Consider the following 220,651-nt stretch of genomic DNA (forward strand, 5'->3'; position numbering starts at 1 on the left):
GGAGGGCGGTGTCTCTAGTCAGGGCCGGCGGGGGGGGGGGATCCCTAGCCTGGGTGGGTGTGGGCTGGCGGGGGGGTGTCCCAGGCCAGGGCCGGCAGGGGGGGGTCCCTAGCCCGGGCGGGTTCGGGCTGGCGGGGGGGTTGTCACAGGCCAGGGCCGGCGGGGTGGGGGGGTCCCTAGCCTGGGTGGGTGCGCGCCGGCGGGTGGGGGTCCCAGGCCAGGGCCGGCGGGGTGGGGGGGTCCCTAGCCCGGGCGGGTGCGGGCCGGCGGGGGGGGGGTCCCTAGCCCGGGCGGGTGGGGGTCCCAGGCCAGGGCCGGCGGGGGGGGGGGTCCCTAGCCCGGGCGGGTCCCTAGCCAGGGCCGGGGGGGGGGTCCCGAGCCCGGGCCGGCGGGGGGCTCCGTCGCTGGGCGGGGGCCGTGGCTCGGCCGGCGGACAGGCGGGAGGCGCGGGGCGGCGCGGGGCGGGAGGCGCCGGGCGCTAGGACCGCGCGGAGGCCGCGCTCCCGCTCCCTCGCTCGGGCTCCGCTGGCGGGGCTGTGCGGCTCAGTGCTGCAGTGGAGGCGGCGGCGCTGCGGGAGGAGGCCTCGCCGGGCAGGGCAGGAGGCGGCGGCGGAGGGAGCGGCGGCGGCGGCGGCTCCCGGGAGGAGGTCCAGGCCCGGGACTGGCCGAGGTAGCGGCGGGCCCCAGGCGGCGGCGGAGGGGGGGGGGCAGCTTCCCCGGGGCCGATCCTCCCCTTCTCCGCCTCCGGGGTGGGGGCGGTGCCATGGGGGCAAGCGGGCACGGAGCGGGGGGGCTGGCACCCGGGCATGGGGAGCCATGGGGAGCTGGCCGAGCCCCCCCCCCCCGCACCGGCTGCAGCCGCCCCCTCCCTGGGCTGCATTGGCCCTGCATCGCCAAGCGATCTGCCCGAGGTGGTGCATTGATCCCCCCCCTTGCTTTTTTGGCAGCCGGTGCCCCTTCCTCCTTCCAAGTTCAGGTGCCCCCAGTCCCTCTGCCCCCAGCTCCAGGGGGGGAAGGGGTCGGTACTCAGGGGCTCCCCCCTGCCTTGCCCCCAGGCACCCCGATGTGAGGACATTGGGGGCACACGAACTTGTGATCCCTCCCCCCGGGGTGGTGGTGGGGGGGCTGTGCGGGGAGATTGCCCCCTGAGCAATTAATGAGTCGTCAGCTCCATCCCCTGGAGATACAGCTTTTGCATGGAATATTTGGGGGGGGGCGGAAATTGGGGGGGCACCCAGCTACCCCCTTCTGTGGGGGGGGTCCTTTATTTCACGTACATGTTTGCAGACGTGTCTTGGCTGCTTTGCATGGCTCCCGGCTATTATTTTTTTGCAGCCGTGCACTGGGGTTTTGTAAAAAAAAAAAAAAAAAAAAAAAAAAAAAAACCAAGGTGGGGGAGGAGAAGGGTGGGCACGGGTCCAGGGCAAGGGAATAATCCCCCTCCCCCTCCCTCCCATCCTTCTGCGAAGTGGAAGGGAGAGTCGTGGTTGGCAGGAGGGTGGTGTGGAGGGCAAAGCGGAGAAGCAGGAAAAATGGCAGCCTGGCATGACCCTGGTTCTCTCGCCGTCCTCCCCCCGATTCGTTCCTAGCCTGGGCCCGCCAGAGAGGGGGGCTTTAGGAGACAGGCGGCAGCCTGGGGGGGTGCCTGTCAGGGACTCAGCCTGGGAGGCGATGAGGCGGTTCTGCAGACAAGCGGCAGGGGTGTAAGGCACGGGTTGAGGGCAGGGATGGGGGGATTGCTCTGATCTGCTGGGAGCCGAGTCCATCCCTGGGGAGGGGGTCCCTGGGCACCCCCACCTGTGGCTGGGTCTGTGTGTGTGGCAGGTAGGAACCCCCTGGAGTCTGGGCGGGAGATGCTGCTCCGCCGCTGGACTGTGCCTGCCGAGGGCCAGGGCTGGGGTGCAGGGAGGTGTAATTCCCCAGGCTCTGCTAGCAGCATCCCCTTGCCCTGCAGCGTTGCTGAGGGGATGGGAGGAAACCTGCCCGCTCTCCCCCACCAGACACTGAGGCCAGGCCAGCGAGGGTGTGGTGCACTGTACGGAAGGTGCAGGGTGGTTGGTTTTTTGGGGGGGGGGCAGCGGGGGGAGAAGGGAGGATTCTTCCCCACCATCCCATCATCCAACCCAAGCCCAGGGGAGTGTTAGTGGGACACAGACCCTGCCAGGGGCAGAGGAAGCTGCTGCATCCCCGACTGGATATGGAGGAGCCAGGGTGGTTCACAGCCCCCGATGAGGCTGGGTCTCTTCTCCTCCCTGTGAGGAGCTGGGTGCAGACGTGTCCTTGAACGCTTTGCATCTGCACTGATGAAGGGCAAGGCATCACAGCTGGGATTTGGGGGAAGGAGGGAGGCTGCATCATGGATCTGGCCCCCTCCCCAGCACATACACACTCACTGCAGGGGAATTGCCTCCATGGGGCCATTTAATCAGCCCCACAAATTAGCCCTGTAAAACTCCGCTCCCTTCCCTCCTGCCTGTGCCTCTTTCTTCCCTGCATTGCCTGCTTGGCTGGTTTATCATCCTGGGCCTGGCAGAGGGCCAGGCCCCATCCCCTCCCCCCGGGCTCTCTTTTCTCCAGCCTTTGGGCCGGGATCTGGCAGGCGGTGTGTGTGTGTGGTGGTAGTAGTGGGGGGAGACACTTTGAAAATCTCTATTCCCCCCACCCCAAGTCCTCTTGTCTTTTTATTTGTAAATGGCCTCCCTCCCTCTTTTCCATCCTCAGCAGCAAGGCTGGGCTGCCTGTATTGTGACAAGGGCTTTGCAGCTCCCTCCAAACACAAGAAGCCTAGAGAGGTTTTGCAAGGCAGGCTGGCAACTGAGATGGGCATGTTACTCATTCTGTGCACACAAGTGTCATTGACTTAGCCTGCCCATCTGTGTGTGTGTATGTGTGTGCGCCCGTGCGTGTGTCTGTTTCTCTTGCGCTCTCATCTGTCACTTGGGAGTGACAAAGTCCTATGGGATCTGCATGGAGATTCTTTTTCTTATACACAGTCATTTCAAAATGATCTTTATCAAACGCTTGCCCTGCTGGGGGAGGGAGCACTGCTGCCTTTAGCCTCTGAAAGCTCTCAGTCCAGGATTGGGGCAAAGGGGGGACGTTGGCATGCTGTTTAATCTCCAGGAAACCTGTTTAAGGGGGGTGCTGTTGTGCAGAAATATTGGGAAATGAACTAAAGATCCACTTTGAAGCCCCATCTATAAATTCAGGGTTTTGAGTCTTTGCAGGACTGTGTGGTTTATTTTCCGCCTGATGATTTTGCTGTCAAAGAATAGTCAGATGTCCAGCTAGAATGGGAAAGAATCCGACTGTAAGTCATTAGAGACTGGGTAGTTTGGTCTCATACATACAGGAGCGAAGTTCATCTCTTGTATTGATTGTGCTAGTTTTCATCCATTGACCTGTTTCCTTCTGTAAGTAAAATGCAAACATCTATATGGAGAAAGAAAGGCTTCTTCATGGCTTGGAACTGAGGCCTGAAAGATTTGAATCTGTTTATGACGTGTACAGTGATGCTCCTACTGTTACCACAGACTTCCCTAGCTGTCTCTTTTTATGTTTATTGATGAGATAAGTTCAAGTTAGTGATGCCTTTTTTTCAGTGTTCGAGTGTGTGTGTGTGTGTGTGTGTGTGTGTGTGTCTTTGAGCAAGTGAAATTTTCCTCTTAGCCTAGTTCCTCTTTTTTTCTTCCCTTTGTGCTGTGTAGATGGCATCACAATGATTGGTTTTACTGTATTTGCATTGCTTTGCTAAGTGGATGATTGCAGAAATAAACCAAGAGGTAGGTCAGCGGCTATGTTTTGGTAAAGTGCTTGTAGCCCAGTAACCTCTGGAGAGCCTAGGCTTTGAAAACACACAGTGCTGTACATATGCGTATATTTTTAACTCCGCTGCTTATATGGGCCTGGAGTACCATTTAGAGAGGCGAGGTTTCTGTCTGAAATCCTAGGGAAGGAGAAGGCCTGGAAATTTGTAAGCAAATTCTTCAAATCCAGTGGCTGTGAAGTTCTTGACAATAATGGAAGAGGAATTGACCTTTTTGTGTTAAGTAACTGCTCTCAATAACTCTTCACACATGCAATAGCCTTTCATGCTGAGTCAGCTCGAAACTTCCTAGCAGGAGTCTTTTTTCTTAAAATGAAATGTCCACAAACATCTCTAGGAAATAATGGATACCCATATATAACACTTGACTAAGGGCTTGCAAGCAGTTCTATAGTAGAGTGGCAGTGGGATTAGAGTCCAAACAATGTTTCCTTAGCTGCTTAAATAATCTCTAAATTTATACGTGTCTTAAAAACATCTCTCTGGGTTAGTTGGAATGAAAACAGAGCCAAAATGATTTAGTTCCTAACTTCATTCTCAGGGAAACGGGCTGGGTAAAACCCCGGAGGGATGTTTGCATTTAAAAAGTTGGCAGAATCCACTAATTTGATCCTGCTTTGCAAAATATTGTTGAGGGTGGGCACCACCCCTTTCACCGTAGCACCTCCCATTGCTTACTGTAGTTTGTTTGGTTTTGGGACTTTACACAACGGATACTTGAAGCTCTGCTTCTGGGCAGCAACTCTGGGAACTTCAGGTGATTTACTATTCATTCTGCATCATCCTAAAAATATCACTACACAATTGCGCATCACTGCTTGATTGCTTCCATACTGGCCTCTCCCCACACTTATACCAAACCATGGGCTGGCTTTTTCCTTGCCCTTTGTTACAGTTGGGGTTCTTCTAACCTCCAGCATCCCTGCTTTGCTCAGTCTACCATTCTCCTAATCTTCTTAGTGTGTGCTTGAGAACAGTTTGAGAGGTTTCACTTATAAATCCCTTGAGTGTCTCCGAACAGCTAAGGTCAATGGTAGAAAGTAGATTTGGCTGCAATTCTGATGTATTGGTGGTGACGTAACAGAAAGGGGTGCCCCGCTTTCTGCTCTAGGCTTCTTTGAGCCTGTGGCAGAACTGCAAAGGAAAACAAACTGGCACAGTGATGCTCTTTATTACTCTGATGAGTGTGTTTAATTTTCCATGTGGAATCGGCTGTTTTGATATATGGCTTGTGTTTCATGTGGGGGTTGTTCAGAATTGGCTACATGTAAACAGTGAAATGTTTCATACTTCTGAGTGCAGTTTTCTAGAGAACAAATAGTAGAGTTTCGGACCAAGTTGTTCCTGAATTTCCCTGTAGATTTTAGGCTGTTTAGTTTTGTAAATGACGGTCTTCTTGACCTACTAACTAGGAACTTCTCTAGCAGCCATTCCGTTAGTGTTGGGGTGGGTGGGTGGGTGGGGGAGGGCTGGGAGATTTCCAGGGACATGTGAAGCAAATGTTTCATAGAGTTTAAGGTCTGATCAACTAGTCTGGCAATTACATTTCACTCAGATACCTGCGTTCCTTGTTCCTAGATGTGTAACTTCACATTATTATGTTAGCAGTGTAGGAGAGGATCTTGACTGCTTAGGTTACAGTAGAGGAGAAAAGAAAGTCTTGTGCAGAATAACTTTCCATCAGGCTAGTTTTGGGACCTTTCCCATATCCTCCTCCTTTCCGTCTAGTCTGTTGCTGAGAACCAGCCATTCCCCTCCAACATACCTGTTTTTCTGTGTATTTTCACCTGAGGTGTGTGCTATCACTGTCCCCAGCACTTGGCAGAGTTGATGATCCGTTTTTGCTGAAATTCACAGGATACAGTATGTAGTTTCATATAGCACTCTGTGAAGGTAAAAGCCAAATACCAATCGAGATTTTGACTCCTTTGCCTAATTTTGAATAATAAGCAAAATATTTGACCACAGAAGTTTATAATTAGCTAAGTGTGTTTAACTGGATCAAGCCAATACTTTTATTATCCATGACAATGAATTTATTACAGGTGGTGCTATCACTTCTAAACCATTAGCCCTGAACATTTTTGACAAATATGGCTATGATTTTTTCTGTAGATCTTTCTCTTGTTGTAATGAAAAGAGAGAATCTCTCTCCCAGTTGTCTTCTTTTCTGAATGTCAAGAGCTGTGGCTTGCAGCATCATTTAGTTGTTGATACCATTTTGGTATCTGACTTTAGGTTGTAAGGAGGGATGGATTTGTTTGCTACTTGCTTGGGAGACCTCCAAGGAAGGCTCAGGTGCAGTAGATGCTGACTCAGGGTAGGTACCACTCTTGTCTCTGAGTCAATACTCAGTGAACGCTGCAGTGTTTTGCTGCTGGAGGGGGTGGTAGTGACTCGTCTCTCTGAATCAGTGCTCAGCTAATGCCCCAGTGTGATTTAGGATGGTTGTTGGTGGCTCAGTAGGTGTGTCTCAGTAGGGGAAGGAGGGACTGTGCAGTCAGAGGGGGTGTTGGTGACTCAGAGTAACTAATCATACTTTGCAGCACTTGTCATGTTTCAAAGGCTTTGGACAGGTTCCCTAATGAATCCTAACAGCCCCCTGGAAAGCCCCCTATTTTGGCCCTTACCCCCCATGTCTGTGCTGCACCATGGTGCCAGGTACCTGGGACATGCACTGTGTTAGCAGAGGTGCTGTCTTTCACATGAGGAGTAAAGTTCAGGTCTTAAGTATTTGTGGTCATTAAAGCTCGCTGAGCACTTACTCCCAGAGGCAGGGTGTCATCTCTGTGTCATGACCAAGTGCCAGCTTGGGTAAGGGTAACTGCATGCTGGCATACCTCAAATTCTGCATGTACTGTAGTGTCAGAGCAAGGAAGCAGCTCCCTTCAGCTGCTGGGGGCGGGGGGCGGGGGAGGAGTGTGTGTGTGTCTATTTGTAAACGTAGTCTGGAGGTGGCTGCATTTCAGTGATCTGTGCACACTGCATATGTGTCGTGAAAGGGCCTTGGGGTCTCAGTCTTGGGGATGAAGCTTGCCCTCATTATTAATAGCTGGGGTAGGAGGCGCATGAGCTCTCCTCTTTGAGAGGACCTGAAATAGAATGCTTGTTAGGTTTCTGTGAGTTCCCAGCATGTGATCGGGCTGAAGCATCCTGACAGCAGGACTTGAGGAGTCCTTAATAAACCCTGGTTTGTCAGCACTGTGTGTATCATAGAAGGTAACCCACTTTAAACGCCTCTGCCGGTAGTGGGAGTGACTGGCAGGTCCCATACAAGCTCTGCCTTGTGGGAGAAGTGCCGTAAGTTTTCTTCCCCACTTGCCTTCAGTTGTAAGGTCAGACTGAGCTGTTAAATACAGGAGCAGAGGAACGTGCAGACAGAGTCCTTCCCTGCACTTCAAAGGCAGGCGCTGGTGCGTGAGTGGGAGAGCCAAGCAGGTGGCAAGGAGAGGATTAATTTGAGATCAAGCTTTGAGACCTGCTGCATTAACTGGGTGAAACTCTTCCAGTGTGCAAGTTTCTGCTCAGCCTTTGCTAGTAATGTGCCAGTAATAACTCCAGGCGCTAGCGCACAGGAGAAGGAGTGCGTGCTGCCATCAGGATAGCGAACACCTGTTGTGGGAGCAGGAGAGGAGCTCACCGACTTGGGTAAGGTTATTCAGAGAGCTTGGGGCCAAGGCAAGGCTGCTGTGGATGGGCCCCACAGGTTCCACACTGAATGTGGGTAGCCTGCTTCAGTCGTGTTTCTTTGCAGACTCTTTCCGGCGATGTTTAGAGGTAAGGAACGTTGTGTGGACCTTGTCAAACCTCCTTTAGACAGAGAGTAGGATCCCTCGGTTGGACAGGGAGTCCACTCCCTCATGGGGCTCACAGCAGCAGCTTGTGGTTACTAGGGGAAAGAGGGGCGTTTACACTCCGTCGTAACGCATAGCTCACTTTGAAGAAGAGTGGTTGTCTTTATTTAAAGCTCCGCAGAGGGCAAAGGGGGAGGCTAGGTGGTGAGGCTGTCGAGGGATGGGGGCGGGGAGGAGGTCTTCATTGCTGGTTGTTCCTGGTGCTCCCCCTTGCATATTCCCCATCTGCCTGGTGTTTCTTACGCAGCCCGACTATTTTTAGTGCATTTGGAGACCATGTTCGCTGGAAGCGAATCAAAGCCTGAGAACTGGCTATTTTTCAGAGTGGAGCTGCGTGCTGCTCTGAGCGAGCCATTTCTCTGGGACATTGGGGATGACCTGGGGTGGGGGCTGGCTGGCTGTGTGGAGCTATTTGCTGGCCTGGTGTGTGTGTTGGAACGCCTTCCTAATGGCAGAGCTCCCTGCATCTGGGGGGAGAAGTGGCTGACAGAGCTGTTTCATATGGGTTTGGGGAGGCTTACTTAGAAATCCAGGCGAACGTTGCCAGCAGCTCAGCTGGGACCCACGGGGCGGGAGACCCACCAGAAGAGAATGTGTTCTGTGGTGAGGGGCCCCAAGGGGCACAAGACCCCTGCAGTGGAGCTGGACTGTGTGGAAATGGAGGTCCAGAGGGGTTGAGAACCTGGCAAGGGAGTCAGATGGCATTGGGGGGCAGGGCCCTCGGGATCATGGGGCCCTCGGGATCATGAGACCCTGACCAAGGACCTGGATTGACTGGGGGTGCTAGGCCAGAGGGATGATGGAGGGTGGTGAAGCACTGGAATGGGTTACCTAGGGAGGTGGTGGAATCTTCTTCCTTAGAGGTTTTTAAGGTCAGGCTTGACAAAGCCCTGGCTGGGATGATTTAGTTGGGGTTGGTCCTGCTTTGAGCAGGGGGTTGGACTAGATACCTCCTGAGGTCCCTTCCAACCCTGATATTCTATGATGAGACACCCTGACTAAGAAGCTGGATTGCATGGGGGGGTGCAAACCTGGGGGGTGTCCGCATCCAACTGGTGCTGCTTAAACCAAGCAGCAGGGGTGCTCCCCGCTCCAAGGAGCTCACAGTCTAGAGATACAGTGAGTAGGGAGCAGGGCACAACACACATGCAGTTTTGGGAGGTCTGAACAGTCCCCGGGCACTCCTCTAGCACAGCGTGTCGTCCGGAGGCAGCACAGCAGAGATGGAGCTTCAGGGTGAGGGCCTCTCAGCTGAGCTCGGGGAAGGTGCTCTAGGTATAAGGGGCAGAGGTGTGGGGGACACTGAGAATGGGCATTGGAGGCTCACACCATTCGAGAGGGCAGAGAAGCACCTGGAATTTGGCAAGGGGAGGGAGTCATGCAGGGCTTGGAAGGGGCTGACAAATAGCTGGCGAGAAGGGATCTTTGGTCTTGTCTGTGCTGGAGACGCTTACGCCAGTTTTCCTGCTTCTCAGTTGTTTGAAAAACACCGTGTCACACGCGTGAGTGCATCACCCACTTGTCAGGGAGGCAACAGGCATTGCAGTTTCACCCCAAAATGTACAGGGTTCACATCTCAGTTGGCTGAGGGCAGTTGTTGCACTGACCTCTTTGACAGCTCCCTTGCCAGGCCAAGCTCTCTAGCTCCCCAGCGGAGAGTCTCCTCTGAGCTCCCAGAATATCTCTGCTTCTCCCCTGGGCCATGACCCCATATCCACACCTTGGTTCCACAGAGCCCCGGCCAGCAGTCCAGGGGCTGACTCTGCACTCTTAGCCCAGCTCCCTCCTGGTTTCCTCCCCTGCTGCCGTCTTCCTTTCCAGCAACCCAGAGGTGTGCTGAGGCTGCAGCAGGAAGAGCGAAGCTGGGAGATAGTCCCTTGGCTACCAAATTCCTGTTCCCTCTGCTCCTGCCAAACCCCACAGGACTTGCAGTCCCAGAGTGGGGGTGGGCAGAGCTGGGGAGGAAGGATACTGCAGGGGAGGGGCATGGCAGGGAGCAGGGTGCAGACCCAGGTACTGAGCCACCTGGATCACCAGTGGGGGACCTGCCGCCCCAATAGGGGAGGCTATAGAAAGGGGTGCATTTTTGGAGAGAAGGGGATCCTCTGGGGGGCACAGTGCAGGGGCGGGGGAGGGTCTCAGCCAATGGATGGCTAGGGAAGCGGTCTTTGTTGTCACAGTCACCCCGCGTCAGTCAGCGTCCGCATGGGCGCAAAGGCAGCAGTGGAGTTGGTTAGGGTGGGTGCGCTCGGCCTTTTGGCGACAGTGTCCATGCTGACAGGCGGTGGGAGGGAGGAACAGGAGCCGTGGTACGTTTGAGCTGGCGTCAGGCTGGGACGAAGGGAAATAGGTCAGGAGTGGAGAGGTGGCTCTTTGGAGTAAAGATGGTAGTTGAAGCTATGTGGGTGGAAAGAGGGGAGAAAGGGGAAGCGGCAGGGGTCAGAGGCATCACCTGCGAGATGTGAGGGAGAGTGGAGACGGAGAGAGTCCTGAAGCGATGGTCGGAGATGAACCAGGAGAGGAGGGAGTAAGGAGGTGTGTGCCCAACAGTGTGAAAGCAGCAGTGAGGGCAAGGCGGGGCGGAGAGGGGGAGCTCTGGGAATGGACCAGAACAGGAGGTTGAAGGAGACCCCGGTGAGCCCTTCCGGTGAAGGGGAGGGGCTGGAAGCCCAGGGGAAATAGAGGCACTTGAGGTGGTGATTGTAGCTGGCGTGTCCCGTGAGTGTGGAAGTGAGGGAGAGATGGGGCTGGGGCAGTTGTTGGAGAGACAGGGGAGATGGATGCCTGCAGGTGGGGCAGCCCAGGAGAGGTGGGTCTGTTCCGGACGGTGCCCTGCTTGGTCAGGCTGCAGAGAATGTGCCGTGGTGCTCAAACCTCCCAGCAGAGGGGAAACCGCTCCCAAGTGTTGGTCCCAGGATTCCTGCTAAGAATGAAGGGGCAGGGAGGGGGAGGCTGATTGCAGGGGACGCCCAGCCCCATGGCCTCTTCACAGAGCAGAGGTGGGTGGGGGTGGGACGGGGACGGACAGGGAGGGGGAGGCTGATTGCGGGGGACGCCCAGCCCCATGGCCTCTGCACAGAGCAGAGGTGGGTGGGGGTGGGACGGGGACGGACAGGGAGGGAGAAGCTGAGTGCGGGGGACGCCCAGCCCCATGGCCTCTGCACAGAGCAGAGGTGTGGGTGGGGTGGGGAACACGGACAGGGAGGGAGAGGTTGAGTGCGGGGGACACCCAGCCCCCTGGCCTCTGCACAGAGCAGAGGTGTGTGTGTATGGGTGGGGGGTGGGGGGGCGGATAGGAAGGGAGAGGCTGGTTCCTGCCTCTAACCCAGCTCCCTGGCCTCTGCACAGAGCAGAGGTGTGTGTGTGTGTGTGGGGGGGGAGATAGGGAGGGAGAGGCTGAGTGCAGCGGACACCCAGGCTCCGGCCTCTGCAGGTGTGGGGTAGGGGCAGGGAGGAAGAGGCTGATTATGGGGGGCACCCAGCCCCCGGCCTCTGCACAGAGCAGAAGTGGGGGTGGGCAGAGAGGGAGAGGCTGATTGTGGGGGACACCCAGCCCCCTGGCCCCTGCACAGAGCAGAGGTGTGGGGGGGGGGAGGGAGGGAGAGGCTGATTGTGGGGGACACCCAGCCCCCTGGCCCCAGCACAGAGCAGAGGTGTGGGGGGGGGGGGAGGGAGGGAGAGGCTGATTGTGGGGGACACCCAGCCCCCTGGCCTCTGCACAGAGCAGAGGTGTGGGGGGGGAGGGAGGGAGAGGCTGATTGTGGGGGACACCCAGCCCCCTGGCCTCTGCACAGAGCAGAGGTGTGGGGGGGGAGGGAGGGAGAGGCTGATTGTGGGGGACACCCAGCCCCCTGGCCCCAGCACAGAGCAGAGGTGTGGGGGGGGGGGGAGGGAGGGAGAGGCTGATTATGGGGGACACCCAGCCCCCTGGCCTCTGCACAGAGCAGAGGTGTGGGTGGGGGGCAGGGAGGGAGAGGCTGATTGTGGGGGACACCCAGCCCCCTGGCCTCTGCACAGAGCAGAAGTGGGGGTGGGCAGAGAGGGAGAGGCTGATTGTGGGGGACACCCAGCCCCCTGGCCTCTGCACAGAGCAGAGGTGTGGGGTGGGGAACAGGGAGGGAGAGGCTGATTGTGGGGGACACCCAGCCCCCTGGCCTCTGCACAGAGCAGAGGTGTGGGGAGGGGGGAGGGAGAGGCTGCTCCCTGCAGCCCCCCCAGGCCACAGCCTGCCTGTAGTGGGGCAGAGGAAGGAGAATTGTCTGGGTTTTAAGTTTCTGTTCTAGAAGCAGCAGCCCTGCCTGCCCAGCAGCCCCCCACCCTCCTGGCTGGGAACGAGCTGCGGCTGGAAAGCTCTAGAAACAATTTGCAGCTCCGGTGCCAAAGGCAACAGCAGCCCCGGCCATGGCTAATGCAGGCAGCATTTTCCATAGCAACAGGTGCTTGGCTGCGGTGGGCAGCCCCTGCTGGGGGAGGGGGGGCCAGCATCTGTCTGGGACTGGGGGGGGGGGGCTCTGTGCCCCGGGACAGGAGTTGGGGATTGACGGGGGGCCAGGGAGGGGCGAGGGGGCTCTCCTTGGAGTCTGGAGGAGCCGGCTAGCATGGTGTCCGGGTGGCGGGGACCCTGGTGGGTGGGGGGGCCGGCGGAGCTGGGGGAAAGGGGCCCCTGCCCGGCTGAGTCAAGGCTGCGGCGTGTTAATAATTGTCCCTGGCTGGGGGCGAGGCCGCTTGAAGCTGGTGCCTGTGGGTGCCGTGTGCGATGGTGTTCCAGGCCTCACCCTGCGCCCTTCTCTGTGTTTCCTCCACAGGTGGCAGGAGGGGCCGGACAGACGGACGGACAGACAGAAGGCTCGGGACATTGCTGCTGGGGCAGTTTTTTAAACTTTCTTCTTGTTTTTAAAGTTTGAACTTTTAAATTTTATTTTATTTAAAAAAAAAAGCAAAACTTCTCAGCCTCCCCCGTCCCCACCATGCCGTCCAACGGGTCTATTGACACCAGCAGCGCTGCTCCAGACAGGGAGACGCTCGACGCTCACAAGGTAAGGAACACGGGCAGTGCTGGCCTCTGAACCCGGGCACCCCAACTCTGGAGGGGGGCACAGTCCTTCCCACTCTTTGATGGCCCACGTGTGTGATGAACTGGGTGGGTCTCAGTCCAGTTTCCTGTCCACGTCCAGTGCTGGCGCTAACTGGCAGAAGAGCCGCTGGCGGGTGGGCAGGGCTGGTGTGAGGGGGAAGGGCTTGCCGGGCAGCTGCCTTGTCCCTGCTGTGGGGATGCTGAGGGTTCAGGCGCTGGGGCTGTCCATCTGGCCCCAATGTTGTCAAAGGCCCATGTCAAGTCTCACTGGCTGTCTGATTGCGGGGCGGTGGGGGAGGGGATGGGGGGAACGTTCTGGTGTCCAGCCGGCAGGGAGGAGAGCGGGGCCTGGCCAGAGGCCTGTGCTGGTGATCTGAACTGGGGGTGGGGGCAGGCGCTGAAGCAGCCTGAGCTGCAGAGTGGGATTAGAGCGGATTGAGCTATTTCTGGGCACTGCTGAATGGGGGCGAGTGTGACGGTGCTGGTGAGACCTGCTGTTACCCTCGCTGCTGTTGCCCGCCAAGAGAGGGAAGCCTCTGGTAAGGCAGGGGAGGGAATGAGGGCAGCTGTCCTGTTGGTTGGGGTGGTCTTGGGAGGGCAGGGGGCTGGCTGCTTTGCAGGCAAGGGCTGGTTCACCTGCCCCTCTGCTCCTGCGGGAGCTGTGACAGCAGGAACTGGGTCAGTGCCCTCCATGTGGCCCTGGTCTGACTCCACATACCTGGGTGGGGGGACTGCACACCCCTCAGCCAGGGTCACACGGGTGGGGGAGGGGGGGACTGCACACCCCTCAACCAGGGACACACGGGTGGGGGAGGGGGGACTGCACACCCCTGAACCAGGGACACGTGACGAGGGAGAGAGACACCCTGGGTGGGGAGAAGGCTGGCAGGGGGGGAGAGACCCACCCTGGGGAGTGGGTGGGGGAAGGAAAGCCTCAGCATGCACACTGGGTAGGGGAGGGGAGGAAGAAGACACAGACTGGGGTGGGGGAGCACACATTGTGGGGAGACGCATGGAGAAAGGACAAAGAGAGAGACAGATACGACCACCTGGCGTGGCCGTGAAGAGAGGACAGATGTGCACAGATGCACTAGGGGGAGTGGAGGGGGAGACGCGCACACACACATTGGGGGATGGGACAAGGAGATGCACACACTGGGGGGGCAGGACGCAGAGGCGTGCATACACTGAGGGGTGGGACAAGAGGCGTGGACACTGGGGGGGCGGGACGAAGGGAGAGAGACATGCTGGGAGGCGGGAAGAGGGGAGACACAGACCGGCTGGGGTGGGAGGGGGGCGTGGAGGAAGAGAGGGGGAAGCACCAGTGCCCGTGTCAGAGCTGTGCTCATTTGCCAGCCTGAGTGGGGGGGCTCCAGCGCCATTGCTAATGCCAGGCTGGAGCGGGAGAGCTCAGGTAAGCCCCAGCTGGGGGAGGGACCTTGTGTAGCTACACACCTGCATGGCCGGGAGAGAGGAGCCAGGCCCGCTGCATGTGCTGGGGAGAAGGCGGCACAGCGGGCCTCTCTGAATGGAGTGAGTGTACATGTGAGCGAGTTGGCGGGGGAAAGGGTCCCACACGGAGCTGGGCAGCAGTGGGGCCAACGGGAAACAACCATTTGCTGTTTGGTGGGGGGCAACAGCTCAAGGCGCCCCTCACCTCACCTCCCTTCTTGGGTCCTGATAACTCTCAGAGAGGGGTGTGCAAGTCCAGTAACAGCAGCCTCCTGATGGAAGTTTATTAACTTCCAGTTCAGAAAGGAACAAAAGTCTGCTCTCCGGCCCCAGACTCCCCTGGCCTCTCAGCTCCTCCCAGCCCTTCCCAGCTAGGGGAACTCCTCGGCCTCTGAGTTTTCTCTGCAGGAGCCTCTCTCACTCCCTGCTGCTCTTTATCGGGGTTGCTGCTCCCATCCCCAGCCGCTTCTAATGAAACCCCACACCACCTCTCCAGAGCCAGCCAGCTCCAGACCTCCAGTCCTTAAAGGGACAGGCCACCCCCGTACACAACCTCACCCTTGCCCAACCATAGGGCAAGTTTCTACCAACTTTGTTTCTTCCGTCACTCCTTGTTTTGCCGATAGCAATACCGCCAACTGGCTAAAGCCACGGAGCAGCTGGCTCTTTCCTCCTTGATGTCCTCCATCTCTCCTATTTGGAGATGAAGCCCGCCCATTTGTCCACCAGCATTTCAATTTGCTATGCTAAGCTCTGCTTATCTGTGGCTAGCTCGTTGCTTTCTTGCAGGGCCAGCCGCACATCCTCCTTCGAAGCAGCATGTTTCCCCTGGTGTGTCTCCTTCAAAGAGAGCAAACCACTAATCTCCTCTCCCGCCAGTTCTGTGTTTACACCCCTTTGCCGACCCGCTGCCACTCCCGAGGCGCTTCCCTGCCCTGGTCTGCCTCTGGCTTAGCGTCCTTCTCCCACAGCCCCAAATCCGTCTGCTCTTGAGCAGGAGGCGGGGCTACTACGTGCATCACCGCCCCACTCCCTCCTCTCGCCTCGGGCACAGAGGGCTGGCACGCTTCCGAGAACATACTAGCAGCCTGCCAGATCTTTCCCGTCTTACAGACCCCCTCGTTTTCTTTGCCAAGGGCCTGGACCTCATTAAGACACGTCTTCAGCGCAGGTCCTTCCTTCCCACGCCTGAAACACCTCTTAGAGGGAGTGTTCGTCTGGCCTCGTCCTAGTCAGCCACGTCTGGCGTGCCACTTAGGGGACACCCTCAACTTGGCCTGTTGCTCCCCTTCTCCCCCTGCTGCTGTTGTTAACTGTTCTTAAAGGGGCAGACCCTCCTGGTATCCCCCACCACTTGAAACAGATGGCCAGGCCCTTCCACCTCCACACCACCCTTGGCGTGTCTCTTCCCCCAGCCCCTGCCGAGTGATCCCACTGCCAGCTGGGGCCCTCCACTCTTGTGTCCAGGATTCCCACATTAAAGCGTAGCAGGATCTTCCTCACCTGCCGGCAGTGATCTCCCGGCGGCTGCACTGCCTGGGTTGCCAGATGATCCTGCAGAAGCTGCAGAAGGAACATTTGGATCCTACCTCCTGTGCCACTGGCAACGCCCTGGGCACCCCTCATGGCCACGGGCCGGCCCCTGGTCTCAGTTACCCTTCTTGGTTTCTCACTAATTCACAAAAAGAGGCTTTTACAAGTCCAGTAACCGCAGCTCTCTTTAGGGTCTGGTTATTAGCTTAAAGTTCAGAAATGAATCCAAAAGTCTGCCCTCCCGCCATAAACTGGGCCCAGCCCCAAACTCCCCTGGTGGCTCAGGGTCTTCCCTGTTTCCGCTGGCTCCTCCCAGCCCTCCCTAACTGGGCAACTCCCCTGGTCTGCGAGTCTTTTCGGCAGGAGCCTCTCTGGTCTCTCCCAAGTTTCCTGAACTCTTCTCCCACAGAGTCCTGCTGCCCTTGACAGGGGAGGCAGCTTCTCCCTCCTCAGCCCTGCCCCCTACTTGCTGGATCTCTAGTCTGCAGGCTCCTTGGGGGCGGGGCGGGGAGGGGAGCACCCCTGCTGCTCGGTTTGGAAGGAGCCCAGTGTACTATGGGCGGTGATGAATAAATAATAATAATGAAAGACTTTCTGTGCCAGCAGTAACTAGTAAACTGCAGCTATTACAGTTAAACATTTTTAAATCAGCAGGAGCAGATAACTTGTACTCAAGAGTGTTAAAAGAACTGGCTGAGAAATTCTCTGAACCATTTATGTTGATTTGAACAAGCGTAGGATCACTGGGGAAGTGCCAAAGGACTGTAAAAGAGCTGCTAATGTCGTACCAATATTTAAAAAGGATAAATGGGATGACCATGGAAAGTATAGGCTGATTACCCCAGCAGAATCCTGGAAAGGCTGATATGGGATGTGGTCAGTAAAGAATCAAAGGAAAGGTAGAGTAATAAAAGCCACTCAACATGGTTTTATGGAAAGTAAGACTCGCTAAACAAGCGTGGGATTGTTTTTTTGATGAGATCACAAGTTTAGTTGATGAAGGTAACCGCTGACACAATATACTTAGATTTCTGACTCTGTCCCTCATGATATTCTGATTAAAAATGACTATTATCTGAATCGATGTCATCGTCGTCATGGCGAATCCCAAAGGGACATAGCCTCCTTGCGGATTGAGTGCCACTCGGACTGATCTCTGGCGAGGTCCTTAGGGTGGTCTGGCTGGGCATTCAGTTTATGTCCATCATTGGCAAACTTACCACTAAAGACTGTAACACTGTTTCTTGGTAAATCAGCTTCCTCATCTGTTGGTCTTCCATTGTAATGATGTGTGTGTACCAAGAAAGCTGCTGAAACCAAACCCAAGTGAGGGCTGATTTCCAGTTGCTGGGTCCAGCGACACATGTCCCCATTGCTCCGCCACTTGACATAGAGCAGTCGACAAAGACCACAAAACCGTCCGTCTGCTGCTGTTCAGCCGTCTTCAGCGCCCACGTTTCATCGCTGTATGATAGAGTTGGTAGCACCGTGGTGCTACAGATCCACAGCTTCATCGCAAGCTTAATGTCACAACATCCCCACAGCGGCTTCCGAAGGGCTCAGAAGACACAGCAGCTACTGCTGTGCAAGTGTTCCCGTTTCTCAGGCATCCTCTGGCCCTGTCCCAAGTCTCTGACAGCAGCCACCTGCCTGACATTCCATCTGGGCAGGTTAATACTGAACTCACTGTAATCTGGAGCTGGAGGGTGCTCGATGGGAATGGCCAGGGTTTATCTGGATCAATGTGCACAAGCTTCTTGCCCAACCAGATTGGCATCAGGTTTCTGATAGCCGACTCTGTAAGCTAGCAGAAAAAGACACAACAAGATCCGACGTCTGGGAGCTGAAGTTAGACCAATTCAGACCAGAACTAAGGTGCGAGTTTTTAACAGGGTAATGAACCACTAGAGGAACTAACCAAGGGCTGTGGTGGATTCTCCATCCCTAGATAATTTGAAATAAATACTGGTTGTTTGTCTCAAAGACACACCAGAGTTCAGCCAGAAGTTATGGGCTTTGTACACAAATCGCTGGGTGGAATTCTCAGACTAGAAGATCTCAATGGTCCCAGCTGGGTGAGATCAGGCTGTGCAGAGGCTGAGGATCGCAGGCTGGCAGGGGGGACACAGGGCAGAGGGTGGGGGAGAGTGGGCCGGGCGGAGCAGGTTGGCTGGGAGGTGGTGTGGCGGGACAGATTGGTAATGGTGTTGAGGCTCACATCAGCACAGATCCAGCCACGGCTTGACTTAGGAGGTTTAGCGTCAACGAATGTACAGAGAAAAGATTTACCCTCCCGCTTTCTTAAACAGTGAAGCAATCGGTGAGCGCTCTCTGCCAGCCAGGGGTGCTGGAAGTGAGGAGGGCTGCAACAAGGGACAGCTTGCTCTCCCTCCCACAGCGGGTGGTCTCTCTAGAGCCAGTTTATTTCTGGGCCCCTCATTACCAGACAAAGTGGAGGAAGTGTCGAGAAGAGACACACACATGCTCTGGGGGCTGAAGGATCTGACAGATGAGGAGCCATTACAGAGCTACGTGTGGCCACCACGGGAGGAAGAGGGATTGGTGAGAGTGGCCCAGACATGGGATGGAATTAAGAAAGGGCAAATGAGAGATTCCCTGGCAGGAAATGGATCGGACTGGGGAATTGTCTTTCAGGGAAGGGCTGGAGCTCCTGTTGATCAGGTGAACACACACATGACAAAACGCCAGAAAACATGCAATTGGGAGCAACCTTTCCTGGCCCTGGGGTGAACAGGAGCAACTGGGTCCTGACGGGGCTGTTCTGGTTCAGGGTGAGGCCAGCTCACAAGCTGAGGTTAGCACGTGGAGAATAACTCTCTGCAGAACTTTAAGGTGGAGTGGGTGACTTTTCCCCCGAGGCAGGGCTGACCTCCGTGTCCCATTGCAGCAGTGGGGGATGCTGTGCTCTGGGAAGTGCCTCCGGCAGGTGAGAGGTAAACCTGAGGCCCTGACCATCTGTGCGCTGCTTCCCAAGAGTTAACGGGTTAGTCCCAGTGTCCTACCTACATCCCCGCTCAAGCTGTGCCCTCCTGGGAGCCCAGTGCAGTTTCCACCAGGTACAGTTCTCCCTATCGTCATGGGGCAAAACTCAGCCCTGGTGTAAGTACGCAAGACTCCCAGTGTTTTCCCCTGGGTAGCTGTTAAATAGTTGCCAGGCCCCACCCCAGAGGCTGCTGCACTCCATACGAAAGGAGCAGCAGAGGTGAGCTGATGCCAGTGACCTCAGTGAGCTTTCCAATGCCTGCTTCATGCAGCAGCTCTCCTTGGAGGTAGTTTCCCTGTGGGTTGTTGCTTGGCAGCGGAAGGAGAGAGCTGTGCTCCGGGGACACTCCAGGCAGCCAGGCAGTTCATTAAACCTGAGGGGGAGGCGGAGCTGCGTGATTTATGGGGGGATGAGTCAGCTCCGAGCCAGCTGGAGGAAGCAGGGAGGCTATGGCACAGACACTTTGGAGATGCAGCCTCTTCGCAGAGAGGAAGGGCAGTTCGCCTCCTTCTGCCAGATTTTGCCTCCTCTGTTGCCCTTCATCCATTCCCTGCATCTCTGACCCCGTGGCTGCAGCCTGTGCGGATTCTCCCGTCATGGTGGGATGCTGGGATGCAGGTACTGTCATGGAGAATGCTCCATGGGCTCTGGTTCTATGGTTTGCCAGCTAAACATGCGCAGGGCTGGTCAGTACTGGAATGGGTTCTCTCCAGGGAAAATGTAAACTCTGCAGGCCTGGTGCTGGTGATTCTGTAGGTGTTGTTCTTCCTCAGCCGGGCACTAAGGGGTGCCCTCAAACTCAGGTTGCTGTGTTTCCGTGGGGAGGAAAGGCCTCCCCTATGCATAGTCCGGGGGCTGTTCTTCAGTGTAGCAGCGAGGGGCGTGCAGGAGGGATCTGTTTGGCACTTTCAGAGCTTACTTTGCTGAGCCTATCTTGCATCTTGGGCCTGCTGCTCCTGCTACCTTCTGCTCACAGCAGCCGCCAGGAAATTGTTTAGCCCTGTGGTTTGCTAGCCTTACACCTGGCTTTTGCAGACGTTGTTATGCTGTGCTTCCTGACCAGCAGAACAGCAATAATAGTAACCCTGAGGTGACCCAGGCTTAACAGGTTGAGTGGAGGCTGTGGCCTTGGCGTGGCATTGTCCCATTGGCTCCCAGATAGGCTTGGCGTATGCTGAATTCCATCCCTGAGTCACAGATCGCAGCCCTGCCAAGGAGAGGAGGTGTCCCCTTATCTCACAGAGAAGGCCCCCCAGGTCCAAGCTGTCTTCACACACCACCTGGTGCAGGACCAGACACACCAGGCCCTGCCTTCCAAGAATCTGGCCCATTCATGTAAGCAGAAATCATGGAAGCACTGACTGCAAATGGAGCCACCACCTGTGATTGCTCCATCCCTCCTGAGAATAATGGGTAGCAGAGAACACCTGGGACCACTCCTAGCAGAGACTGTCAGCACCTCCCAGCCGGGGGGAATCTACCGGCCACATGAAAACATGATCAGCGCTAAAGAAACCATCATCCTGCACCAAAGACCTCACAGACCACCAGATGGCCTCCTCTGGGCCGTAGGTAAGGGAATTCCATGGCCCAGGCCCTTCCGCCGGCCAAACCCAGATGACCATGATGGTTAGCCAGTCCTCCATTTCCATAGCCTGCCATGATTCGGTCCTCTCCCCTGGACTGTTCAAGCGCCGTATGCAGCTGTTGGAAGACCGGATGACACAACAAGGGCTGAAGTGCCAGCGGCAGGCAGTCGACACCCAGTTCCACACCCGCCTGACATGCCGTGTAAACAGCACCACCATTCAGCTTTCGGAGTCTGCCAAAACCAGCACCGGGCTGCAGGGCAGTGACTTGAGCTGAACCCAGGCAAGGCTGAAATGATGTTGGTAGAGAAAAGGAAACTGCTTTGTGATGTCCGATTCCTCCTCAACATCACCACCATCTAGAGCATCAGCCCTTGGACTGGTAAATTGATCCCCATCATATGGCCCCTTCAGACGCCTCGGGGTACTGGGTGCCCAAATAGTTATGGTGGCAAAACACGCTCACTTCCATTTGAGACTGAGGAAAAGATAGACCGGGCCATGGAGATCCACGCATTCATGGCCTCCAGGACTCGGTAGTGCAGCTCGTTCTGTCTTCCTCAAAAAGCTCCAACGGGGACAAAGTACAGCAGCTGTTCTGCTTAGCCACACAGATTGGATGGACACATCATCCCGTGCCCTGCTCTCTCCATCAGCTCCCCACTCAATCCAGGTCAAGGTCTCTGTCTTGATACTCAAAGCCTCAGAGATTATCGCTGGCCTCCTGAGAGACACCTCTTCCTCTGTGGCCAGGGCCTTCCACAACAGCTGCATTATGCTGGAGCAGTGAAATTATCCCCCACCAAGGGAAGAGAGAACTTTCCCACGTTCACTGGCCATGTTGCTTCATCAACATCTCTAGGGCAGAAAAGAGTTGCTGTTCTTCCAGCTTCTGCAGCCAGAGATCGCTGGATGGGAAGCCACCTCATTGACGTCCTCCCAACTTTGTACATCTCATGACACAAAATGTCTTTTGGGAACCTCAGAATGTGCAGAAGAGCCTAGTGAAACAGTGTTAACAACATTGATAGGACATGACCCGAAACTGCTTCCGCTCTTTGACTTAGCTTCCCCTCTGTTGGTTCACAGACCCAGCACACTGTTTATTTCTAGCTCTGCCCTCCCCAAATCTATAAACCAGTGGTTTTCAACCTTTCTAGATTATTGTACCCATCAGAAGGCTGATTTGTCTTGTGTACCACAAGTGTTACCTCACTTAAAAACTACTTGCTTACAAAATGAGACATAAAAATACAAACGTGCCACAGCACACTAGTACTGAAGAATTGCTTACGTTCTCATTTTTATCCTATAATTATAAAATAAGTCGGAACCACTAGGCTGAGAAACACTGATATAGTATCTAGAGCAGTATAAACAAGTCATTGTCTGTATGAAATTCTTGTTTGTACTGACTTGGCTAGATGAGCTAACGTACCTCTGGAAGACCTCCGGGTACCCCCAGGGGTACGGGTACCCCGGTTGAGAACTACTCAAGCATTGTCTCCTGTAGGCTGACAAAGGGAGAGAATGTTGGTGTTTCCATGTTAGCTGGGATGTGCTTGGACACTGTGGTGGCTGGGAGTTGTCCAAAGAGAGCTTCTGCGCTGCCGGGAGATAGAAGCATCATAGAGGGAGATGGGTGGGAACATAAGACACGACTGCGGGGGTGCTCCAGCCCTGAAGCACTCAGAAAAAAATGAGTGGGTGTTCAACACCCACTGGCAGCCAGCTCCCCCATCAGTGCCTCCCCCTCCCTCGCAGCGCCTCCCGCCAACTGCAGTCAGCTGTTCCGCGGCATGCCCGAAGAGCCGTCACCCATGACCTGGGGTCACCCAAGAGCTCAGAGGATGATCTTTTAGTTGCTATGGGTTCTGTGATGGCAGCACCCCCAGAGCCAGTTGTGCTGGTGTTGTGTGCGCACACACACAGGGAGACACAGTCCCTGTCCCACAGCGGGTAGAGACACAGCCATAGGCGTTGGCCGGAAGGGGCCCAGGGCTCTCGACGGAAAGGGTTCATACCCCGCTGCCGGCCCTGAGCCCGCTTTCCATGCTGGGCTGTGAGTACCCTTGTAATCAGTGACTGGTTCTGTGACCTCCTGGCGTGGGAGTGAGCAGGTTCCTCAGATAGCTTCCAGGGGGAGACAACAATGGGGTTTGACCGCCTTGGGCCTGGCCTGGCCTTCCCAGACTGCTCCCCAGAAGAGGCCCACAGCAGAAGCAGAGGGAAGGAGGAAACTTGATGAAATGGTTGCCCCTGGAGCCTGTTCTGAACTTGTGCTTGAGTGCATCGTGTACAGGGAGCCGCATGCAGCAGGGGCTGGGAGCCCTGCAGATATATGGGTGAAAGCCGTGTGGGCAGGGGGAGTCGTGCGGGGAGCTGCGCAGGCAGGGGGAGCCACAGGCATTGGGGAGGGGGAGCTGTACAGGTGGGGGAGATGTGTGGGGAGCTGCAGGCAGGGGGCACTGTTCAGGTGGTGGGCTTTAAGGGGGTGCGCTCCATGAGAGGGCACTCACCTCCTCCTTGCCCCTGGCCTGCTGACCCTCCTGGGCCTGTGCCGGGCCCGCTCCCCTCCCTGGTCATTGTGCTTGGTCCTCTCTGGAGTCCGCTCCTGCCTCTCTGGTCCCTCTTGGGCGGCTCCTCCTGCCCTCGCTCCACAGACCTGCAGGGCTGTGTCTGGCCCCCGCCTTCCCTGGCAAAGCTCCCTCTCCCCGGCCTGCCTCGCAGCTGGGCTTGGGGCGGGGGGCAATGGGGCAACAGCTCCAGCCCCCCATGGCTCCCACTGAGCTCCTCCTCCCATCCCTGCTGACTCGCTCACTGCTGCTGACCCCTCAGCCTTCCCCACACCCAGGGTGGGGGCCTGCGGCTGGGCCCCGGCTCCTCCTGCATGCCCAGGCTGGCATCAGCCCCTGCCCTTTCTTCTCCAGCCCCTCCTTTCCCCGCAGGCCCTGATCCCCTCCCAGCTCCAGCCTCCAGGGCACCCCCACTTGGATCAGTTGTAACGATTCCTCTCCCCCTGCACTCCCTCACTCCTCCCCCCACACATCAGATTCCAGTTCCTTTCCCCCCAAGGCCCTGCATAACACCACTCCCCCCCCCCCCCCTTATGTCAGCCCTGGGCTTCGCACACACAGCTGTGCTGATGCTTCTCAATCCCGACCCAAAGCCCTCTGCTTTTCCAGCCCCAGGCTCCCCATAGGCAGCTGTGCCGTTGAGCTCTCTGCACCGCTGAGCCGCCCCCTCCTGCTGCGGCTCGCCTAGTGCGCGGAGATATGGCATACCTGGGGCTATTTTCTTGGAGGAGCCCCACCCAGCACTGCCTTTTACACACCTATTCCTGACAGCCTTTGTCTCCGTTTTCCTGCTCTGACATCGCCTTGTCTCTGACACATTGCAGCGGCCCGGTGCGGTGCAGGTGCCAGGAAGGGGAGAAGCAGGTTGTGGTTGGGGGGGAGAGTGTGGAGGAATTCTAGTACAGCCCCAGCTGGGGATCCCTGGAAGGGATCGGGGCCTGTTTTACAGCCCCCTCTTCCAGCTGGACCCCGGCTGGCGTTTGCAGAGCCGGCACCCCCCTGGGACAATTCTGCCTGCAGCCTTCTCACAGAGTCCAGGGCGGGTCGTTCCCAGCAGGGTCAGCTGTGGTGGTTTCTTTTTCTTTTATTGTGAATCTCTTCAACAAAACAATGATCAAAACTTCACCAAGTCTGTGCCTCACCCCCTGTCAGTTCCTCAGCTCAAAAGTGCCTGGCTCTTACCTCAGAGCCTTTGGGGTAACAGGACTTCCCAGTCGCCCCGCTGTCCTTTTGGTTCTTGGGAGCAGTTCCTCCTAGCAGTGCCCCCAGCCACTCCCTCTATCCATTTCCTGCTCCTCCTCTTGAGGGTCAGCCAGTTAGTCTGCAGGTCTTTTCCCAGGGGCAGTGGGTGGGGTAATCAGCCAACTCCTGGCTCAGGCCTCAGTGGCGCGGTAACCCCTATACCTTCACAGTCACGCTGGCTGGCCAGCCGGTCGACACAAGCACTTCTGCAGCTGGAGCTGCGCTTACTTCCTGGAACTGTGGTTCTTCAAGATGTGATGCAAACGTGTATCCCATGCGGAGCAGGAGCCTTTTGCCTAGCAGTACCCGTAGGGGGCAGGACTTGCACCTCATGCCCATAGCCCCTCCCCTGGCTATATGAGGTGGGGCTGCCCCAACCCCCCTCAGTTCCTTCACACCGAATGTCCAGGGGAAGACTCTGATGCAGAGGCTGGGTCGTGGAATGTGCGTCTGCATCACATCTTGAGAAACCAGTTACAGGAAGTAACCTTTTCTTCTTCGAGTAGATGCGGACGCGTATTCCAAGTAGGCGACTAGCAATCCTCATCTGTAGTGACAATGAGGTGTACATCTTCCTGCCTAGAAACTCCAGCTGCTTAGGGTGTGTCTACACTGCGGGATTACTCCCAATTTACAGAATTCGATTTTTGGCAACCGATTGTATAAAGTCAAGTGCATGCGGCCACACTAAGCACATTAATTCGGCGGTGTGCGTCCATGTACCGAGGCTAGCGTCGACTTCCGGAGCGTTGCACTGTGGGTAGCTATTCCATAGTTCCTGCAGTCTCCCCCGCCCATTGGAATTCTGGGTTGAGATCCCAATGCCTGATGGCGCCAAAAATGTGTCGCGGGTGGTTATGGGTAAATGTCGTCAGTCAATCCTCCCTCTGTGAAAGCAACGGCCGACAATCATTTTGCGCCCTTTTCCCTGGAGTGCCCGGGCAGACGCCATAGCACGGCAACCATGGAGCCCGTTCAGCCTTTTTACCGTCACCGTATGTCTACTGGATGCCGCTGACAGACGCGCTACACAGCAGCATCCCCTTGCCTTTGCAAGTTGGCAAAGACGGTTACCAGTCATACTGCACCGTCTACTGCTGTCATGGGTGCTCCTGGCCGGCCTCGGTGAGGACGGTCGGGGGCACCGGGACAAAAATGGGAATGACTCCCCAGGTCATTCTCTTCTTTAAGTTTTGTCTAATGGAGACTCAGTCCTGCCTAGCGTATCAGGGAAGCCTACTAAAGAACCAGAGAGGCAAACGGCCGCTCCGGGTCAGAGCCCCAGACATCCCGCAGAAATGATGAGCTGCGTGCCATTCTAGGGGGTGCCCCTACAACAGCCCCACCCGTTGCTTCCCTCCTCCCCCACCCCTCCCAGGCTACCTTGGCAGTTCTCCCCCCATTTGTGTGATGAAGTAATAAAGAATGCATGAATTTGAAACAACACTGACTTTATTGCCTCTGCAAGCAGAGATCAAAGGGGGGAGGGGAGGGTGGCTGGCTTACAGCGAAGTCGAGTGAACCACCATTCTGCACTTGCTCAGCCTAGAGCTGAAAATGGGACTCTGTGATGAGCACTAGGCTAGACGCACAGGCAGGACTGAATCTCCATTTGTGTGCGGGCCTTTGGTTGACACTGGGAAAATACCAAACGTCCCAGGATATGGACGTTGGGGGACAGTTCTAAACGGCAGCTTAATTTTTTTATTGGCAGCAAAATGTAGAGGTGTAAGTATCTGATGGCGAGCCCTGGGAGCAAGGGGTCGGCTGGGGTAGGTGCGACCGCACGGTGCTGCCGACGGGGAGAGCAGCCTGAGACAGAAGCCTCCAGCTGGCATGATATTCCAGGCAGGACTGAATCTCCATTACACAAAACGTAAAGAAGAGAATGACCTGGAGTCATTCCCTTTTTTGTCCAGGCGCCCCCGACCGACCTCACCGAGGCCAGCCAGGGGCATCCATGTCTGCCCAGGTGCCCCCGACCGACCTCACCGAGGCCAGCCAGGAGCACCCACGGGACGACGATGACGGTTACCAGTCATACTGCACCGTCTGCTGTCCGCAAGGCAAGGGGATGCTGCTGTGTAGCGCTGCAGCACCGCGTCTGCCAGCAGCATCCAGTAGACATATGGTGACAGTGAAAAAAGGCGAGAAACGATTTTTTTTCCCTTTGCTTTCACGGGGTGGGGGGTGGGGGAGCTGACAACATATACCCCGAACCACCCGCAACAATGTTTTGGACCCTTCAGGCATTGGGAGCTCAACCCAGAATTCAAATGGTTTTCGGAGAGTGCGGGAACTGTGGGATAGCTACAGTCGTCAGTCGCCCCTCCCTCCGTGAGCGTCCATTTGATTCTTTGGCTTTCTGGTACGCTTGTCTCAGCTCCTTAAGTTTCACACAGCACTGTGTTGAGTCCCTGTTGTAGCCTCTGTCCATCATGGCCTTGGAGATTTTTTCAAATGTTTTGGCATTTCATCTTTTGGAACCGAGTTCTGATAGAACAGATTCATCTCCCCAGACAGAGATCAGATTCAGTATCTCCTGTACAGTCCATGCTGGAGCTCTTTTTTGATTCCGGGACTGCATGGTCACCTGTGCTGATCAGTGCTCCACGCTGGGCAAACAGGAAATTAAATTCAAAAGTTTGCAGGGCTTTTCCTGTCTGCCTGGCCAGTGCATCCGAGTTCAGATTGCTGTCCAGAGCGGTCACAATGGTGCACTGCGGGATAGCTCCCGGAGACCAATACCATCGAACTGCGGCCACACTAACCCTAATTTGAAATGGCAATGTCGATTTCGGCGCTACTCCCCTCGTCGGGGAGGAGTACAGAAATCGATTTTAAGAGCCCTTTATGTTGAAGTAAATGGCTTCGTTGTGTGTACGGGTGCAGGGTTAATTCGATTTAACGCTGCTAAATTCGAACTAAACTCGTAGTGTAGACCAGGCCTTAGAGTCTTTGTCTTTGGGGGTGGACTTGAACCTGCCCTGCAAGGCCTTGTCGTTCACTGCCGTGACCACCAGTGAGTTTGGGGCCGGATGGGAATAAAATCCTTGTATCTCAGTACCAGCACAAAATAGCGCTTCTCCAAGTGGTTGGTGTAGGTGCCAGGCCAAGGGTCTCCATCTGGGCCTTGGGCCACCTGCCAACCTTGGTAGCCGTACTGGTCCATTGGTGGCCTCCAGACTCCCTCAGGTGAAGTGGAGTGGGACGATGAGGAGCCCAACTCTGAAGCAGAGGATTCCCAGCACCTTGGAGACATGGGAGGGGCAACCAGAGGAAGCCAGGACTTTGATGGCATTCTCCAGCTGAGGGTCATCGGGGGCACCAGCCTCACTAAGTCTTGGGCCAGTGGCAAGGACGGGGCTGAAAGGCAGAGTAGGTCCACCACAGCCTGGTATGCTGAAGCCAGTGTCTGGACTCAATGGATGCCTGGAGGTTGCAACCGGAGTCAACGGTACAGGGTGTCTGCCCTCCTTACCCTGTACTGAGGGAGGGTCATGGCACCTGTACCATCCTGGGTACTGGAGCCTGCACCCTGGAAGAGTTGCCCCGGGACCTCGAGTGTTCCTGATTGGTCTTACGCGGCCTCTTTAGTGCCGACGACAGCGAAGAACTCCTGCGCCTCTTTGGAGAGGCCCCTGCAGAACAGGAGGCAGCAGCAGTCTGCGAGCTGGAGGGTGATCTGTGACCCGAGGCAGGCCTAGGTATTGAGTCAGGCCTCATGGCCTGTTCAAGCAGGGGCTGCTTAAGGCGAAGGTCCCATGCCATCTGGGTCCTGGGCTTGAAGGATCTGCAGATCGCACAGCGCTCCTTAAGGTGGGCTACGCCGAAGCAGAGCAAACGCCATGCGTAGGAGTCACTGATAGGAACTGCCACTCCACATGAAGGGCAGTGCTTGACCCCTGGTGGGGGCATCACCATGGAGTGCCACCACTACCTATACACGGTAACTGTTAAGTTTCAGAGTGGAGACGTGTTAGTCTGTATCAGCAAAAAGAACGAGGAGTATTTGTGGCACCTTAGAGACTAACAAATTTATTTGGGCATAAGCTTTTGTGGGCTAAAACCCACTTCATTGGATGCATGCAGTGGAAAATACAGTAGGAAGATATATATACACAGAGAACATGAAAAAATGGGTGTAGCCATACCAACTCTCTAACGAGACTAATCAATTAAGGTGGGCTATTATCAGCAGGAGAAAAAAGTGATAAACAGGGTGGTCCATTTCCAACAGTTGACAAGAAGGTGTGAGTAACAGTAGGGGAAAAATTAGCATGGGGAAATAGTTTTTACTTTGTGTAATGACCCATCCACTCCCAGTCTTTATTCAAGCCTAATTTAATGGTGTCCAGTTTGCAAATTAATTCCAGTTCTGCAGTTTCTTGTTGGAGTCTGTTTTTGAAGTTTTTTTGTTGGAGAATTGTGACTTTTAGGTCCAGATGATGAAGATGTCGTCAGTGTAGTGCAAGTAGAGTAGGGGCGTTAGGGGACGAGAGCTGAGGAAGTATTGTTCTAAGTCAGCCATAAAAATGTTGGCATACTGTTGCCATTATCTGGACCCATGGAAAAGAAGCCCTTGAGGAAATCCACCATGATTTCAACAATTTCTATCCCACCATCAACCTCAGCCTGGACCAGTCCACACAAGAGATCCACTTCCTGGACACTACAGTGCTAATAAGCAATCGTCACATAAACACCACCCTATACCGGAAACCTACTGACCACTATACTTACCTACATGCCTCCAGCTTCCATCCAGACCACATCACATGATCCATTGTCTACAGCCAAGCTCTAAGATACAACCGCATTTGCTCCAATCCCTCAGACAGAGACAAACACCTACAAGATCTCTATCAAGCGTTCTTACGACTACAATACCCACCTGGTGAAGTGAAGAAACAGATTGACAGAGCCAAAAGAATACCCAGAAGTCACCTAGTCCAGGACAGGCCCAACAAAGAAAGTAACAGAATGCCATTAGCCGTCACCTTCAGCCCCCAACTAAAACCTCTCCAGCGCATCATCAAGGATCTACAACCTATCCTGAAGGATGATCCCTCACTCTCACAGATCTTGGAAGACAGGCCAGTCCTCACTTACAGAAAGCCCCCCAACCTAAAGCAAATACTCACGAGCAACCACATACCACTCAACAAAAACACTAACACAGGAACCTATTCTTGCAACAAAGCCCATTGCCAATTCTGTCTACATATCTATTTAAGGGACACCATCATAGGACCTAATCACATCAGCCACACCATCAGGGGCTCGTTCACCTGCACATCTACCAATGTGATATATGCCATCATGTGCCAGCAATGCCCCTCTGCCATGTACATTGGCCAAACTGGACAGTCTCTACGTAAAAGAATAAATGGACACAAATCAGACGTCAAGAATTATACCATTCAAAAACCAGTCAGAGAACACTTCAACCCCCCTGGTCACTCAATTACAGACCTGAAAGTTGCAATTCTCCAACAAAAAAACTTCAAAAACAGACTCCAACAAGAAACTGCAGAACTGGAATTAATTTGCAAACTGGACACCAGTAAATTAGGCTTGAATAAAGACTGGGAGTGGATGGGTCATTACACAAAGTAAAAACTATTTCCCCATGCTAATTTCCCCCCTACTGTTACTCACACCTTCTTGCAGCACCTGTACCAGAGCCCCCAGGTTCAGGGAGATGGCTCCTGAACACTGATGCATGAGCAGGCATGGTGTGGTGCATCCCATATATACCAGAGAACCCTGATGCTGAAAAGTACTTTGGGAGTCATGGGCAATAACCAACTGAATGTGAGCTCCCAGTGTATTGCTGATGCTAAGAGGATGAATGCAAACATTGGATGCATATGCAGCGGACTAGCCAATAGGAGTAGTATCCCCTCTGGATATTGCATTAGTGAGACCGTTTCAGGAATTCTGTGTCAATGCAAAAAGGGTGTTGAAAAATTGGAAAGGGTTCAGAAAAGAGCAAAGAGAATGATTCAGAATCTGGAAAACCTGCCTTACAGCAAGAGATTTAAGAAGCTCAATCTATTTAGGTTATCAAAGGGAAAGTTAAGAGGTGATTTGATCCCAGTCTCTGGGTACCTAGGCGAGGAAGATTTCTGACAGCAGATGGCTTTTGAATCTAATAGCAAAAGGGATAACAAAATCCAGTGGCGGGAAGCTGGAGCTAGACCATTCTGATAAGCAGCAAGGCACATATTTTAACACAATTAACCATTGGAACAACTTCCTGTGGGTGTGGTGGATCGTCCTCTCTTGAAGTCTGTAAATAAGATGGTGGTGCTTTGGCCCAGAATAGTGTGATGTGTCTAGTGCCGTGTGCAGCGTAGAGTGATTGTCTTCCGCTTCTTGCTCCATACCCAGCCGCCAGGTAGCTTTGGCACAAGGAATGCAGAGGACAGTACGTAAGTCCTTCTTGCTGGTATGTGGCCTCTCCATGGTCAAGACTCTTGCAGTGCGTCCTCATGGCACCAGTTGGAAACTGACTGCACCTTGTGGTTTCAGGCTGAATGTGAGGGATCTTGGAGAAGCATGGGTCCCAGAGATGCAGAGTGCAAGGCCACTGGCATGTGGCTAGGCCCTGGTGCTCACCTACCATGCCTAGCTATGGGCAAATAGTCCCAACCATGGATTAAATGGGGAAGGTGGCTGTAGTAGGAAGAGAGTCTGAGACATAAGCCCTTGTATTAGAGGCCTGATATGAGGCAGGACCTGCTCACTGAATCTGGGAAGAACAGGGCTGGTATTGCAGAAATACACATTAACATTCCCCAAGGATAACAGGAACACACTGACCCCCCTAAAGGATAAGGTCAGGATGACAGTACGTAATAGAGATGTTTTGATCGAACCAACATGTACAAGGTGATAGGTGATAACTAGCCACTTCAGGGGGCAGTAACTAACTATGTCAGAAGCAGTACGTAACTCGTTAGTATCAGGCTATAAAGATGTATCTCAGAAGGAGTGTCTTTGGCCAGCCGAGGGGGGAATGGAAGGTCTCGCCATTCACTGAGCTGCGTCCATTGTCACAGGCATACATGTCTTAGTCTCCTCGTAGAGTCTGCCAGGTGCTATTACCGTGCTTCGTCGACAATAAACCTGGCCTGGTGCCTTCATACCTTAACGGATCTTGTGGTCATTGGGCGGTTCGCTTGCTGTCTGCTGTGCCGGCTGTCTGCGCAGAGCTGGGGCAGCACACAGGAAAAACACACGCACGCAGCCAAACATCTAACACTGGTGACCCATGACCACTAATCTGGTAAGTAAGTGAGCTGTCCTCTGTAGGAATTGTGATCTAATGTGACAGAAAACCAGGAGCTAGGGAACCTCCTTATCCCCTCCCTGCAAATTCCCACAAAATTCCATCATCAGACAGCCCCATTCTGCATGCTGAGCAGAACCAGCATCTCAATAGACCCCTCAGTTCTGCCAGTGACATGCTAGGCTTTAGCACCAGGAAACATCCAAGATTGGCTTACTGGCTCGGAGGCCATGTATGTACTTGATTGGCTGCATGCAGCACATAAAGCACGGTTATCTGACATGACTTCGACCGCTAAGAGAGGTGCTTATCACAGTTTTCAGCAATCTGTCCCATCTAAACTGCATACATGGAAGATGATTGGTGGAAGCACACATCAGAAAACAGCCAGCAGGCTGCAGACTAGAAAGACCTTAAATGTTTTTACCAAAATGGGTTTTGGTTCCATGTCTCGTAGTAGCGTTCGCATCCATAGCCCAGAGGGCAGGATGGTCCATACAGACAGGAAAGCTATCAGCGATCGCTGGGCTGAACACTTTAACGGTCTCCTCAATCCTCCATCTGCAATTTCGGAAGCGGCTATTAATGGTATACCACAGTTCCCCGTACATGAAGGATTCGCCGGACTGCCAAGTAGTATCGAGACAGCAGCTGCTATCAGACAGTTGTCACAAGGAAAGCACCTGGCTTAGATGCAATACCCCCAGAAGTCTGTACGCTTGGTGGGTACTGTCAAACTGTCCTGAAGTGGCTCAAGAGCGGGAGTACCAACCACGGGACAGACTGTTAAGAACCAGGGCTCAAAGCCCGCATTGGCTGTGAGTTCTGTACTTAGATTTCACCAACCAATTTATCAAGTGTGAACTCCTCAGGTGCTACAACAGTCTTACCTTACTATAGTCCCTTTGGGTACTCCAATCTGTCCTGCCACCTCGGTGAGCCTGTCTTTGTGATAGGTGGTCCCTTACACCCAGCCCCAAAGGATCAGTCACTCACGCCAGGTTAGTTGCACTTTAGATCTCACAGCAAAGACAACTTGTAGCCAATCCTATAATAAACTATGTACAGATTTATTATATAGGAAAAGGAAGCGAGGGTTATTTACAAGGTTAAAGCAGGTAAACATGCATAGACACAAATGAGTTCCAAGGTTAAGTTTCAAACAGTAATGGAAGCTTCTACAATAAGCAAGCCCTATATGTCCTTTAGGGTACCCCAGGCTAAGCACTGGGGATCATTTGCTCATGCCTAGTAATTCTTGCCCTCCACAGTCCAAGCAACAAGAAGGAACTGTATCTCATTGCTAAGGGTTTTTGTTCCCTTCCCCCTTGTGCTCGGAACGGCAAACTCAGCTGATGGGAGGAATTCACTGGCATGGCTCATCTTTGCAGCAGGGGGAGCAAACAACAAAGTGTTTTGTCCTCTTTAATGTTCCACAATAGTTTGCCTGAGGTTGATGGGCCTCCCTTGTTGGCCAGGATGTGCAACACGTTCTGTTGGAGATCAGCACTTTACGCTAGTTAAGGTCTCCCTCCCGTCTGGTGATTTATGCAGTTACAAAGGCTTACAGTGCAAACCCTTAAATGTTACCTTATCATATGGGATACAGATGACAGAAGTGAGACTAACGCAGGCAGCAGTTTACAAGCATTCCATAAAATGTACACACTGAACACATTCTTATCATTCCAATACCTATTTTAACAATACTAACACACGGGTGAGCCAGACTGGTCCCAGCTAGGGATTGGTCAGTGAGGCACAGGAATCTGGGCATGACCTGCTACCTGGTACGCCAGCGTCACAGTTATAATACATAACGTGAATGCTCACGTGGCTCTTCAGTGTCATCTGGGAGCAGGTGACCATGCCTCAAGACTTAGACTCATAGAATCATAGAATCTCAGGGTTGGAAGGGACCTCAGGAGGTATCTAGTCCAACCCCCTGCTCAAAGCAGGACCAATCCCAACTAAATCATCCCAACCAGGGCTTTGTCAAGCCTGACTTTAAAAACCTCCAAGAAAGGAGATTCCACCACCTCCCTAGGTAATGCATTCCAGTGCTTTACCACCCTCCTAGTGAAATAGTGTTTCCTAATATCCAACCTAAACCTCCCTCACTGCAACTTGAGACCATTGCTCCTTGTTCTGTCATCTGCCACCACTGAGAACAGCCAAGCTCCATCCTCTTTGGAACCCCCTGTCAGGTAGTTGAAAGCAGCTATCAAATCCCCCCTCGTTCTTCTCTTCTGCAGACTAAACAATCCCAGTTCCCTCAGCCTCTCCTCATAAATCATGTGCTCCAGCCCCCTAATCATTTTTGTTGCCCTCCGCTGGACTCTTTCCAATTTTTCCACATCCTTCTTGTAGTGTGGGTCCCAAAACTGGACACAGTACTCCAGATGAGGCCTCACCAATGTCGAATAAAGAGGAACGATCATGTTCCTCGATCTGCTGGCAATGCCCCTACTTATACAGCCCAAAATGCCGTTAACCTTCTTGGCAACAAGAGCACACCGACCCCTGGGGCACTCCTCTTGAAACCAGCTGCCAACTAGACATGGAGCCATTGATCACTACCTGTTGAACCCGACGATCTAGCCAGCTTTCTATCCATCTTACAGTCCATTCATCCAGCCCATACTTCTTTAACTTGCTGGCAAGAATACTGTGGGAGACCATATCAAAAGCTTTGCTAAAGTCAAGGAATAACACATCCACTGCTTTCCCCTCATCCACAGAGCCAGTTATCTCCTCATAGAAGGCAATTAGGTTAGTCAGGCACGACTTCCCCTTGGTTAATCCATGCTGACTGTTCCTGATCACTTTCCTCTCCTCTAAGTGTTTCATAATTGATTCCTTGCGGACCTGCTCCATGATTTTTCCAGGGACTGAGGTGAGGCTGACTGGCCTGTAGTTCCCCGGATCCTCCTCCTTCCCTTTTTTAAAGATGGGCACTACATTAGCCTTTTTCCAGTCATCCGGGACATCCCCCGATCGCCATGGGTTTTCAAAGATGATGGCTAATGGCTCTGCAATCACTTCAAGGATGCCGCTATATGTATAGTTATACTTTAGTTATATATCCTAGAATCATAGAAGATTAGGGTTGGAAGAGACCTCAGGAGATCATCTAGTCCAACCCCCTGCTCAAAGCAGGACCAATCCCCAACTAAATCATCCCAGCCAGGGCTTTGTCAAGCCTGACCTTAAAAACCTCCAAGGAAGGAGATTCCACCACCTCCCTAGGTAACCCGTTCCAGTGCTTCACCACCCTCCTAGTGAAATAGTGTTTCCTAATATCCAACCTAAACCTCCCCCACTGCAACTTGAGACCATTGCTCCTTGTTCTGTCATCTGCCACCACTGAGAACAGCCGAGCTCCATCCTCTTTGGAACCCGCCTTCAGGTAGTTGAAGGCTGCTATCAAATCCCCCCTCGCTCTTCTCTTCTGCAGACCTAATAAGCCCAGTTCCCTCAACCTCTCCTCGTAAGTCATGTGCACCTTGATCTGCTCGCAGTGCTCCTACTAATGCATCCCAATATGCCGTTAGCCTTCTTGGAAACAAGGGCACACTGTTGACTCATATCCAGCTTCTTGTCCATTGTAATTCCCAGGTCCTTTTCTGCAGAACTGCCACTTAGCCAGTCGGTCCCCCGCCTGTAACAGTGAATGGGATTCTTTTGTCCTAAGTGCAGGACTCTGCACTTGTCCTTGTTGAACCTCATCAGATTTCTTTTGGCCAAATCCTCCAGTTTGTCTAGGTAACTCTGGACCTTATCCCTACCTTCCAGCGTATCTACCTCTCCCCCAGCTTAGTGTCATCCGCAAACTTGCTGAGGGTGCAATCCATCCCGTCGTCCAGATCATTAATGAAAATGTTGAACAAAACCGACTCCGGGGCACTCCACTTGATACCGGCTGCCAACTAGACATCGAGCCGTTGATCACTACCAGTTGAGCCTGATGATCTAGCCAGCTTTCTATCCACGTTACAGTCCATTCATCCAATCCATACTTCTTTAACTTGCTGGCAAGACTACTGTGGGAGACCATATCAAAGGCTTTACTAAAGTCATGGTATATCACATCCACCGCTTTCCCCATATCCACAGAGCCAGTTATCTCCTCATAGAAGGCAATCAGGTTGGTCATATGCAAAGATGACTGAGCAGTCTGCTACAGCCATCTTGGTATCTCGCTTCTTCCCATTGCTGGGGAGATTTTGGCATGTCTTGCTCAACAGACTCTCCATCATCACTGATAACATCGGTTGTGGCTTTCGTATGGGATGTGGAACAGCGGATATGAGTTTTGCTGCTCACCAAATACAGGAAAAGTGCTGGGCACAAAACAGTGATCTCTATATGGTGTTTGTAGACCTGACGAAGGCCTTCAGCGCTGTTAGTTCATGGGTCTTCAGCAGATCTTCTATAAAGTTGGTTGCCCGCACAGATTCATCACCATGGTGCACTTGGGCTGTGCTGGCATGCTGGCTAGAGTGCTGGAAAATTGTGCTTTATGGGAGCCTTTCTTTGTCGCGAGCGGCATTAAGCGGCTCTGTCTGCTTGACTGGGTATTTACATGCAGTTGTGCACAGATGGCATCTCCGATCTCCAGCATCCCCGTGCTCACACTAAAGTGATCGACTTGCTCATCAGGTAGTTCCTCTTCACCGATGACTGTACATACGTATCAGAGGAGTAGCTGTGTTAGTCTGGATCTGTAAAAAACAACAGAGGGTCCTGTGGCACCTTATAGACTAACAGACGTATCGGAGCATAAGCTTTCCTGGGTGAATACCCACTTCGTCGCATGCATGTGTTGGAAATTTCCAAGAATTCCAAGAATTCTTGCCTGCATATTTATACCTGCTTCTGGAAATTTCTACCACATGCGTCTGACGAAGTGGGCATTCACCCACGAAAGCTCACGCTCCAATATGTCTGTTAGTCTATAAGGTGCCACAGGACTCTTTGTCGCTTTGTACATACGTAGCACATACCATCGTAGACATGCAGCATCTTATCTAGCACTTTTCTAGATCAGCAAAGCAATTCGGACTCTGTGTTAGCCTCAAGAAGACCGAATCGCTTTGCCAGGAAAATGGAGTCTGCCCCTGAAATCACAGCTGAGGGCACTCTGCTTAATGCGGTACAGAAATGTTGCTATCTTGGCAGTGCTTTACCTAATAATGCCGTGATGAATGGTGAAATCCCGCAGTGCGTTTCAAAAGCCAGGGCCGCTTAGGGTTGACTTTGTCGCCACCTGTGGAATGTGAGAGGCCTTTGCCTTCACCCCAAGCTCCCTGTATCTCGTCTAAGGACTCTTCTCTACGGTCGTGAGACATGCACGCTCGATAGCAGGCACTTGAAGCAACTAGCGCGTTTTCACATGCGCGGTCTGCGTCTCATCTCTGACGTCAGGTGGTTGCACAGGACACCAGCCATCCAAGTCCTGGACCGGTGCTGCATACTAGCTTTGAATCGCTCATCTTACAGGAGCAGCTCTGCTGGGCTGTTCACCTCGTACGTAGGGGTGATAAGCGACTCCCCAAAGCAGTGTTTTCTGGACAGTTGAAAATGGGAGCACGTACGCTGGGAGACCCATGGAAACGATATAAGGATACTCTCAAAGCTCACCTAAAAGCTGGCACGGCTTGGGAAGCGGCTGCTGTGAACACGTCAGGGTGGCGGCAGGCCTCATGGGCTGCGGTTAAAGCCACTGAGAACAGCAGAACAGGAAAAGCCAAAGAGGCACGTGAGCGAAGTAAGCAGCTATGGCAAAACCAGGTGGCCGCATCTGCCCAGCATGCGGACACATCTGCGGATCCCTTAACGGCTTCTGACGCACTGAAGCCAACCAACTTCTACATCGACCTCGATGGGAGACTCCAGCAATGGGAGGTTCTCTGGCCTGTGTTCTGCAGGGTGTCAGATTAGACGATCCGAATGGTCCCTTCTGGCCATGCCATCTGAATCGGCGTGCGCCTAGTCACTCTCCTCCAGGGCACAGCTGGGTGTGGGCATGAGAATGGCAGTCGGGCTATGTGCTCCTTGTTTCAGAACTTCCTCAGGACAGCTCGTGGGGCCAGGAGAACCACCTCGGCTCTGGGGCGAGACCCCTGCTCTGAGAGCAGGCAGTGGAGGGGGGAGACACAGAGAGGGTGCCCCCAGAGGAAGCAGGCTTCAGGGGAAGCTCGTCCATTAGCGTGTGCTTCCCAGACTGCAGCAATAGTGGGAAAGCCCTTCTCCCTGCAGCCACCCCTAGCGCTTGGGGTCACTGCCTCCGGCAGGAAAGGCCCCCAAATTACATCCACTCCAGAGCCAGGCACAGTGTCCCTGTCCCCCCCCCCCCCCCAGGGGGACCCAGCTGGAACACACAGGGCCTGTGGTGCTGGGGCATGGAGGAACCGCTCTTGACTTGCTGGTAGAGTGTGTATGGGGCATCGGTTGCACTGTGAGGGGGAGGCCTCCGGGGCTGGAGGGTGGGGGGCTGCAGGTCGGGGTTGCAGACGAGCACAGTCCTGGCTGGTTGGCACCCCTGCTCTTGGAGCTCCGCAGTGGTTCTCTCCGTATCGGGCTCTGAGCTACCCAGGCAGCTGTGGGCAGCCCTGTATTGTTCAGGTGGGACAGGAATGTGGCCGGGGCTTGTGCCTGAGATGTCAGGAGACTGGGAGCTGTCTGTCTGAGGCATAGCTGGCTCTCGGGAGCTGTCTGTCTGCCAGCTCGCATCCCCTCCCCAACCCTGGCCTCTCCCTATTCCAGTGCCCCCCCCTCCCCGCCTTTTCCTTCCACATCTCCCCCCTCTGCTGGCCTCTTCCTGCCTTGGCTGGGGCTGCAATCTCAGAGGCTCTAGTGAAATGCATCCCTGCCACTGGGAGCTGGTTTGTTTTCCTCTCCTGGGGTGACCCTCAGGCACATGGCTGGCTGCAGTCCCTGAGTGGCCTGTCACTGCCCATGGCACACAGCCACCGAGGAGGAGCTAGAGAACGACTCTCATCCCACCCTGCGCTGCCCCTTGCTGGGGCTACGTGATGGGGCCGATCCTGGCCTCAGCTGGGCCGTGGGCAATGGAGCCAGCCAGGCCTGCTGGGAAGGACCAGCAGGTCTGTATAGCAGCCCATGCAGCACACCCCCAGCCCAGCCCCTGTGCCCCTGGCTGGCAGGCTCTGCAGAGAGGCTGAGGGGCCAGCGTGGTTCCGGGAAGCTGGCCCTGCCGCAGCCCGTGGGCAGAGCGGCTCGCACCCTGTGTGCCTGGATTGGCAGCGGGGCCGGGGCCTCCCCCAGGGAACATGAGCCGCTGCTCTGGGAATGTGACACAAGTTCCTCTCCTTGGGACATGTTCACATTCCTCCACCCACGCCAAGTGCCAGCGTCTCATCAACTCGCTGGGGCTGGGACACGGGGCTGCCTGCGCCAGCGCTCCAGGCCCTGGGGGGGAGGAGACGAAGCTGCACCCACTGCCATTGCAGGGGACGGGGGGTGACGGAGCTTTGAGAGTGGGAGGATCCCCAGGGAAGGGGTCATTCCTGGCCGTTTCTCTGAGCAGCCACCTGGGCTCTGTGCTGGGCTCCCCACTGCTGAGTACCAGGAATCCCTTACAGCTCTGCAGAGTCGGGAACACGTATCATTGTGCCAGCACTCGGTGCGGAGAGGTGGGGTCAGGCCTCCTTGGCCTATCTGTCCTCTCCCCTCCTTCACTGCAGTGTCATTAGCTGTGCTGGCCGGAGGAGGGTCTCCAAGTGTGTGGCGTTAACCCCCCTGTCCCTGTGTGTAGATCCCCGGGTCCCCCCGCCGAGCTGGGTGGGGCTGTGTAGGTGCGTTGTGCGCCCGCATGCATGGGCACAGACACGCCTCCCCTCGGCTGGCCTTGTCCATTTGTATTGTTTTCTAAATGGTGCCCGGCCCCCGGAGCAGGCTGTCCCCTCCCGGCACCAGGAGAGCCTCCCGCTGTCTCCTCCCTAGCAAGGCCTGGGGCTCAGCAAGCCAAACCCCAGAGAGCGCTGAACCCTCCCTTTGAACCCATCCACCTCAGACCTGGGTACCTGCCTTGGAGCTGCTTCCTGTCACGTCAGTCCTCCGCTCCGCCCTCGCTGGCTGCAGCCAGCCCACCAAGGGCTGGGAACTAGTCAGATTCCAGCCCCATGGGCCGGTCGGCTTGGGTACTGCAGGAAGTGGGGCTGGTGGCTCAGACGGAGGCACGGTGCCCCCAGGGCAGCGCTAGGAGACACGGGGCTGCTTTGGTGCCAGCTTTTAGCTGAGCTGGCAACCTGGGCAACCTGAGCCGATATCCAAAGGGTGGAAATCTCTTCCCCCTGTGCCAGGACCCGTCCTGACCTAACACGCCCGGTCGTGTGGCTGTGTGCTGCTTTCCACCCCCTGTCCGTAGCCCGGGCCGCGCTTTGGGATGACAGGCCATGGTGAAACGTAAAATATGCTGGAGTTGAGGGAGCAGCTGTCTGGCCCCTGCTGTGACATGCTGCGCTGACTCTGCACTCTCTCTTCGCCTAGCAGAGGGAAGAGGAGCTGGAGGAGAACCGGAGCAAGGACGAGAAGCAGGAACCAGGGACAGCCACGAGGAAAGCGGGGCGGCCTGGCAGGAAGCGCAAACACGCCCTGGTGAGTCTGAGAATGCGAGGCGGCTCGGAGTCCTGCCAGCGGGGCTCTGTCTGGGCTGACAGTGCTGGCGAGAGGGGCGGTGGGCTGCGGGCACTGAACCGGAGCAGAGAGCCTGGCTCGTTGGCACGGCTTGTGGCAGAGTGGGAGTGCGGCTCCTGTATGTCTTGGGCTCGTGGCACGTCACGTGGTGCTTTGCACTCCACGGGCTGCAGCAGCTCAAGGACAGGGCTTGCTTGGATGCTGTGAAGAGTGAGAAGGGGAACCCTGGAACCCATGGCCTACAGGAAGGAACGTCCCACTTGTATGGGATTCTGTCACCGTCTGGTTTGGAGGGAGTGAGGCAGGAGAGCCATGCAGGAGCAGAGACGCTGCGGGAAGGAGCTGGGGGAGAGGCTAAGGTAGGAGCACCTGACCCGGTTTGACATTGCAGCTCACAGTTTCCGTGGAGAGGTGGCATCTCCGGAGACTCCATTTCCCAGCATTCAGTGGGTCCGTGCTGCTTGGCTGGGACCTAAGCTGCACCTCCCCTGAACGGATGGAAGTGCCTGTGACTTGCTCTGTTCTGGGCTGGTCCTTTGGGCTCCTAGCAATTTGCCAGCGTGGTTCTCGCTCAGGGAAAGTCAGAGGGGCCGAGTAGATGGGGTGCTGTGTAACTGCACCAGAGCGGTGCCCCAGCTGGGTCCCTGCCATGCCTGGGGCTGTGCTAGTGCCGGGAGACTTGCGGATCCCTCTGGGAAGGCGCAGTGATGGGGACGAGCTGGACGGCGACACTAACAGCCAGCGGGCAAGAAGTGCTGAACGGAAGTGCAGGTGCAGGGTTCACCCCATCGCACCCAGCGATACCTGGCCTTAGCGCCTTACCCCTCTGTAGCATGGGGGCGGGTCAGTCCCTTTCCTGCTCCATCACAGAGGTGGAAACTGAGGAACAGAGCCGTTCTGACTTGCCCAAGGCCAGGAGGCGAACCAGTGGCAGGCCAGAGACTAGCACTGGGCACCTCGGTTCCTGGCTGTCGAGCCCGGCCAGTGCAGGATGCTCTCTTGCTCCCTCGGTCAGTGCTTTGCCTTCCCCTGCCTCCCCAACAAAGAGACGTGACCCCTCCGCCTGTGCTTTGGAGCGTACAGGCTGTCAGCCCGCTGTGGGGCCCAGGCGGTACCCAGGACACTCTGATGGTCTCTAGGGTTGGCTAGAGCAGCTGCAATAACAAGGCATGTTGGACTTCTCAATTTACATAGCAGCTGTGGGGTCCCTCCCCGAGAAACCTTCCTGTTGTGCTGCTGATGCCAGTGTCCCACGCTCCCCATTCAGGGTGCCTGTCCCAGAGCTCCCCGTTCCCGCCCTTCCCCCACTTCCATTGAAAAACCCTCCCCAAGCCAGAGCCTCCATTTAGAAGGTTGCTGGAAGCAGAAACTTCTTCCCAGCAGCCCCTTCCTGTGGCCAATGTGCGGCAGGGGTCCCAGCCGTGCCCTCTGTTGGGGAGCTCATTGCATGCTCCCGGGGGGCTCATGCAGGGTGATGTACAGCTCTGCTTTTCGGGAGCCCGCCAGGCCAGTCACCAACCCCACCCACCCCAATACCACAACCACCCTGGCTGGGGGGATGGTTTTCAGACACTGCTTGAACCTTGTGCAGAGGTTACAAATGCAAACACAAGGCACAAGACACTGCCCCCTTGGTGGCTAGTGCCACCTTCCCCCCTCCCCTCCCCCCTCCCTGGAACGGGCCTGGGAGCACATCTCCCTTGGAAAGCTGGACCTGATGCAGCCCGTGCCACGCTCCAGCAGCTTCGTGCTGTGCTCTGCAGGTCAAAGATTTGGGCTGTGTCACACCAGGGCGGACAGGCGAGTTCCTCGCAGATAGTGCCCTGCCACCGCTCCCCCCCCCGCCCCCAAGAAACCAGGAGGCTGCTGGCTTAGCAGCCCTTGTGTCACCTGGGCGGAGAAGCAGCTGGAGTGGGTCTGAGAGCTGCATCCTCCACAGGGCCTGGGAGGCCAGGTGGCTCCGAAGTGCTGACCTGGGTCGGAGCTGGGCTGCAGCAGGGACACTTCCCCTGGCTGGCTCCGGGAGCTTTCACACCAGCCCATCTGCCCAGCATCTAATGCTGGCCAGCTCCTGGTCCTTTGGGAGCAGCTGCTGACACTTGGGTGATAATTACCCTGCGGGGGGCCATGCTGCTGGGAGGAGACGCCCCCTAAAAAACATCTGGTATGTGCCCTGAGCCAAATGCTGCCGCATGCTTCACTTCTCCGGCTGGGGAGGGGTTGGCATGTGCCGGTTGTGGGGGTGTTGTCAACTTCCTGCTCCTCCTGCCCATAGACCAGCTGTGCAGCTGTCCCTCTGCCCCTTCCCGAGATCAAGTGCTCTGCCCTGTCCTTGGGAATGCCGCCCTGGAGTTCAGACCTTCCCTTAGTCTAACAGGGGCTGGCCCCATCTCTGCTGGGACAGGGCTTCAGACTCGGCCCTGGTAACCCAGTGTGTCTCTGCTTGGCACGTTGAGTATGTGAGCCGCTGCCCAAGGAACAGGGAGCAGAAAGACGTCAGCGCCCTGCTCAGAGAGAGCGTTTTGGGGGGGACTCTCGGGTGCAGCTTGGAATGGTGCTAGTTACTGTGTCCTGGGGATCTCCAGCCAGGTGTGAGAGCCGGCTGTGTATCTGGGGTACCTGGGGGGGTTCAGTGCCCTCAGCCCCATAGAGGTCTCTGCCCCGAGGAACTCTGGGCACAGAGGCTGGAGCAGAGCAAAGGGAGATCGATTTATACATGTGCACTTGCAATCTCCGCAGCCACTGCCCTGGTTAAAGCGCGGCTCTCCCAGAGCGATTGGGAGCTGAGTTCTATAGATCCCACAGCTGGCGGCGGGGGGATGGTCTAGTCTGATCTGTAGCATAGCACAGGCCAGAGGCCTGCCCCACAGTGAACCCTAGAGCCCAGCTTTGAGAAAAGCAGCCGGTCTGGATTGGAACGCTGCCAGGGCCGGAGAATCCACTGTGTCCCTTGGGAAGTGGGCCCAGTGGTGAATTCCTGTCCCCGTTAAACATTCGTGCCTTAGTTGTTTAGATTCAACTTCCGGCTGTTGGATCACGTTAGACCTTTCGGGGCTCGATCGAAGAGCCAAGTATTAAACATTTGTTCCCCAGGCAGGTACTCAGCCCGATCAAGTCACCCCTTAACCTGCTCTTTGCGAAGCTAAACACTTGGAGCTCTTGGAGTCTGTCACTACAAGGCAGCTTTTCTAATTCTTTAATCGTCCCCATGGCTCTTCGCTGACCTCTCTCCAGTTTATCAACATCTTGCTTGACCTGTGGCACCAAATGTGGACAAAGGATTCCAGCAGTGGTCACACCAGTGCCAAATCCAGAGGTCAAATAACCTCTCGACTCCTACTCGAGATTCCCATTTATACCTCCCACGATTGCATTAGCTCTTTTGGCCAACAGGCTGTTGGCACAAGAAGATGTAGCGCAAGGCAGCATGGGCTGGGTGACATGTCAGCAGCTGGGTCCAGATTGCATGAGCAGACGTAAGGGCTATGGGCTAGGTGGCCTGAGGTTCGGGGTTGAACTGGAAGAAGAAAGGTAGTGGTTCTCTTCCAAGCTCCATTCACATGGAGCGCCGCTCGCAACAGATTGTGCAATGTTCCTTGGTGGTGCAGGGGCCTGGAACTTGACTCCTTTTTGACTGCAGAAAAAAGTAAGTGAGGTTATCTTCCAAGCCCCCCCACTCATGGTGCCAAAATGAACCATCATTAAAGCGGATGGGCAGAGCCTTGGTCCTGCTAGCGATGGCAGGGGGCTGGACTCAATGACCTTTCAGGGTCCCTTCCAGTTCTATGAGCTAGGTAGATCTCCATATATTATATTATTATAATCTGTTTGGGTACGATCCTCTCCTTATATCTGACGAGCAGTGACCTAGTTAACATTTAACGCAGCTGCTGCTGCTGTAACACCCAGGAACGTGAATGGGGGGTTCACTCCTCTGCCGCCTACGGACTTGACAGGTGTCACTGCCTCACTTATGCTCACAACACGTTTTCAAGGTTTCATTGCAGCCGTAACAGCTAGAGACTTCCCTTTTGTTAATGAAAGCCGAGATTTTGGAGGACAAATAGCAATTTGGGAATGATGCTGGCACACCATCCCGCCACGTACCATGGCTATCCAAGCTGGAGAGAGGCAGGCGTGAATGGCACAGGCTGGGTAGTGCTGAGGGCTTGCTGCTTCTGCATTTGGGACTGGAGGGTGCAAAGCCGTCCCTTGAGCACAGAGAGGTCAGGTGCCCGGCAGAGCTGAGAGTGCAAGAGGAACAGTAGCAGAGCTGCCTGGAGGGATCTATACCGCATGGCAAGGTGCTAGCAAAGCTCCCTGGAGAGGCTGTTGACTACAGACTGATCGCCATAGAGTGGAGCCGTGTCATGGAGCAGTCTGTGGCTGGCTGAGAGATCGAAATCAGTAGGGATAAAGGGTCAGCTCTCAGAGCGGGTAACCCAAATCTCTGTCCTAGGACTAGGATTGTGAATGTAGGGCACATCTACACTTAAAGTGCTACAGTGGTGCATCGTAGACACTACCTACGTGCACGGGAGGGCTTCTCCCATCGCCGTAGACAATCCATCTCACCGAGAGGCGGTTGCTAGGTCAACGGGAGAATTCTTCTGTTGACTTAGTGCTTTCTACCCTGGGAGCTAGGTCGGCTTTGCTCCGTCTCTCCGAGGGTGGATTTTCTGATGTAATTTCTTGTGCAGACCAGGCCTCGGACACTTCACTGGGTTCCTTCCGGGAAAGACCCGGGCATTGCTGTGGACAGTTTAGTATGCATTGGTGGTCAAACCAGCAAGCAGGCTGCATAAAGATCAGGAGGGAGAATAATATTCCAATGCCCTCATTTGACTGACTACCGGTATAGAGGAGGTGGATGGGGTGCTGCCATTCACCCTTTCCCACATACAACAATGAGGGGAAAATTGAAAGGAGGCAGAATTAGCAATGATAAAGGGAATGTATTCACAGTGTATCATTAACCTGTGGAACTCACTGCCACAGGCTATTAATGAGCCAAGAGCTTAGTAAGATTCCCATAAGGATTGGACATATATATGGATAATGAGAATAACCAGTTACATTAGGCCCAGATGTACAAGGCACATGAGGCCTCTTGTTTGAGGGCCTGAACCAACCACAGGGAGTGGGGGGTTTAGCAAGAAACTTCCCTCATGGGCAGGGTATCTGCTACTTGTCTGTAATTGCTCCTTCCCCTGTGACGGGAGGTGAGTGTGTCTGTGGGTTTAATGAAGGGTGAGTGGAAGCAGAGTGCTGATGGCATCATGCACGTGGGGGTGAACTGACTCAAGGAGTTGCAGAGGGGCTGGTCTTTCTGTGGAGTAGGGTAGCATCGGGAGCTCCTGGTCAATGCACTGCAAAGACAGAGTGCTATGCGAGTGTGTTTTGCGGGTGTTGCTGGGCGTCTCTAGCGCTCTGGTTGTGTGGATGTTTACAATAACTCAGTATTCCTTTTGCTTTTCACAAGTTGGAGTTTTGCTCAACCTGGTGTTCTTGAAGGGTAACATTAGCTCTGGGTTAACAACACTGTTTGCCATTTAATTTCCTGGGGTTTTTTTAACAGCAAAAGAAATGTTGGTAGGAGTCTGGTCATTTAGGCAGTTGTAGTCATGTAGGTGTGCAGTCCAGACACTGCTCCTGCCAGATAAATGATGCTAGATAATGTCTGGCTCTTATATAGTGCTTTTCATCTGTAGGTCTCTAGGAGGGAAACGTCATTATCTCCATTGTACAGATAGGGAAACTGAGGCACAGAGTGATTAAAGTGACTTGGCCAAAGTCATTCCACTGGCAGAGCTGGGAATAGAGCCCAGGTTTCCTGAGTCCCAGTCCACTATTCTCTCTAATAGACCATGCGGTTGTTATGTGATTCCTAAGTACTTCCCAAAATATACTTTGTTACAGTGGAACGGGAATAATGGTTGTGCTTTGAAATGTTTGCCATGTATAGTGGCTATTAGGGCTGGTGAAAGAAAGCCATTATATCGTGTCCCAAACACTTGACACTTTTACTAAAAGGTGGTTACAGGAACGTAAAGCCTGCGAGAGAAGACTGGTGTCTCTCTCCTCCCCTTAGAATCTGTGAACTTTATTAAATGCTGTTTTTTCCCAGGAGGCTGTATTTTGGGAACCCCTTGGTCCGAAGACCCCACATTAGGGTCACTAACCGTACTCTCTGCCCCCATGAGAGACAGCAGATTTTAAGGTAACCCAAGTAACAGTGCGGATTTTAGAACTCTTCGAAGAGTTGAGCTTTAACAGAAAAGTGGTTTCTTCCTTAACTATTGTAGGCTGACAGTCCCCTCTCCTGCTGAAAGGGGGACCATTTAGGGAGGGTGGAGGGAAGGGGCTCTACACATCCCTCTGCAGCATAGAGGAGTCAGAGAGGTGAGAGGTGTCCCAATCACCTCAATTAAATGTTCTCATTCAGCTGGGAATACCCAGGGAGATGAATACAGCCTGAAACGATAGCTCTGGGATGTGTGAGCCACTCCATTCGGTCTGCAGGTGTTTCCATTTCCACTCCCCGGTGCTGGAAAGCCTGTAGTATGCATCAGGCACACCTATTCCCAGTGTCAGCAGTGTTGCCTTGGTGCATGTTCCCAGGAGGCCTGTTCCCAGCTTCACACCTGGGGGGCAGGGCTTCCACCGATCCTGGCGCGCACAGGATCATAGCAACATGGGGCTGGAAGGGACCTCAAGAGGTTGTCTCGTCTTGCCCCCTGCGCTGAGCAGGACCAAGTGAACTTAGACTAGCCAGGAGAGGGGTTTGTCCAACCTGTTCTTATAAACCTCCAGTGATGCGATTCCACAACCCCCCTTGGAAGCGGGTCCCCAAAGCTTAACTGCCCTTAGAGTCAGGGCACGTCTTCACTACCTGCCGAATCGGCGGGTAGCAATCGATCTATTGGGGATCGACTTATCGCATCTAGTGAAGACGCGATAAAATCGATCCCCGATGGCTCTTCCGTCGACTCTGGAAATCCACCGCGGCAAGAGGTGGAAGCGGAGTTGATGGCGGCGCGGCACCGATCGACTCGCTGCCGTCCTCACAGCCAGGTCAGTCGACCTAAAATACACCACTAGCTGACTACGCTAGTCACGTGGCTGAAGTGGCGTATCTTAGGTCGACCCCCCGTAGTGTAGATCTGGCCTGAGACAGTTCTTCCTAGTTGCTAACCTCAATCTCCCTGCTGCAGATTTAGCCCATTTCTTCTTGTCCTACCTGCAGGGAACATGGAGAGCAACGAATCACCATCCCCTTTAGAGCAGCCCTGGACAGATTTGAAGGTTATCAGGTTAATACTTCTGGCCTACAAACCCTGTAGGCTCCTCTGTCTTCCTCCTGTTTTCACTTTTCCTCCTCCAAAGGGCTAGTGGGTGCTGTGGACTCTCTGGGGGTGACCGTTCAGCGAGCAAGATCCCTGTGCTAGGATCAGAGGCAGGGTTTCATTCCCAAGGCTGGGTTAAAAAAAAAAGTTGCAAAAATGTCACCCTTTAGCAAAGCTGTTTTTTTTGGTGGTCAGCATCTGGAGAACCCTGTGGTCACGTGACCCCAATTTGGCTCACTCACTGTACCCACATTCCCAGGAGGCCCCCCACATTTCAGATGTTAGAGCACTGAGAAGAGTTGCGCTATACGTAAAAAGGTGTAGTGGTGTCACTGTTGGCTAGAGATGGGATTTTATAACAATGCAGGCCAGGTTTGGGCTACACAGTCGTATCAACGCATCTCGCGCCTATGCTGCTGTCAGGAGGGGTGATTACGGCACCTGCGGCAACCTACGCTGACTTCCCTACAAATCGCGGTGCAGCCACAGTGTCTTGGGTGACCGCCTGAGGACAGGCCTGCCCAAGCCCCTGGGTTACGTACTTGGGTGGCTAACCGGCGCTGCCGCGGCTTCACCGCTCCACTTAGCGAGCTGTCCCAGTAAAAGCTAGCTCAGGTATCCCTCTCCACTGCTGTGTAGACATACCCTTCGTGTGCATCCACACTCGCCTTGCAGTCCTGCTGGTAAAACCCCAGCTGTCCGTCAGTGGCCGAAAACCACCTCCCCGACTGGCATCAATCCTCCCCTGGCTCTGTTCCACCAGTGGGCCGCCTGGGCAGATGCTGTGGTATCTGTACCAGTAAAAGCAGTCCTCCATCAACAGGCCCACAGCCACAGCCACTGCTCTGGTCAATTTTTGAACTCTGCTGCTTGGGGATCGCAGCCTGCCCCTTCTCCCCCCCTTAAAATTCCCAGTGTGATTTTGGAATGCCTCTCTTCCTGCTGGCCCACCTCTGCGACCAACCCCACGGGGCTGGCTCCACGGAAAGCTACGTGCCGCTGCCTGGGCCAGGAATGAAGTCCTGATTTCCTCGGCCTGTGGGGAGCAGTAGCTGCAGAAATAAATGTCTCTTCAGACGCTGCAGAGGGCGTGCAGCAGCTGGGGTATGACAGGGCCGAGCCGCAGTGCCCAGCCCAGGGGAAGGACCTGCAGCAGTTGTACCATAACACAAGGGAGACCAACAGAAACTTATGCCAGTAAGAGTCCTAGTATGGACCCGCTTGAACCGGTACCAGGCACTCGGTACTGGTATAGCGTATGAACCAGAATAAGCTATGCTGGTATATACTGCTATAACTGCATCTACACTAGGGAGCTTTGCCACTTTAACTATACTGGTAGTTAAAGCAGCAAACCCATTAGGTTAAGGCCTTACTGGCTAGCTTTCCTGGTTCCCCGTGTACATTGTGCTCTGGGATCCCCTTCCTCACTGTGCTGAAGCCATGTAGCTGGTGGCCACTAGGTCCAAGCCTCCACATTCTTCTCAATCATTCCCTCCCTACAGTAAGATACGGAGCTGGGGCGGGGCTCCCTACTTTCTGGATTCTAATGCCTACAGGCAGTAACCTAATTTGAGCATCTCTGTTTGCCATCAGCTAGGCAGGTGATTAAATCCCTCAGGAGTGCAGGATTCTGCTCTTGGGAGCAGGTCTTGCTCTTCTCCTGCCTGACAGCCTGTAAGAGATGCCCATTGTTTTCAATTCCATGGACCTTCACTCCCACCCTCCTCGTTGTCAGATTGCGGCCCCCAGCACTGCAGGTGTTTCTGGCCTACGTCTTCCCACCCATCCACCTCTGCTCTCTGTCCATCTCAGAAGCTTGTCCCCCTCCAGCGCTGAAGAACCAGCCCACTGATTATTTGTGTTGCAGTGCTGGACGGGGTGCAGGGCCGTTGTACTAACAGCTGTGCAGTGTACACACAGTGAAGGACAGTCTCTGTTACAGTCTGACACAGACCAGGTGAATGAGGCAGACAAGTGGGTGGGGAGGAGAGAGGACGAGGGAACAGCACCGACGGGGTGTTTTAGCACAGGCTAGCTGCATGCACAAGTTGTAGATGTGTCAAACCAGGTGCTGGCAGCAATCAGTGAGTCACAGCAGTATTCTCTCGGCCTCCTGGCAAGGTGGGCGTAGGGAGGGACTGGAAGGAGGGTCAGGTGGTGCTCTTGGGAGTTTTGACCAGGGTGTTTTCCCACGTGGAGGGATGGCAGGGTGAACATTGGAGAAGCAGGTGACTGTGGCTGGCGTCCCTGGCAGAGTGGGGGTGGAGCGTGACGGGCTCTGAAGGCGAGGACGTGTAGTGTGTGTTTGAGGTGGTGGAGACGGGGAGGTCAGTGGACGGACACAAAGGACACCTGGTGCGGTCCCAGGGCCAGCAAGATCTTGCTAGCAGCGTTCGGAAGGAGGCTGAGTGAGGCAAGGTGGCAGCAGACAAAGAGCGAAGTCAAGACACACAAGGTGATCAGGGCTTGGACAAGAGCTGTTAAATCACTGGCTTTGGAACCGCAGGTGCGTGAGTTTCAGTGCCGGCGTAGCCGTCTCTGCTTTCCGTGAGCCTCTTGCCCTCCAGTGCCCACTGCAAGGAAAGGCTGGGGTCTGCTTCTGTTTGCCCCTGCTGTAAATGCCACCTCACCAGCTCTGCCGGGTCAGAACTGCCCACCTGGGGACCTGCGTGACCAGCGCCGGGAGCTGAGTCTTGGAGGGCTTGGCCTGTGCCCACACCTGGCACTGGGGCTATAGCTTCTGTACCTGGTGCTCCTGCTAAGCGCAAGCTGACAGTGAGCGGAGAGGCTGCCCTGCTGACAGTGCAGTGCATTGTCTTCCTGTGTACACAGTCTCCAGGCTGCCAAACGTGACCGAGCTGGCAAGCCTCGCAGCCCCGTCAGCCGCTCGGGCACTGCCAGGAGAATGTCTCCATGCTTGTTTTCAAGGGGAAAGCCCCGGCCTAGTGTGGGTTACTATAAATAGCCCACACAGCTGGAGAGCCCTGCCGCGCTGGCTCCTCCAGGGGAGGCCAGAGGCTGTGGCCAAACCCGTCTTCCTGGGGAATGGAGCTGGCTGCTGGAACCCCAAGTGGAGAGAAGCCAGAGGGCTTGTGGTGCAGACACTCCATGTGCATCTTGGTGGCTGCTGTTAACTGTTTGAGGGCTAGTGGGGAGCGGCCAGCCTCTCCCTGAGTCCTAGCTGGTCGGGATGATTTGCTGTCAGTCCATCTACTCTGGGAGCTCACCCAAGGCAGCTTCACAGTGCACTTGGCCATGGGAGTGGGAGTCCTTCCTGACCTCCTCATAGTCATAGAGTCAAAGGCCAGAAGGGACCATCCAGTCTGACCTGCTGTCTAGCACAGGCCACCAACCCACCCGGTTCCCCCTGTGTTCAGACCAATGCCTGGGATTAGACTAAAGCATTTCAACCCTCAGGAGCCTGAACTGGTGTGTGTCACTGGCCGATGGTAGCACTGCCCGAGACTCCGGCAGCAGCCGGGAATTGATGGGGTGGGGGGGCGGCCCAGATGATCCCTGTAGGTAACCCACGCCCCATGCTGCAAACCTTCTTCCCTCCCCCGCACCCCCCGGTCCCTGTAAATCTGACCTGGGGAAAATTCCTTCCCCACGCTCAATATGGTGATCAGTATAAGAACGGCCACACTGGGTCAGCCCAAAGGTCCATCTAGCCCAGTGTCCTATCTTCCAACAGTGGCCAATGCCAGGTGCCCCAGAGGGAGTGAATCTAACAGGTAATGATCAAGTGATCTCTCTCCTGCCATCCATCTCCACCCTCTGACAAACAGAGGCTAGGGTCACATTCCTTACCCATCCTGGCTAATAGCCATTGATGGACCTGTCCTCCATGAACTTACCTAGTTATTATTTGAACCCTGTTATAGTCTTGGTCTTCACAACATCCTCTGGCAAGGAGTTCCACAGGTTGACTATGCGTTGTGTGAAGAAATACTTCCTTGTGTTTGTTTTAAACCTGCTGCCTATTAATTTCATTTGGTGACCCCTAGTTCTTGTGTTCTAAGAAGCAGTAAATAACACTTCCTTATTTACTGTCTCCACACCAGTCCTATTAATCTCACCTCATATGGAAGCTGTTGACCCTGAGCATGTGAGCAAGACCCACTGGCCAAGCACTGGAGAAGGAGAATTCTCTGTACCCACCCGCTCCAGTGTCCCGTCTTCAGCCATGGCCATCTCTGATACTTCAGAGGAAGGAGGGGGGAAAAAACCCCAGAATACACTGGCAGGGAAAGATTCCTTTCTGACCCTTGTGGGCGACTAGCTGAAACCCTGAACCACTCCGGCTAGGCAGGGCGGTTAAACTCTGTAGGCTTGTTGGTATTGGGACACAGGGGGGTGCTGGGATTTCTCAGGCTCTGTGCCCCATCCTAGTGGTGTCAGACTCTCTCCTGACAGGAAGCTGTGCTGGGAGGGGTGGTACGGTCTGGGGGGATGGGGGTGTTAGAGGGTGTGAGTGAGGGAAGTGGCACGTGAAGGGAGAAACCAAAGGAGGAAGTGGGAGAAGGGAAGGAGTCTGGCTCAGTTTGTGTGCGCTCTGAGAGGACTGTGCTGTCCTACGAGTGTGGCCGGCTAACAGCATGTGGGTGAGTGGCGCTCTCATCCTCCTCCCTCCTTGTGGGAATGCTAGCCAAGGGGAAGAGTGTGGGGATGTGGGTGGGGCACCTCTCCTAGGGCCACAGCAGGCTCCTGGGCTCGGGAGGAATTGCTGCTCACCTCCTATTGTATCAGGCTTTCCTGGGGCAGGTGAGTGATATCTGGGACGGTGCAGTCCTGCCCCAGCATGCAAAATGTCACTCAGACCAGCTCTGAGGGAATCTGCAGCTCCCATGCTCTGTGCTGCTACTTCTCCTCCCTCTTCTTGGGGGGTCATGGGCTTCGAATTGCTAGAGCCGGAAGAGCCCTGGTAAGGCCCCCACTTCGTGTGTCCCCTGGGACCCAAGCAGGAGCACGGTGGAGCTGAGCTGTTTGTGACAGGGGTCTGGGGCACATGCATGGGGGTGGGCGTGCAGAGGTGGGCTGGTGGGGGTTGCAGTGCATTTTCCGGTGGCGTTTTCAGCCTCTCAGGGAGCAGTTTGTTAGTGACATACAGTGAGCGCCTCTCCTGAGTTCTCGGGAGTGCAGTACCATGCGGAGAGCCACTCTTGCAGTATTTCAGACCCTGGAGACCAGAGCAATCTGAACATAGCTCTGAGCCCTGCCAGCCTCTCTCTAGCCTTGGTGCTTCTCTAGCTGCAATCAGTGCAGCAGCTGAGCGTCCCTACCATAGAAACATAGAATATCAGGGTTGGAAAGGACCTCAGGGGCTGGTCTAGTCCAACCCCCTGCTCAAAGCAGGACCAACCCCCAACTAAATCATCCCAGCCAGGGCTTTGTCAAGCCTGACCTTAAAAACCTCAAAGGAAGGAGATTCCACCACCTCCCTAGGTAACCCATTCCAGTGCTTCACCATCCTCCTAGTGAAAATGTTTTTCCTAATATCCAACCTAAACATCCCCCACTGCAACTTGAGACCATTTCTCCTTGTTCTGTCATCTGCCACCACTGAGAACAGCCGAGCTCCATCCCCTTTGGAACCCCCCTTCAGGTAGTTGAAGGCTGCTATCAAATCCCCCCTCATTCTTCTCTTCTGGAGACTAAACAATCCCAGTTCCCTCAGCCTCTCCTCATAAGTCATGTGCTCCAGCCCCCCAATCATTTTTGTTGCCCTCCGCTGGACTTTCCAATTTTTCCACATCCTTCTTGTAGTGTGGGTCTCAAAACTGGACACAGTACTCCAGATGAGGCCTCACCGATGTCGAATAGAGGGGAACGCTCACGTCCCTTGATCTGCTGGCAATGCCCCTACTTATACAGCCCAAAATGCCGTTAGCCTTCTTGGCAACAAGGGCACACTCTTGACTCATATCCAGCTTCTCGTCCACTGTAACCCCTAGGTCCTTTTCTGCAGAACTGCTGCCTAGCCACTCGGTCCCTAGTCTGTAGCACACCCTCCCTGGGCTCCAGGGCCAGGCTGTTATTCCCTGTCTCAGAGATGGGAACCAGGGCCCAAAGAGACTAAGGGACTGGCCCAAGATCATACAGGGAGCACAAGAATTGAACCCAGGTTTCCCATGTCAGTGCCCTACCCAGCAGGCCACATGCCATGTGGCCAGGAGAGGTACCGTCTGGCCTTGGCCTTTCCTAATACCACCCGCCCCCCGTCCTCTCTGCCTCGTCGGGGTCCCTTGTCACATCTTAGATTGGCAGGGCCACCGGCTGCTCCTGGGCCATCCATCACATCCTTTCCATATGCTCGCCTTTCCCTTCGCCTCTTGAAGGCCTCTCAGCAACTCCAGGTCACCTGACCAATGTCACCAGTGAGAAGAAGCTTTTTTCACCTGTCAGGGACCCGGCCTTGCCTCCACCCCTAGAACGAAGGCTTCTGCCAGGTTCCCCCTGGCTCTGCCCTAGCTGATTGGTGTGCCTGAAGTCTGGTTAGGTGGCTGCAGAGAGAACCAGTGGTGGCTTGTGAAGCTAGCAGATGAGACTCCCTCACACAGGGGGCAAGGCTAGACACACAAGCCACCCTTTGGACTCCTATGCTTAGCCATTGCCAGGGGGGCTTAAGGAGCTGCTCTCAGCTTCTGTCCTCCAGCAGTGGCTGATGCCCTCACAAGGCAGCTGGGAGGCCGGAGAGGAGCTGGGACAGGGCTCAGCAGGGCGAAGCAGACACTGGAGTCTGTGTTTGGGGAGAGTGACATGTCGCTGAGGGGAGCGGAGTAGGCTTTCAAGCTTTGGGGGGGCCTACCCGTGTCTTGTCCTGAAGCTGTGAGGTTAAAGCCCCCACAGCTTTCTGCACCGGGTGTGTGATACTGAGGGGGCAAGTCCTTCCTGTCCCACTCCCAAAGGCCTCACGTCAGGGTGAGGGGCTCTCTGGAGCCTGTTGGAGACCGTGAAGGAGATGGTCAGGCCTAGTGGTCAGAACCAGACTCAAGAGTCCACGGTGGGATTGGAGTAAGGCCAGAGTGAGAGCAAGATGAGCAGGACGAGGAACAGGGCGGGGTTGGATCGAGGCTGGAGCGGGACGAGGAACAGGGCGGGGTTGGATCGAGGCTGGAGCGGGACGAGGAACAGGGCGGGGTTGGATCAAGGCTGGAGCGGGACGAGGAACAGGGCGGGGTTGGATCGAGGCTGGAGCGGGACGAGGAACAGGGCGGGGTTGGATCGAGGCAGGAGCGGGGCGAGGGACAGGGCGGGGTTGGATCGAGGCTGGAGCGGGACGAGGGACAGGGCGGGGTTGGATCGAGGCTGGAGCGGGACGAGGGACAGGGCGGGGTTGGATCGAGGCAGGAGCGGGACGAGGGACAGGGCAGGGTTGGATCGAGGCAGGAGCGGGACGAGGGACAGGGCGGGGTTGGATCGAGGCTGGAGCGGGACGAGGGACAGGGCGGGGTTGGATCGAGGCTGGAGCGGGACGAGGGACAGGGCGGGGTTGGATCGAGGCAGGAGCGGGACGAGGGACAGGGCGGGTTGGATCACGGCTGGAGCGGGACTAGGGACATGGCAGCAGGGCTGGAGCAGGCTAAGGCTTGGGGAGTCTGTTGCCACTCCTGGGAAGGGGAGAGTTCCAATCCTGGAGTGATGTTGAGCAGTCAGAGCTGCTGTTCCTCCAGTGAGGATTAAATACCCGCCCTGACAGCCACTAGACCGGTTCCTGGCTTGTGGATTGGCTGGAGCCTAGCACAGGAGGGACTCATCACCTTGCCGATCCCTTTCCCTGGATCATAGAACCATGGAATATCAGGGTTGGACGGGACCTCAGGAGGTATCTAGTCCAACCCCCTGCTCAAAGCAGGACCAATCCCCAACTAAATCATCCCAGCCAGGGCTTTGTCAAGCCTGACCTTAAAAACCTCCAAGGAAGGAGATTCCAACACCTCCCTAGGTAACCCATTCCAGTGCTTCACCACCCTCCTAGTGAAAAAGTTTTTCCTAATATCCAACCTAGACCTCCCCCACTGCAACTTGAGACCATTGCTCCTTGTTCTGTCATCTGCCACCACTGAGAACAGCCGCGCTCCATCCTCTTTGGAACCCCCCTTCAGGTAGTTGAAGGCTGCTATCAAATCCCCCCTCACTCTTCTGCAGACTAAATAAACCCAGTTCCCTCAGCCTCTCCTGGTAAGTCATGTGCTCCAGCCCCCTAATCACTTTCGTTGCCCTCCGCTGGACTCTCTCCAATTTGTCCACATCCTTTCTGTAGTGGGGGGCCCAAAACTGGACACAATACTCCAGGTGTGGCCTCAGCAGTGCCGAATAGAGGGGAATAATTACTTCCCGCGATCTGCTGGCAGTGCTCCTACTAATACAGCCCAATATGCCATTGGCCTTCTTGGCAACAAGAGCACACTGCTGACTTCTCACCCACTGTAATCCCCAGGTCCTTTTCTGCAGAACTGCCGCTTAGCCAGTCAGTCCCCAGCCTGTAGCAGGGCATGGGATTTTTCCTTCCTAAGTGCAGGACTCTGCACTTGTCCTTGTTGAACCTCACCAGATTTCTTTTGGCCCAATCATCCAATTTGTCTAGGTCACTCTGGACCCTATCCCTACCCCCCAGCGTAACTACCTCTCCCCACAGCTTAGTGTCATCTGCGAACTTGCTGAGGGTGCAATCCATCCCATCATCCAGATCATTAATAAATATGTTGAACAAAACCGGCCCCAGGACCGACCCCTGGGCACTCCGCTTGATACCGGCTTCCAACTAGACATCGAGCTGTTGATCACTACCCGTTGAGCCCGACAATCTAGCCAGATTTCTATCCACCTTACAGTCCATTCATCCATTTCTATCCACCTTACAGTCCTTTTAACTTGCTGGCAAGAATACTGTGGGAGACTGTATCAAAAGCTTTGCTAAAGTCAAGATATATCACATCCACTGCTTTCCCCTCATCCGCAGAGCCAGTTATTTCCTCATAGAAGGCAATCAGGTTGGTCAGCCATGACTTGCCCTTGGTGAATCCATGTTGACTGTTCTGGTCACCTTCCTCTCCTCCAAGTGCTTCAAAATGGATTCTTTGAGGACCTGCTCCATGATTTTGTTGGGGACTGACTTGAGGCTGACTGGTCTGTAGTTTCCCGGGTTCTCTTTCTTCCCTTTTTTTAAAGATGGGCACTACATTAGCCTTTTTCCAATCGTCCGGGGCCTCCCCCAATCGCCATGAATTTTCAAAGATAATGACCAATGGCTCTGCAATCACATCAGCCAATTCCCTCAGCACCCTCGGATGCATTAGATCCGGCCCCATGGACTTGTGCACGTCCAGCTTTTCTAAATAGTCCTTAACCTGTTCTTTCACCACTGAGGGCTGCTCGCCTCCTCCCCATACTGTGTTGCCCAGTGCAGCGGTCTGGGAACGGATCTTGTCTGTGAAAACCGAGGCAAAAAAAGCATTGAGTACTTCAGCTTTTTCCACATCCTCGGTCACTAGGTTGCCGCCCCCATTCAGTAAGGGTCCCACACTTCCCCTGACCTTCTTCTTGTTGCTAACATACCTGTAGAAACCTTCTTGTTACCCTTCACATCCCTTGCTAGCTGCAACTCCAGTTGTGCCTTGGCCTTCCTGATTACACCCCTGCATGCCTGAGCAATATTTTGATACTCCTTCCTAGTCATCTGTTCAAATTTCCACTTCTTGTAAGCTTCCTTTTTGTGTTTAAGCTCACCGAAGATTTCATTGTTAAGCCAAGCTGGTCGCCTGCCATATTTGCTATTCTTTCTGCATATTGGGATGGTTTGTTCCTGCGCCCTCAATAAGGCTTCTTTAAAATACAGCCAGCTCTCCTGGACTCCTTTCCCCCTCATATTAGCCTCCCAGGGGATCCTGCCCATCAGTTCCCCGAGGGAGTCAAAGTCTGCTTTTCTGAAGTCCAGGGTCCGTATTCTGCTGCTCTCCTTTCTTCCTTGTGTCAGGATCCTGAACTCGACCATCTCATGGTCACTGCTGCCCAGGTTGCCAGTGTCAGGGTGACTCGTAGCCATCAGCTGTGACCCCAGGAACTTAATGGCAAGAGGCCATCCTCTATCGAATCGAGGGCTTGAAAGGGTCTGGACTCTTGGTGGGCTCAGGCGCACCTCTGGGGGCTGAGACCTGATGAACTATTGCCCTTCCGTGACCCGTTCTGGCTCTGCTGGGACCTGTTTCACTCAGTTTCCAGGGAGAAATACCGATTTAGATCTCTTTCCATTGACCCCAGGCATTGCACGGTGTGTGTCCCTTCGCCCTTGCTCAGGAGAACGGCTCAGGGAGGGTGTCCCTTGTGCAGGGGGCAGCACAGAGGTGGGCGGCTGAGGCTGGGGGGCAGTGTCGTAAGAGATGAGCGTAGGCAGGGTGCAGACGTGTGGCTACTGGCAGCCTGGAGCTGGTGGTGCTGATGAAACACCGGCTGGTTGTGGCTCACCTGGCGCTTGGGGAGTGGGGGATGTTTGCTGAGCTACCGTTGCCAGGCAAGTGTGTTTAGATCTGGGGTCCCAGCTGGGGAAGCCTCGTTCCAAGGCTGGCAAAGCTGCCCTGCAAGGTGTGATTGTGCTCCAGGGAACCTCCTCTCCTCTGGCCCCAGGGCCATCCATGTGCACACAGGAGTCCATGAGCAGGGGAGAGCCCGTGCATGACAAGTCGGGTCTCTCTGGACAGGTTCTTGATCGGCAGCTCACATGCTGCTCTCGGCGTATCTTCACCCCTTCCGCTCCATCCCGTATCCATGCGGACGCACCTCCCACCTGCCCCTGCCTCTGGTGCCTGGGTGGGGCAAAGCACCAGTGCAGGGGCAGGATGGGCAAGTTCCTCCTTGTCCAAGGAGATGGCACAAGCTGCGCCGTAAGCCAGCGGCTCTGCCAAGCCTGGGACACAGGCAGGCCTTGCAGGCCTGTGCACAGGACTCTGGGTTTCTGTTTATTTTCGACTCCCAGGGAGCGTTCCGAGGTCACTGATTTCTAAGAATAACCGAGGGCAGCCGAGTCCAAATGGAGAAGCCGCCAAATGCCTTTCACTGAAGGAGACGCAAATAAACAGGCAGGGATCTGCTGGGCCAGGAAGTGACACCCACCCACACGCACGCTTCACTAATGATTCAATAGAATCTTGTTGGCATAGCGAGCCGAAGTGTCAAAGCGACCAAGTCCTCAGGTCCCTCTCGGCTGGTTGGGTTCCGGTCTCCCCTGGACGTGGTTTGAGCGTGTTAGTCTGTGGTTCCTGGCCCATAGGGGTGTGTAGCAGAGTGCACGGTGATGAGCACTTTGCACGTCTCAGGCCATAGGTGAGCTCAGCCCGGCTCTGGCTCGCCTCTGGGGTTTTGAGTGAGTACTCAGAGCTCCTTGTCACCCCTGCGGCAGGGGGTAGGGCACTTTTCCCAGGCAGGCATTATGCGACATGATCGTGTCATGTGAGAGAATCTCAGTCAAGTTAGAGATGTGGGGTTTGTTTCAAAATATCGGTAGGCTAAGCCTTAGACGAGTAAGAGAGCCCGGTGTGCCTCGTGGCTGGCTGTCTGGAGTGAACATTCAGGAGTTTGGAACTTCTGCTTTATGCCTGTCACATCACACTCTTTCTCTCTGCCTAAGCTGGGGGTGTTGTTTTGCTAGCGTGGCCCTGTCTCTCTGCCCTGCATGCTACCCTGCTCAGATACCCCTCCTGGCTCTGCTCGTGGCGTGCTGAACACAAGACGGTGCAGTCTGCCCTTAGTAGGGCTTCACGCGGTAGCATCCATTCGTGAGTCAGTGGCAGGCTGCTCCGATGTGTCTGTAGCATCTTTCTCCTTTCCCTCTGGCCCAGGCCAGCTTTCCTCTTCCTTTATGATCCCTGAGAACTGGAGGGAATCTCTCCCTCGCGATCCGCTGGAGGAGACAGGGCCTCTGCTTCCCCTTGAACATGTGGCTGCAGGCTATCCCCCCTCAGCGCTGGACAGGGCTTTGCATCAGGGGCCCCCTTGGCTAGGGCAGTTTTTGGTGGGAGCTGGCCTGGGGAAATGTGTGTGTGAGTGTGCCAGCCCGTGCTGGGATCTAGCTGGTTCTGGTGCGTGAGGTGTGTCGGGACAGGTGGAACAGCGTGGCCAGTTTGGGATTAGCCGGGGCTGTTTGCTCGGGAGGGGTCCCCTTGGGCAGCTGTTGGGTGGGGACGGAAGGGGAACCTTCCCCTTGCCCTGCTAATGAGCTGAGCTCAGTTCAAGCTCTTGTCCTGCAATCTCAGGAGCGAGCAGTGGAGGGCAGCTCTGGGTCAGCTGCACTCCCTGCCAGGCTGCAAAAAGAGTTCCTCTGGCGTTGGGTCTCTGTACCTTCCGGGCTAGGGGGAGGTCCTGCCCAGTGCCCCCTGCTGGCCCTGAGGCCTCTCTAGCTTCTACCCTGTGGGCCAGGCGGGCTCCAGACTAGCTTGGCCCTAACAAACTCCCCTTGGAATGACTGTTCTTGTCAGGCCCCCGGCAGCTGGAAGCACCAATGGAGGAGAGAGGGGTGGGCTGGATACCTGGTCCGGCCCAGGACTGAGGCGTCTGTGTGACCGGGTTAGGAAATGCCTGTTTCCACAGTGACACCCAACACTGGCCAGTGGGGATGGATGCTCCTGGGCTAAGAAGACCTCGTTCTCTCTATCGGGGCTGGGCGAGCCGCAGACAAAGGGCAGGGGGAGGTCCTGGCTGCATGGGGGTATCCAGCTACCAGGCACCTCCAGCACTCTGGCTCCTACAGCAGTGGCTTCAACCTTTTTTCATTCGTGGACCCCTAAAAAATGTCAAATGGCGGTGCGGACCCCTTTGGAAATCTTAGCCGTAGTCTGCAGACCCCGAGGTTGAGAAGCACTGCCCTACAGGCGGGAGGGAGGGTGTGTGCCCCGCCACAAAGAATACATGTGCCTGGCATAATTCCACCTGATTCCCTTACAGGCCTGATCACTCTGCTTGCGTCTGAAAAGTAAAGGTCGGGGAGAGGGAAGTTAGGATGGGAATGAGGGACATCGCTGAGCTCTGTGTGTGCACAGACGAGGCCTGGAAAAGCTGGGGTACTGTGTGTTGGGATTGAGGGGCTTTGGCAGAGTTTGGGGAGCAGATCCCTCAACTGGGGTAGAGGGAGGGCTGTGGTTAGGATTGAATGATTGGATTGTGGGGGTGGAAAGACCAGGACTGGAATAGCCGGGGGTTGGGATTGAGAGACGCTAGCAGAGGGTTTGGGGAGCCCAGGGCTGGAATAGCTGGGGGTTGTGATCGAGGGTCAGTGGCGGAGGGGTTGGGGAGCCGGGGGTTGGGATGGAGGACACAGGCGGAGGGTTTGGGAAGCCCAGGGCTGGAATAGCCAGGGGTTGGGATCAAGGGACACTGGCGGAGGGTTTGGGGAGCCCAGAGCTGGAATAGCTGAGGGTCGGGATCGAGGGACACCGGCGGAGGGGTGTGGGGAGCCGGGGGTCGGGATCGAGGGACGCCGGCGGAGGAGTGTGGGGAGCCGGGGGTCGGGATCGAGGGACACTGGCAGAGGGTTTGGGGAGCCCAGAGCTGGAATAGCCGGGGGTCAGGATCGAGGGATGCTGGTGGAGGGGTGTGGGGAGCCAGGGGTCGGGATCGAGGGACGCCGGCGGAAGGGTGTGGGGAGCCGGGGGTCGGGATCGAGGGACGCCGGCGGAAGGGTGTGGGGAGCCGGGGGTCGGGATCGAGGGACGCCGGCGGAGGGGTGTGGGGAGCCGGGGGTCGGGATCGAGGGACGCCGGCGGAGGGGTGTGGGGAGCCGGGGGTCGGGATCGAGGGACGCCGGCGGAGGGGTGTGGGGAGCCGGGGGTCGGGATCGAGGGACGCCGGCGGAGGGGTGTGGGGAGCCGGGGGTCGGGATCGAGGGACGCCGGCGGAGGGGTGTGGGGAGCCGGGGGTTGGGATGGAGGGACACTGGTGGAGGGGTTGGGGAGCTGGGGGTTGGGATCGAGGGACACTGGTGGAGGGTTTGGGGAGCCCAGAGCTGGAATAGCTGGGGGTTGGGATTGAGGGACGCCGGCAGAGGGGTGTGGGGAGCCGGAGGTCGGGATCGAGGGATGCCGGCGGAGGGTTTGGGGAGCAGGGGGTTGGGCTTGAGGGACACTGGCGGAGGGGTGTGGGGAACTGGGGATCGGGATTGAGGGACACTAGCAGAGGGGTTGGGGAGCCCAGGGCTGGAATAGCCAGGGGTTGGGATGGAGGGACACTGGCGGAGGGGTGTGGGGAGCCGGGGGTCGGGATCGAGGGACGCCGGCGGAGGGGTGTGGGGAGGCTAATGGGCACCACCGGGAGGCAGGGAGATGTTGGCCTAGCTGTACCCTGCTGCCGCTAAGCCCACATCTTTCAGCGCCATTGATTTCCCACTAATGTAGCTCCAAGTGTTGAATGGGCTTGGTGACGGGGACCAGCGCATGCCTGCACCCCGGCGGGTTCAAACCCAGCCCCTCAGGAACGACTGGGAGGCGGCGGGGATCGCGGGAGGTCCTTGCAGGGTCAGCGTGGGGCTTGAGGAGCTGGTGGCTGGGACCATGGGCGACGGGTAGCAAAGGCAGGGGAAGGCTAACCCTACCCAAACTGCCTGTGGCTCACACTCCCCCCCCGGCCTCTCCTGCTTCCCACCTCGCTCCGCTGCGGCTCTTCCTTCCCATGTGGGCGCGTGGGACACAGGAGGGGGCTGCTTTCGCCTCCACCTCGGGCTGGGCCCCCGGCACCCCCATTTTTGGGAGGGCTCCAGCGCCCCTGCTGGCAGGGCCGGCTTTTGGCCAATTCCACCAATTCCCCCGAATCAGGCCCCGCGCCTAAGAGGGCCCCGCGCCCAGTGGCAGGGCCGCCCAGAGTGGGGGACAAGTGGCAGAGAATCCCTTCCCTGGCTAGAGGTGCCTTTTTAATTTTTACTCACCCGGCGGCGCTCCGGGTCTTTGGCGGCACTTTGGCGGCGGGTCCTTCAGTGCCACCGAAGACCCGGAGCGAGTGAAGGACCCGCTACCAAAGACTAGGAGTGCGGCCCGGTGAGTACAAGCCCCATGTGGTTTTTTTACGTGGTTTTTTTTTTTAGTCATCCCTGTCGGGGCCCCGTCGAAACTGTTTGAATCGGGCCCCACGCTTCCTAAAGCCGGCCCTGCCTGCTGGGGCCGGCCTGCAGCCGGTGCTCATGCTGCCCGCCCAGCCGGTGCTGGGGCGTGGGGGGGCATGCTGCCTGCCTGCCCACTGCGCTGGGGGCCATGCTCAGCTGCCCGCCCGCCGGCCGGCCGCTCTGGGACTGCGGGGGAGGCTGGGTGCTCGGGCAGGGCCGGGGGCCTCTGGGCTCACGGGACGGGGGTAGGGGGGAGCCCGGGTAGAAGGGGCGGGTCAGCCAGGGGCTAGCCTCCCCAAGCCTGTGGTTCACCCCCCACCATGGCTGGGTCTCCCACATCCCAAGGCTGGCATCGCCCTGGCTGGAGAGGGCTGTGCTGACAGTTCCCTGCTGAACAGACGCCTCCCTGCCATGTGCGGCACCTGGAGCTCGTCAGTGTAGGCCACAGAAACTACAGCTCCCATCATGCAGTGCAGCCCAGCCTGGGAGAGCCAGAGGATGGCACGGTGCATGCTGGGGAGCTGTGCTGTGCTGTGCTGCCGGGTCTGCCCAGTGTCTCTTGTTTGGTTCGCCCTGGGCCTGGGGTGGCAGCTCGTGGGGTGGGAGGGGCTCCTGTCTAGGAGGGCTTCTCCACTTGACCCCCCCGCCGGGTGTTTGTACCTTGGGGGGGCGGGGGTCAGCCTCCCCTCTGAGACTTTGTTTCCTTTACTGACCGTTGTGATCTCTGAGTCCTGGATGCTTTTCCTCCAGCTGGGGCGGGCTGCCCACGGCTCCTCCGGGACCACTGATCCGGGCAGTCCACGGTCCCAAGGGGCCAGCGCAGAGAGCCCCCCAGGGCCCCAGGTGTGCTGCCTGACCCACCCCTCCATGCTCTGTGGCACTGCTTGGCTATGGCGGGAGCAGGGGGCTTGGAGCCAGGTCTCCTGAGTTGCATTCTCAGCTCTGTCCCTGACTGGGTCACTTCTACACTCTGTGCCTTCTCTCTGCGTGAAGGGGGGTGATGCTATTTACCCCCACCCAGGAGTGGGTAGGAGGCTAAATGAATGGCTGTGTTGGGTTCCTTAGGTGAGAAGAATGCAAAGGCCTGCCAGGCTAGATCATACCATTGTCGCCGCCCCCCCACCCGCCAGCCTCCCGGTCCAGTGGCCGGTCTCTGACAGTGGCCAGCAGCAGGTACTTCAGAGGGAGGTGCAAGACACCCCATGGTGGAGGCCCCGTGTGCTCTGTGCCATGCGGGATCTGAATCATGTTGTAAGGTCTCTGATCCTGCTCTGCTCTGCCCTGCTGCAGGAGCACAGGATACATGGCAGCTATTGAGTTCAATCTGGATCCGACTTGCCCCGGGGGACTTGTTCCGAGATTAAATTCATTGATTTCATGTTGCCCCCACGCTTTCTGTGCTCAGCGTGCCACACATGCTGTGCTTCGATAGCTGGGACGTCTGGCACTGGAGGGGCAGCAGAGGCAGTCTGGGATTAGCTGGATGGTTGTGCTGAAGCAACCAACAGCAAAACCATTACAGCGCTGCCATTTATGGGGCCGTCTTTAGGTTCCAGAGTTAACAACCCATTATGATGAATGATGCTGTTCAGGCCTCCCAGAGCTGTCAGCAGCCTAGGAAGGCCTGGCATACTGACTGCTGCCCCGAGCCCTTCAGTGTCATTCTTTCCCTACAGCGCGGTCCCTGGGCAGCAGCATCCCTGCAGGTTAGCCCCGGTGCGGGCCTAATACTAGGGAATTAGCATTCCCGCTGACAGCGCCTCTGTCCTGCTGGAGGGTTAATTTTCTAGCAGGCTGCTTTGTGTCCTGCCTTTACAGTGGTCTGACAGCAAGGCCTCTCTGCTGCCTGTGGTGCTGACACACAGCTCCTCCCCACCAGCACTCGTTTGTGATGGGGGTTCGGGAACGGTGTGTACAGCATCCTTGCACTGTCTGCGGGCTCCGTGCAGCCTGCTGGAGACCCCAGCGGTACCGTCCCTCCACGCTCTGTCCAGCTGTAACCTGGTGCCAGGGGAAAAGGGACCGTGCATGCTGGAGGTTGGGGTTGCAGGCTGGAGCAGCACTGCTTACGTGGAATGACGGCTGTTTCCTGAAACTGGATCGGGCCTGGAAAGAGCTGGCTGTGCCCATCCGAAGGTTTGCAGCACGGCTGGGAAGGGGCTGCCAAAGGGAAGAGTTGGCGTGAGGCCAGCGTTCTGTCTCTGCACTGGAAAGGCACAAAGCAGAACTACTACATCTGCTTGGCTTGGCTGGATCCCCATGGTGGAGGGGGGAAGGGGGCACTTAAAGGCACAGCCTGCTGAATTCTGAACACAGGAGGGGGAGCGTGGGCTTGGCATGTCAGCAGGGTGGGTACCGTACCCGGGCTTTAGGGGCACCGTGTAAATCACTCAGGGGGTGGCTGCCCGCTGGGGCGAGGTGAACTGAGGTCAGTGAAGGACGGAGTGGGGGAAATGTCAGGTCCGAGGAGCGATCAGCCGCGGGGAAGGGGAATCGAATGCCCCCGTGGGATCCCCTGTGTGATCCTGAGAGAGGAGCCACATTCCTGCATCCACCGAGTCCCAGAGGCTGAACGGTGCCTTGTCTGGCGAGGAGGCGCCCAGCCCAGCCCAGCCCAGCCCAGCTCAGCTCTGCAGCATTGTTCCTCCAGCAGTGCTGTCGCTCGGCCAGAATGGGCTGAGCCCTGCACAGCCACATTTCCCAGGAGCCCTTGCAGCAGCCTGCGGGCTAATCCAAACCACATGGGTTGGTTTCCCGTTTCCTCCCTGGGAAGTGCACAGAATCATTGTTATTGTTTATAATGGAGCCTTCAGGATGCAGCTTGGAACGTGGTGTGAGCAGAGCTGCACGAGGAAGCCGGGGGAGGACACTGCACTGGGACCAGTTGCTGTGATCCCATTTCTGGGAGGGCTGCCTGTAGGCTCGAGAAGGCTGTCAGTCAGCTGGGAAGCGCTGTCCTGTGCAGAGCTGCCCCTGTGCTTAATGCTGAAGGGACAGGCGGCGAGGTGGAGTGTGGCAAGTGGAAAGGGGACTGGGTGGCATCTAATTGCCCAGAGCATGAGCCAAAGGAGAGCAGGAACTGGATCTCGTCACGGGGCAGGGCTGGAGTCCGGCTGCCATGGGAGAGAGACATACGCCAGCGTGTTAGCACGCAGGGCACTGAGCGGCTGGGAGCAGCTTGGCCTTATTCTCTCGCACCCGAAGCAGCTGTCCTGGCAAGGGTCTGGGCTGGAACTCCTGGGCCACAGAACTGCTCTGTCTCCTTCAGCTCGTAAACTCTGCATGTTGCCTATTGTAGTGATGGAAACATTCGGCCCATTTCCCTTGGACCAGTGCAGGATTGTCCCCTTCAGTCTGTTCCCTCTGGCTTTGTGCACTGTTCAGTGGGGTCTCGCTCCTGCCTGGGACCTGCCCCCCAGCTGGACCATCTCCCCTGCCGCAAAGTTCTTAATCAGAATCCATGTCCATGGTGCGAGGCACTGGCCAAACACAGAACAAAAAGATGGTCCCGGCCCCACGGAGCTCCCAGTCTGTCTAAGCCAAAAGCCAGCAGATGGATACAGTCAGGCGGAGCGTGCTCTTTCGAGTCCCCTCCAGATCCTGAAGGCAGCTGTTAAATAAGAGCAGACCTCACCACTCCCTGCTCAGCTTCCAAGCCCCCTCACCGCTGTTTAGTATTAGCCTATTATTCCATTTCATCTGTGGTCCCTCGCCCAGCGTCTGGTCTGTGTGACAAAGTTCTTATCCAGGCCAGTCCGAATTAGTATGGAGAGGGAGGTTGCAGGATATTTCGTAATATCCCAATACATTCTGCTACTTCCCCTTTGCTTCCGAATTCGGTCGGATAAAGCCACAGTGCCTTACAGAATCATAGAATACCAGGGTTGGAAGGGACCACAGGAGTCATCTAGTCCAACCCCCTGCTCAAAGCAGGGCCAATCCCCAGACAGATTTTTGCCTCGGATCCCTAAATGGCCCCTCAAGGATTGAACTCACAACCCTGGGTTTAGCAGGCCAATGCTCAGACCACTGAGCAATCCCTCCCCCCAGGTTTGTTCTTTAAAATACCCCACAGCTAGTTATCGCTCATAATTCTGTCAGTGCTGGGACACTGTGTGTCGTCACATATGGTTCTTCGTGTACCAGAGGCTGTCAGTATCATGCAATGGTCAATTCCCGCATCTCCCTCCTTTCTCTTTGGGAGGGTTGGTTCCAGATTTGCTTTGATTCAGACCATCCGGATCTCTGTGGCTCTTCAGAAACCGTTCTCTGTGCTTGTGGCGGTGGGTCGCGCCAGTGGCTATTCCTTGACTGATTTGTAGGTATTCCTATTTTCCAGGTATTGCCTTAGGTGCTCCCCACGGCTAGTTGTCTTAAGGTCTGCATTACTTGCCGGGGGGCCAAAGGTTTTCCTGGGGTTTGTTGGAGATAGGTTTGGAAAAGCTGTTTGGTATCTCCCTGCCTGGCTTACAAAGGGGCCTGCTCTTTCTCTAGTGTTTCTTCGTGCCTTGATGAATTCCTCACGGCCCCTCTTAGCTGCGTCTGCGCTACAGGGGACCAGCGAGAGCATTGCCGCTGTAGTGCGGCCATTTCCTGCCGTGATGGAAGGAGTTGTTCTGCTGAGGCAGTTAATCCACCTTCCCAAGAGGCAGTAACTAGGGCGAAGGAAGAGTTCTTCCATGGACCTGGCTGCATCGACACCAGCTCAGCCTCGCTCAGGCAGGACTTTTTTCACAGCCTTGAGCAGCGTAGCTACGTTGAGCTCAGTGGTAAGTGTAGACCTGACCTAATTCCAGGATCTCTTTGGGCTAGCCTCTTGGTTCTAACCCGGTACTGCCCCTGATCTCCGGTCTCTGATCCCGGCCTGACTCTGACCCCGACTCCTGCCTCTCGGTTCTAACCCGGTACTGCCCCTGATCTCCGGTCTCTGATCCCGGCCTGACTCTGACCCCGACTCCTGCCTCTCGGTTCTAACCCGGTACTGCCCCTGATCTCCGGTCTCTGATCCTGGCCTGACTCTTGTTTATGGGAGCTCACCTTGCGGTTCCTCCCACTCCTGCCCAGTGGCTCCTGTCCCTGGTGGACAGACTTCAGCCCAGCTGTCACTGCTAGACCAGACCACCTGTACCACGGTCCCTGACAGCATGTACATTTGTGCCAACTCATAGAGCAATTGTGTAGGGGTAGGTTTGTGCCGTGTGTGACGAGTTGTTTGTATGGCTTCCAAACAGTCCACACAATTTGCAGCAGCTCAAAACTCCCCCCTCTCCGAGAGTTTGGTTTTATTCAATTGAGGAACTTGCAGTGAAGCTAGCCAAGCCCTACCCCTGGCTTCTCTCCAGGCTGGGCTGCTCCCAGGGTTGCTCTCTGAGCTCAGCTCTGCCCACACCCTATGTGCTCTCCCAAAAGATCCGACCCCAGCTCCCCTGTATTCGGGTGGGTTCAGTGAGTTACAAGAATCAGCATCTGCCACTAGGCTTGGGGGTTTCAGGCAAACATTGGCATCCTGATACAGTACAGAGCTAGAGAACGAGAGACTGTGTGTGTGTGTGTGTGTGTGTGTGCACGTTCACAGGTCCACGTACCGATGAACACACTGGGATGTGGCTGAAGTTACTCCATTCCCTACACTTCATATCTGTGCAATAAAGGAAAGCCCTGGAGCCAAGGGGCGGGTCAGGTCAAGCACTAAAGCAAACACAGCCCTGGGGGTGGCTGGGACCGTAACCCAAAGCATGGCGGCAGGCGGATGCTCTCCCTAGGGGATTTCGGGGCTCTGTGTGTGCAGGCTGAGAGAGAGGCAGACCGGGAGCAGTTTCTAAGGCAGGCTTACTGTGCGGTGGGGTGTTAAAATTTCCCTGGGCGGGGGGCTGGGCACCCAGAGTCCCCTCCATTTTCCCAGAGGATTAGAGCTCTGCCGTCAGTCGCAGAGGGTGGGAATTGTTCGGTCTCTCAAGGGCTGCCCCAATCTGCTTTGTGACCGACCCCGCCCCGCCTCCTCAGGCAGCCAGGGCTCTGGGCTAGACTTGCCAGTCATCATCCGCCAGTTCCAAATATCGCTTGCCGCTTCCCCTCCCCCACTCCAGGGGCATCCCGGGGTCCGTGCCCGGCGAGCCCTCCCACTCTCGCGGCTTGGCTTGCCCTCCTGACACCAGTAACCCTCAGCCACTAGCTCCAGTTGCACACCCTGAGGCTGGGCTCCTTAGCGTTCCCCTCCCCAGCGCCAGGCTGTCACTGTCTCTTCGCCATCCCCACTGCAAAACCCTGGTGCCTCCCCTCCGCTTCTTAACCCCCATGCTGGTGTGTGCGTCTCCTGGCTGTGCCCAGCTCTGCCCTCCCCTGCGTCTCCTCTCCCCCAGTGCACGGCCAGCTGCTTGGGCCTCCCCCCCCCCCCGGCTCTTCAGCTCCGGCCCTGCCCCCTGGCACAGCCTGCCCGTCTCCCTGCAGCTTCACATTCCTCCTGTGGGGCCAGGCCTCGGGCGAGCAGAGGTGCTGGGTCTCCGGGGCGCTCGGAGCAGGCGAGTAGCTGGGGGCGAGGGGAGGCTGGCCCGTGACTGGAGGAAGTGACTGTGAGCGAGGCAGCGTCAGGGCCAGCGCTCGGCAGGAAGCGTCTACTGCAGGCGCTGAGAAAGAGAAACAAGTGTGGGGAGGAGGCTCGTGGGACGCAGGCAGGCGGCAGCTGTCCTCGGGGGGCTCCGTTCGGGGATGCGGTGGGGCCTGCACCATGGTAAGAGGCAGCCGCCCCTTGTGGCCTTGGATGTGCTGTTGGCGGGCGGGGTGTCCGTCAGCACATGGCTGAGTGGGTGGGGGGTTCCACGGTGACACCTTCCTCCCCTCTCCTGGGGACCCAGTGCAGCGGGGTCCATCCCTGGCGGACGGCTGGGGGATCTCGCCAGCCTCGGTGCCAGAGATTTGTGCGATAGTTGTGGGGGAATTGCAGCGTCTGTGAAAGAGAAGGATACGGAGAGCTCGAGAGCGACCCTCGAGCCTCACCTGCAGCCCCCCCCCCCCATTTTAATCCTTGGTTCAGACCCCCTAAGCCCAAGCCCCTCGAGCCTCACTGCAGCCCCCCAGCTATTCCAGCCGATGGAGCAAAGGCAAAGCCAAGCCGTGTGCTGGCAGGCTCTCTGTGCCATTGTGCCCTGTGGCCCCCTGCCAGTGTGCATTGCATCCTGGGACATGTAGTTTCCACAGGGCACGATGCTGGCATCGGCACCGTTCTGCATCAGCCGGGCACAGTGCCTGGCCCCACTGATTGCTGCCAGAGCCCCGGCCCTGCTTCCCTTTTCACTTATCTGTGAAGACCGAGTGAGCAGCGAGCGGCCGGCCAGTGCCAGGGGCTTTGGGGAGGGGGGGGGGGCGGTCTGTGTGGCACTGGCATGGCACCAGGACAAGGCTGGAGAGAGATGAGGGGCTGAGCAGCCTGTGAGCTTTGGCAAGGGGGAGGCTCCCTGGGGGCCAGTTCAGCTGGACTGAAGGGGTTCCTGCTGCCCACCTGTGCCTTGCAGCGCGGAGGGGGCTGGACTGAGAGCAAGTCACGTTCAGGGCATGGGGACTGGTACTCCAGGCTCGTCTTCCTGCCTTAGGGACAAGCCTCTTACTTCAAACCCAGGCTCGCCTGCAGGGCCTGGGCCGAGGAGAGGCTGGCACAGCAGGCGCTGAGTGGGAGGGCCGAGGTCTCGCCAGGGCAGGGTGGTGCAAGTGCCCGAGAAGGCTGGCACCACGTGAGGTTCCAGCCGCTGGGTGAATTCTCCCCAAAGCACCTCCTCTCTGCTGCTCCCTCCATGTTTGGCTGGGCTCCAAGCAGGCCTGCCTTGGTCCACGGGGAGAGTCCCTCAGTTCTGCGGTGCCCCTGGTGTCTTGTTCCTCCTCAGAGGCAGGCTGAGCTAGGCCCCAGGGCCAGGCCTGTTCCTGCTGCCTCATTTGCGGGAGGGGGGTGCGGAGGCAGAGGGAGCCGAACGCTGGGTTTGGAGCACAGGAAACTGAGCTAAGTGTTCAATACCTCATGCTTTCTAATGGAGCATGTAATGTGCCTGGTGAGCTCATGGCCAGAGTCCTGGCACCCCGCCGGCATGGGGCCTCTGGGGCCGGGATCCTGAGCTACCGCAGCAGTTGAGCAAATGGCTGCTTCAGAGCTGGTGCCCTGTTTACGCATCGTGCTGCCGGGTGCCCGTGTGAGACAGGGACTCTGCCGAGGGACTAATCCGGGGCTCGGTGTCGGGGCAGTTGGGGGACCAGGTGCAGCCCGGAGCAGTGTCACTCGGGAGATCTCAGTGCTCCGGCGTTGTGCTAGGGGGGCTCTGCTGCAGGGAGCCGGGGGCACGTCTGAGCAGGGGTGTTCTGGCTAGTCGGCTGGCTGGCCCCCATCAGCAGAGTCGCTGGACACTTCCCAGTTTAGTACTAACCCAGACTCTGCCCTCCCCACCTGCAGTAGCAGCAGCCCGAAGACAGCTCTGATTCAGCCTGGGGCTCGGTGTCTCTCCCCTCTTGTGGCAGTGAGGTCCATAGGCCAGGCCCAGCTCCCGGGAAAGTTCTGTCTCCCCGCCGGGGGATAGCTTCTTTGCTCTGGAGGAAGGTAGGCCCTGGACACAGGGGGCCAGGGCCATTGAGTATCAGGACAGAGACCTTGACCTGGCTGGAGTGGGGCATGGGCTGATGTGTCCCTGTGTTGCTAAGCAGAATGGCGCTGCACTGTCCCCCAGCTGGAGGTTTTTGCGGGTCTGACTTTGTTCCTAGATGGAATGAATTGCAGTAATCAGTCCTGGAGGCGGCTCTCTGTAGCCAGGTCTGTCAAAGGGCCCAGGGTGGCCCTGGGGAAGAGAATGGGGGCCCAGGGCAGCCCCAGTGGTGGGGAATGGGGGCCCTAAGGCAGCCTGGAAAGAAGAGCCCGCAGTGCTGCCCCCATTGGATTTGTTGCTGGTTTGTGTGTGTGCCCGATATCCCGGGGCGCTGTGGCCTGGCCCCGATCCTGCAGCTGTTATGGAAAGAACCAAAGCGCCCCCCAGCACAGCCCCTGCAGCCAGCCCTGCCTGCACGCGTCCTTGCTGGGTTTGCAGAGCACGCTTGCACTTTCACTCTCTCTTGCCACGGAAACCGCTGGGCCTTTCACTCTTAACTCCTCACCCTTCCCCTCGCAGCCTCTCGCTGTGCGGGGTCTTCCTGGAGCCCTGGCAAATGGCACCCGAGCGCCGGTGCTGAGCAGGGGGGGAGGCCTGGCCCCCCCAGGCCTGGGAGGACGGCAGGATGGGCCAGGAGCCTGCTGCACCACTCCTCGCTGCCGGTGCAGGGCTGCTCACCCCTGAGCCCCAGGAGCAGGAGGCAGAGGGGGGATCGAGGCTGGCTTGGCTCTCACACCATCAGCCGGGCCCCCAGGCTGCCAGCCCTGCCCTTCTCCCCACAGCTTGGGAGCCAGCAGTGGGGACGCTCCAGAAGGCACACACCAGTCCGTGCAGCTGGCAGGGGTAGGGAGCATGACTGAGCAGCTGGCTTTCCTAGTGTAGACAGGGTCTGTCTCTCACCCCCCAGGCCATGCCGCCCATGTGCCAGCCTGGCTCTGGCTGTCACACACACACACTTGTTTCACTTTCCCCAGTGGAGGCAGCTGGGTAGAGACGCCAGCGCAGGCCGGCTCCTCTTCAATATTAATGGGCTATGAATAATGCAGGTGCCCAGCTGCTGGGAGGAATCCACGTCCCTGGGCCTTCCTTCGCTTTGGGGTTACATGACTAATGAAAAGTGCGACGAGAAGCCACAGGCCCTCCCTCCCCCCCCCCCCGCTGCATGCCGTTCAGCAGAGACCCGCCCCAGCCACGCGGCACAGCGTGGGGAAACCTGGTGCTCCGGGACTTGCCGCGTTCTGGCTACTCACCGGCTGGCTTTGGCAGGAGGGTCTATCCTGCTGCTACAGAGCTCTCCGGGGGCCCCACACTCGGCTCCGCGTGGCTCTGTAGCTCTGAGTGCAGAATGGGCCAGCCTGGCCCTGGGGGTGAGGTGGGAAATGGGATCCCGAAGACAAAAGGGGGGCACTAGGCGCAGCTAGACCATTCTGGTATCAGGCCTCAGCCAGCTTGGCCCCACCTTTGGGGTTTTGCCCGTGCTCTCCCCCGAGGCAGGCACCATGACGAGCAATGCAGTAGAGAGACCCGGCGGGTGGCAGATCTCTCAGGGAGGGCCGAGCGCCAGCGCCCTGTCCCAGAAGGAACAGCTCTGGGATCCCATTGCATGGCCTGGCCTGTCACTCTCAGGATGAGAAGGGGGCCTCCCTTGGTGCCCCCCACTTAGGACAGCCCTGGTCCCTGCGGGAGGCTCCTGTCCTCCAGGCTGCTGGGTCGGGGGATGTGAGGAACCGGCCTGGGTGTAGCCCTGGGGTCCATCTAGCTCAGCGTTGACGCAGTGCTCACTCCTCAGGCCAAGCCAGGAGCAGAAGGCACTTTGTGGGGAGCTGGGGTGGCTGGATCTGCTCCTGGGCCCCGGTGTCAGGAGTGGGGGGAGGGGTAGCCGGGCTCCGTGCAAAGCTGTGACTGGCTGGGGGGTGCCGAGTCTCCTGGGCTCCATGGGGCTGCGGCAGGGTGTTGGGACAGCAGCCCTAGTCCTACCCCCTAGCCCCGGAGGTGCAGGCCGGTGCAGCGGGGCTGCCCCCTTGGCAGGCTCCCAGCATGAGAGGAGGAATCGGGGGTCGTTTGGTTTCCCAGTTGCTGGGGGGAGATGGCTGCAGCTGATCCCTGCAGGCCTGGGGCCTCCCGTGCAGGGGGCGGTTTGCGTGGCTCATGCCCACGGCTACCCTGCTCTGACGGGACAGGCCGGCGTTACCAAGCCAGGCAGCGTGCTGGGGAGCAGAGGGGCAGATTTGCCAGGACCGCCGGGCTGCGCGGAGATCCCCTCTGGCCTGCGTTGCTGGAGGGAGCTCAGCCCAGCGGGGGGGTACGAGTCTATGAGCTCGGGTCACGGCGCTGCCTGTCCCATGCTGCACGCACATACCTGGCTCTGGAGTCCCATGGTTCAGGGCCAGGCTGAGACCCTGGAGAGCCGGGCAGACCAAACTGCTCTTGTCATGGTGCTCGTCTGGGTGAGGGCGGGGAGTTGCAGACACAGTTGCGAGGTGCGTGGGGCAGAGAGGAAGCCAAGATTCAGGCGTGAGCAGCAGCGAGGCTGGTTGTGCCATTCGCCATGCTAGAGGAGGCAGGGGTGGGTGCCGGGAGAGATCAGAAGCTTTGTTGTGGCTGTGTTAAGTTTCAGTGGCAGCTGGACACCCGTGGGAGGGCATTCAAGAGACAGGCTGAGATCTTAGGACCGAGGGAGGGAGACAGGGCTGGAGCGGGCTGTGAATTTGTGAGTCATCAGTTTAAAGATAGGTGTTAAAGCCAAAGCCATGTTTGTGGCTGAGATCGCCCAGGGTGTCTGCGCAGCCCACGGAAGTGAGCTTAGGTCAGGCGTGGGCTAGCAGGGCGTGGGCTAGTGCTCTCCAAAGAGCTGTAGACAGAGCTTTGATGCTATGGCTCGGGCTGGAGCTCAGGCTCTGTAGCCCTGTTTTTCGAGTGCCCGCGTGAGCCGGGCTGGGAGGCTCCCTTCTGCATGCTGTGTAGACACCCCCCCAGAGACGGTGTAGAGGGAGAAGAGGAGGGGGCAAGAATGGAGCCCTGAGGGGACCCTCCCGGTAAGAGGAGAGTGGAGCAGATGAGACACCGAAGGGAGGACAGGCTCATGGAAGCCCAGGCATTGCAGGGTGGTCGGCCGTGTTAAAGGCAGCCAGCCATGGCCCGGAGGGGCTGGGGGTGGAGCACTGGCTGTGAAGTTGGTCTCCGAAGAGTCATTAGAGATCTTTGGGGGGGTGTCAGTGGAGGGCATGGGGCAGAAGCCAGGATGGAGTGGGGCTGGGATGGAGTTTGAGCAGAGGACTTGAAGCCAGCAGCTGTAGACGTCTCACGCTCAGTGAGCCTGGAGGTGAGGGGCTAAGCCAAGGATGGCTTTTACGATGGGAGAAAACAAGTCACGGGCCTTTCGTGAAAGGAGTAAAATAACGGGGCAAACTCCTGGAACATCTCCAGGGAGATGGAGTCGTGTGCACAAGGCGGTGGGGGTGTGTGTCTCCAGACAGCAGGATGAGTGCCTTGAGTCCAAGGGTTTGCTGGCTGGATTTCAGGGCAGCCCTGCAACCTTCCAAGTGAGATCAATTGCCTGGAACGTGGGGCTTTTCGAGAGGGGTGCCAGGGGGTGTAACTGGGGTGGGGGTGGGGATTTGATCTTAGCCTGGGCTCAGGAGAGATGCCGGGCAGGGAAATGGGCCTGGCTGGGGGCTGTCCAGGAGCGGCGCCAGGGTTTTTGGTGCCCTAGGCGGGCGTCCTTCCGCGCTCCCGGTCGTCAGCAGCAATTCTGCGGCGGGGGGGGGGTCCTTCCGTGCTCCCGGTCTTCGGGGCACTTCGGCGGCAGGTCCTGGAGCGAGTGAAGGACCCACTGCAGAATTGCCGCCGAAGACCCCCGCCGCCAAATTGCCGCCCCCCCCCCCCCCCCCCAAATCCTGGCAGCGGTCACCTAACTGGAAGCGCCAGCCCTGGGGCTGTCTCCTGGGGAAGGGCTGGGAGCCCTGGTGACTGGATGGAGCCCTACAGAACAGACTGGGCGATCCTGGCCTGAGGGGCCTTTCCCAGCTCTGGCTTCTCTGAGCCCATTAGCCATTTGAGCAGCTCTCCTTCCAGGTGGGGCTGGGTCCACGGGTCCTGCGTGGCCCTGATTTCTAAGGCCCAGCAGGGCAGGAAGGAGTGCAGGCTGGGGTGCGCTATCAGAAGGGTTCCAGTGAGCTCTGGGTGTGTGCACCCTCCCACCCCTGCAGGGGTGTCACACAGCCGTGGTGCAGGGTGCTGGTGTATTTACAGACCTGGCAGCCTGCACCTGCCCTTCCCCCTGCGTCCCAGCAGGTGAATAATTGCTGGGTGCGGTGTCCCAGGCATGGGCTGGGCTGGGCTGTACAGTGTTTATGAGCCTGGTGTCCCCAAGCCTGACCTTTTCCTGCACAAGGTGGGACATGGGGAGGGGAACAGGGTCTGCAACTCACTCTGCAGGCTGGTGTCGGGTGGTCCCAGCCCCAGAGGCACAGATGGTTCCGAATGGGGCAGAAGGCACGCCTCCCCGCACTGCCCGCTCCCTTCGCCAGGGCCCCCCTCTGCGTGTCACTGGAGGCCTCTTGCCTGTGTGACGAACTGGGACTGTTCTTAATGTGGTCTTTAAAGGCTGAGTGGGGAGTGTGGCTAGGATGGTCTGCATGGGGGGATGGGAGACTGGCCGAGGGAAGATACCTGAGCATGTAACATGAGAACCCAGGAAGGGGTTAGAGGCCAGGTGACACCTTTGCCCCGGAAACGGAACAAAAGGTGGGGAGAGAGACTTCAGGGCTGGCTGGTGACATGGCTGGGAGGCAGACGGGGCTCTGACCTCCCAAGGGGGCTGGGGTGCTCTGGGACCCCAAGATGGACCTAACTGAGGGGATACTGCTGTCTGTGCCTGCAAGACCTGTCTTGGACTGTGTCCCTGTTGTCTAAATAAACCTGCTGTTTTACTGGCTGGCTGAGCGTCAAGGTGAATCGCAGGAAGCCGGGGGTGCAGGGCCTTGTGTCCCCCCACACTCCGTGACAGCCTGCGCCCCATGTGACCAGCTTCAGGCTGGGATGAGCCCTGGATCCCAAGGCCAGAAGGGACCATGGTGATCATCTATTGTAACAGCCAGAGACCTATCCCAGAACCATTCCCAGAGCAGCTCTTCTAGAAAAACAGCAGTCTTGATTGAAACGTGGTCCGTGATGGAGAGTGGCCCTTGGTAAATTGCTCCAGTGGATAATTACTCTCACCATCAAAAATGTACTCCTTGTTTCCAGTCTGAATTTGTCTAGTTTCAGCTATCAGCCCTTGGATTCTGGTAGACATTTCTCTGCTAGATTGAAGAGCCTGTTATCAAAGATTTGTTCCCCGTGTAGGTGCTTATAGACTGGGATGAAGACATCCCTTAACCTTCTCTTAGGCCTTGGCTACACTTACCGGCAAGTTCGACGGCTGGAAATCGAACTTCTGGGTTCGACTTATCGCGTCTAGTCTGGACGCGATAAGTCGAACCCGGAAGTGCTCGCCGTCGACTGCGGTACTCCAGCTCGCCGAGAGGAGTACCGCGGAGTCGACGGGGGAGCCTGCCTGCCGAGTGTGGACCAAGGTAAGTTTGAACTAATTCGAAATAAGGTACTTCGAACTTCAGCTACGTTATTCACGTAGCTGAAGTTGCGTACCTTAGTTCGAATTAGGGGGGGTAGTGTAGACCAAGCCTTAGTTAGGCTAAATCGACTGAGCTCCTTGTGTCAATCACTATAAAGCTTTTTTCCTAACCCTTTAATTGTTCTCGTGGCTCTTTTCTGACCCCTCGCCAATTTACCAACATCCTTCTTGACTTGTGGCCACCAGAGCTGGACACAGGATTCCAGCAGTGGTTGCACAGCTCCAAAGACAGGGGTAAAATAACCCCTCGACCCCTACGTGAGATTCCCCTCTTTATGCATCCAGGGATCACATTCGCCTTTTTGGTCACAGCCCACGATTGATGTCAGGACAACAGGTCTACAATTTCCTGGGTCGTCCCATTTATCTTTGTAGTAGGAAAAGAGCCTGAAACATATGATGACGATAACACTCTTTCCATTCCAATGGTATCTCTGGAGGATGTTAAACAGAAGTAAGGCATTTTAAACCAGTAGGACCAGATTACTTTCATTCAAGAGTTTTAAAAGAGCTGGCTGGGGATCACTGAACTGTTAATGTTGATTTTCAATAAGTCTTGGAGCACTGGGGAAGGATTTCACGCAGGCCCCAGGGGATGTCTCTGGGGTGCAGTGTGTGTGTATATGGGGGGTCGACCTGCTGTCTCTAGCTAGGAGCAGTCCTGTCCCCCAAGCTCGGTACAATGCAGGGGGCTCACTGCTGGGAAAGTGCCTTTAACCCCTGCAGCACTGGGTTCCCTGGCACTCTGGGAGCTGTACAGCACTAGAGGGCACTGACGGGCCCTTTCTGGTGCAGTACGTGGGTCTGCGGGGCAGGACTGTGATGCATGGTGCCGTGGCCACCCCAAGGCTCAGCCCTCGCAGAGTGCCAGTGAACAGGGCACCCCCCCCGAAGGAGGAGCCAGGGGGCAGGTGGACACGCGGCGGAGAGGACTGGGATGTGCCAATGAGGGCACATGCCAGCTCTAGCACAGGGGTGTAGACTGGGGGCTGGGCCAAGGGGGCTCTTTGGGGATCCTTCGGGGGCCGTATCAGGTAAGGGCACGTGGAACATGGATCAAGGGGCACGTTGGGGGCCAGATTGGGGAGCACCGAGGGCAGATAAGGCTGGGTGACGGTGCTGGCGAAGGTGGCCCGAGGGCCTATGCAGCCCGGAGCAGGGCTCTCAGCCTCTCCCTTTCTCTGTCTCTGCAGGTGGAAAGTAGTGAAGCATCCAAAGACACTGCCTCAGTCCCAAAGTGCCACCCCCCCTGCCAGGATGCTGGCTCCACGGAGCAGGTGCTAAATGGAGACCTGGAGACAGACGGTGCCCAGTGGAAAGGCCCAGAGGACAGCGACGGGACCCCCAAGGGCAGGCAGCATGGCGAGGATGAGACAGACAGCCTCCCAGACAGCGAGACGGGCCAGGCCCTGGAGAACGGGCGCTGCACCCCGAAGGACAGCCCGGATCCCCCGGCCGATGAGGGTGAGCTGGCCCCTTCCGCCCCCCAGAAGAAGAGAGGCAAGAGGAAACTCTTGGAGACAGCTGGGAAAAGTAAGACCTTAGCGTTTAGGGCTCCCGTCTATGGGGCTGGCAGGATCCAGGAATGCGGGTAACGTGACCTCTGACCTGCCCGTGGTCCTGCTGTCTCCTGCCTGTGCCCCTGTGGTGCCACCATCCAACTGATGTGCCCTGTGCGGGGGGTCTGCTACGGAGAGCAGGGCCGGGAGCAGGGTTAAGAGGTACTGCTGGAGTCCTGGGCGCCAGATGGCTGGCTGGGAGCTCAGGGACACAGTACGGGGGTAGTTTCTTTTGGCCCAATCCTCTAATTTGTCTAGGTCCCTCTGTATCCTGTCCCTACCCTCCAGCGTATTTACCACTCCTCCCAGTTTAGTGTCATCTGCAAACTTGCTGAGAGTGCAGTCCACACCATCCTCCAGATCATTAATGAAGATATTGAACAAAACCGGCCCCAGGACCGACCCCTGGGGCACTCTGCTTGAAACCGGCTGCCAACTAGACATGGAGCCATTGATCACTACCCGTTGAGCCCCACGATCTAGCCAGCTTTCTATCCACCTTACAGTCCATTCATCCAGCCCATACTTCTTTAATTTGGCGGCAAGAATACTGTGGGAGACCGTATCAAAAGCTTTGCTAAAGTCAAGGAATAACACATCCACTGCTTTCCCCTCATCCACACAGCCAGTTATCTCCTCATAGAAGGCAATTAGGTTAGTCAGGCACGACTTCCCCTTGGTGAATCCATGCTGACGGTTCCTGATCACTTTCCTCTCCTCTGAGTGCTTCAGAATTGATTCCCTGTGTGTGTTCCCAGCTTCCCACTGACCACCCCCACCCCATGGGCTCTGTGCTCCCTGCTGCCTTGCTGTTCCTAGAACGGGGGAGATCGAACCATTGGCGGGGTCCCCTCTCCAGTGTGGGGAGAGAGTAGGGGTGCACTGGAAAGCGGATGGGGAGGCACCAGTGTCAGACTGCCAGCTCTGGGCTCAGCCCTCAGTGCCCCCCTGCCCGGGGAATGGGCTCTGCATTGCTGAGCTCTGGGAAGGGAAGAACCTGGAGCGGGTCCCTGGAGGGCTGTTGGGAATAAACGCTGGGTGCAGCTAATGGACGTAGCTCTTGTGCGCCCCCTAGTGTTTGTGCTGTACTCAGTCATGGCTACTCCGGTTACTCGTCTTTGCCCCAGCTCTGAGATCCCAGTCACCGTCTGGTGGCCCGCAGGGAACAGGGAGAGGCAGGCCGCTGTCTTCTCGGGTTCCCTGTCCCCGACGGCAAGCGAGTGCACGGGTGGTTTTGAGAAGGGCTCCCAGGGCGCTGCACAGAGAGAGAGTGACCGGCTCCGATGCTTTGCTGGGGGCACAGAAAAGCCAGCTGCAGCACGTTGAGTGTGGGGACAGTTCTACACCCGCCCCGACCCAATGTCCTTTGTGAGAGGTGCTTGGAAGTGCGCTGGGCCTCCCCAGGAGACACACGCACATGCAGTGCAGTTCAGTGAGGCTCGCTGCCATGAGAAGCTCTACACGCGCTGCCGGAGTATAACGGAGACAGAACCCCGGAGCACAGGCGCTGGCGTTAACCCTGCAGCCAGTCCCTTACTGCTGTCTGGTCCTGACCCATCGCTGCCATCTCCGCCCTCTCTCCCCTCCGGGACCCGGTTTTCCTGCTTGCTCTTCCTAGCGGAGCCTTTGCTCATTTCTGGCCACAGGAGGGTGTCTCTGTCTCCTCATGGCCTGGGTTTGGAGCTCTCCCTGGGCCTGAGCCGTCTATCGCTTATGTTGGTGTAAGTCAGATGTCACTCCCTGTAAGTCCTGGAGGGGGGATTTGGTGCAGACAAGAGAAGACTCAGGCCTTCTGCTGTGCTGGCTGCGGTCCCCTCTTGGGTTGGACACTGCTTTGCGTCAGCTTCCACCTCCAGATCATGGCCCCTGACTGTGTGCGATGAGCATTGGCCTGAGCTTTGCCCGTTCCCCGCAGCGAGGTGGGCCCTGCGGCTGATGGCGGGTTTTGGTACGTTCTCTCAGAGCCCGGGCTGGCGTGCTGGGCACCTTTCATGTTGGATGGAGCGGATGGTGCCAGCTTTCCTCAGGCGGAACGGGCCCCGTTCTGCTGTGCTGCCCCTGAGGCTTCCGTTGCTGTGATTGGCTGGTGAAGTGAGGCACCAGACCTGGGTGCCAGGCAGTCGAATGGGTGGGGCTGGACTGTTGGGGGCTGTGTCTAGCCCGTGGTTTCTCTGTGGCAGAGAGGCCTGCGGAGTTATTTCTTGCAGTGCTCTCAGAGCCCGTCTGCAGCTCCCTGCGGCTCAGGGGTGCTCAATCACCGGTCTGCAATCTCTCAGCTCTCCGGTGCCCTGCAGGGCCCGTGTAGCACTGCAGGTTTCTAGGAGGGGCCAGTTCCTGTGGAGACCAGCTTGCCCAGGTCAGTCACACACACAGGCTTCCTGCCCCGTGAGCCAAGAAAGCTCCTGCACTCACTGGGCAAGTTTGTCTGTAGAGGCATCAGGAGTGAGAGGAAGGTCAGGATGGGCCCCCAGTATCCCACCGCCTGCCCTCTCCCAGCACCAGCCACGGCTCTGCCTTCTGTGGCTTGTGTTCCCCAGCCAGCTCCTAAACCCCTTAGGAAACAGCCAGCTCCCAGTAGTAAGCCCCTTTCCCTGTCTGCCCACGAGATGGGTCATACTGGGCTCCCCGCTGGGAGAGCGCCCGGCTCCTCTCCTCCTGGCCCTGCTGGGGTGTCTTGAGATTGCCCTGGCCTAGCCTGGGGCAATCTGCCCTGGCTTTGGGGCCAAAGGGGAGTTGGCAGAGCTGCACTGAGCTAGGCTCCCAGAGCTGCACTGTGAGATCGCTGCATTCATGCTAGTTCTCACTAATCATTATCCCGGTTATTCACGCTCCCCGGCAGAGCTGGAGCAGGAACTGCCTTCATTACCAGGGCCCAGCTAGCCTGGATCCTGCCTCCGGCTGTTCCCAGATCCCCAGTGGTCAACTGGCCTGACCAGACACCTGCCCCACAATAATTACCCAGAGCAGATCCGTTAGAAAAATAGCCAGTCGGGATTTAGAATGGCCAGGGATGGAGCATCCCCCGTGGCCCTGGGGAAATGGGTTCAGTGGTTAAGGGGTGTCAGAGGAGGGTGTTCCCCATGCTGGGTAGTGCAGGGCATGGCATGGCATGGTAGGGCTCCCTTTGCCCAGCTCCACTTTCAAGGGTGCCTCTGCTACTGGGGTGCGGCTGCTTTCAGCTGAGAGGCGGGGGGAGGGAGGGGGAGTGTTGTAGCTTTTATGAGGTGCCTGCGCAGAGCTCCGTGTGGGGCGGACGGGGGACTAGAAACCCTTTGCCAGACTGCTGCCCAAGCCCTAGCGAATCCTTGCCTTCCCTGGCCCAGTAGGGGGTGCTGTTAATCCAGCCAGGGGCTCCCTGATCCTGGCACTCACGGCCAGGGATCCTAGAAATCTGTTTGCTGCAGAAAAACGTGGAATTTCTATTTTTACAGCGAATCTTTAGTTTTTACATTTTGTGAAAAAATAAACCCCTGTACAGTGGCACCCTGATTATCCGATCTCATGGGGACTGGGGCCAGATGGCATCACCAGAAATGCGGGTCATCCGGAGAACTGGCAAAGATCTTGCTAGCCCTTATTTGCAGATGTGGTGAGGCTCAGGCAGCCAGCCCTACATGTCAGGCCTGAGCAGCTGGGAGTTCAGTTAATGTGGAGACCCAGATAGTGGCGGCTCGGCTAACCGGGGTCTGCTGTGTCCAATACAGACATGGAAGTATTTGGTGTATGTAAGCAATGCTCTTCGTTGGATTGGATTGTACTGATTGATGGCACTGCTGGTAGGCGTTGAACATTGTGTTCAGCTGACACCTGTGTATATTGCGGCTAGGGAAGCTGAAGTTCAGCATTTCATTTTCATTGTGGAAAAACGCCAATTTTGGTTGGTTTTATCGGAGAATTTGCGGGGTTTATCTCGGAAAACGGGGATCCCTGCTCAAGGCTCTCCCTGGCCTGTAATGCAGTAGAGGTGTGGCTCAAGGAGCCCACGCAGGGGGCTTGGGGGGCAGAGTGGAGTTACAGTCACAGCAGTGCTGCCCAGCCACTATGGGATGGAGTGAAAAGCCTGTCTCCTGTGGCAGCTGCAGGGAGAGTCTTTAATGAGGCAGATGGCACCAGCCCGGCTTGAATTGGGCCGTTTCTCTTGGGGAAGACGTTTACCAGCCCTCAGTTCTGGTCTCAGCTGAAGGCCAAGACCTCTAGCCACACAGTGCCCCTTACTGCCACCCTGGGGTCGATATTGACTCGCAGGGAAGACTGGCTTTTCCTGGCCGCCCTCCCCTGCCATCCACCTGTTCCCAGGGCCTCAGCTGTGACGGGAAACAGAGAACAGCCCTAGGAAATCTGGTTCTGCCCCAGGATTTCTGAGCAGAGTGTTCTGGTTACTGCAGAGAGAGGCAGCAGGGCGGGGCAAGTTCTCTTTGCAAGCTGGCCTCAGCCATGTGCTCCCAGGCCAGGCAGCGCAACCCTCAGAAACATCTCGACAGCAGCGCCTGCTGTGCACCTCAGGGCTTCGGTGTAACTCCCGGCTCCAGCTGATGCTCCCAGGGACGTTTCCCTCCCCCCGCTGGTTCTCAGCCTCGCAGTGAAATTCCTCCGAGCTTCGATCTGCAGGGTCTGCCGGGTGACACGCAGCCTCCAGGCTGTAGCTGGCCTGGGCAGCAGGGGGTAGTACAGACCATCACCCACACCAGGACATTAGCAGCTTGAACTGCCTTGTGCTGTGACCATTCAGTGGGATTGGTGTCACCCAGCAGCACCTTCTCGGTCACTCTCCGTACATCACTCCCTTCTCCTGAGATGCTCTCCGTGGCCTGTGGGCACCAGGGCGGGTTTGCAGGGGCTGACCCATGCTGCTTGGCTCTGCCCATTTTGCGTGTCTGTGTAAACATCCTTTCCTTAACTTTGCGAGGACAGCTTCTAGGAAAAGGCAGGGGACCCTGTGATCCTGGCCAGGCCGAAAACCAGCAATGACGGGGATATTCAAACCGGACACCCCAAAGGTCTGCCCAGCCAAGGGCCGCGCTGGCAGCTTCCGGGAGTCCGAGGGCTGCACCTGGCTGGCATGAACCGGAGTGGACCGTAGATGTCTTCACTTCAGTATGGAAGTGCAGCCTCCCTGAGACCGCAGGTCCCTGAGAATGCAGTTCTGCATCTTGAGTGGACAGGCTTGGTTGAGATACAGCGTTCCCTGCTGGGAGCTGTTGTCTCTGTGGACCTTTGCCCTGCACTGGACATGAGAGTGGCTGTGGGCCATGTTGGGCTGCCCCATGTTCCCTCAGGACCCCCTTTTGGGTGCTGGGAAAGTCCGGCTCCTTGTGGGTCTGTGGCCCAGGTATGCTGCCTCCCTGCTGTGGCCAGGGCGTTTCTTGGCTCATTGGCGTCCCGGGGCCCCCCTGCCAGCAGTGCAGGGATCTTGCCCAGTCAGGGAGGACTTCTGGAGCACGGCCTCGTCACACCGTTCTGTGCTTGGCCCCTCGCCTGCTGTGTGGCAGTGGAGCAGAGACGCGTGTCCCTAGTTTCTCCCCGCTCCCTTTCAGTGGCTTTGGGGCGCTGTTAGGCCCAGGCCCTGTCCTGCTGCTGTGGGAATGCCCAGCGGTAGCTCTCCCTAAGAGCCGGAGGTGGCCTGCTGTGATGGGTCTCTCCTGGGGGAGCCAGCAGGTGTAAGGGGGCCTGGGAGCTGGGGCTGGTGCTTGACAGGGAAGGGAGACTGAGACGGGTGCTGGAGGGCCCTAGGCTAAGGGAAGCGGGCACTCTGGGATGGCTCCCCGGCCATGGGGGCTCTGGGAAAGGCTGAGATGTGGGAGCCCCGGCATAGCTTGTTTGCCTTCCCAACGGCACTTTCCTGGGAGTCTCCTCAAACCCAGAGGGGGTGCTGGGGATCTGCGGTAGGCTCTGGGGTTCTTAGTCTGCAGCTGGCAGTGAACAGTCTCTTTAAGCTGCTGAACTCAGAGGTGTGTGGGTGGGTCGGAGTCCGGGCTGGTGGTTGGTTCATCCCCTGAGCATCTGAACGGCCTCTGGGCCCATTTCCCTTCTCGGTGCGATTTCGGGGCCGCGTGGGTTGTAGGTAGGTGCCAGCCCCTGGCCCATCTCGGCCCATCTCGGCCCCAGCTGCCTGGAGCTGCCTCAGCCCAGCCTCCCCCTCAGGAAAGGCAGGAGAATGCTATGGGTGGGTGTGACAATGCGGTTCTGGCGGAACCCAACTGAGAGTGCCAACTCAGGACAACTTGCTCAAATAGGGCAGTTACAGCCCAAGGCTGGGGTTTTTTCCACCTCTAAGGCAAACCAAACCAGCCAGACTAGGAGAACTTCGGTCTCATCCCCTGGCTAACCGCAAGTCTCACAAGCAATCTCCTTAGACACTCCAGTTTCCCAATATTACCACCAGTGCCACTCGTTATGGGGACAAATGGTTATGAAAACCAATACCCCAGTAAAAGAAAAAGGTTCTCTTGATCCCAAAGGACCAAGCCCCAGACCCAGGTCAATATACAAATCGGATCTTCCCCACAAATCACGCTGTTGCCAATCCTTCAGAATCTAAAATCTAAAGGTTTATTCATAAAAGGAAAAAGATAGAGATGAGAGTTAGAATTGGTTAAATGGAATCAATTACATACAGTAATGGCACAGTTCTTGGTTCAGGCTTGCAGCAGCGATGGAATAAACTGCAGGTTCAAATCAAGTCTCTGGAATACATCCCCCGCTGGGATGGGTCCTCAGTCCTTTGTTCAAAGCTTCAGCTTGTAGCAAAGTCCCTCCAGAGGTAAGAAGCAGGATTGAAGACAAGATGGAGATCAGGCATCAGCCTTATATAGTCTTTTCCAGGTGTAAGAACACCTCTTTGTTCTTAAATTACAGCAACATGGAGTCTGGAGTCACATGGGCCAGTCCCTGCATACTTTGCTGAGGTACAAGGCGTATCTGCCTTCTCTCAATGGGTCCATTGTATAGCTGATGGTCCTTAATGGGCCATCAAGAAGGCTAGGCAGAGCTAATCTCAGCTTGTCTGGGATGTCACCCAGAAGCATAGCATAAGTTTGCCATACAGACAGTATAGAGCCAATATTCATAACTTCGACTACAAAACTGATACATACATATAGACAGCATAATCATAACCAGTAAACCATAACCTTGTCCTAGACACCCCATTTGACCCCCTTTACACAAGATTTGGGTGCCACTACAGGACTTTGGTTGCAACAATGATCTATATGGTCCCAGTTTATGTCAATAACGTCACACCCCCAACGCAAAATTGATGCAGGAAGGGATGACACAAACATCACTGACTGCATCCCAAGAGCTCCCCATCCTGGGTTCTGTCTTACTACAGCTAGTATTGGGTTAGAAGCCGTACCAGTGTATAACAGAAATGGTTTATCAAAATCATGTTTAACCACATGATTGAACCTCTTTACAACCTCAAGGTAAAACTTAGTTAGAACAATAGTGGATTGGATCTGCTCTGGCAGCATGGTTCCTGTATGTGTTATGTGATCTTGCCAAGAGCTAAAGAAAACAGCTACTTTATCCATACCAGCTCGGGCAAATGTTTGGAACCCCATTAACATCGAATAAATGCAGATATTAATGTTCTTCATAGTACAGGAATCTTGGCATTTAGCCATGAAAGCAATATGGTAGTGTGCCTCCGTCTTCCTTTTCATACAGCACATTAGGTCTGGAATGTCTTTTCCCCTGTGAAAAGTTCCCATATTGTTTATAGGCATTACCTGTGAAACCCCAGTGTAACAAGGCCTTTCAACATAACGTGTGTTTTCATGTATTCCTTTTAACATGTCCAAGGGATTCTCCAAAAGATTAGACACATTGTACATTTTTACAGTTTGTGGCAATAGCAACACATTCATTACAAAATTAAGCAATAACAACAAGTTCATTGCAAGTGTCCCTTTACAATCATGGTTGTCATGCCACCCCTTTGGTTCAATACCATTGGAGTTTGGGCATTTTAGGGTTAACCTGTGGCTTCCCTTTGCCAAATTCAGTTTTCTCTTTCCTCCTTGTTCTGCAGAATCAAACCCTGATTTCTCTTGCTTAACAGACTTTACTGGCTGATGGGGTGGGCCCTCTGTGCTAACAGCTATTAGCAAGTCCTCCCTTTCCCAGCCAGGCAAGTAATTTGCACTACCCCAGACCAGAGCCAGTCCACCAGTTTTCCTATCCTTAACTGCTATAATTTCCAAGGCTGGACTCTGCCTTAAAGAGATACCACACAAATCCAAAGAGTCTGCGGGTGAGAGTTTGCTTGCTCTCCCCCGCATCCTCAAGCATTCAGCCATAAAACTGCTCTGCTCTGACACATCAGTAACCAAATCTGTCCTCAAACCCTGAAGCGCAAACTGCTCGTTTAAAGAATTAGAAAGGAGACATTTCTGTTCCAACACCATTGTCTCCCCAACAAGTTGGCCCCACACAGCCACTTGGTTATAGGGCTGCCTCAATTCCTTAACAACTTTTACTTCCTCTGAGACCTTCTCAAAGCTACCCACACTGGATCTTTTAAAAGGAAAGTCAGTGGATCCATTCACAACAGACAATTTCTGGCTGCTAGGAACTGAAACTTCCTTGATTAAATCACTCTCACACCCTTCAGTTGCAGGGAACTGCTTGCACCGAGTACCATGAGGATTCCTTTCTCCAGGAGCTTTTCTAAGCAGCAAATCACCCCTCACAGAAATTCTGCCCTTACCCTCTTCACCTAGGGCCTGCTCTAAAGGAACACTTTCCTGAGCAACAACAGACTCTGTCTGGGTTTTACTTGCATTCAGGATCACCTTTGGCCCATCAGGCAGATCTCTACACCATCCCCTTTCAGGCACACCCATAGACTTTTTAGATAAAAGGTTAGAAATACTTCCCTTCTCTTTGCCACACACAAGCTTAGGAATTTTCTCCTTTTTGCTACAAGTTGTTAAACTGTCCGTAGGTACCACAACCAAATTACCTTTCTGCTCTCCTTGTGCCCTGGCTAGGGTATCACCCTGATCAGACAGAGTTGTTACACCCTTCTCCAACCACACATGAGCAACAGGCAAAATACAAGCACCAGAATTTTCTGGTCTCTGGGACTTTGCTAAGACACTAACTGGATGCAACCTAGTTATGGTGCCATTCTCCCCAGCAGATGCAAACTTAGGACCATTCCCTTCCTGGGCTTTAGTTGAATCCAGAACCAACTCTGAGACAGCTACATTACTCTCAACCATCACAGGCCGAAAGGCCCCTTCTGTCTGCTCCACAGACAAAAAAGAGTTGGAGACGCATTTTTCTTTACCAGACATACCGTTTGGGATTTCATTTCCCTTGTCCCAGCAAACCGGGCTGTTCACAGACAACTGCTTGGAGACTGGGGTAGCTTCCTCCATAGGCAAGTCAATACCCCTGACAGACACAGGCACATTTCCTTCACTGTCGCTATTCTTCGCACAGGAAACAGATAAGGTATAGGGACACTCATCTTCCACTCTCCTTGCCTTCCCAAACGGCTGACTAGATAAAGCCATCAGCTCACAAGAACGCCTAGACTCATCCAAAATCTCCTTGTTCTCCTCTCCCTTCGCTTGATCTAATTCCAGATTTACTTCTGAGACATTAGATAGACATTCAGAAACTTCATTCACAGCCAAACAGCTACTTTCCAAGGACAAACTTTTGGAGAAACCCTCCATAGGCACAACCTTAGGATCAATCCTCTCTTGTGCCTGGTTTGTATTAACTTCACTGACCATAGCTTTAATATCATTTCCAATCATAATATCCTTAGGGATTATGTCTTTTACTCCCACAACCATGGTGCCCTCCAATCCCTTCCATTTCAGGTGGACTTTAGCCAAAGGCACCCTGACAAAATACTTAGATAAGGCTACAACAGTTACATCTTCACCTGGCAAATAATCTTCCTTCCTGACAAGACTTGCTTTAACCAGAGTAATATCTGCTGCGGTGTCCCTCCATGCCATACACCTTTCTCCATTCACTTCTGCACTGCTAATAAACTCTGCGTTATTTCCCCCATATTTAGCTTTAATGTGAGTTTTAAGGTCAAATTCTTCAGAGACCACAGAAACAGCATTTGCACACAGGGCACCAATGCTGGGCTCTGTGTGGCTTGCCTGTGAGTTTACAACAACAGGGTTAGCATTTGCCGTGGCATTTGGGGTTGCTGGTTTTGGGCTGCCCTTCAGTGTCGGGCAGTCTGATCTCATGTGGCCCAGGATACCACAGTGATAGCATGTAACCTGTTCTGTCCTGGGATGTGAGTTCCTACCCTCCAGGCCCCCTTGAACTCCTTTAGAAGAGTCAGGTTTATTTTTAAATCCTTCCCTCCTCTTGAACTGGGGGGAATGGTGATTACTTTTCCCCGGGGTTTTACACCCTTCTCGAGCCCTGTTTTGGGTATGGGCATCCGCAATCTCTGCTGCCCGTAGGACTGACTCAGGGTCCCTGTCACACACAGCTGCTCTCACATTGTCAGGCACAATGTCTAAGAACTGTTCCAAAGTTATCAAATCCAGCAGTTTTTCAAAACTCCCATGCGCCTTAGCTCCCACAACCCACTTTTTAACAAAACCCATCAGCTTATGAGCACATTCTACAAAAGTACAATCCTTAGACATTTTAAACTCTCTAAACTTAACTCTGTAAGATTCAGGAGTAACCTTGAACCGCCTTAACACAGAATCCTTAAACAGCTCATAATCTAAGGCTTCTTGTTCCCCCAAGTCATTGAATACCTCCCTGGCCTTTCCAGTCAGTCTGGTCAGCAGGACAGGCATTCGCTGACCCTCAGGGATCTGGTACAGATTGCAGAGGCGTTCAAAGGTAGACAAAAACTCCTCTATATCCTCAGTATCGTTGTAAATGGGACACATCCTTTCCCAGTTTTTCTCATGGCGGGGGGGAAGTGGAGCACCAGGTGGGGATGACTTTCTCCGCTCTTCCAGTACTTGGAGCTGAAGTCTGGCCGTCTCCTGTTCCATCCTGTGAGTCTCCTGTTCCATCCTGTGAGTCTCCTGCTCAGCAGCGAGCAGCTCTAGACGTCCCTTACGAGCTCTCTCATCAGCCTCCTTCTCTAATTCTGCTATTTTTTGCTTCTCCAGCAACCGAAGATCCGCTAGCTTCTGTTCATGCTCAAATTGCAGTTTACTTGTCACCCTTTGCATCCTAATTTTTTCTGCATCTTCTGCAGCCTCAGGTAAGGGCTGTGCTCTTGCCCCCTGATCACTGGCTATTAACAGATTTCTCAGTTCTTCCTTTGTAGCTTTCTTTCTAAAGCTTATCCTCTTTTCTGAACACAAATTTTCCAGGGCTTTTTTGCCAAGTCCCTCATATGCTCTTTGCTCAGCCATTGCAGCAGCTCTTTAACCAACAAAACTCTCAATCCCAAAATTCAAATTTGGATAGCGTGGGGTTCTGACCCAAAGCTTAATTGACCTGGTTCTGTGGATCCAAGCACGACTACGCCACTGTGACAATGCGGTTCTGGCGGAACCCAACTGAGAGTGCCAACTCAGGACAACTTGCTCAAATAGGGCAGTTACAGCCCAAGGCTGGGGTTTTTTCCACCTCTAAGGCAAACCAAACCAGCCAGACTAGGAGAACTTCGGTCTCATCCCCTGGCTAACCGCAAGTCTCACAAGCAATCTCCTTAGACACTCCAGTTTCCCAATATTACCACCAGTGCCACTCGTTATGGGGACAAATGGTTATGAAAACCAATACCCCAGTAAAAGAAAAAGGTTCTCTTGATCCCAAAGGACCAAGCCCCAGACCCAGGTCAATATACAAATCGGATCTTCCCCACAAATCACGCTGTTGCCAATCCTTCAGAATCTAAAATCTAAAGGTTTATTCATAAAAGGAAAAAGATAGAGATGAGAGTTAGAATTGGTTAAATGGAATCAATTACATACAGTAATGGCACAGTTCTTGGTTCAGGCTTGCAGCAGCGATGGAATAAACTGCAGGTTCAAATCAAGTCTCTGGAATACATCCCCCGCTGGGATGGGTCCTCAGTCCTTTGTTCAAAGCTTCAGCTTGTAGCAAAGTCCCTCCAGAGGTAAGAAGCAGGATTGAAGACAAGATGGAGATCAGGCATCAGCCTTATATAGTCTTTTCCAGGTGTAAGAACACCTCTTTGTTCTTAAATTACAGCAACATGGAGTCTGGAGTCACATGGGCCAGTCCCTGCATACTTTGCTGAGGTACAAGGCGTATCTGCCTTCTCTCAATGGGTCCATTGTATAGCTGATGGTCCTTAATGGGCCATCAAGAAGGCTAGGCAGAGCTAATCTCAGCTTGTCTGGGATGTCACCCAGAAGCATAGCATAAGTTTGCCATACAGACAGTATAGAGCCAATATTCATAACTTCGACTACAAAACTGATACATACATATAGACAGCATAATCATAACCAGTAAACCATAACCTTGTCCTAGACACCCCATTTGACCCCCTTTACACAAGATTTGGGTGCCACTACAGGACTTTGGTTGCAACAATGATCTATATGGTCCCAGTTTATGTCAATAACGTCACAGTGGGGGTGAGTTGTGGGTGGGGGTTCTGGTCCGTGCTCTTGTACCTTGAGGCTGCGCCGTCCATTTGGACAAACGAATCCCCTCCCCAAGCCGTGACACCTTCCTGCGGGGCTGTCGGATCACCACGGCCGACCCAAAGAGCTGGGCACTGGGACTGTGTCAGCACACCCCAAGCCAGTGGCCATGCAGGGCTCTCCGGGAGGGCCTGCCTGGGAAAGGTGTGACTCTTCTGGGAATTCAAAGGGGGCTCAGCTGGGACAGCAGAACTTCAGCAGGCCTCCGGAGGATGATTTAGTTGGGGTTGGTCCTGCTTTGAGCAGAGGGTGGGACTAGATACCTCCTGAGGTCCCTTCCAACCCTGAGATTCTATGATTCCCAGCGGAGAGACCACTTGGGGCTTCTTCAGTACAGAGATGGGGTTCCCATCCCACCCCACTGGTCCCTGCAGAGACGTCCAAAATACTTGGATCTGGATGGTCAGCGCTTTCCCTGCGGGGTGGCCCAGGGCTTGGGGGAGGGGCTCTGCAAGGGACTCTCATCCCTGGGAATGCTGCTGTATTGGGGCCACATTTCTGAGCCGCTGGGCCCTGCTGTGGGGGGCGAGGGGGGGGCTTCTGCCACGCAGCCCACAGGAGCCACTGCTCCGGCACGGCTGAGCAGGGTCTGCCATGGCCCCAGCCTTGAGGAGGGGCGGAGGGGTGCAACAGGGGCTCAGGTCTGACCCCCTCCCTCGCCCCGCTCTCTGGCTCGCTCTGGCAATGAGAGCCAGGCCAGTCTAGGCTGGAAGAGGCGTCCGAGTGCTGGCGGTGCTGGTGCTATGGGACCACTCTGCCCGCTTGGGCATGGAGGCCCAGGGAAGGCAGGGAGGCTGGTATGCAGTCACGGAGCAGAAAGGAACAGCTCAGACTCCTTCAGCCCCCCTCGAATGGTCGCCTTTCACTCGGGCTGGGGAGTCCCCTCCTCCCTTCAGAGGAACAGACTTCAAAGCCAACAGGGACCACTAATGTCCTGTGTAGCTCAGGCCAGGGAAATGTCACCCACTTACCCCTGTATTGAGCCCTGTAACTCGGGTTTGGCTAAAGCAGCTTCCCGAAAAACAGCCAGTCTTGGTCCGGAGAAATGGAGACTCCACCACTGCCCTTGGTTAACCACCCTTGCTGTTACACCTGTGTCTTCTTTCTAACTGGCATGGGCCTGGCTTTAGCCCCTCTGCACTAGCTCAAAGAGCCCTCCAGTACCCACACCCTGTAACCAGCTCACACCTCAGTCTTCCTTTTGATAAGCTAAAGTGGGATCTCTACGGTCTGCACTTAAAATGTAGATGGACTGAGTTATGGCGCTCAGGGGGTGAGAAATTCATCCCCACCCACGAGCACCAGAGTTAAACCAAACTAAGCCCTGGGACAGGCGCGGCTGGGTTGGTGGGAGAATTCTTCTGTCCACTAGCACTGCCTCCTGGGGAAGGGGCTCACCCCTTTCCGGCGCTGGAGGGAGTGTCTGCACTCTGCTGCTGTAGCACTCGGCATGGACCATTGCCTAGTCTCTCGCCGTAAGGCATTTTCTCCAGCCTTCGAATCATTGTGTGATCCAGATGCATTCACAACGCTGTGTCTCCATAACTCTAAAGCTTTACTCCCCTTCCCCTCCGCGGCCAGGCGTAGAGCCGCAGGAATTTGTTAGTCTCTAAGGTGCCACAAGTACTCCTGTTCTTCTTTTTGAGGAATCGCAATGCCACATCAGACCCCAGGTCCCTCTAGTCCAATGGCCCATCTCCAGCAGTAGCCAGAACCAGGTGGTTCAGAGGAAGCACAGATTAAATAACCTCTCCCCCACGTTAGGGCGCATTCTGGTCTCTATGACTAGAGATTGGCGTAAGCTCTGAAGCGTGACGTTTAATGGCCCTTCCCAAATGTTTGGTGACATTAGTTAGGATAACTGCATGGCCTTGTTATCCACAGAAACACCCAGTCCCCTTTTGAATCTTGCTAAGTTCTTGGACTCAGTGTCTTCCCTGAGGCAGTGAGCTCCACGGGCTAAGTACATGCTGTGTGACAAAGTACTTCTGGTGGTGGATTTTGAGTCCCCCCCCTTTTTATTTTATGTACTGTACCCTCACTCTTGTGTTATAAGGCAGGGAAAACAGATGCTCCTGATCTCCCTTCTGTGCATACATACGTTCTCTCACAGTCATGTTGACTTCATCATGATGTTGAAGAGGAGTGTGACGAACTGGGCCTGTTCTTGCTGGGGTGTGTGAATGCTGACAGGCGAATGTGGCTAGGATGGTCTGCATCGGGGGAGGGGAGTCTGCCCGAGGGAACATACCTGAGCTTGTAACATGAGAACCCAGGAAGGGGTTGGAGGCCAGGTGATTCCGGGGCCCGGGAAACTGAACAAAGGCTGTGGGAGGGGTCGCTGAAGGGAGAGGGAGGGAAGCGAGCTGGAGAGATGGCTGGGAGGCAGAGATGGCTCTGACCCCCGAAAGGGGGGTGGGCTGGGATGCCCTGGGACCCCAAGCTGGACCTAACTGAGAGGTATCCTGTTGTCTGTGCCTGCAAGACCTGTCTTGGACTGTATTCCTGTCATCCAAATAAACCTTCTGCTTTACTGGCTGGCTGAGAGTCATGGTGAATCGCAGGAAGCCGGGGGTGCAGGGCCCTGAGTTCCCCAATACTCCGTGACAAGGAGGCATTCTGGTGTGATGGGGGAGCAGAGCCTTCAAGAAGGCCCACACGGGATCCAATCAGAACTTAGTAATAGCCAACATAAAGACCAAACTGTGAAGCAAGCAATGCCCAGCAAGTATGGTGCACTTCTCAAGGCAAGACGTGGTGTTTTGCTCTATGTTCTTATGTTATGTTCTTAACCTCTTCTAATGACACCTCAATCTGGGACAGTTCCTCAGATTTGTCACCTAAAAAGACTGTGTGGAGATCTCCCCCATGTCCTCTGCAGTGAAGACCGATGGTGTTGTGAGGGGACACCACATTCCAGGGTGGCTGCATTTGCCGGTTCATTTTCCAGTCACATGCTCTCCTGATACCAGCATCCTCTCTCTGGGATGTCTTTAATTGCTCTTGGGTCCATTCCTGCAACCCCCCTCCCCCCCATTGTTCCAGTGGATGTTCCAGGGACATGGGCGCTTCTGCACATTAGAGGAAGAGAGGCACACCCATTCTCCTGGGGAACTCACGCGTTGCTCTCCTGCGTGGGGCAATGTTTGCCATCAGCCTCCCACCAAGGCCATCAAGACCCTGCTTAGGGAGTGTGAAATCATAGCACTGCAGTTTCTCCAACTCTCTGGCATGCTGTGCCTCCGGATCGCGGGCTCTAAAGCGCCAGTGCAGGGAAGCAGGGTCCGTCCTGGCCGTAAACGTCAATACTTTGCCTCTCACCCCATAACAACTTAGCTTCGTGTGCTGGCCCTTGTCAAAGGCCTTTTGACAGTCCAGTCACAGAGTTTAAGGCCAGAAGGGACCGCTCGACCACGCAGTCTGACCTCCTGTATAGCATAGAACATGAACACCACCCAGCCTCCGCACACTAACCCAGCAACCACATTCGACCAAAGGACTGCAGCCCACAGGAGACGAGGCCATGACGTGCCACTGGGAGAGCCTAGGAGGGGGCCAGGTGCACCAGTGCCTGCAGCCCCCACCTTGGCAAGGGAATAGGGTGAGAGACACCCAGACAATCCTGGCAAGTGACCTGCACCCACACGCTGCAGAGGAAGTCTCTGCCAGTCTGCATACGGCGATCAGCTAGACCCCGAGCTTGTGAACAAGAACCAGCCAGCCACGCACCTGAGAGAGAGATCGCTCAGAGCCCTGACTCACCCCGCCCAGTGTCCCACCTCCAGCCATGGCCATCCCTGATGCTTCAGAGGATGGAGATAAAAAGCCAAAACAAACCCCAAATACAGCAGGGAGCAAAAAATTCATTCCTGACCCCTACAGGGTTGAAACCCTGAAGCATGAGCTTTAGGAATATAACACAAACTGGGCTGTTCAGCCCTGCCCCCTACCATCACAAACAACGCCATCATCTAATCCCACTCAGAAACGTGTCCAGCTCGCTCTTCAAACTAGTTAAGCTGTTTGCCCCCAGCACTCCTACTCACCCCCTGATGGTTAGAAACCTTCTAATTTCCAGCCGCAATTTGTTCCTGGCCAGTTTAGCCCCATAGCGTCACTAGCTCTTCCCCTCCGTGGGGCGTGCCCCCTGCTGTGTTCATGGTGTGCAGTGAGATTCCTCCAGCCTTCTGCTGCTGGACTGAATGTCACGGGGTCCCCGGGCGATGCTCTGGAACTGCTCCCCACAAAGCCAGTCAGGACTTTGGGGAGCCTCCTCTCCCTCGGAGCAGACCGTCTTCAGGGCAAGAAGCTCACACGGCTTCACCTCCTGGGTCTCTCCTGGGAGCATTCAGCATATGCCCCTCCGTGCGCTTCCCACAACGAGTCCGCCCTGGCGGGGTCCTGGGGCAGCCAGAGGGTCCTTCACCCCCCACTTCGCAGTCAGATGTGACTCTCAGCCAGCCAGTAAAACAGAGGTTTATTAGATGACAGGAACACAGTCTAAAACAGAGCTTGTAGGTACAGCGGCGAACAGGACCCCTCAGCCGGGTCCATTATGGGGTTCAGAGAGCCAGACACCCACGTCTGCCCTCACTCCTAGTCCCCAAGTAGCTCCAACTCTGAAACCCCCTCCAGCCCCTCCTTCTCTGGGCTTTGTCTCTTTCCTGGGCCAAGAGGTCACCTGATCTCTTTGTTCACCTTTAGCTATTTCCTTGAGGGGGTGGGGTGGGGGGGCTGGCCATTTGTTGCCAAGGAGACAGAGTGTCAGTGATTTATGACAGGTTTCAGAGTAGCAGCCGTGTTAGTCTGTATCCGCAAAAAGAAGAACAGGAGTACTTGTGGCACCTTAGAGACTAACAAATTTATTAGAGCATAAGCTTTCGTGGACTACAGCCCACTTCTTCGGATGCATATGGAATGGAACACATATATAGGTGAAACTGAGGCACCCACCCAATATTCAGAGGAAACATTAAGAACAGTCCCACTTCGTCACACTGAACAAGCCAGGCTCTGCCAGGCTCCGCTCATAGGACAGGCCCTCCTGGACGGTGGGTATAATAGGCCAGGGGAGCTAAGCCTCCCAAAATCCAGGCCGTGGCCCCACCAACACTCTGCCCTGAGGCCCGCCCTTGGTCCACCTCTCCCCTGAAGCTGGCAGGGGCTTGACTTGGGCCCAGGGCTTGGGCCAGGCAGCAGTCCAGGGTGGCTTGAGCCAGCAGGCAACTCGACCCGGCTGGCAGCCAGTGGCAGCTCAGGCCAGCCAGCGTCCAGGGGCGGCTCGGCCTGGCCAGTGGCTTCGGCTGGCTGGCGGCTCAGGGTCCAGTGGGGCTTGGGCTGCGGTGGGGATCTCGGGCTACTCTGGCTCCAGCAGGCGAAGTGTGTGTGTGGGGGGCCTTGCGCGAGGTAAGGGGCACTGTAGGCCCTGCATTCCCCTGATCATCCTAGCAGCTCTTCTTTGCAGCTGTTCCAGTGGAAGTTCATCTTTCTTGAACATAGGTGTCCAGAACGGTCCCCAGGATTCCCAGTGCCTTGAACAATGGCGTTAATACTTCCCGAGCGCTGCTGGAAATGCCTGTGCTGATACAGCCTGGGAGCGCCTGTGCCTTTTTCACACACCCCTCACACTGCTGGCTCATAGTCCTCCTGTGATGGACCCGCACACCCAGGTCTCTCTCCTTCCTGTCGCTTCTTCTTTAGCCGCTGCGTTATTGGCATGTGTAAATAATTGTAAGAGATCAGAGACCCCCCTTTCCTTGGCAGAATCCATGCTGGTTAGACCCCCTCAGACCTGGACCTTCCAGGCACTTGGTGATTCTGTTTTCAATTATTGTTTCAACCCAATTTGCCCGGTAGGAATTCCCTGGGTTACGCCTAAAGCCTCTTTTAGCATCTTGGTGATGGTCTCTCAGGCCATCTAGCTGGATATGGCCTAGTTGGAGGCCATTGGTGCCTTTCCCGTGCCAGTCCAAGGGGCAGCAGGAGACACGTCTCTCCCTCGGCGTTAGGCCCAGAGCTCCGGGCACTGCCTCCAGCCATGCTCTGTGCTGGGCTCTGCCCCCAGGTTCCTGGTGTGTCTCCTGCCGGACAGAGAAGAAGGCAGGATTCTCCCAGCGCAGCGCCCAGGGCTCAGTGGCAGCTGCTCCGAGCTAACCACAGGGCTGGCCAGGGCTTGTTTTATTAACCAAACCCCATCAGAGCATTCTCTGTGTTCTGGCTGTGAGAGCGTCTTCCAGCAAGCTCTTCCCGCCGGCTGCAGCCACAGCTCAGGAGTTAGCACTGAGCTGGCCTGGGCGGCCTGGGGGAGTGTACGCTGGACGGCTGGGATTAATTCTGCTGCGGTTTGGATCGCCTGCCAACTTCCCTCCCTTCTGGGACGTCGCCAGTGTGTGTAAGTGCTGCCCTGCGTCCCACACCTTCCCCATCACACCTGGGGGGCTGGCTCTTCCTGGCAGGAACCCGGCACTGTTGGGAGCCAGTCCCTCTGGGCCCTAGAGGGCTGTGTCTCTCCTGCAGCGAGTACAGGGGCAGAGATGCCCAGCAGGGCTGCAAGGGACCCCAGGGGTCAGGACTATGGAGTGGGGGTAGCTCATTCCCAGGGCTTTGGATTTCCTGTTGGCCAGGAGCCAGGAGGAGGCGTGTGCGTGATGGGGGGAGCTACTCTGATCCCAGCCTCTGCGCCCCAGCTGGGGGCGGCAGCGTTCCCAGTCCCTTAGCAGAGGCTTTTCTCCCGCTGCTGGTTTCCAGCCCCGGGGATCGGTCTTGCATTACCACCTCCGGGGAGGAGGCCCTTGCCGTGCCTCTGCCCTGCTCGGTGCAGAGCTCTTCCTTTCCCTCTCTCTAGGACCCAGGCCACGGGGCTCTAGGCCTGCCTAGAGCAGGCCCAGCTTGTGGGGAGTGGCCGTGGAACGCCCTCCCTCACCTGGGCCCCGAGCCTGAGGAATCTGCCAGGGCGCCCCAAGCCCTGGGAATCTGTGGGCGAGGCCCAGCCCCCGTCAGTGTTTGTGGCAGTGTGTAGGGAGCCAGCAAAGGGGTGTTCGCTGGGCAAGTAGGACTGCGAATCTGTCAGCGTGCACTCGGACTGGTAGCTCTTCCGCACCCAGGAGCCTCCCGGCCTTCCCTGGCAGGATCCATCCCGGGGCAAGCCGGAGTTTGGCAGTGTCTCTCCCAGGCCGTAGTGGGCGTTTGTCTGCCAAGTCCAGTTCCCCGGCTGGCGCAGCGCAGCGTGCACGGCTTGCCTTTCTCAAGAGACGCCCCAGGCTGCAGTGTGTCGCTCAGGCCGAGCGTGTAGCAGCAAAGCCGGGCTAGGCCAGGGCCGGACGGTGGGGGATACTCTGTGTGGCTGGAGGGGAATCAGCAGAGCTGGCTGGGGGTCACAGGACTGGAATGACAGGCTGGGCTGAGGGGCAGCGTCAGAGCTGTGTTTGGGGAGACCGGGGCTGGAAGTTCAGCGGGGCTGTGGGTCAGGATCGAGGGACCCCAGCGGAGCTGTGGTAGTACAGTGCAGTGGTACCTTAGCCTTGCGTTTATGAACACAAAAAATCCACTAAATACACCTTTACCAAAAGGCGGAGCCTCCCCCTCCCCCCCATGTGTATGTGCCTCGCCCCTCACGGTAACTCACACTCAGCCCCCCCTTGTGTTTGGCCTCAGAACATGGTCGCTTTGAACGTGTCAAGCCCCAGAAACGGTTGGTTTTATTTTTAGCTGCTTTCCCAGCAGCAGCTCTGCACGTACCTGCAAGGCAGCGAGATGTACCGATAACACAGGAAACCAGAAACCTTTGCATAGTGCTGTGAACACTTCCCTTCTCGCCCTGCCCCCTAGCCGGTGCGTGCCCATTTCCAGGGGTCACCGCCACCCTGGCGGCATCCCGAGGCCTCCAGGCAACACTACTCCTAGGTGCCGCGTGACATGGCCGCTGGAGTTGCAGACTATAAAGTGAGAGCAGTTGTCCCCCCCCATTAGCCCATCCCAGGGAAGGCGCCGGAGACCTCATTCCCAGGAGCACAGGAGGGCCTGGAGCCCTTGCTCTGATCCGGTGGGGAAGGGCGCATGTCCCGGCAGAGAGACAGTCAGAATTGTCAGGCAGGCATGGGAGGCCAAAGGCATAGGAGACTCCCCCTTGGGGGCAGTGGGAGACAGTGGGGTAGCTGAGGGCTGGCACAGTGAACTGTGACTCCAGGGTAGATGCTCCCAGAGGCAGAGGGTTCCAGGAGGCCAGTGCAGTGGTATTGCCCAGCTGGCCTGTCTGCTCTGAACTGGCCTTTGGGTCCCTTGGGATCTGGCTCAGCCCCTCCCTCGTGGGCTGGGCTGCAGCTCCCTCCCGGCTGACGTGCGCTCTCTGTGTTCTGTGTTTGCAGGCAAAGAAGAGAAGGAAGAAGCTAACTATGACTCCCTGAAAATGGAGGCAAGTGTGTGCCAGGGTCGCTGCCCTGGGGACTGCACTGCCCGGCCTTGCCTAAGCCACAGAGCTAAGTCAGGCTGGGAGCCGCGACTCCTGCCCTCCAGAAGCAAGAGCACTGGCAGAATCAAGTGGCCACTGGGCCACGTGGCCAAGTTCCTGTCAGGCTGCAGCCTGGCGTCTGGGGAGGGCATGTCCAACCCCCTGGGCAGGTACAGGACGCTGCTGCATTGAGCGTGAGAGGCTGGCTAGGTACAGTGCAGCGGTCTCTACAGGGCCTGGGCCTGCACACTAGAGCCCTCTAGAGACCCAGGGGACTCATTCCAGAGCCCATAGCTCCAGAGGGAGGCCCCGATCCCAGAGCCTCTGCTACATATCAGGACGTGATTGCTGGAGCCATCCCAGGCCTGTACTGCAGATGTGTGTGCACAGATGTCTACGGTGGGATCTGGCTAGTGTAGGTTTAGCTCTGGGTATCCAGGAGGTCTCAGTGTTAACCATCTCTGTCTTGGTAATGCACTCCTGTAGGAGGCTGGCAGAGAAATTCTGATTGAATGGGTCTGACTGCCAGTTCCGCTCCGGGCTCTGGGGTGAGCACTGCGCCCCGGCCGCCTGGCATCCGGCATGGGCTGGGCTGGCGCTTCCCAGGGTAATTCCTGCAGCTCGATCCTGTTCAGCCTCCCAGCCGCTGCCTTGCTAGAACCCGTCCTGGGAGAGGCCAACGCTCAAAAGTGGGAGCTGCAGAAACCTCCCCCCTCCCAGTGGGCGAACTAAGGGGGCTGGCACCCTGCTCTAGCCCCAGAGCTAGCATGGGGGAGAGGGCTAGCTCAGTGGTTTGAGCATTGGCCTGCTGAACCCAGGGTTGTGAGTTCAATCCTTGAGGGGGCCATTTAGAGATCTGGGGCAAAAATCTGTCTGGGGATTGGGCCTGCTTTGAGCAGGGGGTTGGACTAGATGCCTCCTGAGGTCCCTTCCACCCCTGACATTCTATGCTTTTGAGTTGGTGTAGCCACAGGTAAAACCTGGCCTGGATTTGTGTGCCTCACGCTCTGGCAGTGACGTGGCCCTGCCCCGAGCACTGACACTGGGAGTCAGGAGCCTGGGATCTATTCCCTGCCCTGCTGTTGGCTCACTGCATGGCCCAGGGTGGGTGAGTCCCTTCCCTGCTCTGTCCCGTGGTCGTCCACCCCCTGTTCAATGGAATCATGCTCCTCCCTTGTTTCCCCAGCGAGCCCAGGCCCCCATGTCCCCAGAGCTGTGAGCAGAGAAGCCAGCCCCTTTCAGCCTGTCTCTCTCCTCTCTCTGTCTGCAAGCAGGGATCCCGAGGCCGCCTGCGTGGCGGGCTGGGCTGGGAGTCAAGCCTGCGTCAGAGGCCCATGCAGCGGCTCACCTTCCAGGCCGGGGACCCGTACTACATCAGCAAGAGGAAGCGAGACGAGTGGCTGGCCAGATGGAAAAGGGAGGTAAGGACACGGATTCTGCCTTGCCTGGGTGCAGGCCGCTTCCCCCTGCGAGGGGTACGTTCGGCCGGCCGTAGGTAGCCGTGCCACGGTGCGCTTCGTCTCCGTGGGGCAGGGCTGGGCAGGGGAGCGGCCCCGAGTGGTCTGAGCATCGCCAAATCCCCGTGGGATTCAGTCCGGCCGCAGATTTCTCCCCCCACTCGCGTGTCCCCAAGCTGTTTGATCCCTCACTCTTATGACAGCTTTCTCATGTTGGTGGCAGCTCCGCTGAAGCTGACACCTCTCCCCTCCCCTTGGCGCCCCATCACAGCCGCAGGTTTCAGAGGAGCACCCGGCCCTCCAGTCGAGCTGTGCTGCTGGCCTGTTCACCGGGGTAGGCGAGGAAATGGTTGGATGAGGCCGTTGTGTTTGAACCAGTCTCTTAGATGGAGGGGCAGCAAATGGTTCAAGTAACAGATCGGTGACTGTCCGTTGATCACGGTACCTCCTGGGGACCGCACAGGCCCTCCCGCTTGAACCAAAGGAGACTCTTAGCGGGGAGCAGTGCAGGGCCTTTAGCGCACAGTTGGGCCGTTCACAGACAGGCGAGCCAGCTCCTGACAGCACCAGTAATTGTCCCCGGATGGCCCTTTGCAGCCCTGTCAAGAGGAGTCTTAGCTGAGAGCAAAGCTCAGGGAGGTGTGGTGCGCACTCAGGAGGTCAGGCCAGGATGTGGGTTACAGCAGGAAGGATCTGCCTCCTTTCTAGTCTCATTCTGTCTCTCCAAAGCCCCCCACCCCCTCTCTGGCCTTGCCATCGTGAGCAGCAGAGGCTTCTGGGAACTCTGCGGGGCAGCAGAGCCAAACGCTAGACAGCATTCTTGGAAATGGCCCCCGCGTAGGAACTGTATCTCCATGGAAATGTTTCTGTTAGGCCTTCAAGTAAGTCTGCCCGGCACAGGGGTAGGAGCGAAGGTGGAGAATATAGTTGGGTGCTCCAGGGTGAGCCAGCACAGGCAGTCGTGCATGAAGGTAACTGACGGGTTACCATTCGGTTTTCATTCTTTTGTTCTGTTTTATTCAACGTTGGGCCAGGTTCCCTGCTGTCCTTGCTGAGGCGCAGGGCTGGCTCGAGGGAGCTCACTCCTGATTTACAGTGGGGAAATGAGAGCGGAGCCTGGGCCGTTGTCTCTATGCCAATGACCACACAAATTATGGAAACCAAGGTTTCAGCTAAATGACTGTAACCTTTCCCCACTGAGGCCGTTTTCACTCACTGTGGTCAGTGAGACTAGAGCGGTCAGTGTGCTTTCCTGTTTCTAGTCAGTTTCGGGTACATACTGTCCTGCCCCCCAGCCCGGCCTTCTTGTGTTTGGGTTGTGGAGGCCGCCTGGGAATGCTCAAAACCAAACACCAGCTGTTTTCAGAAGGAGTCGTATTGCTGAGCTGTGGCTGCGCTAGGCAGAAGCGGACGAAGCAGTGGCACAGGGCCCCAAGCAGCTCACGGGGCCCCGATTAGTGTGACTGTACTTACTGACGAAGTGTGTGTTGGGTTGCTGTTGTTTTGGTTTGTGGAATGATGTAAGCAGTATTTTCAGGGGTGGATGAGGGGTAAGAGGGAGCCCCAAAATATCCTTGCTTAGGGCCCCGTGGGCCAGCACCACGTATGTTCATGAGACTGGTTGTTATTTTCCAAAACCGGAACGTGAGGCCTTAAATGCCGCTGTCCTGTTAAGTAGCATTTGTCTCCTCGCCTCTTGTGGCGCTCCCCGGGCTGTGCTGGACTCTCGGGAACGCCCAGCTGCTGGGCTCTGCTAACCACCTCTGCTTTCAAGTGCAGGTCACAGTGCTACCAGGGGATGGCTTCCTTGCAACCCTCCTTTGGGTGCTGCTCTTCTGCCCTTGCCCTCTGCAGGGATCGGTGCTGGCAGCTACCATTGCCAACCGCCGATGGCCGAGGAGATCTGAGCTTGGACAGGGGGCACCGTGTGCTGGTGGCCTGGGGCCTCTTGTGGTTTTGGGGGGCTTTCCTTTCTGCATCAGGTTCTTTTCCTGTGTGTGTCTGTTCCTCTCACTCTCAGGCTGTTTTCTTGTCCCTAACCAGACCCCAGAGGGCAGGTCCTCCAGGTTCACCATGTGCTGATGTCACACAATGAATCCGTGCTCTTGCCCCATTGGGTCCCTCCCTCCCCTACACCCGCTCTCCAGCACTGGGAATCCCCAGGGGCTGCTGACAAACAATGGGGAGGAGCTGCGTGAGAAGCCTGGAGGAGTTCTGTTGAGTCACTGTCCCGCTCTCTCGGATCTGGGCAAGCAGGAGCACACCTGAGCCGGCCAGAATGCAGCCAGGACTCCGCTTTCTGCCTGGTGTTAGCAGGCAGAGGCCCCGTGGTGGGGCTAGGCGCTGTGCGAACATAGAGTGAGACAGGCCGTGCCCCAGGAGCTGATAGTCAGTGTAGGCGAAGGGGAGAGGGGAGCAGACTGACCTAGGGTCCCACAGCTGCTCCGGGGCAGAGCTGCCGATATAAGCCAGGTTTCCTGCCTAGAGACCAAACTGCCTCTCGGGGCTAATCAAAGTGCTGGATAGTCCCAGCAAGGTCCTTTGGCCTCTCGCTCCGGCTGTGTCCCTGGAGGGTGTCTGGACTGCAGGGCTAGTCCTAGATCCACAGGCCAGAAGGGACCACTCTGATCATCCTGTCACTCCGGTTTGAACTAGAGCAGATCTCGTAGAACCATCCAGTCTTGCTTTCACCTTGCCAGGACTGGAGAAGGGTAAGTTGTTCCCGTGGTTAATTCTCCTCACTCTTAAACACTGGCACCTTCTTTCCAGCCTGAATGTGTCTAACTTCCACCTCCCCACCCTGCATCTTGTTAGGCGGGTCTCTGCTGGATTGAAGAGCTCGTTATGACACATTTGGTCCCCAAGCCCCTGCCCTTTCTCTGCTTCCCAATGGGATCGTTCCTTTTCTCTTCGCTGCCAGGAGAACCAAGACAAACATAATGCGATTAAACTAAAAACAAACCAGAGTAAAGAGATCCAGGCTGCAGGGGACTTTGCCACAAGCCCAGGGCCTGCCTCTGTCCTGCATGGAGCAAAGATTGCTCGTCCCAGCATGCACTGTCCTCTTCTGACCCAACAGACTTGGTCCCATTTCATGCTGGGATGGGAATTCATTCCTCAGGCTGTTTGGAGCACGATGCTGTGGCCTGTAGTCCATGGGCTGAGAGCTGGTGTGTAGTACGCTGTGGATTTTCTTGGACTGCCCTTTGGTCCCCCTCTGACCTACAGCCTTCAGTTCTATCCCGAGGCCTCGAAGGGAGACAGTAGGTAGTGGGTCCCCCGGAGGGAAGGCCCCTCCATGCGTCAGCTGGTTGCAATGTGGAATGTCCACCTCTGTGTGTTCTTGGCCTCGGCCTCATCCTGGAGCTGCCAGTGGTAAGGGACTGGCGCCCTGCAAGGCACAAGAGCCGCACGGTAGCTGCGTAGATCCTGGTGTGAGCCGTAGAACAAGGGGAATGTCAGGCCTGACTGCAGAGTGCACAGGGCTCTCCAGGAGAGCCAGGCCCCTGCCCTGAACAGACACGCCCGGGGAATGCAAAGCAGCGTCTTGTCTGAGTTCTTTGCAAGATGGTTGTCAGGGCTGGTATGAGCTGGGGCGGGGAAGGGGGGCACAGTCTGAGCGCTGCACAGCGTGGGAGGCATTGGCAGGAAATGCTTCTGTGGCAGGGGTTGCAGACACCTGTCTCCACACTGGATTGGTGGCATAGACGCCGTGGCGACAGCACTCAGTCACAGGGAGGGAGCCTGCTCGAAGCCCACCTCTGCCACGTCCTTGTCCCCTTTCCAGCTATGGTGAAGGAGTGACAAACCTCAGGGCCACAATCTGGGGGGTTACGGCTATTGGGCAAGCAGCGGAGAACAGACTAGAAGCCAGGGAGTGAGGGACACCGGCTTCTCACAAAAAACAAGTGGATAATTCCCTACCCCAAAATAACCCCCCTCCTCGTCCGTATCTGCTCAGGTTCTGGTGGTGAGCTGCCCTTGGCTGATGGGCACAAGCATCCATCATCTTCCGTCTCACTGAGCAGAGGGGGGCTCCAAGGTGTGGGGCCCTTTCCTGAGGCCTCAGTAGGTTGCAAAGGGGAAGGGGATTTCCCTGCTGCTGCAGCGTCTGCTTCCCACACGGGGCGGCTGGCAGCTTCTGATGTACTGAATGATGTGGCTGTTTGCTAACACCCTCCTCTCCTTTACCTTTCTCCCCACAGACTGATAATCCATCGGCATCCCAGCTTGACAAGGTTCGTGGCATGGGTGTAACTTCCTTCTGGGGGGCGGAGCGAGGGGCACGGACATGCTTTGCTTCTGGGCAGTGTTTACTGTGACATTAAAATGATGTGTGGGAGGCGCAGAGCCCCTGGGCTTTGTGCTGCTGGACATGTTACAGGGCGTGCCCAGATCTCAGACTCCCAGTCCTATGTTCATAGGCCCACTCGTTCATAGCCACGCTTCCATTCACCCCATCTCACAGCCACGCACTGGTGTACACACACTGGCATATCGACATGCACACTTGGACACTTCTAACAACCCACCAGAGAGTCACACACCCATGCACTCAGACAGCCCAGGCCCACATACAGTCTGTCCCTTTCTCTAGTGTTTGTCACACCCACAACCCCCTGGCCAGCCTTAGAGGGCGAATGAAACGCTAAGCCCTGGCTGCGAGCGAGGGGCTGAGAGGTCGAACGCTCTGGACACTGCAGTGCAGACAGCGCAGAGGAGAGGGAGGATGAGATGGTCTCAGAGTCCATTAGTCTCTGGCAGAGAGATGCAGAAATCTCCTCCGAATGGCAGGAGCTGTGGAGGAGGAAGCCTTTCCGCCGGCACTGGGGGTCGTGTTGAATAGGCGGAGAGGAGGCTGAGCGGTGAGACAGGCTGGGGAAAGCCCGTGGCGTGGAGTGCCGGGGCAGCCAGCCGAGGTGTCCGAGTCTGGGGGCATGTGTGCGTGGCCCGAGGAGAGCTAGCGCCCTGGGTGTGCATTGCACTTTGCAGGTAAAGGAAGTGACTCAGTTCCTGCCCTGAGGAGCTTACAGTGGAGATGAAATCAAAGTGATGGCAGCACCGCCTGGTGGGAAGAGGCTAGCCAGGGAGCTGCAGTAGGCAAGGTGAGAGGGAATGGAGATTTCAACACAGGAGGAGGTGAAGCCGGGCTGATTCCGGCAGAGAAGAGGAGGCGGCAATAGGCAGGTTTCCAGGCGTAGGAAATGTGGGAGGAAAAGAGGATTCGGGGGGCAGAGGAGGGCCCCAGTGTAAAAGCAAACAGAAGTTGGATAGGGGATGAGTCCCCATGCAGTGTGTGTAGCCCGCGCCTGGCAGAGCGTACCCCGCTGACAGACACATCTAGTGCCTGACACATAGCGAATATACAGCCGGTTCCTGCCGCCGAGAGCTTACAGGCCAAAGCTTTCTTGACACGACTCCTCGGATTGCCATGTTGTGTCTCCGGGAGTGCAGGGTTCTGTAAATCATCCAGATTTGGGGCCATTTGACCACTGATTCCCTGGATAGAACTCCCTGGGGAAAAACAGCTTGTCTTAATGGTGGCAGATTCTGGTGACCTTTTTTTGCTCACAGGTAGAGCTCAGATCCTCACTCCAGCGTGTCCAGCGCTCGAGGGTGACCCCAATAGAGGGCTTGGCCCTCGGGGGGATCAAATGAGAACATGATTTGAAAAAGCATTGCTTCACCAGTTAGATACGTCACAAGTATCATGTGCTAATCGACCCCCTTAATGAATTCCGCTGCACATGTCCGGAGAGAGGCTGAGTGGTTCTGAGGACGTGTTCTGCTCAGTGAGGTACTGGGAGTTCAGATCCAACCCAGGGAGGAACGGGCAGTTAAAAAAGCAGGCACGTTGCTCCAGTCTGCCTCTGTCCCAGGCAGTCGTTAGGTTGGGGAAACGTCATCTGAGGACAGCCGAGTATTCAGAAGGCGCTGAAACTAGAAAGACAGTAAACTACACACGCCAAGGCTCCCTGGGAGGGGAAAGTTCTTAGGGGTGGAAGAATAGGGGGAGCAGGGTTGGAGGATCAGGGGATGGGGAGTAGGGGGAGTGGGAGAGGAGAGGAGGAAGGGGTGGGACACTGGGAAGTGGGACATGGGGGGTGAGTAACAGGGAGACTATAGGGGCAGAGGCACCTGGCAGCCCCACATTCCTCTCCTATGTGTGTGCCAGGATCTGGGGGCCTCCAGCCTATCTATGTGGGTGTGACTTCCCCTTCACTGACTCCCTCAAATGAGACAGGTGCTGGAGGGGCTTGCCTCTGGGGGGCGGGGGTGTGTGTGAGTCCCTTTCCCTGCCCCCCATGTGAGTTGGGATCTGAGGGTCACTGCTTCCTCCAGTGGTGTCTGAGCTCCACTCCCTCCCCCCCCATGTGTGTCAGGATCTGGGGGGGCTGCTTATCTATGTGGGTGTGACCCCCTATTTCTTTGCCCCCCTCATGTGACCCAGGTTTTGGAGGGGTCTTGCCTTTCTGGGAGTGTCTGCACCCCCCTCCTAAATCCAGTCATGTGATCTGGGGGTCACTGCTCCTGTGTGGGAATCTGAACCCTGCTTCCGACCCCCCTCATGTGAGCTAGGAGGATTTAGGGAAGCCCTGCCCCTCTGGCATGAGGCTTAGAGCACGCACGAAGAAAGTACACACCGACACACTGTTTAGGCTGGCTGGGGAGAGGAGCTGAAAACAGGTGTGCTAGGCTCCGATGGTGCAGAGATGGGAACACCCACTGCCAGAAATGGACCAGTTCCTGTGTCTCAGGGCTGCTGTTCCAGGCTGTATTCATCTCCATGGGGTGTTCCCTGTCATCTGAGAACATCGAATTGAGATAAATGGGCCATTACCACCGCTCGGAGCCTCTAATTGTGACGTCTGGAACCCACCCTAGGCAGAAATCTGAAAGAATCGTAATCGTTTGGGGGAAATCTGCCTGTCAAGGTGGTGGGGGTCTGATTTGGGGGTTTTTAAGAAATGGAATCTGAGTACAGCAGAATACTCAGATGTGCTGAATGGATTTTTGAGAAGAAAATGAATTACACATGCGAATGCTCACTGGGGGGGGGCAGTGATTCAAGGGGCAAGAGTAGGTGGTAATAGGGGTCTGCAGTGAGGGATGGGGGTGTTCTGGGGAGGGGGATAAATGGGAATGGGTGGTAGGGGAAGGAAGAAGAGTTGGAGGGCTCAGTTAAGGGGGAAGGAGTGGGAGTGGAGAAGGTGGGAGGGTTGAAAACATTTCAAAGCATGACCATGATCCTCTTTCCACTATAACTATATGTACAGGAGAGAGGAGGAGCCCTAAGGAGTCACAGAGAACCCTGTGTCCTAATAGACAGATCACTGGACTAGGACTATTCCTAGCTCTGCCACTGGCCTGCTGGGTGACCTTGGGCACGTCACTTCACCTCGTTGTGCCTCAGTTTCCCATGTGTAAAATGAGCTCTTTGAGAACTCACTATGTATAAAACCTATATCTTTTGATTGTTATCTAGCCACAGTAGCATATCAGCTGCAAACCCAAGGGAGAACTACAGCTGTCTAAATGAACAGTAACTCTTACCAACAAACATTTCTCTTTCTCTTTAAAAAACTAGGAAGTTAAATGGCAAAAACTTAGTTAACGCAGAGTTCAGGTTGCCTGGTGCTGGATCACACCCTTCCAGAACATCGAATTTGGCAAAACTCCACCTCTGAAACCCAGGAAATACTGAGTTCAGGTAAACGCCCAGCCAGCCTTAACTATGGCCTCTTTGAGCGATGCCCCGATACACCCATAAATCACAGTCCAAATCTGCCTTGTCCCTGTGATGGACAGGCGCTGTCTGCACATGCCCTGTGCTCAAACACTGAGCCTACCCCCGTACAGAATACCTCACTTGTAACATTTAACAACCACTTCATTACCCTTTTACAATCCCTTTCCACTTGCACCCAGGCCACCACCTAACCCTTTACTTTTCCCTCCCCATCATTAAATCCACAGACACTCATGTCCCACCTCGCTCCTGACAATACCTATGGTAAGAAAACCCCAGTGCCCCACTACTGACAGCCTACGCAATTCTGTGTTGAAGTGGTGCAGATGGGAACATGCACCTCTTGTCTTTGGTAACAGGGCTCAGTCCCAGATGCTCCTGTCACATCACAGCTCTGCCAAGTTGCTCCGCCGTATTCCTCCACCACTGCAGCAAATTGCCCATGGCTACTGCCAGCTCCAGGGGGCAGAGTGAAGGTTGAGTGGCCATGCACCGCAAGTCGGTATTTCGTGGTTTTCAGAAGTTTGAGTTTTGCTGAACCTTAACCCTGTGTTAATGAAGGTTTTTGCCATTTAATTTTGAGTGAAAGCCTCACTTACTTTGCATTCCTAGACTGAACACTCTGGGGGCAGGCCCCGAGCCTCCCGCAGTACAATGGAGACCTGATCCTGACCAGGGACCCTGCAATAGACATAGTGTGGGTTCCTAGGGCTGTGTTGTCCCTTTATGGTTGTCCATTTCCAAATCTGTTTTGCTGTGCTTGAAGCAGCCCCCGTGGCAAAGGGAAGCGCTTCTCTTTGGGCCTGAAGGAAGCAGAGCGGTTTATTTGATCAAGTCAGGCACGGAGGGTTCATTAAAGGTGTTAAAAGTTCTGTACAGTCACGTATCATTTGAACAAAAATAGCAGCTAGTGGTTAGAGGGAGAAGATGGTAAAGCGCCAAGGGCCAAGAATGGACTTCTGGGGGCAGAGCAGGAGCCCCCCCGAGGGATGGAGAACTAGCTGGTAGCTCAGGAGGGGCACGGAGATGCCAGCATAGCTGTGATGTGAGCCAGAGAACAGTGGCTGCTGTGAGGTCAGCAAGAAGGACCCTTTGTCAGCTCAGGAGAGGAGGCGGTTAACTCCATGGAGGAGAGAGATTCCATGCTGCCGGAGGGAAGCCCAGGCCGACCTGGATCCAGGACACCGTGTGAGAGGGGCTGGGGAGATGAGGGGTCGTGACTCGCTCAGGCACTTTGCTGAGACAGCGAGGGTCAGAGATGGGGGCGACTGAGAGAGGGCCCTGGGATGGAAAGTGGCAGGTAAAGAGATGGCGAAAGCACCGGAGGTGAAGTTGTCAGTGGTAGTACCAGAGGGAGCCAGGTGGCCAATCAGAGCTGTAGGCAGTGAAGGAAGGAAAGCGCTTTAAGAGGCTGTGTGCCCTTAGAAAGGGACGGTGGAGGGGTCGGGGACCTAGAGTATGGTGGACAGGCAGGGCCATTTCATAGGAACTGGGATCCAGACCCACTGTCCTTTGTAAAGCATCTGAACAGTGCCTCAGCAAGTGACGCCAAAGCCATGTGAGCCGGAGAGGGAAACGGCTTTGGCCAGATTGGGGGGGATCCGGAGAGCCGATGAGGCAGAGAGCTACAGGGAGATCAGGACCTGCGGGGAGAAGGCCCTTGCCCAGTGGTGAGGTGGGAATGGACAGAGGGGTTTTGTGAGCGAGGAGTGTCATTTGGAAGTGGATGGGGAGCCAGTGGAGGGGCTTCGAGATGCCGGGGCGGTCGGCTGCTTTGTGAGCGTGAGGAGGTGGGGAAGCAGCGAAGGCTCTCTCTGAGCAGATGGGGATCGTCATGCTTGGCTGGAAGGGGGCGAGCTTGGGGCCTGGGGAAGAGGGGAATGATGCAGAGGGAAATGAAGATGACAAGTGCCCAGGGGACTGAGGGAAGGGGAAATGAAATGGCATCTGGGCCCCTGTGGCCTGTCTGAGGAGATGGGGTACGTCTCAGCCATTGGAGTGTGTGTCTGAGCGATCGGTGGGGAAAAGGGGGTGACTAGGCCCCTGGAGCATGTGTGAGGAGATGGGAAGGCACCTGGCCTGCTGTCGCCTATCTGAGGAGATGGGGGGGGGCATCTGTCGCCCCCTCCCCCGGCACCTGTTTGAGGAGATGGGGGTGCAGCTCAGCCATTGGAGTGCATGTCTGAGGAGCGGGTGGGGAGCAGGGGGCGTCTGAGGGGCGAGCAGGGAGCAGGGGATGTCTGAGGGGTGAACAGGGGGCGTCTGAGGAGCGGGTGGGGAGCAGGGAGTGTCTGAGGGGTGAACAGGGGGCGTCTGAGGGGTGAGCAGGGGGTGTCTGAAGAGCGGGTGGGGAGCAGGGGGCGTCTGAGGGGCGAGCAGGGGGCGTCTGAGGGGCGAGCAGGGGGCGTCTGAGGAGTGGGTGGGGAGCAAGGGGCGTCTGAGGGGAGGAAGGGGGGTCTCAGCCCCACAGTTCTGGTTTGAGAGGTTGGGTCTCAGTCCTTGCTGCGTGTCTGGGAGAGGGCAGCGGGCGTGCTGGCCCCCACAGCCTGGCAGGGATGGTGGAGGAAGGGGCCGTCTCTTCCCCATGACTTGTCATGGGAACCGAGGCCTCAGGCTCCGTCGTGCCATTCAGGGTGTCTTGGCCTGTTTCACATTTGGAGAATCCCGCAGCTCCCCGCACAGCCGTGGAGCAGGCCCCTGACTCAGGCCCTTGCGGTGCCGACTCATGCCTGGGCGAGTCCGTGGGCGCAGCCAGAGCTCATGAAGGGTGGGAACGTGGCGGTGACGGCTGAGGCTGGGGGTGCTATAGGGAGCCAGGTCAGGCCAGACTGGAGGTAGTCTTGTGGGAAGGAGGTGCCTGGTAGTGCCGAGGGGGCATCATGCTGACCCAGGAGGATGGGAGCAGGTGAAAGCAGGCCAGAGCTCAGAGGGGGTCGTGTGTGCGGGGGTGACAGGCTGGCGGGATCAGGCTGTAGTGGATGTGGGACGTACACACCAACCAGAACTGACCCCCCTGTTCTGTGATGCGTGCAGACCCTTCCCTGCCACCCCCAGGCCTTCGCCTATGCTCAGCCAACAGGCTTCTGCTCTGAAACCCCACCCTGCCCCTCCCCTGTATGTGGCCCAGATGCTGTGACCCCAGCTCCCCATTGGTCTGGGGCGGGGGCGGGAGCTGCTGAGGGAAGGGGATGGGTCTGTTTGCCCTTTAGAAGGGTTGGCCGGCTGTGTGCCATAGCCCGGTGCTGCTTCTGGGCTAGGGAAACAAGCAGCCGAGTGTATCCAGCCCACCCCAAACACCCCTCCTACCTCCGCCCATCTCTGCACTGGGCTGATTGCAAGAGTTCTTCCTGCCTCCCTCGTTCATCCCTTCCTTCTCTCGCTCCGTCTCCCGCCTTCTCTCATTCTCTCGCTCGCTGACTGTCAGCTGTGTCTCCCTAGCAACAGGTCCTCTCCCAGCTGCAGACCGTGTGGCTATTTATAGACCCTGCCTGCCAAGCGGCTGCTCCGGGCAGTTGCTTTCCATCAGTATAGGGCTGGGGAATGGGGCCTGGGGACTGGATTGCCAGGGTGGCTCTTCTCTCCCTCCTGCTGCTGACCCCCCCAGAATGGTGCAGAGGAGACCACACAGTGGGGAAATGTTAGGGGGGAATTTGAGTTCAGCTACAGCCTAAGGGGGGAGGCCCTGAGTTCCAGACCCTCATTGCACCTCGCAGGCAGGTGGGGTGCTGCAAGCGCTGGCGAAGGCTTTGAAGTCAGGCGGGCTACCTACAGAGAGAAGCCTGCATGCTGCAGTTTGAAGCCTGCAGGACTTTTGCTTGGACATAGTTCGGTCCTTTCACTTGCTCATTGGTCTGAGGTCTGATCCTGTGCAAAGCAGATGGATTAAAAGGACAAGTCTGACCAGGAATGGCCCAGCTGTCTGCAGGTCAGAACTGTGACTCTTCCGTCCTGCCACGGCTCTTCCCTCCCGCTGGGACTTGGGTTAGCCAACTTCCTGCACTCTCAGAGCTCAGCCCTGTGCCTGGAGCAAGCTTGCCAGAGACCGGTGGAGCTGCAAGAGCCCATGGGCTTGATTTAGTTGGGGATTGGTCCTGCTTTGAGCAGGGGGTTGGACTAGATGACCTCCTGAGGTCCCTTCCAATCCTGAGATTCTGTGATTCTATGAGGACAGGAAGGCCCTGGCGACAAAGGCTGTGATTGATGTCACCTGTTCTGTCGGTGTCTGTGTGATTGCCTGAGCTGAATCTCTCCATCCCAGATCCATGCCCCTTACCCATGGCACATGTTGGTGTTCTGCCACCCAGGCCCGACAGAGAGAGGCACACACATGAGAAGCGACAGAGGAAGGGCTACTAGATAGATGAGGAGAAAGGGTCCCAAATTCAGCCCTAGGAGTAGGGGCAGCTCTCATTGTGTCCACTTACACCAGTGGGGAATCAGTCCATCAGGGTAGATGGAGCTCTAGCGAGAACGAGATGGAGAAATGCCGTGTGTGGGGAGATGGGGAGAGACTGAGGATGAGAGACGGGCCTTCCCCTCAGGTCACGGGTTCCAGTGCAGCCTTCCTTCTTCCCACCTGCGGGCGTTCAGTGGGGCTGGCGTGTAGCGAGCTGGGGGACGCAGGGCAGTTCTGTGTGGACAAGTATCCGCATCACAAAGCCACCAGCGCAGTTTCCTGCATTGTTGGCAGCGAGGTCCTGGAGACTGATCTGCCGCCTCACCTCAGAGGGGATCACACTAGTTCAGGCTCAGGTATGCTGCTTTGGGGTTGTATGGGGGGCGCTTGCCCTCCCGTTGCCCAGGCTATGCCTTTTCTGTGGATGCATAGAGGCTTCAGTCTGGTGCCTGCTGGTTTAGAGCCGTGTGCAGCCCTGGCACCACTTCCACAAAGCCCAGTGGGTGTGGTGTGCAGCGGGAGGGCGCGAGTTCCCTTCGGTAGGAGATTCTGGCAGAAGGGATCCAGAGGGGCTGTAGCTTTCTTGAAGATTGGAACCAAGATGGATCTTGGTGTTGATGGTAAGGATTGGGCCCTAGTCTCCTACATTAGTAATGTAATGGCCCCAAGCCAAAACTCCAGCTTGGGAATCGGATCCAAGCTCTCTCTGGAATGGGCCGAACTTTGAGAAAGTCTGGATCCCAACCTGGGCTTTGGGTTGGTCCTATTGTAGAAAGACGAGATTAGCATCTGCATCTGGGATTTTGTTCCGGGATAAGTCTTGCTTAGGACATGGTTCACTGGGTTCTATCCTGCAGCCCATGAAAACCTGGCCTGACCTTGATTACCCTTTAAAGAGTGGAGCGGGATACACTGGGAAACCCACGCTGAAGGGACCTTAATGTGTCACGGCAAAGTGTCCCTACCTTTACCAGCAGCTCAGGGAATACTGAAAATGAGAGGCAAAGCGTTATTGTACAGCTGCCCCTTTAAAATAATAACAAAATGCCAGACGCTGCCTGGATTGTGACTCCACAGAGCCCCTCGTGACAGTGGGGGTCAAAGTGATACTCAGAGGCCAAGCGTTGGGGACAGTGAGGCCACACAGGTCTGACCCATGGCAACTAGCTATCTCCTCTGTTAGCTACGTGCTTATGTGGCCCCATCACTTTAGCAGCTGCGCACCTCTCTACGAGGATGTGTCTGTGGATCCACACGTGCGCCTCAGACGCACAAGTTTGGAGTCTTCGCATCAGTGTCCCTGGGGCTGTACATGCGCTCTGTGCCTCCTTGTGCTCCCATATGAGGGCATAAAAGGTGGAACGGCCACAGCCCTCCCTCAGTTCCCATTTACCCTTGTGGCCGCAGGACGGAACCTGGGCAGTGTCCAACCTGTTTCTGTGCTTTCTAACTCGTGAAGAAATCTCTCTCCACCTTTTTTGCTGTTTTCTATTAAGAAGTTTGTAGTTGTATGTTCAAAATAAAGGGAAAGGACAGGCAGAGAACCTCCCATTCCCCGCCGTACATCCCTTGTACGGCAGGGTGAAAGCACTTCATGCCAGCTGTTAGCAGTGGTGGATGCTAAACCCTGTCTTTCCTGCAACAGTCTGATGCCCTTAGTCAATGGACACAGCTGATGCCTCAGGGTAGAACACATCCCTGACAAATGTTCCATCTGCCGCTCCTCCTCGTCCCGCATCAAAAATCTTGAGATGGGAGTCTCCAACTACACCACTTGGAGTACACGTGATCCTGGAGAGAAGACGTATTCCAAGATGGATCTGAGGAGACCCTGGCTATCAGGCACCACACCTCTGGCTCCAGCAGGGAGAAAAAAACAAAAAGTGCACCAAGATGATCAGCCCCAGCCCCTGGGCAGAAAGACCCTGCCTGTCCAATCTGGATGCTGAGTGACACACCCACACTGAGCACAAACACTGCTCGGAAGAGTCAACACAACCATCCCACAAGGGGGACTGAAGGTCCAGAGATAAGTCCTCAAAACCCTCTACGATGCCAAAGGATGGGAGCAAGGCACCTTCGGTGAAGAAGTCTTGAGAGACTGTCGCGCCAGTACCCGTTGACACCAAGATCCACACCGGCACCAGCTCTGACCAGTGAGTCCTTCTGAGGAGCAACCTTCACCCCTCCTCTTAGCACTGGAGCGGCACTGACCTCCAACGGCACTACTGATCTCTGAGAAGTACTTCTCCTTGCAGTGCCCAGGCCACTCCTTCTCTCCCCTTCGCGCCAGGAGCATTCTCCTGAGAGACCGGAACAGTACCCAAAAGGGTATTCCAGAAGAGCCCTGCTCCGGGCTCTGACACATGACTGGCAGTGGATGGCCAATACCAGTATAATGTGCTGTCATGGCCATACTAGCTTTATTGGGGCCCTCCTTGCCACAGGCCCCAGAGTAAAGCCCCATCACAAGGTAGCTTGGGAGACACTCTTACTGTCCTCCTCGCCTGAGGAATGAATCCTTGTCATCCCCCAACAAGGTTGTCACCTTGTCCCTGACACTGGCTGTTGATTTTCAGGCCTTCCAAGATTGGCTCTCAAGGAGAGCTGAAACTTTATACATCGAGACAGTGGTGACTCAAGACAATACACATAAGCTGTTCAACACATTCAGCTCCTTGGTCCTGCAAGACTTGCCCTTCCAATTAATGAGGACATATTGGACCCAGCAAGGGGTCTGCAGCACACCCCAGCCTCACTTCCCTGACTTCAAAGCAAGTAGAAAAGTACTACCTAGTCCCTCCTAAGGGCCTTAAACATTTCTACATGCAGCTGACACCACAGTCCAAGAGAAGAGCAGATCCACAGAGGAGACTCCAAAAGATAAAGACCCTGAGAAACTAAGCCACTGACCGAAAAGTTTATTTGTCCGCCTGACTCCAGTTCTGCATTGTCAACTGCCAGGCCTTGTTCATGGGAAAGGGTGACCCTTTCCCCCCCTTCCTTTCCAGGCTCCCGCAGGAGAAATCTTCGGTGAACTTAAACACAAAAAGGAAGCTTACAAGAAGTGGAAACTTGGATAGATGACTAGGGAGGAGTATAAAAATATTGCTCGAGCACGCAGGGGTGTAATCAGGAAGGCCAAAGCACAATTGGAGTTCCAGCTAGCAAGGAATGTGAAGGGTAAAGAAGGGTTTCTACAGGTCTGTTTATAACAAGAAGAAAGTCAAGGGAAGTGTGGGACCCTTACTGAATGGGGGAGGCAATCTAGTGACAGATGATGTGGAAAAAGCTGAAGTACTCAATGCTTTTTTTGCCTCGGTCTTCACAGACAAGATCAGTTCCCAGACTGCTGCACTGGGCAACACAGTATGGGGAAGAGGCGAGCAGCCCTCAGTGGTGAAAGAACAGGTTCAGGACTATTTAGAAAAGCTAGACATGCACAAGTCCATGGGGCCGGATGTAATGCATCCGAGGGTTCTAAGGGAGTTGGCTGATGTGATTGCAGAACCATTGGCCATTATCTTTGAAAACTCGTGGCGATCGGGAGAGGTCCCGGACGATTGGAAAAAGGCTAATGTAGTGCCCATCTTTAAAAAAGGGAAAAAGGAGAATCTGGGGAACTAGAGACCGGTCAGCCTCACCTCAGTCCCTGGAAAAATCATGGAGCAGGTCCTCAAGGAATCCATTTCGAAACACTTGGAGGAGAGAAAGGTGATCAGGAACAGTCAACATGAATTCACCAAGGGCAAGTCATGTCTGACCAGACTGATTGCCTTCTATGAGGAGATAACTGGCTCTGTGGATATGGGAAAGCGGTGGACGTGATATATCTTGACTTTAGCAAAGTTTTTAATACGGTCTCCCACAGTATTCTTGCCAGCAAGTTAAAAAAGTATTGGATGAATGGACAATATGGTGGATAGAAAGCCGGCTAGATTGCCGGGCTCAACGGGTAGTGATCAATGGCTCCATGTCTAGTTGGCAGCCGGTATCAAGCGGAGTGCCCTAAGGGTTGGTCCTGGGGCCGGTTTTGTTCAACATCTTTATTAATGATCTGGATGATGGGATGGATTGCACCCTCAGCAAGTTCGCAGATGACATTAAGCTGGGGGGAGAGGTAGATACGCTGGAGGGTAGGGATAGGCTCCAGAGTGACCTAGACAAATTGGAGAATTGAGCCAAAAGAAATCTGATGAGGTTCAACAAGGACAAGTGCAGAGTCCTGCACTTAGGACGGAAGAATCCCATGCACTGCTACAGGCTGGGGACTGACTGGCTAAGCAGCGGTTCTGCAGAAAAGGACCTGGGGATTACAGTGGATGAGAAGCTGGATATGAGTCAGCAGTGTGCCCTCGTTGCCAAGAAGTCTAATGGCATATTGGGCTGCGTTAGTAGGAGCATTGCCAGCAGATTGAGGGAAGTGATTATTCCCCTCTATTCGGCACTGGTGAGGCCACGTCTGGAGTACTGTGTCCAGTTTTGGGGCCCCCACTACAGAAAGGATGTGGACAAATTGGAGAGAGTCCAGCAGAGGGCAATGAAAATGATTAGGGGTTGGGGCACATGACTTATGAGGAGAGGCTGAGGGAACTGGGCTTATTTAGTTTGCAGAAGAGAAGAGTGAGGGGGGATTTGATAGCAGCCATGAACTACCTGAAGGGGGGTTCCAAAGAGGATGGAGCTCGGCTGTTCTCAGTGGTACCAGATGACAGAACAAGGAGTAGCGGTCTCAAGTTGCAGTGGGGGAGGTCTAGGTTGGATATTAGGAAACACTATTTCACTAGGAGGGTGGTGAAGCACTGGAATGGGTTCCCTAGGGAGCTGGTGGAATCTCCATCCTTTGAGGTTTTTAAGGCTTGGCTTGACAAAGCCCTGGCTGGGATGATTTAGTTGGGGTTGGTCCTGCTTTGAGCAGGGGATTGGAGTAGGCCACTCCTGAAGTCTCTTCCAACCCTAATCTTCTATGATTCTTTGATTCTGTGAGTGGAGAGAGTCCAGCAAGGAAGGTCAGTTGGTAGCCAGAACAGTGCTACAAGTGGCAATGGACATATTCAATATGGCCACTTAATCCATGGCCACCACAGTGACAATGTGCCAGGCCTTGTGGTTACAGGAGTCTGGGATTCCAGGTGATAGTAGACACTCGTATGGGCAACACACACTATTCCCCCAGGTATCTGAGAGTGACACTGAGATCTTTGGGCATTTTACAACCCACTGCCATACCCACAAGCCCTTCCTGTACCAGCCTCCTCAAAGACAGGGAACGCTGCCTGATCTCATAGTCATCAACTGGAATACCCTCCCAGGAGATGCCGTCATCCCCCTTCATCACACTCCAGGGTCCCTCCCAGAGGCAGCAGATTTGATGAAACAGGCAAGAGTCTCACTAAAACTATCCCAGAGATGACCTTCAGAAACTGCCTCAACGGCTTCCATCAGAGGTGGTTGGAGATTAATAGATGCTGGATATCATCGCCCATGTGTGTGGCTCTTCGCTCACAGAATGCGTAATTCCACTTAAGTTCCCCTTGGGGTGGCGCATTTACCATCTTACACTTAAGATGGACTTTTTGGTAGCCATCACTTGGCCAGGAGAATGAGTCAGTTTCAGGCATTCATGGCAGAACCTTCATGCACCTTGCTTCATACAGACAGAGTGGTACTGAAAGCTCATGCAGAATTCATCCCCAAGGTGGTTTCTGAGTTCCACTTCAATCAATCAATGTACCTGGGTTCGTCCCAAAGCCATGTTCCACACACAGAGAAGAAGCGCCACACCTAGACATATCCGGAGCCCTTTGATGCTACATTGTACAAATCGTTCAGACTGTCTCCATGTCTGTTTGTGGCTATTGCTGGCCGTGCCAAGGGTTAGGCCATTTTGTCACAAAGACTATGAAAATGGATAATGTATTTCCCTGTGCTACCAACCGGCCTGCGTACATCTCCCAACGACTCTCTCCCAGAGCGCAAGCCACATCCTTGGCCTGTTTCCAAAACATACCGATATCAGAATTCTGCAAGGCTGCTACATGGATCGATCCACTCATGTACGTCAAGCATTAGGCACTGGATGTACCTGCTAGGTCAGATGCCATTTTTGGGAGAGCAGGACTCCAGTCTCTGTTAGATGCACTCATATTCCTCATTCCCAGCCACCCTGAAGGAGATTATTTCTTGCCAGTCACTTACAATGGGATCTAGGCTGACACATCCTTGAAGGAGAGAGAACAGTTACTTGCCCTACAGTGAGTGTGATACTTCAAGATGTTTCAGTCAATGTAGATCCCATGTGCCACCCTCCATGCCCACTTTTGGAGTTCTCAGCAGACACAGGCTTCAGATTTCTCGAGCACTGAGGAAGGGTTGCAGCTGATCTGCCCTTCATGCCCTTGCATGGGAGCATGAGGAGGCAGAGGAGGGGTGCAGAGCCCCAGCAGACACAGCTGTTCAGAAGATTCTGTCTCACATGTGTGAGGCTCATGCATGCCTACAGTGGGATCCGCATAGACGACAACATCTCGACGCACCACAGTTACTGTAGGGAAAGTAACCATTCTTCCATGATCCTGATAGCTCAGTTGAGTCCCCTCATAACTCTTCTCCTTCCAAAGCTGAATAATCCGACAATGGAATCCTTGCAAAGGTCCATATTTTCTTCAGGAGCTGTGCAAGTTGACTAGTGATGTTAGCTTTTGTTATTTAAACATATTTGTGTGTCAGTGAAGCTTATCCCACTTCTCCTCCCAGACGTTGTCTGGGAGCCGTGGCAATCTGTAGAGGCGCTCGGTGGGAGAGGGGACCATTTGAGAAGTAGGCAGGGAGTGTTTGAGATGTCTCACTAATCCTTGCTGGGGAAGAGTTTTCTCTGAATGTATGTTTGGAATGGGCCAGGATCCAAGAGTTTTCATGAGCAGGCCAGGCTGGTGGTTTCTTCTTCCCTGACAATGGGGAAGGTTTATTATTTTGGCCAGGAGGAGGAAATGGTCTGATGAGGAGAGGGGTGGTTGCATGTTTCTCAGCCCGAGGATCCAATCCAGGGTGTGGCTAGCTGTGTGTATGTGTCCGGAGAGTAGCTGAGAGAACCCTACGGTAGAGGAGGTTTGGGGCTGCTCTACCAGAGGTATTGTCCGTGTGGATGTTGAACTTCATCACCGTGTCCAACAGCATCTCTGTCAGCTCCGCTGGGAAACCGTATGTGTCTGGGCACTGGGGGGTTACCGGTTAGCAGGATGCCCAGCTAAGTCTTTGCCCTGGGCTCCCAGATTAAGTAGATACACTCAAAGGATTCAGATTGAAGTGAACTTTTCCTGCATTTTTCCTGGAAGGGAAAAGAGCGGCTATTCTGGCCTCTGGATTTGTCTTCCTTGTGTTTGGGCCTGTGGGGGAGAAGAGCTAACACTACACCTATGTTGTCAGTCAGGTCGGTTTCTATGATCAGATCATGAATGGTGAAGGGCTTATTGGGCGGAGATTTGGCATTGATCAGCATAAGGCTTGTCTGTTTCGGATTCACGTGAAGGAGCTGTTCGCACCAGCCGGGATGTAGCTCTAGTGATCTCTGCGGGTCCCAGCTTGCAGTCCCACTCAGATCAGGATAGAGTATGGCATGCCAGTACCCAGAGGCTCTTTGGGTTCCACCTCCATATTAAATATCAGGGTGGCGTCAGCATGCTCCATTTTGTGCAGATGCGGCACATCCCTTGGGCTCCCAGCACGTTGATTTGTGTAGGGGTTGGAAGGATTTGCCCTTCTGCACTGGTCTCTGGGATCTCTCTGCATCCCCACTGATACTCTGTTCAGATCCTCGAGGGTTTGCCTCAGCTGTGCAGTGGTCCTGGGCCCTGCCTCGTCGGCATGTGCCCAGTGGTGTGGGCTGTGAGCTGCCTCGTGCTGACTTCGGGGGTTAATAACTTGTGCTGCCAGGGGACAAAGCCGTCTGCTCCATGATCATGGCCCTGACTGGGTGGGATACAGTCCATGTTCCCCCTGCTCCGGTTCAGTGGGGAACCTCCTCCCACTAACCCCCCAAATGGACACGTGCCCTGTTTCCCTCCTCTGTAGGGCTGCAATCCTGGAGCAGCACATGTTGGACCCAAACAGGGAGGCCCTGCAGGGGTGGAAGGGGGAGGTGCTTGAACTGGCCCTCCTGGCTATGGGGAGAGGCAGCCAGGACTGAGACCATCGCGCTCCCAGGCCGGAAGCAGCTGTGTCCATGGCAGCGTTTGTGTCTGAGGGAGAGCGAGCTGGAAGGGCGTGTGCCCAGCGCAGAGGCCCGGGAGCACCTAGGACCTGGCACCGAGAGAGACAGAGGCCCCAGATTCCAGGGGGGTCGCTCTGCCCCCACAGCAGGGGAGGAGCTTTTATTGCCATGGCAGTTCTTGCCCCTCCGCCACCTGCCCCCCAGGCTGTGAGCGGGGATCAGGCCCTCGTGTTGGGAATGCAGCTGGGGGAGAGGGAGAGAGAGGCAGGGTTTTAAGGTGGAATTCTCTGGGTTTGTGTTAAGGTGGCTAGGTGCTAGAGCTGCACTAATTCTTCTTGCTCCCCAAGGGAGCGTGCCGTTCTCCGAGCCTGGCTGCAGTAGCCTTTGGAGGGGTCACCCACTGGTACAGCTCCCCTGATGTGAGCGGTAGTGGCAGTGCTGGGTAAGGCTCAGACATTCTCATCACCTTGTCATCTGGGATTACTGTTAGTGAGGCAGCTTGTGGTTACAGCCCATGCCCAGGTCCTCCTGCACGGGGGCACATGTACACTCACTGGCTGGGCCCCTCCATGGGCTAGGTTCATGGAAGGACAGCGAGGAGGGTGAATCCTGTGTCTAACTGTCATTTCTGCCATTCTCATCACAACGGAATGCGTTGAGCTGCTCTGAGCGAGCGGACAAGCGCCCGTGGCAAAGCCGGGCGGCACAGCCCCTGACGTGAGCACTCCGCCGCTGTCAGGGGAATGAGCACCTAGAAGTGCTAGGTCATGGCACACCGTCTTTCGGGTTTGAGTCCTGTTCCTCCCTTGGCCGGCCGGCCTGGCTCTCTCTTGCTTTGGGGTGATGGACAGGCTGGATTTCCGGATGCTGGTGGAATGAGCCCGGCCCTCTGAAGAGAGGGATCAGGCAGCGCCATGCCAGTCTCTGCTCACTCTGCATGACGGGGGAGAGTGTTTGGTTCAGAGGCGCTCTGACTGACACAGAGCTGAGCGGTAACGTCTGCGTGGGCTGACGCATACGTGTACTCAGAGAAAGGGCCCCGATTTGCACCCCCCAAACATGGACCTTCCCCACCTCGCAGGCCTTGTATTGAGGGACTTCTGGTTTTTAGCAGGGCCGCCCAGAGGGGGGGGGGGCAAGTGGGGCAATTTGCCCTGGGCCCCACAGGGGCCCCCACGAGAATATAGTATTCTATAGTACTGCAACTTTTTTTTATGGAAGGGGGCCCCCGAAATTGCTTGGCCCTAGGCCTCCTGAATCCTCTGGGCGGCCCTGGTTTTTAGCCAGGGCGACAGCACATACACAGGTCGCTGATTTCCATCTTGATTGAAATGACAAGCATTAGAGGCCGGGGACAATCTGCCCAGGTGGAGCTGGCGTTTGGGGGAAGAGCCTTGAAAATGGAACCACGGTCACCTGGTCACCCCGGGTCAACGGAACAAGCAGCTGCTCAAAGTGCCTGGGGGATCTGAAGCTGCTCCCCCGCCCCCCCCCCACCCCCACACATTCATGAGGCAAGTGCGTCAGTGATGTTTGGAGTGTGTCCCAAAGAACTAGCTTACTGCCCTGCCCCAGATTCTGGGGCTGGCCTGGTGCGTAGGGACGTAGATTGGCTCCGTTTGAGATGGGTGGTAAAACACTGCGACTGGCTGTGTCTGGGGCCGGGTTTCACTGCACATGGGGGTTCAGTCCCATGTCCGTCTGTCATTACCATCTCTTCCTCCTTCGCTGGCAGGTTGCTGTGTAGCATGACACCATCTCTGCCAAATCTCTCCTTTCCTCCTGCGGGAACTTGTCTCAGGGCCTGGGTCTGGCCTTTCCTGTCTGTCTGCACTGCTAAAACTCTGTCAGGCCTTTTGCGTCTCCTATCTCAGCTGCTACTACAACCCGACACCCCGCGTGTCTCCGTAGGGCCATTCAAAACACTGTTGAGAGGGTCGGCTGCCTGGCCCATCGCTAAGAAGTTACTCCCCTCTGAGCCCCTTCCCTCCCAGCTTTACCACATGAAATACAGGCTCCTTGTTCTCACCTTTGGCACCTTCACTCTGCCTTCTGGCATCTCCCATCTCCTCCGCTCTGTCATTGACACCAGCCTCCAAAATCTGTGTGTCCACTTCTCCCACTAGCACCTTCACCCTTCTCGCCACCTGAAATGCCACCACCAAACCTACCCATCAATCTGCTCCTCCCTGCTCCTTCAGATCCTTCCTCCAGGCCCTCTTCCACTGCACCAGCTGTAATTACTGGTATAAACATTGACTTGAAACTAGGTAGGACTGTCCAGAGCTGGGCTGTGTAAGCACAAGCTCCTCTCATTGTCACCCCATGGTTGTTAAACACACTCGGCGTGTCTTGTCTAAAGTGAGATGAAAACCTCTTCAGGGCAGAGGACACCTCTGTGTAGAGCCCAGCACCATGGGGCTCCGATCCGGATTGGGCTGTGTCTGCAATCACCGTCGTGACAATAAAGAAGGATAGGCACAAATTTTCCTCATCCCTTTTTGATGACACTTCCCTTGTACTGCCCAATAAATGGAGGAAAACTTTCTCGCACTCCCTCATGTTCAGACATTGCCACAGAAAGTGTCTGTCTCAGTCTCTTCGTTGCACAATCATTTCTCGCTGGGGTGCGACTGTGCTTTGTGTCTCCTAGTTTCCACCTCCACTTTGTGGTCACTGATTGTGTAGCTGGTGTAGCTTTACGCGTTGCCCTGTGCCGAGGTAACTGCGAGTGACGGGGCTGTGCAGGGATCTGTCGGGTGGATCACGTTCTCATTTCGACTCCTTTTCGGATCCTCTCGCTGTGCGACGGAGGGAGTGTTTCTGCTTTGGTGGAGGTGGCACCGGGATCTGAGTGTTGCTTCCTGATTGGCGGGGGGATGGGCCCGGTTCTGCTCCGCAGCCTTGCCGGGGTTCCTGTGCACACGGCGTATTGGTTTGAGACTGAACAGTTGGGGGTTGTCCCGTGGGTGTCAGTGGCTGTTAAAGCGGATCCCGAGGCTTCGATCCCAGACAGGTGAACGGGTTGGATGGTGCTGTCGGAGGCTGTGTCTAGCTAGTGGTTTCTCTGTGGCACAGGTCACTTTAAGCCTCTGGTCAGCGTTCTGGTACACGGATCTAACGATCGCCCCCCTGGTTCCATTTTGTGGTTCTTTAAGATTCAGTCCCAGGTGCTAGACTGAGTCCCAGGCGTTTTTCAAGTCTCTAAAGCCAATAAAGATCTTCTCTAGTTCTTCACGTTAGCTAATGAGCCTCCGCGGGGTAACGATGTGGCTCGTTCCTCAAGGAGGGCTCCAGTCTGACCTGCTTGGGTAACCCTGGTGGGGGTGGGTCAGTTCTGCTGGCTTTGGGGGGCAGAATTGTGTCCTTGGAAGGGGTGTTGGAGACAGAGAGACTCAGGGTAGTTCCTGCTCCAGTTTGATTCACAGTCTCTGCCCAAGACCTGTTCACCTGGAACAGTGATGGCAACAGCTCCCACCAGGCTGCCCACGGCAACGCCGTGTTCACACCAGTAGCTGGCTTCCTTCTCTGAGCCTTGTTCTCTGTCCTGCTCCCAGCACTCTGACCGTGTGCCCTGCCTGCACCTTGGGCAGCCCCTCAGACCTGAGGGAGACCATTGTTCTCAACAGGAAACACAGGCTCATTCCAATGGGCCCCAAGGGTTTGCTCCCTTTTGGCCGGCTGCTCTGCAACACAAAGGAGCATCTCAGACAGGTTGAATGGCCCACAGGAGCCAGCCTCTCTGCCCGTCCACGCCCAGACAGAGTGCTCACTGTCCCCATTAACCACTCTCCAGGTGCCCCAGCCTTGGGGGCCTTTGTGCAGGGCCCTTTCCATGTAACACTTTCTATGGAGCGTTTCCCCAGGCCAGAGCTTGCTTTGCCGTGGTGGGATGCGCTTGTATTGAGGGTGCTGCAGACGAGGTCGCTGCTACTGACAGTGGTGTCTCTCGAGTTGTTTGGGCATCTTGGCTTTTGAGTCTGGAGCAGAGTCGAGCTGACCACATCTCAGGGCAGTGTCTGAGTAGGAGCCTTAGGGGCAATAAAGCTTTGTCTGGCTTAACAAGGTGCATTGGTTTTTAAATGCAAGTACAGATCCCTGGGTGAATGGTCCTCTGTCAGGTTACAGTTGGTTTATAGCAAGTTACCTTTCTTTGGTAAGGATTGAACTAAGGCTCACTTGATATAGAAGAGGTGGAAATCGATTTAATTGTGTCCACAAAGGGGTTCGTACCCATTTAATTAAATCAGTTTTAAAACACACTGTTAGTTAAACCAGCGTAACCTGTAATACAGACACAGCCTGAGACCCGAAGGGCTTCACGAAGTGTCGAACTCGGGGCTGTGTTTCAGCATTGCATTGGCTGTAATATCAGAGCCTCCTGAATTTGAGTTTCACAGATGCTCTGACACCAGTCGACACCCAGGACAAGCTGACACGTGGGTACAGATAACCACCTGATCCTGTCCCATGGGTACCAAGAACAGGCATGGGTAGCCACATGGGCACACGCTGACACAAAGATACAGGGAACCGGCCACTCGCTCACACTGACACGCATGCACTGGTAACCGCGCATGCACACATGCTAATGTTTTAACTCCCGCTCCATCAATAGAGTCTCACTTCCCGGGCACCAGTTTGGGGCAGTCAGGAGACCGTGCACACACATGACTTGATACAATAATTCTTTATTGACAGAACAAGCTATACAGGTGCTGTCAAAGTGTACAGCCCCAGGTACTGTATCTGTCAGAGCCAGCCAGGGAGTCCATGAACCCGTGCCCTCAGGTTCCCCACTTAAAGGAATTAGAACGTCTTAGTTAGCATTAGAGAAACAGGACACGTCTGGCCTTTTCACTCGGGAAAAGCCTTTTGAATGAAGCCACCAGCAGTCCTTAGGCATGGAAAAAACAAGCAGGTGGGCTCCCATTCTGCAGCAGGTGGGTGAAGCCCGACAGCTGCCCTGCACAGACACTTACTCTGCCGTCACTGGGTGGGGCAGTTCCTATGGGGCTCGCACAAGGCTGTTCATGGCTCAGTGCCGGTGAAATGTACAGAGGACACAGAGATTGGTGGAGTGGTAAATAGTGATGAGGCAGGTCAGTTATCGCACGTGGGCTGGATCACTTGGTAAACTGGGCTCCCTGGAACAACAGGAATTTTAAGACAGCCAAACGTAGGGCCCTATATATAAACATTGGGAACGTAGGTCTTATTTACAGGATGTGGGGCTGTATCTTGGACCCCCTTGACTCTGAGAAGGTTTTAAGGGTCCGGCTGGCTAACCAGCTGAGCAGGAGCTCCCCATGTATGCTGGGGCTGAGAGGGCTGGCATGATCACTAGATGGATAAACAGACGCCTGTGGAGCAGAAGTACTGAAGTGGTGCATGTTGGCGAGAGACGGTGGGAATTGCAGCCTATGAGGTCGATGGTTTGCAATGTCTCATGGGACTGAAGAGTCCAATCCGAGATTTGCATGAGCTTTGGCAGTTATTGCAAGTGTCTGTATCTTGCCTGGGACCTGCTTGCTTCCTACGGAGCAGAAGTGGGGGCAGGTGTTATTACAGCCTAGACAGTACCGGCAAGGTCGTTACTGGAATAGCGCCCAGTTCTGGAGTCCACGTTTTAAAAAGGTTGTTTTTAAAGGGGTTCAGAAAAGAGCTGCAGAAGTTATTTGAGGTCTATTTGGCGTATCACAGGGAAGCTGAAGAGGTGACTTGAGCACAGTCCATAAATATCTACACGTGAAGATTTCCGATAGCAGAGGGCTCTCTAATTTAGCTGACAAAGGCAGAGTGAAATCCAGTGGCTGGAAACTTAAACTAGACAAATTCAGACTGTGAGTAAGGTGCAAATGTTTACCATTGAGGGTAATTAACCATTGGCACAATTTACTAGGGGTGTGATAGAGTCTCCATCAGTTGCAGTCTTTAAAGATGCCCTAGGCTTGAGGCAGGAATCTCTGGCCTGCGTTCTACAGGAGGGCAGACTAGACAATCGTAACAGTCCCTTCTGGTATTAACACGTGTGACTCTGTGACCATTCCCCAGATCCTCAGGTTGGCTTTGTGCACGGTGCGATGATTACTGGGGCTGGCTGGGCTCCGAGTTTGCTTCCATGACACTTTGTCACTACTTGCTGTTCCTGATCTGCTGGCAAGTTGCTCTGTAGCCCGACACCATCTCTGTCAAATCGCTCCCTGTTCTCCTTGGGCAGGGCAGGGCAGGGACAGAACAGCCATATACATTCAGGACTGTATACTCCCCTGAATCCTCAGCGGATTCCCCATTGGTGTGAATGTCACAGAGATCAAGGGAAGGATACAGCTTTGTGCTGGAACTCACCTTTGATTTTTTTCTTCAGTGTCTGTATCATGCTCGGTATCACTCAGTGAGGGACTCTGCTCCCATTTGGGCCACTGCTACCTCTGCCCTTCGTCTCTATTCCCTTCTCTTTTCCGCTGCTATCTAGTGAGTGCTGATATGGCCCCGTCACTGAGGTATCTGAGAACCTCACAGTCTGTAAGGCCTTTATCCTTGCAGCCCTCCCCGGGAGTCAGGGCAACTGGAGAACTGACACACACAGTGACTTGCCAAGGTCACATAGGAAGTCTGTGGTGGAGCAAGGGATTATAAGTGCCAGGACAGTGCTCTAACCACTAGGCCACCCTTCCTCTTGTCTCTGTCTCTGCAGGTCTCCTCTCTTCTTCTCTCTACATTTCCTTCTCTGCAGCAGCTCACAGTTCCCATTCCCCGAGGGCTGCACTCCCATCTCCGTCCCCGTTACATCTGCTAAAGTGATCAATCGTGGAGCAGTTAATGTTGACATTCAAGTGTCTTCCTTTGGAACTGATGCCCTCATGACAGTAATAGCAAATAGGGGAGTTCCGCCTGTTTCAGGCTGTCTGCAGACTCAGGCAGATACCATGCCAGTTCACATTTGGAAGGTTATCTCTGCAGCCACTGTTTTTTAAATGAAAGCTGAGATTCTGTCAGGGCCGGCTCCAGCATTTCTGCCGCCCCAGGCAAAAAAAAAAAAAAAAAAGCCGGGATCACAATCGGCGACGGCAATTGGAAAAAAAAAAAAAAAAGCCGCGATTGGCGGCGGCAGTTCAGCGGCCGGTCCTTCGCTCCTAGAGGGAGTGAGGGACCTGCCGCCCCCGAATTGCTGCAGGTGCAGCCCCTCTCCCTTGGCCGCCCCAAGCACCTGCTTGTTAAGCTGGTGCCTGGAGCCGGCCCTGGATTCTGTACAATCTGGGAGTGTGATGCAGGCCACATATGCACCGTGCAGGCCGGATTCGACCCACAGGCCATACATTTGAAACCCCTGCCGAGGGGAACATCTCTGAGATCTGGCTTTCTGTCCATCTACACCACTAAAACTCTCATCCAGGCCCTTTTTATCTCCGACCTCACAACTGTAGCCAACTTCCCTGTAGTTTTCCTGATAGCCACTTCACCCCACCCCTCATAATCATTCAGAATGCTGCCACAGAGATGATAAGAACAGCCACACGGGGTCAGACCAATGGTCCATCCAGCCCAGTATCCTGTCTTCCCACAGTGGCCAATGCCAGGTGCCCCAGAGGGAATGAACAGAACAGGGAATCATCAAGTCACCCTGTCACCCGTTCCCAGCTTCCGGCAAACAGAGGCTAGGGACACTTCAGAACATGGTTTTGCATCTTTGCCCATCCTGGCTAATAGCCATTGATGGACCTGTCCTCCATGAATTTATCTGGTTCGTTTTTGAACACTGTTATAGTCTTGGCCTTCATATCATCCTCTGGCAAGGAGTTCCATGGGTTACCTGTACGCTGTGTGAAGAAATACTTCCTTTTGTTTGTTTTAAACCTGCTGCCTATTCATTTCATTTGGTGACCCCTAGTTCTTGTGTTATGAGAAGGAGTAAATAACAACACTTCCTTATCTACTTTCTCCACATCAGTTATGATTTTATAGACCTCTTATCATATCCCCCCTTAGTCGTCTCTTCTCCAAGCTGAAAAGTCCCAGTCTTATTAATCTCTCCTCATATGGAAGCTGTTCCATACCCCTAATTCTTTTTGTTGCCTTTTTCTGTACAATTTCCAATTCCAATAGATCTTTTTTGAGATGGGGCAACCACATCTGCACGCAGTGTTCAAGCTGTGGATGTACCATGGATTTATATTGAGGCAATATGATATTTTCTGTCTTATTATCTATCCCTTTCTTAATGATTCCCAACATCCTGTTCACTTTTTTGACTGCCGCTGCATATGGAGTGGATGTTTTCAGAGAACTATCTATGACTCCAAGATCTCTTTCTTGAGTGGTAACAATTAATTTAGCCCCCATCATTTTATATGTAGAGTTGGGATTATGTTTTTCAATGTGCATTACTTTGCATTTATCAGTACTGAAGTTCATCTGCCATTTTGTTGCCCAGTCACCCAGTTTTGTGAGATTCTTTTATAGCTCTTCGTAGTCTGCCTGGGACTTAACTACTGTATCTTGAGTAGTTTTGTATCATCTGCAAATTTTGCCACCTCACTGTTTACCCCTTTTCCAGATCATTTATGAATATGTTGAACAGCACTGGTTCCAGTACGGACCCCTGGGGGACACCACTATTTACCGCTCTCCATTCTGAAAACTGACTATTTATTTCTAACCTTTGTTTCCCATCTTTTAACCAATCATGAAAAGACCTTCCTTCTTATTCCATGACAGCTTACTTTGCTGAAGAGCCTTTGGTTGGTGAGGGACCTTGTCAAAGGCTTTCTGAAAATCTAAGTGCACTATATCCACTGAATCCCCACCTTGTCCACATGCTTGTTGACCCCCTCAAAGAATTCTAGTAGATTGGTGAAGCATGATTTCCCTTTACAAAACCACGTTGACTCTTCCCCAACATATCATGTACATCTCTGTGTCTGATAATTCTGTTCTTTATTGTAGTTTCAACCAATGTGTCCGGTACTGAAGTCAGGCTTACAGGCCTGTAATTGCCAGGGTCACCTCTGGAGCCTCTTTTAAAAATTGGTGTCACATTAGCTATCCTCCAGTCATCTGGTACAGAAGTTGATTTAAATGATAGGTTACATACCACAGTTAGTAGTACTGCAATTTCACATTTGAGTTCCTTCAAAACTCTTGTGTGAATACCATCTGGTCCTGGTGACTTATTACTGTTTAGTTTATCAATTTGTTAACACCTCATCTTCCTAGCCTCTTACTTTCACCAGGTTTCAGAGTAGCAGCCGTGTTAGTCTGTATCCGCAAAAAAAACCAAACAGGAGTACTTGTGGCACCTTAGAGACTAACAAATTTATTAGAGCATAAGCTTTCGTGGACTACAGCCCACTTCTTCGGATGCATATAGAAATGGTTCCATTCTATTAGAGCATATGCTCTAATAAATTTGTTAGTCTCTAAGGTGCCACAAGTACTCCTGTTTTTTTGTTTTTTTTTTTACTTTCACCAGGTCACTTTCCATTTTGGGTCCTCGCACTGGCTTCCCCTCCTCCCTGGCATCAAATGCAACCTCCACAATTGTGCTCCAACCTGCATAGCTCTTGTCACCCATTCCCTCTCCCCCACGATGCCCGCCTCCGTTGTCTGTTTGTTAGCTTCACCCACGGGTGCTTCACGTTTTCTCCAGACTGTCCCTGTGCTTGAAACTCCTACCTTGAACTAATCTGTAAGGACACTGCACTGTCTCCCCGCACATCCCTCCTGAAGCAGATGTTCTACCACCACGCCTATAGGAAATGGTCGGTGATAGCCGCTAGCCAGGGGCAGCAGACCCTAACCAGAGCAGTGTTATATTAATGTTGAATGACTTGAAGCCAGGTGAATTCTGCCCATAGCTTATCTGTGTCACCAAATGCTCCTATCATTGTCACCCTCCTCTCTCCCTTCACTGGACTGTTGATGTCCCGTTTTACCTCCTCTTGCATTGGACTGTAGGCTCATCAGCGCACCCACAGCATCTCCACCTGGGTCTGTGCAGTGCCCCACACAGTGGTGCGCTGATTCTGATTGGGGCCTCTGGGTGCTAATGAGATGTAACAAGGAAAATAACATGTGTTGCCCGGAGTTTCCCTCTTCCCTTTTTCAGGTGGGGAGATCACTTCCTGGCGCTCCCTTGCAGCGTCTGGCTCTGGATAGATTTCCTCTGGGGCTGGAGGTGTCATTTCCAGCTCGCGGAGGCGTACCTGCGCTAGCTCTGACCGAGGTACAGCACTAACAGTGGAGGGTCACCACGATGCCTTGAGAGGCGGGACGGGCTGGGGTCTGGGCAGGATTGTACGTGAGTGGCTAGCCGGTGCTGCCACTCGCACTGCCAGAGCTGCGCGTCTGTTGGTAGCATGCTAGCTCCATCCGGGTGGGTCTGCCCAAGCTGGAAATTACCCCTCCAGCTCCAGTGCAACCATCTCCTCTGCTTGCACAGTCATTTCTCGCTGGGGTGCGACTGTGCTTTGTGTCTCCTAGTTTCCACCTCCACTTTGTGGTCACTGATGGTGTAGCTGGCATTGCTTTGCGCGTTGCCCTGTGCCGAGGTAACTGCGAGTGACGGGGCTGTGCAGGGATCTGTCGAGTGGATCACGTTCTCATTTCGACTCCTTTTCGCATCCTCTCGCTGTGCGACGGAGGGAGTGTTTCTGCTTTGGTGGAGGTGGCACCGGGATCTGAGTGTTGCTTCCTGATTGGCGGGGGGATGGGCCCGGTTCTGCTCCGCAGCCTTGCCGGGGTTCCTGTGCACACGGCGTATTGGTTTGAGACTGAACAGTTGGGGGTTGTCCCGTGGGTGTCAGTGGCTGTTAAAGCGGATCCCGAGGCTTCGATCCCAGACAGGTGAACGGGTTGGATGGTGCTGTCGGAGGCTGTGTCTAGCTAGTGGTTTCTCTGTGGCACAGGTCACTTTAAGCCTCTGGTCAGTGTTCTGGTACACGGATCTAACGATCGCCCCCCTGGTTCCATTTTGTGGTTCTTTAAGATTCAGTCCCAGGTGCTAGACTGAGTCCCAGGCGTTTTTCAAGTCTCTAAAGCCAATAAAGATCTTCTCTAAGATCTTTATTGGCTTTATTGGAAAAGAGAAGACTGAGAGGGGACATGATAGCAGTTTTCAGGTATCTAAAAGGGTGTCATAAGGAGGAGGGAGAAAACTTGTTCACCTTAGCCTCTAAGGATAGAACCAGAAGCAATGGGTTTAAACTGCAGCAAGGGAGGTCTAGGTTGGACATTAGGAAAAAGTTCCTAACTGTCAGGATGGTTAAACACTGGAATAAATTGCCTAGGGAGGTTGTGGAATCTCCATCTCTGGAGATATTTAAGAGTAGGTTAGATAAATGTCTATCAGGGATGGTCTAGATGGTATTTGGTCCTGCCATGCGAGCAGGGGACTGGACTCGATGACCTCTCGAGGTCCCTTCCAGTCCTAGAATCTATGAATCTAGTTCTTCACGTTAGCTAATGAGCCTCCGCGGGGTAACGATGTGGCTCGTTCCTCAAGGAGGGCTCCAGTCTGACCTGCCTGGGTAACCCTGATGGGGGTGGTCAGTTCTGCTGGCTTTGGGGGGCAGAATTGTATCCTTGGAAGGGGTGTTGGAGACAGAGAGACTCAGTTCCTGCTCCAGTTTGATTCACAGTCTCTGCCCAAGACCTGTTCACCTGGAACAGTGATGGCAACAGCTCCCACCAGGCTGCCCACGGCAACACCGTGTTCACACCAGTAGCTGGCTTCCTTCTCTGAGCCTTGTTCTCTGTCCTGCTCCCAGCACTCTGACCGTGTGCCCTGCCTGCACCCTGGGCAGCCCCTCAGCCCCAAATGATCCACCAGCTTCCTTCACCGACCTTTGCTCTCTGTGTCCTGCTCCCAGCTCTCTGACCGTGTGTGCGAGAGAGAAATGGACAGCTGTATGAAGAGCTCTGTTCCCTTGTGGAGAGCTCCGCTCTGCACACTGACGTGCTGGAACTAGGGTAGAAATGACTAACTGGTTAGAGCGGACTAGGCTCGGCGGCAATAAGAATTGGCTGAGAACGGTCACAAGCTGAACCGGAGCGGTGCCAGTGTGTAAGTACACAAGCTGAACCGGTTCAACTAGTCTTCGTCCTACTGTCCCAGAGTACAGCAGTGGCCGTGGAAAATCTCCCAGAATCCTTCTGGGGGTTGTGCTGGGACTGTACCCATAGGTCCATTGCAACTGAAACTGTTGAGAACTCTGTCTCCCGCGTGGATGCTGGGCACAAGCGCGTGGGTTTTTACAGGGGTTTACTATGACTAGTGGTTCAGACGTCTACTGTAGGCACGGTTGGTGCATTGTGGAGTCCCGACTCTCACCTGGTGAGCTCACCGCTGGGCCAGTTCTCAGCACTAACACAGGCGCACTGCCAGCGGCTCTGTGCATTTGCCCTCTTTTGTCCAGCTGCACAAAGATTCAGTGTCCCGCAGAAGCCAGCTTCTCTGCCAGTCCGCATCCAGACAAAAGAGAGGGCTGACCCCACACTGTCCCCTTAACCACTGCCCCAGTGCAGTGGGTGTGACTGGCCTTGGGGGGGGGGGGGGGGGGGCTTTGGGCAAGGCCCTCTCCATTTAACCCTTTCCATGGAGCGTTTCACCAATCCGTAGTCTGCATTACATGGCAGGAGCGTTCTCCTACGGAGGATGCTGCAGACATGCTGGCAGCTGCTGGCTGACACAGGTGCCTCTCAGATACGTGGCTGCAGAGCGTCTTGGCTTGTGAGTGGAGCAGTGTCCATTTGCCCACATCTCAGGGAGGTGTCTGAACTGGAGCGTTAGGGTGCAATAACAGTTGAAGGGCTTCCGGGATGTGGTCAAGTTCAGAGCTGTTTCAGCATCACATTTGCTATAGTGTCAAGAGCCACATGATTACCTGACTGAACTACGCACACACACCCAGCGACAGGTAACACACAGTGCAAACACAGCAATCGGTAACGTATACATCGGGATGGTAAGAACAGTACGACCGCGGAACGGACACCTAGGGAGGTCAGGGAAGCTCCTTCCCTGGAGGTTTTCAAAAGGAGGCTGGAGCCATCTGCCTGGGATGGTTTAGACACATCAAATCCTGTGTCTTGGCTGGGGGGGGTTAGACTAGGTGACCCTTGCGGTCCCTTCTAACCCTCTGGTTCTATGACACCCGCACGGGTAGCACAGGCACACTCATGTTGACACAGAAGTGACTGGGTGCAAGTGTTCACATGCCGGCATAGTCACCCCCTTTCCCTCTCCCAGCTCTCCCACGGGTCCCTGTCTTGGGCTGGGGGGATGAGAGCACATGTGTGTACACACACACACACACACACACGCCTGCATTCCATTTGATTGTATCTGAGACACTGGTGCAGACTCAGGCTAGCTGGTGCTGTTGGCCAGACAGGGGAGACCAGGGCGAACCAGGCTCAGCAGTGTCTTCTGTTTTCACTGTACTGTGGGGCTTGAACACAGCCCTGTTACGTAGTGTAGACAGTAATGCTGTAACCTTTCTCTAGCCTCTTCCCTGGGAGGATCTGCACCCCTTACAGCCCCTCCGGCGAGATGTGCTTGGTGAGTGCGGTCCCCATGAGATGGGAAACCCAAGCCATAGCCTGGTTCAGCGACTTGCCCCCGGGGTCACACAGGCAGTCGGGAAGAGCTGAGACCAGAACCCGGCGGTTCTAACCCCCAGGCCCATCTTGTAGCACCTGTGCACCGTTGTCTCTCACCAGCCAGCGGTTCTGGTAGTCTGCCCCTAGTCTGGCACGACTCGCGTGTGTGGAGTGTGCGAGCGGTTGTGTTCTCCTGGTCGGCAGGAGGGGTAGCTACCCGGCCGTGAGACGTGGTTCCGCCTAGCAGCCCGTGTCCCTTGCAATCTTTCTTGGGAGCCTCAGGCCAGCTGATGGCAGAACAAGGGGCCGGGAATTTCCTGCCTGCTCCTGCAGGGCTGTAACGTCCAGACGAGCCGGAGCCGGAGCCGGAGCCCGGCTGGAAGCGATGCTGCGCCTCTCTCCCTTTCTGCTCTCGGCTCGGCTCCGGCCTGGGCGGCGGCGAACCCGGCCCGAGCCCGGGCTCTCCCCGCAGTGCAGACGGGCCGGGGGGCCGGGGCCGGCCCCCCGGTGCAGCCAGACAGCCCTGGCTCCCCGCCAGCGTGTGCAAGACCACCCGCCCCCCGCCCCTCGCAGCCAACCAGTCAATCCAGCGGGATCATGTGACCCGCCGTCCCAGACAAAGACCCTGTGCAGCGTGGCCCCCGCTCGCCCCCGGCCCTGCACCGGCCCCCGCGCACCTGCCCGGCCCCGCGCGCACCTGGCCGCACGGGTAGGTCCCTCCGGAGCGGGGCCGGGGCCGGGGGCGCGGGCGGGGGAGCGGGCGGGCGGGCGCCGCGCTCCCAGCGGAAGGCTCTGCTCGCCGCGGGGCTCCGGGCAGGGCGGCTGCGCGGGCCCCCGGCCAGGCTCGCTGCAAAGTTCGCCCTGTGCAGAGCGGAGTTAGCGCGGGGGGGCGGGCCCTGGCGGAGCTGTGCTGCAGGGCGGCGAGGGGGGGGCACATCCCGGGGGGGGCTGTGCCTTGGGAGCATGCAGAGAGGCTCCCCCGGGGGGGGGAAGCATCCCCTGGCAGGGGGGAGTGGGGTTTTTTTAAGGGGCATTCCCGGGGGGGGGTGAGGTGCTGGGAGTGTGTGTGTTTTTTTGGGGGGGGGATATCCCCAGTGGAGGGGCAGTGTGTGCTTTTTGGCGGGTGCTGATCCCCTGGGGGGGTGCACGTGTTGGGGGGGGCGCATGTTCTCGGGGAAGTGAATAGTCCGAGTTTCCAAGGCCAGAGGGACCATTGTGATCCTCTGAGCTGCAGGGCAGAGACCGGCCCCCCACTAATGCCTAGAGCCGCGGCTACAAACACCTTGTCCTGATTTCAAAATGTCAGTGATGGAGAATCCACCCCGGCCCGGCCCGTGGGAAATTGTTCCATGGGTTAGTTACTCTCCCTGTTCATAATGTTCACCTTCTTTCCAGTCTGAATTTGTTTGGCTTCAACTTCCAGCCATTGGATGGTGTCGGACCTTCCTCGGCTAGATTGCAGCGCTCATTATCAAATCTTTGTTCCCCGTGGAGGTACTTCTGGATTGTGGTCCAGTCACCTCTTCACCTGCTCTGTGTTAAACGCACTAGATTGAGCTCCTTGGCTTGATCACTGTACGGCAGGTTTTCTAATCCTGTAACAAACCTTAGCAACCTGAGGACCCCCACTTTTTTCAGGCCCCGCCCCCATTCCACCCCTTCCCCAAAGGCTCCACCCCCACTCCTCCCCCTCCCTCCCAGCGCCTCCTGCATGCCACTGAACAGCTCTTCCACGGTGCGCAGGAGGTGCTGGGACGGAGCGGGAGGAGTTGATCAGCAGCCCCGGACATGACTCGCAGACCCTCTGGAGTACCCTCCCGGACCCCAGTTTGAGAACCGCTGCTTTAAGCAATCTCATGGCTCTTCTCTGACCCCTCGCCAATTTATCAGCATCTTTCTTGAATTGTGGGCACCAGAACTGGGCACAGGATTCCAGCAGTGGTCGCACCAGTGCCAAATGCAGAGGTGTAAAAACCTCTCTGCTCCTACTTGAGATTCCTCTTTTTATGAATCCAAGGGTCACATTGGCTTTTTTGGCTACAGCATCATGCCGAGAGCACCTCTTCTCTCCCCCCCCCCCCCCCAAAATCTTTTTTACTGTCACTGCTTCCTAAGATAGTCTCCATCCTGCAAGCTTGGCCATCATTCTTTGTATAGGGGTGTAGACGTTTCCATGTAGCCATATTAAACGACATTGTTTGCTTGCGCCCAGCGTGCCAAGTGATCCAGAATGTTCTGGATCAGTGACCCATCCTCTTCGTTATTTTCTACTCCCCCAGTTTTTGTGTCATCTGTAAGCTTTATGATGTTTACTTCCAGGTCATTGATAAAAATGTTAAATAACATAAGGCCAGAAATCCCTTCCTGTGGGACCCCGCTAGAAACACACCCGATTGATAATAGTTTCCCATTTACCGTTACATTTTGAGGCCTATCCGTTAGCCAACTTTTGCTCCAATGAATGTGTGCCATGTTCATTTTGTATCATTTTCGTTTTTTAATCAAAATGTCATACAGTACCAAGTTCAATGCCTTACAGAAATCTGTGTATTACATCAACATTAACTTTATCAACCAAACTTGTAATCTCATCAAAAAGATATTGTTAGTTTAATGTAAATCCATGTTGATTGGTATTAATTATGTTACCCTCCTTTAATTCTTTATTAGTCAAGTCCCCGCATCAGTCGCTCCATTTTCTTACCCAGGCTGACCAGCCTGTAATTATCCAGATGTCCCATTTACACTTTAAAATATTGGCACAACACTAGACTGGAACATCCCCAGGGCTCTGAGACTTACTAAAAATCAACATTAATGATCCAGCGATTTCCTTAGCCAGGTCCTTTAAAACACTTGGATGCAAGTTATCTTGACCTGCTGGCTTAAAAATGTCTGCTGTTTAACGTTCTCCAGAGATAGTAGTGGAACAAGTGTTATCATCATGATACGATGAGACTGCATCATCGGTTTTTCCAAATACAGAACAGAAATATTTATTGAACGCTTGTACCTTTTTTTGCATTATTATTGATAATTAAGGCTGCGAGTTTGTCCTGGAGGTCATGGATTCCATGACTTTCCGTGACTTCTGCAGCAGCCGTGCTGAGGCAGTCTCGGGCCACAGTGCCCCCAGCAGCAGAGTTTGGGTGTGGGGTTGGGGGTCTGGGATGGGGTGAGCCTGGGGGGCTCCCTGGAAGCGGTGACATCCCCCTTGCTCAGCTGCTACGGAGAGGCGTGGCCAGGCAGCTCTGCACGCTGCCTCCGCCCAGAGCGCTGGCTTTGCAGCTTCCATTGGCTGGGAACCATGACCAATGGGAGCCGCGGGGGCGGTGCCTGCAGGGAACGATGTTGCTGCTTCTGGGGAGCCCCCAGGTAAGCGCTGCCCAGAGCTTGCCTCACCCTATCCTGTGCCCCAACCCCCTCCAACCCCCAAACTCTTCTGCTGCTGCGGGGGTGGAGAGGAGAGGGGAAGGAGAGGTGCCAAGGCAGGTAGGGAGTCTGCTGTTATTGATAATTCTACCATTTCAATGTGGTAATGGACCATTGCCATTGTCAGGATTCCGTTTTCATAGCTGCCTTCGCTTCCCCTGTAAACACATGTTTCCCCCTCAACCGCCAGGGGGACGGGGACGGACGGACGCGCGCGCACACGCACGCACACACACGCACTGTGGCTCTTTGCAGCACATATTAAAACAGAGTGTGACTTAATTATTAACCAATCAGGATGCTTTTACTATGGTACTAACCAATTGTAGCTGATAAAATAATAATACTTTGTCAGTCATTTTGCTGGGAGACTAATACACACACACACATACACACACACACACACACACACACAAATATTTCCCATCATACTATTTAAATATGAATATATTGAACGATAGTAAATGAAACCATGAATTCAGCAAATCACTAATTTGGCTCCTGAACCACTGAGTATCACTGCTTTAGTTGTTCTTGGCCACCCCTGCCTGCAGTCCTGCCTCGTGCTTGCTGAGGGATTCATTTAAACAATTTGTTCAGATTCCTAGTAAGAGTCTTGGCTGCCTAGACTGGGGGGGAGGGTGCTGATGAAGAACAGCCAGATCTGTGGGGAGGGAGACCGATGGAGAATGACTGATGGGTACGTAAGGAGGTGGGGAGGAAGGATGGAGAATGGTTGGCTCTGACTGACAGGTGGAGGAGCGGAAGGAGAAAAGTCAGGTCTGACTGATAGGTGTGTGCAGAGGATCAAGGCTTGATGGAAAATGACTGGGTCTGACTGACCAGCATAACAGGGGAGCCTGATAGAGAACAGCTGGGTCTGACTGATGGGTGTGAGCGGGGGAGGCTGATGGAGAACGGCCGGGTGTGGGCGGGAAGGAACAGCGGGAGATCTTGATGGAGAATGGCTGTGTGTGGGTGGGAGGGGCAGCGGGAGAGCCTGAAGGAGAATGGCCGGGTGTGGGCGGGAAGGAGAACAGGAGAGCCTGAAAGAGAACGGCCGGGTGTGATCGGGAAGGAGAACGGGAGAGCCTGAAGGAGAATGGCCGGGTGTGGGCGGGAAGGAGAACGGGAGAGCCTGAAGGAGAATGGCCGGGTGTGGGCGGGAAGGAGAACAGGAGAGCCTGAAGGAGAATGTCCAGGTGTGGGCGGGAAGGAGAGTGGGAGAGCCTGAAGGAGAATGGCCGGGTGTGGGCGGGAAGGAGAACGGGAGAGCCTGAAGGAGAATGGCCGGGTGTGGGCGGGAAGGAGAATGGGAGAGCCTGAAGGAGAATGGCCGGGTGTGGGCGGGAAGGAGAACGGGAGAGCCTGAAGGAGAATGGCCGGGTGTGGGCGGGAAGGAGAATGGGAGAGCCTGAAGGAGAACGGCAGCATGTCGGGAGGGGCAGCTGGAGCACCAACTACCCAACCCCCCTTGGTAGCAAATCCAGAGGGACCAGGGAGGAGTGGGGCTCTGAGGAACTCCAGGAGGGAAGGACAGATGGCTGGTGGTGCCGAGGTGTTGGGCACTCAGTGTTCATGAACCATTGGTGCTGCCCTGCTCCTGGGAGGCACTGGCCATGGGTCTGCAGCTCTGACACCTCCTGGCCAATGCTGTGGGTTTGTTTTCCTGTCCCGCACCTGAGCCGGTTGGGGGCTGCAGACCAGGACATACATTAGCAGAATTCGAGGGGGACTGCATGTTGTGCTGCCCTCTGTCAGGAGGGGCTGGGAGAGATCAGGGCACGCTGGCCCTGCAGGCTTCTCCCCTCCTGGCTTGTCTCTGTAGGGAAGCACCAAGCCGGTTTGCTGCCTGCGGAGGGGCTCAGCCAGTCACCTGTGGGGTTTGACAGTCGTTCGGAGCCCATCTCCCATGCACAGCACGGAGCTCGGGGCTGGGGGGAGCAACTCCTCTTGTCCCAAAGCCCCACGAGTGACTGTCCACACCCCAGATACAGCCATGCGGGGGCACTGGGCCCAGCGATGTTCCACCCAGCTGCTTTCCGGTCTGGGTGTCGCTCGGAATGCAGGTATGTGGCGTGACCGGGCCGCTGCCTTGGACTGGGCTTCACGCCACGGGCAGTTCTGGGAATCGGGTCAAGGGGGCTCGGGCTGCCTCGTTTGCAGGTCAGCGGACGCCCGATAACCAGAAAGCCCCAGTCAGCTCTCAGCCCAGGTAGGGCTCAGATCCCAGCCCTGCTCCGAATCTGTTTGTGTTGGCTGGAATCGAAGGCCAGCGCCAGGCTCTGTCAGCCCTTTCCGTGACAAAGTGCTGGGCGTGCGTCGTGGGCACAGACTGACTATATCCCCTGTTGCAGTCGGGAACTCAGGGTTAGGTCTGGTGCTCTGTAGAGAGAGCCAATAGCCATATTTGAAAAAGGGAAGAAGGAGAACCCGGGGTACTACAGACCAGTCAGCCTCACGTCAGTCCCCGGCAAAATCATGGAGCAGGTCCTCAAGGAATCCATTTTGAAGCACTTGGAGGAGAGGAAGGTGATCAGGAACAGTCAACATGGATTCACCAAGGGCAAGTCATGCCTGACCAACCTGATTGCCTTCTATGAGGAGATAACTGGCCCTGTGGATATGGGGAAAGTGGTAGATGCGATATATCTTGACCTTAGCAAAGCTTTTGATACAGACTCCCACAGTATTCTTGCCAGCAAGTTAAAAAAGTATGGATTGGATGAATGGACTATAAGGTAGATAGAAAGCTGGCTAGATCGTCGGGCTCAATGTCTAGTTGGCAGCTGGTATCAAGTGGAGTGCCCCAGGGGTCGGTCCTGGGGCCGGTTTTGGTCAATATCTTCATTACTGATCTGGATAATGGGATTAATTGCACCCTCAGCAAGTTGGCAGATGACAGTAAGCTGGGGGGAGAGGTAGATACGCTGGGGGTTAGGGATAGGGTCCAGAGTGACCTAGACACATTGGAGGATTGGGCCAAAAGAAATCTGATGAGGTTCAACTAGGACAAATGCCGAGTTCTGCACCTAGGAAAGAAGAATCCCACGCATGGCTACAGGTTGGGGACCGACTGGCTAAGCAACAGTTCTGCAGAAAAGGACCCGGGAATTACAATGGACGAGAAGCTAGATATGAATCAGCGGTGTGCCCTTGTTGCCAGGAAGGCCAACGGCATATTGGGCTGTATTGGTAGGAGCATTGCCAGCAGATTGCGGGAAGTGATTATTCCCCTCGATTCAGCACTGGTGAGGCCACACCTGGAGTATTGTGTGCAGTTTTGGTCCCCCCACTACAGAAGGGATGTGGACAAATTGGAGAGAGTCCAGCGGAGGACAATGAAAATGATGAGAGGGCTGGGGCACATGTCTTACAAGGAGAGGCTAAGGGAATTGGGGTTATTTAGTCTGCAGAAGAGAAGAGTGAGAGGGATTTGATAGCAGCCTTCACCTACCTGAAGCAATTGGTTGGACTAGATGACCTCTTGAGGTCCCTTCCAACCCTGATATTCTATGATTCTATGATAAGGGGGGTTCCAAAGAGAATGTATCTCGGCTGTTCTCCGTTGTTGGTAGATGACAGAACAAGGGGGGAGGTTTAGGTTGGTTATTAGGAAACACTATTTCACTAGGAGAGTGGTGAAGCACTGGAATGGGTTACCTAGGGAGGTAGTGGAATCTCCTTCCTTGGAGGTTTTTAAGGTCAGGCTTGACAAAGCCCTGGCTGGGATGATTTAGTTGGGGATTGGTCCTGCTTTGAGCAGGGAGTTGGACTAGGTGACCTACTGAGGTCTCTTAGAACCCTAATATTCTATGATTCTAAGGGTTCTTGGGACAGGACCTGCATAGGAAGAGATGGCAAAGGCTAAGGATCAGCATGTAGGAGACGCGGGAGAATGTGGGTGCAAGGGGACAGCCCTGCTGCGGGTTTCTGGTTGTCTGAAGCAGCAGGATGCTGTCTGAAGGAGGTGGCCTGGTGATGAACGGAGATAGAGACTCTGTCTGCCCTCAGAGAGCCGCTGAAGGCCTGGGAGTAACCGTGTGCTGAGTTGGGGAAGGGGGCCAGTAGCTGAGGCCCTCAGTCCAGCCCTCTGATTGAACTTCCTCTTTAATGCTCTAGAAGAGGAAACAGCATGTGACTAAAACAGGCTGATGTGATTAAACGGAGAGGAACAGCAGACCCCGGTGAGGCCAGAACAAGAGAATCCAGCGAGATGTGAGGAGGTTCGAATCATAGCTACGCAGGGCTGGAAGGGCCTCCTGAGGTTGTCTAGTCCAGCCCCCTGGGCTGAGGCAGGACCAAGTAAACCTAGACCAGCCCTGACAGGGGTTTGCCCAACTTGTTCTTAAAAACCACCAGTGGTGAGGTTTCTACAGCCTTCCACAGCTTAAATACCCTGGCAGACAGGTTTTCCTAATCTCTAACCTAAATCTCCCTTGCTACAGATTAAGCCCATTTCTACATGCAAGTACCTTCAGGGGACATGGAGAGCAACCGATCACCGTTCTCCGTAGAACAGCCCTGAGCAGATTTGAAGACTGTTAACAGGTCCCCTCAGTCTTCTTTTCTCAAGACTAAACATGCCCAAGCTTTGTAACCATTCCTCACAGGCAGGTTTAATCATTTGTGTTACTCTCCCCTGGACTCTTTCCAATTTGTCCACATCTTTCCCAATGTGCAGCATCCAGCATTGGACACAGTACTCAGTGCCGAGCAGAGCGGGACAGTCACCTCCCGTGTCTCACATCTGACACTCCTGTTAATGCACCCCGGGATGATGTTAGGCTTTTTCGCGGCTGCATCACATTGTTGAGTCATATTCAATTTGTGGTCCATTATAACCCCCAGATTAGTCTCAGCAGTTCTACCGCCTAGCCGGTAATTTCCCATTTTGTAATTGTGCATTTGATTTTGCCTTCCTAAGTGTAGTACTTCACACTTGTCTGTATTGAATATAATCTTGTTGATTTCAGACCAATTCTCCAATTTATCAAGGTCCTTTTGAATTTTGATCAGCGTACTTGCACCCCTCCCAGGTTGGTGTTCTCTGCAAATTTTATAAGCATCCTCTCCACTCCATTATCCAAATCATTTATGAAACTATTAAATAGTACCAGACCCAGGACTGACCCCTGCAGGACTCCACTAGATACGCCCTCCCAGTTTGACAGCAAACCATTAATAACTACTGTTTTGAGTAACAACTTTCAACCGGTTGTGCAACCACTTTATAGTAATTTCATCTAGACCACATTTCCCTACTTGCTTATGAGACTATCATGTGGGAAAGGGTCAAAAGCCTTACTAAAATCAAGATACCATGTCTACCGCATCCCCCATCCTTGCTCAGTATCACTCATTTTGTGCCTTAGCCTTTCTGATTTTGTCCCTTCGTGCTTGTGTGGTTCTTTTGTACTCCTCCTTAGTAATTCATCCATGTTTCTATTTTTATGGGATTCCTTTTTGATTTTCAGGTCGTTAAAGAGCTCCTGTTGGAGCGATAGTGTCCCCTTACTCATTCTATAATTCCTTCGCATTGGGATAGTTTGCAGTTGTGCTTTTAATATTGTCTCCTTGAGAAACTGCCAGCTCTCCTCAACTCCTTCAGCCCTTAGATTGTCTTCCCAGGGGGATTTTACCTGTCAGTTCTCGGGGTGTGTTAAAGCCTGCTTTTTTCAAAGTCCATTCTTCTTATTCCACTGCTTTCACTTCTTTCTTTCCTTAGACTCATGAAATCTGGCCTTTCGTGATCACTTTCACCCAAAGGGCCTTCCACCTTCAGATTCACAACCAACTCCTCCCTGTTGGTCAGATTCAAGTCTAAAATGGCTGCCGCCCATCTCCACTTTCTGAAACAAAAAGTTGTCTCTAATCCATTCCAAGAACTTACTGGAAACGTGTTTTGCTGTATCACTTTTCCAGCAGATGTCTGGGTAGTGATAGTCCCCCGTTGCTTCCAGGTCTTGGCTTTGGATATTTCTCTTATTTGTTCTAGAAATGCCTCATCCACCTCCTCTTCCTGACTTGGGGTCTGTAGTAGACCCTTCTCTGATGTTGTCCCTGTTTGATTCCCCCTTTTGTCTGTAGCCAAAGGCTTTTAGATGGTCTGCCTCTGACAGCCGTCTGGATCTCAGAACAAGGATATATATTCTTGATGTATAATGCAACATCACCTCCCTTTTTCCCCTGCCTGTCCCTCCTGCACAAGCTGTACAGCTGGGTACCAGTATTCCAGACATCAGAGTTATCCCACCAAGTCTCAGGGATGCCAGCTAAGTCATTATTTAGTTCAGACACTAAAACCGCCAGTCCTTCCTGTCTACGCATCGTACTCCTTGCATTTGTGTATAGACATCTAAGCTGTTGAGCCGATTCCCTCACTGTTTCCCCTCTTGTTGCTTCTACGCCCCTAGTGTAATTTTTCATCCCACTCCCACATGTTAGTCACCTTTTGTGCACCTACCCATAGGCTTTCGTGACCTGCCCCTTTGAACCTAGTTTAAAGCCTGGCTCACTAGGGTGGCGAGTCAGGGCCTGGAGATGCTCTTCCCCTTGTTGGTCTCTTCCCAGAAGCATGGCAGGGCAGGGGGACCCCCGGGGCTACCCAAAACGCAGCTGCTCTCGAGCTGAGAAAGGCCAAGAGGGGAGGGGGCAGCAAAGGGAGCCTAAGCTGGCAATGGGGCTAGAGACCCCGAGAAGCCTGGATGAGACTGAGCGGCAGAGGGACTGCCGGGGAGCCGCTGGGAGTGAGCCCCCACCCGGCGCAGAGCGTGGCCAGCTGCAACCTGGTGACGAGGACGGTGGTTGTTTGTTTAGATCGCGGTAGTGCTGGGCGCTCTCGGAGCCTGTGAAATGTAGGACGATGGGTGAAGGAAGGGGCATTCGCTGCTGTGCAGAAGGGCTAGGCAGCGCTGATCCCTAAGGGGTGGGGGAACGTTCCCCACAGCGATGGGGGTGGCTGGCTAGCTTTCCTAGTGTAATTCTAATGACACAGCTCGCCCTGTCCCCTCAGGACCCGGCTCCAGTGTCCTGACCCCTCCCGCCCCGAACCACACCTCTCTGCAGGGAAAGGAACAAACTCGCTCAGGCAGCCGGACTGTAGGGGTCCTGGCAGAGGGTGGGTTTTGGGGCGGGATTCAGGAGGAGAGGGTGGAGTTGCCCTGTGGGCCAGCCAAGGCAGGGTTGAGCCTGGCCCGTTGGCACCGCAGAGGGGACAGGGCAATGCGGTAAGAGAGACAGTCTGATAAGGAAGGAGGGGCAGAGCGTGGGGCGGAGTGGCTGAGGTGGGCGCTAAGGAGGCTGGAACAGCGGCTTGGGGGGGCAGGGATGTGAGATCCCGCCGTTGGGAGGGAAGAGCAGCACCCTGGTGCATTTGTGGCACACAGCGGGTGCTAGCAGAGCTGGCGGCCCTGCTACAGGGGCTGTGGCAAAGGGAGGAAAGGCTGGGAGTCCTGGGAACAGGTTCTGCTTTCCCCTCCCACGTCAGGAGGAGCTGTAGATGTCTGTCCATGCTGCACAGTGGTTTGAGCCAGGCAGTCGGCTCGAGGGGCCTGAGGCAGACCTAGGGGGGGGAGCCATAAATCCGCAGGCTGGAGAGACCCGTCTGCGCCCCATGCCAGGGGCCCTCACAGGGCAGGTGCCGTCTGGTTTCAAACTTCCCTTGTAATGGGGCTCCCAGCCCTTCCCCAGCAGATAACTCCCCAACCCGCGGCTGGACCCGTCCCCTGCCAGCACTCTCCGCCCTTCTGCCGGAGACACCCCGTGTCTGTTCCACTGCCGGTGCGCACTCACCTTGTGCACCTTATCGGAGAACGTTTTCCCCTCCGCGATGCCCGTCAGCCCCACTGCTGCATGTGGGTATGAGGGGGCAGGGCCAACCCCTCTGGGTGCCTTCAGAGTGCCATGGACAGTTGTTGGCGCAATCTTAGAATGCTCGTTTGAGGGAGCTTCCCTCAACTCGTACTGTTCGGAATTAGCGAGTTCGATTTGCTCGTTATGCTGGTAGGTTAGTCTGAGGGTTTTGGATTTCCCGCGTCAGCCCCAACGCCTGCGGACAGCGCCCCGAGTACACCACCTCGCCGCAGAGACCGCCAGAGACATCCCTGGCTCCTCAGTCTCACGCCCCAGGACGAGAAACGGCTTAGCCTTCCGCAGGCTCGGTCCTGCGCTCGGTCATGTCCGTGCCTGAGGCCAGTGATGGCAGAGACCCCAAGGAATGGACTGGAGGGGGTGTCTCTGGGGAGCCATCTTCAGCTGGATCAGAACATAAGAACGGCCACGTTGGGTCAGCCAATGGTCCATCTAGCCCAGTGTCCTGTCATCCCACAGTGGCCAATGCCAGGGGCTTCAGTGGGAATGAACAGAAGAGTGATCCATCCCATCACCTAGTCCCAGCTTCTAGCAGTCAGAGGTTCAGGGACACCGAGGATGGGGCTGCAGCCCTGACCATGTTTCTCCATCCGCCTGGGTCCTTAACAAGGGCATTCAGTCAGAGCGAGGCCAGCGCCCCCTGACAGCTCCCACGCCCCTCTCTGGGGGGCTGCTCTGGGGGGCCCACGTGGCTCTGGCTGCGTCCGCGCAGCCTCGTTCAGGGGTTCTCTCTCAGCCGAGACGCGGATTTCAGCGCCTGGCCAGGGGACTGTGCGCAGCCCGAGGGGCTTTTTCATTCTCTCTCTTCAAAGCCTCTCTTTGCTTTGGGCCATTTTCCCAGGGTTCTTGAAATACTTTTCCTGGCACGTGCCCCCCCCCCCCCCCCCCAGCCCTTCTCCTGCTGCTAGCCGGGGATCTGCCTCTCCCTCTGGGGCTCCTTCCCCTGAGCACCAGGGCCCTAGCCGTCCAGAGGAGGGGTGGTTGCTGGTGAACACTCGGCCTGCGGCTAGCCTGGGGGGGCAATCCCAGGGGGTGCTGGGGGGCCGATGGCCTCTGGCTCAGTTGCCTCCCAGCAGTTGGTAGCTGGTGCCTTTTCACTGCCATGCTCTTCCCCTGCTGGCCCAGGGTAGCAGGCCGCCTCCTTCCAAGGGGGTTTGGCAGCTGCTTACTTGCTGCAGGACGCACTGTAAACATCTAATTAGGAGGCGCCTTGTGTCAGGCCGAGAGCCGCCGTGACAGTCCCGGGCGCACACCCCCCTCCCTACCAGCTGCCAGCTTCCCCAGCTCCTGGGCTGGCAGCCGGGGGCTGCTCGGCTGCACCCCTCCTCTGGGCGGCAGCCACAGGGCTCCTTACAGAGCGCTGTGCAAACACCCCGGCCCAGCTCTGCCCCCTTGGCCGGGGCGGCACAGAGGAGGGAAGAGACTTGCCACAGTGAGGCTGAGGGGGTGTGTGGCACTGATAGTGGGCGGGGGGGGTGAGTAGGATGTTGCCAGGGGCTGATGGGGGGGGGGGGTAGGTTGTTGCCATGGAAATAATCGAGTGGGGTGAGTAGGCTGTGGCTGGGGGCTGATGGGGGTAGGCTGTTGCCATGGGGATGATACAAGGGGGATGTGAGTGGGCTGTTCCTGAGGAGGTGTACTGGTAGGCGGGGCATCGCTTGGATTTTCAAGCTCGGGGTGGGAGGGGTGTGAAGACTAAAAAACTTGTGTCAACCATTTCGTGAGCTTACCCTGAACGGTGTCAGCTGGCACGCGAGCGGGAGCAGACCTGCGGAGAAGCGACAGAACTAGACGCAATATTTACTTGGGTTGTTGACTGAGAAGCTGTTAATGATGGGAATTTTCCACGCTCGTTGGTCATTCACCGGTTTCTTACCTGAGGAGAAAGGCCTCGCCTTGCTGCTGGTCTCCGTTTCTCTTGCCACGGGCTGCTCCCACTAACGTCAGTCACAGCAATGAAGCTGGGAGATGGGGTGTAACAGGAATCCTAGGGGGCCGCATGCATTGCCGACTGAAACATAGGGCGCGGTGTAGCTCAGCTGGCCTTCCATTCTCACCAGCCTGCCCTTGCCATGTCCAAGCCACACCTGCTCGGTGCCGGGATTTACCAAACCATTACGCCAGGCTGCGCTGGCTTGGCACCCTCCCAACTTTGACAGTGTTACACGGTAAAAATCCCTCCACTGTCGCCAGAGAACAGGGGGCTGGAAATCTGGCAGCTGCACCCAGCCTACGCCGTTCAGATAATAACTGTTCCTCATACCTGCAGGGAGCTTGTGGGGTGAGTGGAGCTAGCAATGGAAATGAGCCAGAGGGCGGTGGGTCCTGGGACAGGCAAGCAGTGGTATGGTTGAGGAGGCAGAAGGGAGAAGTGGGGACCAGAACTGTGTGTCTGCAGGGTTGGGGCCATGCGCTGAGTGTGTGGGACTTGGGTGAGCAGTGGGATGGGGGCTGTAACAAGCAGTGGACAGGGTGTGATTAGAGTCAGGGGCTGGCCTGGAGGCCAAGGGGGGGGCCAGGAGGTGGGGTTGGTGTTGGGAAGCTGGGGGTGTGGAGTGGAATTGTGAGGCTGGGGGGGAGGTGACCCTGGCAACGGTTTAGGGGCTGGAGTCGGTGCAGGGGGGATGGGCCTTGCCAGATCTGATCCTGGGCCACAACGTTGAATTGTGGGGCAGGATTGGTGCTTGTCTGTGCTCCCACGCCCCCTGCCCCCTGCTCCAGCAGCTCCCTGGCTGCAGGGCTGGGCTCTTCGCTTCAGTCCGATGCCTGGGTTGTGTTGCCCCGGCCTGGCCCCACACCGCCTCCAGCAGCAGAGTTTGACTGGCTGGCTGCGCAGTACGAAAGGCCTGGTAGTGTGGCAACACTGTTCCCCCGGCCACCCCCACCCCTCCTCTCTGGCACCGGGGAGAAACGTTAACGCTATGTTTTTCCATCCATGTGCGGAATAAATGTTGTTCTGTTCCCCGAGGTATGTGTGGATGTGCCCCACCAGTAGAACAAAACACCTAGCTATCAGACAGATTTGTTTAAAATCACTCCAGCCAGGACAGGGTCGGCATTGTAGAATTCACTGCTCAAAGAATTAATTTAAGTGTAAGAGAGAAGTAAAAATGATGAAATGCAGAGACCAGAACAACACACTTGAAAGAATAAAATCACAGAGAATATATGTGCATTGCAGGAAGTACCAAGAAGTAACAACTTGGGCGGGGGCTGCCGGGGAAGTCTCTGAGAGACCGAGTGCTGTCTCTTTAAGGCACTCACTCACCCGAAGGCTTGTTCAGACCTCAGAGCTGCTGTGAGTCCTGAGCCCTGTGTGACAAAGTGGGGGGTTTTCTTGTTTTCTGTGGAGTTTCAATGCTTTGCATGTGGAGGGGGTGGGACTCCGTTTCCCTGGGTGTTACTGGTTGACACCCTGTCCCTTCTACCTGCTCTGTGTAGCTGGGGTACAGGGCCTGGGGAGGAAGACGGGGGCATCCTGACATCAGCACCCTCCTTTCTCCCCCTGCCCCACTCTGCACAGCCAGCAGGAGGGTCCCAGGAGCGGCGTGGCTGCAAGGCAGTGGGGGAGGGGGGCACCTGACCACATGCTGCCGGCTGGAGGTGCGTGGCTCTGCTAATCAACTGCACGGCACTGGAACCTCTCCCAGCCGTGCAGCTTACAGGGAACGCAGCCGCAGAGCCAGCTCCTTCGCATCCCCCGCGCTGCCGGCCAGGGACAAAATTCACCGGAGGGGGCAGCTGGGGGTGTCCCCTCTCAGCTCCGTTGGGGCCCCCTGCTGATAGGAGTGGGGCAGCACCCGTTCCTGGGGGTGGGATCCCAGCCACGCGCCTGCCACTGCTGGGCAGATCGCCCTCCCGCCGTATCCACGCCAGGCTCCCCGGCTTTGTGCAGCCGCGTGGAATGGGGTCCGCACGGCCCGTAGGCCTGGGAGCCTGCAGGGGCCGCCCAGCTTTGCCGGCTCTGGGCCAGGCTCTCGGAATGGGCCAGCCCCTCGCTGTTCACTGCCATCCTCCCTCAGGAACACACGGTCCTCGCAGCACCTACTACCTGAAGCTTTAGGTTTGGGGGAAGGCCCATAATGCACCTGGCCAGGATTCCTCCCTGACCCCTCCCCTCCCAGGCCATAAGCTTGAGGTTTGCTTAGCCAGCTCCCTGGCCCAGATAAGAACATAAGAACAGCCAGACTGGGTCGGACCAAAGGTCCAGCTAGCCCAGTGTCCTGTCTACCGACAGTGGCCAATGCCAGGTGCCCCAGAGGGAATGAACAGAACAGGGAATCGTCCAGTGATCCAGCCCCTGTCGCCCATTCCCAGCTCCTGGCAAACATGGCATGACTGTGAGCATTACTGGCCATGAGCCAGCCCAGCAGTAAAGAATCCCACGTCTGAGCTGTTGCGCCAGTGAGTCCACATGTGAGCCCTGCTGCCCAGAGCCTTTGCCTCCAGCCTGGTCCGGGGCTGGGCAAGGTCCGAAGCAGCCGCTCACCGCGCTCTGGCTCTTCGAAGCTTCTAATTCCTCATCCCAAGTTCGATGACTGCGGCTGGCAGGGGGATGCTGTACACCAGGCATGCTCTGGGTGACAGCTGGGCTGCAATTCGCAGAATGCCCTGCCCCACCCTGCTGTAGAGGGCCCCAGGGCCTGCGATCCACTTACAAATCCCCCGGATCACTGGACCTTTGAGCCCCGCATGTTCATAGCTCTGCCTTTTCTAAGGCGCCGGGCGCGGAGAGCCCGCCCTGTAGGGCCTGGAGCTCACCTCCCAGCCCTGGGTGAAGGGACTCGCTGGCTTGGGGCGGGCGAGCTGCCAGAGCGTGGGAGTCACCGTTCCTAGAAGCCTGCATGTGCCTCCCTCGTTCCGTCTGGTTAGCGAGGCAGGAAGTGCTGTGAGGATGGCGGTGTCTAGGGCTGGAGCATGAGAAGCCAGGGCTTGGTGGGCTCCCCGCTACTCTGCAGGGTTGTGGAGAACGCTGCCCCATTGTGCTCAGGTGTGCGGCTGGGGCGAGAGGGGCTGGGGGGGGGTAGAAAGCAGAGTTGGCTGGAAGAGTTTGAGGCCGGCTTGTCCCAGTGTGGGGGGTAGGCCCTTGGTAAATGCTGATGCTGTTACTGCTCTGGATGACAGGGGTCTCTCCCTCGCCAATCCCTGATCCCGGGGCTGAGAGCTCTCCCGGCTATTCCCTGCACACCTGATTGCAGGGTTGGTTTGTGGGGGGAGTGCAGCCCCCAGAGCTCCTCTCCATCCTCCCAGTGCGGCTCTGAGGGGTCCCAGTGCTGCCCTCTCCCAGGCTGCACCCCACACCACATGGGAGGGGACGGGGGGAGTGGGGCAGTCACTGCTCAGGGCAGGGCTCTGCGGGGGCGGTGCTGGGTACAGGCTTGTGCCCTAGTTGTTTTGCATAATGGCTGATGAGAGCAGACCTAGGTCCTGGCAGGCCCGGGGTGCCCCTCAGTACCATTGGCACAGCATTCCTGGTCCCCGTCAGCACCGCCAGTGCAGCGCCACCCTTCGCATGGTGTTTGGGGAAGGAGGCCGGTGATTCTGTGTCTCCAGGGGCCTGGCACTTCCTTTTGGGGTGGGGAAAGCCGTCCCCGGGCTCCTCGGCCTGGCACTGCGCCACCCGCTCCGGAGACCAGCATGGAGCAGTCTGGGGCAGGGGGTTCCTGACCCCGACAGGCGACGGTGGCTGTGCTCACGCAGTGCTGCTCTGAGGGGGGCCCTGGCCCTTTGGCTGGGCATCACCCGAGGAGCGCTGGCATCCCTCATTCCCCGCTGCCCTGGGGACTGGCTCCCCTCCCAGGAGAAGGACTTTCGGGGCCCTGCCCTCTCTCTCACACCTGAGCCCTCTGTCCCCCTCCACTCCAGCCGTAGCAGGCTGGGGAGATTCCCTGCCGGGCAGCACGGGGCATGGTGCTCTCCCCCCACCCGCCTGGGCAGCGCTGCGGCCCTGGACTAGACCCTGCATCCCCTGGAGAGGGGCCCGGCCCCTCTGACGGCAGAAAGGGGCACGTCCAGTCATACATTCCCCTCCTGGGGCCACCACAAGCTGCCTGACTGACCTGGCTGTCTCCTCCGAGAGGGGAGCCCCCCATTCCCTAGAGGGCTCCACACAGAGTGCCCCACCATGGGCACCCCCCAGGCCAAGTGTTGCAGCCTGCCATGCCATGCTCCCACGGGTGCGCAGCTGCTGGGTTAAGGCCCAGGGTCATGCTGGGCCCCCGAGGGGCCTTTGCCGAACTGAGCCCCACAGCGGGAGAGTCCAGGACGGAGCTTCATTGCTGCTGGGCACTGGGGGTCCCGGGCCCTGCCAGCCCCAACAGGGCCCACCTGATTGCTGGCTGAGCCAAGCAGTCCCTGAGGGGGATCTGGCACTTGGTGGCCCCTTCCCTGCCCACTGCCGGCTTTTGGGGGGTCCCTCCTCCCGGGACGCAGCAGGCAGCCCTGACTCCTCGTCTGCTCTCTCTGCAGGCTGAGAAGAAGGCCAAAGTCATTGCCGTCATGAACGTGGTGGAGGAGAGCCCACGGGCAGAGCCCCAGAAGGAGGAGGAGGCCAGCCCGCCCGCCTCGCAGCAGCCCACAGACCCCGCCTCGCCCAACGTGGCCACCACGCCTGAGCCAGTGGTGGCCGACGCCGTGGACAAGAGCACGTCCAAGTCAGCTGATGACGAGCCGGAGTACGAGGTGAGCTCCGCCGCATGCAGTGTTGCTGGGGGCAGATGTGGGGCGCACCGTTGGGAACCCAGCCACACCAGAGCACCCATGCCACGCTCTGGGACCTTAGCCACCCCAGATCCCTGCTGCCACCCAGGCTTCTCCCCTGCACTTCCCTGCCCCCGTCCTTCACTGCACCCCTCCCTCCCCCTGCTCCTCCCCACCCTGCACCTCCCCTCCCCCTCCTTCCCTGCACACCTCCCCCACCCTTCTCTGCATGCCTCCCCTCCCCCGTCCTTCCCTGCACCCCTCCCTCCCCCTGCTCCTCCCCTCCCCCATCCTCCCCTCCCTCACCCTGCACATTTCCCCTCCACGCCTCCCCTCCCCCACCCTGCACCTCCCCTCCCCGTCCTTCCCTGCACCCCTCCCCCACCCTTCTCTGCACACCTCCCCTCCCCCACCCTGCACATTTCCCCTCCCCCATCCTTCCCTGCTCCTCCCCTCCCCCATCCTTCTCTGCACACCACCATTCCCCCACCCTACACACCTGCCCTCCTCCACCCTGTGCCTCTTCCCCGTCCTCCCCTGCACACCTCACCCTCCCATCCCCCATTCTTCTCTGCACACCTCCCCTCCCCATCTTTCTCTCCCCCATCCTTCCCTGTACATCACCTCTCCACCACACTGTGCCTCTCCCCGCACGCCTCCCCTCCCCCAGCCTTCTCTGCACACCTCCCTTCCCCCACCCTGTGCCTCCCCCCTGTCTTCCCCTGCACACCTCTCCCCTTCCACTATCTTGTGCCTCCTCTCCCCCATCCTCTCCTGCACAACTCCCCTCCCCCAGCCTCTGCCCCCCGTCCTCCCCTGCACACCTCCCCTCCCGCCTCCCCCCCTCCCGTCCTCCCCTGCACACCTCTCCCCTTCCACTATTTTGTGCCTCCCCCATCCTCTCCTGCACACCTCTCCTCCCCCAGCCTCTGCCTCCCCCCCGTCCTCCCCTGCACACCTCCCCTCCCGCCTCCCCCCGTCCTCCCCTGCACACCTCCTCTCCCCCCGTCCTCCCCTGCACACCTCCCCTCCCGCCTCCCCCCCCGTCTTCCCCTGCACACCTCTCCCCTTCCACTATCTTGTGCCTCCCATCCTCTCCTGCACAACTCCCCTCCCCCAGCCTCTGCCTCCCCCCCGTCCTCCCCTGCACACCTCCCCTCCCCCAGCCTCTGCCTCCCCCCGTCCTCCCCTGCACACCTCCCCTCCCCCAGCCTCTCTTCCCCCACCTCTGCCTCTCCCCCGTCCTCCCTTATACACCTTCCTTCTGGCCGCTCTGCATCCCGGCACTCCTCCCCTGACCTCGCCCATCCCCAGCTCCCTCTACTGCCCTACACGTGTGTCTCTCATCCCTGCCCATTCCTGTTCCCCCCCCACTTGCCTGACCCCCGCATCCCCACTGTTCCTCTTTCCCCGTGTCCAGCCCCCTGCTTTGCCCCTCCCCGGGCAGGCCCAGCTCTGTTTCTGACTGGGGGGGGCCCACTCTCTGACGCTCCATCTGCTCCCCGGGCTGGCAGGATGGCCGAGGCTTCGGGATCGGCGAGCTGGTGTGGGGGAAGCTGCGTGGATTCTCCTGGTGGCCTGGCCGGATTGTGTCCTGGTGGATGACTGGGCGGAGCCGAGCAGCCGAGGGCACTCGCTGGGTCATGTGGTTCGGAGATGGCAAGTTTTCCGTGGTAAGTGGCAGCGCCAGGCGCCGTCCGGGCTGCGGGCTGGCAGTTCTCGGGCCTGCCCTGGCGGAGGGGTGCCCTCCTCTCACAGCCCCCATCTCTGCCCCCACAGGTCTGTGTGGAGAAGCTCCTGCCACTCAGCTCCTTCTCCAACGCCTTCCACCAGGCCACGTACAACAAGCAGCCGATGTACCGCAAAGCCATCTACGAGGTCCTGCAGGTCAGAGCAGCCGGAGAGGGGGCCCCTTGCAGTCCCTGTGCCCATCCTCCCATGAGCCTTGGCTTGGCCCAGACTGCAGGAGTGTGACCGCGGGCCGGTCCCGCAGGGTCTCTGGGCGCCCGAGGGGGGTGAACGCATTACGGAGGGCGAGGCGCTCAGACGCTCGGCGATGGGGGCCGGAGAGAGACTGCCGGGCAGGGAAGGGCCCCCTGGCCTCGGTCCCATCCATTCAGCTAGGCAGTGCTATGGGTCCTGGAGTTAGACCTGCAGTTATCTTCGTGGGCAACTGCTTCCTCTGCCCCCCGCCACCTCCTGCGCTGCTCGTCAGGGCGCCTGCAGCCCGCTCAGGGCAGTGGCGGTGGCTTGCTAAGGGGCAGGGGAGGCCCCTCTTGGGCTGTGGGCGACTGGCCTGACCCTGGGGCTCGCTGTGCAGGTGGCCAGCAGCAGAGCGGGGAAGATCTTCCCAGCATGCCCCGAGAACGACGAGACAGACACTTCCAAAGCGGTGGAGATCCAGAACAAGCAGATGATCGAGTGGGCCCTGGGGGGCTTCCAGCCGTCTGGTCCCAAAGGCCTGGAGCCACCAGAAGGTAACGGGCTTGTGGGATGGGGCAGGCGCAGCTCCAGGCAGGGGGAGCCAGGCTGCGGAATGGGCACTGGGCTATGGGGAGGGGCAGTGGGACTCGCCTGCGTATCCGTGGCACCAGGCACATCAGCTCCCGAGCATGCCAACGAGACGCTGTATTTCCCAGCACCGGGGGCGCAGTGCCCTGTCCCCGGCTCAGTTATCGCCAAAGCTCTGTCCTCACCGGGTCTGGCCACTGCGGTCCCTCTCTGCAGCCTCAAAGGCCAGGTTCAGGGCAGCACAGAGGGGCTGGCCGGCCCTGCCAGCCTGGCCGTCTCCTTGAGCTCGACTCGTCAGCCCTGCCCAGCCCCGCCAATAGCGGTCCTGGCCGCTGGGAGCGATTTTCCAGTCCCAGCTCCCCGCTGTCGGCACCTACCTGTGATCTGCCAGCCTCCCCTCCCACCCACAGCTCGTGGGGTGCTGCTGGCGTGGTAGCCGAGAAGCCCCAGGTGGGGATTAAGGCCCCGCTGTGCAGTGGACTCAGCCGGCTCCTGCCCCAAGGAGCGCCCGGCCTTGGCAGGTGACGGCAGAGAGAGGCAGGCGGCGGGGAGGAGGGGCCAGGGAGCGGTGAAAGGCTCGGGGCCAGCTGTATACGCTGCTACAGGTGTCGCTGGGAAATGCCTGGCAGCCGACTGCCTTGCCCAGCTCCCCTGTGCCCGCTGTGAGGAGCTGGCCCGGGCCGTTCTCCTGCGCCCGCTCTAACCACATCCCTCTCCCTTGGCGCAGAGGAGCGGAATCCCTACAAAGAAGTTTACACGGAGATGTGGGTGGAGCCAGAAGCAGCCGCTTACCCCCCGCCTCCGCCAGCCAAAAAACCAAGGAAAAGCACAACGGAGAAGCCCAAGGTCAAGGAGATCATAGATGAGCGCACCCGAGGTAGCCGCCCGCCCGCTGAGGGAGGGCCTCTGGGGAGGGGTGGCTGGCTGGCCCCAGACAGGGCCACTCACCCCCACTGGCACCGAGCTCCGCGGGCCAGCCGAGGGCCCAGCTTCCCGCTAGCCGCCACTGCCGCTACAGAACAGCATTTCCCATGGTGCCGCTGGCATCGTGAGAGCAGAGCCCGCCCCTTTGCGGAGACACCCCACTGGCCCAGGGAGGCTGCAGGGCTCTGTCTGCTGGCCCAGGGGAGCACTAGTATCCCCCCAGGGCAGCCTGAGAACTAGAGCTGCCCAAGCCTACCTCCCAAATTCCCCTCTTGCTCTGCGGAGAGCCCCCCGAGCCAGGCCGCTGTGGGCCCCACCCCTGCCCCTTCGGGGAGTTGGAATCTGGTCTTGAACCCCGAGCCCAGGGCAGCTCCAGCTTTTCCTGGACAGGGGCTGCCTCTGGACTTGGATTAAACCCCACCCGAGACCTTCCCAGGGCTGGGAACTCCTTTGCCATCTTTGTTCATTCTCACTGGCCGGGCAAGGGAGAGAAGTGGGGGCTCCCACCCCACTGCAGAGTAATGGACCCCCAAAGTAGCTCCTCTCTCCCCTCAGCCACCCAGGGGAGAGGAGACAGAGAGAGCCAGCCACTGTGTCTCCGTGCTCACACCCTGCCCTGCCGCTGGAGGGCAGCACTGGCTCTGTGTGTAGCGCTGGCGTCTGGTGTCCCACGGCCCTGGGCACTAAACCTCCTACCCAGAGAGCAGGTGCAGCCTGGGCCTGGCCAGCGTCTCAGCCCTGATCGTTGGCCGAGTGCCATCTTCACACCCATTCCGCCCCTCGTGTCTCTGCGGAGACTGCCAGCAAGGGGCCTGGCTCCTCTACGGCTGGGAACTGCTCCGAGACCCCCAACTCCCATGGGCCCCGGAGCAGACCCCTACGAGGGCCCGGATCCCACTTCTGCTCCTCCCTGGGCAGCAGGGTCCCTGCCCCCCTCGCACTGCCCCATCCCTGGGGAAACTGTCATTTTCTCTGCAGCCAGGACCCCGCGCCCCCAGGGGCAGGACGAGAAGGGGCTGGAATTCCCCTCCTGCCCATGGCAGGGTTGAGTGGCCGAGTCCTGGCTAGGGAACGACCCTTCTCTCGGGCCCTGTAGAAACTCCCGCTCTTTCCTTACGAGCTGCCCCCGGGCCGGCGCAGAGCATCCTGGTCCGTTGTGTGTAACCCAGCCGCCCTCCAGGCCCCCCTGTGACCTGCCTGACTTCTTCTTTCGCTTCCCCAGAACGGCTTGTTTATGAGGTTCGCCAGAAATGCAGGAACATCGAAGGTGAGTGTGTGACATCCCTAGAGCGGGGACGTCGGTCAGCCTCAGCCTCCCCCTTGCCCACACGCTGTCCTGCCCGTAGAGAGGGACTGTGGGGGCGGAGAGGCAGGAAGGGAGCCAGTTGGCAGAGACACCTCCTGCTTTGCACCTGACTGGCATGCAGCGGTGCAGGCTGTGGCCATCCTGGCGGACAGAAGGGCTGTCCTGGGAACACAGCATGGGGCACTACCAAGAGTGGTCGTGTGTGTTGCATTCCCACCCCGCTGGGATCATCAGGGGAGCAATGCTGAGGCAGGCGGCACAGAGATGTGGTTAGAGACTGGACTAGAAGGCGGTTGGCTCCATGCTACTCAGTGTCGTCAGCACTGGTCTGAACGAAAGTCTCAGGTCCTTGCTGGTGAAGTTAGGGGATGACGCAGCCATTGGCAGGGGGTAACTAGCAAGCGGGATTGCTGGGTAACACAGCGTGTGCAATACAGACAATGCCAGGTTCCCCGGGTAGGAGCCAGGGGCGCAGGCCACGTGCACAGAGTGGGGGCCGTCAGTGCCTGGAAATGATATGGAGTCTCAGTGCACAAGCAACTGAATATGAGCTCCCGGTGTGATGCGTTAGCAAGCCTTGGCTGTGTAACCAGGGGAGAAGCGAGGAGGAGCCCAGAGATCTTCCCTCTCTACAAGACGTTGGGGAGATGCTGCTGGAATTCAGTGTCCCGTTCTGGGGGTCACATTTTTAAAAGGGTGCAGAAAGGAGCCGCCCAAAGCAGGCGGCCAGGGCTGGAGTAAACGCCCTCCAGCCAGAGACTCGGAGCACTGTCTGTTTAGCTGACCAGGCTGAAGATGGAGAGGTGACTTGGGGACAGTGTGTAAGTGCTGTCCCAGGGAGAACTCCCCATGTCCTAGAGGGCTTTCCTCTAGCGGAGACAGGCAGCTGAGAGCCAGAGGCTGAGAGCTGGAGCCAGACCATGCAAACGCGAAATCTGTAACAATGCGTGGGATTAACCCGGGGCGGACACGACACTCCCAAGGGCAGTGGCGGATTCTCCACCACTTGGCATCTCTAAATGCAGACTGGCTGCCTTGCTGGCCGATGCATTAGCCAAACACACATTACAGGGGTAATTGGCTGGCATACAGTGGCCTTGGGTACGCCGACGTCGGGCGGGGTGATCGAATGGGCCTTTCCGGCCTTGCACGCTGCGACGCTTATTTAGTTGACCCGAAAGAAGGGTATGAGACTTGCTTCTGGCTCTGCATGGGGCCGACGGCTCGTTCATCTCGCAAAGGCAGAACAAGACCCAGTGGCTGGAAGCTGAATCCAGGCTAGGAATACGGAGCTGAGTTTTAACAGGGAGAGGAGAGTAATGAACCACTGGAGCAAGCCGCCAGCGGCTGTGGGGAATTCGCCGTCGCTTGAACGCTTTAGCTTAGGCCTGGGGGTCTGTGGAACGGATGCGCTCTAACTCTGCCGGAGCTTGTGGGCTGGAGGCAGGAATCGCTGGCTGGAGTCTCTGCCCAGTATGATGCAGGACATCGAATGACCCTTCCTAGTCTTAACGTGTGTGGCCTTCCGGACTCCCCTTGTGGCTAGTGGGTGTGGAGTCTGCCGGGGCTCCCACTGACTCAGCTGGGAAGCCATGCTGGCAGTGCAGCATGGGGATGGTTCCTGGGAGCTTGGGGTGCTCGGGACCAGGTAGTTGGGGCACAGAGTGAGGGAGAGGGGGTGGAGGTGAGGCTGAGAAGCCCCCATTGTATATAACACACTTGCCTTTTCTACTCTCCCCATCCCCAGATATCTGCATTTCTTGTGGAAGCCTCAACGTTACCCTGGAACACCCTCTATTTATCGGAGGAATGTGCCAAAACTGCAAGGTATGGAGTGGGGGGAGCCTTCTTGTCTCTAGGCTGGCCTGGCCCCCAGCCTCCCTGGACGTTCCAGGCCAGACATGAGCAAAGCCACATGGGTACTTTGATCGTCCAGTTCTGCACTGCAGAGGGGCGAGACCCGAGCTTCAGGCCTCAGCTGCAGCGAGGCCAGTGCCACCTGGGCCTCCCAAGCTAACATGAGGCCTCTCTCCCCCCGTGTGGGCACCTTCTTCTTCGAGTGATGGTCCCTACTGCATTCTGGTGAGGGGTCGCGCGTGTGCAAGTAGAAGTGTCCGTGGGTCAGCGCATGCGCCCTGGCTTCACCTCATGGTTCATCCGAGGTGATAAAGGGTGGGGCGGACCAACCGCGTCTCCAGTTCCTTCTCACCGCTGCATGGTCCGGGCCAGAGCTGCTAGTGTCCTCTCGTCTCTGACCTACTGGAAAATAACCGTTGAGAATTGTAGAGCGTTGGCTTCCAGTTTTTGTTGTTTTTAACATAGCGTCGTTTTTAGGAATCATTTTAGTAGGACTGAGGCCTTTGTGGAATCTGTTTACCGGTTCCCCCTCCCCAGCACCCACAGGCAGAAAGTGGATTGTAACAAAGATTCCAGGATTCAAGATCTGCACCTCCTGCCCGTGTTCCTTCTTGGTCAGCGACAAGCAGCCGTGGTGCCGCTGCTGCTTGGGAGAGGCCCACATTGCATCCAGGTGCCGTATGTGCCAGTCCTTTCCACGCCGTACCCGAGAAGGCCAGGCTCTCCGCCTCAAGAAGGTCGCCATGAGTCCTTAATTGGAACCAGGCCGGGGAACTGCCCCGTACATTGGCCTGAGAAACCCAGGAGTGCGCCGCCAGCTGTGGAGACAGAGTCCTGCTCCACCGGCACCACTACTACGGACCATGTGCCAGGGCCTAGCTGGGAGGCAGGGAACCTGGTCCTGCTTTGAGCAGGGGGTTGCGCTAAATGGCCTCCGGAGGTCTCTTCCAACCCTAATCTGCTATGATAAGCATGACTGTAATTCTTCCTCCAAGCCTAAGAAGGACGATGCGCCTTCCACAAGTACCAGCCACGGAGAAGCGGGGCGTTCCAAGGTGCACAAGCATGCCAAAAAATCATGCAGACCAGCAGATCTGCTGGCACCGAGCCCCCAGTCATGTACGCGCTCAATGTCGGCCTCCCTTAAGACAAGGGCTCCATCAACTCCGGGACAGTTCTCCACTGCAGTGCCGGTTCTGGCTGCGGAACAAGTACCGTTAACACCGGGGGGATTGGAGGAAGCACCAGAACCACATGAACTGTTTTGCCTTAGGAGAACTGAGATCTCCATGCCTTCCTCTACCCTCCGCACCTAGGGAGGTCCGATCTCCTATCCAGGACTTACCGCTGTCAAGTCATGCTGCGACTCTACGGTTTTCACACTTCCATCGTCTCCAACGGTACCACCTTTGGAACCGAGATCTGAGTTCTCATCATGGGAGGATTCCGACAGAGCACAAGGGCTTCACCCCTATCCCTGCTCAGGGAGCCCTTGGGCAGGTACTCTGAAGCGGTTGTGGGGGACGAACTGCTCAGTCCGGTTCCACCAGTACTGCCAGAGCAAGAACATTTCCCATTGTCCTCTCCAGCCGCTGCAGTAACCTCACTCCACCTCACCTCCAGATGACTTTTGGCAGTTCCCAGAACTCCCATGAAGAGTGGCAGACAGCCTTCATATTCCGCTGGCGGGAGTACGAGACAAGCAGCACCAGGTCCTGGACACCCTTCATTCCTCGGTGCCGAGCAGGGTTGCTCTGCCGATCAATGGTGCCATTCTCCAACCAGCTCAAACTGTTTGACCTACCCTGACCGCTTGCACACCTACCTCACAGAGGGCAGGGAAGAGATGCTACGTACCGGCCAAGGGGTCGGAGTTCCTTTTCTCACACCCCCACCCAGTTCCCTCATGGTGCAAGCAGCAACGGAACAGTCCAGACAGTAACACCCACGCTCCACCCCGTCAGATAAGGAGGGCAAATCCTTAGACCTTCTGGGGCTCCAGGTCTTCTCTTGAGCTAGGCTCTAATTTCAAACTACCCAGTCCTTGCTGGCCAAATCGGACTCCCTCAACTACGGAAAGTTGGAGGACTTTACTGAAAGGCACCTCAGCAAGGTCAAGTATGATTCCAGTCTATCCTGGAGGAGGACAAACGGCGCTACAGTCAGCTCAAGACCGTGTGGATCCTCGTCACGCTCCATGGCCACGGGCATTGTCATGCGGAGGGAATCGTGGCTCTGCACATCCGGTTTCCCCAGGGAGGTGCAAACTACTATCGAGGAGCTCCCGTTCGATGAGTCGCACTGGTTGAATCTGAAGACTGAAAATTCCCTCCCCTCCCTCGAGGATTCCAGAGTCACCCTTCGATCGCTGGGTATCTGGTAACTTCTACCACCCACCACCTACTCAGAACTCCTCAGTTCTTCCACCAGAGACCATACAAACCTCCTCGGAAGTGCCAGAAGACCCCGTGATCCCCACCTCCAGGCCCCCTTCCCAGACTTCAGCATCTCACATTCAAACCTCTCAGAAACAATATTTCTGAGTGTCAACCACCGTGCAACCAACCCATCCCCTTCGGGTGAATCTAGCACTCTTCTTACCAGCTTGGAGTGCAATAACAACAGACAAGTGGGTCCTGGATGCCAAGGGCCATGGCTATACAATCGAATTCAGCACGCTACCTCATCCACATCCCCCACCCCAATCCCTCCTCAGGGACCACTCTCACGACAGCATCCTTGCCTTAGAAGTGACCCCTTACGGCAAAGGGGAGTGAGAGAGCACGTTCCCCCAAGCTATCGAGGCATGGGGTTCTATTGCACTTACTTCCTGGTACCCAAGAAGAGTGGCAGCTGGAGACCAATCCTGGATCTCCGTTGCCTCAACCGCTTCACCCGCTAGCCCGTTTCGTATGGTCGCTTTAGCGGCCATCATGCCGTCTCTAGAAAAAGGCATGTGCTTTATGGCTCTCGATATGCAGGACACCTATTGTCACATAGACATTCATCCAACCCACAAAAAATTCCTGAGGTTCATGGTAGGCCCTCAGCATTTTCAGTACAGGGTTCTGCCATTTGGACTCACCACTGCTCCCCAGGTCTTCCCCAACATTTTCTCTATCGTAGCGGCCCGCCTCTGGGGTCCTGATATTCCCCATCTCGACTAGCAGCGCGATCCAGAGACGAGGCTCGAATCTCGACCTCCATGTTGCTCAGACTCCTTTCCTCCCTGGGAGTCAATGTCAACATCGAAAAATCAATTTTGATTCCCCCGCAGCCCCAAGACTTCATAGGGGCCTCCATCAACTCGGTCACAGCCAGAGCTTACCTAGCAAGGGACAGGTTCCAGCCTCTGCAGGGACTCATTGACAGGATAGTCAACAGTCCCTCTGTCCCGGTCAGGACTTGCTTATCCCTCCTTGGCCACATGGCATCCACTGCCTTCGCTCACCTCCACCTTCACTGTCTGCAGATGTCGCTCCAGAGGGTTTACTCACTGTGATGGGGTGTACCTACCGCACCCTGGCCCAGAAAGGGTTAACTGCGCACTGCCCCTCCGCCCCTGCTGGGCATGTTCAGCCTGTCGGCAAGATATAAAAGACGCAGTTCTGCTCTGTCGAGGCAGACTGCTGAACGGGAAGGGTGCAGATTGCAGGCTCTCTCCTGGGAGCTGCTGCCGGCCCAAACCACAGAGCCAAGGCGCGCCGAGCCCCAGACGGATTCCAGGCTGCTCGTGGAATCCAGAGAAGGGAGCCGTCAGGAGCTGCACCGGCCGAGGACCCCAGAGACCCAGGGGACCCATGGACCACCGCTGAAGAAGACAGGGTGTGAAGCAGCCCAGGGATTTAGTCATTGCTCCGGTTGGAGAACCGGACAACAGGTCAGTGTGTTTCGGGTGGATCCCCGCTGACTCAGTGGTGAGCATCTTCGGCACTGCCAGGGCCCTGGGCTGCAGGGGCGGCTCCAGGCACCAGCGCAGCAAGCGCGTGCCTGGGGCGGCAAGCCGCGGGGGGCAGCCTGCCGGTCGCTGTGAGGGCGGTGGTCAGGCTGCCTTCGGCGGCATGGCTGCAGGAGGTCCGCCAGTCCAGTGGCAATTGGGTGGCGGGGACGCCGAAGGCGCAGCACTGGTGGACCTCCCGCAGGCATGCCGCCGAATCCGTGTGACCCGCAGGTGTGCCGCCGAAAGCCGCCTGCCTGCCTGCCATGATTGGGACGGCAAAAAACATAGAGCCGCCCCTGCTGGGCTGGGACTTAGAGGAGCAGGGAGGGCCCAGGTCGCCCTTCCCCAGGCGCCGCTCACCCCTAGGTGGCACTCCACTTCCCCAATGGGCCAAAAGGCCACACAGCTCCTCAGAGGTGGGCAGCTTTATTGACTCCAGCCAATAGGCCACACAGCCCTGTAAGGAAGGGTCGCTCTATTGACGCTGGCCACTGAGCCATGCAGCCCCATGAGGAGGGGTGACTCCAGCCACTAGGCCGTACCACAACATTTTATGGTCAGGGTCACCAGCATAGGACCTATCTGGCTGTGGCACTGCCTTTCCCTTTCTTCTGACTGTATGTGACCTGACACCCCGTGACGGGTTGTACCTACCCCACGACACTCTCACACACTATGTGCCACAGGCTTTATGCTGTCAGTCCTCCGCGAGGTGTTCTCTTCCCTCCAGTGGTGAATGGACCCACGGCAGGTCTGTACAGGGATCCCCATCCTCCCTGGACAGGACACATCCCTCACAGGGTGGGGAGCGCACGTGGCCCATCACACGACGCAAGGGACATGGACCCCTCAGGAATTCAGGATGCACCTCAACCTTCTGGAACTCCGGGCGGTATGGCGAGCATGTCAAGCATTTCTCCCATCCATTCGCTCGCATCATGTTCTCATCGTGTCGGACACCACCACCACCATCTATTACATCACAGACCAGGGGGCAGGAGGTCTGTGTGCAGAAGCGGTCAGACTGTGAGACTGGTGCATTGCCCACAAGAACCTGTTGTTGGCAGCCTATCTTCTGGGGATTCAGAACGTGATTGCAGACTCCCAGCTAAAGATTCATCTCCGATCGTGAGTGGGAGCTGCACAACTCTGTAGTAAACAACATCTTCAGCCAGTGGGGGACTCCCACCAGAGACCTCTTTGCCTTCCACAGCAACAACAACATGCAGCACGTACTGCTCAAGGCGATGCCTCGTCCTCCACTGGTCAGACCAGATCAACTACTCCTTCCCCTCTTCCACTTCTCCCACCAGTCCTCCACAAGATCAGGCAGGAGAGGGCCCTGTTCTGGCCACCCCAGTTTTGGTTTCCCAACCTTCTCCTTCTGTCGGCCCGTCCCTCACTTCCCCTACCCACAACACAACAGCAGGATCAGACATCCTGGTCCACAGACACTTCACCTCAGAGCTGGTATTTGGATGGGCATCTTCTCTAGAATGGGAGTGTTCGTCGGTGGGGCATGATAGCCTTTCGAGCAGCAGGAAGGAGTCCACCAGGTGTTCCTGTTCGGCCAAGGGGAATCGGGAGTTGGGCCTTTTGGTCCTAGCAAAAGGGCTTTCCCCTGAGGAAGTGGGCATTTCTCTTCTTTTGGACAACCTCCTGTCCTTGAAGACGTCAGGGCTCGCCCTCAGTTCTCTCGAGGTTCATGTAGTGATGATCAGCGCCTTCCACTGCCCCATAGAAGTACACTCCGTATTTACACATCCGTTGACTACCAGGTTTTGGAAAGGTCTCGTCAGGACTTTCCCACCCATACAGCCGATCACCCCCCAGGTGGGACCTCAACCTCGTTCTAGCGGCATTAATGAAACCGCCCTTCAAGGCTCTGGCTTCATGCTCTATGACCCTCCTTTCCATGAAAGTCGCCTTCCTAGTGGCTGTCACTTCGGCGAGAAGGGTAGGCGAACTGGGGGCCATGATGGGGGACCCCCTCTTTCACCACGTTCCATAAGGACAAAGTCTTCCTACGCCTGCACCCCAAGTTTCTACCCAAGGTCACAGCTCAGTTTCATCTCAACCACCCCGAACACTCACCTGCTTTCCTCCCAAAGCTTCACGCCTTGGCAGAGAAGCAGCACCTTCACTCCCTCGACGTCCGCAGGGCTCTGACCTTCTACCTGCCGAGGACGAGACCTATCGGGAGGTCCCCTAGACCAATGTTTCTCAAACTGGGATCCAAGGAGTCCACAGGCCCCACTGATCAACTCCTCAACCTCCCTCCCAGCTCATCGGGGGCCTGGGGCTAAGGCAGGCTCCCTACCTGCCCGGAAGCGGCCGCCAGCTCCTTGCGGTCCCTAGGCTCATGGGTGGCCAGGGAGGCTCCGCACGCTGCCCCCGCCCGAGTGCCGGCTACGCAGCTCCCATAAGCCAGGAACCATGACCAATGGGAGCTGTGGGGGCGGCGGGTGTGGGCACGAGAGCAGCGCACAGAGCCTCCCTGGCTTCCCATGCATCTAGGGGTTGCGGGGACCTGGCGTCTGCTTCCTGGGACCTGTGGTAAGTGCTGCCAGGCCCCCGCACCCCAAACCCTCTCCCATCCCCCAACCCCCTTCCCCAGCCCAGAGTCCCCTCCCGCACCCAAACTCCTTCCCAGAGCCCGCACTCCACACCCCCCACACCCCACCCCCAGCCCTGAGACCCCACCTGCACCCCAACCGCCTTCCCCAGCCCAGAGTCCCCCCACACACACCCCAACCCCCATCCCCAGCCTGGAGTTCCCTCCCACACCCAAACTCCTTCCCAGAACCCACACTCCCCCACACCCCAACCCCTGCCCCAGCCCTGAGCCCCCTCCTGCACCCCAACCCCCTGCCCCATCCCGGAGTCCCCTCCCACACCCAAACTCCTTTCCAGAGCCCGCACCCCGCACACCCAACCCCAGCCCTGAGCCCCCACACACATACCCCAACCCCCATCCCCAGCCCGGAGTCCCCTCCTGCACCCAAACTCCTTCCCAGAGCCCGCACTCCACACCCCCCACACCCTGCCCCAGCCCTGAGACCCCACCTGAACTCCAAATCCTTGCCCCAGCCTGGTGAAAGTGAGTGAGGGTGGGGGATGGAGCGAGTGGGGGCGGGGCCTCAGTGAAGGGGCAGGGCAGAGGGTCCCCAAAAAATTTGAAATCAAAATGGGAGTCCTGGGGTTGCTAGTCTTTGAGAACCGCTGCCCTAGACTGTTTATTGCAGTAACTGAGAGGCTTAAGGGGCAGGCGATCTCCACGCAGAGGATTTCCAAGGGGTGTATTTCACTCTGCTGTCCATTGACGGGACTTGGAGTGAGCCCACACGTCGACTGCAACGTCTCCCCAATGTGTCACTTCCAGACATGCGCGGAGTTCGCTGCACCTTGGTGCGGGACTCTGCACGGCTGTCCTCCGCTCCTCCCTCCCCTCGGGAGTCCACCTCCCGCCCTCCAGCCCCTCTGCTGCGCACCTGTTGGAGGAACTGAGGGCGTGGTCGCTCTGCCCCGCCCATTATCACCATGAGGTGACGCAAGGGCGCGTGCGCAGCCCAACAGACACTCCTGCTTTCAAATGCTCCGGCTCCGGCCGCATGACGCATGCGTAACCCCTCAGTGAAATGCAGGTAGGGACCACTCATCTCGAAGAACCTCCAGTTACAGGTGAGTAGCCTCCTCTTCTCCTGGGCTTCCATCCCTTTGCTGCCTTGAAGCATTTCCTGGTCCTTGTATCCCTCTGCTCGAAGCATTTCCCCTCGAGGCAGGCTCCCCGCAGCAGGCCAGCCCGGGCAGCTGCCGGGGTTCTGCTCCCTAGCTGGGCAGGACAGCCCGAGGGTGGAGTACTCTGCGGCAGCGTCCCCGAGGCCAGGTGCCGTGCACTGCGCCTGGGCTGTGGGCCGTCCCCATGGGTGGAGGGGTGCGGAGGGGATGCAGCGTTCACACCCTTCTCGCTGCCCCCCAGAACTGCTTCCTGGAGTGCGCGTACCAGTACGACGATGACGGATATCAATCGTACTGTACGATCTGCTGCGGCGGCCGCGAGGTGCTCATGTGTGGAAACAACAACTGCTGCAGGTGGGTGTGGCACACTCAGCCGGGCTGGGAGCCCGGGGCACTCGGCCAGCTGCACCGGCTCTGCGCTTCCATCTGGGCTTGGGCAGGAACATGAGCCAGCCACTGCCCTGCAGCCGGTTCTCCCTCCCTCTCCGCAGCCAGGCCAGTCAGTGATGAGGGGACCAGAGAGGCCTTGGGGACACGTGGGATGGTGATGCAGGACCCCCTCCCAGCCCTCTGGGGCTCAGACTGGGACCTGTGGGTTGCCTTCCCAGCTCAGCATGGTCCTGCCCCCTGCAGTTAGGGGACCGCCAGGGAGGGGTCGCACTCGGCCCCCGCCGCCCCCAGCCTCCCTAGAACAGAGGCAAGGGAGTACATGGGCTGAAGTGTCTCCCCTTCCCCCTGGGTCTCAGGTGCTTCTGTGTGGAGTGCGTGGACCTGCTGGTGGGACCAGGTGCAGCCCAGGCAGCTATCAAAGAGGACCCCTGGAACTGCTACATGTGTGGCCACAAGGGCATCTACGGGCTGCTGAGGCGAAGAGATGACTGGCCCTCCCGCCTCCAGATGTTCTTCGCCAATAACCATGACCAAGAATTTGTGAGTATGTGGCAGCGCTGCCCGGTTCCCCCGGGGGCTCGGCAGAGCAGAGCCTCCCCCCAGCCCTGCACCCGAGGGGCCGGGGCTGAACACGTCCAGCAGGGCTGCCTGTGCTGTCGCTGGGCTGCCGGCATCTGTATGCTTGGGTCCCAGATCGTCCCAGGAATGCAGGACTGATGGGGACCTCCTGGGTCCTCGAGTCCAGCCCTGCTATCGCAGGCAGCACCGTCACGTCGGTCGCTTCCTGAGCTCTCCGGAGTCCCTCAGCAAGCATCTTCGCCCCCCCTCCTCTCCTGGTTAGAAACCTCCTCTCCAGCCAGAGCGACCCCACTTGTGCTGGTATTGTCCTTTAGCCTACCGAGCACTGCCCCCTCCCTGGGCTTCCCCCCGACGTGTGTGTATAGACAGTGGTCAGTTCCCCACTCAGCAAGCCCAGCCCCTGGCGTCTCCACTCCTAGGGGAGCTCATCGAGGAGGTCCCCGCGTCGCATGGAGCTCCAACCGCGGTTAGCTCTCCCCGTAAGAGCTGGGATGGGACCCATCCAGGAGTTGGGAACCCAGTTCATGTCCAAGGAGACTGTCTAGGGCAGTATTTCTTGTGCCCCCGTCTCTCATGCTGCGCTGTGTGTGTGTTTTAAGGACCCACCAAAGGTTTATCCACCGGTCCCAGCTGAGAAGAGGAAGCCCATCCGAGTGCTCTCTCTCTTCGATGGAATTGCCACAGGTGGGCTAACGAGGTAGCTGAGCAGCATTAGGGCTCTGCTGTCCGTCTCCATGCTTACAGCGCCCCACTCCAGCCCCTCAGCGGCCGTGACCCACCAGCACGGCCCAGCTCACTTCACCGCATGCAGAGGGCATGGGGGAGCAGATACGCTCTGGTTTAGCCTCAGGGCAGTGCATGACCCAGCTGGTAGGTTCTCAGTAGCAGAATGCAATCCTGGGTTCTAAACCTAGTGTGCAGGACGGGTGTTTGGCCGAGTGCGGGATATTGCTCCACCTGTCTCTCGCAGCTCTGCTGGGCCCCGCAGCCCCCGAGATCGTAGAACAGGGGTCGGCAACCTCTGGCACGCGGCTCGCCAGGGTAAGCACGCTGGCGGGCCGGGCCAGTTTGATTACCTGCCACATCAGCAGGTTCAGCCAATCGCGGTTCCCACTGGCTGCGGTTCGCCATCCCAGGCCAATGGGGGCTGCGGGAATCGGCGAGGGATGTGCTGGCCGCGGCCAGTGGGAGGCACGATTGGCCGAACCTGCCGACGCGGCAGGTAAGCAAACTGGCCCGTCCCGCCAGGGGGCTTACCCTGGTGAGCCGCGTGCCAGAGGTTGCCGACCCCTGTCGTAGAACATCTTGCATCGACTGTGGCCAACAGTTTCAAACTAAGTCCCTGATTTTGAGTGCTCCCAACTCAAGACACTTTTGGCCTGGTTATTTGGACCCACTGGGCCAGGCCCTCTGAAATCAGCTCCAAGTGGCCCATTGTCCTGCCGGCCGTATTTCAAAGGGGGTGAGCCCAGGTCACCAGCAGGGGGCTGTGTAATTAGATTTGGACTCTCCACACCCTTGGGAGTAAGGAGCAAGCTCGGGGGGGGGGGGGGGGCGTTCCCCTGAATCCGTGGCCTCTGTAGTTCCCCATAAGGATGTTACGAGTGTCCTGACTGCACCAGGTAGCTTCAGTAAGCAGCTGCTTGCGTTCCTCTGGTTTGTGTCGGAGGGACCAGTGGTCCTGAGTCGCTGCTTAGCGCTGAGGGGTCTCCTGCTGTGTCTGGTTTGGGATGATGTTCCCGATGGCGAGTGCTCCCTGGGGTTCTGTCCCCAGGGCTATCCTGCGTTGCGGACCTGACCCTGCTCTGTATCCTGGCAGGTCTGCTGGTGCTGAAGGACCTGGGCATTCAGGTGGACCGCTACATCGCTTCTGAGGTTTGCGAAGACTCTATTACTGTGGGGATGGTGAGACACCAGGGCAAGATCATGTACGTCGGCGACGTCCGGAATGTCACCCAGAAACATGTACGTGAGGCTGCCATCCGCCTGCCCCGCTCACCTCCCTACCCCGGCAGGCGTCCCGACTCAGCGGTTGCGTCTCACGGCGGGGCAGTGGGCTGAACCTTTTCTAGATTCACAGAGTTTAAGGTCAGAAGGGACATGTGGCGGTGTATGCATACCCCACACCCTTTGGGGTGGATTGTGGTCGTGGTGACACCGCCGTTACAGTTGGTCAGACTGTCCTGGGACTCAAGACAGTGCGGTTTAATGGCCAGAGTCAGTGTCTGTCCTTGAGCGCAGGGCTGCGTGGCCTAGTGGCCAGTCATTAGAGCGGCCCTCAGGTTCCAGGCATCACGGCCCTATCACCAAATCTGGGGGCTGCCACCAAAGTGGGGGTGGTGGCTGGGGTAGGGGGACCCGGGTCCACCCAACTCCACCAGGTCCCAGTCCAGGGCCCTAACAGCGGTGGAGTGGTCCGCCACTGGGTCAGCGGGAAATCCAGCCTCAACACTCTGACCTTACACGGGTGGGAGATACCACTCACTCCACCTCCCTGGGCCGCTTCTCCAGCCCTGGAATCATTTTTGTGGCTCTTGTCTGCCCCCTCTGCAGTTTTTCAACATCTGTGTAAAATGTGGCCCCCAGAACTGGAGTGCATATTCCAACCTCAGTTTCCCCACCGCCGCATACCAAGGGAGACTCGCCTCCTTTGCCCCCCATAACCACTCGCTGGCGTGTCTCTGTGTTGCAGATACAGGAATGGGGCCCTTTTGACCTGGTGATTGGAGGGAGCCCGTGTAATGACCTCTCCATTGTCAACCCTGCTAGGAAGGGTCTTTACGGTAGGTGTCCGAGCCGGCCACGCCTGCTCTCCTGCAGTCCAGTCTAGGCTGAGGCGGGCTGTCAGCAGCTCACCCGTGTCTCTTCTCTCTTCCTGCTGCCCAGAGGGCACTGGACGGCTCTTCTTCGAGTTCTACCGCCTTCTCCACGAAGCCCGGCCCAAGGAGGGCGACGACCGGCCCTTCTTCTGGCTCTTTGAGAACGTGGTGGCCATGGGGGTGAGCGACAAGCGGGACATTTCACGCTTCTTAGAGGTGAGCACTACCGTGGAAACCTGCTGGCCCTCCCCTAGTCGCCAGCGAGTCCTGAGCTCCCAGCAGGGTCTGGGGGGGCTTCCATAGGCTGGTACCTGTCCGACGAGTCCTCAGCGCCCGTGTGTGACTGAACCCCAGCCATGTGCACGTGTGCCCTGGAGTGGCTAGCTGGGTGGGGCCCGTGAGACGTGACACCGTCACCGAGAGGGGTGGCAAGAGCCACAATGGGCAGGGGTGGGTAGATGAGGAGTCAGGAGAATACGTCACCTCTGTTTGGCTCTGGTGCGACCTCTGCTTGAATCCCACGTGCAGTTCTGGTGCCCACAGATCCCGGAGGCTGTGGCTACATTGGCGAGGGGTCCGAGAAGAGCCACGAGACTGATGAACGGGTTAGAAAACCTGCCTCCTGGAGACATTGAACTCCTTGAGTCTGGGTCACCAGAGCAGGTTCAGGGGTGCCTGGGTCCCAGGCTGTAAGTACCTACGTGGGAACGGGCCCCTCAGGCTGGCAGGGGAAGGGCTAACACAAGCCAGGGGCTGGCAACTGAAGCCAGACAGATCCAGACTGGCAGTACGGTTACGTTTTTGCCAGTGCGGATAACTAAGCACTGGAACAATTTCCGTGCAGGATTCTCCAGCAGTGGCGATTGTCACTCAATCGGGGTGTTTTTCTGAACTACCGGCTGTAGGTCCGTAAGTGATTGTGTTGGGGAAGTGCTGTACCGCGGTGCCAGAGGAGCTGCTCCCAATGGTCCCGTCTGGCAGGGGGACCTGTGAACACCTGGGCTTGCCTGCACTTTGTAGTGGTTGTCAAAACTTTCAGGAGTCCCTGGTGGGGCAAGAAGAGAGGGGGCAACCCTGCGTGGGCTGCTGGTGGAGAGGATCCCCACCTGTGCCCTTTGTGGGGGTTGGCTGGATAGAAAGGGGGCCCGGTCAGGGCCACCCCTGGCCCCAGAACTGCAGGGGAGCCACCCCCCTCCCACTCTAGGAGCCAGAGGATGCCGGAGGGAAGAGAAGCCGTCAAAGCAGGGACCTGCAGCCCTCTGGCCATTCGGAGAGCTTTCTGGGCTTCTCTGCCCTCCAACCCGCCTCCTTGCCTCCGCTTCACTCCATCCATACCTGTCCCCTTCCCTTCGCATCCAGCTAACCCCCCTCCACGGCACCCCCAGACCGTCACTGGGCTCTGTCTGCCCTTCGGGGCAGGGACTGGCTGGGCCTGGTCTGGGCTGACTCGGGGGGTGGATACATGGAGCCAGCTGGCAGAGCACCCCCACGTGTGTCTGGCACTGGCTGGGTCAGCTCTCCCCGGGGTTTGGTTTAGAGGAGAAGGGGGCGGGGGCAGCTGCAGGACGGGAACCTGAACCAGCTTCCCGTGCTGCGAGCGTTGGGGGGCTGACCCCGAGCAGTGGGGCTGGGGTTCCTGGCACTGTGTGCACCGGAGGGCTGGGGGTGATGGGCGTGGGGGCGTCGGAGCCCCAGCCGTGCGCAGTCAGTGCAGACCCTCTCTCCAGTTCCTTGCCCTGCCCCAGAGCAGCCCGCCTTCCAGGGCTGCCGAACACAGTGTGTGCAAGGACCCGGTCTAACCACCAGAGGGCACTGGGGTCCCAGCGCCCTGCTCCCAGCCAGCTGCTGCGGGCCGAGCTCGGGGGAGATGCTTCCCCCCCCACACACACACAGGCTCAGGCAGGCTTGCTCCTTTCTCCGTTTCATCCCATGACCCCAGTTCCACCCTTCCCCTCGGCTTAACGCCCTGCCCTGCCCTGCTCTGCCTTTAGTCAGCGGGTCCCTTCGGCCCCCCAGCCAAGGCGGACAGGTTTAGCCCTTACGCTCAGCCCTGCGCCAGCCCTTGGCCTAGCCCCCTGAGCTCTCTCCAGGTGGTCAGTTGCGGCTGGTAATGTGGTGCGCAGAACCGAATACAGTGTCTGGAGCCCATGGAGGCGTGCTCCCCCTGCCTCTGTGAGTACTGCTGTCTGACGGCATAGCCGGCGCCTGCCTGATCCCTGTCTGCTGTCAGCCCTGAGAACGGGGCGCTCCTGGTGCACACACTCCCCCTCCCAGCAAAGCTCTCTTGGGATAGTTGCTCCTCAGACAGGCAGGGTTTAGACCCTGGCATGTTTAAAGAGCGGTTTGTGTCCTTGCAGCACAACCGTGTGGCAGAGCTGTTGCACCACTGCAGTAAAGCATAGTTAGGGTCTTCCAGTGCAGCGCAGAGGCATGTTCCAGCACTGTCATGGAGCTGTGTTAGGGGCTGTGTTGGGGGTTGCGATGCAGTGTTACAGCACTGTCGTGGAACTGTGTTAGGGGCTGTGTTGGGGGTTGCGATGCAGGGTTACAGCACTGTCATGGAGCTAAGTATCAGAGGGGTAGCCGTGTTAGTCTGGATCTGTAAAAAGCAACAGAGGGTCCTGTGGCACCTTTAAGACTAACAGATGTATTGGAGCATAAGCTTTCGTGGGTGAATGCCCACTTCGTCAGACGCATGCCTGTCATGGAGCTGTGTTCTGCTGGGATGCAGTGTTGCAGTACTGTTGTAGAGCTGTGTTTGGGGCTGTGATGCAGTGTTACTTCAGTGTCATGGAACTCACTCATAGACTTTAAGGTCAGAAGGGACCATTATGGTTATCTAGTCTGACCTGCACAATGCAGGCCACAGAATCTCACCCGCCCACTCCTGCAATAAACCTCTCACCTATGTCTGAGTTATTGAAGTCCTCAAATCATGGTTTAAAGACCTCAAGGTGCAGAGAATCCTCCAGCAAGTGACCCGTGCCCCACGCTGCAGAGGAAGGCGAAAAACCTCCAGGGCCTCTGCCAATCTGCCCTGGAGGAAAATTCCTTCCTGACCCCAAATATGGCGATAAGCTAAACCCTGAGCATGTGGGCAAGACTCACCAGCCAGACACCCAGGAAAGAATTCTCTGTAGTAACTCAGATCCCACCTGATCTAACATCCCATCACAGACCATTGGGCATATTTACCGCTAGTAGTCAAAGATCAATTAATTGCTAAAATTAGGCTATCCCATCATACCATCCCCTCCATAAACTTATCAAGCTTAGTCTTGAAGCCAGATATGTCTTTTGTCCCCAGTGCTCCCCTTGGGAGGCTGTTCCAGAACTTCACTCCTCTGATGGTTAGAAACCTTCATCTAATTTCAAGTCTAAACTTCCTAATGTCCAGTTTATATCCATTAGTTCTTGTGTCCACATTGGTACTGAGCTTAAATAATTCCTCTCCCTCCCTGATATTTATCCCTCTGATATATTTATAGAGAGCAATCATATCCCCCCTCAGCCTTCTTTTGTTTAGGCTAAACAAGCCAAGCTCTTTGAGTCTCCTTTCATAAGACAGGTTTTCCATTCCTCAGATCATCCTAGTAGCCCTTCTCTGCACCTGTTCCAGGTTGAATTCATCCTCCTTAAACATGGGAGACCAGAACTGCACACAATATTCCAGATGAGGTCTCACCAGTGCCTTGTATAACGGTACTAACACCTCCTTATCTCTACTGGAAATACCTCGCCTGATGCATCCCAAGACCGCATTCGCTTTTTTAACAGCCATATCACATTGGTGGCTCATAGTCGTCCTGTGATCAACCAATACTCCGAGGTCCTTCTCCTCCTCTGTTACTTCCAATTGATGTGTCCCCAATTTATAACCAAAATTCTTGTTATTAATCCCTAAATTCATGATCTTGCACTTTTCACTGTTAAATTTCATCCTATTACTATTACCCCAGTTTACAAGGTCATCCAGATCTTCCTGTATGATAACCTGGTCCTTCTCTGTGTTGGCAATATCTCCTAGCTTTGTGTCATCCGCAAACTTTATTAGCACATTTCCACTTTTTGGGCCAAGGTCAGTAATAAAAAGATTAAATAAGACTGGTCCCAAAACCGATCCCTGAGGAACTCCACTAGTAACCTCCCTCCAGCCTGACAGTTCACCTTTCAGTATGACCCGTTGTAGTCTCCCCTTTAACCAGTTCCTTATCCACCTTTCAGTTTTCAGATTGATCCCCATCTTTTCCAATTTAGCTAATAATTCCCCATGTGGAACCGTATCAAATGCCTTACTGAAATCGAGGTAAATTAGATCCACTGCGTTTCCTTTGTTTGCAGTGTTACATCATTCTCTTGAAGCGGTTTTCGGGGGCTGGGATGCAATGTTACAGCGCTGTCATGGAGCTCTGTTTGGATATGTGATGAAGTATTGCAGCAATCATGTATCTTTGTTGGGGTGTGTGGTGCAGTGTGGTAGCACAGTTGTAGAGCTGTGTTGGGATCTTTTAGGCAGTGTTGCAGCACTGTCCTGGAGCTGTGTTGGGGGCTAGGATGCAATGTTCTTCTTTGAGTGTTTGCTCGTGTCCATTCCAATATAGTTGTGTGTGTCATGTGCACCGTTGCCAGAAGTTTTTCCCCTAGTGATATCCATCAGGTCGACTCTGGTGCCCCCTGTTGTGGCGCCTTCCTGGCACGGTATATAGGGGCCCGTCGACCCACCACCTCCTCAGTTCCCTCTCCTCGTCCATGACAGTCCCTGGAATGGTTTTGTTCTTGTGCTCTGCAAGCGACACTCCTTAGTGCTTTCCTGGAAATAGATTGTAGACAGAGTGTCAAGCGTTCAGTTAGTCGCGGTTAGCAAATAGTTCGTTAGATTTGGGTACTTGTAAGCTCCCACCCTGTGGGGCTTACCACTGGGGCCCCAGGGCTTCCCACAGCCCGGCAGCTGCCTGAACTGCCTAGGAGGGGCCACGCTCCGGATAAGTGCCGGACCTGTAAGAACTTTAAAGCCCAGGACTAAGAATGAAAGAGACACTGGACTCAAATTTCTCCTAATGGAGGTGGCACTTCGCCCTTCTTCGGAGCCCGACCCGGCATCGAGCCCCTCCTCCGTCAGGAGTGCCCCGGCCTCATTTGGAGAGTCTCAGCGGGGTCCAGGATCCCCGACACCAACAAACTGCTCCGGCCACCAAGAAGTCAACCCTGGCCGGTCGGCACCGCTCCCCATCACTGGTGCCGAAAAAAGAAAAAAGTCAGATTGGGGACGATCCCCCCCGAGGAGAGCCACAGAGAGAGAGAGACCCGTGCCGGGCCACTCCAGTCCCGGAAAGGGGCCCGTTGAGTCTGGTGCGTATGGATGCCCTGCCTAGGGTGAGCCATGGAGGGGACTCAGCCCTGGCCATGCCACCTACACCAGAGGCATATGAAGCCTCAAGAAGCCTTCTGTCCCTTCTAATGCCTTCCCTGAGCCAAGGCCCATCAGGGACAGCCCCGGTACCGCAGAACCCGTCCTGGGGAGGCAAGTGCCCATCTTGGGCAAGCTGACAGTGATGGTGAGACACCGCCCAGCATCTCGCTCCACTCCCTGCCGATGGCAGTCCTAGCACCGATCCCAATCCCTTGACAGCGCACTCCACGAGATCGCAAGCCTCTTCAGCGGCATTCGTGGCTCCAGTCCCGATCCTGGAGATCTGCTGGGCAATGACGTGGTCTTCTGTCCACACGCTCACCATGCACTACTATACCATCACTTAGCAGGCCAGAAATGATGTAGCTTTTGGTACAGCAGAGTCCAATCTGTCTTAGCAAAACACCAGTCCCACCACTTGACTGATTGCTTGGGAATCACCTAGACTGGAATGGACACGAGCAAGCACTTGAAGAAGAAAGAATGGTTACCTACCTCTCGTAACAGCTGTTAATCGAGATGTGTTGCTCATGTCCATTCCAAGACCCACCCGCCTGCCCCCTGTCAGAGTTCCGGCAAGAAGCAACTGAGGAGGAGGCGGGTCGGCAGGTCATAGAATATCAGGGTTGGAAGGGACCTCAGGAGGTATCTAGTCCAACCCCCTGCTCAAAGCAGGACCAATCCCCAACTAAATCATCCCAGCCAGCTCCCTGTGTGCCATGAAAGTGCCACTTCGGGGGCACCAGAGTCAACCCAACAGATACCACTGGGGAAAAACTTCCAGCGATGGTGCATGCAGTGCGCACAACTATATTGGAATGGACCTGAGCAACACATCTCAGAGAACAACCATTCCAGAAAGGTTAGGAACTGTTCTTTACAGCATTATCACGGAGCTGGGAGGCAGTGTGGCAGCATTGGCATAGCGCTCTGTTCGGGTCTGTAATGCAATATTGCAGCAATCTTGTGTAGCCTTGCTGGGGTCTGTGATCAGTCTTGCAGCACTGTCCTAGAGCTGTGATGTGGGGCTAAGGTGCAGCGTTAGAGCACTCCTTGTGTCGGGGCTGGGGTGCCATGTTATAGCACTGTCATGGAGCTGTGTTGGGATCTGTGATGCAGCGTGGCAGAACTGTCATGGAGCCGTGTTTGTGGCTGGGGTGCGGTGTCACGGCACTGTCACGGAGCCGTGTTTGTGGCTGGGGTGCGGTGTCACGGCACTGTCACGGAGCCGTGTTTGTGGCTGGGGTGCGGTGTCACGGCACTGTCACGGAGCCGTGTTTGTGGCTGGGGTGCGGTGTCACGGCACTGTCACGGAGCCGTGTTTGTGGCTGGGGTGCGGTGTCACGGCACTGTCACGGAGCCGTGTTTGTGGCTGGGGTGCGGTGTCACGGCACTGTCATGGAGCCGTGTTTGTGGCTGGGGTGCGGTGTCACGGCACTGTCATGGAGCCGTGTTTGTGGCTGGGGTGCGGTGTCACGGCACTGTCATGGAGCCGTGTTTGTGGCTGGGGTGCGGTGTCACGGAGCTCTGCTGAGGGCTGTGGTGTAGTATTGCAGCACTATCATAGCGGTGTGTTGGGAGCTGTTATGCGTGGTGCAGCAGTGTCATGCAGTAAATCAGAACTTTTCCAGTGATATCTCACATGACCTGTCTTGCATAAAATACATCGTAGTTATGCCATAATCATATCCTAATAACATCTCTATGAAGAATATGGGGTGCAGTGTCACAGCTTTCCCCTTAGATTACTGCCAGAGGACAAAGCAAAGGCAGGTGCCGAATGCCCTCTTTAGGTTTTGGTTATACAACTCCCAAGTGTTACCAAACATTGCAGTGTTATCCACAGGCATTTTTGCAAGGTTCTGTGTTTCTTTTTCCAGGTTGCCTGAAAACATTCTTGTGTGTAGCATTGTTACCATAATGCAAATATCAACACCTTTTAGAGTGTAGGTGTCTTGGCATTCAGCCACCAATGTGATTAGGCGATGTGCCTCAGTTTCCCCTTCCACACAGCAGTCAAAGTTTGTTATGCTTTCCCTGCTGTGCCAAGCCCTAAGCCTGTTTACAGGTCCTAGCTGAGAAACAGTATTCTTATAGGACTTCCTTGTTACCACTCCTACCGTGTTTACATTCCCCCCCCACACACACACAAATCCTGCATGTTACACATTTTTAAAGGATTTACCATCCACACCAGATTCTTTGTCATAACCAACAGACTGTGTATTATGAAACTTAACAGTACCAGCAAATTCATGACAGGGTGGCGTTTCCAAATATGTTTATCATACCATGCCTCCTGTTTAGACAGTCTGGTTTGTTTAGTATTTATAGTGTTTTTCAACTTCATCCTGAACCATAGTATGTGTTCAGATCCTGGTCTTTCTTCCCCTTTAGTGTTTTGTCCAGTATCCACCTCTGTAAAGGTTCTCCGTTCATGTATGTCGGAGCACTGTCATGGAGCTGTGCTGAGGGTTGTGATGCAGTGTTACAGCACTGTCGTGGAGCTGTGTTAAGGGGCTGGGATGCAGTGTTACAGCACTGTCATGGAGCTGTGTTAAGGGGCTGGGATGCAGGGTTACAGCACTGTCATGGAGCTGTGTTAAGGGGCTGGAATGCAGTGTTGGAGCACTGTCATGGAGCTGTGTTAAGGGGCTGGGATGCAGTGTTACAGCACTGTCATGGAGCTGTGTTGGGGGGCTGGGATGCAGTGTTACAGCACTGCAGTGAAGTGTTTGGTGTGCTATTATGGAGTGTTGCAGTGTTGTCATGGATTTGTGCAGGTGGCTGGGATGCAGTGTTGCAACACTTTTATGGAGCTGGGTTGGCGGCTATGATGCAGTGTTGCAGTGGTGTCATGGAGCTGTATTGGTGGCTGGTCTGCAGTGTTACAGCACTGTCATGTAGCTGTGTTGTGGACTGTGATGCAGTGTTACAGCACAGTCACGGATCTCTATAAGGGGCTGGGATGCAGTGTTGCAGTGCTGTCATGGAGCTGTGTGGGGGCTGGCATGCAGGACTTGGTGGTGATGGGAGACTTCAACTCCCCAGACATCCGTTGGGAAGATAACACCGCAGGGCACAGATTATCCAACAAGTTCTTGGAATGTATTGGAGACCATTTTTGATTTCAGAAGGTGGAGACAGCTACCAGGGGAGAGGCTGTTCTAGATTTGATTTCGACAAATAGGGAGGAACTGGTTGAGAATTTGAAAGCAGAAGGCAGCTTGGGTGAAAGTGTGATTCTAAGGAATGGTAGGAGGGAGAACAGCACAATAAAGACAATGGATATCAAGAAGGCAGACTTCAGCAAACTCAGGGAGTCGGTAGGTAAGATCCCATGGGAAACAAATCTAAGGGTATGTCTACATTATGAAATTAGATTGAATTTATAGAAGTCGATTTTTTTAGGAAGCAATTTTATACAGTCGATTGTGTGTGTCCCCACTAAGCGCATTAAGTTGGCAGAGTGCGTCCACAGTACCGAGGCTAGCGTCGACTTTCGGAGCGTTGCACTGTGGGTAGCTATCCCACAGTTCCCGCAGTCTCTGCCACCCATTGGAATTCTGGGTTGAGCTCCCAGTGCCTGACGGGGCAAAAACATTGTCGCTGGTGGTTTTGGGTACATGTCGTCAGTCGCCTCTCCCTCCGTGAAAGCAATGGCAGACAATCGTTTCGCGCCTTTTTTCCGCACAAACGCCATACCACGGCAAGTGTGCAGCCCGCTCAGCTCAGCCGCCGCTGTTGTGTCCTGGGTGCTGCTGGCAGCAGACGGTACAATAGGGCTGCAAACCATCATCACACTTCCGCTGCCACTCTGCTGTCCTGCAGACACCATATCACGGCAAGCATGGAACCCGCTCAGATCACTGTGGCAGTTATAAGCACTGTAAACACCTCGCGCATTATCCTGCAGTATATGCAGCACCAGAGCCTGCAAAAGCAGGCGAGGCTGCGACGGCAGCGCGGTGACGAGAGTGATGAGAACATGGACACAGACTTCTCTCAAAGCACGGGCCCTGGCAATTTGGATATCATAATGGTAATGGGGCAGGTTCATGCCGTGGAACGCCGATTCTGGGCCCGGGAAACAAGCACAGACTGGTGGGACCGCATAGTGTTGCAGGTCTGGGATGATTCTCAGTGGCTGCGAAACTTTCGCATGCGTAAGGGCACTTTCATGGAACTTTGAGATTTGCTTTCCCCTGCCCTGAAACGCAAGAATACCAAGATGAGAGCAGCCCTCAGTTCACAAGTGAGTGGCGATAGCCCTCTGGAAGCTTGCAACGCCAGACAGCTAACTGTCAGTCGGGAATCAATTCGGAGTCGGCAAATCTACTGTGGGGGTTGCTGTGATGCAAGTAGCCAACGCAATCACTGAGCTGCTGCTATCAAAGGTAGTGACTCTGGGAAATGTGCAGGTCATAGTAGATGGCTTTGCTGCAATGGGATTCCCTAACTCTGGTGGGGCGATAGAACGCATATCCCTATCTTGGGACCAGACCATCAAGGCAGCCAGTACATAAACCAAAAGGGGTACCTTTCAGTGGTGCTGCAAACACTGGTGGATCACAAGGGACGTTTCACCAACATCAACGTGGGATGGCCGGGAAAGGTACATGACACTCGCATCTTCAGGTACTCCGGTCTGTCTGAACAGCTGCAGCAAGGGACTTACTTTCCAGACCAGAAAATAACTGTTGGGGATGTTGAAATGCCCATAGTTATCCTTGGGGACCCAGCTTACCCCTTAATGCCGTGGCTCATGAAGCCATACACAGGCATCCTGGACAGTAGTCAGGAGCTGTTCAACTATAGGCTGAGCAAGTGCAGAATGGTGGTAGAATGTGCATTTGGATGTTTAAAAGCACGCTGGTGTAGTTTACTGACTCGGTTAGACCTCAGCAAAACCAATATTCCCATCTTTATTACTGCTTGCTGTGTGCTCCACAATATCTGTGAGAGTAAGGGGGACGTTTATGGCGGGGTGGGAGGTTGAGGCAAATCGCCTGGCCGCTGATTATGCACAGCCCGACACCAGGGCGGTTAGAAGAGCACAGCAGGGCACACTGCGCATCAGAGAATCTTTGAAAACCAGTTTCATGACTGGCCAGGCTACGGTGTGAAAGTTCTGTTTGTTTCTTCTTGATGAAAACCCACACCCTTGGTTCACTATACTTCCCTGTAAGCCAACCGCCCTCCCCTCCCCGCTTCAATCGCTGCTTGCAGAGGCAATAAAGTCATTGTTGTTTCAAATTCATGCATTCTTTATTAATTAGTCACAGAAATAGGGGGATAAACTGCCAAGGTAGCCTGGGAGGGGTGGGGGATTAGGGAAGCACTGGGTGGGCTGGTGGATGACTGGAGGGGGGAAAGACAAGGCCACACTGCGCTTCAAAACTTATTGACTGCCAGCCTTCCGTTGCTTGGGCAGTCCTCTGGGGTGGAGTGGTTGGATGGCCGGAACCCCCCACGTTGTTGGGCCTCTGGGTGAGGAGACTATGGAACTTGGGGAGGAGAGCGGTTGGTTACACAGGGGCTGCAGCTGCGGTCTGTGCTCCTGCTTTTCCTGCACCTCAACCATACGCCGGAGCATATCAGTTTGATCCTCCAGTAGCCTCAGCATTGCATCCTGCCTCCTCTCCTCACACTGTCGCCACCACTCCTCTTGCTCCAGCCATCTATCCTCTCGTGCGTCCCTCCTGTTCTCGCATTCATTTTGTGCTTTCCTGGACTCTGACATTGTCTGCCGCCACGCATTCTGCTGGGCTCTTTCAGTGCGGGAGGACTGCATGAGCTCAGAGAACATTTCATCGCGAATGCATTTTTTTCACCTTCTTATCTGCGCTAGCTTCTGTGACAGAGATGATAGAGGGAGCGTTGAAACATTTGCAGCTGTGGGAGGAAAAAAAGGGAGAGTTGGGTTGGCCATTTAAAAGGAGGGGCTGCGGTTTTTGGGTTAACGTGAAGCACAAACCCAACTAAACCCCCCCTCACACGCAATTCTCTGGGATGATCGCTTCCCCCTTCCCCCCACCGCGTGGCTAACAGCGGGGATGATTTCTTTTCAGCCACAGGCACACAGCCCAGCAGGAACAGCCACCTCTGAATGTCCCCTTAATAAAATTCCCTTATTTCAACCAGGTGACCGTGAATGATATCACTCTCCTGAGCATAACACAGAGAGATAAAGAACGGATGTTGCTTGACGGCATTCCAGTAGCTTTACTGGCCACAAATACATCCCAAGTCTTCAGGGCAAATAATCATTAAACACGCTTGCTTTTAAACCATGTATTATATTTACAAAGGTACACTCACCAGAGGTGCCTTCTCTGCCTTCAAGGTTCGGGAGCCCGGGTTGGAAGGGTAATGTCTCCAGGGTGATAAACAGTTCCTGGCTGTCGGGGAGAACGGTTTCTCCGCTTGCCTGCTGTGCGCTATCTTCAACCTCCTCCTCCTCCTCCTCATCCCCAAAATCCTCATCCCTGTTGCGTGAGACTCCCCCCTTGCAGGAGTCCACGCACAGGGCTGGGGTAGTTGTAAGGGCACCCCCTAGAATGGCATGCAGCTCATGATAGAAACGGCATGTCTGGGGGGTCTGACCCAGAGCGGCCGTTCGCCTCTTTGGTTTTTTGGTTGGCTTGCCTCAGCTCCTTAAGTTTCACGCGGCACTGCTGCGGGTCCCTGCTATAGCCTCTGTCCTTCATGCCCTTGGAGATTTTTTCAAATATTCCGGCATTTCGTCTTTTGGAGCGGAGTTCTGATAGCACGGATTCATCTCCCCATACAGCGATCAGATCCAGTACCTCCCGTTCGGTCCATTCTGGAGCTCTTTTGCGATTCTGGGACTCCATGGTCACCTCTGCTGATGAGCTCTGCATGGTCACCTGTGCTGATCAGCTCGTCACGCTGGCCAAACAGGAAATAAAATTCAAAAGTTCACAGGGCTTTTCCTATCTACTGGCCAGTGCATCTGAGTTGAGAGTGCTGTCCAGAGCAGTCACAATGGAGCACTCTGGGATAGCTCCTGGAGGCCAATACTGTCGAATTGTGTCCACACTACCCCCAAATTCGACCCGGCGATGTCGATTTCAGCACTAATCCCCTTGTCGGGGAGGAGTACAGAAATCAATTTTAAGACCCCTTTAAGTCGATAAAAATGGCTTTGTTGTTTGGACGGGTGCAGGGTTAAATCAGTCTAAAACTGCTAAATTTGACCTAAACTCGTAGTGCAGACCAAGGCTAAGGGGAAAAACAATAGAAGACAGTTGGCCGTTTTTCAAAGAGATATTAAGAGCACAAGAGCAAACTATCCCACTGCGTAGGAAAGATAGGAAGTATGGCAAGAGACCACCCTGGCTTAACCAGGAGATCGTCAATGATCTAAAAATCAAGACAGAGTCCTACAAAAAGTGGAAACTAGGTCAAATTACAAAGAATGAATATAAACAAATAACACAAGTATGTAAGGACAAAGTTAGAAAGGCCAAGGCACAAAACTAGATCAAACTAGCCAGAGACATAAGGGGTAACAAGTAAACATTCTACAAATACATTAGAAGCAAGAGGAAGACCAAGGACAAGGTAGGCCGGTTACTCAATGAGGGGGGAAATAATAACAGATAATGTGTAAATGGCAGAGGTGTTAATGACTTCTTTGTTTCGGTTTTCACCAAGAAGGTTGGTGGCGATTGGATGTCTAACGTAGTGAATGCCAGTGAAAATGAGGTAGGATCAGAAGAGGCTAAAATAGGGAAAGAACAAGTCAAAAATTACAAATTAGATGTCTTCGGGGCACCAGGGCCTGATGAAATGCATCCTAGAATACTCAAGGAGCTGACTTGAGGAGATATCTGAGCCATTAGCGATTATCTTTTGAGAAGTCCTGGAAGATACGAGATATTCCAGAAGACTAGAAAAGGGCAAATCTAGTGCCCATCTCTAAAAAGGGAAATCAGGACAACCCGGGGAATTACAGACCAGTCAGCTTAACTTCTGTACCGAGAAAGATAATGGAGCAAATAATGAAGCAAATAATTTGCAAACATCTAGAAGATAATAAGGTGATAAGTAACAGTCAGCATGGATTTGTCAAAAACAAATCATATCAAACCAACCTGATAGCTTTCTTTGACAGCCTTGTGGATATGGGGGAAGCAGTAGATGTGGTCTATCTTGACTTTAGTAAAGCTTTTGATACTGTCTCGCATGACCTTCTCATAAACAAACTAGGGAAATGCAACCTAGATGGAGCTACTATAAGGTGGGTGCAAAACTGGTTGGAAAACTGTTCCCAGAGAGTAGTTATCAGTGGTTCACAGTCATGCTGGAAGGGCATAACGAGTGGGGTCCCGCAGGGATCGGTTCTGGGTCCGGTTCTGTTCAATATCTTCATCAATGATTTAGATAATGGCATAGAGAGTGCACTTATAAAGTTTGTGGACAATACCAAGCTGGGGCGGGGGGTGGGGGGAGTTGCGAGTGATTGGAGGATAGGATTATAATTCAAAATGATCTGGACAAACTGGAGAAATGGTCTGATGTAAGTGGGATGAAATTCAACAAGGACAAATGCAAAGTACTCCATTCAGGAAGGAACAATCAGTTGCACACATACAAAATGGGAAATGCAACAGAGGGTCCTGTGGCACCTTTAAGACTAACAGAAGTATTGGGAGCATAAGCTTTCGTGGGTAAGAACCTCACTTCTTCAGATGCAAAATGGGAAATGACTGCCTAGGAAGGAGTACTGCGGAAAGGGATCTGGGGGTCATAGTGGATCACAAGCTAAATATGAGTCAACAGTGTAACACTGTTGCAGAAAAAGCAAACACCATTCTGGGATGTATTAGCAGGAGTGTTGTAAGCAAGACACGAGAAGTAATTCTTCCGCTCTACTCCGCGCTGATTAGGCCTCAAGTGGAGTATTGTGTCTAGTTCTGGGCACCACATTTCAGGAAAGATGTGGACAAATTAGAGAGATTCCAGAGAAGAGCAACAAAAATGATTAAAGGTCTAGAAAACATGACCTATGAGGGAAGATTGAAAAAATTGGGTTTGTTTAGTCTGGAGAAGAGAAGACCGAGAGGGGACATGATAACAGTTTTCAAGTACATAAAAGTTTGTTACAAGGAGGAGGGAGAAAAATTGTTTTTCTTAGCCTCTGAGGACAGGACAAGAAGCAATGGGCTTAAATTGCAGCAAGGGCGGTTTAGGTTGGACATTAGGAAAAAGTTCCTAACTGTCAGGGTGGTTAAGCACTGGAATAATTGCCTAGGGAGGTTGTGGAATCTCCATCCTTGGGGATTTTTAAGAGCAGGTTGGACAAACACCTTTCAGGGATGGTCTAGATAATACTTAGTCCTGCCCTGAGTGCAGGGGACGGGACTAGATGACCTCTCGAGGTCCCTTCCAGCCCTATGATTCTATGCAGTATTACAGCAACATCGTGGAGCTGTATTGCCGGCTGTGATGCTGTGTGACAGGACTGTCATGGGGCTCTATTGTGGTTTGGGATGCCGTATTGCAGCACTGTCATGAATCTATGTTTGTGTCTGGGGTGCAGTGTCCTGCAGCTGTGTTGGGGCTGGGATGCAGTTTTCAGCACTATCTCAGAAGCGTGTTAGGAAGTGGGATGCTGTGTTACAGCCGTATAATGGAGCTGTGTTCTGGGGCTGCAATGCAAAGTGTTAGAACTACCATACAACCGTGTTAGGGGAATGGTATTTAGTGTTACACGCAGTCATGGAGCTCTCTTCGGGGCTGGGATGCAGTGTTGCTGTGGTGTCATGGAGATGTGTTGGTGGATTGGGATACAGTGTGACAGCACTGTTATGAGGCTGTGTTGGGGGGCTGGGATGCAGTGTTACAGGACAGTCACAGAGCTGTGTTGGGGGGCTGGGATGCAGTGTTACAGGACAGTCACAGAGCTGTGTTGGGGGGCTGGGATGCAGTGTTACAGGGCAGTCACAGAGCTGTGTTGGGGGGCTGGGATGCAGTGTTACAGGACAGTCACAGAGCTGTGTTGGGGGGCTGGGATGCAGTGTTACAGAACAGTCACAGAGCTGTGTTGGGGGGCTGGGATGCAGTGTTACAGAACAGTCACAGAGCTGTGTTGGGGGGCTGGGATGCAGTGTTACAGGACAGTCACAGAGCTGTGTTGGGGGGCTGGGATGCAGTGTTACAGGACAGTCACAGAGCTGTGTTGGGGGGCTGGGATGCAGTGTTACAGGACAGTCACAGAGCTGTGTTGGGGGGTCTGGGATGCAGTGTTACAGGACAGTCACAGAGCTGTGTTGGGGGGCTGGGATGCAGTGTTACAGGACAGTCACAGAGCTGTGTTGGGGGGCTGGGATGCAGTGTTACAGGACAGTTACAGAGCTGTGTTGGGGGGCTGGGATGCAGTGTTACAGCACTGTTGTGGAATTATGTTGGCAGGGTGATGTAGTGTTGCAGCACTGTCATGGTGCTGTGTTGCAGCACATTTGTGCTGTGGGCATGTTGTGTTACTTTACTGCTTTTTTTCCTTGTTTGCAGTCCAATCCAGTGATGATTGATGCCAAAGAGGTGTCTGCAGCGCACAGGGCCCGGTACTTCTGGGGTAACCTTCCCGGTATGAACAGGTTGGTGAGAGCATGGTGAGAGAACCCCGAGTTTTGGGCCGTTTGCTTCTTGCATGATAGCGGAGCAGGGGCCGGGGGATTGCCAGTATAACCCATTTTAATCGTGCCTCTTCGAACCAGCCTTTGGAGCCCTTCAGCCCCTTAGCAATCAGCCTATTGCCTGTTGTTCGATGCTACTGAAGGCATGAAGGGGCCAGGTCACGCTTGCATGCTCCGAGCAGGGCACCCCAAGGGTAATCGGGTTGTAGATTTCACCCCCAGCTGTTTGCCCTCTACTCTGCAGAGCAGCCTTTGGGGGCACATGGGAGCTCAGAGCTCCTGATTTCTACCCTGAGCACATCCCCACAAGGAGACGGAGTCCCAGGCTCCTCTCCCCACCAGGAATCCCGGCGTGGCTCCCACCAGCCCAGCTCAGCCCTTTCAGTTCGAGGAACATTCGTTATGTGTTCCCATGGCCCTCTGCACCTGACGCTCACTCATTGCATGGGCAGACTGAGAGCCCAGGCCAGGGAGCCAGGACTCCTGGCTTCTCTTCCAGGCTCTGACGTCAGCTCCCTCTTTGACCCTTGTCGAGTCCTTTCCCCTTGTGTGCCTCAGTTTCCTCCTGTGTAAGATGAGGGTGAGACTTCAGCCAGCGCGGGGGGGGCAGACGCATTGTGAGCGTTTGTGACATGCGGGGTGGTGGCGTTTGTGGTCCATTTGCGCCTGGCCAGAGTCAGCCGGGGAGCGGCAGGGAGCAGATCCCTGCAGCCGCGGTGTGATCAGAGGGGCGTGAGCAACTCCACCCAGCGGGAGGTTGTAACGGGCTCTCCTGGCTCTGGCGGAGGAAGTGGCAAGGCTGAATCACCTGGAAATTCTCCAGATTGGTCCAGGAGCTGCTTTCTCCACCCCCACCCACCCCCCACCATCTCCTTGCTAATGGATCGGTCCAGGACCCGCTCTGCTTCCTCAGTTCATTGCCAATCCCGAGCTGCTCTGCCGCCTCCCGCCGTCCATGGCTAATAGATCTGTCCGTGAGCTCTCTGTCTCCTCCCCCCGTTGCTAATGGATTGGTCCACAAGCTGCTCCACTTTCTCCCCCCATTGCTAATGGATTAGTCCACGAGCTGCTTTCTCCTCCCCGCCTCCATTGCGAATAGATCAGTCCACCCCCACCCCGCTAACAGATTGACCCAGGAGCTGCTCCATTCTTAATAGATTAATTCCTGAGCTTCCCTCCCATTGCTAATGGATCAGTCCAGGAGCTGCTTTCTCCTCCCCATTGCTTACATCAGTCCATGAGCTTCTCTGCTTCTTCCCCCTATTGCTTATGCATTGCTCCACAAACCGCTGTACCTCCTCCCCCCCCCCCCCCCATGGCTAATGAATTGATCCATGAGTTACTCTACCTCCCTCCCTCATTGCTAATGGATCGGTCCACAAGCTGCTCCCCCTCCCTCATGGGGAATGGATCAGCCCACGAGCTGCTCCCCCTCCTCCCATGGCTGCTCCCCCTCACCCCCCCACCCAGGTTACGGATCTGCCCACGAGCTGCTCCCCCTCTCCCCATGGGTAATGGATCTGCCCACGAGCTGTTCCCCCTCCCTCATGGGTAATGGATCAGCCCACGAGCTGCTCCCCCTCCTCCCATGGCTGCTCCCCCTCACTCCCCCACCCAGGTTACGGATCTGCCCACGAGCTGCTCCCCCTCCCGTCATGGGTAATGGATCAGCCCACGAGCTGCTCCCCCTCCCGTCATGGGTAATGGATCCGCCCACAAGGCTGCCCGGGGGCATTTATGGGGCGAGCGGGTGGTCAGTGGGACTGTGTGCCTGGGAGCCCTGCACAGCCCTGGGCTGTTGGCACTGCCAGCGGGCCCTCGCCTGCCCTGCTGCGTGGCCAGCCCCCCGAGGGGCGTACAGGGGCCGTGTGCGTGGCCAGCCCCAGCCCCCCGAGGGGCGTACAGGCGCCGTGTGTGCGGCCAGCCCCCCGAGGGGCGTACAGGCGCCGTGTGTGCGGCCAGCCCCCCGAGGGGTGTACAGGCGCTGTGTGCGTGGCCAGCCCCAGCCCCCCGAGGGGCGTACAGGCGCCGTGTGTGCGGCCAGCCCCCCGAGGGGCGTACAGGCGCCGTGTGTGCGGCCAGCCCCCCCGAGGGGCGTACAGGCGCCGTGTGTGCGGCCAGCCCCCCCGAGGGGCGTACAGGCGCCGTGTGTGCGGCCAGCCCCCCCGAGGGGCGTACAGGCGCCGTGTGTGCGGCCAGCCCCCCCGAGGGGCGTACAGGCGCCGTGTGTGCGGCCAGCCCCCCGAGGGGTGTACAGGCGCTGTGTGCGTGGCCAGCCCCAGCCCCCCGAGGGGTGTACAGGCGCCGTGTGTGCGGCCAGCCCCCCGAGGGGTGTACAGGCGCCGTGTGTGCGGCCAGCCCCCCGAGGGGTGTACAGGCGCCGTGTGCGCGGCCAGCCCCCAGAGGAGATACAGGCGGCGTGTGTGCGACCATTCCCCGGAGGAGCATACAGGCGCCCTGTGCGTGGCCAGCCCCCATAGGGGATACAGGCGTCATGTTGCGCGGCCAGCCCCCTTAGGGGATACAGGCACCGTGTGCGTGGCCAGCCCCCAGAGGGGGTACAGGTGCCCTGGGCAAGGGGCACGGGTGGGAGCCCAGCCCCCAGCGGGCGCACCTGGCAAGTGGCAGCAGGACTGAGTGCAGGGCTAATGCCCGTTCTCAAGCTCCCCACCCTTTTGTCTCCTAGGCCGTTGGCATCTACAGTGAATGATAAGCTGGAACTTCAGGAGTGCCTGGAGCACGGCAGGATAGCAAAGGTCAGCGCCTGAGCCCCCGTGGGGCAGCCAGGGCCAGGAGGCACTGGAGTGGGGCCGTGTCCCGACCCAGGGCGCTGACGTGGGAGGGGGCACGCACTGCACTGCACTGCACTGTGTCGCTTTGGGATTTAGGCCGAGGTGGGGCCATGGCCAATGGGGCGGGCCATGGCCAATGGGGCAGGCCACGGCAGATCCCAGCCAGTGGCGGGGGAGGGGCAGAGCAGGCCCAGGGGGCCAGACGTGGGGCACCCTTTGGGAGCAGTTGGGAATCCCCGCACAAGGAGACTGGGTCTGTGACATTTGTGCAGCACTTGGCAGTGCGGGGAAGCGCCCCCGGATGGACGTCCGAGAACGATGTTCAGCTCACTCCCCAGGGCGCTTGGAGGGGCTGTGCCATTGCTGGAGAAGGGCCGACCCCCTGGGTGCCCCGACGTGGGCTCACTTGAGACAGGATCCATGGCCGTGCAGCCACCACAGCGGGGCGCGGGACGGTAGCACGGGGCTTGGGTGGATGCCTGGCTGCAGGCAGGACCTAGTGACCAGGAGAGGGGAGGGACAGACTAGCCCAGCTGCTGCCAAGGGGCCAGACTCCACCCTCGGCCCAGAGCAAGTCCGGAGCCGGCAGAGGATGGGGATAAATCAGGATAATCCGTGAAGGGCTGGGCCAGTGAGAGACCTGAGACTGCTCTGAGCAGACAGGCTCCCTCGGAGCAGCTCTTGGGGGCTGCCAGCTGGGCCCCCATCTAGGCCATGTTAGCCGGGCGGGGGCGTGGCCGCGGCTCTGGTTTGCTCAGAGCGTTTTGCTTTGTCCCTTTCAGTTCAGCAAAGTGCGAACTATCACCACTCGCTCCAACTCCATCAAGCAGGGCAAGGACCAGCATTTCCCCGTCTTCATGAACGAGAAGGAGGACATCCTATGGTGCACGGAGATGGAGAGGTACTGCTGGCCTGAGGGGGTGGGGCAGCTCCCTGGGTTTGCACCGTCTCTGGGCTGGTCTCCCAGGGTGGACGGGCCCCGTCAGCACCGGTAGCCTGGGAAGGGAGGCCTGGGGACACGTACTGCTCGTCTGCTGGTTGTGCGGAGGACTTGGGTGGCTCTGAATGCATCAGGGGAGCTCTGTCGTTAAGGGCTGAGGGGGAGCTGAATCTCAGAGCGGGAGCTCGTTTGTTGGCATGAAGCAAACCAAGTTCTCTTAGCCCGACCGACTCCACGTCGCTCGCCCCTCCATGAGTCGAGCTTCATGTCCTTCACCTGCCACTTCTCCAGCGGGCAGCGCAGCCCTGGACACACACGCGAGCCCGTCTGTCTGTCTAGGCTTTCTCACCGAGCCCGTCACCTTTACAGTGGACCGACGTGGACCCCAGACGGTTACCGTCAAGCCCGGATCCTGCCAGCTGCTAAGTGGCTCCAAGGAGGAGGATTCCTGTGGCTGAAATCAGCTAACCTGTGCTCTTCCTGTCCCCTCCTTTCCATGCAGGGTCTTCGGCTTCCCGGTTCATTACACAGATGTCTCCAACATGAGCCGTCTGGCCCGGCAGAGACTGCTAGGCAGATCTTGGAGCGTGCCGGTGATCCGCCATCTCTTTGCTCCCCTGAAGGAATACTTCGCCTGCGTGTAAGACACACAGGAACTAGTGAAGTGGAACGAATCAGAAATAAAACCACCCATGAGAAGAGAAGTGAAAATGTGGAACAAGAGAAAAATCAGCACCCAGAAGAGAGAAAGGATTAAACCCGATGGGAATCCACCGCGTCTCCCCAAGCGAAAGGGTTCGGTGTCCTCTCCTGAATTTTCAATGTTCAGCTTTTAGCCTATTTAAAAAAAAACAAAAACCGTTTTTTTTTTTTGGTAACCTTTTAATTTTCCGCTCTTTTCTGGATGGGTTTTTCTGTTAGTTTGGTTTCTGCTTCTCGAAGCTGCGAGCGAGGCGAGAGGCTTTCCCGAGCTCGTGAGCAAGCGCTGTCGTAGCCGGAGGGCAAAGCCACCAGGAAACGCTAGCAGAAACCCAAGCCTAGAGAGGGGAACGCGAAAGCAAGGTTGTGTCGCTCTGAGCTCGAGTTCTGTCTCTGGTCTGGTGAGCGTAGGAGCACAAAGCAGGGAGTGTTCAGCCTGCGCCGTAACGTCCAGCACTGAGCCTTACTTACTTCTACCAGCACCATCACTGGTGATGCAAAGCAAAACCAACTAGCAGGGAAGCCAAGAACACGCACCACACCACACACTTTTCTACAGTATTTCGGGTGCCTACCGCACAGGAAACCTTGAAGAAAGCAGATCCTAGATGCCGCTGTTACCTCTTGTTTACAGTTTATATATATATGATAGATACGAGAGATAGATAGATATATATATAAAAGGTACTGTTACTACTGTACAACCTGACTTCATAATGGTGCTTTTAAACAGCGGGGTGAGTCAAAACATCAGCTTCCACGTTGCCTTACGTGCCAGGGCTTCCCACAGAGCTGTGCAGGAGGGGAACCAATGCAGACTGAGTGGGGGGCAGGGGAGGTACTGGGCCCCCCGCCCCCCCGGACAGTGCGGGGGAGGGACGGGAGCCAGTCTCCGTCCCATGTCATGCAATAACCTTTTTCTTTTCTAAAAGGAAGGCCCCCCTCCCACGCACTGGGGAGAAGCGGGTCTGGGGCTGCCCCCGCCCGCCCGCCAGGGCCGGGGGGAGAGAAAGCCCTCGCCAGAGAATAACAACACACAAACGTACTGGTGCTTTTCTGTGTACGTCGCCTTTGGGTGTTCTTTTCCGAGGGGCTCCCCTCCCCCGGCCCCTAGGCTGGGGTGCAGCACCGGGCAAAGCGATGCTTTGGGTCACCTCCCAATTCACAGGCTGCAGTTTTATACTGAGAAGCTGATGCCATCTTTGATTCTTCTTGTCTCTTTGTTGTAGAATGAAGAATTGGACTGTAGGTTCATGCCGAGGTGGGGAGGAGGGCCGGGCAGACGCCCCCCATTGCTCACCCAGGCCCGGGGGTGCAGGGCAGAGCTCCGGCTGCCCTGTGGGGTGCTCCCGGCCCGGCAGGGGGCTGGTTCTCTCTTTCTGTGGACGCTGTGAATTCTGTTTCTTTTAGTACTTGATTGAACTGCAGCTGTGCTGTCCCTTCCCACCAGCCACCAGCACGCGGCCCCTCGTGGCCTGGGCGGAGAGCGCATGCTCTGCGGGGCAGGAGGCGGAGGGCCGGCCTGGGGCCAGGGCTAGACTAGGAATCACACTGGCAGGCCACCTGCGGGAGACTCCCCCCAGCAGCTCCAGAGGGGCTGGCGGCCCAGCACCAGCCCGACAGCCTGGGCAGGCAGAGCAGAAGCAGCTTTCCCCCGGGCACCTGCCTATGCGGCACGCTGGGGGAAAGCCAGCAGGCACCACGGGCACTCTGGGGCGCAAGCAGCCGCTGCAGAGCGGCGCCAGCCAGGCCAGGGGGAGATCCCAGAGAACTCTAGGGCAGCCCCGAGGGGTGGTACGTTCAGGTGGGCACATGGCCAAAGCTAACCGATCCAGGCCATGTGGGCATAGCCCTACCACAGCCAGCTGGCACCAGTGGAGGATCTGGCCCTCCAGGGGCATTTGCCAGTGTGCCCTGGAACGGCAGGCCCGGGAGAAGCTTGGCGTCTGTCTTGGCCTCTCTGCTGAATCTGCCAGGGGGAGAGCAGCTGGGAGGGGGCTTTCCCAACGCGCCCCGCGGGCACACGCCCCAGCCCGAGTCTTGTCACAAGGGCACTGATCAGCTGCCATCTCGATAACTTCCCTGGGCTGCCCTTGGCCAGCCCCTATCAGCCGTGCCCAGGGCTGTCTGCCGCTGTCCAACCCACCCTGCCTATTGGCCACCCCCTCAGTAATGCCCACCCCACCCTGCGCATTGCCCCGTCCCCTCGGTAACACCCACCCCACCCTGCCATTGCCCCGTCCCCTCGGTAACGCCTACCCCACCCTGCGCATTGCCCCGTCCCCTCGGTAACGCCTACCCCACCCTGCGCATTGGCCACCCCCTCGGTAACGCCTACCCCACCCTGCGCATTGCCCCATCCCCTCGGTAACACCCACCCCACCCTGCCATTGCCCCGTCCCCTCGGTAACGCCTACCCCACCCTGCGCATTGCCCCGTCCCCTCGGTAACACCCACCCCACCCTGCCATTGGCCACCCCCTCGGTAACGCCTACCCCGCCCTGCCCATTGCCCCGTCCCCTCGGTAACGCCTACCCCACCCTGCGCATTGCCCCGTCCCCTCGGTAACACCCACCCCACCCTGCCATTGGCCACCCCTCGGTAACGCCTACCCCACCGTGCACATTGCCCCGTCCCCTCGGTAACACCCACCCCACCCTGCCATTGGCCACCCCCTCGGTAACGCCTACCCCGCCCTGCCCATTGCCCCGCCCCCTCAGTAACGCCCGCCCAGCCCATTGGCCAGCCCTTTTGGAAACACCTGGGCCTTGTCTCCGTGGCTAATGACTGCACAGGGTGTGAGTACAGCGCCCCTGCCCGGAGGGCGATTCCATGGCCCTTGGCACTGCCCTCGGGAGGTAGCAGTGAGACTCCCAGAGCCAGCCCAGCACCAAGAGCTGCCGAATCCTCCCTCCGTGTGCCGCGCACCCCCCGACACACACGGCCAGAGGGACACTGCCCACCCCTGACAGACCGTCAAAACCGCACCCATGTACCCATGCGGACGATGGAACCTTGCCTTCCCACCCTCCAACACCCCCCAGTGGAACATGTACACACAGACAATGGAACAACCCCCATGCGCGCACACGCATACATCGGAACACACCCCCCCCCCCATGCGCACACACTCACAGACAATGGAACAACCCCCATGCGCGCACACGCATACATCGGAACACACCCCCCCCCATGCGCGCACACCCCCCCCCCATGCGCACACACACAGACATCGGAACACCCACCCCCCCCCCATGCGCACACACACAGACATCGGAACACACACACCCCATGTGCACACACAGACAATGGAACACACACACCCCATGCACGCACACACAGACATCAGAACACCCCCCCATGCGCACACACACAGACAATGGAACACACACACCCCATGCGCACACACAGACAATGGAACACCCAGTGGGAACGAACACACACACGTCTGAGCACACCCTCGCAGTGGCACACGCACCCCCAGAGGAGCATGCATGTACACATGCGGACTGGGGAACGATCCACTTCATATGCGCACAAAGACAAAGGAACACGCGTGCATGGCCAGTGGCAGCCCCTGTCCCTGTACATACAGACAGTGGCATTCAGAGACTCACAGAATATCAGGATTGGAAGGGACCTCAGGAGGTATCTAGACCAACCCCCTGCTCAAAGCAGGACCAATCCCAACTAAATCATCCCAGCCAGGGCTTTGTCAAGCCTGACCTTAGAGGTTTTTAAGGAAGGAGATTCCACCACCTCCCTAGGTAACCCATTCCAGTGCTTCACTACGCTCCTAGTGAAAAAGTTTTTCTTAATATCCAACCTAAACCTCCCCCACTGCAACTTGAGACCATTACTCCTTGTTCTGTCATCTGCCACCACTGAGAACAGCCGAGCTCCATCCTCTTTGGAACCCCCTTTCAGGTAGCTGAAGGCAGTTATCAAATCCCCCCTCATTCTTCTCTTCTGCAGACTAAACAATCCCAGTTCCCTCAGCCTCTCCTCATAATTAATGTGCTCCAGCCCCCTAGTCATTCCCTGCCCCCATATGTCCACATGAGGCCAGTGCCCCCCCGGCGCACACTCGGCCGGCCCCCCGCGCCCATGGGAACGGTGGCATGCACACCTGGACAGCGGCACAGGCAGCCGGGCCGTATGCGTGCAGGCTGTGGGCACGGCCAGGGACACCGGAAGGCTGCTAGTGTGCTCGCATGCGCACACTGGCAGGGTCTGTTAGTGCAGGGACTTGGGAGGGCTCTGGGACGGGGCTGGCCCTGCCTAGCCCGACGGGTCACCACTCACCCCTGGGCTGGGACGGGGTCACAGATCCCAGCCCCGAATTCTCGCATTCCCTTTAAGGGCCGTTCTACCCACACCCACACCCACACCCACACCCACCGCACCAGTCAGCTGCTATTGGCGTGGTGAAAAGGGGCTGGGTCATCTCCGCCTATGGGCCTGGGGCACCCCCTGAGAGCAGCTCTGTGACCAGCCTGGTGGGAGCAGGGCAGGAGCTCTGCCTTGCCCAGCACCTGAGCCCACTGTCTGTGCCAGCGTCGCAGCCCCTGCCTGGGGCAGAGCCCCCCCCAGACTGCCCCAGGTACTGCCGTGTACAGCCGTGTCACTGGGGCCAGGGGTCCACTCTCCAGTTCAGACATGGGGCCTCTGACGGCGCTAGATCGCCGGGTGGGGGAGAATGGCTCTCGCTGCGCTGGGCGTGGCTGTGGGAGCTGCCCGTGCCAGAGACAAGCCAAATTAGCCGACCGGGGGCCAGTGAGTGCACACGCCCTGCATGGGGGGCAGCCCCCTTCAAAGCCATAGACGCAGGGATCTGCTGAGGGGGTCCCTCGCCCAGGGCACACGGGGCCGTGGGAAGGGCCGGTGCAGCTAGGCTCACTCGCAGGAGAGGAGGTGGTTCTAACGCTGTGGTGAGGTGCCAGGGGAACCGCAGTGGCCCAAGCCGCTGCCGGTGACCTGCCCTCACCCCCTGTCAGGCCACGGAAAGGCGAGGAGCTGCTGTGTCAGCACCGGGCCGTTAGCCGTCCCGTCCCCGCCTCCGCTCCGGCAGGACTAGACCTGCCCCTGGAAGCAGGCTCCCTGCCTCCCCACGGTGGGGCCAGCTCCGGCAGGACGATGGCCCCAAAGGTCTCTTCCTCCTCTGCTCCCGCCCCCGGCGGTCCCGGCAGAGCCACGCTGGCAGAGCCGGCAGGTTGGGGGCTTAGCCCTGCCCGTGGGAAGGGCCCTGCTGCTCCGTGCGCAGGACGGGCTTGGACCAGCCTGCGGACGCTAAGGAGCAGCAGTGTCTCAGAGCAGGTGTCGGCGCCCTGGCAGCCCACCCGCCCCAGTGCTTCCCCAGCCTGCAGCACCAGCTATGGGGCCAAGGCCTCTGGGCTGGGGGAGCCCTGGGCCAAGCACTCCCAGGGCCCCCTGAGGAGGGAGGGGTCAGTGCAGCGCAGCCCCCTTGGCGCTTGGGGCCGGTTCTTAAAGGAAAACTGCAGGGCTTGGTGCTAAAGCGCAGGGGGTCGGGCGGCTCGCCGCGATCCCTGTCGCTGTCTCGCTCCCCATAACTGTGAATGGTGCCGGGGTCTCTCAGGGCCTGACACTTCTCTGCCGGGCCGGGCAGGGCAGGGCGCCGCGGATGGAAGGGACGGCTACCGGGGCCTGCCTGTGGGTGCTTGCTAATGTCACAGCCGGTCCACACGTCCCTTCCAGCAGCTGGCCCTGCCGGCGGCCCCTCCACTCCCTGCCCTGCCTCTCGGGCACTCCCATGGCAGCTTCCCGGGGGACTGGCGTCTCTCTCGTGGTTTGCTCTCTGCAACTCGCTGGGGAGGGAGTTTGAGTCTCTTATTCACATTGCAGTTTTCCTTTAAGGGGGGGGCAGGGGCTGCCCCCCGAGAGGCAGCAGGGGCCTGTCACGGCCTCGCACGCACGACTCACGAGGGGAGACGGCCGTGGGGGGTCAGCCACGGGCGCTTCTGCCCTCCTATCTCTCTACCATGTGACTGGTGCTAAGTGGGGAATCTGTGAACCCCCAATAACTGTGCATGAACTGGGGGGAGGCTGCGGAAGGTCGCGGAGGGAGGGTGGGCGCCGCAGGCCAAGCAGAGCCGCGTTAGCAGCACCGGCTCTTTAATCTTTACATTTTGGTAAAGGTGGCAGGACGGGGCCCCAGGCTCCCACCCTCCTGCCTGGGTCTCAGCAGAGACGTGCGGAGCCGTCGCTTCCCTGACCTCTTGTTCAGCCGCGATACCTGGGGAGGCCTGGCGCCCAGCACCACCTCTCACCAGGAGCCACCACTGGCTGCAAGGGAACAGCTCCTGCGTGAGGCTGGTGTGAGTGTGGGGGACCAGGCCTGCAGGGGGGTGCAGGGACCCCCCATGGCAGAGCCCAGTGGGAAAAGCAGGTTCCTCTTGCTCCACAAACTGGAAACTCTGGGAATGGCCCTTTGGCAGCGTTTTCAGGCAGTTTGTTTTTCAGATTCCCCAGCCTCCGTCTCCGGGAGCGTCTGACACAAGCCACCCGCGTCCCAGCCCGTAGCCTCGGGCCACAGACGGGGAGAATTAAGGTTTTTAAAATACCCAACACACACTTTTTTTTTAAAAAAAGCAAAAAGCAAATTTTGTTGCACAGCCCTATTGGAAAAAAAAAGCCTAAATTCCTTAACAATCCGCCGAGGGAGTAGGTGACAAACACGGTGCTAAAACATTTTATTAAAAATCTATATTGTTAAATGAAGTCTGCTGTCTGGACAATGACTGTTTGTTTTGTTTTCTTGTGGAGTTTCAAAGAGCACTATTATTATTTTACTCTTCTATATTATTATTAAAAAAACAAAAGGCATTTTAACTTTGTACTTGAAACCGAAATGAGAGATTTCATGTGTTTTAGCCTAGGCATTGAAGTAGCTGATGCTTAACTATTTGTGGGAAATCATTTATTCATACTGAAGAATAAACTCTTCTGTAGGACGTTGGTAATAACGTTGACTGTTCCCTATGATTTGGCTTGAGTCCCCCGCGCTAGGACCTCTCTAGTGTACATTCCATGCAGCTAACACCCACCTCTCCCCAGCTTTTCCTTTTCTTTCTTTCCTTTTTTATGATTAGGGTTATTTGGTTTCTGGTTCCAGCATCCTTCAGCCGCTATGTTTTGGTTTTTTTAGGGTCGCTTCTATATTTATTGACAATAAATAATGTACATTTCACAGTATGGTTCTGCGACCTGGCGGGCAGGGGCCCCTCGGCCTCTCCCCGCCCCGGTGTTCTGTTGTATCTCTGTGTAAGTATTGCTCGTGACATAGCTGTTATGAACTAATTAAAAAGGTCAATGCGTGCAGCAGATGTAGGAAGTCTGTCCGTTTCGCCTTCATCCCATTTCTTTTTTCTTTGGTGCCCAGAAGAATATACGAAAGAAAAGCTCCTTTCTAATGTACTTGTGCTGGAGAACACTTGAATAAATGTACTGTTTTTGTGCAAAAAAAGGAAAAAAAAAAAAAGAAAAAAGTCCCACGGTCATGTGCTTTGTGTCGCCTCCTCTCGTCTCAGTGCGTGGGGTCCTTGGCACTGCAGGTGCCCGTCGGTCCCGTCTGTGCCGCTGTCTGATCTCAGTAGTCGGGACCTGCCCCTGGGCACGGGGAGCCAGCCAACCCCAGTGTGACGCTGCTCCTCTGCCCGCATTACGGTCCAGGCCCCGCTCCAGCAGAGCCGTTGCGGATTGGCATGTAATGCACTCCCAGCATGCTGGGGGCGCACCTCGCACCGTCACCTCCTGTGCACGGGCCTTGGCCTCAAAGCGTCAGTCAGGGTCAGATGGCCAGGGCCTCCCCCTACCCCTGGCGCTGACTCCTGGGCTGAATTCTTCTGCAGACGCTTGTGTGAGAAGAGGCGCTCCAGGTTATAGACCAGGAGGAGAACTTGGCAACCTGAGTTCATCCACTGCGGCAAAGCCTGGCCCAGGGAGGCCCGCCCCGTGTAGCCAGCTGGCTGGCCTATCATCTGTGCTGGTCACAAAGCAGCGTCTTTGCCATCCCATGCCAGGCCAGCAGCACCTGCCATGCGGTGCATCCGGTACATGCCCCGGCCCCTCCGCTCCGCCCCTGCACTGCAGGGCTGGCGCTCCGTACGCTTGATTCTTGTTCTGTTACAGACCCCGATTCCAGCTCCTATTCCATCACTGCCCTCCCGGGCCCTGGCCCTTCGGTATCTCTGCCGGCGTGCCTGAGCTCCGGTTACTGGCACACCCCCGGGATTCGGTGAGGCTCCCAAACCCGTAGGTGTGGGCGTGCTAAAAAGGGGCTGCCACGGCGCAGGATCCCGAATCCGCCCTCTGCAGCGTGAGCCCCAGGTCACTGTCTGACACAGTAGGCCAGGAGCTGCGAGCAGGAGGAGGCCTTGGCCGGTGAGAATTGGCAGCTCCCAGCCTGGTCTCCTGGCAGGCGCTCTCTGGAGTGTGGGCGAGGCACCGGGTGCTGCCCCCCCCCCTCCACACACACGCCCCCCGAGGCAGACAGAGGCGTGGCAGTCCCATGCCAGTAAATGGCACTGGCTGGAGAAGGCCCCTGGGGGAACTCAGTGCAGGGGCACTGTGTGCCCAGCGACTGGGCTCCAGCCGTTCTTGGCCTGGCGTCCGGGTTCTACCATCACCCCACAGCCGAGGGCAGACAGGGCCCAGTGCAGAACATGGGGCACCCCTGCAGGGCCTGGCACTGATCCCTGCTCAGAGCCTTCCAGCCGGCTGGCCAGGCCTGGGCCAAGGCTGCCACGTCCGCAGGTGCCAGGGCCATAGGCGCAGGGTGCCGAGAGCTCCGCTGCCCTCGGGCCATGGCCACAGGGGAGCCCAGAGAAGCCAGGGAGTGACTGTCCCGCCGGACCCAGCGGGGCGGCTTTAGCAGTGTCCCTTGGAGCCGCATCTGCACCCAGCTGCCCTGTGCCCCCAACCCGAGCACAAAGGGCACAGCAGGCCCCATTCCCCTCTGTGCCTTCTAGCCGCCCGTGGCAATGAGCCCGCGCCCCGGCTGCGTCTCCGCGTCCTGGGAGTTCCCAGTGTCACAGCCCTGGGCCTCACGCTGCTCTGACGCCTCGGACACGGCAGCCCACGCTCCACCCGGTACCGACCTCGCTGCACGAGGATTGCTGCCTTCACCTGCAGGCCGCTGGGCCCAGGACACCGTGGCGCCCGGCATCAGCTGTTTTCGGTAGCACGTGATCTTGCGTCCACGCCCAGCCCCTGCCCCGGCGATGGACCTGCTCAGCCCACTGGGGTGGGTATTGGCCCGGAGTGAGCAGAGTCAGCCCCACCCGCTGGGCCGGTCGTGGGGGTCAGGCCTGTAGCAAGGGGCTGGGGGGGGGGGATGCGCTCGGCTGTGGCTGGCAGGGAAGGAGAGCGGGGCCCACGCCCCTGGCCGCCAACGCCTGGCTGGAGCCAGGCCCTGAGGAGGACCTGGAGGGAAGTCTGGCCTGGCGCCAGGAAAGCTGCCAGTGGTTGGTAGGGCTGGACATGGCAGGGGGCGCCCCGCCGGAGGGGACAGGTGGGTGGTGAGAGTGGAGCCCAGCCGGGAGAAAGACTCCTTGTTTTGTTTTGGGACTCTGACGCCGGACCCTGCTGCCCTGGAAGGGCGGGGGGGCGGGAGGGGGGAGTTGAACTTTTTGGTGACCTGGCCAAACAGCTGAGCCATACGCCACCAGCGTGCGCCGGGCATCCCATCAGGGAAACTGAGGCAGAGCAACTGCAGCACCATGGAAAAGGTGCTGAGAAGGGCAATGAAAATGATTAGGGGGCTGGAACAGCTGCCAGACGAGGCCAGATTAGAAAGATAGGGACTGTTCAGCTAGAAAAGCATCACCTAAGTGGGGGTTATGGGCAAGGTTGGTGCGGAAAATGTGACTACTTACCCCTTCTCGTAACACAAGAACCCGGGGTCACCCAATGACATGAATAGGCAACAGGTTTAAAACAAACCCAAGGAAGTTGTTCTTCACACAGCGCACAGTCAGGCTGTGGAACTCTTTCCCAGGGGACTTCAACTCCCCAGACATCTGTTGGGAAAATAACACCGCAGGGCACAAGTTCTTGGAATGTATTGGAGACGACTTTTTATTTCAGAAGGTGGAGAAAGCGACTAGGGGAGAGGCTGTTCTAGACTTGATTTTGAGAAATAGTGAGGAACTGGTTGAGAATTTGAAAGCGGAAGGCAGCTTGAGTAAAAGTGATCATGAAATGGTCGAGTTCATGATTCTAAGGACTGGTAGGAGGGAGAACAGCACAATAACGACAATGGATTTCAAGAAGGCAGACTTTAGCAAACTCAGGGCGTTGGTAAGTAAAATTCCCATGGGAAGCAAGTCTAAGCAGAAAAACAATAGAAGACAATTGGCCGTTTTTCAAAGAGATATTATTAAGGGCACAAGAGCAAACTATCCCACTGCGTAGGAAAGATAGGAAGTATGGCAAGAGACCACCCTGGCTTAACCAGGAGATCGTCAATGATCTAGAACTCAAAAAAGAGTCCTACAAAAAGTGGAAACTAGGTCAAATTACAAAGGATGAATATAGACAAATAACACAAGTGTGTAGGGACAAAATTAGAAAGGCCAAGGCACAAAACGAGATCAAACTAGCCAGGGACATAAAGGGTAACAAGTAAACATTCTACAAATACATTAGAAGCAGGAGGAAGACCATGGACAGGGTAGGCCGGTTACTCAATGAGATGGGGAAATAATAACAGAAAATGTGTAAATGGCAGAGATGTTAATGACTTCTTTGTTTCGGTTTCCACCAGGACGGTTGGGGGTGATTGGACGTCTAATGTAGTGAGTGCCAGTGAAAATGAGGTTGGATCAGAGTCTAAAATAGGGAAAGAACAAGTCAAAATTACTTAGACAAGTTACAGAGCGGAGCCATGTTAGTTTGTATCAGCAAAAAGAACGAGGAGTCCTTGTGGCACCTCAGAGACTAACAAATGTATTTGAGCATAAGATTTCATTGACTAAAACCCGATGAAGTGGGCTGTAGCCCACGAAAGCTTATGCTCTAATAAATTTGTTAGTCTCTAAAATGCCACAAGTATTCCCCGTTCTTTAGACAAGTTAGATGTCTTCAAGTCACCAGGACCTGATGAAATGCACCCTAGAATATTCAAGGAGCTGACTGAGGAGATATCTGAGCCATTAGCGATTATCTTTGAAAAGTCCTGGAAGACGGGAGAGATTCCCAAGGACTGGATGTGACGTTATTGACATAAACTGTGACCATATAGATCATTGTTGCAACCACTGTGATATATTTGCAGCAAATATTGTACAAAGGTGGTTGTGTAAGGTGTCTATGGAAAGGTGATGGTTTGCTGGTTATGATTATGCTGTCTGTAGGTGTGTACCATTTTTGTATCTGAAGTTATGAATATTGGCTCTGTACTTGTATCTCAATGTGTTTGATTCTAAATAGCATTAGTGAAGCATTTGGTCAGCTTCTTGAGAAAGGAATTTGAAAATTAAGTGCCCAATCAAGAAACACTTAACTGACAATGGACCTTGGGAGACTCCAGTCCACATGAGAAGTCTTCCTGGGACGTTCAAGGTGGCATGTGAGCAATGGCTGCCGCCTGCAAACTGAGTCATGCCTGGACATGTGACTTGCCCATGTGACTCCAAACTCCATCTTGCTGCTGTGATTTTCCACAGTAAGAACAAAGGGGTCCTTCCACATGGCAGAGAATATAAAAGGCCCTGGAAACCCCTGCATTTTGTCTTCAATCCTGCTTCTTACTTCCAGAGGAACCTTGCTACAAACTGAAGCTCTGAACAAAGGACTGATGACCCATCCCAGCTATGGATGTTCCAGAGACTTGATTTGAACCTGCAGTTTATTCTATCACTGCTACAAGCCTGAACCAAGACTTTGCCATTACTGTATGTAACTGATTCCATTTAACCAATTCTAGCTCTCTTCTCTATTTCTTTCTTTTTACGAATAAACCCTTAGATTTTAGATTCTAAAGAATTGGCAACAGCGTGATTTGTGGGTAAGATCTGATTTGTATATTGACCTGGGGCTGGGGCTTGGTCCGTTGGGATCGAGAGAACCTTTTTTCTTTTACTGGGGTATTGGTTTTCATAACCATTTGTCCCCATAACGAGTGGCACAGGTAGTGATACTGGGAAACTGGAGTGTCTAAGGGAATTGCTTGTGTGACGTGCGGTTAGCCAGTGGGGTGAGACTGAAGTCTTCACTGTCTGGCTGGTTTGGTTTGCCTTAAAGGTAGAAAAACCCCAGCCTTGGGCTGTAACTGCCCTGTTTTAGCAATTGGTCCTGAATTGGCACTCTCAGTTGGGTTCCGCCAGAACCGCATCGTTACACAAATGGTTATGAAAACCAAGACCCCAACAAAAGAAAAAAGGTTCTCCTGATCCCAAAGGACCAAGCCCCAGACCCAGGTCAATATACAAATCAGATCTTACCCACAAATCACGCTGTTGCCAATCCCTTAGAATCTAAAATCTAAAGGTTTATTCATAAAAGGAAAAAGATAGAGATGAGAGTTAGAATTGGTTAAATGGAATCAATTACATACAGTAATGGCAAAGTTCTTGGGTCAGGCTTGTAGCAGTGATGGAATAAACTGTAGGTTTAAAATCAAGTCTCTGGAACATCCACAGCTGGGATGGGTCATCAGTCCTTTGTGTAGAGGGTCCATTCATAGGAAAGTCCCTCCAGAGGTAAGAAGCAGGATTGAAGACAAGATGGAGACAAGGCATCAGCCTTTTATAGTCTTTTCCAGGTGTAAGAACACCTCTTTGTTCTCACTGTGGAAAATCACAGCAAAATGGAGTCTGGAGTCACATGGGGAAGTTCCTGCATACTTTGCTGAGTTACATAAGAACATAAGAATGGTCGTACCGGGTCAGACCAAAGGTCCATCTAGCCCAGTATCCTGTCTACCGACAGTGGCCAATGCCCCAGAGGCAATGATCAAGTGATCTCTCTCCTGCCATCCATCTCCATCCTCTGACAAACAGAGACTAGGGACACCATTCCTTACCCATCCTGGCTAATAGCCATTAATGGACTTAGCCTCCATGAATTTATCCAGTTCTCTTTTAAACGCTGTTATAGTCCTAGCCTTCACAACCTCCTCAGGTAAGGAGTTCCACAAGTTGACTGTGCGCTGCGTGAAGAAGAACTTCCTTGTATTTGTTTTAAACCTCCTGCCTATTAATTTCATTTGGTGACCCCTAGTTCTTGTATTATGGGAATAAATAAATAACTTTTCCTTATCCACTTTCTCCACATCACTCATGATTTTATATACCTCTATCATATCCCCCCTTTGTCTCCTCTTTTCCAAGCTGAAGAGTCCTAGCCTCTTTAATCTCTCCTCATATGGGACCCGTTCCAAACCCCTAATCATTTTAGTTGCCCTTTTTACAAGGCGTATCTGCCTTCTCTCAATGGGTCAGTTGTATAGCTGATGGTCCTTAATGGGCCATCAAGCAGACTAGGCAGAGCTAGCACCAACTTGTCTGGGATGTCTCCCAGAAGCATAGCATAAGTTCGAAATACAGACAGTATAGAGCCAATATTCATAACTTCAACTACAAAATTGATACACACATATAGACAGCATAATCATAGCCAGCAAACCATAACCTTGTCTTAGACACCTCATTTGACCCCCTTTATACAAGATTTGGTGCCACTACAGGACCTTGGTTGCAACCATGTTCTATATGGTCCCAGATTATGTCAATAACGTCACACCTTAGTTAAGCGTTTGGGCAGCTTCTTGAGAAAGGAATGTGCAAGTTAAGTGCCCCAATCAAGAAGCGCTTAATGGACAATGGATCTTGAAAGGCTCCAATCCACATAAGAAGTCTACTTGAGGACGTCCAAGGCAGCCTGTGAACCATGGCTTCTACCTGTAAGTTCTGAGTCATGCAGGGACATGTGACTTGCCCATGTGACTCCAAAACTCCATCCTGTAGCTGGACTTTGCATAGGAGAGAGGAGGGGGTCTCCACCCACAAGAGAAAGTCTATTTAAATCTCTGGGAGACCCCTCCATTTTGTCTTCAGCTGGCTCAAGAGAGAGCCTCTCCACCCACAAGGATACCTGAAAGAAACTGGAACAAAGGTCAGCAACTACAGGGGGTGTGAGTGATTGCTGGACCCAAACTAGAAGGAGACTAGTCTGTAAAAGGAAGCTTACTGGAACACCTCTGAGGGTGAGATTTTATCTGTATGCAGTTTTATTACTGTATTAGGCATAGGCTTGCGTGTTTTATTTTATTTTGCTTGGTGTAATTCACTTTATTCTGTTTGCTATGTAGCCTATAGGACTAACCTGCTTGCTTGTATGTATGTATGTATATATATATATATATATATATATATATATATATATATATATATCTTTTCTTATAGTTTAAGTATTTGGTTTATTGTATTTATAAATTGATATCAAATAAGTTTAGCTGTAATGCAAGAGACTTACAGGCCAAAATCCTGTATGTTAAGCTAAAGCAAAATTAGCATATCTATATTGGGCCCTTTTACCCAGAAAGTAAAGTTGACCTTTATCTTGTTTATCTTATGCCCAAATAGATAAGTACCCACGCCTATGTCGATGATCTTTTATCTAGACCAATAGCCAATGGAGAATGGCATAGGGGGGTTTTCAGTGTTGTACCCACAGACTTAACAGGTACACCCCAAAGGAACATAAGTGTGTAGGTACATGTCATCAATACACACATACATGCTAGCCTATGGGGTAAGCATACCCTAACATTTTGTGGGTGTGGAATGAAATTTGGGCATGGGAGTAAGGATTTCCGACACTTTGCCCTATAAAAGAGGTGACCCACCTTGACAGAGTACTCCATTCTCACTTTACTCTGTTCTCACTTACTTCCCGCACTCTCTTTTTCTATTCTATCTATCTACGATGACTGCTACTATTAGTAAGCTATATTTGCTCTTCTTAAACTTTACGTTTCAAGGGAACTAGGCTCAGCTCGGTTTCCCTACGTTTTATTCTTTGTTTATTAGGTTTTGATTTTAAGTTACTCAAGTAAACCCTAAGTTCGCTTTAATAGCTCGAGCATTAGTTTCTTCCAAGCACTGCATCCCTCACTCAAGAATTGAGAAACCGGAACTGCAAGGCTGTTCCTTACTGTCTCTTACCACGAGGTTATCAAGGAAGGGTGTGAGTATGTTAACCAAAGCTTGGTTGCATGTATTACTATATTATCATCTGTATCTTTTGAACAGCAGTAATGCAATTGTAACTGTGTAACTCTGGGTATGTTACCATTTACTTACTATTATTGATTTTAATTAAAAAATCATTAAGGCTCTATCTGTCTCTGTGTGAGCTTCCTGGCATACCGCCGAGGGGCCTCTGTAAATTCTGTGGAGCCTGATTTGAGACAAGAACTTTTATCTTCTGATCAAACAGATTGGCGAGCCAAGACCCATACTAATTAATATCAATGATTAATTATTATTAATATTATTAATTAAATAAATAAATTAAATAAGAATTAAATTAACATTATCAGTAACCCTAAATCAGGCCTCAGCTATTACTTGGAACCACTTAAATCAGGGGTTCTCAGACTTTTGTACTGGTGACCCCTTTCACAAAGCAAGCCTCTGAGTGTGACCCCCCGTATATATTAAAAATACCTTTTTATATAGTTAACACCATTATAAATGCTGGAGGCAAAGCGAGGTTTGGGGTGGAGGCTGACAGCTCACGACCCCCCATGTAATAACTTTGCAACCCCCTGAAGGGTCCCGACTCCAAGTTTTGAGAACCCCTGACTTAAATCCTACTTTCTGTATTTAATAAAATCACTTTTTACTTATTAATTAACCCAGAGTATGTATTAATACCTGGGGGGGGGCCCAAACAGCCGTGCATATCTCTCTATCAGTGTTATAGAGGCCGGACAATTTATGAGTTTACCCTGCATAAGCTTTACACAGGGTCAAACGGATTTATTTGGGATTTGGATCCCATCGGGAGTTAGGCCTGGTCTCAGTATGCGGTTATTTTGGAGTTAATTCGAAATAAAACTGATTCCGTCAACACGACCAAACCGTTCTTTTCTATTTGAAGGGCTCTTTAAGCTGGTTTCTGTACTCCACCTTGGCAAGTGGCATTAAAATCGGGATTGCAGTTCCGGGTTACAGGTACTGTGGACGCAATTCGACGTTATTGGCCTCCGGGAGCTATCCCAGAATGCTCCCATGTGACCGCTCTGGACAACACTCTCAACTCCGATGCACTAGCCAGGTAGGCAGTAAAAGCCCTGGGAACTTTTGAATTTCATTTCCTGTTTGGTCACCATCAGCACAGGTGACCATCGGCACAGTCCACCATCACAGGCGACCATGAGAGTCCACCATCACAGGAGATCACGCAGTCCCGGATTTGCAGACGAGCTCCAGCAGGGTCCAAACAGGAGGTACTGGATCTCATCGCATGTTGGGGAGACGAATCTGTTATGGCAGAACTACGTTCCAAAAAAAGAAATGCAAATACATACGCTAAAGTCTCCAGGGCCATGATGGAAAGAGGCTACTCCAGGGACACAGAGCAGTGTCATACAGAAATCAAGGAGCTCAGACAAGTGTACCAAAAAGCCAGGGAGGCGAACGGGCACTGTGGGTCACAGCCCCATACATGCCGCTTCTACCGTGAGGTGCATGCAATTATGGGAGGTGACGCCACCACTACCCTACCACTGTCCATGGACACCTGCATGGGGGGAGTTGCACAGAGTGAGGAGGATGAGTCATTGGAGGACGAAGAGGAGGAGGACAGTGCACAGGCAGCAAGTGGGGAATCCATTTTCCCCCCTAGCCAGGAACTATTCTTAACGCTGGAGCCAATAGCCTCCCCCCACTCCCAAGGCGGGCTCCCAGACCATGACCCTGGAGAAGGCACTTCTGGTGAGTGAGAGCCTGATCGGAGCCACGTGTTGGGGGGCTGGGGGAAACCCAGCCACGCGGAGCTCTTCACGTTTAGTTTAAAGGGCTCATGCTCAGTGCCTCATCGGAGCCACACAGTGGGTGCAGGGTGTGTGTGTTGTGTGAAGTGATCAACCCAGAGAGCCCGCAGGGCCACCTTTTATATGGCAAACCCACCAGGCATTGCTTGCTATGGGAAAGGGGGCCCGGCAGTTTGAAAGCATTGAAATGAATGAGGAAGAAGCAGAACCCCGCATGCCCCTAGGACTTACCATGGCTGCCTGCAAGCTGAATTCTGTTGCCCAGCCGTGTGTGATGGCTTACTCACACCAAAGTGGCAGGCACTTCAGTATAAGAGGCAAAATGCGACCTTGTACAGAAAGAACATGTGCTGTGTACTATGAATTGCGTTTCACTGAGAAAGAGTGTCCCCTTTGTTCTCTGAAATGTATCTTTTAAAATACTACCTTCCCTTTTTCTCCTCCCGCAGGTGCAAATGTTTCAGCGCGGCCCCTATCTACTGCATCCCAGAGGCTGGTCCAGATTAGAAGGTGGAAAAAACGAACTCAGGATGACATGTTCGCCGAGCTCATGCAGTCCTCCCGCACTGATAGGGCCCAGCTGAATGCGTGGAGGCAAACAATTGCGGAGTCCCATAAAGCATTACCGGAACACGAAGAGAGGAGGGATGCACGCGATGAGAGCAGGCAGGACGCTATGGTCAAGCTCATGGGGGAACAAACTGACATGCTCTGCTGTATGGTGGATCTAATGCAGGAAAGACAGCAAGACCACAGACTGCTGCTGCAGCCCCTGTATAACCACCCTCCCTCCTCTCCAAGTTCCATAGCCTCCTCACCCAGACGCCCAAGAACACGAGGGGGGAGGCTACGGGGACCCACACACTCAACCCCAGAGGGGTTGCACAAGCAGCAGAAAGCTGGCATATCCGAAATTTTGATTTGGTTTCTGGACTTGTCCTTCCCTCCTCCTCCACCCCCCCAGCCCAATACCCCTGCCCTCCCCCGGTCTACCTTCTGATTTCTCTCAATGTGTTGTGCAACAAATAATAAAGAACGTTTTTTAAACAATTGTGACTTTATTTCCTTTCATATATATATACGGGGCGGGTAACTTTAAGAGAAACAAACACAACTGTCACACCGTACCCTGGTCAGTCATGAAACTGGCTTTCAAAGCCTCTCTGATGCGCAGCGCGCCCTGCTGCACTCTTCTAATTGCCCTGTTGTCTGGCTGTGTGAAATTGGACACCAGGAGAGTTGCCTCAACCTCCCACCCCGTCATAAACGTCTCCCCCTTACTCTCACAGATATTGTGGAGCACACAACAAGCAGCAATTACAATTGGAATATTGGTTGTGCTGAGATCTAACCAAGTCAGTAAACTGCGCCAGCGCGCTTTCAAACGTCCAAATGCACATTCTACCACCATTCTGCACTTGCTCAGCCTATAGTTGAACTGCTCCTTACTACTGTCCAGGGTGCCTGTGTCTGGCTTCATGAGCCATGGCATTAAGGGGTAGGCTGGGTCCCTGAGGATAACTATGGACATTTCAACATCCCCAACAGTAATTTTCTGGTCTGGGAAGTAAGTCCCTTGCTGCAGCTGTTCAAACAGACCAGAGTTCCTGAAGATGTGAGCGTCATGTACCTTTCCCGGCCATCCCACATTGATGTAGGTGAAACGTCCCTTGTGCCACCAGTGGGGGGAGGGATAGCTCAGTGGTTTGAGCATTAGCCTGCTAAACCCAGGGTTGTGAGTTCAATCCTTGAGGGGGCCACTTGGGGATCTGGGGCAAAATCAGTACTTGGTCCTGCTAGTGAAGGCAGGGGGCTGGACTTGATGACCTTTCAGGGTCCCTTCCAGTTCTAGGAGATGGGATATCTCCATTAATTTAAAAAAAATAATAATTAAAGTGCTTGCAGCACCATGGAAAAGTACCCCTTGCGGTTTATGTACTGGCCGCCCAGGTGTGCCGGGGCCAAGATAGGGATATGTGTTCCGTCTATCGCCCCGCCACAGTTAGGGAACCCCAGCGCATTAAAGTCATCCACAATGGTCTGCACACTTCCCAAAGTCACTGATCAACGAGTGCATTGGCTACTTGCAGCACAGCAGCCCCTACAGTAGATTTGCCCGCTCCAAACTGATTCCCGACTGACCGGTAGCTGTCGGGCGTTGCAAGCTTCCACAGTGCTATGGCCACTCGCTTCTCAACTGTGACGGCTGCTCTCATTTTGGTGTCTTTGCACTTCAGGGCAGGGGACAACAAGTCACAAATTTCCATGACAGTGGCCCTACGCATACAAAAGTTTCGCAGCCACTGGGAATCATCCTAGACCTGCAACACTATGCGGTCCCACCAGTCTGTGCTTGTTTTCCGGGCCCAGAATCGGCGTTCCACTGTATCAACCTGGCCCAACGCCACCATGATCTCCCAATTGCCACATGCCGTGCTTCTAGGAACGTCTGTGTCCATGTCCTCATCAGTATAGTAATCGCGCTGTTGTCGCTTCCTCGCCCGGTTTTGTAGGTATTGCACATACTGCTGGATAATGCGCGAGGTATTTACAATGGTCAAAACTGCAGCGGAGATCTGAGCAGGCTCCATGCTTGCCGCGCTATGGCGCCTGCACGGGTAATCCTGGAAAAGGGGCGCGCAATGTAGGAGAGCAGAGTGGCAGCGGAAGAGGTGCTGTTTGGTTCACGATAGCCGGAAAAAGGTGGGAAATGGTTGTCTTCTGTAGCTTTCACGGAGGCGGGAGCCCAGGACAGACAACATGGAGAAGCTCGGTAGCACAGAAAGAGCAGGAGAGCAGAGTTGGCAGCGGAAGCTGTGCTGCTCGGTTCACGATGGCCGAGCAGAGTTGGCAGCAGAAGTGGTCGATGAGGAAGAGAAAGAGTAGATACTTATAGAGATTACATAGAAAGATGAGAGCTTTCACGGAGGGAGGAGCGACTGATGACACACACCCACAAACACCCGCGAGAATGTTTTTGCTCCATCATGCACTGGGAGCTTAATCCAGAATTCCAATGGGTGGCGGGGACTGCGGGAACTGTGGAATAGCTACCCACAGTGCACCGCGCCGACATTCAATGCTAGCCTGGGTACTATGGACGCACTCTGCAGAATTCACGCGCTTTAGTGGGGACACACAAGACCAAATGTATAAAATTACTTCCGAAAATTCGAATAGAATAATTTCGAAATAATTTCATACTGTAGACGTACCCTGAGTGTTAAAGACAGGAACACTTCTTAAGCTGCTTTCAGTTTAAGCCTACAGCTGTTAGGGGACATGGTTCAGACCTGGTTCTGGGTTTGCAGCAGGCTAGTGGGTCTGGCTTGAACAGGGCAGGGCACTGAAGGCCCAAGCTGCTAGGGCAAGAAAGCAGGGGCAGAAGTAGTCTTGGCACATCAGTTGGCAGCCCCAGGGGATTTCTGTGATCCAACCCGTCACAGGACCTATCTCCATGAATTTATCTAGTTCTTTTTTGAACCCTGTTATGGTCTTGGCCTTCACAACATCCTCCGGCAAGGAGTTCCACAGGTTGACTGTGTGTCATGTGAAGAAATACTTCCTTTTGTTTGTTTTAAACCTGCTGCCTGTTAATTTCATTTGGTGACCCCTAGGTCTTGTGTTATGAGGAGTAAATTACACTTCCTTCTTTACTTTCTTCACACCAGTCATGATTTCATAGACCTCAATCATATCCCCCCTTAGCCATCTCTTTTCCAACCTGAACAATCCCAGTATTATTAATCTCTCCTCATACGGAAGGCGTTCCAGACCCCTAATAATTTTTGTTGCCCTTTTCTGAACCTTTTCCAATTCCAATAGATCTTTTTTGAGAGGGGGCGACCACATCTGCACGCAGTGTTCAAGATGTGGGTGTCCCATGGATTTAAATAGAGGCAATATGATATTTTCTGTCTCATTATCTATCCCTTTCTTAATGATGCCCAACATTCTGTTTGCTTTTTTGACTGCTGCTGCACATTGAGTGGATGATTTCAGAGAACTATCCACAATGACTCCAAGCTCTCTCTCTTGAGTGGTAACAGCTAATTTAGCCCCATCATTTTATATGTAGCGTTGGGATTCTGTTTGCAGCAGCTGCATCCCATGTAGTGCGGTGATGGCTGAGCCGGTGCGTTCTGAGCGTGTGACTTCCCAGCCAGGAGAGAGCTGGTGACCAGTGTGACCTGCTGGGCGCCAGCAGAGGCTGGTCTGTCCTGCTCACCATGGCAGGCCCGGTGACACTGGCCGGAAGTAGGACAAAAGATTTTGTTCTCACTCTCCCCATGCAGCTGAGCCTAGCTAGTGCGTTCCTCCCAGCCGCTGAGTTTGCAGCTCAGGGCAGAAGGAGGGGAAGGGAATAGAGACATTGTCCCTCACTGCTACTGGAGCTCTGCTTAGCCTGGCTTAGCCCTAAAGGCCGTACAGAGCGTGCGGATTAGAGCCGCTCTCAGGTTTGAAACGGAAGCATATAACTCATTGGTGTACGTACGTTTGCCCACTTTAACCTTGTAGGTAACGCTCGTCTTCCCTTTTCCTACCGATAACGCGGTGTGGCGTTTATTATAAGTCTTTGCGGTGAGATCTGAGGTGCAACGGACCTCGGGGAAGTGACGGGTCCTGGGGCAGGAACCTGGCTATTGCTGCGATCCTTGGTGTAAAGGCCCATCTAGCACAAAGCCAGGCTCATCCGGGTGGCCGGCCAGATTGGAGAACCCAAGGGGACTGTCTAGGACTCCATGCTAAGGCAGTTATAGCTTCTGAGGCGTTCACACTTGGTAACTGGTTGGTGAATTCAAAGTCCAGAGCTCACAACCAATGTGGGGTTTGTGCCCTGGTCCATCGCAGTCTGCCCTGAGCTTGGTCCCCACACTCTAGAGTCACCGCAGGGCCGCTGGCACCAGGACGCTGGGCTAGCTGGACCATTGGGCTGACCCAGAGTGGCTGTTCTTATGTTCACGCCACGAGGAGGCGCACGGGGCAGCCGCCTGACACCAGTCAGAAAGACCAGGGGAATGAGGAAGAGTGTCTGCAGCTGGACGAGCCCTTCGTCCCAGCAGTGACGTCCTCCTCCTCACCAGCCGAGGCTGGGGTGCCCCCTCCTGCCACTCGAGCTGGGCACACCGCAACCTTTCAGGAATGGCTGATGCGTGCGGACACGCGGGCGATCCCTGTGCAGGTGGCGCTGGGGTAATGGTCTAAGCCTTACTCCGCCGTGCCGTGCCCAGTACCCAGCGGCTGTCAGAACCGGCAAGGAACGTATGGCAGATCCCCGTGTCTGTGGCACCGGCCTCTCCCAGGGCAGATGGGCACTCTCAGGGCCCATCAGCTGGGTTCTTACACCCCCGCCCCGGTGCCGGGATCTCTGAGAATGGCTGTGGGTCCAGACAGCCAGGACCTCCAAAGTGACTCCTAGAGCTGAAATAACAAGATGTATGTGGCAGAGCGAGCTACAGATCATCAGGTCTCCGGGCGCACAGTACAAATTACCGGGCGCACAGCCACGGGGCCGCTCCTTCCTGGGGACGGGAGCCCCGGTTTATGGAGAAACTCACTGAGTCACATGGAACCACTGATGGCTATTGTAGCTGAGGGCAATTGGTGGCTCATTCAGCCCTGCAGGTGACGGTGGATGTATCAGCCACTGGTGTGTGCGGCGCCCCATGGCTGCCAGCACCAGAGACATGGGAAGAGGGCCAGACAAGGCCCGAGGCGCTGCCATTGAACCGATTCAGCCCTGCCCTCTCTGAAAGACACGGCGCGGCGCTCCATTGCCAGCCCCGGAAAGAAAGCAGGTCAGGTCCCAACGCGGCTCCGAACGCAGCTCCTCCCGCTGGTACTGCAGCCCGCTAAGAGCAGCAGAGCTGCTGAAGAAGAAACAGGGGTTCTGCTGCTGCCTCTTCCTTCTGCGCTGCGTCCCCCGCGGCTGCGTCCCGCGGCCAGCTCGAGGTCGTCGGCAGGAGCCAGTCGGAGCCAGGGGAAGCGCTGGACTCCTTCGCCCTCCTCCTTTTTTGTTAATCGCCTTTTTATTTTGGGGAGGCCTGGAATCAAATTGCCTCTGACCACCGGCGGCGGGTAGCGTAAGCAGGGGTAGGCTGAGCCTTTCCAAGCAGCCTAGCATGGCCCCATCCACGCCCCGCCCACCCCCAGGCCAGGCCCCCTCCGGCAGTTCCCAGCGCTCTGCCTTGGCTGGCCAAGGCTGGCTGGCCTGTCTCCCACAGGGAGTCGTGCCGGCTGGGGCTGGGTCTGCGCTGCCCGGAGCACCGGGGCTGGGGCCTCACCTGGCCGCCTGCAGCACTGGGGTTGGAGCATCACCCAGAGTACTGGGGCTGGGGCCTCACCCCCTGGCTGCTCGGCCCTGGGGCAGGGGGCTGTGGTGAGGGTGCCCTGGGTTCCTGCGGGGAAAGAGGGGGCAGATGGGGAGGGGCAGGGCCTTGGGCATAAGGGGAGGGGCCAGGGGCTAGCTTCCCCCAATGGCTAGGTCACCGGCCGCCCATGCCTCAGACCATGAGAAATCATGAACATGGGATATTCCATTCAATTGGAGTCACCCTCTACTGCCGCCCTCACCCCGTCCCTTTTCAGGGACCCCTTGCGACGAAGTGGGACTGTTCTTAATGTTTCCTCTGAATACTGCGTGGGTGCCTCAGTTTCCCCTATGCATTTCTTAAGTCTCTAGGGGGTGAGATTGTTGCAGAGCAAAGGGCCAGTGTACATAAATGGCCAACGCTCTGTCTCCTGGCAACTGAGGGCCTGGGCCCTTCCCCCCTGCAAGGTGATAGCTAAAGGTGTTGGAGAACAAAGAGATCAGGTGACCTCCTGGCCCGGGAAAGGAACAAAGCCCAGAGAAGAAGGGGCTGGAGGATAAGTCAGTTTGGGGCTGGCTGGGGACAGGAAGTGAGGTGCAGACTTCATTGTCTGGCTCACTGCCCCCCAAAATGGACCCAGCTGAGGGGTCCTGTTCGCTGTACCTACAAGCTCTGTTTTAGACCCTGTTCCTGTCATCTAATAAACCTCTGTTTTACTGGCTGGCTATGAGTCACGTCTGACTGCGAAGTGGGGGTGCAGGACCCTCTGGCTTCCCCAGGACCCCGCCAGGGCGGACGCGCTGTGGGAAGCGCACGGAGGGGCAGAGGATGCTGAATGCTCCAAGGTCAGACCCAGGAAGGTGGAAGCCGTGTGAGCTCCTTGCCCTGAAGACAGTCTGCTCACAGAGAGGAGACTTCACCAGAGTGCTGACTGGCTTCCTAGGGAGCAGTTCCCGAGCATAGCCTGGGGACTCCGTGACACCCCTCTCAGGAGAGACAGTGAAAGCAATGGTGTCTTCCTTCTAAAGCTCAGAGCACTGAAAGCACGGAGAATGCCTCTGGAATTCAAAAGGAAAGGTTTTACCCACATTGTTTTCTAATCCTGCAGAAGAAAAGGGGTTGGCACCCAATCGTAGATTTGAAATGTCTCGGTAAGTTCATCTGCCATTTCACATTCTGGATGGTAACTCTAGCCTCCATAATCACCCATCATTACAGCCCTTGGACTGGTTCGCAGCTCTCGACGGACAAGGTCGACATCGGTACACAGGAAATACCTCAGATTTCAAGTGGAAACATTCCTCTTCCAGTAGAGACCCGGCCCTTTGATCTTTCAGCAGCACCAAGTGCTAGGCAGCCGTAGCAGGTCACCTGAGGAGAGAAGGGATTCAGGTTTGTCCGTGCTTTGATCATTGGGTCAGTCAAGAAAGATCTTCACAGACAGAGACCAATTAGTTCACCTAAATTCTACCTGTTTTCCCCACACTGGGTCTCAAGGTCGACAAAGAGAAGTCATCACTGTTGCAACCTTAAAGAATAGAATTCATGGGGCTGTGTTAGATTCCACATCACCATGAGCTTACCTACCCCAGGAGATGCCAGACCATTTTACAGACCTCACTGGCCATCTGCAGTCTGTAAAATACCTCAGATTTCTGGGTCCTATGGCCTTCTGCACTTATGTCACACAGCAAGCCAGACTTTGCCTGTGCTCCTTGCCAGGGTGGCTGAAATCGGTATCTCTACCCAACAGATTTCACATGCAGGTTCCCCAAAAAGTCTTCTCCTCGTTTGATTGGTGCAATGACCCTCTCTCCAGGCGTGCAAAGGCGTGTCCCCTTTTCCTGCCAAGGAGCTGGTGACGGCACAATCAGCCACATTCAGATGGGGAGCAGCCTTAGCCCTTAGGCCTCTGGACTCCCAAAGAGCCTCAGCGCCAGGGAAACATTGGCGAACCCAGAGCGCTTTGTCGCGTGTGCTCAGCATTCCTTCCCTTGCTGTGCAGATGAACGAGTCAGGGAATGAGGGATAATACAGCAGCAATGTCTTGAGTCAGCAGACAGAGAACAGCATGGTCAGCGTCCCTCTGCCAAGGTGTTCGTCCCAGGACCGGGTGCATTTGTCACACCAGTGGGTCTGCATCTGCTGCCTGTACAGACCAGCCGGATGGGCCAGCTCAGCGGGCAATTTGGAAACAACAATGAATGGTCTGGCAAGGAGTTGATCCTGCAGAAAGAACAGGAGGACTTGTGACACCTTAGAGACTAACAAATTTATTAGAGCATAAGCTTTCATGGACTACAGCCCACTTCTTCGGATGCATAGAATGGAACATACAGAAAGAAGATATTTATACATACAGAGAACATGAAAAGATGGGAGTAGCCAGACCAACTGTAAGAGGCCAATCAATTGAGATGAGCTACCATCAGCAGGAGAAAAAACAACCTTTGAAGTTTCAGAGTAGCAGCCGTGTTAGTCTGTATCCGCAAAAAGAAGAACAGGAGTACTTGTGGCACCTTAGAGACTAACAAATTTATTAGAGCATAAGCTTTCGTGGACTACAGCCCACTTCTTCGGATGCATATAGAATCGAGATGACCCATAGAAGGTGTGAGGGTACTTAACGTGGGGAAATAGATTCAATATGTGTAATCCTGTAGCGCATCCTCCGTGGGTAGGGACAGCAAAGAACAGAGGGGTTTGCTAGAGACAAGCAATGCCAAACATCCTAGAATCATAGAACTGGAAGGGACCTTGAGAGGTCATCTAGTCCCATCCCCTGCACTCATGGCAGGACTAAGTATTGTCTAGACCATCCCTGAAAGGTGTTTGTCCAACCTGCTCTTAAAAATCCCCAATGATGGAGATTCCACCACCTCCCCAGGTAATTTATTCCAGTGCTTAACCACCCTGACACCTAGAAAGTTTTTTCCTAATGTCCAACCTAAACCGCCCTTGCTGCAATTTAAGCCCGTTGCTTCTTGTCCTGTCCTCAGAGGTTAAGAAGAACAATTTTTCTCCCTCCTCCTTGTAACAACCGTTTATGTACTTATGTACCCTGCCCCCCCCGACCCAACACAGCGCCCCCCGCCCTGCCACCCTCCGCCGGGCCCCACCCTGAAGCCCACACCCCCAGCCGGAGCCCTCACCCCCTCCCACACCCCAACCCCCTACCCCAGCCCAGAGCCCTCTCCCACACTCCAACCCCTACCCCTATCCCAGCCCGGTGAAAATGAGCGAGTGAGCGAGGGTGGGGGAGAGTGAGCAACGGAGGGGGGGGATGGAGTGAGTGGGGGCGGGGCCTCAGGGAAAGGGCAGGGCGGGGTCTTGGGGCAGGGCCTCAGGGAAGGGGTGGGGCAGGGGCAGGGGCGGGGCCTTGGGGGCGGGGCAGGGCCTGGGGAAGGGGTGGGGCCAGGGTGTTCTGTTTTCAGCAATCAGACAGTTACTTGGCAAGCCTAGGGGCAGGTCCTACCCTCTTAATCTCTCCTCATATGGGACCCGTTCCAAACCCCTAACCATTTTAGTTGCCCTTCTCTGAACCAGTATATCTTCTCTGAGATGGGGAGACCACATCTGAATGCAGTATTCGAGATGTGGGCCTACCATCGATTTATATAAGGGCAATAAGATATTCTCCATCTTATTCTCTATCCCCTTTTTAATGATTCCTAACATCCTGTTTGCTTTTTTGACTGCCTCTGCACACTGCACGGACATCTTCAGAGAACTATCCACGAGGACTCCAAGCTCTCTTTCCTGATTAGTTGTAGCTGAATTAGCCCCCATCATATTGTATGTATAGTTGGGGTTATTTTTCCCAATGTGCATTACTTTACATTTATCCACATTAAATTTCATTTGCCATTTTGTTGCCCAATCACTTAGTTTTGTGAGATCTTTTTGAAGTTCTTCACAGTCTGCTTTGGTCTTAACTATCTTGAGCAGTTTGGTATCATCTGCAAACTTTGCCACCTCATTGTTTACCCCTTTCTCCAGATCATTTTTGAATAGGACTGGTCCTAGGACTGACCCTTGGGGAACGCTACTAGTTACCCCTCTCCATTCTAAAAATTTACCATTTATTCCTACCCTTTGTTCCGTGTCTTTTAACCAGTTCTCAACCCATGAAAGGATCTTCCCTCTTATCCCATGACAACTTAATTTACCTAAAAGCCTTTGGTGAGGGACCTTGTGAGGGTTTCTGGAAATCTAAGTACACTATGTCCACTGGGTCCCCCTTGTCCCCATGTTTGCTGACCTCTTCAGAGAACTCTAATAGATTAGTAAGACACGATTTCCCTTTACAGAAACCATGTTGACTTTTGCCCAACAATTTATGTTCTTCTACATGTCTGACAATTTTATACTTTACTATCGTTTCAACTAATTTGCCCAGGGCTCAGCGTGAGGGATATGGGGTGGTGATCAACCTACACTCTGTCCCCAGGGCTCCGAGGGGCAGTGCTCTACCTACACCCCACCCCCAGGGCTCAGCGTGGGGAATATGGGGTGGTGATCAACCTACACTCTGTCCCCAGGGCTCTGAGTGGGCAGTGCTCTACCTAGACCCTGCCCCCAGGGCTCAGATTCAGGGTGCAGGGGTGGTGATCTACCTGGTCCTTTCCCCCACGGCTCAGAATGGGGTGTGTGAGGGGGAGTCTGTCTTGACTCTGCCCCCCCCCCCCAGGCTCAGAGTAGTGGTGGGCAGGGGTTCCTGACAGTTGACAGTGGAGGACTGAATAAAGGGGGGAAGATTCAGGAAAACCTGAGCTCTCATTGACCCCCCTAAAACAGTCTGGGCCTAGCATCCCTCGCTGAGCTAAGGCCCATACTCCCAGGCCTGTCCCCCATGGGCACCAGGAGCAGTTCCTGGGAGCCGCAGAGAGGTGGCGGCAGCAGCTGCTGGATGGTGAACGCCGAGCTGCATGGCAGCGCCTCCCCGCCCCTTGCATGGCAGATGTTGCCATTTCCAAAGAGCAGGGGGGCATGCGGCCCATTGGGAGCAGGGGAGGGGCGTGTATATAGTGGAAGGGGGATGTGAGCCCGAGAGCACACGCTCGTCTCTGGGCTAAGCCCTGGTGTAGTTCCACTGCTGCCCCTGTTCTGCTGATGGCCGGACCCCTGACCGGCGCTGTCCAGTAGCTGCTGCGGTGTTAGGGTGACCAGATGTCCCGACTTTATAGGGACAGTCCCGATTTTTGGGTCTTTTTCTTATACAGGCTCCTATTACCTCCCACCCCCTGTCCCGATTGTTCACATCTGCTGTCTGGTCACCCTGTGCGGTGTTGGGTACTGCCCCTGCCGCGCCATGGGATGAACCTTTGCAATCCTGGGCCTGGTCTGGTGTGTCAGTGTCTTCGCGTGTCACATCCAGCCCCTAGGGGCGGGATGGAGGAAACAAAACCCAGGGGGCTGCAGCCTGAGGGTGCCCTGAATGCTGCCAGGAGCCACATGCCCACCCGCCACCCAGGCGAAACCTGCAGAGCAGCAAGCGCAGCTGTAGGGACAGCTCCACTGGGCTGCTACCAGAGCTCTGCAGGAGGGGCTGCCCGGAGAACCCCCAGGTGCCAGTCCCGGGATACGGGTGAGACCCTGTGGCCTGGGGCAGGGCTCTACAAATCAGTGTTGTTTGATGTGCACTGTGCTAGCACAGCGGAGACTGACCCTTCTCAGGTGCTGGTGGGCACATAATCTTTTAACACCAACCTTGGGGTAATTCAGACCAGGTAACTGTCATCATCATAACACCAGGCTTTTCTCTAGCTTTCATCAGTAGATCGCCAAGCCCTTTATAAAGGAGCGCAGCATCGTTATCCCCATTTTACAGATGGGGACACTGAGGCAAGAGTGGCTTGCCTAGGGCCACCCAGTATGCCTGTAGCAGAAGCACAAAGAA

General features: G+C 55.6%; 1 protein-coding gene across 7 annotated transcripts; it reads left to right on the plus strand.

Moving 5' to 3' along the window:
* The first annotated feature begins 514 nt into the window (after positions 1 to 514).
* Positions 515 to 198,759, plus strand: DNMT3A (DNA methyltransferase 3 alpha). 7 transcript variants are annotated; one of them, XM_065587345.1, is made up of 24 exons: positions 515 to 670; positions 12,486 to 12,716; positions 39,965 to 40,069; positions 77,986 to 78,325; positions 99,353 to 99,399; positions 100,710 to 100,856; positions 105,098 to 105,130; positions 152,622 to 152,834; positions 154,367 to 154,525; positions 154,632 to 154,739; positions 155,173 to 155,329; positions 156,091 to 156,240; positions 157,510 to 157,554; positions 159,341 to 159,420; positions 167,370 to 167,482; positions 167,875 to 168,058; positions 168,697 to 168,781; positions 169,917 to 170,062; positions 170,790 to 170,880; positions 170,984 to 171,132; positions 186,866 to 186,966; positions 189,677 to 189,746; positions 190,565 to 190,683; positions 191,225 to 198,759. In XM_065587345.1, the coding sequence occupies exons 2-24, from the start codon at positions 12,648 to 12,650 to the stop codon at positions 191,364 to 191,366; spliced, it is 2,853 nt and encodes a 950-aa protein (XP_065443417.1). In that variant the 5' UTR covers positions 515 to 670; positions 12,486 to 12,647; the 3' UTR covers positions 191,367 to 198,759. The 7 variants fall into 7 exon arrangements, with proteins under 7 accessions (XP_065443417.1, XP_065443416.1, XP_065443418.1 ...); XM_065587344.1 differs by having other exon boundaries at positions 516 to 670; positions 39,962 to 40,069; positions 100,707 to 100,856; XM_065587346.1 differs by having other exon boundaries at positions 516 to 670; positions 39,962 to 40,069; positions 100,707 to 100,856; positions 186,866 to 186,951.
* The last annotated feature ends 21,892 nt before the right edge of the window (positions 198,760 to 220,651 follow it).

Source organism: Chrysemys picta, chromosome 3 (genome assembly GCF_011386835.1).
Source record: "Chrysemys picta bellii isolate R12L10 chromosome 3, ASM1138683v2, whole genome shotgun sequence".
Lineage (NCBI taxonomy): Eukaryota > Metazoa > Chordata > Testudines > Emydidae > Chrysemys > Chrysemys picta.

Bases quoted from the DNA above. Each gene is read 5' to 3' on its own strand.
- DNMT3A (XM_065587344.1), top strand. From the start codon at position 12,648: ATGCCGTCCAACGGGTCTATTGACACCAGCAGCGCTGCTCCAGACAGG. The intron at 105,131-152,621 runs GTTCGTGGCATG...CTCTCTCTGCAG, and splicing joins CGGCATCCCAGCTTGACAAG to GCTGAGAAGAAGGCCAAAGT. The intron at 156,241-157,509 runs GTAGCCGCCCGC...TCGCTTCCCCAG, and splicing joins CATAGATGAGCGCACCCGAG to AACGGCTTGTTTATGAGGTT.